A 288358-nucleotide genomic window follows, 5' to 3' on the forward strand; every position below is an offset into this window, starting at 1 on the left:
TTATGATAGGATTGTTCAAAAGAAATAACAAACTCTACCAAAATTAGCTTCTATGCAATTAATACTATATCCAGATTATTTTTAGTATATAATTAGGTCCAATTTAAACAAAAGATAATAGATGACAAGTTAAAGGCATGAGATTTGTAATAAATATAATAATTCCATGCATTATTAAAAAGAAATTGAGCATTCAAGTTAAGTTGGTAATTAATTTAGCAAAAATATAGATCTCAAACTACATATATCCATGCAAGGTATCCTAGTATCATAAGAATCAAGCTTACTTTAGATAGGTGATGACCCTCTCTAATTAATCAACTTGCCTTAAACCTCATAAGGTTATCCTAAGGCATTAATCAACATACCTTTATGTTTAGCTCTTAGCCCATGCAAGTGGGACCACTTTAGTTGATTCCACCACTTCATGTCTAAGTTAAGTGTGTAACCAAGATTCTTGACATCAATGTTACCAAGTGAAGAGTTCCATCTTTAGGATTGACCACTCCCACTACAAACATATATAGTCTTGTCTATAAAGGATAGTCCATATCTCTTGATTCATTGGGCCACCCCATCTTTAGGATGGTGATGGGCACAAAATCAAGATGGGCTCGATCTTGGAGGCTACGGGCTTGCCTATGGCCCACTCCCACTAAATATTTTGGAAGAGAGACTTTAAGATAATTTTGGTAAATATGTTAAAATAAATTATCTATCACGAGAATTTCCAAAGCTTTTATTTATTACTTGAATTGGGGCTTTTATGCCAAATAGAGATATCTTTCATATTCCTTATCCTTGAACTTTCCTTTTCAAACTAAATGGTTTTCTTCTTCTCTCAGGGAGAAAAAGGAGGGGGAGGAAAGAGAGAGAAAGCCTGGAGGATCAATTTAAGTGTCATTCTATTTTTCTCTGGGGAGAAGAGCTTGGAAAGCAACCTAATCCAAATAAAAGAAAGTCCCAAAATGAATTTAAAATTCCAAATGACAACAACCAATTTCTTAAATAAATAAAATGGAAATAAAACTCATGAAAATGTACTCTTTTAAGAAAATCCAAAATTAACATTTTAATTTATTTTATTTGAAACAATATCTTGGTAAGCTATCTTAATCATGAATTATCTATCACATATTTTTTCAAAAATAATTTATTTCTTTAAATTAGGATCTTGTGCTAAATAGGAAATGTTTTATTTCATAAAGACTTGGAAAAATAAAACTTCTACCTTGAAATAAAAAGATTCATAGAGATCTAAAATCTAAAAAGATTTATTTTAAAAAATCTCTAAGAGTTTTATTTTGAAAATGAAGTAAGTTCCTTATTTATTTCCAATTTTTCTTTTCTTAAAATAAAATTTTCATAATTCCTACCACATTCCAATTAAATAATTTATCTAAAACAAGGAAAAAAAATATGTAAATTCATTTACTTAAGAATACCAAAATATATTCCATACCACAAAAAAAAAAAAGCATAAAAGACAAAGGAAATTAAATAAATAATTCCCATAGCCTTAGGGATCTTGTTGCAAATTTGGATAAAATCCAAATTACCAAAATAGCCTTGCAACCAAAGATAGGGTTAGTGAAAAAGAAAAACCCAATGGGCCCAATTGCCACAAAAAGAGCCCAAAAATTGAGCCTAAACAACCAAAAATAATTTGGTCCGAACTCAATCCCGTAATTGCATGCCCTTCGCGCAACCTTGCTTCAATCAGACATATCTCCCTTGTTTTAACTCCGAATTGTGATCTGTTTGAAGCACTGGATTTCTAACTTCCTAAGATTCAAAACCATATGTGGTTTGCCCCAAAATATCATGGGAGGTAGCCCCAATTTTGAGTTGAAATCAGTGTCACTGTGCTGCCATGCTCTTTGCAGAACCTTACTTCAATTGACTATAACTCCCTCGTTTCAACTCCGAATTGTGATCCGTTTGAAGCATTTGATATGTGACTTCCTAAGCTTCAAAACCATATGTGGCTTGCTCCAAGAAACTCATGGAAAGTCATCCCAATTTTAAGTTAAAAATGATAAAATTGTGCTGCCAAGGATCTCAAATAAAAAACTTCCAAGATTATTTCTTTTCCCTTAAATCACCATAGGAACTCATGAAAGAAACTTCAAGAAGCCTTCTTTTCTCTTTTCCAGCAAGGAAATGTGTGCAAACACTTTGTGATGCTTCAAATTGCTTCCATACTCTCCATAGGTTTCAAAGAATTATAAAAAGGAAAATGAATTTTTACAACAAAATCCTAGACTCCAAAGATTTGGATTTTACATATCATTCTAATATATATATATATATATATATATATAAGGATTTTTACAAAGAACAAAAATCATATGCCTCTTATGAGGATTACAACCCATCTAGGAAAAGTAAAAAACAATCCAAATAATTATTACATCCCAAATAAAAAGCAATCACAATTATAACCATCATATTATAACAAGATTGTAGTAAAGAATGCACATTAATTATCCCTGAGGCCATGGGATAAACAAAAACCTTGAAAAACCAAGTTAGCATACCTTAGAATGGTTCTATCATGATTACTAACCTATGGCTCTGATACTAATTGATGGAAAAAAACCCGGATCTCTTTGTTTCCCAAGCCTGGACCAGGTTAGGAACATGCATAACTATCCTAAGCTTTTTCTAAATCCTGTAAACAACAAAAAAAAAAATAGCATTTTTATACTTTAAAAGGATTTAGAAAGTGCTAATGAAAATCATGCCTAAGATTTGGATGTTCTCGAATCAAATCCACATTATGAAGATGAAGATTGAAATCGTAGAAGTCTTGTAAACCCGAAGTCTTCTACCTGATGACTCAAACCTTTATCTTAGCACACTTTATGTGGGAAGGAAAAAATGGTGGAGACTATGACTCTCTATCTCTGTGGATGGTGGAAGACCAAAGTTATAGAAACCCTAATCCCTAAGGGGTATTTATAGGATTCCTAAGTGGGCTTAAGTGACTTGAACCCACCTAGGTTTGACTCACTTAATATAATCCAAAATGGGTTCTAATTGATTAATTAACCCAAAAGGGCCTATTAATTAATCAATTAACCCAATCTAGAGACCTTGTTCACTTACCCCTATGCAACCTTGTGTAATTACCAAAACACCTTTATGCACAAAAATGAACTTAGAGTTAATCTGACCCTCATAACCCATGCCAACAAGGTAAATGAGCTCAAAATGGGGACCACTAGGACCCATAGGAATATTAGCCCCTTTAGAATCCAATTCTAAAGTTGATTCAATATCCCCCTACAGAGAATCAACTGAACTCCAGTATCCTATATAAATAACAACGAGACACCAAGTGCTCAAGTCCGTGACCTACTATCCATTGTGTTCAGTCTCCCCATGAACTAGTGTCTGTAGTCTAACAAGGTGAAAGCTATCAGCCTTTCAAGACTACCTCTACAATCCTTGAGTTACGATCCTCTTATTGTGTGTTCAATTGACATATCTTGGCTCTCAAAGAGCCTATGTCAAGTTCCACTTAAGGAACTACTATGATCAAATTTCCATGAACACACCTTCTTAGGATCATCTAAGAGGACCCATTATCTCAATCCTAAGAGATATCATGGTGCCTCTATTGAGAATACCTATTGCTACCGTCTTCCATCAACAATGACCTAATTCATAGGGAATATATAATCAACATACGATCTCACCCACAGGTCAAAGTCATTGCTAACTTTAGCACAAGATTAATATTCTCTCAAGGTTGAGAGACAACACAATGAAATAGCTTGGTGAGTCATGACTGCTTGATAGCCTTAAGTCATAACTCATAGGTCCTGTCCAATGTGCAACCATACACACTAGTGCACTTACCATGGGAAACTCATCTCAATAGCTAAGATTAGTCATCCTTCCAATTAGGAGGTGGTGCACTACAACCTCTAATGGGTTGCTTAGGCTCATGAACCAACTGTGAACAAGTCATCTATTTGCAAGGAAACCATGAGTTAGATCTTCTGTGCAATTCCTAATGCACCTAATTCATGTACAATGTAAAAGATGCAAGCAAGAATGCTTATAAAGTATAATACATGGAATAAGGATAGATAAAAGTGAAACTGGAACATCATTAAATAAATAATGAATTCCAAATTTATTACATCAAGTCATGCTTTTAAGGGCTCTATTCTAACAACAAGCTCTAGAGTGTTATCTATGCTTTTGAAATCTTCCTCAGCATCTCATCAAATATAATTCAATCTAGGAATATCTAGATCATAGGTATGAATTTTTCAAATCTCTAGATCTATGATTAATAATGGTTTTTGTTGTCATTTGTTTACGTTGTGTTAGATTTTAAAAAGCCCAAGATAGATGCATATACCTTACGAGATCCAAGGCTAGGGAATGAAGCAATCCGAGGTTCCTAACAACATTCCTATATAGTATCATCACCCTTATCTAAATCTTTTATTCCCTTATGGCATGTAATAGTCATTTGAGCTTATTGCATTATGTGCTAGGATAAAATTTTAGTAATTTTTTTTCGATATAGTTGACTTCATTTCATTCATTACTCACTTTCGCACTCACATTCCTTATACTCGTGACTGTTACAGAAGATGGACTATTTGTAGACCTTTTATTTTGTCCTCATAGCACATGTTATTTATTGTATTTGGTTCATTTTGTCTTGCGTTATCCTATAGCATTCGCATAAGATCCTCTTTTGTTTAGCCATTCATCGCACTCTTTGGTGGTCCACTTGTTCATCAGTTTAGCATTGACTCTTGAGCCACTTTTGAAGGGATTTTCTGGATCCACCGCCTAACTTTAGCAGCACTCTAGGTTCTCCCAAGTTTTCAGTGCAATTGAAGCCCGTTTGGGACCTTTTCATGCGACCTGAGACCTTTTTAGGGTTTAACTAGCCGAGCCCAACTAGTTGAATCAGTTAAGGTGACCAATAAATTGATTGATTAGGTTTTGCCTCTTTTGGGCCTGTTTTAGCTATTTTTTAGCCCAATTGTTTGCTAGTTTTAGAGGTTCTTAGGGGTGTTTTAGGAGAGTTTTTAAGAGCTTTAACTCTATTGGGAACCTTGGATTACTCTGTTCCTATGCCCTCGATCTCAAAATGTGCATGCATCTATTCTTATGGCTTTTTAGATCTAATACAACAGAAAATAATGACTTGAAAAATCATTATAAAATAAAGATCTAGAGAAAAAGTGCTAATACCTAGATCTAGATGCTCCCAGATCAATTCCTTGCGGTGAAGAACATGCCTAGAATCTCTCTTCATGCTACTACCCATGTTCATGTCCCGTGTGATTCTTGTGCACATGGATTTTGCACATTGTGTGTGATTCTCATTCATGCGACCTGCATGCATCATGTGTTGTTCTTATGTGTGTAGCTTGTGTGATTATAATGCTCGTCTCATACACCCAAGATCTTTCGGCCAATGACTCTTCCTTGTATCTAGGTATTGAGATGGTGAAGATCTCAAGGGTGGAGGCTAAGGTTTGCTTTCTGGATTGAAAAGAGAGAATGATAAGACCTAGTAACCCTAACCTCTAAAGGGGTATTTATAGGTTTCCTACTAGGCTCAAGTAACTTAAGCCCACCATGAGCTTAGGTCACTTAATCTAGCCCAAAAAGGTTGCTAATTGATTAATTAACCATACAAGGTTCTAATTAATCAATTAGCACAATCTAGACATATCGCTCACTTATCCCTGTACAAGCTTACATAATCACTAAAACGCCCTTATGCACAAAAGTGAACTGAAAACCCATCAAACCCTTATAAACTGTGTCATAAAGGAATATGAGCTTAGAAGGGGACCATTGCGACTCGTAGAAATACTAGTTCTTTAATAATCAAATTTTGAAATTGACTTAAAATCCCATTATAGATAGTCAACTACACTCCAATACCTTATGTATATTACAACGAGACACCAAGTGCTTGAGTCTATGACCTACTACTATCTATTGCATGTAGACTCCCCATGAACTGTTCCATTAGAATCAAATTCTAAAAAATACTTAAAATTCCACTACAGATAGTCAACTCCACTCCAGTACCTTATGTATATTACAACAAGGCACCAAGTACTTGAGTATGTGACCTACTATCCATTGCATACAGACTTCCCATGAATTTGTATCCATAATCTAATAATGTACTTCTATCACCTATCAAGATTACCTCTCAAATCCTTAAGTTACAGATCCCACTTATTATGCTGTCAATTGACATACTTTAGATCCAAGGAGCATATGTTAAATTCCACTAAAAGAATTACTGTGGCCATAAATTTCATGATCACATGTCATTTGGATTACCCAATGAGATACATTGTCTTAATGATATCATGGTGCCTATATTGAGAATACCTATTACCACCAACCTCTATCAATAGTGACCCAATCCATAGGAATATATGAGCACTTTAGGGTCTCACTCATAGGTCAAAGTCTCCTATTGATTTTGGCTCAGACTTAATATCCTCTCAAGGTTGAGAGTTCATGTAGTATAATAACTTGGTGAATCATGGCAATTGATAGTCTTGCATTATGATTCACTATAGGTCCTGTCCAATATGCATCACATACACTAGTGCACTCACCATGGGAAACCAATCCTAGCATCCAAGACAAGTCATCCCTCTAATTAGAAGGTGGTGCACTACAGTCTCTATTGAATTGTCCAAATCCATGAATCGATTATGGACAACTTATCTACTTACAAGAAACCCATGACTTATGTCTTCTATGTAACTCCTAATATACTCAAGTTATACAATGTAAGAGACATGGGTTGAATGCTCAAATCAATGTTAATACACCGAAATGATAGCAAAGGGATAGTTAAGTCTAACATTGTTATATCATGTTTTGCTTTTAAGGGCTCAATCCTGACAAACCTTGGGTTAATACCTTTTTGGAATTTGGGTTTAGTTTAAGAAGGTTATAGATTGTTTTAGAACTTTGAGTAGATGAGGACAAGTGTCCAAATCCCACCATCCTTTACTCTATAAATAAAGGCCTTGGGAGCTCAATTTTAAGGAGGATTTTCTCTAGTTTTGAGAAAGGGAGACTTTACTTAATTGACCTTAGAAAGAGAGTTTTGTAGAACTTGAAGAATTACCTTGCTTAAAAAAAATGTTTTGCATGTAAGAAGCCAAGTGGTTGCACTTATGAGGAGAAATCTTGGTAAGCTTTGTTTGGTTTTAATTTTTCTCTCCCATTTACTATTTATTTCCATCATTTTTTTTATTCTTGGGTCAATTTACGTGATTGGGGGTGGATATTGGAGGCCACACATTGGATTGTTGGATTTTTGTTCATTATCTATGGGTTTATTCTTCTTTTATTCATTTTGATCTTATTTTTTTACTTAATAAATTGCTTGATACATGAATAAGTTGTTGTACAGTGGATTTTGAGAGTTTATTTGAATTGATTTTTGTCTCTTTTAGGTAATTTTACCCATTTTCAACCCCATTGATCATTCATGAAATGTGGCTTTATTTGATTTTGAAACTTTTATTTTTATTTTTTTGGGGATTTTGGTTTTCACCTTCATTTTAATGATTTTTCAAAACCTTTTTCATTGATTTTGAAATAAATTTTGAGAGTCACAAGTGTTTGTTTATTTGCAAAAGTGATTTTCCATAGAAAATCACTTTTTAGGTCTCTTTTGGCCCTTTTGATTTTCTTTTCAATATTAGGTTGTAAAATCCTTTTTCAAACCCTCTTTGGTTGAATTTCAAGCATATTTAATGGTCTTTTTGTGGCCAAGGATCAAACATCTCACTATAGGCTTTGATATAACATTTATGCTTGAGAAAATCAAGAGTTACTCTCATGTTCTTATGACTTTTGAGAAGCTTTTTCAAATTGATTTTTTGTGAACAATTCTCAGCCCTTTTGACCCCTTCCATGGTCATTTAAGGATTGAGATTATGGTTGTTTCTATAGTCATTAATGGCTGCCTTGATTTAGGGTACATTAAGCTTGATTACACATAAGAATATCATTTTCCATGGGTGTTTCTTTGTGTTATTCAGTAATTTTGTTTTTTTTTTTAATTGTGAGTGTTCTTTGGCCCTACATGCCTCTTATGAGTTCAAATTCATACTTATTTGAAGTTTGAGAAGGTCTAAATGCCTTGTGGATTAGTCCATGGCTATTTCCTTTAGCTTACATTACTCATTTTTCAAATTTGCTATTTTCAGATTTTCTTATTTTTTCAGAAAACATAAACTAGTTTTACAAATCTCAATTTAATGGGATTACTTCCAACCCTCATGAGCTTTTCTCCATGATCATTAAAGGTTTGAGGATGTGGATTAGTCCATGAAAATGAAATTGAGCATTGGTAAAGTCCACATCCTTTGATTTTAAAAAATTCACTCACTTGTTGACTTGTTTTTTTATCCTTAAAATGTTTTTATAAATTTTAACTTTTTGGTTTGTTTTAAAATATTTTTGAGACTTAGATGTATCAAATAATTTTTGTTTTATTGAAAAATCATTCTCTAAACTTGTTGAATAAATTGAGGTTCCCAAGTGTCCAAGTTCTGCCTTGTTTTTTGCACCCAAAATGATTTTATAAATCAATATGAACTTGTAAGTTTTTAATTTTTATTTAATTTTTATATTTTTCTTGTATGTCAGGCTTCTTGAATAAGGGTTTGGGCTTTGTTTTCCCTCAAAAATCATATTTCAAGCACACAAATTAATTCTATCTTTCCTACTTTCTATGTTGACCTAAGTTTGGTGTTGTGAAATGTTCTTTGAAATTTGGGATAATTGGTATATATTTAGGTTACATAGAAAATTTTCATGTATTCTAAACATCTTGAAATTACTATATAAATTTTTGTTTGATTATAACTCATCTCTATGTTTGTTAAATAATTCAATCTTTATGTAGCCTACTAATCTGCTATATTTCTAAACAATAAATTGTTTGATTAAATATGGAATAACTAGTCCATGTTTAGGCACTTTGGGCTTTTGGGTAGGATTTTAGACACTTGAGCATGTTGTGGATTTTTTTTCTTGATTTTATCTCATCTCTAACTATTTTATTCAGATTTAGTTTGTAAATACTTGCTTGCCATTCAACTTTTGTAATTCTTGTATAAACTTGTTAATGTAGTCTTCGTTTGCACGTTTTTAAACTTCTTTGAACCTTGATTTGTATTATAGATATCTCGTACATGTTAGACAAACCTTTCCCTATAGCATGATCACTCTTTACCTATTTTATTTGGGTTTATTTTTTTATTGCATGCTTACTATTCGATTATGATCTTTGTTCATGTTTAGTCCGCTTTGCTCCTAGTTTAGCTATCTTTGACTATTGGTTTTGATTGTATATATGTTTTATATTGGGTAACCCTTGTTATAATTTTATATCTTTTGTCTTGCTCGTGGACTAACCTTCTTTTCTATGTAAGTGTCCTATCCTTTTTAGGTATTTTTGAGGTACACTTCATTCCTTCATTGTTTATTTGTTCCCTTTGATATGCATGTCTTGTTATATGTGCTATTTATCTCTTTCTCTATATCACCATTATCCTGTTGTATATTTATGTCATTGTTCTTTGGTATCCATTGGTTTATTAATTAGTTATCTTAGTTTGCTCCACTTGTTTAGTAGAAACCTCTTTACGGCTTAAAGGAGTGTTATCTTATAGTACTTTCTTAATAAGTAACCTAACTCTTGGACTTGGACTCAATTTTTGTAGACGTGTTTTTCTTTCAAAAAAGAATCATTCTAGGGTTTTATTTTATATTTTGTTTTTTAAAAAAAAATAAACAAAAATAAATGGTGACTCTAGCTTTTATAAAAAGTGAGTATCGTCACTTTCAAGCTAGAATTTTATTGGACTAAATAATCATATTTTTTTATCAATTTAATGATAATTTAATCCATCAAATATTTTATGTCCATGAGCATAAACACTTAATGATACTTAAGTCTCTTTAGATTTAAGTTAAATTCAAATTTATTCATGTTCTAAACATGAAAAAAGCATCACCCAAATCTAATATCAATATTACTAGCTACTTTTATATATATAAATACGTGGTTCAAACTATATTTCACTTTGATTGCTTGAATGGAATGGTAAACAATATTGAATATAAATCTCCAAAAAAAGCATATGCACTAATGCTAGTGTATGTATAATATCATTTATTTATTTTCATTTATGAATTTCTAAACTTTATAAGGGATTATTAGAATTTGAATCAAGGTTCAAAATATTGGCTAAGTTCGGTACGACTCGATTGAGTTGTATTCACCTTGATGTTGGTCGCAACGAGTCCGATACCAAAAGCAAGTTTATGCACAAACTTGACATTGAATCGATAAGACTCGGATGACTCGACTGATATTTCGAGTTAACTTGATCAACTCGGTTAAGAAAAAAAAAAAAAAAAACCTTATCAAAAGATTCATTTTTTCTTTCCCATTACAATAGAAATTGAATATTTTTAGAGAAATAAAAGATTCTCTATAAAAGAAAACACCCATGATTCACGAACCCAATCTTTCAACCACAACATTAAACAAGAAGAATAAGGAAAAAAAATTAAAACAAACCTGTGACCTTTTCGGAATCGTTTAAAAGGATAAATCAACAAAGGATGGGCACACGATTGAAGATTAACTTACCTGACCATAAATCTACCATTGTCTAGTGTAGCCTAGGATCTTTGGAGCGCCGACGGTGCTGTAGCAGTGACTGGACATTGGCAAGGCAACCTTCGTCCCTTTGGTTATGGTTGTGTGATTGTGTGGCAGTGTGAGTGTGTTGGGGAAGGCAATCGAGTGATCGTGGTGTGTTAGGGAAGGCAGTGGTAGATCGTGGTGTGTAGGGAAGGAAATTGAAATTAAATTGGTAAAGTTAAAGTTTGATTTACCTGAATTTGATTTATTTATTTACATGTATTTAAAAATTGGGGAGTCTAGTGGACGGTTAAATTGGGGAAGGAAATTAAAGTTAAATTGGTAAAGTTAGAATTTGATTTCTTTATTTACATGTATTTAAATTGGTATATTTACTTGTATTTAAATTGGTAAAATTGGGGAGTATAGTGGACGGTTAAATTGGGGAAGAAATTTGAAGTAAATTGGTATAGTTAGAATTTTATTTACTTGAATTTTATTTATTTATTTACATGTATTTAAATTTATATATTTACATGTAATTAAATTGGTAAAAGTGGGGAGTATGGACGGTTAAATTAGAAAGTAATGTTTATATGTAATGTTATGAAATTGGGAAATTCATAATGATAATATTATGATGATATTAAACATATTTATGTGTAATGTTTTTATATTATGTAGAGATTATATTTTTAATTTATTAAATTATGTAATTTTTTATCTTATAATATTAAATTGATTCACCAAATTTTTTTTGTATGGTATAAAAATTATATTTCTTAATATAAAATACATTTATATGGTAAACTTAATATAGTATGTTTTTATATGGTATAGATATTGTAATTTTAATTTATGTTTTTATCTTATAATATTGCAAAATTGAATTACATTAGAAAATTAATAATTATTAAAAACAATTTTTTTTTCTTTCAAAAAATCATAATTATAAAAGTAATGGTTTAATAATACAAATTGAAAGGAATGCATTTACATGGTATAGAGAAATTACTTTTATATTTGAATCAATTTTACTTCATTATTTTGTGTAGATTTTTTATTTTATAATATTCTACAATTAAATTATAATAGGAAATCAATAATTATCAAAACAAACTTTTTAAAAAAGAATTTTCTTTTATAAAAATATTCGTTTATTTAACCATTATTTATTTTAATAAAAAAAAACACATAAAGAAGTGGAAAATAAAAGATGGTGAACTTAGGTGTGGTCATGCTTATTGTTTTTTTAGTAGAATTTATTTTTATATGGTAACAATATAAATTTAATGGTATAAATTTACATGGTATAGAAAAATGATTCTTATATTTGAATCAATTTTATTTCACTATATCATATGAATTTTTTATTTTAAATATTCTAACATTAAATTACATTAGGAAATCAATAATTATTAAAACAAACGTACTTTTTTATTTAATTAAATTAAAAAAACATATAAGTGAATGGAAAATTGAATTATAATTCTTATGTAAATGTGTTTATATATTCTTAACTTGAAAAGTAAGTTGTTTTACTTTTATACATGGTCAGGTTAAAATTTCAAAATGGCTTCAAAACATGATATTGGTTGGGAGCATGTCGAAACCTGTTGGTGGTAGTAGAAGAACCACCAAGTGTAAATATTTGGGAAAATTATATATGGAGGTATAATAAGATTAAAGAAACACATTGCACATATAGTCGGACAAGTGGAAGGATGTCCATGTGTATCGGTAGAAGTGTCACAAAGTGTTAGACAACATATGTCTAATATTTCAAAAGAAAAAACACAATTAAAGAAAAAAAATGAATGAATTTTGAGTTCCTTAAATGAAGAAAATTTCTATGAAATTGATGAGGGTGATTCTAATGATGAAATTGAGGAAGTTGATATGGTTGATTTTGAAAGAAGACAAATGAAACAAGCAATGAAAGAAAGTTGTCAATTTTTTTAACAAGGTAGATAAGAGCATCAAAAGGGTGCTAGTTTCTCACAGCCTTCTATTGTTGGGATTAAGCATGGATCGACATGTAGCTTCAGTGTAAGGGAAGGATTTAGCATACCTCTAAAAGAAATTGATCCCTACATGTTCCCATCAAAGTAGAAATCAATAAAAAAAAAACTTGTTTTCTACTCAAGACGTGAAAAAAGTGGAGAAAGTAATTTCTAAATTCTTTCTCTTTAATGCAATACACTTTAATGCAGGTGATAGTGAGCTTTACTATCAATCAATGATTGATACCATAGCAGAAGCAGGTCTAAGCATCAAGGGTCCACAGGATACCAAACTGGAAATACATATTTGGAGGATGAGGTGTAAAAACTTGAGGTATATATAACAACATTGAAGGTTAAATGGCCTACATATGGGTGCACAATCATGTGTGATGGTTGGAGTCCTAGGACTAGAAATCCTATTATCAATTTCATGATTTATTGTGACAAAAGTATGATATACCATTCTTCAGTTGACACTACCAACATACCTAAGACAATAAAATACATTTTTTCCCTTATGGATAAAGTTGTAGAGGAGGTTGGGGAGGAAAATGTTGTTCAATTAGTCACTAATAATGAGACAAGTTTTAAAGTAGTTGGTATATTGTTGATGGAGAAGCGGAAACGTTTGTTTTGGTCTCCTTCTTCTGGCCACTATATTTATTTAATGCTTGAAGATATTGGAAGCATGAAGCAGATTAAATAGACATTAGATCAAACAAAGATCACGAGATTTATTTATAATAGCTTGAAAGTAGTGAATTTGATGAAAGTTTTCACCAAGAATAGAGATCTGTTAAGGCCAAGAATAACCCGATTTGCCACTGAATTCATTTCACTTGAGAGTCTTATATGTTATGAGGCTGATTTGAAGAGAATGTGCACAATAAATGAGTGTCATGAATTCAATAAAGGTAAGAGTAGAAAAAGTCTAAGAGAAAAGGTATCCAATCTTATCTTAACTAATCGATTTTGGAAAAAGGTAGGGGAAGTCCAAACCATCATTGAACCTCTTGTCAAAGTATTGAAATTGGTTGATCAAGATAAAAGGCCTACACTACCAATCATTCATGAAGCAATGGATAGAGCTAAATTGGCTATCAAGGTATTAGTCAAGCAATGGAAAAAATATTGGGAAATCATTAATAGAAGGTGGGAAGGTCAATTGCACAAACATTTGCATGCTGCAGGTAATAAAAAAAATCTATATATATATATATATATATTTTCAAGTACAAATTATTATAAACTGATCATTATTTAATTTATGATAAAATATTTTTTAAATCTAATGTTCTAATATTTAAAGTTTTTCTCCAACCATTCGGAAATTAAAATTGGATTAAAGGAAGTTATCTAGAGATTAGAGCTAGATTTGGATAGACAAGCAAAAGCTATTAACAAGGTATAATAATAATTTGTGACCTTTATATAATACATTTTGTATATGTAATGTGCATTAACAAAAAAAAATGTTAATGATATAAGTGAGATTATTTGTTGACGACTAAGGAGAATTTGGAAGTGTACTTACAAAGAAAGTAATAAATCAATCTTTTCCAGGTACTCAATACATTTACATTTATTATAAATAAGAAATTATCATCATTTTTGGTTAAATATATCATGGTGATTAATAAGTACACATTTTCTGTATTATAGCTGAATAGTGGAGCAATTATGGTGACGAAGGTCCACATCTACAAAAAGTTGATGTTAAATTTTTAAGCCAAACTTGTTCTTCATCAAGTTGTGAAAGAAATTGGAGAACATGGTCATTGATTCACACAAAGTTGTGCAATTGTTTAGCAATGAAAAAGTTGCATAAGTTCATTTATGTGCACTACAATATGCGACTTCGGGTTAAGAATTTGATGCAAGAGCGAAACAATGACGATTTATACAATTCAATTTATCTTAATCATATTTTTAATGATGATGATATATTAGATGAGTGGATACAAGAAGGAGAGGAACCTATTTTATCATTTGATAATTTGGATTAGTTGGATAAAGGTCTTCCCCCTAATAAAGAAGGTAGAGAAACAATTCCTAAAGATGATGGTTCCACAAGTCGTAGAGTTAGTAGGCGTAAAAGCAATGCTACACAAGAAAGAAATATTGATTTTCTTCATAAAATTAAGACTCCTAGAAAATTTTCTTTAAGTTCTAGTAGTGATGATGGTGACAATGGGGACAGTAAGGGGGTGGTGGCACTAGTGGGGGTAGTGGAGGAGTTGGTGGCACTAGTGAGGGTATTGGAGGAGATGGTGACGCTGGTGGCGGTTATGTTGGTCAAGTAGATACTGGCATGTCATGGCCACAAAGAGATGAAAATTACTATGCCACATAAGATATAAATCATAGATATAGACTAGGGATATGGGAACAGCGAAAGCATTTGGAAATACTAACTATAGTTCCCAACGATGATGATTATTCTAGTGGGCATGATTATCATAGATCAAATTATCATCGTATTGATGAGCACTTACAGAATTTGGGTATAGGATCATGGTTGTATTTCAAACAAGTATATGATAGATCATATCACAACTTTATAGAATGTGATAGCTTTTCCAGTACTTTTACTAGAATTGATTTTAATTGATTTCTAAGGATGCATCTTGAGAGATATTCAAATATTCGAACACGAGCTAGTGATTCCTATGAATATGATCAATCTTCTAGTAACAACAACATTGCCTATCGAGGTTTTGGATACTATCAATATGGTGTTGATCTCGAACATACCCTGAAGCCATATTTTCCTGATATGGATCATCAAACCAATCATCTTAGCCAACATATTTGAGTTATGAACAACTCTTTCAACCATATCCTCACTATAGGAATTACCATCTCGATTTATATACTCATTGTAGGATTGATGATGATAATTTTGAGCCTCCTCTTCATTCAACATGGAATTGATTATAGTATTGTATGTCTGTTAGTAAAAATGTTATTATATTTGAAATAAAATATTTTTCTATTATTAACATTATCATAAATAACTTTCAGTGGATACTTTATAACTATTTAAATCATGTTAAATGTGAGAAAATTTGTTTTATTAATTTTTTAGCTTATTTAATTATACATATTTTTATGATAATTTACATAATATTTTCATAATTTCTTGAATTTTCTAATTAGCTTATTTTACGTCTCGCCTGATACCAAGCCGATACACTGAGATTGATATGTTTAGGGACCCTCCAAGTCAATGATCGATACCACGACTTTGAACGATGATTTGAATGCTTTACATATGAAGAGTGTTAAACACATGTTTGGGAAAAAGACAAAGCCATAATAAGCCTTATTATCATGGGTTATTTGATTAAAAGATCTTTGAAAACCCAAAATTTGAAATTTAACCCTTCATCTTTTTTTGATCTTATTTTGACAAAAATACCCTCACTTTTTTTTTTTTTTTTGTAAAAATAACTATTTCTTTTAAAACCTACATGTAAATACTTGAAATGAAAAAGGGTATTTATGTCCAAAATGGGTTAATTTTCAAGGAAAAACATATTTTATTTTGAGGTGATGTAACATTCAATAGACATGCATAACTTAAAAACTCACAAGGTGTGGATAAATCAATTTAATGCTTAATATGACTTAATAATTTAATTTAATTTATTAATTAAATTAAACATGCTTGATACCATAACTAATTAAAATTAAAAATAATTTTAAATATTATGTTAAGATAGTTAATTTATTCATAATTTTAATTATTTTATTTCATTTTATTTGTTTATATCTAAAGAGAATATACTTTACAATCATGCCTTCACATGTATGACACAATTTTTATATTTAATATATTATATGACTATATTATATATCTATAATACTTTAAATATGAATGTTTAACAAATAAATTTATTTCGTGAGATTAATGAAAATAAATATTAATAAATCTATAACACCTTAAATATGAATGTTTAATAAATAAATTTATTATATGAGATTAATGAAAATAAATATTAGTTAAAATTTATTAAGGTAAAAATTAATTAAAATGAATGAGGATAAATGTCAATTTGATCAACCTTAATGAGAGTGAATAAGGGTTGAAGTTATTTTTTTTTTTAAAAAAAAACAACTTCAAAATTCAACTAAAGTAGTCTTAAAGACAACTTCCAATTGGAATCCTCTCCATTACCCCATATTTGAAAACATTTTTTAGATTGCCATATTTGATTTTTTTTTTTTTTTTCTGAGACTTCTTGTATATTTATAGTCTATGTTAACCTGTCTTTGTAACACCTGATTTCCAAACCATACCTGAATTTCCTACTGGTTGCTGGGAATCGTTCAAGAAATTTTACTTGGATCTTTTTATTATTGCTAATAAGAAAAACATGTGATACTGTGTCTGTTTTTAGTAACTAATGGTAGATCTCCCTCATCAACATTAGTTTGACTGACTAGGCAAAAGGGGTTCCTTCAAATCAATTGTACAACTTGTTTTGTTAGAGGATTCATCTATCAAGACTCGCACATTCTTTGCTTCATTATTTTGCAACTCTGGGTTACTCACTGTCTGGGATTCTTCAAGGTCTTTGGCTTTACCCCATAGCACAACGTACAAGCCAATAATCACTGCAACAGCACCTACAAAGCTGCATTCAAATGTCATCAGCTTTTGGATTACTCAAAATATCTCATTGAGGAAATATGTATGAAACTTGCAGAAAAAAAGATGCAATCCTACCAAAAGAAAAGGTTGTCCAACTTGAACCCCAAAATGATAGAATAATTTTACCTTCCTATATATAGTTCCTCATGTAGAGATAAAGGAGCCAAGATGGTCACAATTACTGTACATAAGGGATTGAACATTGCAGAGAAGAGGGACCTCGACATGAGATGCACCATGCCTGGAGGAAGTAGCTAAGGTCGAATCCTATAATTTTTATTTCTATTCATACTTTAAAAAAATAATCCAAAGACATAAATGAATGGGAATAGAATTGCTATTTTTTTTTATATTCCAATGATACAAACATGATGTAAATATCACAAAAACACAATGGACAGGGTACCACACAATGGACCATCAACTAAATTAAAGTAATAGATTTGTTCATTTACCCAATCATGGATGCAATTAGGATGGTGAGTGCGGGAACTAGATTAATCATTGCACTTGACATGGATGATGAGACTAGGTACATCCCTCGAAACAAAGGTTTTGATTGACTGTTACACTGTTCAATGTGAACAAAAACGAAATTTTAGTATATCTCCCATCTCATGTTTCTATAGGCCAAAGCTATTAAAATTAAATTTACCCGATAAAAGAAGCCAAAAATATCTAAGAAAAGCCCCTCCATCCCAAAAAAAGCCTGGCCGATTTTTCCCTACACAAAATCAATACAACATGATTGTGCTTGCTTAGAGAAAGAGATAGTTGATGCAATTGTAGGATTGATTACCTTGAGAAGTAAGCTACATGTCACAGACTTAGTCTTTTCCTAAGCTCATGCGACACTTAGACAAGTCAAGACACTTAATCTTGCTAAGTTAGCCTTACTCCCAATGCTTAGCTTGCTAGGCTAAGATGCTCACGACTTGGAAGCTTAAAAGGCGTAGTAGGCAACTCTTAAAGAATGGAAGCTTTTATTGCTCAAATGAAGCTTTACAAGTGCTTTAGGAACTCACTTGCTTGGTTATGAAGTGGTTTTGGGTGGTGCCTTGGCCAAATGAGGGTCTCACCTATTTATAGACACCTATGGAACTCTCTGGAACCTTGAAGGGTTCCTTACAACTCAAGAATAATCTAGAACTTCCTACACAATTCTATGTACAAACCTATGTACAAGAATACACAAGAAATCTCTAGAATTCTCTAGAAAGCCTTAGACTCCTCTCATGCCTTCCACCATAGTATAGAGATGTGTGGACATCTCTAGGTATTTCTAGAACTTTCCATACTCTTCCCATCAATGGCTAAGTGTAGATGGCTCCAAGAGTCTCCAAAAGCTTCTTGCCCTCTATATAACTCCTATGGGGAGGGTCATTTGAAGCATCTTGTGACACTCTCCCCCACCTATGTCGTCGACGTCCCCATCGTTGCCTCTTCTTGAAACCTCTCGATGTGTTTCCAAAACCTTCTCAAGGCATCCACATGTTTCCAACTTACCTGCCTCTTAAGATTCCCTTTCCATTGGACTAGATATTCTATCACAGAAGGGACCCCTTGTCTCCTGGTGACCCGTTTGACTAGGATATTATTCACCTCATTTTCCCGTGAGGCCTCAGATGGATGTAGATATCTACACTTTCGATGCTTAGAGTGTTGCTTCTTCTTGCTCATTTAGTTCACCTTTCCCTTGGTGACCTTGTACATGTGTGTGTGGGCCACCTCAACTCACTCCCATTTTGCCTCTTTTACTTGTACTCCTGATAGTAAGGATGTATTAAGCGTACTAGGCTTTGGGTTGACTTGGAGGGCACCTAGCAGCTGCATCGAGCCCATATGTGCTTCGTCTTCCTATTCTCTTTCATCGATCATGGCACTGATCGCCTTCCTTTTTGGACAATCTCGTGCCCAATCTGGACCATCACACAGGAAGCATTTGATTTTAGGCGTAAACTCTTTCATTTCCGTCTTACGCCTTCCTTCCCGGACGTTATGCGTCTTACCTGATCCCATTCTAGGAGCATTGTGGTCCCTTGAGACCTCGTTTCCCCCACCCGTGGTGGCTATCCTCTAAAGACTCAACCTTGGAGGAGTCTCCCCTTTTGTAATCCGTTAAAGACTTTCCTACTGCCATAGTAGTGGCTAAGTCTTGAACACCTCGACGCCTTAATTCTTGCTCGGCCCACCCTTGCAGGTTATCCATGAAGCTAAATAGTAACTCCTCTTCAGTCATGTTAGAAATTTCAAGCATGAGAGAAGAGAATTCCTTGACATAATGACATATCAAGCCTGTGTGCTTGAGACGCCTCATCTTTTTCTTAGATAGGTAAGCCACGTCCTTAGGGTAGAACTACCTTTTGATTTCCCTCCTGAAGTCCTCCCACGTCTCTATGGTGCAAATGGTTTTCTCTATATTGACGAACCTCTGACGCCACCATAGAGTAGCTATGTCAGTAAGGTAGAGGATTGCAGTCCTTACCTTAGCAGCCTCATTAGTTAGTGCAATAGCCTTGAAGTATCGCTCCATATACCATAAGAAGTTGTCTAACTCCTTGGCATCCCGCTTGCCACTAAACCCTTGTGGCTTCGACACCTCCACCCTAGATACCTCTTGTGTGGTCATGACCTGTTCTGACATAGCAACCTTGTAAATGCCCAACTCTTACCTAACCTCCTAGTCTCGAGACTCCATTCGAGTGGCCAAGGCCTCCATCCTTGACTTCATGCTAGAAAGCATGCTCAAGACCTTTTCTTGGAAGGACACAAACTTCTTGTACGACACTGGCTGAACTTGTTAGACTAGAATCCCCTCACGAAGGTCTTAGATCTGTTCCCTAAGATTTTTCATACCCTTTTCCATGCCTTGCTCGATCAAGTCTAACCCCTCCCGAGTGTCCGCCATAGGTAACTCTACCTTAGCTAACCTTGCCTCTAAGTTGGCAACGACATCACGAGATTTATATTTCCTCTCCCTGCCCCGTGCAGTAGGCTCGGTCTCCCTCCCCCGAGTTTGCTCGCTAAAGTTCTCAATGTTGGACCCCAACATGCTTCCTTCACAATGCCCGCTTCGTCGCCACGCTCTAATACTAACTGTCACGGACTTAGTCTTTTCCTAAGCTCGTGTGGCACTTAGACAAGTCAAGACACTTGATTTTGCTAAATCAGCCTTACTCCCAATGCTTAGCTTGTTAGGCTAAGATGTTCACGACTTGGAAGCTTTAAAAAGCATAGTAGGCAACTCTTAAAGAATGGACGCTTTTATTGCTCAAAGGAAGCTTTACAAGTGCTTTGGGAACTCACTTGCTTGGTTATGAAGTGGTTTTGGGTGGTGCCTTGGCCAAATGAGGGTCTCACCTATTTATAGGCACCAATGGAACTCTCTGGAACCTTGGAGACTAGTAGCAATAGGTATTCTCAATAGAAGCACCATGATATCTCTTGGGATTGAGATATAGTGTCCCTTTCGGTGATCCTAAGGAACTGTGTTCATGGAAACTATGGTCATAGTAGTTCCTTAAGTGAAACTTGACATAGACTCTTTAAGAGCTAAGATATGTCAATTGAACACATAGTAAGAGGATCTGTAACTCAATGATTGTAGAAGTAGTCTTGAAAGGCTAATAGTTTTCACCTTGTTATACTAAAGACACTAGTTCATGGGGAGACTGAACACAATGGATAGCAGGTCATAAACCCGAGCACTTGGTTTCTCATTGTTATTTACATTAGATATTGGAGTTCAATTGATTCTCTATAGTGGGATGTTCAATCAAATTTAGAATTGGATTGTGAGGGAGCCAGTATTCCTATAGACCTCAGTGGTCCCCACTCTGAGCTCATATACCTTGTTGGCATGAGTTATGAGGGTTGAATTGGCTCTAAGTTCACTTTTGTGCATAAGGGTGTTTTGGTAATTACTCAAGCTTGTATAAGGGTAAGTGAATAAGGTGTATGGATTGGGCTAATTGATTTATTAATAAGCCCTATTGGGTTAATTAATCAATTAGAACCCATTTTGGGCTAGATTAAGTGACCCAAACCTACGTGGGCTTAAGTCACTTAAGCCCACTTAGGAACCCTATAAATACCCCCTAGGGGTTAGGGTTTCTATAGCTTTGGTCTTCCACCATCTAGAAAGATAGAAAGCAATAGCATCCACCCTATTTTCCTTCCCACCACAAGTGTGCCAAGATCAAGGTTTGAGTCATCGGGAGGAAGACTTTGGGTTTACAAGACTTTTGTAGTTTCGATCTTCATTTTCACCATGTGGATTTAATTCGAGAACAACTAAATCTCAGGTATGGTTTTCATTATCACTTTTTGAATCCTTTTAAAGTATAAAAATTTTATTTTTCTACTATGCATAGGATTTAGAAAAAGTCTAGGTTAGTTGTGCATGTTCCTAACCTGATCCGGGCTTAGGAAACAAAGAGATCTGGGTTTTTCCCATCACTTGTCTACCCAATGCTTTTCCATCCAATCTCTCTCTCCATGGCATGGGTCTTGGCTTGAGAGAAGGTTGGACTTTTCCCTCTCTCTTTCTCTCTCTCTCTCTAGAAGATGATTAGGGTTCCTATCTCTAAAAGACAATGGTGAAAGGAAACTATATAAGGCTCTTTATAGGGTTAAGTCATTTGAGCCTAAATTGGGTTTGGGTCACCTAATCTAACCTACTTTGATCCTAATTAATTAATTTGTCCTAATAGATTCCAATTAATTAATTAACATAACTAGAAAGTTTATTCATAAGATCTAGCGCAACTTTGTTTTTTTACTAAAACGCCCTTATACACACCTATGAATTATATACCCAAAATACCCTCAAAGCATGTGTTTCCATGAAATAAAAGCTTAAGTGAGAACCACTAAGACCCATAGGAAAATATTAGCTTCCTCAAAATCCAATTCTGAAGTTGACTCAACACTCCCCTAAACAGAATCAACTGTGCTCTAATATCCTATGAACTTATAATGAACAAACTTCGAGTCTGTGACCTACTATTCATTGCATGTAGATGTCCCATAAATTGGTGTATGTAATCTAACAGGGTAATGTTATCACCTATCAAGATTACCTCATCAATCCTCGAGTTGAAGACCCCACTTATTATGTGATCAACTGATATACTCTAACTCTAAGGAGCATATGTCAAATTCTACTAATGGAATTACTGCGGCCACGGATTTCATGAACACATGTCCTTTAGATCACCTAAGGAGACACATTGTCTTAATCCCATGAGATATTATGGTGTCCTTATTGAGAATATCTGTTGCCACCAGTCTCCATCAATAGTGACCCAATCTATAAGGATATATAAGTACCTTAAGGTCTCACTCATAGGTCAAAGCCTCATATTCATTTCAACACAGACTCAACATCCTCTCAAGTTTAAGAGTTCATACAACATAATAGCTTGGTGAATCATGACAATTGATAGTCAGTCTTATGTCATGATTCACCATAGGTCATATCCAATGTGTAACCATACACATTAATGCACTAATAATGGAAAACCTATCCTGATGGCCAAGACAAGTCACCCCTCTAATTAGGAGGTAGTGCATTACAATCTCTACTAGATTACTTAAATCCATGAATTGATTGTGAACAACTTATCATCTTGCAAGGAACTCATGACTCGTATGCCCTATGTAACTCCTAATGCACCTCTGTCATGTACAGTGTAAGTGTTATGGGTTGAATGATCAAATCAATTTCAATGCATAAAAAAAAATTAACAAATAGGCAATTGAGTCTAACTTTCTTACATCATGTCTTGCTTTTAAGGGCTTAAGCCCAACAAACTCCCACTAGCCCTAAAAGTAGAATGGGCACCATAGAAAGAATCTACTTTGGGCACACCTTTTGACATCTTAGCTTTAAGCAACGAAAGCAATACCAATTGTTTTTTTTATAAAAAAAAAAATGATATTTTAGGGTTAAAGTACTAACCTTTAGGTTTAGATGTTCCTAAACCTTAAATTTCAAGTGTTGAAAACAACCTTGAAGTTGTTGGAAGTCTTATAAACCCACGATCTTCCACCCAATGACTCAACCTTGTTCTTAGAACACTTTCGATAGAAAAGAAAAGAGGATGGAGGTTATAACTCTATTTCTCTTTGGATGGTGGAAAACAAAAAGTGATGGAAACCTAAACCCCTATGAGGTATTTATAGGGTTCCTAACTAGGCTTAAGTGACTTGAGTCCACATAGATGTGGGTAACTTAGAGCCTACTAATTAATCAATTAACCTAATTTAGAGACCTTGGTCACTTACCCCTATGCAACCTTGCATAATTACCAAAACACTCTCATGCACAAAAGTGAACCTAGTGTCAATCCAACCCTCATAGTATGTGTCAATAATGTATATAAGATCAGAGCAAGGACCATTGGGACACATAGGAGTATTGGTTCCCTCGTAATCCAATTCTAAAGTTGATTCAACATCCCACTATAGAGAATCAACTGAATTCCAGTATCTTATGTAAATAACAACAAGACACTACGTGCTAGGGTCCATGACCTACTATCCATTATGTTCAGTCTCCCCATGAACTGGTGTCCATAATCTAACAAAGTGAAAGTTATCAACCTTTCAAGACTACCTTTACTATCCTTGAGTTATAAATTTTCCTATTGTGTATTCAACTGACATGTCTTAGCTCTCAAAGAGTCTATGTCAACTTCCACTTAAGGAACTACTATGGTCATAGTTTCCTTGAACACACCTCCTTAGGATTACCCAATGGGACACACTATCTCAATCTCATGAGATATCATGGTGCTTTTATTGAGAAAACCTATTGCTACCAACTTCCATCAACAATGACCCAATCCATAAGAAATATATGATCAGCTTACTATCTCACCTGTTGATCAAAGCTACTACTAACTTTAGCACAAGCTCAATATTCTCTTAAGGTTGAGAGACAACACAATGAAGCAGCTTAAGGAGATTATGACTACTTGATAGCCTTAAGTCATAAATCTCTGTAGGTCCTATCCAATGTGTAACCATACGCGCTAGTGCACTCACCATGGGAAACTCATCCCAATAGCCAATACCAGTCATCCTTCCAATTAAGAGGTGATGCACTACAACCTCTAATGGGTTGTCTAAACCCACAAACCGATTGTAAACAAACCATCTATTTGCAAGGAACCCATGACTTAAATCTTTTGTGCAACTCCTAATGCACCTAGTCAAGTACAATGCAAAAGATATAGGTAAGAATACTCATAAAGTATAATACATATAATAAAGATAGATAAAATTGAAATTGGAACATCATTAAATAAATAACGAATTCCAAATTTATTACATCATATCATACTTTTAAGGGCTCTATCTAACAACACCACATTTCTAAACTATCTCACAAAAGGCAGTATTCCCTTTCTATGCATTTTCTCTTCCAATGGTATGTTGGTTCTTTAAACCATGTCATTGCCCTACTGTTATCACATAACAACATCCTGAACGATATAGCCAAGGGAACTACCCCTAGTTCATATAAGAAACATCTCAAGCCAAATAACTTTCTTTGTTGCTTTAGAAGCAACAAGTAATATCACTTAAAGTGTACACATACCCAGAAGTAAACTTGCAAGAGCCCTCATCAAACTAAAAGTCTAATTCCTGGTACCTAACGAGTACCAACTTATTACAAAGACTCAAGCATGTAATCTCTCATTCTGCTAAGATACTTGAATATATGCTTAACATCCACCTAAAATGTTAATCCTCAATTGAACTAACATCTACTCACCATTCTTTTAAAAAAAAAACAAATATTCGGTCTAACATATAGCATGACATACATAAGGCTACCTATAGCAGAAGCATAGGATACTACCTAAATACAATTTCTCTCATCAGATGTACCGGGACACTAATCGTGAGAAAGACAATTTTCTTATTCTTATATTCTTGAATGACCTTAATCCCAAGAATATATTGTATCATTTCTAGATTTTCATCTAGAACTAAGTAGACAACCAAATCTTGAATGATTACAATGTCCCTACATCATTCCCAATGAGTAAATCATCACCAACTTACAAGATCTCAGAGTATCATCATGCTTTCTTACACCTTCTTGTACTTATAAGACTCTTTAACTAATTTGTAAGTAACAATTGAGGGAAAGAGGATCACTATGGTGATTGGGTACCTATTCGAAGCCTCAGAACTTCAATTGTGGACATTTCTTACTTCATTTGTAACCCTTAGAGCATGTTATTATGTGATTAATTAGTGTGCTCAATTGGTTCACCTTTGTTATTTTAGGGACTGTACCTTAGGTACAACCTTAATAGCCCTTAGGTACTACCTTAATCAACCTTAGGTACTACCTTAACCGACCTTATATACTATCTTAGTTAAAGTTGGGTACTACCCATCTGAAGCCTCAAAACTTCATTCGTGACCTTTAGAACATGCCATTATGTGATTATTTTGTGTGGTCAAGTGGTTCACCTTTGGTATTTTGGGGACTGTACTTTAGGTACTACCTTAATAGCCCTTAGGTACCACCCTAATGTCACAAGCTGATACAAATGAGCCTCCCCATGGCCTTATATAGAGCAAGGAAGCTTCTGGAGACTCCTAGAGTGGGAAGAGTGTGGAAGGTTCTAGAGAAGCCTGGAGGAATCCACACAACTCTACACCATGGTGGAAGGCACGAGAGGAGTCCAGGGCTTTCTAGAGAAATCTAGAAGACTCTTGTATATACTTGCATATAGGCTTGTACCTAGAATGGTGTAGGACATTCTAGAATAGTCTTGAGTTGTAAGGAACCCTCCAAGGTTCCAGAGAGTTCCATTGGTGCTTATAAATAGGTGAGGGCCTCATTTGGCCAGGGCACCAAGCAAGTGAGCATCCAAGCACTTGTAAAGGCTTTCTTGAGTTAATAAGAGCTTCCATTCTGTAAGGAGTTGCCTACCAAGCTTTTTAAGCTTTTGAGTCGCGAGTGTCTTAGCCTAGCAAGCTAAGCATTGAGGAGCAAGGCTGACTTAGCAAGATCAAGCATCTTGGCTTGTCTAAGTGCCGCACGAGCTTAGTGAACGACTAAGTCCGTGACATTAATCACCCTTAGGTACTACCTTAACCGATCTTAGGTACTACCTTAGTTAAATTTGGGTACTACCTATCTAAAGCCTTGGACCTTCATTTGTGACCCTTAGAGCATCCTATTATGTGATTATTTAGGGGTTTCTCTGGTTTCCATAGGCTGATATGGAAATATTGGTAAAATAAAAACCCAACTTAAAAAATACTTTTTGTTTGAATGATTCACTTTTGAAGGGTGATTCATCAAAAGGCAATGCATGAGATGATAATGACACGTCATCTACTGTTATGCCCTCGACTAGAGTTGAAGACGTAGCATCATAGACCAATGAAATAGGTAATTTGGACTATATGCTCATCTTTTCAAGTAATTGTGTTAAATTTTATCTACAGTTGATGCAACCAAATATCCTGCAAAATTTAATTTTCTCTTATTTTGACATTTTCATGGATGATCAAACAAAGAGAACAACTTTCTAAGAACCAAAAAAATGCAGGGTGTACAAGAAGATTCTTTAGAGAATGTTTGGAATGTAGGAGGAGATGCCTCAGAGAATGCTTGGAAGGCTGAAATATGAAATGGAAATGACAACCAAACTCACTGTACTTTTCTCATATGCCAAACGTACCCAAGACAAATAACACATTAGAATCATAAGGAACAAAACATAAGCCACTTTCCTTTTTTTAAGAAAGAAAACTTAGTATTTGTATGCAAATTGTTTAAATAATAGTTCTTATTATTTAAAATAGAAAATAGTATTTTTTTTTTTTTTACCTTAGAAAATATGTTTAATAATTTTTTTTAGAAGATAAAGAATGATACAAGAATTTGTGTATTGTATAAATGTATAGTTTCTTTTAGGGAAAATAAGTCAATAAAATTGTTTTTTCATTATTTAAGTTCCCAATAAAGGTTTTTTTTTTTTTAAGGTTTTGAAAATTTTCACATAAAAATAATAAAGAAAAAAGAATTACTATACTTTTATTGTCTATGATTAAATTATAGATGAGAAAAATTTCTTAGCCCTTCTTCTCTCTTTTTTAAAGTTCTAAGGCTTCGAACAGGTAATACCCAAATTTAACTAAGGTAGTACCTAAGCTCCGATAAGGTAGTATCTAAGGTACATTAAGGTGGTACCTAAGGGCTATTAAGGTAGTACCTAAGGTATAGTCCCCAAAATAACAATGCGACTTGCAATCGGATATGATGTAAGTTCCATCTAGATTCAATGCAACTTGTAGGTCATATGGTTATTTGGGAATAATATGATTTCCACAATCAAACACAAAAGTTCAAGCCCACCAATGACTCCAAAATCGTTGATGTGCTCCATTTCAAACAAATGAACTAAAGAACAATAAATAAAAATTATTTACCTTCAAATTTCAATTTGGGCTTAGGGCAAAATGCGACTCAATTACAGGAAGAGATATCTTGTTGATGAAGCCAATATTTTGGATTTCAACTTTTCGTTCGGGTACGCGTTATTGTAGTAAATTCACAATCACATATACGCTTCTTGAAGTCATCTTTTAACCGGACATTCTTAGGATGGAACACTCCATTTTGTTGCACTTTTATGTGGATAAGAGATAAACATGTAGGTTGGAGTTGTGGATTAATGGTTTTTTTCTCTCAAATGAGATAATTTTTTGGAAATTTTAGATGGGTCTCGAAATTGTGTGGGTGATGAAACCGAGAGAGAGAGAGAGAGAAATGCTCCCAAATTATAGAGAATAAAGGTTTCAAATTAGGGAAATAATAGCTGATTGTCAGGTCAAGTGATTTTTCATAGGTTTCAAATTCAGATTTTTCTGTTTTTTAAATTTTCAGTCTCTCTTGTGACATGGAGGGCTTGTTGTTGATATGGATATAAGGTTGCCATTGACATGGAGGCATGGAGGGGCAATCTAGGAACATAAAATGGAGTTAGCAAAGAATGCACAAGAAATATAATATTTTCCCCTTTGACAGTCAAATCTCATATTCCATCTTATTAGAGTTTGATTATCACATTACTTTCAAGTAGCTGGCTGCAAACACAACTTTCTCATTGTTCAAAGTTGCAAGGAATTCTCGAGTGCAGTTTTTGTCCAACCAATAAAATGCTTCAGTGGTTGAAGTGGCCAGACATGTCCAATCAAGTTTACTTAGAACATTCTCATATGAGTCAGGACAACAAATTTTAAATTATTAATATTTTAAGAAAAATGACATTAATACAGGGGATCAATTAATAGGCAAACACTAATAATAGAGTTATTGATAGCAAGGATCATTCTATGATAAGGAATGGACCCTAAGGATTAACTAATTTTTATTTTGCACAACTTTTCAATCACTTTCTTGTCCAAAGCATGAAATCAAGAAAGAGTTTCTGACGGTCATTTTTTTTCATTCTCTTAATCTTTCCACTTCATTTGCATTCCAAGATCACTTTCAGGCTCGGTACTTGATTCACCAGTTTTTTTTAAGCTAAAATTGCACCCTACGCTTGGACGTCATTTTATTTATACGGGTTTTGGTGCGGTTACCTTGAAGTTGAGCTTTTACCCAAAACCAACGGATCAGGTGAAAGGAGAACCACAACAACTGCACAGGCCCACCTCGCTTGGCCAACTTGTTATACAGGTTTTGAATGATTGGGGGGTGTGGCCTACCCAAATATAATGCCTTCCACGTCAGGTACGTACGTCAACCAAGGCCCCATATTTCGTAATGGTGCATCTAGGCTCCAACATATGAGAGTGGTAGCTAGATGACTGGAACCAAAGGATAATAATGCTTGGGCTGCCAGTCTTGACTTACATGGTTCCTACATTTGTAAGTCAAGACTTACATGCTGCCAAGATATTAATATCTTGAGGGGATCAATTTGGTTCTCATCTTATCTATAACCACCCTTGGGCCTTGGATATCCCTCTTTCTCAAGTGTCACATCAGAAAAAATATCGCTGCACCACAAGCATTCAATGCGTATCCTGAGTGGGATGACTCGTCTGGACTAATTTTCCAAAAACACCTCATCATGCCTTATATTGTTTGCTCATACGCGTCTCTGTCTTCACTTGCCTGATACTTCCACAGAGGAAAAGTTCATATTACAACTTACAACTTCTAATCAGCAATTTTTCGGAAATCTTAGCATCAATGTTGAGGGTAAGGGATGTATTGCACAGGTCCTGATTCAACAGGAAAACTGATAGCAGCACCTGTTATGAACCCCCACACCCTTTCAACTAATGGGTTACACCAAATCAATGAAGTCAGAATCATCAAACTTGCTGCAACCAAAATATAACAAGCCCCAACTACATAAGAACCATAGCTCCGATGTCACATGAAATGTCAAGCATACACAGAAAGCTATACAAGAGAAAAGAACCAAATGCTAATGCAACGGTTGTAATACTGAATTCATACAATAAGAGGTAGGAGCCCTCTACAACTCTCCTCACTAATATCCAATCCAGCCTATTGGAAATGATCTCAAGGGTATGGCTTCCATCTGGGTTGAGCATTGTCCTCTCTGTTGTTCCTGAATGCACAGCATCCAATGGAGTATACAATAATGAGGAAAACAAGGAATATAATGTTGATAATGGCAACCTTCTTCCAATCACGCTTCAGATTGTCCAGCACTCCGGCTTTGCACGCCTGGCAATTGTAGCACAGAATGCTAGGGTCATTATTCCACAAAGAACAGTCAGAGTTGGTGTATGTAGCCGCGTTCGTCGAGGTCCAATTAGTCGGAGTGACATAGGTGAAACCACAATCATTTGATGGCTTACAGCAACCAGACTGCAAATAAACAAATACCAATCAGAAACAGATTGTAGTTTAATGACAACAAGAACAGCAACATCTGAAAAAGGACAAAATTTTATCAAGGCATTTAGTTCTATGAACAGATGATTTATTTCTATGAATACGGACATAAAGCCTCTGGAGAGAATTAATATGGGAAGATCGTTTCTTGGAGGGTTAATTGGTAAGGCAGTTCTGCATAGTGCTAAACTGGAACCAGTTTCAAAAATTCTCGAGAGTCGTGCAAGAAACCCAGAACAACAATTTAGGGTTCACAGAAATTCAACAAAAGACTACATACAGACTTGAATTAGAACCCCTGAAAAGTTCAAATCTAGTTTGAATTTTACTCCAATTTTGAATTTTTCAATTTCAAAAAGGCTCTTACCTTTCCGAGAAAATCTCACACGCAAAAGATAAAGAAAACTCACTCACAGAATACAGCACATGCATTGAATTAAATAATACCAAAAGGAAAATAAATAAATCAACTAAAGGTTTAATAATCAATTTTGCCCCTACGAGAATCTTTCTTCTTTCTTGACCCAAAAAGAAATTTCAAAACTTCCAAATCTCAAACCAGTGTGGGAGATTTCTTGCAATAAACCTAAATCAAAACTACGGAGGAAACAGAAAAAACAGAAATTGAAAAGTGGAATCGGATCGATCCGAAAAAAATACATGCTACAGAATCAAAAGAAAGAATTTTGTGAAGAATGAAACGAACACAAAACCCAGATCTGAAACAAACACCATACCTGAATGGGAGACAACTGCTCCGCATAAAACTGCTGAACAGTTTCGCCAACCTTGTCCTGGCTCAAGCTCTGACACACCTTGCCATCCTGCAAACAGCTCTTGATCCTGTTCCAGTTCTTGGTGTTGTTAACCCTCTTTTGCAGCCAATTGGAGTAATCCCCGAGCCTATACTCCTTATACCCCTTCCCAGACAAAACCTCTCCGGCACCCTTGTTAGTGACCACAAAGGCGAAGATGGTGAAGCAGAAGAGAAGCACGATCAAGAGAAACATCACCAGTAGGTAGACCCAGAGAAGCCACGACACTCTGCAACAGGCCCCGATCAGCCCCGCCAGTGACACCACCATGAGAAACACACCAAGCGCTATCACGGGCTTCTCCAAAAACTTCTCGCAGTCGGTGCTGGCTCGGTGGCTCAGCCATATTCCCGCTCCCAAGATAGGGACTGAGAGCAGGAAGGTGATGAAGTTGAGGATGCCAACAAGGTTGTTACTCAGTCTGAACATTTTCTGAACACTGTGAAATCAACTTGCTTCTAAAACAAAAACCACAAAAGAGATGGGGAAGATGGTGAGAATTTCAGAAATTGATGATGAGGAATCGGACAGGGGTGCGGTATATATGTTTGAGCGGCTGAGAGAGCGTTGAGTCGGATGAAGGAGTAGGCGTTGCGTCTAAGAAGATTCTATCTTCTCACGCGCTTCTCTTAACCGCACAACAGTCCAGGCATGTGGATGCCACAATAACAAATACTCGCCCCCCTTCGTCGACGGCTGTCCCTTGCGTGTTCTAAAATCTCGCCCTAGTGTCAACGGAAGCATCTTCATTCGGCTACCAGCGGGTGACCTGCTTGCATCAAGTCCGTAGATTTTGAATAAGAAGTTGGTAGAGGAAAATGAAGGGACGTGATGAGGTGTGAACAGATTTGAAATTTCAAAACTGGAAAAGTGAGAGAAAAGCGGTAGCAGTTACTGTACGCCAGTTTCTAACGCGAATATCAGTGTCTTTTCGTGGAATAGGTATGAAGGGCATCTCCGTCAATTTCTCGTAACTTTCCTGGGCGAGAGCAGTGTTGTGGTGCTACGCGGACTGTCTGCAAGTATAACGCGGTGGACAGTTTTGGACGGCTGATGATCTGTTTGTGGATTGACTTACTCCGCGTTCACATCTCGAACATGACTCACATGTTGCTTAGTTTTTTTTTTTTTTGTTGCCAAAAGGTATCTGTCAAGTCTCAACTATAATTTTGTTTTAGAATAATTAAATCATATTTTTGGAAAAATAAGAGTAAGGGAGGGGTGGGCGTATGAAACTATTTAAACAATTTAGGATTTATTTATTAGGTTATTTTTAAAAAACATTTATTGTAGAAATAGCTTTAAAACATTATAAAATAATTTAGAAATGGTTTATAAGTGAAAATAATTATAAAACTTGAAGGAAAAAAAATTATAAGTATTCGGGTCTTATAGTCCATTTGACAATGATTTTAAGGAATACTTTTGGTCTTAAAAGTAATTTTGAAGAAAAAAAAAAGTTCATATGTTTAATAAAATTTTAAAATTTTGAAAATTATTTGTAACTTTAAAAAATTATTTATCCTGATATTTAAAAAAAACAATTAATAGATTATTTTCCTAAACATTCTTTTATTAAAAATACTTCCACTAAAATCATTTTAGGTAAAAATACTCTTAAAATGGAACTATAAACATTTTCATTCATCTTAATATTTTCACTATCACATCTAATAAAATTTCCTATGATGTAGTTAGAGTTTAGTGATGTGGAATCAAATCTTATTATACTTGGGAGAATTAATTTGATTCAATTGTATAGTATAATCATATTTACACGTAATTGGATCATATTGAAAAATAACCTAATTGTATTTGAAAGCAATTTTAAGCGGTATTTATTTTTTCATTTTAGGACTTAAAATTAAATGATATTTAATAGTGTTAACTATTAAGTTATTTGTTTTTTAATATTTTTTTAAAAAAATAAAGCAAAACCAATATATTATTTTTAGCATTCCAAATATTTTTACTTTTTTATTTTATAAAATTTTTTAAAAATAAGTAATAAGTTAACAAAAAATAAAAATATGATTCAAATATGAAAAAAAATTATTTTCACTCAAAAAGTAAAAAAAGAAAACACTTAGATAAGTGTTTAGTAAATCTCAATACTTATTAGATTTAAATTATATTTAAGTTATAAACTTAAAATTTATTACTTAATTTTTATTTTAAGTATTAAAATTATTTAATAAAATTAATTTTAAATTATTAAATTAATATATTATTCCTCGTAAATTATAATTAAGATAAAAGAAGGGAAATAATAATAAATAGAAAAGGTAAAATGAATTTGAATATGGTTAATACAAATTTAATAATTAAAAAATGATTTTTTTCAATTATCTGAGAATTGAAAACTGAGAGACTATCCTGCTGAGGGCAGCACCCTGAGCACATATAAAATTATGGAAGGAGGTTTCAATGTTTGATTAGTTTAAAATGTAAGTAAAAGCTGAATGAATATCATAAATCTACTTTCAGCAAAGGAAGACTTTGTCACTCAGCTTTTGGGTGTTGGGGTCAAACGGGCATTTCCGTCTTTTTGTGTCGTCTTTTGGAAACCAGGAAATGAGAGAAGTGTTATGGTAATCCGCCAGCAATTTTAAACTTCAGAACGCGGTTTGGAATTGTACCGGACAGTCCAGATGTGATTCTAGTTTGACCAGCCCGCAAAGTTAACCTACTTTTGATATGTTCTACGTTGGTTGTTGACTTGCTATCGTGTTAAATGTGACCGCTCCTTACGTTATAAAAATTAGAAATTACGGCTCACATTCTGGGAAGTATCCGCCCACCGCATAGCTTCCTTCAAATGTTTGACCATCCCATAAATTAAATATAAAAAACTGTACACATCATTCATGTGATCTCAACAAGATTTTGTTTGGTTTTTTTTTAAAAAATAATTTATTATTATAATTATCTAATTAAAAGAAACTACGAGGAAATAAAAGATAGAAGAGACTAAAAGTGCAGCGAGCTCTTTGTAGGTACAACAATGGAGGTGCCCATTTGCAAAATAGTTGGAGTGAAATTTTGACCCGATACCAATCTGAAACCGAAATAAACTTTTTTTGTTGTAATCATGTTAATTATAATTAAAACATTAAATAAGTACTATTTATATATGTATATATGTATATAACTGTAAAATTAAATTTTTAATTTAAGTTTTATATCATAAACATGCTATAATAAACAATAAAATAATACATTTACACACATTTTTAAATAAAAATAAAAATATCTTAGAATAATGTTGTAGACTGCTCTTTGGACCGAGAGAATGGGGTTTTTCTTTGTTTTTCTTTTCATTTGGAGGAGTGGGGACGACCTCTACAAGTGTTCAAGGCGGGCTGCATGAGACGTGTGGCAAGGACATCACCACCTCAAATAGAGGGGTATCGGTGAGGAACATAAGGGAAGTCTAGGAAGAGGAGAGGGGTAGAGGTTTTTGGGAGAATGTGAGCAAGGAGAATCGCATAAGCAAGGGAAGGCTTTTGCTAAGTTTAGGGAAGCTACGAAATCAAGTGCTTAAAGTCGAACAATCCTTGTTCGAGTTGGATTTATTTAGGTACAGTCACTACATGCTCTGTTGTCCCATTTTTGCACCATTTTGCTCTATTTATTGCTAATGTTTGGGTTTGTTTATGAAGATTTAGTGTGGACATTAGAAAACATGCATATCTAAGATCATTTGCAAACACTTCTATTTCTTTGTTTCTATAGAATCTAAAATCATGCTTTGTTTTTCTTTTCTATTTTTTGTTCTGTTTTGGTTTCTCTATAAGACATCTGCAACCTTGTTTTTTATTTATTATTATTTATATTTAAAGTCCATTTCGGTCTCTCCCACCAGTTAGCAAACTCACTGATGACCCATGAAAGGGAGCTTCATTTGGTGTTTTTCTTTACTTATTTCTATGTTTTATCTCCATGGTCTCCTTCCTATTTTTGTCTTCCTCTGTTATTGGTAACTTTTCTGGTGTGCACGAGAATGTGCCTCAGCGGTTGATGATGTCAGAGTGACTTCTGGGTGGAATTATAGTCGATGTTATAGATAGAGAATATGAAATGAGTGGTCGTCTCTTTCTTTTTGCTGGCTGAAACTGAGATTGATCCATTTCGCTGTGGGGTTGAGCTCCACAAAACGGGGTCTAGAAGGAGATTGTACAAATATCTCTCAGGTGGGCTTCACGAAAGTCAAGACTCATGGAACAAAGAATACCTAGGTTTGTTTCATCGGTGAGCATAGTGCAAGCTTTTGTTTGAGATTCACGAGGGAAACAAATTGCATCTCATATGCTAAACTCAGCCAAATCCCAAGAGGTATGCCCATCTCTTCAAGAAAAGCAGGCCTACTAACATGCAGTAGGAACCAACACCAAGATGATAATTTCGCCTTTAAGAAGAGTTCCAAAAGTCACAATTGAGGTCTATTATCCCGATAGTTGAGATGGGTTCTTCACTGCTGGTGACCCAAATGGAAAACTCTCATCTCCACTGATGCTTCCCATGTAAAATGATAATTCCAATTGACAAAGTGGCACTAAAGATACGCCATTGGATGTTGTAAAATTGGTGAAGAGGCCATCTGTGAAAGGGCACACTATAAATGGTGATAAGAAGTGGTTTGATAAGATTATGGATACCAATTCATGAAGAGACTACATATAATGGTTAACACTTTTGGGTATGTTAGTTTTGTTCAACAAAATTGATATTTTGAGAAATGCAAGTGCAATGAGTAATGGGATCATAACAAAGGAAACCTTTGTGATTATATTTTTTTAAAATACTCATGTTCTCACTCCATCTTCATATTCTTATCTACATGACTTTCACCATGATACTTCTAATGTCACTGGATTTAAACTTGGGTTAATGTATTTGTGAAGAGGCATAATTAGCAGTTAAGAAATAGAAAGTCTTAATTGAGGAACTTCCCCTTGCCTTGATCTTAATATTGAATCATTTGAGGCAACCAATATTCCAATTGCCCTTTCTCTATGAAGATCCACTCAACAAATTAACCCTCCTGATCGCTAGTTTCTCATGACTACCTTGTCCTCCATCGATGTTCCCAATTCTTATTCACAAGTTAAAAAGTATTCACATTGGCAATCACCTATGAATGAAGAATTGGAGGCTTTAACAAAAAGTCTTACTTGAGACATTGTTCCTTGTTTAGATGGGTGTCGGCTAGTTGGATGCAAATGGGTTTACTTAATCAAACAAAAACCTGATGGAACTTTGGATCATTATAAAGCTTGTTTGGTTACTCTTGGAAGCTGGCAAGAATATGAGATCAATTATCATGAGACATTTATTCCAATGGCCAAAATGACAATTGTTTGAACTTTGTTAGCTATTCTAGGTCACAAGGTTGGCCCCTCTTCAAAATGGATGTTAAAAACTCATTCCTCCATGGTGATATTCAAGAAGTGGTCCATACGAGTCTTCCTCTAAGAGTAAGTTTTGATTCCAATATAGTATCTTGGAGATTATTTGGCTTAATCTTAGGGATTTATTCTATTAGATTATATGTTTGAGCTTATTGCGTGATTTTATTGTTTGTTATACATACCTTATATATCAAATCTTGAGGATTGAAATTTAAACTTCCTTGTACAAATTTTCTTCTCAATACAAGATGGTTCAATCTCTATGGAAGTGATATACCATTCCTTAAATATTCTTTTTTTCTTGAGTCTCTTTTATTGTCACATTTATCATTTAAAAGAATTTTAGTAAATGTATAACTAAACTATCAAATAAATCAATAATTTATAAGTTTTAGAATATTTTATAAAATATAATTTTAAAAATATCATTTAAAAATTGTAAATAGTTTAGCTTTTTAATCAAAATGTAATAATGATTGTCTCTTTAAAATTTATAATTATTTTAAATTTGTATAAATAAATGAGTGGTTATATATTAAATAAACTTAAATACTTTTGGTACAAAATTAGATAAGGATAGGATACAAAGATAGAAGATCAAGATACAAAAAAAAATATGATTAAAGTACAACAAAGTGAAACCTTGGGCACATTGTTTTTAGAGTACTAATAATTTTGTCCTTAATTCAACAATTAGGGAGTGGATTTTGAAGGTATGAGAATGGAATCACTAAAATTATGAAAAATTGATAAATGCAAGTGTCACTTATCTATAAATATTTAAATATCAAGAATTCTTCTTTTCCCTTAGCAAAAAACTCTAGATTATTTAATTACACCTTACTAAATGCAATCTACGTAGGGTACAATGCCATAGAACTATGGTACAAAGATATGAGACATAGGTACAACTAAACGAGACTTTGGATACAAAGCCTTGGGACTACTTGTAATTCCTTTGTTTAGAGTGGAAATGAATAGTTTGGAGTGAAATTGGAAGACTAGAGAGCAACATGGAAATGTAGAGGAACGATATCACAAAAATCACTAAAAATTCACATTTGTTAGCTTGCAATGGCACATAGAAATTATAAAAATGATGAATTAATAATATAATTAAATTTAAGATAAAAAAATTACTTAAATACACTTTATTTTTAAAAGCAACAAGCCTAGGATACAAAGAAATTGGCTATTTAAAAAAATTAACAAAAAATTATCATTTTTTTTCCTTTTTTTAATTCATTGTCATATTTATCACTTTAATTCTATATCCAAATAAATTATCTTTTGTTTAAATTTATTCTTCAAAAATAAAAATAAAAAATTCTTGGAAAACCAAATATATATTTCAATTGCATTTTCACTAAATATTTTTTTTTTTTACTTTTATTAATTTGACTTAGATTAAAGAAAAAATTACTCACTTTTTTTTTTTAAAAAATAGTTTATCTTATTAAAATGCTTGTAAATTAACTTTTACATTTTCATCAAATTTTTCTCTACATTTATTTGTTGGCTTTAGATTAAAGAAAAAAATTCCTCATTTTTTGAAATAGTTTATCTTATTAAAATATTATTAAATTTTTATGTTCTATAAAAATAATAATAATAAAGACCCAATCTGCCGATCACCCCACTTGAAGTTTCCTGGTTAAGTTTTGGTTTTTTGTCTTTTGTAGTCCAAAGTATTAGTTACGCTTTGGAGAGAGGTTTTCGGTACCTGTCGAAAACCATGAGTTCGATACTGAATCCACTAACAAAGGAACTCTGTAATTGAATGACAGACTCTCCAATGCTCACTAAGCTTATTATTGAATTACACTCTAATTGATGGCAACAACCAAGAAATGAAAATAAATCAAGAAGTTAAGAGCTGATTTAGTCATGTAACAAGAATAAAGAGATTGGCTTCAAATTGGATACTTTTCTCATTAACAGAATGTAGTATATATATACACATATTTGATCTGATCTTCTCCTAAATTATAGCTATAGAATCAGAAATATAAGGTAAATTATGCTCCTATACAATCAGCTAATTATGTCAAGATAATCATACAATAACTAAAATATAATTTCCTTAATACTCCCCCTCAAGTTGGAGAGTGCAAATCAAGAACTCCCAACTTGGTGCACAAAAATTCGAACTGCTCTTTGCCAAGTGCCTTTGTAAAAACGTCCGCCAACTGCATCTTTGTAGAAACATAACACGGACGAATTACCCCAGCTTGAAGTTTTTCTCGAACTATATGACAATCAATCTCAATGTGTTTAGTACGTTCGTGAAAAACTGGATTAGCCGCAATATATAAAGCTGCTTGATTATCACAAAACAATGGTGCTGGTTTGTCCAATTCAACCTTCAAATCTTTAAGTATGTACCTCAACCAAGTCAATTCCAGGCAAGTATTCGCCATTGCTCTATACTCTGCTTCTGCTGACGAACGTGAAACATTCGTTTGTTTTTTGATTTCCAAGAGATGAGTGATGATCCGAGGAAAACACAATAACCAGAAACGGAACGTCTTGACATACGACATCCTCCCAATCTGAATCGCAAAATGCGCTGAGTGTTAAATTATTTTCAGATGGAAGAAAAGACCTTGACCTGGTGATCCTTTAATATATCGGAGGACCCGTAATGCTGCTTCCCAGTGCGGCTTCCGAGGTGTGTTCATGAATTGACTTAGTGTACGTACTGAATACACTATGTCAGGCCTGGTTACAGTCAAGTATATTAATCTGCCAACCAGTCTCCGATACCTACTTGGATCATGAAGTAACTCGCCATCTTCATCAGTCAATTTCAAGTTTTGCTCCATTGGAAATTTTTCGGGCTTCACTCCTGTCAATCCTGTGTCTTGCAAAATATCTAATGCATATTTTCTTTGAGACATAAAGATTCCCTTTTTAGAGCGAGAGAATTCTATACCCAAAAAATATTTCAATTCACCGAGGTCTTTAATAAAAAAACGCTTGAGCAGATGAGTCTTGAGCATCTTGATTTCATGCAAATCATTACCAGTCAACAGGATATCATCAACATAAATGAGAATAGCAGTGAACTTGTTACCTTGGGATTTAGTAAAAAGTGAATAATCTGCTTTGGACTGTATGTAACCCGCAGACTTAACAGTAGCTGTAAAAGTTGAGAACCAATTGCGTGATGCCTGTTTCAAACCGTAAATAGATTTGCGAAGCCGACATACCAGATTCTCCCCCTGTCGGCGAAGACCAGGAGGTGGAGTCATATAAACCTCTTCTTGTAAATTGCCATGAAGGAATGCGTTGTGCACATCAAGCTGATGGATGTACCAATTTCTGGAAGCTGCGACAGTCAGCAAACAGCGAAGAGTGGTGAGTTTGGCAGTTGGAGAAAAGGTTTCCTGATAGTCGATACCGGCGACTTGTGTGTAGCCCTTGGCAACCAAACGTGCTTTATAGCGTTCAATGGTTCCATCAGAATGATATTTGATCTTGTACACCCAGCGGCAGCCAATGGGTTTGTGTCCCGGAGGAAGAGGGACCATCTCCCAAGTGTTGTTTCGTTCTAGAGCCTGAAGTTCAGTGGACATGGCTTGGCGCCAACGTGGATCACAGTCAGCTTGTTCAAAGGATGAAGGTTCGGTTTGGGCTGTCAAAAGAGCTAAAAAAGCACGGTGATGGGGTGAAAAACGAAAAAAAGAAAGGTGAGAAGAGAGGGGATACCTTGTACCTTGACGAGAACTTGATTGCGTGGAAGAAGGATTAAGCTGGGCAGACATGGCATAGTCGTGGTGCCAGGCAGGAGGCTGAATATGGCGAGTGGAACGTCGAAGAGGGGTTCATGGTGGGGGAAGGGCTGACGTGTTGGAGGGTACTGAGGCACGGAAGGCGGGGAAGAAAGCGAAGAAGGAGATGGAGAAGAAGGTAAGGGTGACGCAACTGATTCTGGGGATAAAGGTTCGGGAACATCAGTATTAGAGGAAGGTGGAGATAATACAGGATTGTGATGCGACAAGGGAGGAGTGGAACTTGGAGAAAAACGAGGAAGAGATATCGGCTGAGGTGTGGAATCGAAAGAAATGGGAAGCGGTAAAGAAGAGAAGGTGAATGTTGTTGAGATTGAGAAGAACTATGATGGAAAGGAAAAATATTTTCCCGAAAGAATACATCTCGGCTGACTGATATTTTTTGTGTTCGCAAATCGAGTACTTTATAGCCTTTTTTTCCATGTGGATACCCCAAAAAAACACAAATAGATGCCCGAGGGTCAAATTTCTGTTTGGGGTGAACATTGGTTACATAGCATTCACAACCAAAAACTCGCAAATGTGTGAGTGAAGGAGGCCGATTATATAAGACCTCGAATGGTGATTTGTTTGAGAGCAATGGAGTCGGAATGCGGTTTATCAGATAAACGGCTGTTAAAACACATTCCCCCCAAAACTCAAGTGGGACATTTGATTGAAACATGAGAGAACGGGCAACATTTAAAATGTGTCGATGTTTGCGTTCTACAACTCCGTTTTGTTGCGGAGTATAAATGCAAGAGGTTTGAAGTTTCAATTCCTTTATTTTGAAGAAAGATGCGAAGAGGAATAAATTCTGTGCCATTATCCATTCTTACCGTTTGAACATCTGTGTGGAATTGAGTTTTGACGAATTGCACAAAATTAGTTAACAAAGATTGTGTTTCTGATTTATGATGCATAAGGAAAATCCATGTGCAACGAGAAAAATCGTCAACAATTGTAAGGAAATAACGTGAACCAGTATGTGCAGGAATTTTGTGAGGACCCCAGACATCACAATGTAAAAGAGAAAAAGGAAATTTTGTAGTTATTGAACTTTTGGGAAAGGGCAAGCGTGTCTGCTTAGCCTGTGGGCAAATTGAACAATGATTTCCTAATTCTTTATGAACATCTGGAAGCAAATGTGATAATAATTTAAAATGAGAAAAAGAGGGATGACCCAGGCGTAAATGCCATAAGTCAGACGGTTGAGAAACATGAAAGACAACCGATTTATTTGTTGATGGATGCATGTAGTATAGACCACCACGCTGTTTACCCGAGCCAATCATCTTCCCCGAAACCAAGTCCTGCAAAATACAATAGTCAGGAAAGAATATGATGCAGCAATTCTGATCTTTTGCGAGTTTGTTAGCCGAAATTAAATTCAAGTTAAAGGATGGGACACATAAAACATCTTTAAGGGTCAATTGGGAATCAAAAATAACGGTGCCAGTGTGTGTTATTGGTGATGCTGCACCATTTGGTAAATTAACGGTTGTGACATTAGAAGGTTTGAGATCAGTGAGAAGAGACATGTGGGAAACAATGTGATCCGTGGCACCTGTATCCAAAATCCAAGAACTTGTACTACTAGAATTAACAGACACAAGAGTTGATGGAATCAAACCTGCAGCATTTGCATATGCGTCAATATTACCGAATTACTGTGATTTAATGCACGAATTGTTGAGCCAACTGTTGTATTTGTTCTGTAGTGAACCCTGGACTGTACTAGAAGAAGTCGAATCAGACATTTCCTGGGATTCTGTCGCGTTTGCTGAGGGCTGATTCCCACGACCAAAAGGACGTTGTCCTCGGAATTGTCCCGCTTTGTTATTGCTCCCATTTTTCAGTCGACATCTATCCTCCGTGTGACCTCTTTTATCACAGAACTTACAATGAAATTTAAGAGTTCGACATTCATCTATGGTATGTCCGGATCTGTTACAATGGTCACATATTTTCTGTCTTGGATTACCTCCTTTTCCCGGGACTGCGGCAGCTATTGAGAAATTCTCGATTGGCTCAGAAGAAACTTGTCGTTGCATCTCTTCCTGGACAATTAAAGAGTATGCTTGACGGACATTGGGCAATGACGACATCATCAAAATATTGGATCTCACTGCCTTATATGACTCATTCAAACCCATTAGAAATTGCATAAGACGGTCTTCCTCCCTTTGCTCGAGATGTGTTTGTCGTTGGTTGCAGGTCAGCGGGGAACGGTATGTCTCAAGCTCGTCCCATAAGGCTTTGATCTTTGTAAAATATGCAGCTACTGTCATCGTTCCTTGCGACATGGTGGCGATTGATTTTGGTATTTGAAAAACCGCTGGAGCATTCTTTTGAGAAAACTGGTCGCGTAAATCAACCCACACTTCGCGTGCTGTTTTAGCATGGATAATTCCTTCAGCAATGTCCGATTCAACAGCATGAGTTAGCCAAGAAAGTATCATGCTGTTGCATTGATTCCACTGTTCAAACAGAAAGGGTTCATCTTCCTGCGATGGTTCTTCAACTGTCCCGTTGACGAAGCCGATCTTCTTCTTGGCAGTAAGGGCATGAATAACTGCTTTGCTCCATGATTGATAGTTGACCCCATTTAATTTGATGGGCACCAAAAGATGGCCTGGTTGATCTGAATGATGAATATAGAGGGGATGTGAAGGATTGATGGTCTTGTTTTCTGATCCAGAAGCCTTCTGACTGCCAGCCATGGTGGTTTGTTGTTCTGGCTCTGATACCATAACAAGAATAAAGAGATTGGCTTCAAATTGGATACTTTTCTCATTAACAGAATGTAGTATATATATACACATATTTGATCTGATCTTCTCCTAAATTATAGCTATAGAATCAGAAATATAAGGTAAATTATGCTCCTATACAATCAGCTAATTATGTCAAGATAATCATACAATAACTAAAATATAATTTCCTTAATATCATGTGATTTAAAAACAATTTTTTTTAAAAATAAAAATAAAAAAACGTTTTTAAAAATTTCTAATGTTTTTCTTTAAAAACAATTTTTAAAAATAAAGTAAAATAAGGAATAATTTTTAGAAAATTAGTAGAAGTTGTTTTCACAAATTTTTAAAAATAAAAGAAAAACCTAGGATTCATTTTATCATGTTTCCTGAATCCTATTTTTAAAAATTGTTTTTTAGAAAACATGCTCAAACGGTTTTTAATTAATTTCATGATTTTGAAAATCTTTTGATTCAGCTCATTGAAGAACATATGATTCAAAGTCAAAACTTCAAAAATATTATAAATAAATAAAAATTAAACAATCATTACTAAAGGCTGGACTGAAATAGGAAGCATCAAAACAAAATCATTTGAATCTCCCACAAGGAAAAAATAAAAGGTTCAAAAAGTGCCTCTATTTGGGATGTATGTAAGGCAGTTAAATCCGTTAGCATTTATATCTTTTAGAAATTCCCTACGTATTGCATTAGGGAAAGAAATAAATAAGTGACAACATGACCTGAAGATGGCCAAGTTGCATATCACATAAATGCAAGGAAAGTATTTTTTTTCGGTTGGGATCAGAGAAAATGAGAGAAAAAAAAAAGGCTTGTCCTTATCATTGAATAAAAATGGCATCCATAATTGCTAGAAGATAATGGACAATCATTATCCTACAATGAAAACCAAGACGAGAAACAATGGACCCCATGAAAGGTTGATCACCAATACAACTACTCATATATGATCAATGACCTTTTGTCTCTTCCTCTTTTCCCTTGTAGAAGGGAGTTAGACACCCACTATCATACGCCCTCTTAGTCCCTCCTTCCAAGGTGTTTACTAAATTATTGGAAATCGGAATTTTTGCAGCCCCGTAAGTGAATGGCTAAGCTAACTAATACACTTGACACTTCAGTTCCAAATTTATTGATGGGTGATCGGAATGCAAGTGGTATTTTATCTTTTAGCTAACTACGATGGAATGTGAATGGTATTGGTAATTGGGCCGGGGCTTGTGTAAAGTGTTGTAGCTTTCGAGACTCTGGACAAATCATCAGTCGCCGGTTGATGCCATCAGTGACATGGATGGTTAGAGTACGTGTAGTTAGAGAGTATAGTAATATCAGTAGTTTCTCTACTGTTTTGATTTGATTCTTATTGTTGGTTTCTTCTGAGTATTCCACGACGACACAGAATGATGGAATGGACTCAAGTGAGAGGACAGTTACTGTAACTCTTGTGCAGCGGAAGCTTTCATGCTAACATTTTTAGATCAACAACATTAATAATATTATTTGTGTAAGATAGTCGCGGCCAACTCTCCTCAAACCTGTGGTCTGTGGTTTCAAGCTCTCCTCTTGCAGTTATAAATGTAACTTTTCATTAAAATACTCATTTCAATTATCCCACTTCAAAAACAGAGGGAGATAAAAAGGGCTTTAAAATCCTCAATCATGGAAGACAAACTGTCCATAAAGCAATCGGGTTGGTGAATGATTCAAACGAGAGAACCGGATTGGAAAGGCCATAGGTCGGATCGACCAATCCAGTCGACGATTGGACTGACCAATCCGGTCTAATTAACAAAATACTAATGATTATCATATGAAAAAAAATCAAGAACATCCCTTTAATTGAGAGATGATACACTATAGTATCACATAGATTGTCAAAGTCCAAAAACATTGTGAGAAAAATTATCTACTTAATGTGAATGAAATCAAGGGGATATTTACAAGTTTATCACAATAAAAGATTTCTTACAAAGTTTTTCATACAATCTTTTATACCACCACTCCCATAACTTTTCATATAATTTCTCTCCTATTATCTCTTATAATCACTCCTATAATCTCAATTTATGTGATATAAAATCCACAATTTATACTATCTATTTCCAACTATTTTTCAAAATACTTTTATATATATATATATATATATATATATATATAAAATCTGTAGACCCCAAATTTGTCCCGATTTTATTTTTACAATACTTTTGAATCCAATTTTGTCCTTAAATTTTAAATCTATGATATTTTTTGTCCACTTATCATCTAATTATTAATTTTTATTATTTTGTATATTATTACTATTACCATTATTATTATTATTATTATTTTCTTTTTCTTTTCTTTTCTTTCCTTTCTCTCTCCTCAATCTTCCTACCTTCCCCAACCACCCCACCCACTCTTTCTCTCTCATGCCCATACCCCCACGTGAGACCCATACCCCCTCTCCTCACTTCTCTATTCTCTCTCTTCTCATTTTCCTTTTTTAGGTTTTTTCCTTCCCATTGGCAGCTCTCTCTTCATGGTTCCCTCTCACTCACAGTGGACTGAAGAAAAAAAAAAAAAAAAAACACTCGAAACCTAGATTTTTTTTCCAACTTCTTTCCTTCCCTCATTTTCCCTCCCTTTCTCTCCATCCAAACACACTTCTTTTGATTCCTTCTTATTTTCTTTTCTTTTATTTATTTATTTATTATTATTATTATTATTTTCTACTCTCCTCTCACCATAGCCATTCTCTCTCCATCTGCCACCCTCACCGCCATTGTTGATCACCACAAGCCGCCACCCTCACCACCATTGTTGATCACCACAAGCCACCGCCCGCCATTGCCTTTTAGCAATTTGACTATCCATAGTTCTTAAAAAAATGGTAAATTTCATTTTTACTTTATTTTATTTTCATTTTTTTATCTTTATTTATTTATTTATTTATTCATTTATTGGTTTGCATAGTAATTTATTTGGACTTGGGCCTATTACTTATTGCTTATGTGTTTGGGTTTATTGGATTGAGTTTGAAATATTATTTCCTTTGGTCATGTGTATTATTAATGTGGGCTTGTTAATTGGTTATTTGTTTGGGTTTATTAGATTGGACTTGAGATATTATTATTTTTTTGTCATCTGTATTATTAATGTGGGTTTATTAATTGATATGAATTTTGGGCCCACAATGTGGGTGAGATTTGTTGGATGACTTGAATATTTTATATGGGCTTGGCCAATTTGAACTATTTAATTTGAACATAGGACAATTGTGATATATATTAAATTAGGCTTGAATTATGAAATATTAAATTTAGGCCTAGTAGAATTTATTTTAATTTATCCAATTTTAGGTTTAATTAATTGTGTTTCTATTTTTGGCTATTAATTTGGATATTTTGGGCTAAGACCTATAGTGATTTGGGCTCATTTTAATTGACGAAATTTATGGGACTAATTTGAAATTTGAATTTGAGTTTGAATATTTGTTTGAGATTTTGTACATCTCTAGATATTTACATTTGTTTTTTTTTTCTTTTTTTTTGTATGAACCCATTCTGCAATCTTGTTAGCTGAATATGAATTTATGACACGTGAAGCACAAAATTTCATGGAAGAAAGTGAAACTCGAAAAACTGTTGGAAGACATTGAACTTGTAAGTTTATTTGAGTATGCATTTTATTTCACACTACTATTTGATTTGATTTTTATTAGTTTCTTTAAATATTTATTTATATATATTTATTGAGTATGTACAAAATTGAATATCGAACAAATAAGAAATTTTTGTTTAAATAAGAGAAACAATTCAATAAATATGTTTTAATAAAATAATAATATTAAAATATTCTTCTTAATAAAAGAATTTTTTTTATTAAAAAAATTCAAAAAATTGTTTTTAATAGAATTTGAAAAAACAATTTTAATAATAATCATCCAAAAAAAATTTTTTAAATGAATTCTTTCTCCTTAATTAAAATGGGATTAAAAGTTTTTTTTTAGAAATAGAGGATTGAAATTTTTTCTTTTTTAATTAAAAATTCTTTGCAAATAAAGTTATGTCTTTTAAAATAATTTGTATAAATCATTTTTCTTAAATGAAAACAAATTGAAATACTTTTGTAAATAAAATTGTAAAAATTCATTCATTTTTTGTAAAAACAAGTAAAAATAATTTTGTTGCCAAATTGAAACTTTGTAATAAATTCTTTTGATACAACAAGTGTAAATAACTTTTTTTGAAAATTAAATACAAATGAAATTGAATAAAATCACTTAAAGAAAATATTTTGTAAATAAATGAATTGAAATCACTCATTCAAAATTGTTTTAAATAAAATCCTTTGAAATTTTAGGAAAACTAATTTTTTTTCAAATATTTTTTTTAATTAGTTCCATAAATCAATTTGCATAATTTTATTGTCTTTTATTTTGTACATTCTTGTAATTTTATTTTGTCATCATTTTTGTGTATATTGTCTCATTCCTTTAATCTTGGTATCTATGATTGATTAATTAATTGTCACAACTCCCTTAATTTGTTTAGTAGAGATCGTAGCATACGGGCTTAAAGGGGTGCTACGGCTCACCACCGTACCTTCCTAATAGGTAACCTAACTCCCAAATTTAGATTCTATTTTTGCATACATGTTTTTTCCAAATAAGGAGTCACACGTTTTTTTTTTCTCATTTTGTTTTCCCTTTAAAAAAAATTAAAACAAGTGACGACTCCAAATCTTTTTCTAAAAATCAATTTTCACAAATAAATGAAAAGTGAGTCTTGCCATTCAAGTAGGGAAGCACAAGAAAAACACGGGTCCACAAAATGGCGACTCTGCTAAGGAATATTTAGAAAGTCAAACTTGAACTCGAGTTGAGGAAAATGTGGCATCTGATTAATCGATTAGTGGATAACCCCTCATTGTGCCTTTATTGTATATTTGCATGTTTTAAGGTATATGAGTATTGACATGATGATTATTTTGTATATATAATACATGTGCCTTATTATACATTGAATCTTGTTATCATATATGTTCGTATATATTTGCTTATGTATGCATGTATCTATTTCGTATGATTGTGTGTTGCAGGATTACCATTTTTTTCTTTATGATGTATGTTTGGTTATTATTGTTCATTAGAGATGTTCACATACTAATTATATTGATTGATTCTCTTACCTACTTTTGCATAGTGACTCTTCTTTTATGTGATTATCTTACTTTCCTTAACATGTATATTCTCATTTTTCTATATCTTGTTCATATTGGTGTGATTGATTCTCTTTATTGTATATTATCTTGTTTATCTCAATATATTGTTGATTCTTATTATACACCTATCTTGCTTATCATATTCTCGCCTAGCTTGTGTGTAGCTATGAGTGATATACCTGTTATTTGCATGACTGCTATTCTTCTATGTGATGCATGTGTTGCTTGTCTATGTGGGGCACACTTCTATCTCTTTACCTCCAACTCCCTAGTCTCGATCAAACTTGTTTCCCTTGATCTCGTATTTGATATGAGACTTGTTACTTTTTTTGCTCTTAGACCGAGCTAGTGATTCAGAATAGGGTTTAGTGATGGGTTATATCTATGTTTGGAAGCATTCTAGAGGAGGTTGACACATTGATGCTGATTAGAGTCCGATCTTTGAAGACTTGTATAGCTCAGAACTAGATTTCAGGATATTTGTGTGATCAATGTGTTTTCTATCTACTTAGTTTGATAGGATTTTCAGATGCACCCACATCGTTCACTATACACCTTAGACTACCACTGAGTGCTGAGAGTTGTGAGAGCTTTCACCATACGAAACCCCCTAAGATGTCGATGTAGTGCATGTGTGGAGGTGATGACCACCTTGCATGGAAGCGCTCTGTCTTTTCGGAGGAGTACAGAGGGTTGCGTACCGTCGGAGGGTACAATCGCTTCTCTTAGGGCTTCTTAAAAATCCACTTTTTCTTTTTAGAGTTACATTGACCTTGTAGGTTGAGCCTTAGATTTTTTTTATTAGGTTTCATTTCCTACATGTGGGTGCATCTGAGAGCATTCAGGGCCGCTTTAGTCACAACATGGATCTAGTATTCCATTTTTTAGTCTCCAATCGAGAGTGCTTAAATATTGGTGCAAGTTTGAGTATCAGTTGGACCACCCCTTGTTGTATGGTTTTGGTTTCTTTTTGTCACTCATTGAGTCTAGCACACCTTCTCCCTAGGACTTTAGATAGTTTTCTTTTCTTGAGTTGACCCATTCTTTCGGTTTGTTGTCACTTCCTACTTGATGTTTTGGGATATGCTCATTGATTATGCTGACCTTTTTACATTCTTCACGTGTCATAGGCTTGGTACTTCATTCCTTGGTCAATTTGTCTATTTCTATTTTCAACCTAATATTTTCATTACAGAAATGTGAAATGTATGTTTTCACATTCACGCCATTTTTTAGAGGTTCGCCTTTATCACCTTATCATTTTTCTTTATTAAGCTTGGGTTGAAAGTGAATCAAAGATATTTTGTTATAGATGGAGTATCGATTTCATGACATTGTTGTTTTTCGCGTCTCATTCTTTTTCTGGATTATTAATAAAAATTCTTTAGTCACATTTGTAGCCATTTCACAGTGGACATCTTTCTAATCTTAGAGTTTTTGTCATTTATCCAGTTTTAGATTGCCATCATAGGACCGTATATCATATGATGTGTTATACTTTTGACTTGAGGCATCTATTCATTTGCACATCATGGTCTTGAGGTCTAACCTATCATGGAGGATATTGAACTTATTAGCCTAGGATCGGAGATTTGACCTAGGGAGTTTGAGACTGTGAGCTATCTTCTTATGATCAAAGCATACCTTATTCCATCACCTGGACTTTGCTTCGGCCTACATTTACCTATTATGAGTTTTACACAACATCACCCTTGACACCATTACATGACCTTTCCATCACCTGTTGTACTAGCTTTGCATATCCTTTCTTTGATCTGACCAGGTAGAGCATGCGGAGTTTGAGCCCAGGGTTGATCTTACATGGCAAGGGATGACTTATGATCTTTGGGTGGCTTACGATGTGAGGATTGGTCAATTGCTTGATGGGACTATCGCATATTCTGCCATGAGTATAGAGATTGATTTTGTATGATGAAAGTTGGCTTGTGATGAGTAGTTGTGCATGATGAGATCGTCGTTTACTTTGCTTTGAGATGATTATCTTTGAGATTATTATGGAGCATCTGGAGTGCGGTTTGGTGCACGATTCCAGAGGGTTGACTTGGTTATATCAGATGGACATCGATATTCAGTATTGATCATTTGAGAGTTTGAGAGCACGATGTTTGAGACCATGGTTGCAAGATGGGTGGCCTTCATTTTGGTTAGCTCACTATTACCTTTATTGACATCGAGATCATTGCTAGCCCTTTGAGCCTCACATGAGCATCATAACTTTTTCTTTCTTATAGCCTTGCTCACCTTTTACACAGAGATAGGGGTCCTTTGGTGTATATAAGTTTTATTTGAGAGTCTCATGAGCTATTGATTTATTGACTTATCTTCTTCATTTTTATTTTTTTTTTGTCTTACCATCATTTTTCATCATACCTTATTGTTTATATCCTTTGTTCTATCATTTGTCTTTGTCATCGCGTTTCTTTCTATGCCATGAGTGATGATCTTTCTCATTTCAGTGCATGGAGGACGGTCATGTCCCCTTCCATTCCTATCTCATGGACATCAGTTCAGAGATCCTTAGTTGAGAATGTCATTTTGTCAAAGAGAGTTTGTATACGTCATAGTTTGAGTATGTATCCATTTCATCATGTATTCTTAGGGAAACTCATTTATTAATATACAGAGTATGCACAAGTAAAAAAAAAACATAAAAAAGGAAAAAAATAATAATTGCATGTGTTTATGTGTGTATACAGTGTTCTTCTTCATTGAGTGTATATATTGGTCATTGAGGCTACTTTATTGAGTTAGTTGCTTATGAAAGTTCATGTGTAAACTTTCAAGAGGCTCTCATCTTCTTATGTCTATCTTGGTATGTATTTTATGTGTGAGAGACAAGTGACCTTTTCCTAAGGACTCCAAATCATTGTCTTCCCCATCATTACATACATTAGTGATTTGATTGTTCTCCATTACTTGATTTGGGTGGATTAGTGGTCATTCATTTTCCTTCGATCTATTTATTCTTCTCATAGTATTTCATTCGTCTTGCTTACATTGTTCTTTGTTCATATCAATTTGCATTATGTGTTCGATATTTTCCACACATCATTCTTATACATCCTATCATCAGTTCGATATTCTTCCTTTTTTTCTTTTTCATCATGGATATATTCATCTTGGATTCTTTCTTCCTCATCGATATATTCATATTAGACGTCCTTAGATCCATGGTTTATGAGACTCTCTACACATATCGCATTTTATACACAAGGGTATGAGGTTTTGATCATTGGGTATTTAAGCCTAGTTTTCCTTCATTTCTTTATCTTATTACCCTAGCCTACGTTACGTCACATATTGTGTTTGATAGCTCTCACATGGGCGATATTTGAGATTGGTTGAAGAGCATTTTGATTGTGATGGACTAAGAGTTATGGTATGATCCTACATTGGGGCATAGCCACCTCAAAGAGTTTTTATCAAATATGCAATCATTCTACTTGATCCATTGCATTGAGGCGCACACCTTTCTTAGTCAATGGTTGATTTTTTAGATGACTATTACATAGGGACATATTTCTCAGTCGATGATGGTTTTTTAGGCATAACTATTCCTTGGAGGTGATTAGATTCCTTTCACATTAGAGTATGAGATATGGCTGGGTGATTTGATTGGATGTGTTTATACGGGAGCTTAGCCTCTTATTGGCATTGACGAATTTTTTAGATGATTAGATCAAGACATAGACAGTTGTGAGAGCTTGCAACATTTCAGAGATTGCCCTATATTGGGGCATAACCCTTTCTTTGGTGATTGATCTTAGAAATACTAGCTTACATCTGGGCATGATCATGTCAGAGTGCATTTTTGTTGAGGCATACCACTTTGCATGATTTTTTTTAGCATTAGGACATGTTCTTTCTTTAGAGAAGGTTATATACTCTCTTCATTTTACCATGATGACTTTGAGAAGTGGAGATTCATTTTGATCAAATTATGTATGATTGGTTGTACTCCTCTCATCTATGTTTGATTTGGAGATGCTTACACTGGGGTATAGCCCACTCATTAATGATAGGCTTTGTGAGATGACAGTTTATGTCAGACACATACTTTCCAAAGATTATCTTGCACAGAGGGCTTACCCATTTTGAGAGAATGCATTCATACTAGGGCATAGCCGCCTTGTTGGTTTTGAAATTGAGACTTCACCTCCTGTTTATGATTGCTACTTTCGATGGATCATGGAGTCGATGACGGTTTAGGTTCGTTCTTCTTAGCATACTTGGTTGATACCCATCTACCTTTCATTTCATACCTAGATATTTCATTCTTGATACCTTCACACCTATATCTTTCTTACTAGAGCTTAACCATTACCTTCGTTTGGTCCACACATTTCACCATGACACATGACCTCACACCTTACTCTCTTAATTAGGGGAGGATGTAGATCAGTCCTCGAGTCCTCTTGTGGAGCTTTCATACATCTTTTAGACTTTGGGTTCAACATCTTCCATGATAGTAAAGCTGGACAGATTACCGATTTTTTTTTTTTTTTTAGTGATGATGCTTTCATTTTGACAGTTGACATGTTAAGTTTTAACTTGCTTGCATTTTGCATTCTGTGTAATGGTCATTACTGTTTTTATCCATCAATCATTTTTATGTTGTTAGCATAGTTTTCTGATACATGGCCATGTTTGGCATTTGCATTTGAGGTTAGACATTTTCATTACATGGTTGATAAGCATATCCCAGAGTATAGCAATTCTTGTGACATTCCACATCTCAGTCTTTTCACCAGCACATACTGGGCGTACCCCTTTCTTTGAGATTATCATACCTTTAACATACTTCACTCACCTTTCGACTTAGTTGTCAACCCTCGTGATTTGCATACTGGGGCCTACCCCTCTTGTTTGAGTTCATTAGACCTTCAGCAAATTTCATTACCTTTCGACATAGTTGTCAACCCTTACGAGGCTCATGGTATTTGAGATCATCAGATCTTTAGTAGACTTCATTACATTTTGATCTAGTTGTCGATTCTTATGAGTTGTCATGTTGGGGCATATTCCTTTCTGTGTCGAGTTTGTTTACATCACTATCTTCGAAATTCTTTGGCTTTGAGCCATTTGGTAAGATCATCATCATTTCAATGCAATCTTATCTTTAGCGTAGACTGCACCTTATACGATCGGTTGCATCTTTATCATTTTCCTCTATTTTAGGTGATTTCGGTCATGGTGACCGCGTCCCATTCCTTCCTTTAGTTTGGTGATTTTGGTCATGGTGATCGTGTCCCATTTTTTTAAGTGATTTCAGTCATTGCGACCGCATCCCGTCTATTTTTAGGTGATTTCGGTCATTACGATCGCGTCTCATCATTTTCTTCAATTTTGTGATTTTGGTCATTGTGACCACGTCTTACCCTTTCTCAGTTTTAGGTGATTTCGTTCATGGCGACCACATCCCGTCTTTCCTTATGTTTTAGGTGATTCGGTCATTGCGATCGCATCTCGTTTATTTTAGGTGATTTTGGTCATGGTGACCGTGTCCCATCTATTTTTGGTGATTTCGGTCATGGTGACCGCATCCTGTCTATTTCAAGTGATTTTGGTCATTACGACCGCATCCCGTCTGTTTTAGGCAATGTTTTCAGAACCGGACCGGTCATTGAACCGGAAAAGTTACCGGTTCACGGTTCATCGGTCGAACCGGTGGTCGAACCGCTATCGAACCGGTGACGTCATAAATATGTAATTTATATATTATTAAAATTAAAAATAATTATAAAAATTTTAAAATATATATGAATAAATTAAAAATCAGTAATATTATTTTATATATTTGATATTATCAAATTAAATCATATTAAATGAAATGTATACAATATTTAAATGTGAATATATTAAAAATGAAAAATTTAACTAATTTTATAATTTTTAAAAATATTATATTATTTTTATTTAATATTATATAAAAACTGAAATGTAATATATATTGTTTTGTTTTGGCATATCCAATAACAAAACACGGGTAGCCGAGTGGTGTCCCAGGTTACTTACAAAACTTGAGGTCCCAGCATCAAATCCTCCTGTTACCCTTGTTAAACTTTTTTCATTGATATTATTGGTTTGCAATCCCACATCGGCTGGGGGGAGAAGTAAGGGTGCAAAGGATGCCTATAAAAGGTATCCTCAGTGTTAGCTACAGCATGCCCATCTTGTGGGCTCAAGACTGAGCCTAATTAAATGATATGGGTGTGGGCTTGTCATGCTAAGACTTGGCCCAGCATGGTTTTTGGCCTGCAGCTTTTAATTTTTTATGCAATGGGCTTGCAAAATGATGGGCCAATATGGACTGTTCGGTTCGTTTAGAACCGTCCGGTTCGTCCGGTTCACCGGTTCGACCGCTGGTTCAGGTGGTTCGTAACCGGTCCAATAGTTAAACGGTTTAATAGGGTGGACCGGACCAGAAATGCGACCGGTCGACGGTTGAACCGGTTGGACCGGCCGGTCTGGTCCGGTTTTTAAAACATTGGTTTTAGGTGATTTCAGTCATGACAACCGCGTCTCGTTTGTTTTAGGTGATTTCGATCATGACGATTATGTCCCATATGTTTTAGGTGATTTCGGTCATTGCGACCACGTCCTGTCTATTTTAGGTGATTTCGATCATGGCGATCGCATCCCATTTGTTTTAGGTGATTTCGGTCATGGCAACCGCATCCCGTCTGTTTTAGGTGATTTTGGTCATGGTGACCGCGTCCTGTCTATTTCAGGTGATTTTGGTCATTATGACCACGTCCCATCTATTTTAGGTGATTTCAGTCATAGCAACCGCATCCCATCTATTTTAGGTGATTTCGATTATTGCAACCACGTCCCATTCATTCCTTCAGTTTGGTGATTTTGGTCATGGCAACCGCATCTCGTATGTTTTAGGTGATTTCGGTCATGATGACCTCGTCCTATTTGTTTTAGGTGATTTCGGTCATTGTGACTACGTCCCGTCTGTTTTAGGTGATTCCAGTCATGGCGAACACGTCCCGTATGTTTTAAGTGATTTTGGTCATGGCACCGCATCTCATCTATTTTAGGTAATTTCGGTCATTACGACCGCGTCTCGTCTATTTTAGGTGATTCCGGTCATGGCAACCGTGTCTCGTATGTTTTAAGTGATTTCGGTCATGGCTATCGCGTCCCATCTATTTTAGGAGATTTCGGTCACTACGATTGCGTCCCATCCCTTTTCCTTATTTTAGTGATTCTAGTCATTACGAACGTATCCCATCCATTCCTTTATATTTAGGTGACTCCAATCTTTGTGCACCTTATCCTCACAGCTTCTTATTCCATCCTACTCCGTATAGTACACGTATGGTTTTTCCTTTTGTATACATTTGTTTTTGTGCTCCTTGGTGGTTTGACCACTATTCAACTTCGACATCTATTTTCGAGCCACTTTTGAAGACTTTTGGGAGGAAGTCTAGACCCTTGATGTAACTTTAGAGGCACCTTAGGATTTTCCGTTTTTGCACTTTTTGTTGGGTTTTAGAGTTCGTTTGTTATTGTTTTGGTTTAAGAGAGCTTGTGTCATACTAGGACAAATTTTATGGTCTTTTTTTCCTTCAACAGAGCCCACTTTGTTTCGCTTATGTATACACTCACACTACTCGTGGGCTCTACCGAAGATGGGCATATTTGTAGACCCCAAAATTTTTCTCAATTTTATTTTTACATTAATTTTGAACCCAATTTTGGCATTAGATTTTAAATCTCAATTACATATTATATTTTTGGCCCACTCACCATCTAATTATTATTTTTTATTATTTTGTACATTTTTTTTCTTTTCTTCCTTTTTTTTCGTTTATTTCTTTTCTTTCTTCTTTCTCCTCTCTCTTCCTACTTTCCCCAACCACCTCACCCACTCTTTCTCTCTCATGCCCATACCCCCCACGTGAGACCCATACCCCCATCTCCTCTCTTCTCTTTTTCCTTTTTTCTTTGGGCTTTTTCCTTCCCATTGGCAATCTTCTTCAGGGGTTCCCCCTTACTCACAATGGACTGAAGAAAATAAAAAAAGAAAGAAAAACACTCGAAGCCGGATTTTTTTTTTTTGGTTCTTTTCTTCCCTCATTTTCCCTCACTTTCTCTTCATCCAAACACCCTTCTTTTGATTCCTTCTTATTTTCTTTTCTTTCATTTCTTATTATTATTATTATTATTATTATTATTATTATTATTATTATTATTATTATTATTATTATTATTATTATTATTTCCTACTCTTCTCTTTTCATACCCATTCTCCTTCCATTCGCCACCCTCATCGCCATTGCCGATCACTACCAGCCACCGTTGACCATCCACTGTCAGCCATTGCCGGCTAGCAATCCGACCATCCATAGTTCTTAAAAAAAAAGGGTAAATTTCCTTTTTACTTTATTTTTTTTCCATTTTTTATCTTATTTATTTATTTATTTATTTTGGTTTGCACAACAATTGATTTGGACTTAGGTCTATTACTTATTGGTTATTTGTTTTGGTTTATTGGATTGGACTTGAGATATTATTTCATTTGGTCATATGTATTATTAATGTGGGCTTATTAATTGGTTATTTGTTTGGGCTTGAGATATTATTTCCTTTGGTCATATGTATTATTAATATGAGCTTGTTAATTGGTTATTTGTTTAGGCTTATTGGATTAGGCTTGAGATATTATTTCATTTGGTCATGTGTATTATTAATGCGGGCTTGTTAATTGATATGAATTTTGAGTCCACAATGTGGGTGAAATTTGTTGGATGACTTGAATATTTGATATGGGCTTGGCCAATTTGAACTATTTAATTTGGACAGGGGACAATTGTGGTGTATATTAAAGTAGGCTTGGATTATGGAATATTAAATTTAGGTATAGTAGAATTTATTTTGATTTATCCAATTTTAGGTTTGGTTGATTGTGTTTGCATTTTTTGTTATTAATTTGGATATTTTGGGCTAAGACTTATAGTAATTTGGGCTCATTTTAATTGATGAAATTTATGAGACTAATTTGAAATTTGAATTTGGGTTTGAATATTTGTTTGGGATTTTGTACATCTCTAGATATTTACATTTGAGCTTTTTTTTTTTTTGGCATGGGCCCATTCTACAATCTTGTTGACTAAGTATGAATTTATGACACGTGGAACATGAAATTTCATGGAAGAAAGTGAGACTCGAAAAGTTGTAGGAAGACATTGAATTTGTTGTAAGTTTATTTGGGTATACGTTTTATTTCCCAATACTATTTGATTTTATTTTTATTAGTTTCTGTAAATATTTGTTTGTATATATTTATAGAGTGTGTACAAAATTGAATATCGAACAAATAAGAAATTTTTGTTTAAAAAAGAGAAACAATTCAATAAATATGTTATAATAAAATAATAATTTTAAAATATTCTTCTTAATAAAAGAAAGTTTTTTTATTAATAAAAATTCAAAAAAAATGCTTTTAGTAGAATTTGATAATTTGTTTTTAATAATAATTGTCTAAAAATTTCTTTGTTTAATAAAAATTGTCCAAGAATTAATTTTTAATAAAATTGCCCAAAAAATGTTTTTTTTTTTGAATGAATTCTTTTTCCTTAATTAAAATAAGATTAAGAGTTTTTTTAAAAATAGAGGATTTAATTTTTTTTTTCTTTTTAATTAAAAATTGTTTACAAATAAAGTTATGTCTTTTTAAATAATTTGTATAAATCACTTTTCTTAAATGAAAACAAATTGAAATACTTTTGTAAATAAAATTGTAAAAATTCATTTATTTTTTGTAAAAACAAGTAAAAATAATTTTGTTGCCAAATTGAAATTTTGTATTAAATTCTTTTGATACAACAAGTGTAAATAACTTTTTTTGAGAATTAAATACAAATGAAATTGAATCAAATCACTTAAAGAAAATATTTTGTAAATAAATGAATTGAAATCACTCATTCAAAATTGTTTTTAATAAAATCCTTTGAAATTTTCAGAAAACTAATTTTTTTCAAATATCTTTTTTTTTAATTAGTTTCATATATCAATTTGCATAATTTTATAGTCTTTTATTTTGTACATTCTTGTAATTTTATTTTGTCATCATCTTTGTGTATATTGTCTCGTTCCTTTAATCTTGGTATATATGATTGATTAATTAATTGTCACAACTCCCTTAATTCGTTTAGTAGAGACTGTATACAGGTTTAGAAAGGTGCTACGGTTCACCACTGTACCTTCCCAATAAGTAACCTTACCCTCAAATCTAGATTCTATTTTTGCAAACATGTCTTTTCCAAATAAGAAGTCACACAAGGTTTTTTTTTTTTTTTTTCTTATTTTGATTTCCCTTTTAAAAAAATAAAATAAGTGGTGACTCCAAGTCTTTTTCTAAAAATCAATTTTTCACAAATAAATGAAAAGTGTCGTTGGAGTGGGAGCGCATTGAAAAAATGCAAGTCCACAAAACCACCTATAAACATCTCAAATCTGCCTTTACGAATCACTCTATTTTCATAACAAATTTTTGAAAAAACTATTTTGAGTTCAAAATTTAACAAAAATTAAAAAATATATAATTTTTAAAACAATTTTATTTCCTATTTTTTATTTTCTTAAACACCTATTTGATTAAAAAAAAGTAAAAATTATTTGTAAAAAATAAAATCTATAAAAGATTAATTGATTTTGAGTTTTAATAGTGAGAAAAATATAATTAAAATGTTATAGAATACACATGTCACATTATGAAACAACAACAATCATACTAATATATGCTTATTATTTTTCATACATATTGTAAGTGACATTATTATTATATTATTGTCATAAAATATTATTAATATGCTTATAATTAATCCTTTAAAATATATTCATTTATAAAATATAACAATATGAGATAATATTTAATTTTTAATATATATTATATAATATTTTGTTCATATTAATATTTTTACTATCCTTATTATTAATAAGTTTTTTTCACATTATGACTCACAGTATCTTTTATATGATTTTTATGTCTTTATAAATCTTTCTACCATTTTATCTATTTATTATTTGTTTTTAATTTTTTAGAAAATAATTTTTAAAAAGAATTTGAAAACGCCACATCTGTATTTTTACTTTTTACATTCAATTTTCTGCTAAAATGAAAATTGAGAATCACTCTCCAAGTATTTGAATTTGATTTTTTTTTCCTAGGACATGAAAAAAGAGAACAACTGAATCAAAATTGTTTTTAATTACCATTTCTAAATAATTGCATAATTTTTTTAAAAAATTTCTCTTTTTTTTTTTTTCTTTTTTTCTTTTTTAAGTTTAGTTACTAAAATCAAGAAATTGCTACTATGTAAAATATCATTTTGACATAGGCTTTTTTTTTTTTTTTTGTCTAAATCATAATATTAAAAAAATAATATTTATTTAATAAATAAAAGTTAATTATAAAAAGTTGTATAAACCTAGTAAAATGAAAAGACAAAATAATAATTTAAACATATTTTATATTATTTTATGAGGGAATCAAAATACATTTAATTGAAGATCAATTAAAGTCCTATTTATAAATAAAATTTCATTAATGTTGAAATCACTTTTTTATCTGGATAGTATAATTATTTAAGTTATTCAAATATAAAAATGAATGAAAAAAAAAATGAAATGTTCATTCTTGCTTTTCTAGTACCAAATATGATCATACTGTTTCATAAATCCCCAATCACAAAGGAGCCTTGGGGTGTCAACATGTGCTTCAAGCTTATTCCTTTCAAACTTTAAAGGTTCTGTGTTCATTATTTTTTAAAATAATTTTCTCTTGACTAGAAAAAGAAAAAAAAATCCTTATATATATATATATATATATATATATATATATATATATATATATATATATATATATAAACCCTAAAATGAGTTCAATTTTCCGAACCATGTCTAGGAGATCCAATGATTCTCAAGATACTGTTGTAAACAGTGAAGAGATCAATTATCCTAAGATCCAAAATGATTTAGATGATTGGAAGTTACCCAAGGTGTCTAATCAAGAAATTTATAAGAAAGGAACCTTTAAGTTCTTCACAGATTATACCATCAAGACCTCTGAAATGTCAGTCAGCTTAGAACAAGACGACCAAGTCATAAGACTTCTAGATAACAGATCCATTGAAAAGCATAAGAAAGATGGCTATAATTTCATACACTTTGGTATGATTCAAGTAGCAGCTAAGCCTTTGACAAGATTAGGTTTAAACACTTCTATTGTCATGTGTTTAAGGGATAATAGGCATCTCGAATATCGAGATTCTATTATAGGCGCAGTCCAAGCTGGACTGAATGATGGCCCAGTTTATTTCTAGTGTTATCCTAACTTCACAGTTAGAATAAGAGATGCAGACATCTTAGATTCAGTTGTCCTGCATATTAAGACTCATGGCTTTAAGATCAAACCAGGAAACAGTCCTGTTTCCATCATAACCAGGTTTGCCTATAAGAGCATGAACACAAGCGTGGGATCTGGGGCTCTTTGCACCAGTCCTAAAGGTGAGACCACTTACTTTCACTCTGATATGCTAGATAAGTCAGATTTCATCATCCCCAAGAAGATCTTGTGGAAAGATGTTGAATTTCCTGAAAATTGGCATTTTGCTAATGCTGTTCCAGCCATAGCACAACGTTCTGAAAGTATTGAACAGATTGTTCAATATCCTGATGGAGGAGGAGAACTGGTTTTCTCCAACTCTTTCAGACATTCTAGCAGCCCTAGAGTTTCTGTTTATGAACCCTCTAGAGCTTCAAGCTCTTCCATCCCAGTTAGAACCACTAGGGAAGAAGAAGGTTCCAGCTCAGGAAATCCTAAGAATATTAAGCTAACAGGTGTCAGAAGTCACACCAACGTGGCTAGACCATTTTACACTGAGGATAATGAGTCCACTCAGGAATCCCAACAGGATGAGTCCCCTGTTATGTCTCCTACCTATTCCCAGATGATTAACACAATTAGCCTAAGCGATGAAGACTTTGAGATCAACAAGGATCTCTTAAGAAAAGACTTCTATTCTGAAGTCAATAAGCAAAGAAATGATTGGTTCTTTAGTACTGTCCCTAAGGTCATTAGAACCATTTACCAAGAAGAATTCTATGCCTACTTAAGACAAGAAAAGAAAAAGTTTTTTGGTTCCTTCTCTTTAAATTTCTGGTTGGATATCTTTTGTATTTTCTAACCCTCTTCTTTGTTTTGAATCATGGCATAATTTATGTTTTCATTACATATGACCTTGTCCTGGGTGTCTATAATAGCAGATTGACAAACCTTATGAGACGTCACCTCAACCCTCTTACAGCCTAACAAACGCCTATCCACGACTAACAACGGCTCAACCGGCAGGGCTCGCGCTCCTAGGCACACTGCTACCTATCCTAGGATAGGCCAAGAACACTATATATATATATATATATTTCAAAAACTATTTTAAAAAATATTTCTCAAACCTAAAAATTTGTTTGAACATGCAATTAAAAAATAGTTTTTATTTTTAACAATAGAAAACCAATATTTTGGTAACCAAGTTAGAACCAAAAAAATTATTGGTTCATGGTTCAATGATAGAATCAATGGTTGAAGGACAATAAAACCAATAAAATCATAAATATATAATTTATATATTATTAAAATTAAAAATATTTATAAGAAATTTGAAAAAATATAAATAATTAAAAATTTAAACATATTTCATCATTTTAATTAATAATAATGACATAAATTATGATAAGGATAACATGAAGATTATTAAATTATGAGTATTTCTAATTTTATTAAATATATTTAAATTTTAATTATTAAGGTAAAAGAAGATGTTATTATTTAAATTTGGTTAGATTTTAAAAACTATATATTTTATTATTTTGGTAAATTATAATTATTTATATCTATTTTTAAGCGTTTGAAAAATGTTTATATATTTTAAATGGTTTTTTAATTAAAGAATGTTGACTTGATGGCTGGTGCCCCTGCTTTTTATGGCCAAAGATTGAGCCCCAATCCCGTCCACTTCCTGTAGATGGCTTTTCGGCCTTAAAAATAATGAATCCCACATCGAAATCCCAGCAAGTCAAAGCCGCAAAAGCAAACTGTGAAAGGGCATTCATGTTCCCGGTGGCTAGCCCGTTTGGGTGGTGTGATTGAGCCCATGAGTGTTGAGCCCATTATGTGAATTTTGGTATAAAAAAAAATTATTTCTACTGGGCCTAAACCGTTGGGTTGATGAACGGCTGAGTCGGTCCACCGATTTAGCAATTGGAGACTGAACGCGATTTTGAAAACATTATATAACGGCGATGATTTGTATGATTAGAGTGAAATAGAAAAGAGTTTTTAAAGAACAAGTATAATTGAAATTTGATAGTCATTTTTTTTTACACATAAAAAAATTTTAAATATGATATTCCTTTAAATTATGTATTTATATCAATTTTTTTTAACTTGAAAACAAATTTTCAATACTCAACTCAAGGTTCCAAACTCAGCAGTGGCAACTAAACACGAGCATTGCACGTGAGGATCTAGGCACTATCTCAAAGAGAGATTGGGTGAAATAAAGACCTAAGTAAATGATTCTTTCTATTATGGATAGCAATAGTATAGCCGATCATTGTGGGTATAATGGTAGATGTATAAACGAATTCATTTCAAGACAAAATTTGTAACTTGTTATCCTCTTACTTAGTAGACATTACCTCTATTAAAAAGATGATTCATTCGAATCGACATGAAAGTCTAACTACATTGCATTATTAGAATCCCGTATAAAATTCATTAATCTTTTAAAAATAATTTAAAATTCAAAAATCAATTTAATTAGTACTAGAAAGTCATGAAACTCGATAAAATGAAATTCATTCTAAATGTCTTGACTAGTTTTTCTTTGCATATAATTATATTTTTACAAAAAAAAAATTCATTAAACAAATAAACTTGTCAAATAAGTTTTAATGTATTAAATTCATTAATGAGTTTAATAATTTGTAAAAACAACTTAAAACTTAAATAATAATCCAATTAATATTATAAATTTATGACCAAAAATTGGGTTAAAACAACTTTATTATTTCTCTTTTATATAGATTCATTTTTTTTCAATAGGAAAATAAAATTCAAATTAATCAAAACTTAATGTATTGTATTCATTGAGTAGTAATTTTTAAAATATTGAACACTCATTAATACTATATATTTATAGATAAAAATTAGTTCATAATGACTATTATTTTTCTTTCTATACATGATTATATTTTTATAAATTTTTTCATTAGAAAAATGAACTTCAAATGACAATTTGAATTGAATTTAATAATGGATTTTATTGTTTATTTTTAAATAAGTTGGAACTAAAAAATAAATCTAATCACTAAAAAAATCATAACTGAAAACTAATATATTATGAGTTATGATTTCTTTTGTTTTTCTTATATATAGAATCATTTTTTTAAAAAAATTCTCACTACCTAAATAAATTCTAAATTTACCAAAAAGTAATTAATAATTTAAATTCTTTAATGAATCTTTTAATTTTTAAGAATAATTTGGAATTCAAAAAATTGATCTAATTAATTGTATATTAATCAAATCATTCTAAAATATTGTATATGTAATAAAATACTACATTTTTTTTTATATAAAATACAATTTATAATTTATTATAATATTAATTTTTATTTTTAACTAAAATTAATAATAATTGTAATTACAAAACCTAATTTCATTTTTAATAATACTTGAATAGAATTTAATGAATATCATAAAAATTAAAATTACAATGTTTTCACAAAATTTAAATTTAAAAATTTATTTTTAAAAATAACTTATCCTTTTATTGATTTTTTTTTTTAAACAAAAAAAATTGCGAAACACCTTATTTTTAAAAAATTCTAAAAAAGCTATTTTATTTATTTATTTAACTTAAAAGCAGTTTTATAAACAAGAATCAAAAAACCCTTAAATTTCCTCCTCCCAAGGATTATTCCTAAAAACCTGCAAAAAAAGACTCAAAATAAATTAATTCTCCAGAAATACCGTTAAATCCCAAGTATTGATCAACCTATTTTCTCAATGAAAGCATGTAAACGAGACAAATATGTAATATTTGAATTTTTATAAGAAAGGCAAACTGATTCTCCAAAAAGTGATTCTGTAAATTTTAGTAAAAAGAATCCCCATTTGAACTAAATATTTCGCCCAGCGCAAATTGTAACTTGTGAGCACATCCATCAAATAGTGGAAATACTACACACCTCTTTTAAATTCTATGCCAGCTCTCTCTCTCTAGTCATGAAACCAGAGGTGGGTCCTGAATCACACTAAAATGAAACAATTAGACGCAAACCTGTCTGAGGAACCAAGGCATTAAATTTTTAAGTAGCGATCAAACACCATCTGCTGAAAAGACAATCATTAATTGGAATATCCAAAACATAAGAAACCTTGTTTAAGTTCTTCAGGAACTTGAGCACATGCAAGAGAGAGTTGAAATAGCCTCCTGTGCCTCGCTTATTCATTAGCCTCCAACAAGAAGCATGTAGCTAGAAATTGAAAAAACTAAACAGAATTTGCAAGAGATAGAGGGACCATCACGTGTGATGATCAAGTTCAAAGAGGACCTGGGAAAGTGCCATTCTCCCTCTGCTCATTCCATTTCTCAATCTGCAGCCATTGAACCATGGATTTAAGACAAGAAAAATTCAAGATAATAGCAGGAAAATCTCCCATCACAAGTGAATTTCACCAAAATCCAAGCACTGGCAAGAAACTTAACGAGGGTATGAATTTTGATAGAAATAAAAGGAGAAAGTAACTTTATCATGCTCAAAACCTGCTAATTAGTTACCAATAAAAGAATTAAGGGAAGTGAAATGGAGAGAACGATCTTGACCCCAAAAATCAAGTTTTTATAAATCACATGTTCTATTGGACTTTAGCAGTGTTGACACACACCAGTAAATAACAATCTGGTTTCTTTCTTTCTTCCTTTTTTTATAGATGTAGTATGAAACCCAAGTCTCCCACAGTTTTTCAAGATGGAATATCTGGTGCCTCATTTGTCAGCATGTAATGATATGGACGTATCTGTATGCTCATATTTTGAACATATTGCATGAAATTAAAACCTGCACAGATGCTACAATCCACCTATGAGGATAGATTTGAAATGGGAATGGGGTTTTCATTGTTTGCAACCTAAACTTAAATTTTTTTTTTCTACCCCTCATTGTTTCAAGGGTGGATAGTGCTTCTTCTACTCCATTGGAAAATTTTTTTCTTGTATGCTATGGTTGCGATGGATAAAAATAAAGAAACCTACAAAAGAAACAAGAACACTTTAAAAAAAAAAAATCAATATGTTAAAAAAACTAAGCTTGTTACATTTTGAAGGCCTTTGATTTGTTATTTGTTATCATAAAGAGAAATATTCAGTCGCTCATCACAAAGTTGTTCCTCCAATGTTTCAGCATACATTCCAGTGCTTATATTTAAGCAAATGCTTATCCATTTGCAATATATATATACACACACACACACTACCACATAATAGCAATCAAAGCATCCACCAAGCAATCAAAGTCTTGCCGGGCACTCATGTTTCTCTAAGCTTTCACATTTCTTGTTTGGTATTTCAATTTTTCTGCAATCTTCAACTTGTTTCAATTACTTTTACTTTGATTTTCATTTTTAAGATATCAGATTGGGTTTGTTCGAGCTCTGTTTTTGACATTGGGACATGACATCAGTTCAATTTGGTTTGTGCAAGGGTTGTTTTTGAGATCAGATTATTGCAGACTTCCAATTGAAAGATTGTTTCAGAGATTGAACTATTTCTATATTGGGTTTGGATTTTTACTAGATTTCGGAGTCCCCTTTTATTTTTATTTTTTTTATTTTCATTTTTTATTAATACCTCTTTTGTTTTTAAGAGTGGCTTGAGTAGGATTGATTCGGATTCATTAAATTTGCCAGATTTAAAAAGATTGATTTTCCTTCTAAGAAAATGAGACTATTTTTAGGGTGGTTTTCTGAATTACCATAGCTATAGATTTTCTTTTCTTGTGATTTTTTTTGGTCATTTTCCAATAAAACAAACAGACCATGATTAGAAATTTTTTTTAATCAATATACCAATGCCCCAACCCTACCCATCCTGATTTAGGGGATGGGACTCACAATCCTCCCCCACTGTAGATTCAAGCTAGGAATGGGATGTGTAATTCCTCTGTAGGACTGAGATCAGTTAGAGATGCACTGTTTCCCAATCCCCCAACAATAACCACAACCACTGCCTGCCCACCATGTTCTATCACTGAACACCTTCATAAGTTTGTTTCGTCACTGGCACCATCTAGATTTGTGTCACAAATCACCACATAATGGAAGTCAAAGAATCCACCAAACAACAGACCAGAATAGTGAAAGAATCTAGGAGAATTCAACTAGCCACATTATATTGACTAAATCTAAAACCAACTAGTTATAAATCCAACTCTTTCCAAACATAGCCCAACAAGGTAAATTGTATATTTACCATTTGTTACTATGCCAGAGATGCCTACAGACTCATCATAGCCCAACAAATGAGCAATGAACTTCTGTACATTGCTCTAACAGACTCATCATATCCATGTTGAAAAGAAAAGTGTATATCACTGTTCCAACTCCAAGCAGACAATACAAGCATCATGTGATAAACACCAGCAGAACATGAAACTCTGGGGTATACCCTAAAGGAGAAAGCAAGGTTCGGTCCTCAATTTCATTCTACATATAAGCACCTACTCTAAGTTTGAAAACAAGAGAATCTTATGCATAATCATACATTAAGAATAAATAGGCACCAAGAAAAATGTAATATTAAGGATGATAGCATTCAAATTATATATCCCAGAAATAAAACAGCAAATAGCACTTTTATCTGGACCATGCCTATCCAGGACAGCAACAAAACATGCATCCAACTATGCTATTAAAAGATGGTTAACTCAAAAGCAGACCAAGAACTGTGTATGTATCATACTACTCACCCATTCAACTGGACAGAGGGACCGATAGTATTTGGCAAATTTTTCACAGTCACCAGACTCTTCCCCCTTTGCTGCCAAGCACCTGCAACAAACATTTGAAGCTCAAATAGTAGCTTATAATGATACATAAAACTAATTGACAGCTTTACTGGAGCCTCAAACTATCTTCCTAAAAACGATGGGACACTCTTTCATGAATGAACTTGATTGCCATTGTACTAAAAGCAATACCGGTGAAACTCAATGTAGCGGGTGAAACAGTGTCTGGTCTGATTTGTGCTAGGAAATCGGAAATCTGCTGGTGCTGTTTGCAGGTTAACCTGAGATACAAAATAGGAAACAAAGAATAAATTGAAAGCTGAGATGACAACACCAAAGTTGAGACAAGGTTGTCATAGAATACATGAATGGCCTTCCACTAACACTATGGTATTGTTAGGAGAGAAACACTTAGCATATTGTGTAATTTGAACAGCCTTGCACATACTTCCTTGAAAGAAACTTTCCAATGAATTGATTAATACATATTTACATACAATTAGTTTCTAGTTTTCACGCAGTAATCACTTACATGAATATAGAATTGTAAAAGGAAACTAACATGTATAATTGCTGAAGCTTTTATCAGGTAATGGTCATGAGCAAGAAACATTTTCAAAGGCAATCCTAACTTTTCTAAAGTGACATTGATGAAAACACAAAATGAACATTCTCTTAAATCTTCCTGAGTGATTTCAGCTTCAGAGCTGTGAGGAAACCTAGTTACATTATTAGACCACTCAAGACAAGGAGCATAGAAGCTCTAGTAGCAGAAATCCAGTTGCAAGAGGACTTAAAGAACAAACTATTTCCTTAAAGATTCTAGACAAGTAGGAGTACGACCATTTTCATTTGGTTCTTTTTCCCAACAAGGAGGTAAAGGAAAGAATGAGCCTACAATTAATGGAACATGGGTTACTGAGGATGCAGAAGTTAAGGAGGGTGTTGCAAACGGCTTCTGCAGTGTATTGCAAAAGTCAAGGGACTGGGGACCTAGCATCAATGGATGACATTCGCTTCTCTTGGGAGTACAGACTCAAGGGGCTTGGAGGGTCCTTTTTTAGAGGAAGATGTGTTTGCTGCCTTGTCTTGTGTGAGCAGGGACAAAGCTCTTGGGCCAAATGGGTTCAATGTAATGTAGAACAATAAAGAGAAAAAGGATGTAGGGGAGAAAATGGAAATAGAAGAGAGAAATTCTAAAGAAATTACTAATATTATTAATCAAAAAAAGTTTGTCATAGTTAACATAACAAGGCATATATATAGATAAGCAATTCTAACTCCAACAGGAAATTAATTTTAATAAATTTTAACTCTAATGAAACTTTGTTGATAGCTAATAATGACCCTAAAATAAATAATAAACAACAAAACACTCTAAATAAGTGTGTAAATCTTTATCTCCATCATTTCCCCCCAGTTAAAAAGAACACACCTCCAGTGAGTTATGTGTAGATATTGCTCTAAAAGATTAGGATCAAATTGACAGAAATCCTCATCAATAATCCCAGTATGATCAGTATTAGGACAATGTCTCCATCAAACAAGAAAGCATTTGACTACCACTAGTTGGAAAAGTAATATACTAATCCACCAAGACATCTACAATCACATCAGTTGGCGCTATTAGACCAATGGATTTTTGTGCAGAAACAGAAGAAGGCAATACTAGATTCTCGAATGTGCCTCAGTAAGAATATAAATCTGCCATATTAAAAATTAGACTTATGATTATATGTGATGGCAAATCAAGCAAATGTGCATTATATTCAAGCCTTCGAAAAATATGAAAGGGGCCCAATGAGCAGTCATGCAGTTTCTTTATGGAATTTTAAGGGTAATGCTCAGGACAAATGCAAATCAGAACATAATCACCGTCGTTGAACTCTCTATTCCTACGATGTGCATTAGTAGCAAGTTTATAGTCGACATTACTCGAAACAAGTTTTCATTGTATTTAAGCATGTAAGTCACGAATATGGTCAACAAAGGCCTTAGTAGAATCAGAAGGACAGCAATCAGTAGCCAAGGGAACAAGATCAATGGGTTGGCAAGGTGAAAGACCATAAACAACTTCAAAAAGACTTTTGCTTGTGAACTGGTTAACTAAGTTACTGTAAAAACCTCAGTGTGAATAAAAAAAAATATACTAATCAATGGGTTTCTCACCAACCAAGCACCTAAGCTACGATTAATAACCTCTGTCTAACCATCTATTTGAGGATGGAAACCAGAGGAATACTTCAAAGTGGTTCCAAAAAATTTCCAAACCATCTTCCAAATATGATTAACAAACTTAACCTCTAGCAGTCTTGAGTAAACCAAGGGCAAAACCCATGCTAAGATCACGCCAAGGTGTATGTGGAACGGGTAATGGAATGTACAAACATGTGTCTTGTTCGTTAGCCTTACCCAACTGATTGGCATGGCATTGGGAAACAATCCTAGAAACATCCCTTTACAATGAAAGCCAAGACCTCCCATATGTAATTTCCAGGCTCATTTTCATTCTATAGTTGCTATTGGTCAGTCTCCGAAGAAAAAGATCGCTTAAATAAATTATCATCAGAAATTAAATCATTTTGAGAAAAGGAGTCAACAAATCAAAGCTGTCAAATATTTATCAGTAATTTTTCATGCCCACATATACTAATCTCTCAAAGCTGAAATTTCCATTTTCAATATCATGGGGCACCAAGAACTAGGAAATTTCACAAAATGTTTAAAATTTGGAAGGCCTGAAATATAATACCCCAAAACAATATTCATAATCTGAAAAGCTATAATGATTCAAAAAAAATAAAAACAGCAACAAAAAAACATATAAATGAGCTAGCAATCAATCAAAAATTGAATCATAAAATTACCCAAAAATTAATTTCCTGAATTATCTTCGTTCCAAACACTGCCTTGCGGGACCGTTCAATTCCTATTAAAGCTAGGAACATACAAAATACCAAAAAAATAAAAAATAAATAAATAAATAAAGATTCATAATTGATAACTTGTCTTGTTTTGAGCCAAAACAACTAAAAGAAATAGATTTTAACCTGCATTTTCAATTTTTATTTTTTTTCCTATCGCAAGATTTTCTTAGATGCCAAACAAAGAGAACCAGATCAAAACAAAAAACTGAATAGGAGGAGGAGGCTTACCTCTTCCATCACGGATCCGATCGAAAACAACCCGCAAGCTTCCAAAGAGCGAGATGAATACAACAGACTACGAACATAAGGGCGCTTTGACGCTGCGTTTGTATAGGAACAGCTTCTCTCAGTTCTTCCGATTTACTAATGACAATGTGCCACGTGGCTAAATGAGGACCCACCGCGTTTTAAAATGGAATGATGAGAGGTTTATTTTAAAAAAAAATAATAATAATTTTAAAAAGTTATCAAAATAAGATTTTTCTCCTAATAAATTAAGAAAACGCTCTCGTCTTTCTTAAAATATCAAAATTCTCCTCCATGAAAATGCCTATATATTTTTATGGATGAAATTTCATATTTTGAAAGACTTTTATGATTAATTTAAAAAATCATCAAATATCCCGTTAAATCTATTCTCACACTAAAGAAAAATTATTTTAAAAAAATAATTCAAAATATTATAAATTTTTTTTTTTTTTAAAAAAAGGGTTGGTAAAAAACCTACCTTTCCCATATTTACTCATTATATCGTTTGGGAAAATCAAGCTTTCATGCACCAATTAAAAAAATAAAATGAGGTTTTTAATCAACTTTCAAACGACAAAATAATAAAATAAAAAAATTACCATATTTTTAATTGAACAAAAAAATTTGAATCCTCCACGTCACTTTTTCTTTTAACATCCCTTTTCCTTTTTTTCTTCTATTATTTAACATTCTTTTTTTTTTCTTTTTTTCCCACATCTATTTTGATATATTTTTTAAAATATATCGAAGCCGATATAGTTTTTTTTGTCTAAAACCTTTTTAATTTCAATATTTAATGTTAATCCTTTCATGATAATATATAATAGATAATTATTGACAACAAATAAAATATAACCTAAAATATAATGGATAAAAAATTTAAGTTTTTTATTTTTTTTTAAATATTCAATTTATAATTTTAAGAATAAAAAAATGCATAAATACTCTAGAGTAATAAGATAATAATTATTTTTTTATTGAAAGATAAGTAATTTAATTAGAAAAAGTAGTTATCTTTTATTATTTTTTATGATTAAAAAAATTATTTTTTTATTGAAAAACAAGTACTTCAATTAGAAAAAATAATATTTTATTTCCTCCATTTTTTATATAATCTATAAATTATATTTTTTGTTGTCAAATTTCTTTCAATTATTATTATTATTATTTTAAAATTTAAAAGTCATACATATTTATCATAATCTCATAGGAATAATTAAAATACATGTTAGACATAACTCTTAAATTTTTTATGTTTGAAATTTTTGGATGTTGCATAATATATTTTTATTTAATATAATTGATGATCTCAATATAAATTTAAAAATAGTTTATTAATAAAGTTCATCATACACTTTCATGAAACAATCTAACTAAAATTTAGATGATCATGCCACTAAAATTCAGATGATTCTAGGAAAAATAGGCACATCATGTTGAAAAATAAGAACATTTTTTTAGGACATTCTTATTCAAAACACATGTAAATATTTTTCTTTATTTTTTTTTTAAGAACATAGGTATTTTTCTCAAGGATGCACCTATGACTCCACCATGTGTAATGAGAAGACCTCAAATTCATTTCAAGCCTTCCATAAGTTAATACTTCGATCCAAATAAGGCCTAGGAAGGTCACAGTCTACCTAAAAAAATGTATGTATTAGGTCTTATTAAGGTATAAATATTCATTTGGGGAGCATTAGGAAAGGATTTGAGGCTTTCTCCCATCCCGAATTTCAATTTAAAACTTCACGTATATCCTTAAGAAAAATATATACATTCTTAATAAAAGTACGTATATTTTTTCAAATGTTAACTAGGACCTCATTAGCCCTTATTATGTCTTAAATATTAATTTTGGGATCCTCAAGAAGTGATTTGAGGCATTCCCCCACCTCAAATTCTAATTTGGAATTTCACATACATCCATAAAAAAAAATACTTACATTCTTTCACAAAAATAAGTATATTTTTTAAGCTGAACCGAGACCCCCACCCTTATTATGTTCTAAATGGTTATTGGGGAATCTTAGGAAGTAATTTGCAACCATCCCTCACCCAAAAATCCAATTTTGAACCCCACATGCATCATTAAGAAAAATATGTATGTTTTTCACAAAAATGTGTATATTTTTTTAAAGGCCCTGAAACTAATTAGGTCTTATTAGGGACTAAATATTCAATGGGGGAACATTGGGAATAAGTTTGAGGCCTTCCCCCACCTCCATGGTAGATTTCTAAATTCACGTACATCCTTAAATAAAATATATACATTCTTAAGAAAAATACGTATATTTATTTTTAAAATATGTATATTTTTTAAGGTCAATCGAGACCTCATTATGCCTTATAATGTCTTAAATATTCATTTAGGGGACCTCAAGAAATGATTTGAGACCGTCGCCCATCCTAAAATCCAATTTGGAACCTTACATACATCCCTAAGAAAAATGCATACATTCTTAAAAGATATATGCACATTTGTCATAAAAATACATACATTTTTTTTAGTGTGAATTGAAACCCCAATCACCCTTATTATATCCTAAATAGTCATTTGGGGGACCTTGAGAAGTGATTTGCAACCATTCCCCACCTCAAAATCCAATTTTGAACCCCACAAACAACCTTAAGAGAAGTAGGTACATTCTTCACAAAGATATATACTTTTTTTTTTATAACAAACCGAAACCCCAACCACCCTTATTATGTCCTAAATAGTCATTTTGGGACATTAAGAAGTGATTTGATGGCTTCACCCACCTCGAAATCCAATTTAGAACTACATGTACATTCTTAAGAAAAATACTTACATTCTTTACAAAAATATATATATATTTTTTAGGGTGAATTGGGACCCATTCACTATTATGAAATAAATATTCATTTTGGCATCCTTAAGAAATGATTATGATCTTATGCACCTCGAAATCAAATTTGAAACCTAATGTACATTCTTTACAAAATTACATATATTTTTTGGGGGCAAGCTGTGACACTATTAAGTCCTATTATGTTCTAAATAGTCATTTAGAAGACCTTGGGAAGTGATTTAAGACCTTTTTCCAGCTTCCACATGCATCCTTAAGAAAAATTCGTAGTGGACTTGAGCTACCAAAGTTCTATTAGAAAAAAAAAAAAAAAACAAACAAAAATTCTAAAATGCAACTAAGTAAACTAAATTAAGTGATCTAAGTTAAAGTGTAACTTAGCGAGTTGATGTGAGCTAAACCTAAGCTAAGTGTCACTAGGTGAGCTAAAATGAGCTAAGGTGTAGTTGAGTGAGTTGATGCTAAGGTGCATCTAAGTGGCCTAAATTTAGGAATGCATCTAGGTGACTTAAACCTTTAAAAATAAATAAATAAATAAAAATAGGAAAAGACAATTTAAGGGATCAAAACACTAAAAAAAGGTAGCTAAGTGACCTAAACCAAGGTATGACTAAGGTCACAACTGGGATCCATGAAAATCCCTTGACAATGAATCTCCAAAGATGACTTAAAGAATGTATAAAAATGAGCGACAACGAATCATCATGGGACAACTATAGGACAACAAGAAATAAAAAAGAACACACATAATAACATGTGCTACTAGGACAAAATGGAGGGTCTACATACATATTTATCTTAAAGATGTACACGAGGTTCTAAATTAGAATTTGAGGTGGGGGAAGACTTCAAATCCATTTATAATGTTCCCAAAATGAATATTTAGACCCTAATAGGACCTAATATATACATTTTTTTAGGCGAACTGTGATTTTATTGTGCCTTATTTGGGTCTAAATATTCATTTATGGAAGGTCTGGAATGAATTTGAGGCCTTCCCATATCCTATTACGCATAATGGAGTCATAGGTGCATCCTTAAGAAAAATACCTACATTATAAAATGTCCTAAAAATGTTTTATTTTTCAATATGATGTGACTATTTTTCCTAGGATCATCTAAAATTTAATAGTCTTTGAATATGTTATTTTATGAACGTGTATGATAAACTTTGTTAATTTATTACTTCTAAAATTATATTTAGATCATCAATTATATTAAATAAAAATATATTATGCAACATAAAAAAATTTATAGTCATATATCAAAAATAAAAAATTTAGAAGTTGTATCTAACATACATTTTAATTATTACTATGAGATTATGACAAATATGCATGACTTTTAAAATTTAAAATAATAATAGCAGAAAGAAATTTGATAACAAAAAATATAATTTATAGATTATATAAAAATGGAGGAAAATAAAATATTATTTTTAATCATAAAAAATAACAAAAGAAAACTATTTTTTCTAATTGAGGTACTTTTTTTTTTTCAATTAAAAAATACTTATTATCTTTTTAATCTAGATTGTTTATATAATTGCTTATTCTTAAAAATTATAAATTGAATATTTAAGAAAACTAAGAAACTTCAATTTTTTGTCTATTATATTTTAAGTTATATTTTATTTGTTCTCAATGATTATTTTATTATATTATTTTTTTGTGTTTATGTGTTCAATAAAATGTTTGAAACCAATAAATATGAAAAGATTAAACAATAAGAAAATTATAATTAAAACGGTTTTAGAAGGAAAACTGTAGTGTCTTCGATATTTTTTTTTTTAAATATCAAAGTGGATGTGGAGGAAAAATGATAAAAAGAAAGAAAGAAAATGGTGTTAAATGATAAAAATTAAAAAAAAAATTAAAAAAAAAAAAGGAAAAAAAATGATGTTAAAAGGGAATGTGAGGTGGAAGATTCTAATTCTTTGATTTATTTATTTTTAATTAAAAATATGGTAACTTCTTAAGTGTTTTGTCACATAAAAAGAAGGGAAATTATGAAAATTTATTATAAATACTATTCAAATGCATGTTGGAAGAATAATTTTTCTCATTGCACACTTGACATGAAAGATGGAAGTTAAAGTTCTTAAACACCCTTTTTTTTTTATTGGTGTATGAAAGCATGATGTCCCCTATCATTTTCAATAACATTCTTCATCTTTATACAAATAAATGTCAAACTTTCAAAAGTTTTTTATGTACCCAACATAATCAACCAGAGGTTAACAATATATTCAAAAATCATAACAAGCACGTGTTGAGATAGAACCCTTAAAAACAAGATATTATATAATAAAGTTAAATTTGAGTTTCCACTATTATATGCCTCCTTTGCAATAATATTTATTTGGGTATTTAGACCTACGTCACTTGCATTATATATGAATTAGATGCATTAAAAGTTATATGGAAAATTTAAGTCATGAATTCCTTGCAAGATTAATAAATTGTTTGCAACCAATTCATGGATTTAGGTGATTGAAGCTAAAATATGCACTCCAATGACACATATATGATATAATTTGTGCAATATAAAAAATAAAAACCATTCAACTCAACTCAAATTGATGCTAAGACCTTATCTATGGATCTAACTTCTATTTTAAACTTAATTCCAAGTTTAAAGGATGAAAAGAAATGATAAATACAAAAGTTATTATCAACCAAGGAAGTAAAAAAGGTTAAACATGCATAACTGAGAGATTCAGGATTTGAGAACCATGAAAAGTCTAAGAAATGTTAAAATGAGTGAGTCATGGGCATGAAATACCAGCAATAGATGTTGTAAAGTGATATAGAGGGCAAGCAACTATAGAAGCAAATTCAATCAAGTTCACATGGAAATTTGGAACTCAAAATCTGGCCACAACATGTACTCTGATTTTGAGGTGAAATTTGGAGCATTTCCTTATGTCATTTTTAGGCATATTATAGATCATTTCAAAACTTGGGAAGTTAGGAGTCCAATGGTTTAAATTGTGTGCAAATCGAAGTTGAAACGAATAAATTATAGTCATTTGGAGACAATTATGTAGAGATGAAAGACCATTCAAAATTCAACCTATGAATTCGAAATCTACTTCGAAATTACCCAAATTTCAAAATCATATTATCACTTTGATGTTTCACCTACTCCACCTTAAGAATTGCATCTTGGGCACTCCTTCTACCTTTAAGTGGGCCTCACATGACTAGATATCAGGATTTTGTTATCTATTAGTTATTTTAACTAATTCTTTGGTACTTCTCTTTTTTTCATCTTCACTAATTTGAGTTTTAAGAATAGGAAAGAATAAAAATCATGTTTTTTTTCAACTTTTTGCATATCAAAATTTTTAAATATGACTCCATAGTATTAATTTTTTGCTAGTTTAATATACTATACATCATAATATCATGGTAGGTACACATCAAAATTATTTTATGAAACTATTTTATTTTGGTCATGATGCCTAGCTCTTCTAGGCATCGGATTGGTCGGAAACAAAATTTAATTTTTTTCTCATCTAAATTATTAAGTATTTTCATCAATAAATATGTCTTATTCCATATGTAAATAGCCAGCTAAGTCAAAATTAGAGTGACTGGAATACTATGGAACATAGTGTAATTAAGGTACTGGATATATACTTACCACATCACCCAGAGGTTAAGTTGGCCCAAAAATATAATTTTTTTGGCCCATTGACTTAAATTTTGGGCCACATGGGTTTCAAGCAATATGGACTTAAATTTTGGGTTATAGGCTAAAAGAAAAAATAAATAAAAATATTAATATTTGTATTAATAATATGGAAACCCTAAAACACATTCTGAATACACTTTCAGGTACAATAGAGAACAAATGTAAGAGATAAGTTGGAATTTCAAGATCGAAGGTGAAGAGAAGGGCTTTTTTTTTTTTTTTTTTTGAAGAAAACTTCAAGGTAATAGTTTTATTTCAAAATATTTTCCTTCTCTTTAGCATACAATTGTTATTTTGGTTTCAAAAAGAAATAGAAAACGAAATAATTAATAGAAAAGTATGCAAATAAATAAATCGGCGTTTAAACGAATACAAAATTCATAAATCTATAACTCAAAGATTTCCTTTTATGAGGATTTGAGAAGAAGAAATTTACTTTAGGATGAAAGTCTGAATTTTTTTTGGATATATCCTATAGATCCGTACTTTTTATTTTTAGAGAGTAAAAAAATTAATAAGTGTTAGTGGTAGATCAAATCCCACACTCATTGTTGTCTTGTTGTTGTGAGTAAATTCATAGGAAAGTGTAAGTGGAGGCTAAGATCAAATTCCACGCCCTTTGATGTTTTGTTGTTGTGGGTGAATCCATAAGGCACACCAAATATGGAGATTATAGGAATTTGCATATTTTAATATTATTATGGGGAAACTTTGAGAATAGTACAATATGGTTATGAAAATTTATAGAAGTATGTTTTTGAGATTAAAAAATTAATAAGATGTTATTTAGAAATAATTGTTTTTTTTAATCCCTATAGGTTGTACTAGTGTTTTTAGTGTGGTTATGAGGTATGGAAGAATTAATGTTAATAAAAGGTTAAATAAATTATTTAGATGGTTGGATGTCATAAAATATTATAGGCTAAAATTCATTAGGAAAGAAAGTTGAGTAATTATTTAGGAAAAACAAGTTAAATCAACTTAAGCAATGGAAATTGGATACTTCCCTAGATGAATTAATTTACCTAATTTTGGTATGGAGTTAATTAATAAATAAATATATACTTAGAGTAATACTTATCAAGACCTTAATAGGAAGGATTACTTTAAATCTATTAAGTGATTCATAGGAACTTTCTACAACTCTGTTTCTTTGAGTTTATCCAATTTAAGGAGATTTTGTAAAAATATTTTTATTTTTATTTTTATTTTTTTATTTTTTATTATAAATGATCAAGTATATTTTTACTAATTCTAAGAATATTTAGATAAGTTTGAAACTCTGAAATTGAGAATTATTTTGATTTGACTATATTTTTACTTTACATGTGCATTCTAGTTATCTTACTCTAGTTAACAAGGGAAAATATTTTGACCTTAGTTACCCTTAATGGGGGGTAATGATGATATGAAAACTCAATGAATGGGGTAGTTACTAACCTACAATATATCATTAGATTGGTTCTAATTCTGCTCACCAACATGTAAGGAACATCTGAGGCTACCCAATTCTGTAAGTCCCACTATGATAGATATTTCTATTAACGACTAAAATTTTGTTTTGAATATATGCATGTTTGTTAAGAAATTCGATTTGATACTTTTTTTTAAATAGCACATGTATTACAAATTTGTTATGTATGATTGTACTCATGTTATAAGCATTTCATATTTCATTTTTTGAATAAATAAATACCTCTTATTAGGCTTTGGAGCTCACTCATTTTATTAAATGGTACACTTGATTTTGGGAAAGAGTGACATGGGTAGAAAAAAGATCTTTTATTAGTTTTGAGACTAGTTTTTTTGGATTTTAGTGATTTTTATTTCCTTCTACTTCTGGGACGTAATTTGGATTTATGGATCATATATGTGAAGACAAATTTCTAGTTTAAGACTTTTTAGTAATGTTAATACTTCACACAAGTTTTGTGATTAGCATATTGCTAATTTAGAGGTTGTAGTTTTTTTAACATCTCATATTGCAAGTTGGAAAAAACTTTCTATGGACAAAAGCTTTTGGCCCTTTGCCCTTGATATGAAATGCTTTTCCACTAAGCTCCTAGAAAAATGGATGAATGAGACCTCTTATTCATTTGAAAATTTGAAGAGAGGGTTGTTACAACTCACAGACGTGGATGACAATATTTGGACTTAGATCAATTGAGACTTAAGAGTGAGCCTCAACTTAAAAGAAATGTGGTTTACTACTTCAAGTGATTGAAACAAAATGTGGATTTGTCGAAGGCCAAATCTCTAATAACATTACAATGATTTTCTTGAATTAGTAAATCATTTATCATCCTTAAAGTTTGTTTGATAACAAATTTGAATAAATGTTTTAAGGTGCAAATTGAAAGCAAAGAAATTGGATGAATGGGATGAACTTGGCACTCCTTAGGCTCAATTTACAACTCCAATTTGAGATGAAATTGTCGACAATATTGTTGGATTGTGAAACCTAAATCAATTTTGTTGCGCTTCGTTCAGAATGTCAAGGGTCGAGCTTCCCACTATGCTCAAGAGCTTGCAATTGAGAAGTTTTTTTTTTAGAGTTTCACCATTATACTCTTTTTTCTGTAATTAGTGGATTATTGAGTATTGGTACGTTTCGTGAATGTAAGAGTCACATTTTTTTCCGAACTATGTTAAAATCTTGTATTTTTCTTAATTTTCTACTCGTGTGTATGTCGTTTTGGTTATTAAACACGTGGAGATAAAATCCCAATAATTTAGGTCCACGCTTCCAATTTGAGATGGAATTCCTTATGGAGTAACAAACTAAAAATTAGGAAGGTGTGTGTGCCGGATCAATTGTAAACTGCTTCTATTGGATTAAACTCTTGAACAAGAAATTGTAAAATTAGCTTCGAATCTACTTATTGGGGTGTAAACTAATAGTGTTTTTGAATCCTACTCTCCCTTTTCCTTTTGCCCCTTTAAATCCCTGCCAAGCTTTAAAATAATGAAAAAAACCAGTGATTCCACCTGATCAGACTCATGGCATGGGCACATAGATTTTCCGCCCTCCTTCTTGGGTGGTTCCTGCTAATCACACCCACCATTGGGGAACAAGAATAAGCATCGACAAGAATTAAAAAAATGCTTGCACATGAGTGTAATGAATGCTCTTTTAATCAAATCTCCAAAAGTTTACGACTTCATCAACCAAAATAAAGTGAAGGGACCCCATAATCACTTTTGAAAGATAAGCAACCATGTAAAAGGGGATTAACTAATTTCCATAGCACTATTTAATAGAAAAAGCTGGAGCTAATCGTGATTATTAATTAAACAATTTCTTAATCAAGAAATTTTTTATTCTAATTATGACACAAAGCTTAACTACAATGATACATGTCTACTTCCTTTATCAATGTCGACCCCGCAAATGCATGCTTGGCTATAATATTAATATCTCACAGGTCATGCATCTACACATCTCCCTCTCTCCATCTGTCCATTGTTCAGGGTTGTTAAGGTGGTGGTCCTGCTGGGCAGCTCTTGCAAGTAATTTTTCATTTCATAATATTTAAGTTCTTCATGCTTAGCTTAAATTTCTGGTTTGAGTTTAAAGATACAAAAGGAAGGGGCCTCCTAATTCTCTTTATGATTTTATCCCATAACTATGCATGCTTCTATAGTGGTTGGCATGTGTTCTCTCTCATTGAATCTTGGGGGCTCCCCCCAATCAAAATCTGTTTATCTATAGACTCTTTTGAAATCAAAAGGGTCCTCTTGTTTCCAACTCCAAGTGTATAATATATATCCAAAGGTGGTACTGATTACCCTTTCCAACTGTAATATCTCATCTTTTTCTGATTTCTTTTTAAGGGGCTCCTGGGTCTGGATGGGAGGACAAAGCGAAGCTGTACTCACTAGTCACTTCCCTTTATGGCCTCATTTCTATACATGTAGTATGATCACTTCATTGAAGATGATCCCTTTGGTGGGACGATGGCAATGATGTAGGGACGACGTTTTGTTCCTCTCCTCCTGTCCTAATCGATCAGAGTATCCCAGCTCCTCATATACTAACCACTTTCTAGAGGGATATGGACCGTATACATATATATTGAGAGCCCACTTTGAAGGATAGGATGGTGATTTAAGGGCCACCTGCATGTTGGGGGTTATTTATATCAAAAACTGAGAGGCTTTTTTTTCATCCTGCTAAGCTCAAGTCTCAATTAATTTTTAGCTTTCAAATTGCATGGAGCCGGATTTCAAGCCAACAATCTCTGAAGCGCATCCAGAGACCATGGATTTTCTATCGCCTGCTTGGTGCAATTTTGCAGTTCAAGCTATCCAACCAGAGCTACAAGACCAATCACTGGTTATCCTGGACAACCCAATTAAGAAATTTGGATATGATACCAAACCTCCTTTCCCTGTGAGTTGAATTACTGTAGATCTTGATAGATATTTTATGTATTTTATTTTATGAACTGAAATTAAATTTAGGAAATTGCAGAAGATGGACCAGAGTGTTAAGGTGGATGATGCAGGTATCAAGTCTCCACCCGCATGGAAACCCAATGACGTGAAGGTAATACGACTGCCTACTAACAAATAATACTGAATCACATATTCAAATTAAGACAACCAAAATTCACTATAAATATACCTTTGGCCTTTTTTTTTCTTCAGTCGTGGATATGGATGCAGCAGGCAATGCATCCAGAATTGAACTACAACAGCTATTTCCGAAAGAAATGGGTACGTAATTTTCCTTTGAAGTCCTTATGTTTTTTAGTTGGTATATAATTTCATACTCAGATGTGTAGTATATTTCGTCATACTTTGCCCAGAAATATTATATTACTTTTTCATGCAGCTTTCATGGAAAATAATGCCATTTGGGAGCAATGTTTCAATCAAAAAATGGTTCAAAGACATAAAGCTAAAGAGAAAAGAAGAGGGCAGGCTGCAAAGAGCTGAAGTGCACGCAGCAATATCAGTAGCGGGCGTTGCAGCAGCACTAGCAGCCATTGCAGCAGAAAGCTCAAAACAAGATCAATCCAACGCCACCAAGGAATCTGCAGTGGCATCTGCAGCTGCTTTGGTGGCAGCCCAGTGCGCACAAGTGGCAGAAGCCATGGGGGCGAAGCGGGAGCACCTCAGCACTGTGATGAGTTCAGCAATGAGTGGTACAAGTGCAAGTGACATCTTAACACTCACAGCTGCTGCTGCAACATGTAATCGATCTTTGCTCTCACTTCCCATACGGCAAAATATTAGATAATTAAACTTGCGGAATGATCCTGGTAACCCGATTCACAGTGAAGATTGGATGCCATGGACTGGAATCAATTAAGATCAGACTTGACTCTAGAAGATGAACCCAAAAGGTCCATGGACCATGGACCAAAAGCTATTCGTATTGGTCCATGATCCATTGCCAAATAAAATGAAAGCAATCAACATGTTGCAATTTTCCTTTCCCTTTTTAAGCTTAATTAATATATGTTTTGGTTGAATTTTTGTTGTTGTAGCATTGAAAGGAGCAGCAACCCTTAAAGCAAGAGCAGGGTACAAGAACAGATTGAATGGAAGCGCACCAGTGTTGCCTATAGAGGAAAGCAACGAACTGGACTCTGATTTGGAAAAGCATAGAACGATGCTTGCCAAGGGCGCTCAACTCACCATCCATACATCAGACGGTACATTCATTTTTTACATGATCATCTCAAAGTTCATCTTTCGAGTGTCTTTTTTCTTTTTGTTACTAATTTTGTTTTGTTTATTGGGCAGGGAGGTGCTTGCTGAGGTCAGTGTCCATCATCCTAAACAGCCAAGCCAAGGTCTAATCTTTGCCATTTGCCTTTTTCTTTTATCTTTTGGTTACATGCCCAAAATACAGTCAAAAAGCCAAAGTGGCTTCACAACACACGCTCAAAATATTCTTAAAAATTCATATATCATTGCAGGTTATTCTCAAGATAAGGAAGCTGAATCTGATGAACACTTTTTCAAGCAAGAAGGAAAGTGAGTCTTTTATTTCTCTTTTACTCCCCTTCTCTCATTAAAACCAATTCTACTCCTTCAATTGTGAGGGCCAGTATCTTCACATAATGTGAATCAGTGATGAAAGAAACTTCACTGTACTAATCAATCTTGCTTCGGGTTTAGGCATTATACAGGACCTACATGCGGAGCTTTACGATGACTCTGAAGCTGACGAAACGAACACATGTTATCTAATCGTGTTAACGACAAATCATGGGACAATTAAGCTAGACATGGGGGATGATTATCATCTATACAAGATATGGGCCACGACAGTCAATCATATGCTGACCCTCTCTACTTCTTTCACAAGATATGAACTTCAATTTTATAAAACCTGAAACAAAGGTTAATCTTCATTCATCATGTGTTGCCGTCATCTTAATTTCCTATATTTGTACTTTAATTGTGTAACTATATGCTTAATTATATCCACCCACTCTCATGCAACATATGAATCATTTGTGGGTAGAGGTTTGTACCTTGTATTGTATTATTATCATATGGAAACAAGAACTTCACATGAGATATGCCAATTAAGTCTCATTTTGCAAGAAAAACATGAAACAAGGTAAATTCCACAAGAAGTAGAGAATGGACTAATAAAAGACCCCAAGATTAGCTGCTAATAGAGCTGTTAAAACTGAGTTTGAGACTAGGGAATCTAAAGAATTAAGCAGGAATTAAGTAGAATAAAAATGGTATACAAAAGCCAGACTTGGGCCACATGCCCGAAAGCAAAGAGATAATAGGCCACTCATATCCTAAGTTAGAAGCCTGATTGCATTAACTGATCATGGACCGCAGTTTTTGGTGGAAAACAGATCACTAAAATGATTGAACATGGAACGAAAATGTGACCGAAAATGCAAAATGAAAATTAAATTAATCTCAAAGGGTTGATGGAGGACAAGACTTTAAAGCTGTCCAAGGACAAAAAATAAACCAACAGACAAACAAATAATAATGATGGAGTACTTTGAGGGAGAAAGAAGAAACATAAGATGGGAAGGAAAGAAAATTATAGTCGCATACAAAGTGGGGGCATAGTTTTTTAGCAGACTTCATATCAGCAGTAGATAGCTGAGAATGTCACGGCTTGAAAGCATAAGACACCCAAGGAAAATAGATAACTCAAAAATGAAAAAGCAGACCAATTTTTCTCAAATGAATCCAAAACCCCACCCCCCTTTCCCCTCGACCCAGTTTCCAGGTGAATGTATTCAGTCCAGTCTCTATCAGGAAGCAAAAATTTCGTGGGAAGTGATCCACATTGACTACTTTTCCCTCTTTGGATAATTCTTTTGTTTTTCCCGGAGGAAATTTGAAGTATATTTTATGTTGACATTCTCCAAAAAAATTATAAACATTAAACAAAAGTACACTTACATCAGACTAATGGTAATTTGCAGGAGATGCATCACAATTGGAAGCAATTATGAAGTACAATGCAAATCACAGGATGCTTCTTTTCCCTACAAAATAAAAGAGACAACATCAAGAAAATGCTTATTTGCCTGGCATTACAAGGGGTCAAAGTAGATGTTTGCATTGGTTGAGGTGTTAATGAGAAGAATTCTGATCAAACCCCATGGAGTTTTGAGAGTCTCTTGAGGATATCCACTTGCATTTTGAGCTCAAGAATCTCCTCCATTGTCTTCTGAAATAATGTTTCAACATCAACCTCCTCACATCCAGGAATGATCTTGCGTAGCTTATCAATCTTTCTTTGTGTTGAAGATCTAATGAGTTTCTGCTTCATTTTAACCGTTGAATGAATCATCTTGCCGCTCTCCATATTCATGAAAAGGGAATATTAGGCATCAAGAGAAACTTGAGGACATTGGCTTCATTCCGGTCCGGGGATTATATAGATGATTTTCTGTCACTTGGGACAAGGTCAGGAATTCACATGCTCAAGGGAGAAATGGATCACTGGTTGGCATGGTCCTTTCCTTTGTCAGTTTGTGATAGTTACAGTTCAGCCGTGGTTTAGAATGAACTTCTATTTTTCTACTAAACCAAGGAATAAAACCAACATCGACAGACAGAATGAGAATTGTAAGGATTAAGAGCATGGGCACAATCTTTTTCAGGGAAAATCTAGAAAATAGTCAATACAGCAAACCTTAAAACAAATGGCACAATCTTCACATCAAACAGTGAAGGAAATTTTGTTCCAATGTATCTTCTGAATGATAAACAGCAAGAATTCCAACACAAAAGAACTAGGAAAACACTTCCTTCTCCAAACTTGTACTGAAAGCTCACATACTAGTGTAACAAAAAGCTTTTGAAGATGATGGTCAAGAAAAACACTTATAACAATTGATCAATGATACTTGCAAATGTCCTTTTCTTTATTTCTCTTTCTGCTTCACGTCTTTCGAGGCATGTTTTTAGAGCCCACCTTTGTTCATAACATAATTGTATACTTATTACTCATGTAACCACCACAGCTGATCCTTAGACATCTCCTAATCGGCCATAGAGCAAGAACATGTTCAGTGTTGAAATCTGCATGGTAATGGGTAGAAATGTTTGGTTTCCAGGAATAAAATAGAAGAAATTAGACAGTAAGGCTGTGAGTAACCTTGGGTGAAAAGTATTTTAGAAGCATCAATGTGAATGCAGTCAGACAAGACTGCCTAATGTTTGGTTGGTTGGTGAGCTTAATTCTTGTCTCCTTCCCCCTGTTTCTTGTTCTCTGCCATGTTCCATTTCTTTTTCCTGAAAGAGGACCGGGTTGCCCTCACTTTCTAATATAACAACAACCAACCGACCAACCTAGCTTTGTTCTTTTGCAAGTTGCCCCATCTATTCCCCATACCATTCACTTCCAGGGAGGCTGCATCCTGACACTTTGGGTCTCTTTCATCCATTAGGAGCACAGAGAAATTATGGGGAGAAAAAAGGTGGACAAAATCCTATCTCAATTGGATTAGTTCCGATGTCATTTAACAAGTACAGAATACAAGTAGCACTCAACACATCAAAACTTAATCTCAATCAACCGCTTGAAGTCAACTATATAAATTATTTTGCCATCCTGCTCTATCTAAAAAGTCATATCCTGCTTTCAATCCCCAACAATTATTTCTTCTCATAACCTTTAAATAAAAAAGGCTACAATATGTGCCCAATGCATATCCTTATCAATGCTAACTCTGCTGTACTTCCTTGCATGCATTTGAACAAGTTAACTCTTATCATCTTTTTCCTCTGTTTCAACATTGGCTACACTAAAAATCCAGTCAATCCAAACTGAGATTCAAGAGATCATTTTTTAGTCTCTTTTATTGTTTTAAATATTCATTTAGTTCAGGAGACTTGACATTGAAAAACACTATTCTACACTTAATCTACTTCAACTGGCTTGGTTGGCCTACCTCTTAACCTGAGATGCATTGATAGATCCGAAGTACTAACCTCTTAGACAAAGATCATTTGGAAACCATCAAAGAAAAAGATTTATAGCTCCTTGGTAGCAATCGGCCACATCAAACAAGAACTGATCAACCTGTCTATTCTATCCTAATCTTACATTTTAGAATCCGTAGTGGTGGAGCCTATATGTCTAATCACATGCATGAATCTTTTGTTGACAAGATGTGGTCCTCACATTTCTTTTCTCCTCTTCAGGCACCAAAGGTTGCAGCAAGTGGTCTCTTTTACTACACCAACCACTGCCATATCTAATAAGAAGCCCTGTCACAGCAGCAAAATTTTTCCATGAGCTGGCATTTCAGTCGAAAAGATAATTTATATATTCTTAAAGTATGGGTGAAGTGGAGCCAAACACTGTAGATTGCAGCTTGAGTTCAAAGAATGTGGTCGAATCAAGTAGGCCAACTTCCAACTGCACTTGGTTCCCTTGCAGATAGAGTTCCTTTTATGGAATAAGACAGTAGAGGAATTGGCACAGATATTGTTGCAGATCCAGTATCTCAGTCCATAACATCCAGACGCATGGTTTTAAATACCATCTAACCGTCTCCCAATTGTTATATAATCCTGCACAAATACGAAGCTAGAATAACAGGGAAAAATAAAAAGGGCAAGTTCCTTACACAGACACCTAGAAATGTAAATGTTAACCATATGGTTCCATGCTAAACTTCCTACCAGTTGGTTGTAAAATAGAATCAGTTCCACATTTGAAGGGTTATGGAGTGCTGATTCTGTGCACATTTTGAATTTTCATTTTAAGGGAAAAAAAAAATGGCATGAAATTTTTTTAACGGATGTTACATTCACATAGCTTGTCAGTTTGATCAAGTTACCAAGCTAGGTGCCTTCACTAGTAGTGGTCCCAACAGCCTGCTAACTTTTCCCTTCCAATGGTCGGTAGCCTACAGCCTTCAGTACCAACTAAAAATCTGGAAAACAACTCAAAACTAGAGTTTTAAATACTGTTAAGACCTAGGGCTCTGTCCATAGATACTAAATCAAGAAAGGTATAGTTCAATGATGAGGGTTGTAACAGTAGCAGCAGCAGTAATTCTTCCAATATCCTGAAACCTTTTCTTAGTGACTCGACTAAGCTGACTTGACTAAAAACGTAGATGAATTATAACCATGTTTGATTGGGTGCATATAACATGAAATAAGATAGAAAGATAGAATAACATATCCTATTATATATATGGTTGATGATGGAATAGGATCATATCATATGTTTTTTTTAACCAAACATAGGCTAGGTAAATTATGAGATAACCTATTAAACCTCTTTTTTGTATCCCTCTATATTGAATATAATAATCCTAAATTAAGATATAGGATATACATATCCCATGAATCACAAATTTATTCTTCTCATAAGTTTCTTTACATTTTTTTCAATTTTTTTGTATCACTCATTTGGAAAAAAAAAAAATTGATTAAAAAAATTGAATTCCAATCTCATTAAAATGATAAAGAAGGAAATATAACATACAGAAATGCATACCAAGTAGGGCCAAAACTTTCCACCTATGATCTTCTCGAGCAAAACCTCTCTCCATATAGCCAGTCTTCCTAAAAGAAAGTTGTGCCATCCTGAACCCCTTTGTGCAACCCCTATCCCCTATCCTAAAAACCTTAAGGTGGGAAGCAAATGTATGGACTTTCAAAGCAATATTGAAGAGCACATTCTACCTCAGGAGCAATATCTCCACCTGGATCATTTGGACCCACCAATACTAATAGCCACCTAGTACTTCTATGCACCTAGTGCTTTTAGAACCACACTGGAGATCAAATTGTAAAAGAGACAAGATTGTTTTAAGGTGTTACCATCTAATTTAAGACTAGGCATTAAACTACAGAAGAGGAAACTATCCAGAATCTCTAAACCATAACCTAATCAAATAAAAAGTAGCTTAGCTTCAAACTCTGTGTTTTTTCCTACCACAACTATTTTCTGCTCTTGATACTAACCAAAAAGATAATTCAAGAAAAATCCAAGTCCAATATTGGAGTTGAGAAAACGAATGAAAAGAAATCCTCTCAAATAAAGGAAAATATAGCACCACGTTTTGAGTAGGAAATTGTTACCCAGAAAATAGTTGGCCATAAACCCATCATTCCTACCATATAATGTCTAAGTACCTGGAGTTTAATTAGAGCAAAATCAAAATCTAAAGACCTCTATTTAGAAATTAGCTTATCAAAATACCTCATTCCTAATTCTTTAATAACCAAATGTCCAACATTTAAACTAGAAATCAATACCAAAAATAAGGGCATATCACAAGTTCAATCACGCGCAGCAACTAAATGAGCCCAGGTGTGGGTCCAAAACTTTACAGCCTAGGATAGTTAGAATAGTTAAATCCAGTAGAGGCCCTCAAAAGAAAAAGGGGTAAAAGAACGAGTCCCATGTTTTTCATCACTTTACTAGGAACATTTCATTGTACAATAATGCACACTACTTTTTTCTTTATCCACTTACTTATCTTCATGGGGTTGGGGGTGCTTGGGCTTTACATGTTCAAATTCTTTTTCCTAATTTTATTTTCCATACAAGCAAAGAAAGGCAACACAGGAACTTCATTTCCAGTGCCACCTTTTAAAGCTGAAGTAGTCAGAGCGGTAACTTTCTCCTACATGAAATAACATAATAATAACAGTAAGTAAACCTCAACAAAACTAAATTATAAAATCTATTTATTGATTATTCTAAAACAGATGCAGGATGGGAACCAGAACCTTTGCACAGAGCAAAACGTGCTTGAGATGTTTCAAGTTCTTACTGGACATTATAACAGCAGGCTAAAGAATATAGTGGACTATTGTAGTGTTAATAAGTTAATACTTAAGGAGTAAACTAATGTAAATCAAGATTCATCTCAGAATAACAGAGAAGCAATTTATTATTACATGCTACAATCTTGCTGTAAGTGTTATACTGCTATCAATTAAATAATTCCTTCAGACATCAAACTACTAAGAATTAATTTAAGAACAATAAATTAATAAGTCTCTGAAGGAAAATAAAATTTGTCAAAATACAATTGAATAGTCAGATTACAAAAATGGCAATTGTTAGCATTTGAAACATGTGTCACTGGCCTGTAAAAGCATATACAACAACTGATGCTTGAAGATCACGGTCCACCTTTAAGTGAGCATGAAAAAACCTTCTTATCTGCAATTACAACAAGATTTAGCCACAAAAGAAAAGAAAAAATTGCTCACATAAAAAACTAATGAAACAAACTAGAATGTACCTCTTTGAAAGAATGTGAAACTAGAAATTCCCTTAGTGATCTTTCTTCTGAATCAAACATTACAATGTGACTAGGTAGAGACCAATTTATTGCAAATTCTGATGCAAAACTAGCTGGATCCATCATGAAACGGTCTGACTCATCCAGGGTTCCTTTCTCTTCACTGGTAACCAAACCCCCAAAACCAAAATTAGAATGTTGCATCAAATAAATCTTTAGTAAATGATAGCACAACAAGATAAGGTTTTCCCACAAAATGGATGAAGTTAAAACCTTGGTGAGCAATCTAAGAAACGCATGGGCAGGTCATGATGCAAGGCGGAGTAGTAAGGTGTGGCATGGCAGGGCATTAGAAAAAGGATACTTTTCACTTTATTGTTGGAAGCCTCTTTGGATAGATAATTCATTACATCCTCAGTTCCTCTCTGCCCAGCACCTTCGCAGGTAAGAATCAACCAAAAACACAAGATGGAAAACGCAAACAAACTAAAAATTCCATGACTTCTGCTGAAGCTAGGTCTTTCTGCAATTTTTGCTTAGTACAGATCAAAGGAGAAAACAAAATGAGAAATAAGAAAATTTAGTCTCTTCATCTCTTTCAAAAGAAAAAGATTTAAAGAAAATGATTAACAAGGATGCAATTTCAGACATTTTAATCTGTTAAGCTGTAGAAGAGAGGCAAAAAGGTAGACAACTCTGAATTCAACGACAAGGAAAATATACCTGATGAAACAAGCTCATATACAAAGCCATTGGAATGTTTGTAGAAAGCAAGAAAAAGATGGCCAATCGCACTTTTGAAGGGCATTTGACATGACTGTTGGAAGATCCTTTCCTTTTACTGTTTGAAGAATCAGCTGTTTTCATTGCAGCTATTGAATATCCAGAGAACATCAAAGCTATTGGAAGCACAGGCAGGACAAACCTGTAACTCTGGGTCTAATCAGAGGATGATTGAATCCATGAAGCAAAACCAAATGCAGAAAGAGGTCTTCCAAGAATAAAAGCACAAAACAATTGAAATTCAAACAAAGTTACCTGAATTCTTTGTGACCTAGCACACTGTAAAGCCCTAAAACCCATGCAATAAGGCCAGAAGGCTTCCATTGTTTAGACAGGACCATGCCAGCTATGGAAAATGGTAAAAAAGTGAATAGCATGACCGGAAATCCCTGAGTGAAGTACCAGTGCCACTTATGAGTGCCATAATAGTCTCCACCAGAGGAAAGAAAATTGAACTTTAGAAAATTAAGAGGTACTAAGATCCATGAACCGTACATCAAACGATCCACCAAACACATAAGTGCGAGCACCAGGACCCTGATACCATCAGTCAAGTTATAAGTGAAACAATAATATAAGCAATCAAGGATGCAAAAATATAGAATTAAACTGAAATGGATGTTTCCAACTTCCAAATGGTTTAGGAGGGATTAAAAATGTTCATGAAGTCTATATTCATGTTCCTGCAAAAACTTCTTTATTTTTGGAAATAAAGAGCTGCATGAATTTAGTTTTTTCATGAGTTCATTCATAGCCTTCTGAAAGGCAGGTACTGGGGCAGAACCAATCAACTATTGTTTCTGCACTATGGAATGCACTTCCCTAAAATAAGTAACACCAAAAATGGAAGCATTTCCCATTCATTTATATTTGCCAATTAGGGTTTCTTTTAGAAATGGAATATGAATAAAAAAAATCATTATCATAAAAACCAAAACCCACTCTTGTTAGGATTTTGATTCCTCTCTTTCACATGATATTGTGATTCACCTCCTTTCTCATCCTATTTCTATTCCTATTTCCATATACCAAATGTTTGCTAAGGACATCTCTCCAGGCCACATGTAACAGCTTTATGTTTGCTGGATAATTTAGTGTGCAGTGATTAACATGTGAAAGGCAATGACAGCCATTATATTAAAATTCCTGAATTCAGATGCAGAGAACGTCAATGAAGATTATCTACAAATGCCTGAAAATTGGAAGGAAGGTGGAATCAGATTTTTATCACATGTGCTGGAGTTGCATGAATGCAGAATTCCATGCAGAACTCATGGGGAGTTTAAGGAAGAATGAAATGATTCCCATGACTTACTGGATCCATGGGACTAGCTCAAAAAAGGCAAGAGTAATTGTGACAGATCCTTTAGCCTGAGGAGAGCTGCAACAGTAGCATTAGGAGGAAAATTTTCTCCAGAGGGTAGAAACACAAAAGTTGTAGAATGGTCCACTATGCAAAGCTTGCTTGCAATTGTCAATATAGTAATTCCACTGCAGAAATGCTAAAAGATGTCCTGAATCTAAATACCATTCTACTTATCAGAATGCAGCTGATTCGTGTTAAGCAGATTGTTAAAATGTGACTATCATGAATGAATTGGTGAATTCAAGATTTTCAAATGCCCCACCAGGTAACTAGTTCTCCCATGGAAAGGCTCATGGCCCTTGGAAACCCTTTTTCATCCATGATGGAGAAGTACATCCTCATTTACTTCTTTGCCACGGTAACTCAAACCAACCTACTTGCAGAGTCATACATGTTAGGTGAATCACTAACAACAGAGTATCTCCATCTTCCAAGTTTAAGTTTATAATTAAAAAATTAGTCAATAACAGGGCTGATTCAGAATTCAGGAATCATTGAGGAAGATTTGTGCATATTGAGAAAATGGTTTACATGCTGAAAAAGCATTTCAGGATGACTAGCGGTAATTTGGAGAGTAATTCATAATAATTTTTAAATAACTTATTATGATTATAATTATCTATCATTTTCTTGTTGTTAAAGTCTTCTAACAAGGTAGCCAATCATTTGGCTAAACAATTGAGTAAATAGTTAAGTATTGATTATGTGTAATAAAGTTCTGTTGACTATAATATGTAACACCAAAATTGGATATCATGACCCAGGGAATATTTCATAAGGTAACTCACATTATCATTGCCTTTTCTCAAATACCTTCAATTTTTCCACATGCATAGCATATTTCATACAATGCTGGTGTATTTTAAAATGTCAAGAATGATTTGGAGCTTCTTTAATGGTTAAAGAGAATTTTGCACTGTCACATAATAGAATCATGAAGTTTCTGTAATATTTTTACCAATATTAAGGACTTTCCCACCATCACCAAGTTCGGAACCCCTAAGTCACTGTTAACCATCAAAAGTTGCCTCTTGAATGAGGATTACTAGGAAAAGTGAATGAAGCTATACAAATTAATATCTATTAGGAAAAAAGAGAACTTGTCTCTCCGACCATCATCTCAAGAAAAAGGTCAAACTTATAGTTCCCTACTTTTTCAGTGTTTTTCACAGCCTTTGACTTTCTTGCTATTGCAAAAAGAAATGACATACTATCAAACTAGATGAATTGCATCCATTATCCAGTTCAAAAATTATTTTACAGAGAATCAAACTTAATTCTCCAAACAGGGCTATCCATAGTCAAAACAAAGTAAACTCTATGTTTTCATCTTGGTAGAAGCTTTATAAAAGCAGACTCCGTAGTCTAGGAAGCCTGCATCTTAGTTTTTTTTTATAAGTAAATGGGTATTATATTAATAAAAAGGTATACACAATGCATACATGTACAAAAAACCAATAGGGGCGACAACACAATCGCACCCTACGGGGAACCTAACCAATCCACAAAATCTATCAAAGAAGTAATGTTATCCCTCATGTACGCTCTAATCCAATCCCAAAATAAATACAAAAAAGAACTTCTAAAAATTGATCTAAGCTTTCCCTATCCTCAAAAGCTCTCTTATTTCTTTCCCTCCAAATGAACCAAAAAATGCATAGAGGAGCAACTTTCCAAGCCTTTTTTTCCTGTTTCTTGCCAACTGGGACACCATTCCAACTTAGGAGCACCCCCCTCATAGAAGAATGCATCGCCCACTGGATATGAAAAAAAGCACAAACCAGCTGTCACAATGTATGTTTTTGGTCAATGCAAAAGTAAATGATCTCCTGATTCCTCTTCAACCTTGCACATGTAGCACCTATTTGGCATCCTCCATCCCCTCCTTATGAGTTGATCCTATGTCAAAATCTTAGACCAAGTTACCTCCCAAGCAAAAAAGCTATCTCTAATAAGGACCCAAAAGTTCCACACCGTACTGTGTGGGAAAGGCTCCAATCTCCTACTTGCCGAAGAGGAGTAAAAGGATCGAACTGAAAAATCATCAACCTTAGTCTCCAACCAAACCATGGCATCAAAAGTACCCGCAACAATAGAGTAGTTATGCAACCTCCCGAATAAGACATCTACCTCTTCTAACTCCCAATCATTGAATTGTCTAATAAACCTCGGTCCCCCACCACCCCCATCCCAAACATCTACCACCCAAGCATCCTTAAAGGAAGCTATAACATAAAGATCCAATAACTCATCCCTCAATGACATGTCACCATACCATCTATCTTTCCAGAATTTGACCCGATTCCCCAAACCAACCTAAAGCCTTATTTTATCTTTGAAGCCCTCCCAACCATTTCTAATTGTCTTTCATACTCCTACACCATACCTCCCTCTTAGCTCCTTTGTGCACCACTCCTCCTGAATCCCTTACCAGCAACTACCCATTTCCAAAGAGGATACCTTTCCTTCACAAATCTCCAAGACCATTTACCCAAAAGTGCCTTATTGAAGAGAAAAAGGCTTCTAAAACCCAAACTGCCATTTTGTTTCTCCAAACACACAATCGACCAATTAACCAAATGAGACTTTTTCTCCAACTCCCCTCCTCCCCACAGGAAATCTCTATGAACTTTTTCCAATCCGACCGCCACTCTTTTGGGAATAACAAATAGGGGCATAAAGTAAATGGGCAAACTTGATAAAGTACTCTTAATCAATGTTTACCTTCCACCTTTTGACAAATATTGTCTCTTCCACAAAGGAAGCCTTTTTTGGAACCGTTCTACCACACCTTCCCATACCCTACTAGACTTGTAAGGAGCACCCAAGGGGAGGCCTAAGTGGATGGAAGAGTACCCACCTTACAACCTAAAACCTCAACAAACTCCTCCAAATTTGGAACCTCCCCAACGGGAATCAATTCACTTTTCTCCAAAGAGACCCAAGCATGACTTGAACCACATAAAGACCCAGCTCAAGTACTCCTAGTTTTCCTTGCTTGCATCACAAAAAATGAGAGTATCATGTACAAAGAACAAATGCGACACCTTGACACCAGCATCATTTCTCTCTTTAACCCGGAAACCCTCAAGAAAATCACCATCCTTTGCCTTAGAGATCAAACAAGAAAGGATCTCCATCACCAAAATAAACAAATAAGGAGACAAAGGATCTCCTTGTCTCAACCCTCTAGAACTGTTGAAGAAACCAGAAGGAGAGTTGTCGACCAAAACAAAGAAACGGACCGTAGAAATACACCATCTAATCCAACCCAACCACTTGGAGCCAAAACCCATTTTATCCATCACCACTATAGCACAATTCCAGTTTACATGGCCATACGCCTTTTCTATATCCAGTTTGCATAGCAAGCCTCTCAAATTAGCTTTAAGTCTAGAATCTATGGCCTCATTAGCTATCAAAACTGCATCTAAGATTTGTCACCCTCCCACAAAAGAATGCTGAAAATCCGAGACCATAGAGCCCACCACTTTCTTGAGTCTATTAGCTAGAACCTTGGCTAACAGCTTGTACAAACCCCCAACCAAGCTGATCGCACCACACCCTCCCCCCCACCGCCCGAAAAACTTTTCTTAGGCACCAAAACTACAAACATAACATTTAAACTTCTCTCAAAGCATCCCAACTCATAGAAGTCTCCAAAAAAACCCAAGACCTCATCTTTTACAACATCCCAATAGTCCTACCAAAATGCCAAAGTAAAACCATTTGGACCTAGGGCTTTATCTCCACTTAAGCTAAAGAAGGCAGAAAAAACCTCCTCTTCAGAAAAAGGAACCTCCAAGGCTACTGAATCTGCAGGCGACAGAGAATTAAACGCCAGCCCCTCTACGCTCAGCCTCCACTCCCCTATCTCAGAAACAAACATTTGAAAAGCTCCTGCCATCCCCTCTTTAATACTTTCTCCCCTTCTAAACAAACATCATTAACCCTTAACTTTTCCAAAAAAATTCCTCTTTCTATGAGCATTAGCCATTTTGTGGAAAAATCTAGATTTTTATCCCCCTCTTTAAGTCATAGCTCTCTTGATTTCTGTCTCCAAAAAATCTCCTCCAACACTGCCCATTTTTTAAATTCATCTACCACTCTCCTTTTCTCCTCAAACTCCTCCGTTATGAGGGCTCTTTCTCTTTCCTTTGCATCCCACTAACCTATCTACTCCAGAGCCTCAATTTTTTTGGTGGATACATTCCCAAAAACCTCCCTGTTCCACACTTTGACATCCTACTTCAAGCTTTCGAGCTTAACCTCCAAAATATGACTGTGAGACCTCTGAACGCTATATCCCTCCCACCAACTCCTTATGAGATCTTTGAACCCTTCCTCCTTCAACCACAATTTTTCAAATTTGAATGGAATCTTTCCATTTCTAATCCCTCCCCCATCCAACAATATTGGTGCATGATTAGAGGTTGGGTTTGGTCAGATTTTTTTAACCAAACCACCAAACTAGTCTTCCCAATCATTAGAGACTAGAAAACAATCTAGCCTAGAAGCTAAAATGTTGTTTAAACCACCACACCATGTATACTTGCCACCGGATAGGGTAAGGTCTTAATGACCAGCTCATCGATAACCTCTAAAAAACATCTCATTGTAGTTGACATTCTCGAACAACCCCTCATTTCTACAAAAAATCTCACCACATTAAAATCACCCCCAATACACCAAGGATCCCTCCAAAGGCCCCCTAATAGCACCTAAATCAGCCCAAAAATCCTCCATCTCCTCAGTGAGAACAGGTCTGTAAACACCCGAAAACATCCACACAAAACTACCCTCACAATTTCTAAATTGGCATGACACTGAAAAGGCACCTACCTCCATCTCAAGAAACTCCAACACCCGCTTATCCCAAAACACCACGATTCCCCCTGCTTGACCTCTAGCATCCATTGCTCCCCAATCTAAACATTTGCCCACACCCAAGCTCCTCACCATTCTGGTTGTTATCTATTGAACCTTCATTTCTTGAAGACATGCAAGATCGGTTGAGTACCAACGTATCAAAGATTTAATCATACTACACTTATTCCCCTCATTAATCCTCTTAACAGTCCACAAAATAATCTGGAGCTTCATTGACTAAATCCGTAAAAATTACAACCCCCCCCCCCCTTCTTTTTTCTTCCACACCTCAAATCGGACTTGTAATTGACTAAGCATTCCAATTTCCGAAGCTCCCTCTCCAACTTTGAACCACTCACCTTAGCCTTTTTGGTCCCCTGCCTTACTGTCTTCCCCTTTATTCTTAGTTCCAATTTTTTCAAGAGGCCTAAAGTTTCCTTTTCATAACCATCCACTAGAAGCCCCAGAACTTTGTTAAAAGCCACTAATCTGCTAAAGTTTACTTGGAAACAGGGGATATCCCCCTATGCACCTCTAGGGCACTTCCCTCTCTCATAACGTAATTCTCTTCTTCCTCCCCAACCGAAAGTCTTAATTCCACCGCTACGTAGTTTGACTGAAGATTTACCCTCGACCCATCCTTCAAAATCATGGAAAGGGGGACATTTCTCACATCTTCTACCAACAACAGATCCTCCTTATCCAACCATGACATACCTCCCCCAAGAAATCAACCCTACATCACGATGAGCCTCCCCGAGAGCCCCACAAAAAGGAGTAGAAGAGAGAGTCCCCCTGCCTGTTTCAAAAAGAGAGTTAAACATCGTACCTTGAAAACACACCACCTCTGACATCAAAACCTCTCTCGATTACCTCTCATCATGCTCGTCAATAGGGGACACCCCTCATTTAGGGCAAAGAAGATCCTCCCTATAAAGAAGGAAAGAGGGTTGGGCCTTACACCCTTCCATCTCCTCTACTTCTGCTTGGATCGGGCTCAAAAGTCTCTCATGGGCCAAACAAACTACTAGGGAGATCTTGGGCCCTTTTAAACACCAAGGCTCTGCTATCAACAGGCTGGCCTGCCCACCCATCATTGGGTTGATGGGTGGGACCTGCTCAACAAGTGGCCAAACAACATCACTTATGGGCTCCTTAAAGCAAGATGGGTTTGCTTTTATATCCACAGGCCTCTGTAAAGCTGCTCCAATTGCAGACGTCTAACCCTCCTCCCACACGGCACCTGCAAACTCATGCTCCTGCACCTCCTGCTGCAGCCTTCCCACAAAAGGTACTGAAGGGGCTACCTCTTCTACATGCCTCGTCCTACCCGAAAGCGACACCTTTTCTACAAGGTTTGACCCCGTGAGCCCCACCCGACTTGCCACACAGGAATCACTACTCTTCTTCTCCCTCTCCTCCTGACTCTCAGCACGGGGAACCACCAGAGCTACTCAAGGAGGTGTTTCCCACCACAAATTCACCAAATAACAGAGTTCTCCTACCACAACCTGTAACCTCCCCAATACCTTTTTTTCCATTTGTTTTGATTAAAACTCATACCCATTGTAAATTTTTGACCCTCGCGGTCTCCTTGTCCACCCCCACACACATCGCCCACTTGCTTAAAGAAATCCTTGTGCCATAGGCATAGCAACAGCCCCACAATCCTCACCCAATGGGAACTTGTTTGAGCTCTCTCACTGAGACAACCTATTGTTGGACTCCATCTTTCTAGCTTTAGTGGTCTCTGCCTAAAGACACTCAAGCCTTCTTGTAACACCCTCTCAGCCTCCCTTGCCAAGTCAAATTCAAACAGAATCCATGACCCTCCCAAGGAAATAATGACAAATTCCCTTTCAACCTCCAATCGTACCTAGCCCAATCCTCCAAAGAGGATATCAACGAACCTTCCTCGACTTCCCCTCATTTTCCTACCAAGCAATGATTAAGATACTGCAATTTGTTAAACGAGTTAACTCCCCCAAACTACAACCACACCTCTTCCCTTTCACTCCCCTATTCAGGCAAGGGATAAGCCCCCCATAGGCCCTTGTCTCTGCCCATCTTTCACCTTAAATACCTCAATCCTTCTTTCTTGGAATTCTACTCCACAGGCCTGCATCTTAGTTGAATAAACTTGAATATTAACCTGCAACTACATAGTTATAGTTTTCACATCCATAGATTTCCATGCTTATTTTTTAATAGACAAATAAGAATATATAAACAGCCAGCTGGCAGATTTGCATAATGCAGAGGTCTCAAAGCTGTCTATTATGGTGATAAATTAGTATAGAAATGAAGGGAGGAGGCAGATGTTGGTTTGCAGTGGATTCAAAATCGTTTGAAATCTCTGTAGAGGTGATTGGGGAGAGATGTAGGGGAATCATTGTGGAAAGGAGTAGAGGTTTTACTTCGTGGGTCAGGTTTGGAAGTCTCAGCTTGTGCTGCTTGCTGGAAGGGGTGGAGGTTTGCTGTAGGGGTCTTGTTGTGCAGGGTCTGGTCAAAAGGTGGGAAGATGGAGGAAGGAGGTTTAAGTTGGAAAGTCGAGCAAATGAGGCAGGTAGGTTTTTATTGTGTTCCGTGGTTGACCTGGAATCAAAGAGATATTGTTTAGTGTTTCCAGAAGGAAAAGGAATTTTGGGAGGATGGGTTCTGCTGGCTGAAAAGCTTCGCTCTCTGGGGGTTATTTCTCGGGTTGAGTCTAGGGGAAATGTTACTTCTTATGGGACAGGGAATACAGTAGGGGAATCTGAAGGAAAAGCCCAAAAATCCTATGTCGATGTGGTGAATTCAAGAGTGAAAAAGGCAGGGGAAACACTATGGTTACAGTTGGGAGAGAAAGACATCTCAACTGAGAGGAAGTTAATGGACCGATGTCTGGTTGGCAGATGGGGACATAACCCTCTGTTGGATTCAGAAATGCATGCTCTTGAAAGTTGGGGGAGAACCTGTTGGAATATTAAAGGAGGACTGAAGTTCGCAAGGCTAGGGGGTCCTCTCTTGCTGATCGAGTTTGAGAATAAAGACGAGGCAGACAAGGTGCTTTTAAGAGGAAACAGATGGTTCAAGGAATCGACTATGCATTTGGACAGGTGGGACCCAAAAGTGGGGTGTTCTCAAAATGGCGAAAGAGCCAAGAGTGTTTGGGTAAGAGTCATGGGATTGCCGTTGCACCTTTGGAGTCAGGAAGCCTTCAGAAAGATAGGAGACTGTTGCGGGGGATTCGCTGAAGTGGATGCAAATACTGCAAATCTCAAGGAACTAAGGTGGGCCAGAATTTCAGTGAGATATGCAGGCGTAGAATGGCCGAGTACCATGCAAGTAGTAGTGGGATCTTTTTGTTATGCTCTCCAGCTATGGTGGGAGGTAAAACCAGGCCTGTCGGAAGTGGTTCCGGCCATTAGAAAAGATAAGGGCAAGGAGCGGGAGGTCAGGGATGACGGAGAAGGAGTTACACGCGCTGGATTCATAAGGGTGGGAGAAAAGATGTATGGGGAACCTGCAAAAGTGGCTGAGAGGTACAACGCAGAAGAAGGCAGCTGCAGCACGAAAGTTCAGCCCTCTGGTACTGTGCAGGGAGCAGCATCAGAGACTGACGGGTCAAAAAGAGACCGATCTTCAGCTGGGGGGAAGAGTTTGCACTCTGGGCCTGGAGATTTTATGCCACTGGGCCGGCAAGATGATTCGGGCTGGGAAAGAGAGCCCGCTGAGGAGGGCCAAGGGATTAAAAAACCAGAGGTAATGGGCCGGCCCAATTTAAAGCTTTTTAAAGGCCGGACGGGGGAGAGAATATCCATTTTGGAGAATGCAAAAGGGGTTAGGGCTCCCGATGGGCGACGCAGTGGTGGCGGAGAGCAGGAGGGGGATTTGATTGGGTTCAAGCTAGGATCGCCTCGTCCGGTCGTCAATTCCTTAGAAAACACTGACGAGGCGTTATTGGAGGAGGCTTCCAGGTATTCCGATCAAACCTCTTCTCCTTTCTCATCTTTGGGGAAACGGGATATCTCTCTCTTTTCTACTCCTTCTGGGTGGGACGGGAAAGGTGTCGTCATGGCAAGGACTTCCGACCGGGGAACAGCTTCTGATGACGAAGGGGGTGCAGTCATGGACCCGCTACGAATGATTTTGGCGGACGGAAGGGAGGCTGAGGTTTCGGACATGGTGGGTAGAGAGGCTGGGAATACCGAGGAATTATCAGTGGGGGTTTTGGGAAGAGATAAGGAGGAGAGGGGCAAAGAGGGGGATTTGTGTTGGCAGTCTAGTAGCCTGGCTAAATTTAGCCGTTATCTAGGAATGCCGACGGAGGGATTTGAAGGGGAAATATTGTTCTTGCTCAAGAGAATGAAAGAGAGGAAGATTCAAAAAGGCAATTTGGATGGCACAAAGAGGAGAAAATTAGAGACGTCAAAATTCGAAAGAGAATTGAGAAAATTGGAATGGACTGTGAACTATATTGGAGGTGGAGGAGGAGGTGAAGGAGGGGGAAGCACGAGTAGGTCTAAATGAAGCTCCGAATGCTCACCTGGAATGTAAGAGGGGCTAATAATTGCGACAAAAGGAAGGTGATCAAAGCTTTGATTAGGAAAAATAGGGTGGACTTGGTTTGCCTACAGGAAACCAAGATTCAGGAAATGACCACGGGCATTGTTCGGAGCTTAGGAGTGGGTAGATTCATTGAATGGGGAGCTATAGACTCAAGGGGTGCAGCCGGAGGAATAGTGGTGATATGGGACAACAGGATGCTGGAGTTGGTTGACATGCAAAAAGGATTGTTCTCTATTACGTGCACTTTTAAGAGCTGCGAGGATGGTTTTATATGGACGTTTACTGGGGTTTATGGGCCAATTTTAAGGAGGGAGAGGGAGAGTTTTTGGGAAGAGCTGGGGGCCATTAAGGGGCTTTGGAATGGGCCGTGGTGCGTTGCAGGGGACTTTAATGCCATCCTGAGTCCGGAAGAGTGTAACAGAGGAGGGAGATTGAACTCAATTATGAGAAGGTTCGCAGAAGTGAAAGAAGATCTGGAGTTAAAGGACCTGCCCATGGTGGGGGGCCCTTTTACATGGACTGGAGGAGCGGGTAATCAGTCTTCTTCAAGGTTGGATCGTTTTCTGGTTAATGAGGAGTGGGATAGCCATTTTGGAGATGCGAGGCAGTTTCTCCTTCCAAGACCCGTGTCCGATCACTTCCCGATTCTTATGGATGGTGGGGGTATGAGAAGAGGCCCTATCCCGTTTAGATTCGAGAATATGTGGTTGAAAGCTGAAGGTGTCAAGGATCTTCTGAAGCAATGGTGGGAGGAAGGCAGATTCAGTGGATCTGCAAGTTTTATCTTGGCTGAAAAATTAAAATTTATGAAGGCTAAGCTGAAGGAATGGAACAGAAACAGTTTTGGAAGGGTTGAATATAGAAAGAATACGGCACTGGAGCAGATGGAGTATTGGGATGCAAAGGAGAAAACCAGCAGGCTGTCATTGGAAGAGCTGGAAGCCAGAAACGAAGCGAAAGAAGAGTATAAAAAATGGGTCTTACTTGAAGAAATCACGTGGAGGCAAAAATCCAGGGAAGTGTGGCTGAAAGAGGGAGATAGAAATACCGGTTTTTTCCACAAAATGGCCAACGCACATAGGAGGAGGAATAATGTGGACAGAATTAAGATTAACGGAGCGTGGCTCACGGAGGAAAATGATATCAGGGAAGGGATCGCCAATGCTTTTAAGACGTTGTTGTCTAATCCGGGGGAATGGAGACCTTCTGTTTCTGGGCTGCAGTTTGAGATGTTAGAGCCTTTGGACGTCAGTGCATTGGAGTCTCCTTTTATGGAAGAGGAGGTGCGTGACGCCCTAGAAGGCTGTAATGGGGATAAAGCCCCGGGGCCAGATGGATTCTCTATGGCCTTTTGGATTTTTGCTTGGGATTTCGTGAAGGCTGATGTGATGAGCTTCTTTAAGGAGTTTCACGAAAATGACAAATTTGTTAAAAGCCTAAATGCAACATTTATGGTCTTAATTCCAAAAAAAGTAGGGGCTGAAGCTTTAGGGGATTATAGGCCTATAAGCTTGGTGGGAAGCTTGTACAAGTGGCTAGCCAAGGTATTAGCCAACAGGCTAAAAAAAGTGGTTGGAAAGGTGGTCTCAAAAGCTCAAGGGGCGTTTGTGGAGGGTAGACAAATCCTAGATGCAGTGTTGATAGCCAATGAAGCCATTGATTCGACCCTTAAGAATAATGAGAGCGGCATTTTGTGCAAATTGGACATAGAGAAGGCGTATGATAAAGTGGACTGGAACTTTATTCTCACAATCATGAAGAAAATGGGCTTTGGGGAGAAATGGATTAGGTGGATTCGGTGGTGTATATCCACTGCAAGCTTCTCAGTGATGATCAATGGAACCCCTACGGGCTATTTTCAAAGCTCCAGGGGTTTGAGGCAGGGTGATCCCCTTTCCCCCTACCTCTTTGTCATTGCTATGGAGGTCTTTAGTGTTTTCATTAAAAGGGCAGTAGAGGGAGATTTTTTATCTGGTTGTAGGGTAAAAGGTCGGAGCCAAGAAGGGGTCCTAATTTCCCACTTGCTGTTTGCTGATGATACACTGGTGTTTTGTAAACCTTCTCAAGATCAGTTGACGTACCTCAGTTGGCTCCTCATGTGGTTTGAGGCTGTTTCTGGATTGAGGATAAATTTGGAAAAAAGTGAATTAATTCCAGTAGGGAGGGTGGAGAGTATGGATGATCTGGCTGAGGAGTTTGGATGTAGTATGGGTAGTCTTCCAACTACCTATTTGGGGATGCCCCTGGGTGCTCCTTTTAAGTCAGTCACAGTTTGGGATGGAGTGGAGGAGCGCTTCAGAAGAAGGTTAACTATGTGGAAGAGACAATATTTGTCCAAGGGAGGAAGGGCGACTCTCATTCGTAGTACTTTATCGAATTTACCCATCTATTTAATGTCATTGTTGTGTTTACCAAGCTCAGTTAGACGAAGATTAGAGAAAATTCAAAGGGATTTCCTATGGGGTGGGGGCAACCGGGAGCATAAGCCCCATTTAGTAAGATGGGAGTTGGTGTGTTTAAGCAAGGTGAAAGGAGGCTTGGGGGTCAAAAGCCTATCCCTCCTTAACAAGACTCTTCTTGCTAAGTGGAATTGGCGTTTCGCAAATGAGAGAGAGGCTTTGTGGAATCAAGTGATTAGAGGGAAGTATGGAGAAGCTAGAGGGGGATGGTGCTCGCGGGAAGTGAGAGAGGCTCATGGTTTGGGTTTGTGGAAAGGAATTAGGGCGGATTGGAAGTTGGTGAGTGATAGGATGGCTTTCATAGTTGGTAATGGAAGAAGGGTGAGCTTCTGGAGGGATAGATGGTGTGGGGAGTCTCCTCTGTGTATGACCTTCCCCTCTCTTTTTGCTGTGACGGTTGAGAAGGAAGCGAGGGTGGCAGATATATGGGATCCTTTGGCTGAGGGGGGTTGGGGGGGTTGGAACCCCTGTTTTTTAAGAGCGTTTAATGACTGGGAGGTTGAGGAGGCAGAAAGATTTATGGAGAGGATTCAGAGTAAAAGAGTTATTGAGGATGTGGAGGATATGGTATCGTGGACTGAAACCAAGAGCGGTAAATTCTCGGTCAAGTCTCTTTATATAGCTCTTGAAGCGGGTGGTTCATCTTTGTTTCCTTCAAGCTTTATTTGGAATGCGAATGTGCAGCCCAAGATTTGTTTCTTTGCATGGGAGGCCACGTGGGGCAAAGCTTTAACATTGGATCTAGTCCAGAAAAGAGGATGGGCCTTGGCGAACAGATGTTTTATGTGTCTTGAGAAAGAGGAGACCATAAACCACCTCCTTCTTCATTGTTCCAGGACGAGGGCTTTATGGGATCTTCTCTTTGCCTTATTTGGGGTGTCTTGGGTTTTGCCCTTTTCAGTTAGAGAGACCCTTCTGAGTTGGAATGGCTTCTTCATGGGTAAAGACCGCAAGAAGGTGTGGAGAGCTGCTCCTCTTCACATTTTTTGGACGATTTGGAAGGAGAGGAATCGTTTGGCATTCAAGGATGAGTCGGTGTCAATTCAGAGATTGAAACAATCTTTTATTCTTACTTTATGGGCTGAGGCTAAGTTGTTCATAGACGATTGCCCTCTAACTATAGCTAATTTTATTGATTGGTTGGGCTCTAAGTAGGCTTGTGGCTATAGGATTTTTGTCTTTTGGCCTTTGATGGCGGGTGTATAGGTTTTGTATACTTAGAGTCGCTATTTTAGCGTCTCTTTCCCCCTTTTTTAATGAAATTCATTTACTTATCAAAAAAAAAAAAAGAATATATAAACAGGCACCTAACTCTATTTATGTAGCAGATATAATTAAGGATGACAATACTAGAGCTATTTCAAGTTTGCATATTTTTCTAAGAACAAATTTTTCAAGGTTGATGTTGAGAAAGGCTCACACTTTAGTAAGAAAGGCGTTAAAAGTGTACGCAGGGCACACCTCTAGTGCACCTCATGCCAAAAGGCATTCGCCTTTTGTGTTCGACATTTTTTTGCCACTGGCTTCAAGTGTTTTCTAGACACCTCGCCCCAGAGCGCACCTCAAGAGCGCCTTTCAAAACACTGCTTCAAACATGAACCGACTATTCCAGTAAGTTCTCCCTTTAGAAGATAGTAAGGCAACTCCTAGGGTTTTCCTATTCACTCATTTTTAAATGTTCGTCCTAACATTTCCCCTCATAAATGATAAAACTCTATTCCATCTACTATTTCAAAACATTTAAGCACAACCGACAGTGACTTCATCTCATCAATGTAGTGTGTGTTTGGTTATCCTATAGGTTAATGGCTCCACTATACTCTACATAGCATTGGAAGGTATGAATTCACCATCTTAAGTGGGCTATAGAAGAATCATAACCACCATGAAGTCAATTTTAGAATTTTGACAAATGTTGTCGTTTCAAATATCCATATCATGGACAAACATTTCTCTAATGGAGCCTTTTATATAACATTGTAAAAATTAGATAAAACAGAATGGGGCAGTGCAATTTCCATGGGACAATAAAATGGTCCCCTTTATTTGTAACTTCATATTTGATTGAATTCATTAGATTATGATGATTATGAAGAAAGGCAGGGAAAAAGAAAGGACTAAATTAGCAGAGACTATAGCAGATCCTTTCTATAAGCACAAGCAGATATGATAATCAATAAATATGAAAATAATAAAAGCATCCATTTTAAGACAAAACAGAGTATAATTAAGAGAGTTTTGGAATAAGAAATAATGGAAAACGATTAATACCTACCCAATAGGAGCCACCTCAAGGAAAATGAACTTCAGTCTATCATGTGCCAAAAACAGCTCAAGAAGGCCAACATACATCCATATAATCGCACTTGTTGGTCGAATTGCACAAGCTAATGCTGCTATAGCCACACCCCACTTTCTTGAAAACAAGGGAGCTTTGTTGGAAGAAACTCTCATACAGGGCCAATAGTATATGCCCACAAGGGTAAGAACAGTCTCCAAACTATTTGACAATGTACGAGTGAAACAGAAAAACATAAACCAGTTCACCAACTGTGAAAAAAGCTGCCATAGAATTAAGTATACCATCTTCAATGAATGTAATGATTTCTAAAGTAGTTTTTCTCTGGTAACAATCATAAGAAGAGAGCTTCCAATATGGGAAACCAAAAATTGATACATAAAATCCATAAAATTACAAGCTGCAAAGAACACATTATAAAAGGATACCGCCCATTGTGCAACATGATCATCAAATAGGACATTAGACAGCTTGTACAAGTATAAATCACCAACTGCACAAAACATGGACTGCAGCAGTCGCGGAGCCTTTGACTGTAGGGCATAGAAATTAACATAACAAAACAAAACAAATAGGATGATGGTATTAGTTCTTTGAATGAAACAATCACAAATACCATTATTTCATGCACCCAAATTTTAAATTTGTTTATGAACTTAAACAAAACAAAGAATATCCAAATTCTAAAGAGAATGGACAAAAAATAAATAAAAGACTTTGTTTTGGATTATTTTCCTGCACTACAGTTGTCATAAAACTCATAATTGCAAGAGCAAGAAAACACTAATGATTTGCAATGAAATAAAATGGCCAATCACAAATGCAAACTCCTATAGGTTTCTAAAATATGTTTAACTAAGACAATCAAGCTGGCATTAAATCTGGAAAACATGATACATGAGTAATGAGTGGTTAATTTTGGCCAAAAGACCATAAAACAGGACTTGAAGGCACAACTACAATGTCTAGTGGCCCCAGAAGCATCTGATTCCTCCCATGAAGACACAAATTCAAAAAATGCAAAAGAATTTATTCAATTCATGTAAGGTCAAGGAGATTATGATGTTCTACCAACTTTAGCTCAGTTTATTTCAAGACTCGAAATTATTTACTTATATTCCTCCAGAAATTACATGAAATTTTTATGGAAGAAAACAAGAAAAAATGATTACCATAATTGATTTTTTATGCAGAGAAGCAGAGCCTTTATGTACATAACTTTCTTAGGAAATATTGACAAAATGCATCAATTGATACTAAACAACTCAAACTATTTGTGTGTATATGCGAATCATTAGCTACCCTAAGCATGAAGGCACAAAATTTAAAAGCCTTAAATTTTAGGTGTCCAATTTGTTTATGTATCTTAGAAGGGGGTTAATTTCATTCACCTCCACTAATGTTTTGGTTAAACACACCTAGCCCCTATTGGTTTGAAATTTCATCAAATATCTCTCTTATTTTGATTGAAAGAGAAGGTGAGTAAAAATAACAAGTGAAAAGAATAGGGGAGGTATTTGATGAAATTTCAAACCACTGGGAGTTGAGCGTATTTAACCAAAACATGAAGGGAGGTGAGTGAAATTAATCCTTTAGTAGGAGAAAAGGTAAAGTCATTAAGAAGTTAATCCTAAATTGAAAGAACTTAGTTTAAGGCAGTTTGACAAACCCTTTTGTGTTCAGACATCATGGTTATTTACCAAAAAAGCAAATGTTCCTTCAAACATAACTTCCAAAGCAGCACTACCTATCTTAATTCAAAGTTCCAAATATGTCCTAATCCTTGATTGAATCTACCACCCTTGAAGCTTTATCAATCATTTCTTGCCGACAATCACGATTTATCTATACAAAAAAATGAGTTCATATTTTTTTCATCAGAAACGAAGATAAATTTTATTGATAAAAGAAAGAGAGAAGGATGAGGGTCCTTCTCACAAACATACAAAAAAATGAGTTCATATATTCTCTCTTTTTCTTTGGGTAGGTAGGATTTATACCATACCTCCAATTTTGGGCAATTGGCATCACTTTTAACATAACAAAAAATGCACAAATGTATTACCATGAACCACGGGGTATCAAGATGACATAAAGCAAGAACTTTATAAAGGGAGGCAAACACCATTGGATGCAAGTAGCTACGAATGCCCTTCTTCCATTCCCATGTCAAATGACCATATCTATCATTCAACCAAAAACAAAACAAGCATGATTAGTAGTTTACATGAACACAAAAATTATGAAAATAAAAAGACAGATATAATTAAAAAAAAATTATTTAATATTAAGTTACCCAAATGCAATGTTATGTGCAACTTCCAAGGCTTGCCAATGTTCATCTGGATTGAAATATGTCTGCACTAGCAAAGAATTTGCCATTCGCACGGTCAAGCAAACCATCAAAGTTTTTGTTGACGATGAAAAGAGATCATAGCTTGGTTTTCTCTTTTTCTCTTCTTCAGAAAGATTAGGATTTTCAATTCTATCTTTATCTTCTGCAATTGCAACATGTTGTCTCTGCCTCATTTGTCTCCGTAATTGGGTGAACTAACCAAAGAGTCAAACAATCATGATGGGCAGATGCAATCCATATATTAAGATAGAATGAGAAAGTTTTTGCAAGTCCTGCGAGCTGCAGAAAATTAAGGGCTTGCTTAGCTCAAAAAAAATTCTGGAATTTACATTGGAATTGCCTTTCGCGGATTTGTTGGCTGTGAAATTATAATAAGTTCAAAACCCAGAGATAACTATATCTATGTTATCCAAAGTTTTGAAAGGTGTTTTCAGGCGCGCCAAAGGGCGAGGCGTGGCAAAAAAGCCTTGAGTCGTTGAAGAAAAAAACGCGAGTCCAGAAGGCGTACGCATTAAAAAAAAAAAAAAAAAAATTGAAGAATATTTGAACCCGAAAATCCCGTAGAGAGCTAAGAATAGAGAAGAAACTTGAAGAAAAACCCTAACCCTAGCGATGTGAAACCCTTACCTCACGAGATTTTGTGGTAAGTTTAGTCTTGTGGAACCCTCTCACTCCGGTGTTACCATCTCACTCCGGCAGCAACCCATCTGTCAAGTCTCGGTAGTCGATACCTTCTCCGTCTCAGGTACGCCACTTCCCTTTCCCTTTCTCCACTCTTCTTTCTTCACTCTTCTTTCTTCTTTCTTCTTTCGCATCGCCTCGACCAGCTTTTTGTTTTCTTTTTTTTTTTTCTTTTTGTATGTTATTTATGGACAAAACCAATAATCTTTATAATTAATCGGTTAGAGTATTTATAAATTTCTCTTCCATTATACTGTTTTTGTTTGAAAAATAATTCATTTTTAAGCTCAATGCGTTTGATTATTTCCGGTATTTACAGCATATTTTAAAAATAATATTTATTTTTACAAAAAAAAAAATATGAAAACATTTTTATCAAAAGAAAATAAAATCTTAGATTTCCAAGATCGTATTTTTTATCAACTTTTTAATCAAATATCCCTAATATATGCAACCGTTTTTTATTGGATCAAGAATCTGCTAAAAACAACCTGAAAGCTTTTGAAAAGCGAGATGAATGCCTCATACTATGAGCATTAAGGGTTTTGACACTACTCTCAGGCTCTCTTATGTTACAATGTACCACATAGCTGAACGAGGACCCATCACATTTTAAAACGGAGTGAGGGGAGGTTTATTTTAGATTACAATATTACAATATTGTACAATATATATGATACACACTAGATAGAACTTATAGTGAATCATGACGCAAGATTATCAATTGTCATGATTTATCAAGCTAATATACTATATGGACTCTTAACCTTACGATGATATTGATCATTACCAAAGTCAATAAGGAGCTTTGATTTATAGGTAACACCCTAAAGTTGTCATATGTCCCTATGAATTAGGTCACTACTAATAGAGGTCAATGGTAACAAGTATTCTCAATAAAGGCATCATGATATCTCATAATATTAAGACAATATACCCTCTTGGATGATCCAAAAGACATGTGATTATGAAATTTGTGACCATAGTAATTCCTTTAGTGGAATTTGGCATATACTCCTTAGAGCTAAAATATATCATTTGATCACATAATAAGTGAGATCTATAACTCAAATATTTAAGAGGTAATCTTGATAAATGATAGCACTATCTTGTTAGATTATGGACATCAGTTTATGGAAAGCCTGCATATAGTGGATAGTAGATCATTGACCCCAAGCACTTGGTGTCTTGTTATAATAAACATAGGGTATTGGAGTGCAATTGACTCTCTGTAGTGAAATGCTAAGTCAATTTTAGAATTTGATTCTAAGGGAGTCAGTACTCTTATGGGTCCTTCTGATCCTCGCTCTGAGCTCATATTCCTTGATGACACAATTTATGAGGGTTGAATGAGTTTTTAGTTCACCTTTATGCACAAAAGGCGTTTTAATAATTACACAGGGTTGCATAGGGATAAGTGAGTGGTATCTCTAGACTGAGTTAATTGATTAATTAAGACCTTGTATAGTTAATTAATCAATTAGCAACCTTTTTGGGTTATATTAAGCCACATAAGTCTATGGTGAGCTTAAGTCACTTAAGCATAATAGAAAACCTATAAATACCCCTTTAAGGGTTAAGGTTTCTTTGTCTTGCCATTTTCTCCTTACAGTCTAGAGAGAGAACCCTACCTTTTACCCTTGATATCTCCACCATCTCAGTGTCTAAACACAAGGAAGAGTCATCGAATGGGAGATCATGGTGTTTACGAGATATATTATGACTTTGAAGTTATCTACATCGATTGGAATTGCTTCGAGAAAATTCGAATTAAAGGTATATAACTTTATTCTCTAGATCTATGATTTTTATGGTATCATTATTGGTTTTTGAATACCTAGTTTTCTACTACAATAGATTTAGAGAGCCTATGATAGATTTTCATGCATCCTACGAGATCCAAGGCATGAAAATAAAGTAATTCAGGGTTCCAAACAGTAGAATAATAAAGTGAAAGAAGAAGAAGAAAACAAGAAAAAAAAAACTAAATGAATTTTCATTAGAGGTCTCCCCTTTTATAAAAAGTCATAAAAAGACATACATCATTACAAATGATCTTCTACAAATTATCATAGTGTTACAAATTCTCATATTTTATAACAAAAACTTTATTTTAAAAAGTTACCAAAATAAGATTTCCTCCTAATAAATTTTAAAAACACTCCCATCTTTCTTAAAATATCAAAATTCTCATTGATGAGAATGTCCTATATTTTTTTATGGATGAAATTTCCTATTTTGAAGACTTTTGCAATTAAATTAAAAAAATTTTAAATCATCAAACATCCTAATAAATTTATTCTTACACTAAAAAGTATTTGAAAAATAATTCAAAATATCTTTACAAATATTATAATTTTTTTTTATATAAAAAGGGATGATTGATCAAAAATTGACTTTTCCCACATGCCTTCATGGCAAACCCAATGAACTTTTATCCATTTCTTCAAATGACAACTTTTTTTAAAAAGAAAAAATTCCCACAAATCTATATACATTTTTACTTAATATATCATTTTAGGAAAATCAAGCTTTCATACACCAACAAAAAAAAAAAACGGTTTTTAATCAACTTTCGCATAAGCTTAGAACAGGAAAAGTTATTTTTCCAATATGCACTAGAATAGCACTATTCATGATAAAAGTTCCATAATTGTTCTTCTTTAAAGTTTTGATAGACAACATTAAAAAAGTACCATATTTTTAATTAAAAAAAAATCAAAGAATTAGAATTCTCCATGTCACTTTCTCTTTTAACATCCTTTTTCCTTTTCTTTTTTTTTTAATTTTTTATTATTGAACATTATTTTTTTTCCCCACATCTATTTTGATGTATTTTTTTAGATATATCGAAGCCACTATAGTTTTTCTTCTAAAACCTTTTTAATTTCAATTTTTAATGTTTTATCTTTTCATGATAATATATGATAGATAATTATTGTGAACAAATAAAATATAACCTAAAATACAATAGACCAAAAATTGCAATTTCTTAGTTTTTAGTAATATTTAATTTATAATTTTAAGAATAAAAAGTACATAAATACTCTAGATTAATAAGATAATAATTAGTTTTTACTGAAAAATAAGTAATTTAATTAGAAAAAGTAGTTTTCTTTTATTATTTTTTATGATTAAAAAATTATTACTATTTTTATTGAAAAACAAGTACTTTAATTAGAAAAAATAATATTTTATTTTCCTCCATTTTTTATATAATCTATAGATTATATTTTCTATTGTCAAATTTCCTTCTATTATTATTATTTTAAAATTTAAAAGTCATGCATATTTTTCATAATCTCATAACAATAATTAAAATACATGTTAGATATAGCTTTTAAATTTTTTATGTTCGAAAATTTTTTGTGTTGCATGATATATTTTTATTTAATATAATGGATGATCTTAGTATAAATTTAAAAGTAATTTTATTAATAAAGTTCATCATACACTTTCATGAAATAACATATTCATTGAATATTAAATTTTAGATGATCTTGTGACTAAAATTTAGATGATTCAAGGAAAAATAGGGACATCATATTGAAAAATAAGAACATTTCTCTCTCCTCCAATCACTCTTAATTCTTTCAATTGGATGACCTATTTCCACTTGTATTTTGTTGAATAATGACTTCAAATGTTCAACTACCTCTGTTTTTCCCCTAAGAAAACTCACAAAGAAGTATCTCAAAAAATCATCCACAACCACAAGGACATATCTCTTACTACCTCTACTCTCAATACACATTGGACCCATAAGATCCTTATGTAGAAGGTCTAAAGGCCTAGTGGTCCTTATCTCCTTAACCTTTTTGTGTAAACTCTTAGTTTATTTACCTTTCATGCACTCATCACAAATGTGTTTAGGTTCATCACTTAGTTAAGGATACCTCTAACTTTTTCACTGTTCACTAAGTGCACAGAGTCCCTATAATTTATGTGACCTAACTTTCTATGCTAGAGTTCAGTAGGATCTAGCTTTACCCTACTACACACAATAGGTGTTCTAGAGTTAGGATTTATAGCATAACAGTTATCAACTATCCTATGTCCTGTGATAACTACATTTCACTCTTTATTGACTATCTCACATAAGCCTTGGCAAAAATTCACCCTATATGTAAGCACATTGCGGGTTGTGTATGCTATTCAGCTATGTCCCTTACACTTTCTACTTCTTTAACTTTGTAAATATGCAGACCTTTTTATGGACTTTCTAATGCATGATATTGTTTTGATTGCTTTAATTATTGCTTGATTGTTTGAATGGATCAAATGCATGTTGTATGTTATGTTTGTTAAACTAACTTTGATGTTTTCATGAAAGCGCTCTGGGATGCAACTCAAGTATGCTAATATCCATTTCCTATATGTCTGTTTTGTTATGAATAGCATGTGGTTTGGCCTTACACCAAATCACCTTTACTTTTTCTTGGTATCCCTAATCTATTAATTAATTGTCATGTTTCCTTCAACCTAGTTAGTAGAGACCTTTTAAGGCTTAGAAGGGTGCTACATTTTTTAAGGTACCTTTTCGATAGGTAACCTGATCTCTAGGCCGAGGCTGGGTTTTTCAAAGATACACTTTTCCAAAATTTTAAGGAGTCATTTTTCTTAGGTTTCCAGTTTATTTATTTATTGTCCCTTTAAAAAAATAAATAAAAATAAGTGGTAACTCCAATTTTTATAAAATATAGTTTTTCACAGTAAAAAACGAGTCTTGCCGACAAGTGGGTATGCTCATGAGAAATATGGGACTATAAATTGGCGAATCTGTTGGGGATCTTGAGGATCAAGCTTGAACACTAGTTGAGGAAAATATGGTGTTTAATTGGTCGATTAAAGGGTACCTTCCTTTTTTAGGCAAGGTGATTCAGTTTGCTTGCTTGATTGATTTGGTATCTCAACATGTCTTTATACTTGCTTCTCTTGCATGATTATTTGATTATTTGTTCACATTTAGCATGATTCACTCTCACTTATGTTTAGTTAAGACACTAATGGTTTGATATTTTTACATCTGTTTCACATGACTATTGGTTACATGACAACCTTTCCTCTTACAAGTTGTTGTAGACCCTCCATGTTATCCCCTTAGCACTTGTTTTATTAGATGTTCTTTCAATACTCTACAACAGTTCTCTAGTGGCTCATTACTACTCATACAACTTACTTTTTTGAGTTACTTTGGAGACTTTGGTTGAGGGATTTATCTAGCCTTTTATTGTGACCCTTGAAAACCTCGAGTTAGATTTAGGATTTTCCATTTTTCTCTCTAGGATAGCTCATTTAGGTGCACTTTTGGAATGCTTAAATACACCTTAGGTCACCTAGGCTTATAGTTGTGAAAAGTGCGCCTAGGCTCAAGGCGGCGTTATGCCACCCTCCGGCGCCTCGCTTGAAGGCAGGCGACGCCCCTTCATGAAGGCGCCGCTTAGGCGCGCAAGGCGCTCGCCTCCGGCCAAGCGCGACACAGTCGCCTGACTCGCCTCTAGCCAGGTACACCCTCCAACCCCTCCTTCTTCTCATTCTTCTTGTTTTTCGTCTTCAATCCATCGAGTTGCAAAGGCCAAAACGACGTTGTTTTAGAGCCTATTCATTAAATAAAAAAAAAAAAAGGCTAAAACGATGCCGTTTTGGCCCTGTTTTACTTTCCAACCCTTTTTTCTGGTATTTTTCAACCCGACACCACTCCCAATCGTGCCCTAGCCTCAGCCATGTAGTGGAGAAGTGAAGAAGAAGAGGAAAAATATGGGGAAAATAGGAGAAAAATAGAGGAAAAATAGTCACATACCTTCCGAGACCTTGGTATTTTTCTATTTTTTTCACTTTTCTGCATTTTTTTCCATTCTTATCTCATAACTCTCATTGGCAATTTTTTTTTTAAATATAAGTATTGTATTTTGACATGAAAATTTTAGAAAATAAAAATAAATAAATAAAAAACACTCATATGCATATTTTTTTATTAATGTGATATCCATTTTTTTTCAATTTTTTTCTTAATTTAATTATAATTATTTTATTGTAGCATACATAATTTGTTTGCAAGATGGATAATGAGAGTGAAACTCAAGTGGACTCTGGTACAAGTGGAAGAAGAGATCCCTGATGGAAATATGCTCGTTTGATTAATGAAAAAGATTTGAACACCATCATATGCATTTTTTTGTGATAAAGTAACCAAATGAGGTATATATAAACACAAACAACATCTTGTTGGTGGATATAGAAATGCTAAAAAGTGTAGAAAATGTTCGGAACATGTTAGAGAATAAATGGAAGAGTATATGAGTTCCAAGAAAAATAAAAAAGAGCAAATGAATATGGAGAGCGAAGACGTTAATGAAGATTTGTTTGATTTGGAAGATGAAGATTTTGGTGAGGAGATTAATAGTAGAATGAATGTCACCAACATTTCTAGTGGAGGTAGTAACCGAGGAGGAAGTGGTGGTAGGATGTTTTCTTAAAAAAAACCAAGTCAAAAAGGTCCTATAGATCATTTTTTTCACTCCTAATGCAAATATGGTTGTTCAAAATCGAAGGAGTGGGAAAATGAATCAAACTACCATCAATGACGCCTAAAAAAAGGAAGCAAGAGAAAGAGCTTGTATGCTTATCACAAGGTGGATGTATGAGGCTGCTATTCCATTTAATGCAGTCACATATCCGAGTTTCCAACTAATGATTGAAGCTATTGGCCAATATGGTGTGGGTATGAAGGAACCAACTCTTCATGAGGTAAGAGTTACTAACCTTAAGAAAGAATTGGCTCTCACAAAAGATTTTATGAAAGATCATATGGTGGAATGGGGAAAAAATGGATGTTCAATTATGTCGGATGGATGGATCGATAGGAAAAAGAAAACTTTGGTGAACTTTTTGGTTAATTGTTCAAAGGGAACCATGTTCATGCAATCCATTGATGCTTCTTCAATGATTAAGATGGGAAAAAAGATGTTTGAGTTACTTGACAAATGGGTAGAGCAAGTTGGTGAGGAGAATGTTATTCAACTTATATAGATAATCACTCAAGTTATGTGGTGGCAAGTAATAAATACTATTTCTTGAATTTTTATTTACTTTTAAATTTTTAATTATTTATATTGAGAACTTATGTAAATTTATTATCTACAATGTCACATAGAGAGGTTGTTAGAATTAAAGCACTTGCATTTGTATTGGACACCATGTGATGCACATTGCCTTGACTTGATGTTGGAAGATATTGGAAAGCTACCAAACATCAAGAGGACATTGGAGAGGGTTATATCACTAAATAGGTATATTTATAATTGCTTAGGACTACTCAACATGATGAGGTGGTTTACTGGACAAAGGGAATTGCTTAGGTCTGCTAAGACTCGGTTTGCAACTGCTTTCATCACATTATCACGATTGCATGAACAAAAAAAAAACTTGAGAAAGATGTTTACAAGCTCAAATTGGTCAGATAGTAAATGGGCAAAAGAGTAAAAAGGGAAAACTATAGCTAACATAGTTCTAATGCCTTCATTTTGGAACACTATTGTGTTTTGCTTAAAGGTTCCGTAGCTCGTGTGCTTCATTTGGTTGATGGTGAAAAAAAAAAAAAAACTCCTATGGGATACATCTATGAGGCCATGAATAGAGCTAAGAATACAATTGTGAGAAGTTTTAATGGAAATGAAGAGAAGTACAAAGAAATCTTCAATATCATTTATAAGAGGTGGGAGATTCAACTTCATCGGCCTTTGCATGCAGCAGAGTACTTTTTGAACCCAAAATTCTTCTATGATAAGCCAGAAATAGAGCATGATGCAGAGATTATGAATGATTTGTATAAATGCATCTTAAGGCTAACAAGAGACCCTGCTAAGCAAGAAAAATTTGTGGTCAAAGTGAGTTTGTACACAAATGTCCAAGGACTATTTGGGAATGAATTAGCTATTAGGACAAGAAAGACTAAAGCACTAGGTTAGTTATTTAGTTTTGTTTATTTAAATGATTAGAATGTACTTTTTTCTAAAATAGGTGAATTGTTTCACTAAATTATTAGTATTTATACTACAACTAAATGGTGGGCTGCATATGGAACTTCAGCTCTAAATTTGCAAAGGTTTGTAATGAAAGTCCTCAACTTAACATGTAGTGCATCAGGTTGTGAACGGAATTGGAGCATTTTTGAAAATGTAAGTGACCAAAATAATTACAAGTAATAGTCAATAGAGTTTTAAATGTAACTTAAAAGTTAAAACTTTAAAATATATTTATGAGCTTATGAATTTTTGCAGATTCGTAGCAAGAGGAGAAATAGGTTAGATCATCAATGCTTGAATGATTTGGTATACATTAAGTATAATTGAGCCTTGAAGAAAAGATACAATGAACGTAACACCATTAGCCCAATTTCTTTGAAAGATATAGATGATATCAATGAATGGTTGATAGGAAGAATGGAAGATGAGGATTCTCATGGAGGTGCACAAAATGATTTTGTATCTGATGATGATAATTTGACATGGGGTGATGTTGCTAGAGCTACTAGAGCTGAGGAGGCTAGGTTTGATTCTAAAGCTAGAGCTAGAGCAAGCTCAAGCATAATACCACCAACAAGGGGGATAGCTTCAAGTTCTAGAACTTTGCCTTCTCATTCACTAATAGATGAATATGAATATGGAGACATTGTTGATTCAGTAGATGAAGAAGATGGGGAAGGCTACAAATGTGGTGATTCAAATGATGATGATGATGATTTTGTTGATTTAGAGGAGACGTGATGATTGCTTGTTGTGGACAAATTTGTTATTTAAGTGTTTTTTAATGATGTTTTTGAATTGTGGACAAATTTCATGTTTTAGACCTTTTGGTTTGGAAACTTTGGATTTGGATATGTATTAGGCTATTAGCAATATGGATATGGATTTGTTTTTATGCTTAGAGTTCTTTATTTTTATGTTTTTTTTTATTAAATTGAAGTTTTGGATGATATTTGATGATTTATGTGTTTAGGACAAATAAATGATTGTTAAATCTGATTATATTATATAAAAATATATATGTAAATCAGGGTGCGCCTCACTTCACTAAAGCTCGCGCCTTAGGCTCTAGGACTACTTTGCGCCTTGGTGCACCTTAAGCCTTTTAAAACTATGCCTAGGCACCTTCCAACGTACTCAAACTCACCCTAGGTCATGTAAGCACTTTTCTAGCCATCCTAAGTCATTTAAGCACCATTTTTAGTATAGGTCACTTGGACACTTCTTCAGGTTTGAATCCTTGATTGTTTATTTATTTATTTATTTATTTTATTTTTTAGGTTTTGATAAGTATTGGCTTGTTTTCGACTTTTGATTGCATGAGAAGGTCTTTCGATACTTAGTTATGTGAGTTTAATGTTTCGATTTTCATTTTTATTAATTACATTATATTGACATTTCATTCCTATTGATTGCATACATTTAGTACTCATATTTATATTTTTGTTTATTTAAATTTGCATGAGGTTGATTCATCTATTTTTATTTTGCATGAATTAATATTTTGATCCTCCTATATGTGCATGTGATTTATCTTATTTATTTTCATTTTTAAATTACATGATTTCTAATTTTATTTCTAATTTTATTTTTTATTTTTTATTTTTTATTGCATGATTTATAACCCTTATATTTCTTTATTTTTACATTGGAAACAGGCTGCCAACTATTTAGAAGGAGGATCACTAGAATTTTTGAGAAAGGGAAGTGATAGTTGCATTTTTTTTTAAAATAAAGATATCTTCACCACAAATATAAGGAAGGCAAGACTACAAGGAAGGAGAGGAAGTTGCTGCCCATTGAAAATTATATGGAAGCTTCCATATAGAGAGGAATTTTTAGAGGATGCAATCTCCATGGACAAGCTGACGTATGGGAAGAAAGAGGAGATCTTATTACTCTCTAATTAGGGGCACAAATAACAAGGAGATTCCATATTAAGATCATGCACCAAAAGGAAGGCACACACTGGATCCTTTTAGAAGCATCTTCATAGCACATGGGAGGAGTGATTGATTTTTTTGGTAAGGTAGGAGATCATAAGAGATTTTTCTCCAAGAGAAGAGGCACTAGAAGGGAGAGAGAGGAAAATTAAGCATGTTTGAAAGGGCAGAAAGAAGGACAAAAGAAGAAAGTAGAAAAAAAAAAAGAGAATAAGGAGTTCTGGGGAAGAGAAGAGTTCGAGAGAAGATTCTAGGTTGTGGGAGAGGAGTAGAAGGAAAGTAAAACAAAAGAGGAGCAAAATCAGAGGAACGCCTTGAGGAATGGCTATTACAGATTACTTCTTCATCTTTGTTATTAACCTACTCTTTAGTCATTTCATACTGTCTCTAGATATTCATTTATTGATTTGAGGTGTGGGTAGTGGATGTCTATATGTTCTTTATTGATCTCTGAGATGCTTTCGAATTTGTTGCTACTATATCTAACTATTGTTTCTTAGTTCATGATTGAGAAATAATACAAATCGAGTCTAATTTTGTTGTGTGTTGTTTAAAGAGCATATTTAAAAAACATCTTCCTATTATTTTGTCTTAAAATTCATGGTCTCTCTCGTTTGGCTTGTAAGCTCACTAATACTTTATGAAGTGAAGTTTTATATGTAGGTCTAATGATTTGTTTTTATGCTCTGTTTTTTTTTTTCGTTGTCTTATAGTTTTCCTCTATTCCTGATGTATTTTTTCGATGTGCATAAGTATGTGCATCATCAGTTGATGATGCCGGGAATGACTTTTGGATGGATTTTCGGTTTGACTTGTAAGTTATTGTTGTTCCAGTTAGTGTATTTGGGACTGCATCATTTGAAATAAGGAGATTGTTGAATACTCCCTCTCAGTTCATTTGTCTTATTGCATGATTTTGGTGAAATATGTGATTTCGTATCCAATAAATGGATGGGAATACTTCTAAAGAAGAGAGTGATAGTATTGATTGGAGCATTAATGATAAGATAGAAACTTATAACTTGCCTCTATCGTTTAACTCAAGTTTGATTATTCCCGATGGAGAAGCCTCTATTCCCTTAGGGAAGTGAGAATAATCAATGGTCGAACATGAAGGAACTCAACCATGTATCAGCTGCATTATTCAGAAATATTAGAAAGCCTTTCTCTGTTCTCTTTTTGTGCCTTAACAATATCTACAGAAGCCCAACTGCTGAGGGTGCATACACTGATGTTGTCAAGAAGAGAGGCTTGGATTCCAAGTTCAAGATTGATTATGTTGGCACCATAAATTATTATGAGGCCCTAATATCTCCAAGTGAAGGTTGAAACAAAATTAGTGGCAAAAGATCTTGGAATGGTTTATCTCCGGAATGATTTTATATACAGAGATACAGCTAAAGAGCAGGGTGAGATGATTCAATCAACTTTGGATAGTGAGGAATGTGTCATTGGGAATGGAAATCATGGTTTTTGGTATGGAATGGAAACCACAACCGAAAAACCCTAGTCTTGTTCAAAGCTCTTGAACAACTACCACCTCTGAAATTCCCTCTGTTTTAGTTGAATCTAGCATCAAGACACAACCTATGTTAGGATGAAGTTGTTGTGACCCTACCTTTTGTGGATTGACCTAGTTGTGATATTCTCATGGCTACAATGCTTAATGAAGTAGCAATTATGGATGGGACATTGACTCTAAGGTTACAGGACTTGGAAAAATTGGAGCTATTGTTGAAAGCACAATGTTTCTCAATGCTCCCTAGATTTTTTTTTCATGCCTTCACATGTATTGAAACAGATGAGTGGCAATAATAAGTCCTTGGATAACTGAACTCAATGAGCAATTGTAAAAATCATTTGTTACAGGAAAGCCAAAGCTGATTCAAACAAAATTGGAAACTGCATATGAGGATTTCAACAATATTATTGACACACTAGATGACTGCACCATGTACAAGAGAATATCGTCAAGTTTCCTAAAGATTTGCAAACTGACTCAATGGGGATTGTTGTGGGATTTGAGGTCAAATCATTTAGTGTTAAATGTAAATGTGAAATAGAAAGGAATGGCAAGAAACGTTTAATAACTTGTGACCCTTATGCAAAACGCACTATCATTAATTCCAGTGTCTCATCATGCATGTCTAATTAGAATGTTGTATCATGTAATGCATTACTTAATGAATATGCTTCGGTGGGTGATGGAAAAGAAGTTTTGAAACTATTCTTTCAGGAAATCAAAACTTAAGTTCAACAAGTTCACTTTGTCCACTGTCTTTAAGGTTTTGGCAAACTTGAAAAATTCGAGAAAAGCCTAGGTTGTGCATTCTTTGGTTATCAAGATTAGTTGGGAGCTTGAGAAGCTTTGGGTTTGTTGTCTTCTTGATATATACTCCAATTCTGTTGGAAAAAAACCCATTTCTCTAAATCTCTCAAACCAGAAAATGGATCCATCTAACTCTGATGGTCATGGTTCTTCTCCCACTAAATTAGCAACGTCTGAGGAGGCATCCAACATGCCAGGACTCCTTTTTTGGAGCTTCCATACCTCATGCTATCTAGGATAACTAATTTTAGAAACATAAGAGGACACAAAGACATTGTTTGCCATGATACATTTACACCAATTCAAATGTCCGACAAAAACAATTTGGTAGAAGTGACTTCCTAACATGAACGCCATTGCTTATATGGGGATCTATGTTGTCCGGATGAAGATAATGCTCAACAGGTGGACCTTGAACATTCCCACTATGACCATGGCTTTCATTTGATTGTTAGAAAAAGCAACAATAGTCACCCCAAAGAGGTGGCGCCTATGATCCTACCCTACGACAAAATGGGTCGTATGCACAAACAAGGATTTTTAGTACATTCTTCATGTGCTCAACACCGATGTCAATGGTAAATAGAAGATCATGCTTTTCCTCACTTCCATCAAGGGTATAGGTCACCGTTTTGCCAACATTGCCTACAAATAAGAAATCAATAAAGACTAAACTATTCACCTATGGAGGTTTACAAGATTGTTGAAGGTCAAAGATATTCCAAGAGGTTGAATGAGAGACAGATTACTACTTTACTAAAGGTGACTTATCAATGCCCTCATGAAAGGGGCCTTATGAGTGGAGTAAGGGAAGTTCCATGCATGGTTAGATTGTACTTGTGCATATGTTGTCTAGTGTCCACTCAAACACCAGGGAAATGCATAGTAAGGTTAGGAAATGTATAATGACAGGGTATTTTAAGTCATGGTGGAATTTCAAGTTTGAAAATTCTTCTTTTTTGCGATGGTTGAAAAGTCAAAAAGGTAATTGGAGAACACGTGTCAATTTTGGGTTGATGAAATTTGAAAGATTTTATTGGTCAATCAAGCGAGTTGAATTTTATACCACATTAACCTTTAGTCGGAAATTTCTTAGGATCGTAGAAATAAAAAATTTTCGAAAAAAAGATTAATTAAAAGTCAAATTAAATTACTTATTAATAAATTTAATAAAATTAAATATTTGTGTTAGTATTAAATAATTTATTTTGTGAGGTGTTAAAAAAATGAAAATGAAAATGAAAATGAATTAAGAAAGGAATGGAAATTAAATTGGGGAAATAAAAACAAAAAAAAAATCAAAATAGTAATTTAAAAAATAAGAATTTTGGGGTCTTGGGTAGCTGGCCACTTTAAGTGGCTTAGTTTAAAAGAAAAATAAAAGGAAGAAAGGAGAAAGAAAGAGAAAAGGGAATGAAAGTGGCAGTAAGCTCATGGACTACAAGGGGAAAGAGCGTCATTACTCTTTGTTCGACGATTTTGATGGCTAAACAAGCTTTGTTTCGCGTGAAATTTTAAGGGAGCATTCAACTCAACACGAGGAACATTTGTACAATGTCAGATTTCATTTTTAATGGTCAGATTCCTAAATCTGAGTTAGGGAAGCTTAACCCTAAAACTTTTATTTAATGTCTTTTTCTTTGATATTGTGGATGATGATATGTAATTTCATTGCATTTCATATGCATCATGGTTGTGTTGAGAAAAATAAAAATTGTTGAAAGGTTACATGAAATGGGAAAAAGAAAAAATAATAAAATAATGATGAAAAGTAAAGACCCGTGATAGGTGAATTAAGAAGGGAGTGAGATCTCTAGAGTGAAAGACCTAAAAAATATACCCTAGGAAGACTCCAAATGGGGAGTGTATGTGGGTACAAACACTTATCCTTCAGTGAAAGTCCGAGAACAATAGTGCATTGTATGATTGTGTGTCACATATCCACATGCACCTTATGGCTACTTGTAGGAACCAACCCCAAGAGTTGAAGGGTTTAAGGTGATGAGCCTTTTATGCACCCACATTGTCACAACTAGAATTCCGGGAGAGCCAGAATGTGGCCCATGACTGTAGGTCAAAGGTTTGACCCTAAGAGTTCCTCCTAATCCAAGTTGACAGTAAACCAAAACGCCCTGAAATTATTATTATTTTTAAAACATAAATCACACTAAAACTCTCTCTGACTAACATTCCAATTCATCAATATACAAACAACTACTCCAGAACAACAAGAAAATTCAATAACAATAAGATCTCTAACCCAATATGATACTATGGTGATTCACAACGAGAAAACAATCTTTCCTTATGACATGAAGACTAAATAAACTTCAATCTTAGGCAGCTTCCAGATTACAATCTTGTTTCTTTCTTTGAGAGGTAAAATATTTTAGATGTCATGCATGGCCACCCAGGTATATGTGGCCAACTTCTTTCTAGCCTTCCAAGGTGCACTATTCACCACCATTCCACCCTCAAGCCCCACTTGCTTGACTTTAACTTGCATGGTCACCTTTCATAGCTATTTTATTTTAAGGTGCATGTGGCCTTTTTTCTCGTTTTCCCCTCCATGCATTATGTTAAGACATGTGGCTCATCTTGCATTCTTCATCATTACTTTCAAAAATTGATCCTTAAAAAATCCAATAATTTTGACTCCTTAATTATTTTTCTTCCTTAGAAGTTTTATGTCTCTGAAATTTAGTTTTAATAAATTTTGTTGCCACATTTCATTCTGACATACACTTTCTTGTTTTCTCTAATTTTATATGAATTTCTGGTTCTCCTTATTTTTTTCAATATACATGAATAAAATTGGATAATTCCAAAAATAATGAAATTCACCTAAATTCTCATGATCCCTCCTCTATAGTCATTAGAATAATGGAATTCATAGCATTAATTCATGCATAAAAAATAAACTAGGCTTTCATGGAAACCCAAAATTCATGATATTTTCTTTGATAATGATTCAAGTAAGATGATTGTTTGATATTTGATTGACGTTGATTCATCTTGTGATATATGAGATTGTTTTATATTTGTTGTTGAGCTAACCTAGTTTTCCATTGAAGCACTCAACTTACTTCACAAGTACACTCTCTATCCACTCATTTCAAAATTCTATGAATATGTATGTCATTGAAAACTATATCCATGTTTGATACTATCCTTGGGTGTCTTGATGTTTGTTTGATTTTCTCTAATAAAATGTATGTTGAGTTATATAATATCTAAACTAACCTTGATGTTTTGTGAAAGCACTTAAGTTGCGGATTCAAGTACGTATACCATCCTTTCTTTATGATTGTGTTTTGAATTGACATGCTAGATTTAATAGAATTTTGAGATTACCTTAACTTATCTAGGTATCCATAATCAACTGATTAATTGTCATATTTCCCTCAATTTGGCCAGTAGAGACCTCTTAGGGCCTAAAGAAGTGTTAAATCTTTGAGGTACCTTCCTAATAGGTAACCTGATCCCTAGACCAAGACTTAGGCTTTTTGAAGACATGTTTTTCCAAAACCATGGAGTCACTTTTTTTTAAAGTTTTCTTTATTGTTTTATTTTCTCTTTTTAAAATAAAATAAAATAAATGGTGACTCTGATTTTACTAAAACTAATTTTTCACCATCAAAAGCGAGACTCGTCGATCGAGTGGGGACACACGTGAAAAATACAAGTCCACGGTTGTGTGATTGTTTGTCCCTGTTTTTCTATCCCACTTTAGATCATAAGTTTTTTGGATGCACTCACATCCTTCATTGGGCCGCATTTTTCACGTGCGTCCCCACTCGATCGGCGAGACTCGCTTTTTATTATTTGTGAAAAATTATTTAGTTTTAGAAAAGTCGGAGTCGCCACTTATTTTATTTTTATTTTAAAGGGAAAATAAAACAAGAAAGAAAAACCTTAAAATGTGACTCCATAATTTTTGGAAAAAAAGGCATGTCTTTGAAAAACCCGAGTCTTGGTCCGGGGATCAGGTTACTTATTGGGAAGGTACCTCTAGGAGGTAGCACCCCTTTAAGCCCTATAAAGGTCTCTACTAACAAAGTTAAGGGAAGTGTGGCCATTAATCAGTTAATTATGGATACCTAAGTAGGCTAGGTGATTTCAAATATTGCATGCCTAACAAGAAACCAAACCATAAGAGAGAATCAAAGTGCGTACCTGAACGACTTCTCAAGCGCTATCATAAAACATAAGAGTTAGTGTAGAAATCTATCACACAACATATGTCTTATCCGGGCAAATCTAATATATATTTAAACACCCAAGAATCACATCATGCATGGATGTAGTCACCAACAGCATACGTGTCCATAGAATTCTCGAAAGAAAAGATGAGAAGGAGCGTACCTGGATAGCAAGCCAAAGCGCCTTTATGGGAAGCAAGGTTAGCCCAATGACAAATATAAAACAAATTCAAGCATATCTCCAAGAGGAATCAAAATCAGTTAAATACCAAACAATCATCTTTAAAATCAATATTAGTGAAGAATATCAAGAATGTAGGACCCCCCACCAAAGTCCATATTACTTTTGCACGAATTGATTCAATGAATTCCATTGTTTGGAATCATGAAGTTTGTTCATGCTTGTTGAAAATCAAGAAAATCACGAAAATAGTTAAAAATCAAAGAAGATAGTGCATGCCCGAAGGAAAGTGGCAGCAAATAGCATGTTAAAATTTGGATTTTATACCTAGAAGCTCCTGAGGAATTTTGAAGAAAACCAAAGTTATTTTGATGGAAAAAGATTTTGAAATTCATATTTAAGATGTATAAAATCACAAAATAAAGGAAAAGAAACATTAGGAGTATGACATGTGGCAAGGTGGCAATTATGTGGGTGGAGCCTGGAGGTGTGATTGAAGCTGTGACACTGGCATTGAATCCCAAAAACGCATTCTGCCCTCTTCTGGCATTTTCCGAGGCTGATCGAAATTCGTATACTGGATTACAGGGTTTATGGTCGGAAGAAGAGAAATTCCAAGATCATCAAAGACTTCGCTCCAAGTTCAAGCGGTAAGCTTTTGCCAGATTGTTTTGTTGTAGCGTGTTTGAGATACTTTCAGCAAGCTTCTTTATGCACTCTGAGCTTTCTGAACACAACAGCAGCAAGGAACATCTCCAAGACTTGTCAGATGGCGGATTATTAATTCAGCTGCACACCATGTTCAGGATTACCTGTAAGCAAGGATGCCTATCCATAGGCAATTGGGTGACTCAAGATTTTCACCAATAAATATAGCTGGAAGTGGGGCAGCTTCTGGTCCTGAGAAACATCTCCAAGAGGAGTTCAGATTCTTATAATCGCTTACTCCTCTCACAAGCTGTTAAATAAGTGCCCCCAGTTTCCTGTAAATCTGTAGGTTTCATCCTTCACACTCGGCAGCTCAGGAGTTAATATTTCCAGCTGAAACACTAACTTTCAAGGTGTGCAATCAAACCAACAGAAGTCACTTCTCTCAGCAAAGGGCTTAACTACAGATTCAGAAGTGGGATTGCTTCCGGTGTCAAATAAAGACCTCTTGAGAGCCACAACAGATGAGAAAAGTATGATGATTCGAGTTTAAACCGATTCAGCTTCTGTTGGACGGATTTGAGACAGGTCTTTCTGATAGGTAATGGATTTCGTTTCTTCTGTTGGTTGGTCTTCAAGCAGGCTTATCAGTGCACGACATGCTGATACAAAACCACTAGCTCTAACGAATCCTTCATATTGAGGGAGGTCGCCAAGAGCGAGAGCTGCAAGAAGCCTACCAGATTGTGATCTGGTCTGTGGATCTAACAGATACTGTGATAAAGGTGCTGCCACATACTTGGGGACTTTCACCTCTCGTACTCTCACATTGTTAAATACAGCCTCAAGTAATCTTCCAGCAGGCTCTTCGTTGTTGTTTTTCATCCATAATCGGACCGAATCTGTAAATGAATGATTTCCTTCACTTTGCGAAATTCCTTCACGTTGTCGCTGCTCTGTTCCTGCTGCATCCATGAGTCCTTGTTGGCTGTTTCTATTCCGACTATTCTCTCCAATCTCTATAGCCAATGGTGCAATCCACTGGTCATCAGATATTCCGTTTGAAGCTGGGGATTTTTCTTGTTCAAACCATCAGACTTGAAAAAATGTGCCTTTCAGTAGAACAGCTGCATAGAACAATCGGAAGCCGTGATCGGATTGAAGGGTGGAATCTGAATATTACCCTTATCCTCCGTATTTTGAACCTCAACTTGACATATCTCGATTCTTTATGATTCTTGGGTTGGAAACATTTTCTAGGATCTGACCCGACAAAGAGTTGTCTGATAGGTCCAGTACCATCAATCTCTCCGTCTTTTCCAAGGTAAGAAGCTGACTATCAAGACAATTATATGATAAATTCGGGTATTCCGAACCCAACAGTCTAGAAAATCCTGTGGCATCTCTCTATGTAGCAGATTTCTGGATAAATCAATTCCTATTGTTGAAGATGGATCAAAATTGATGCTTAGTTCATTACTAACAGTAATAGTCGCGAAGCTTTGGTCTATAAACATAGACTTCAAGGTTCCCATTGGATTAATAGATTTCTCTGTTGAAAATTCTGAATTTTCATGGTAATTTCAAGTACCAGGTCATATGCCACTGTTTCGGCTATAGAGCTGCATTTAAGGTTACTTTCATCCAAACTTGTTGAATGATTTACGTAGAGTTGTATTTTTCCCAACAAGTTCGTGCTCTGACTCATGATAAATAGACCACCAAGTCATTTGTCACCTGATTCTTCAATAATAATAGCCATCTGGGTAAGGGCATGACCGAAATGATTCCCCTTGGAGTTTGTCATATCTCCAATTCCATAGCGATTTGAAGTGTCTGCAGATCTTCAAGAAGATGCTGAATGATAGCGGATGTTAGCGTGTCATATCTAAGAAAGAAGCAGCTTCTTGGATTACAGAAAAGAGCAGCCATACCACCATTTTCAGGGAACTCCAAGTTTAGAGGATGTGCTTTTATTAGGCGAACACACGGTTGTAGACCAGCCTGCATGACCACTATAGTAACTTGCTGTTTTAACAATTCATAAGTAACTAATAATACCCTACAACTCTTCAAACATCAAGTAACCAGTAGATTTTTCTAATATTTTCTCAAGAGTGGAATCAGGTTCCTTCTTCATGGGCATCAAAATTTTCAATCTTTTTCCATTTTTTCTTCAGAGAGTCCTCTGCTTCTTTTCTGACTGCAAATTTTAAATCTGGGAGTCTCTTCCCCATGCATCAACAACTACATTCTTAATTTAAAAAAAGGGAAACTTCCTAGAAACAGATTCAATTAGCTTTGATGAAAATATGATATCATCCTTGCTGCCAGAGTGGTTCTTGAAGCTGCTGTAGCTGAATTTTCTCTCCAACTGATCAGGATTACCATTGTGTTGACCTTCTTTAACGCCAAACTCTTAGCGTCTATACTCTACAGAACATGGCGTGTTTCCTCTTTTGTTATTGGACTTGCGTACATTCTGAACCTTGAGGATGTCCCTTCAAGTGTAGTCAGAGTGTTCTATTATTTTGTGAACATGAGACACTAGAAAATAAGAAGCAGGCACCAAGCTTTACAAATTCAGGGACCATTCCAGCGAATCTTTATTGCCATTGACTTGAATAGCCGGCGCCTGAAAACTGTATCCCTAGACTGTATCTTTGGTCTGAACATGGTGTCGATGAGTTCGTCGATCAACTCTAAGCAGCCTCTATCTTTTACTCGTTCACAAGGACTTTGAGCTACTCTAGATCTTCTTCCAGTAAGAGAGAAGTAGGAGAGGGCTCTGAATATATCCTTAGAAACTGGGCATCCTTAAAGTGCAAGCATAGTATCTACTAGAGGAATATGCATGCTTATGTCAATTGCACAACCCTCCTGTACCATGCTGCTGATTTATGAGAAATTCAATCAGTAAACTGCAATCTCTTCAAATATAGGAACCGAATAGGCACCAGACTCAATGAAGGGAAACTTGATTTGAATCAGGATGAATGCAATTGAAACTCAGATCAAAGGAAATTTGAGCGAATCTGAGATAGATGTAATAAGTAAGCAGGAAGGGCAAGCTGCTGGAAGGCCAGAGCATGGCTTCCTTGTGACAAGATTGAGCTTCTAGTTGCCTGGTCCATCAATTAGCGGAGAAGTTTGACATGACCCAGATAATGGCTAGATCACTCCTAGTTTTCAGTCTTCTTATGGTGCAGAGATGACTGAACAGCAGAATTTAGCAATTGAAGCAGCCAGGATATCGTCAGTTGACACAATCATGTGATGGTAAGAGTTGTCAGAGAGTAGAGAAAGTAATTCCGGAGAAGGCAACTGTTTTCGTGCATGAGCATTTGCTGGAGCAATACTGCATAATTGAGGTACGAAATGCTCCTCCAAAAGAGCCATAATAATGGCTTGACCATTATTAACAGCATGTGCAGCAACAAGAAGCTGGACAGAGTTATCACCATTCACGTTGAAGTCATAACCTGGAAGTGATTTGAAACAACTAGGGATCCCAAGCACATATGCAGAAGGTTCTCCACCCTAGGAAGCCATCTCTTTAAGATGGGTTGTTCCTTTTTACATTTAGTTCCTCAATTTGTACTAGTCATCTGGTAATCTGTACGGTGGATGTCTTGACTCTGATGCAAGCTTTTCAAACATTACTGATGAAGTGACGAACTGTTCATTACTAGGTGGTGGCATATGGTGCTATTTTGAAGCGAAATACCTGCTTTGGAGAACCGTGTCTGTCAATTGGACCATTTTCTATGGTATTAATAGGAACCACAAGTGAAACATGAGCCTTGTTAACTGTAAGAGCACTTTATTGATGGCAAAACGAGATTATGGGAATCCAATCATATTGTGGCAAGGAGAATATTAGGATCACTATTTTTCATCTTTCTTAATAATGACTCCAATGGCAGGGGGTCTCCAGCGGCTGATTCGTGTTCCGCCAAATATTCTGTTCAAGTATAAATCCCTTCTAAGCTGCCTATAATTTCAGAGCCTTCACGCCGATGTGTACGTATAACATTCCTGACACCATGAATAAATACCCCAAACTGCTCTCAGGACGAACACCATAAATGGAATCGGATTGACATCCATAACCATGTTTCTGAAATTGGAGTTCATAAAATGAAGTTGTAATCCATTTTTCCAGCATTCTTCTTCTTTGATCCACCTTGAAGATTCCAAGAGTTGGATATTCGTGATCCAAATGAGTGAATCTTCCAGCAACACTTCAATACTAAAAAAAAGAAGAGAAGAGATCAGAATGTTCTGCTCCCTCTCAATTGCAGTGATTTCATTTAGCATTCCGCTAATAGTGAATAGTTGAGAACATTATGCTTGAAGTGCTTGAATTAAGGACACTTCAACACCTCAAATCAAGATAAGTGGCTGCAAAATAGGACATGTTCAGTCTTGTTTGGAAGCTGAGGATTCACATCAGCTTTCACGTAAGACTACTGCACACCTATAGGCAATGGATGCTCGGAATGGAGAAGTATTGGCATAGCCATCAGCATATATGGGAATTGCAAATTCTGCTTCAAATACAAGCAACACTTCCAACTTCCCAGGGAAGACAAGATCGAACAAAGACCACAGCTCAGCCAGCTTGTTCTGAATTGGTGCACCAGTACAGCGAGCAACTCGTTCCAAGCGATGGAGCTTCATATCAAAGACTAGTGTCACTCCTTTTTCAAGAAAAGTCTATTTCAGAAACACGATAAAATGCATACCAAGAATACGACAATTATTTCTCCTTTTAATCCATATGAGACTGAATGCTTGAGAAGTAACTTCGCGAACAGGGCACGCCTGGAACCTCGGTCTTAGGAGGAAACGGTCAAAAGTACTTGAGAAGGATTCGTTTGATAAGCTACAAACTGGCAAGAAACAACTTTCTTCCCTGCACTAGACCATCAAGCTACAGAAAATTCACATTATGTTTCTCATTCATTTCTACATTGAATTGATCAAAGCAGTTTGGTGGGATGTCCTCGGTATTTATGCTAATAAGCATTTTTAGCATGGTTGACACAGCTATGATGATCACCACCTTGCAGGCTGATTTCCGAGGCACAAAGTAGCAGCTGGAATTTTCGATATTGGCACAATTTGATTCTCTTGAAAGCCCACATGATCTGGTAATTCTGAAGCAAAGGATAACATGGGTTCTTGCTCTGAACAAGAGACCACATCTTTTATGACCAGTATGAAATCAGCAAAGATAAGAACTCTACTTGATGTGCAACATAAATCACTACCTTCGAACCCAAGAGACACAGAAAATATTCCTTAAAGAAATTGGTTCCTTTCTCTGTCCATCTTCAAAATCAACATCGGAAATTGGTCTTCTCAATTTTGCAGCCTGTATCAGAGCATTCATTTCATGGGATGGATTGTAATGAAAACCAATCTCAATCCCAACTATGGCAGCGTCCTCACTCAATATCCTCTTCTCCATAATCTAGGACAAAGCAATAAACCTTCAAAGACTCCTTGGGAAGATGGAGTTTGTATCTGAGTCTCAGCCAGCTGGATCAAGTTATCAAAGGAAACAAACTGCTGGGCTAGTCCATGTGACAGTCAATCATCAGGGGTCACATTCACAGCTCGATTAATAATTCTATTGCACATCACAAAATTCTGTAATGCACAAATTATCACCATTCTGTGCAGATTTCAAGAAGTTCCCAGATAAAACTGACAAAAATTCGCAGGCAGAGGACTTTAGTACATTCAAGTTATATGCTGTAACTTGTGGGGTATTTTATCAAACAGCTCCTGAACAAAAGTAAAGCTTCCCACCTCAACATATGCACTGACTGTTATAATTTGACACGCCAAACCTTGCTCACGAATTGAAGAAAAACATCCAGTAGCAAGCAGCCAGGCCATCCAATCTTGCCACATGAAAACTAAATCACTTCCTGCTTGAACGCATATTTCAGAACAACACCATATACAGACGAATTGAAACTTTCATGCAGAGAATACGAAGCTAGACACATTGCTCGTCACTGATTCTCCCGTCCAATCGTCCTCCTCTGTTTTCTTTTCAAATTTGATCTCTGATTCTGTGATCCACAGGTGCAAAACTCCTCTGCCATATTTGCTATCATTCCCAAATTCGTCGGAAGACTTGACACCATTAAGCTCACCTCTCATATCGACTCTTCCACCATCCTCCAATGCAACCCAAATACAAAGGCAAGGATTCGAACACCGTGCGGAGAAAGGGATATTGAACAAGTAAGATAAAACACAGCAAAACTCGGAGGAGGAAGAGAATAGGAGATATTGGTTAGTAGACATAAGTAGCCCCCCACTTCAAATTTTAATCCATGGGCTGATAATAGTGGGAATAGAGCAGAATAGGATTTAAACAAAAAAAACGAACATGATCACATTCAGGCATGGAGTCATGAATTTCGAACGACATCAATGACACATAAGAGAATCAGAATCGAAAACAGGGCAAACAAGTGAATAACCAATCTCAACAAATCAATTTGTGGCCCTTTTCGTCCACACCAATCAACAATATATTAAATATTCAGAGACAAATGCACGGAGAAATCGAATATGGGTAATGATTCTAAGAATGACGAGAAGCATACCTGGGCAGCCTTGGTTACAATTGCTCCCTTCTCCCATTCCTTTGTGCTTTTCCTCCCCAAAAATTCTCAGAATCTCCCAAAAAAAAAATGCTCCTTTTTTCCAATGCGTGTCCTCCTTCAATTCCTTTTTCTTTTCCCCTTCCAAAACTCCAATACGTGCTGCCTCCTTTTCCTTTTTAAAATTTTTCTTTATATATGGCAGCCCCTTCTTGCAGAATATTTTGTTTCCTTATTTTTTTTAGTCTTCTCCTTCAAAAGCAAATCTTCCCAATTTCGAATTCCCCTCCAAAACCTTCCAAGGGGAGTCACTTTCTTTAAACTCCAATGGTAAGTTTCCTTGCAAAAGCATGAAATTTTTGAAAGTAAATAATTGAATGAGTAACTAAATAAGTAAACAAACTAGAGGACAATAATAAAAAAAAATATAATGAATAATCAGGTTAAGAAAAATAATATAAAGAGGAAGAAAACAAATAAAAATAAGAGTGATTAATAATCATAAAACTAAAACTAAGAAATTAAAATAAACAAATTAACAAAAACTGGGCCCCACGAGTCATGCAACCGTGTAAGTCATACAAAAAGTGAGTCTAAAAGTGCCTAATGGGTCAAGTGTGCCTAAGTAGGCCTAGAGCGGTGCCTAAAGGCCAAGTGTATCTAAAAGCTATCCTAAAAATGAATGAAAAGTCTAAGTCTAAAATAGGGCTGCCAGGGGTCACAATAAGGGATCAAATAATCCCTCAACCAAAGTCTCCAAGGTGACTCAGAAAAAGGTAAGTGGTGAGTAGTACTGGGCCACCAAGGAACTACTGTGGAGCACTGAAAACAAACTTAAAGACATGTGTTAAAGGGACAAAATTGAGGGTCTACACTTAGACTTTTTGAAGACATGTTTTTCCAAAACCATGGAGTCACTTTTTTTTAAAGTTTTCTTTATTGTTTTATTTTCTCTTTTTAAAATAAAATAAAATAAATGGTGACTCTAATTTTACTAAAACTAATTTTTCACCATCAAAAGCGAGACTCGTCGATCGAGTGGGGACACACGTGAAAAATACAAGTCCACGGTTGTGTGATTGTTTGTCCCTGTTTTTCTATCCCACTTTAGATCATAAGTTTTTTGGATGCACTCACATCCTTCATTGGGCACTTTAGACTACTCCTTAGTATAGAGAAATGTGAGAGTCTTCATCGTTAGGAAACCCCTTAGTAAGTGAGGTAGTGTATGTGTGGAGGTGATGATCACTTTGCATGGAAACACCCTATCTTTTTAGAGACATGCAAGAGGTTGCATACCACTGGAGGGTATGATCATTAAAAACCTCTTCAGTTGATAATAGTGACAGAACCCAAACCCATACTACAATTTTAAAACTTTTTTTACAGAAAAATATATATATTGAGAAATAAAAGCATAAATGCAGAACCAAACTGAAGCTTAAACCCTAGTAACTTCCCAAAATTCCAATGAAAAATCCAAGTGCCTAAATTTACAACTAGTCCCAAAGAAAAGCAAAAGAAACTCGAACAACAATGCTCTAGAAAAACCATAAAGCTCCATTATAGAAAAGAGTTGGGAGATGAGTGAAGATTGAAAGGAGAGAAATGGCAAAAAGAAAGACTAAAAAAGGAGGGTGAGGGCATAGATGGTAGGTGAGCCTCCTCCATTTTCTAGGTCACCAAACAAAGAACCCAAGAGAGAGAGAGAGAGAGAGTGCTTACCTTAGGTTCCAAGTTTTCAGAGGGTGAGGTAGGAACCATCATTGGCGTTGGTGGAAACCAGAGCAGAAATGATGAAGGTTGCTTCATAACAAGATTTCCCTCTTTCTAGAATTAGAGCGATAGGTTAGGACTTTTTAGATTTTATTTTTTTTTTTCCGCTTTTTAGTTTTTTGGTTTTTTTTAAGGTTTCTAATGTGGAGGCTAAGCTGGTCGAATGAGAAGGGTAATTTGGGTATGAAATCACACCTCAAACCAGAGTGCATGAAATTGCAAATATTTTGGCCTTCTATTCACGTTTCTTGCTTTTCCCAAAGTTGGGTCTTGAAAATCCCAATATTTTCACATTAATAGTCCAAAACATACTTTTCCCAATTTATATAAACTATAATGTATAAATATAATATAATAATTGACTCTTTCAAGAAGGTCACTCTACTAACTTAAGGTTTATACAAAATAAACATTCATCTATATATATATAACAACTATTTTTGTCTTAGTATTAATGCCATATATTGGTAGGGAATGAATTATATTAACTAATTGTGATGATTTTTTTATTACAATCATTTTTTAGTTGAATGGTGGGCAATAGCATTTGTTATTGGCGTAGAGAATTCAAAGGAGAACAAACCACGACTTGGTTTGTATAAAATTTAGGTTTTGTTTAATTCTAAAAAAAATTGAGGGAAAATACAAGAAAAAGAAAATAGAGAGAAAAAAAAATACAAAATAGATTTAAAATCAATAAATTATTTTTATATGTTCCTTCAAACCCATTTCACTTATTTTCCTTCATTATTTGAGGATTAAATAATTTTAAAAAACATAAATTTTTAATTATAATAATATTGGGTTTTCATTTATATTTTTCATAGCTAAAAGATTAATGTTATAACTATAGTCCAAATAAATACATGAGGAAGATCTTTGTAGCTTGAGTTACAGTCTCTAATATTGGTAACTTTTCTCTTCAAAGATACTATTAAAGTTTCTTATTACTCCCCCCTTCATATCCTAGGTATAGATGGACACCAAGAACTTGATTAGAAGAAAAATAGAAGAGAGATAAAGAGACTCAAACCTCATGGAGGAAAAGATTGATAGACTCACCAACGAGTATACTATTTATAGGCAACCTTATTGGTAAAGATAAGGATTCTAAATTGAATGGATAATTATCTTTATTATGTTTTTTACTAATATAATTCAAAAAAAAAACATGAATTTAATGGAATCTTATTTACTTATTTATCCTTCTTTTCATTTAACCCACATGTGGACTGTGACTTTAAAAAAAAAATATTTAAATTCTAACAAGCAAAACCAAACATGGGGAACCATTTTTTTTTAATATTTCAATTGTTGTTTTTCTCTTTTATATAAATATTAAATAGATTGAAAATGTATAAGTTTATAATTACTTTTAACCATATTTGATTTTTTTTTTTTTTACTATTTTCTATAAACCAAACATAAAAAAAATCCTTATTTTTTTTTAATAATAAGTTCGTTTGCTTAGTATATTTTTTTTTTTTTGAATCAAACATAATAACATAAATATTTCACAATGGATGATATTGTGAAAAAGTTTATATACATTGTAAATCCAAATCCTACAATTTTAAACTTTTTAAAAAATTAGTTGGTCAATAGTCCTACAACATGACTTGACAGAAAGTCATGTATTGGAACGGCCTCAAAAGAATGGCTTCATTCATAAATGTATTGGCTTCCCATAATAATGTAGATAATATTATTAATATTTGATGCTTTGCTTGTGCTTGGAAAAGGAAAGAAATTAAGAAAAACCAGATACCAGATACACCAACTATGGCACTTTAGGGGCCTGCTTTTCATATAACATTATAAAGACATAAGTAATATGTTACTCCATCTTACAGTTATTGGATTACATGGTAGACCAAAAATAAAATTAAACCAGACAGATATTCTCATATAGATGGAGAAGGAGCAGACCAGTTTTTTGGTGGTGGACACTTCTCAATCAGCTCCGTAGCCTTTGAAATAATTTGGTCTTCTTTGCCACTGAACTCGGGTATGGCCACAAGATAGGCTGTCAATGATTTGTGGCAATCGATTCCAACCGATCCCAGTTGTTCACAGCAATGACTAGCGATCGCCGGGCCATCTTTGAATAAATAAACGAAGATCTGTGGCCCGCAACCTGTGGGCACCTTCCGTACGCACTCTTTCAAATATTGATAATATGGTAGTATAGACTCGGTACCTGGGTCGGTATCTGGGGCGTCGTACTCAATATTAGAAGGGCCGGGGGAGGCTGTGGGTATAGAACCAATATCATCGTCTAGCACATCCCCCAAGGCCATGACTGCCACACTAGCTAGGAGGATTAACCCCATGGTATAGACATTGCCAAAGCTTGCCATGATGCTTTATGCGGTTATATTATTCTCTCTAGCTGGTGGTATAGATGGGAGGGATACCTGTATTTTTCTTGAGGTAGATGGTGGGAACAAGTGCTTGATATAAATATGGGTGGGAGAGTTGGGAATTATGTCTTGTTCCTAGATTTAATTTTCTTCCGTTTCATTTCCACTAGATGTTTTTTTTTTTTTTTAATTTCATTATTGTATAGTTCAAATTTAATGCTAAATAATGAGATGAGTTTCATTGTTTTCATATTGAATTTGGTACATTAATTGAATGAAACAACCAGTAGACTTTAATATTTCAAATGTTTTATTAATTGAAGAGTGACGGCTTCTTCCCTCATCGTGCTCTCCCTCGTTATTAATGAAATAGGATGATAAAAAACGGCTACATAATACAAGGGCATTGTTGGGGTAAAAAGGAAAATATGAAGATAATAACTGGAGGAGAGAAAACCCATAATATGTAGTTCTCGAGGAGAGAAAGCTAAACATGGAATAAGCCACAATACCATTTCGTTAAATTTGCCAATTAAAAATTTTAATCTACTCCTTTCGAGTACTTATAGCTAAGATGCATGCACTTATTTTTGTATGCAAAGAGCATATAATTCCATGTGTTGGGGAGCCCTAGAGCAATCAACATGTCAATGCATGTTCGAAGGCGCATGACCTAGCCAGTACCTGTGGACCGACCTAACTTAATTCATGGACAACCAATTTCAAGGATAAAAATATTGGGTAGTATGGATATTTAATGACAATTTTTTTTTTTAAAGTCATTATAAACAAAAGTTAGTATCTTCACTTTTTGTAGTAGTGTGATATATCATAATATATCGAGAAATATCAATGAAATTTTTTTAAAAAAATTCAATGAGATGAAAATTGATGAAAACTTTGAGAAATATGGAATTTTTTTTAAGAAATGATAAAACAAACAATAAAACAAATATTAAGATTGTTTTATTAAAGAAATTAATATATGTATGATAAATGAAATTTTATTAAAATTAAAATAAATTAATTATTTTATTAAAATTTAAATTTAATTTCTTTTTCATATGACATTTTCGTCACTAGTTTAACTTATCCTTGCATGCTAACTTAAGATAAGTGGGTTTGGAACTCTAAATGGGCAGTGGCAAAGCCAGCTAAGGCTCAAGAGGACACCTAATTAAAAATGTTAAAAAATTAAATCTTCATTTCTATTCTTGCGATAGAATCAAACCCAAGAACCCAACATATGGGCCCTGAAAAATGTCAAGGTTAGGGCATTAGGTTAAGGCCCACATTGTTCATAAATGGCAAAATTTATATATGTCTTAAAAGTTTTCCCCCTAAACTAAAATCCTAGCTTGGCCATTGTAAACGGGTTCATCCTCATCTAGCCTATACACTTACAAGGGCATTTTGCCCAACCACCGCCTCATCCATATTGAGTGCATAGCCAAGAGTCAACTATTGTGAGAACCTTAAGTATAAGTGAAAAATGGCTTGACTCTTAAAAAAAGTCTTACATATATATAGCAAATATGTGAACTTTTATTGATAAAACATATTATTTTGATATAAAAGAAAGCATAAATTAATTCCTTTTAACTTATGTTATTGTTGAAGTCTTATTGTGGTTACTAACGAGAATTTTAAGCGTTTTATGTATCAAAATAGGGATTGAAAACATATTCTAGAGGATTGAACAAGTAAAGAAATGGAAGGAGAATGAAACATTGCAAGAAGGTTTTGGCAAGAATAAAAGATATATCGAAATGGAGTTGTGTATTTCAATACCCGATGAAGGAATTAAAGAAAGAAGAATTTGTAAATGGATACATCCTTTGTGGTATCCAAATGAAATTTGAATAGGCATTAGAATAAGAATGGATCTGATCTTAAAAATGTGACATTTTTTGTTTTCTAAAAGATAACCTCATATGAAAGCCAAGAAAAGGAAACCCTATTCCAACTTGATATGATCTATAGATGTTCTTCCATATGTGATTTCATTTCATTTTCTTCATTAATTTTAGTATTATCCATTTTATACCCTACTTTCATCTTGTCCTCTACAATACAATCCATTTTATTAAATTAATTTGATTCATTATTAATTAAACTGGATAACATTGACTAGATCTATATGAATCCATGTTAATTTCTATAATAAACTACTAGTTCTTTGTGGAGAAAGATTATTCATAAGCCCTTATGCAACCTTGCATATTTAGCAAAATTCCTTTAAGCACATATATGCATAAAGAACCTAAATATCCTTCAAAATAATGTCACCAAGGAATGTGAACTTAAGGGGGGATCAGTAGAACCCATAGGAAATATCGGCTCCCTCATAATCAAATTTTGAAGTTGACTCAACAACCCACTATAGAGAATCAACTATACTCTAATATCCTATAATATTAAATTGAGATATAAAGTTTGGGTTTGTGACCTATTAATCACTACATGCAAGCTCCTCATGAATTAATGACTATAAACTAATGAGGTAGATGTTATCAACCTCTCAAGACTATCTCTACCATCCTTGAATCTCAGATCCTCATATTATATGATCATTTGATATACTCTAACTCACTAAGAGCATATGTTAAATTCCACTAAATGAATTACTACGAGCTCATAGATTTTATAATCACAAATTATTAAGATCACCCAATTAGACATACTATCTCAATTTCATAAGATATCATGTTATCTTTATTAAGATTACCTATTGTCATCTATCTTTATCAATAGTGACCGAATCCTTAGAGAATGTATTACCACCTTACCCGTGGGTCAAAGCTATTGAAGACCTTAACACTAATTTAATATTTTTTCAAAATTAAAATCTCATGCAATATAGTACCTTAGTGAATTAATGACTACTCTTTAGCCAATGTCATGACTCACCATAAATCATATCTAATGTGTAACCATATGCACCATTGCACTCACCATGGGAAACTATTCCAATGACCAAAACAAGTAATCCAATTAAGAGGTACTATATTACAACCTTAAATAAATTTCCTAAGTCCATGAACCACATTGTAAACAACTAATCAACTTACAAGGAACTTATGACTTGAATATTTTATACAACTCTTAATGCACCAAAGTCATGTATAATACAAATGATGCAGGTTTGAATCAAATAAATCTTAATACAAATATGGATAGAATAGTGGAAACAAAAATCATAATATATATTAATGAAATCTCACTTTGCTAAATCATTACATGCTTTTAAGAGCTTTATCATATCAATCCTCATCAATCATCATTGGTAAATGCGAAGTTGATTTGCAAGAAGAAAAATGAGTTGGCAACTACTTGTAACATGAAAGATTTAGAAGTAGCTCGGCATATATTGGGAAATGCAAATCACAAATGATAAGAACTCTAAGAAGTTATAGTTCTCTTAGTAAATATATATTTAAAAGTTACTTGAGAGGTTCAACATGAAAAGAGGCTAAGTTGTGTCATAACAATATAAGCTATGGAAGTGTGCTGCTTTGTCCATAATAAAAGGTGAGTATATAGTTGCTATTGAAGCTATCAAAGAAACATTGTGGTTGAAGGGTTTTGTTTGAGAATTGGATCTAAAGCAAGCTAGATGAGTAAGTGGTGTATTCTGATAGTTAGAGTGCTATGGATTTAAGAGCACATGTATCATTCCTATACCAAACACATTGGTATAAGATATCTTTAGTTAAGAGATCCAGTTAAAGAAAGATAACTCAACTAAAGAAGATTCACACTAAAAAGAACACCTCAAACATGTTAAGATAGGCTAGACCTCTATGTGATGGAATTCCAAGCAGATGTTCCTGTAGTATGTTTTAGAGGGGAGAGCCCATAGTCTAGCCCATGAGGATTGAAGGCTCTTTATGCCCATTAATGCTTGTGCTAATCTTTTAACAAGTTAGGCTGATAAATAAGCATACAATATTAGGCTTTTGAAACTAAGTGGGTTATTTTGCATTCCGATTTTGATGGCCCCAACCTCAACCATATAAATGAGGCTTGCAACAAGAAGTCCTTTATATAACAAAAACATAAGGGAACAAAAAAAAAAAAAAGGAAATGTTTTCTAAGCATTATCATATGTCTCAATAGTAGAAAATAAGTAGAATAAGATTAAAGGTGAGCATGGGTGGGTTTTCCTCAATCTTGCATGGGAGAAGCTTTCTTCACTTTTATTTCGTTTTGGGAAGATTCATGTTGTAAAATCTCCTCTCTCTTGTTTGTATTTTGAGAAAAGGGATTTGAAAAACAATATAGCACTTTTAGAAAATATTTTTAAAATTATAATATCAAAAAGCATTTCCAAATCTATGGAAATTGAAAAAAAATTACTTTAATACTTAAATTAAATTTGCCTCTTTAAAAGACAACTTTCAATTGACACTTTAAAAAATATCATAGAATTGGACATAATTTTGAGCATGCCACATTTTAAAACATATTTTTTTGAAATAACAATATTTATTCAGCATCCTCTTGAGAAGATGGTTTCCATCTAAAGAATGATGCATTTCCACCACCTCTACCACACAGAAACAAAGTGAATGGTTTGCATCCTATTTTTCATGATAATAGAAACTCTTTCCAGCATAGTCTTTTTACTTATTTAGGGGAGTTTTTTCACATTATACCAAGCCGTTTGTCACTGACATCTTGTTGTGAATGTCTTTGGATTATATTGCTCTTGTTGTTGATATGAGGGTGGAATCTTGCTTTTCACCTAGAATTTTTCAAAGCAATATAATTTAAAATTGCTTCAAAATTTCATTCAAGCGAAAAGATTTTTATTTTATATTAAATTTCTAATAAATCAATTAAAAGTATAAATAATAACTGATTGAATTTTAGGGAAAATAAAGTGGTCCTCTTTTCAGGGGGAAGGCCTTTTCTTTTCTTTTCGTTTCTTTCAGTTCCAAATAACAGAAAGGAACGAGGCTTTCTCATAGGAATGAGCTTCAAAAGTAACTTCTGCCTCACATCCTTAAAAATGGGAAGACTTTTAGTTCTCATTAAAATTCAGCTTCTCATCAAATTAATTTCTAGCTTTGTTTGCTGGGCGACCAAATAAAGCTATTGGATTACATGGTAGACCAAAAATAAAATTAAACCAGACAGATATTCTCATATAGATGGAGGAGGAGCAGACAAGTCTTTTGGTGGTGGACACTTCTCAATCAGCTCCGTAGCCTTTGAAATAATTTGGTCTTCTTTGCCACTGAACTCGGGTATGGCCACAAGATAGGCTGTCAATGATTTGTGGCAATCGATTCCAACCGACCCCAGTTGTTCACAACAATGACTAGCGATCGCCGGGCCATCTTTGAATAAATAACCGAAGATCTGTGGCCCGCAACCTGTGGGCACCTTCCGTACGCACTCTTTCAAATATTGATAATATGGTAGTATAGACTCGGTACCTGGGTCGGTATCTGGGGCGTCGTACTCAATATCAGAAGGGCCGGGGGAGGCTGTGGGTATAGAACCAATATCATCGTCTATCACATCCCCCAAGGCCATGACTGCCACACTAGCTAGGAGGATTAACCCCATGGTATAGACATTGCCAAAGCTTGCCATGATGCTTTACGCGGTTATATTATTCTCTCTAGCTGGCGGTATAGATGGGAGGGATACCTGTATTTTCTTGAGGTAGATGGTGGGAACAAGTGCTTGATATAAATATGGGTGGGAGAGTTGGGAATTATGTCTTGTTCCTAGATTTAATTTTCTTCCGTTTCATTTCCACTAGATGTTTTTTTTTTTTAATTTCATTATTGTATAGTTCAAATTTAATGCTAAATAATGCGATGAGTTTCATTGTTTTCATATTGTATTTGGTACATTAATTGAATGAAACCAACCAATAGACTTTAATATTTCAAATGTTTTATTAATTGAAGAGTTACGGCTTCTTCCCTCATCGTGCTCTCCCTTGTTATTAATGAAGTCGGATGATAAAAAACGGCTACATAATACAAGGGCATTGTTGGGGTAAAAAGGAAAATATGAAGATAATAATTGGAGGAGAGAAAACCCATAATATGTAGTTATCAAGGAGAGAAAGCTAAACATGGAATAAGCGACAATGCTATTTCGCTAAATTTGCCAATTAAAAATTTTAATCTACTCCTTTCGAGTACTTATAGCTAAGATGCATGCACTTATTTTTGTATGCAAAGAGCATATAATTCCATGTGTTGGGGAGCCCTAGAGCAATCAACATGTCAATGCATGTTCGAAGGCGCATGACCTAGCCAGTACCTGGTGGACCGACCTAACTCAATTCATGGACAACCAATTTCAAGGGTAAAAATATTGGGTAGTATGGATATTTAATGACAAATTTTTTTTAAGTCATTATAAACAAAAGTCAGTATCTTCACTTTTTGTAGTAGTGTGATATATCATAATATATCGAGAAATATCAATGAAATTTTTTTAAAAAAAAATTCAATGAGATGAAAATTGATGAAAACTTTGAGAAATATGGAAATTTTTTTAGGAAATGATAAAGCAAACAATAAAACAAATATTAAGATTGTTTTATTAAAGAAATTAATATATGTATGATAAATGAAATTTTATTAAAATTAAAATAAATTAATTATTTTATTAAAATTTAAATTTAATTTCTTTTTCATATGACATTTTCGTCACTAGTTTAACTTATCCTTGCATGCTAACTTAAGATAAGTGGGTTTGGAACTCTAAATGGGCAGTGGCAAAGCCAGCTAAGTGTCACGGACTTAGTCGTTCACTAAGCTCGTGCGGCACTTAGACAAGCCAAGACGCTTGATCTTACTAAGTCAACCTTGCTCCCCAATGCTTAGCTTGCTAGGCTAAGACACTCGCGACTCAAAAGCTTAAGAAGCTTGGTAGGCAACTCCTTAAAGAATGGAAGCTCTTATTAACTCAAGAAAGTCTTTACAAGTGCTTGGATGCTCACTTGCTTGGTTAGGAAGTGATTTGGGTGGTGCCTTGACCAAATGAGGTCCTCACCTATTTATAGGCACCAAGGGAACTCTTTGGAACCTTAGAGGGTTCCTTACAAATCAAGAATATTCTAAAACATCCTACCCTATTCTATGTACAACCCTATGTACAAGAATATACAAGAGATTCCTAGAATCTTCTAGAAAGCCTTAGACTCCTCTCATGCCTTCCACCATAGTGTAGAGATGTGTGGACATCTCTAGGCATTTCTAGAACCTTCCACACTCTTCTCACCAATGGCTTAGTGTAGATGGCTCTAGGAGTCTCCGGAAGCTTCCCTCCTCCTATATAAGCCCATGGGGAGGGTCATTTGAAGCATCCTGTGACATAAGGCTCAAGAGGACACCTAATTAAAAATGTTAAAAAATTAAATCTTCATTTCTATTCTTGCGATAGAATCAAACCCAAGACCCAACATATGGGCCCTAGAAAATGTCAAGGTTAGGGCATTAGGTTAAGGCCCACATTGTTCATAAATGGCAAAATTTATATGTCTTAAAAGTTTTCCCCCTAAACTAAAATCCTAGCTTGGCCATTGTAAACGGGTTCATTCTCATCTAGCCTATACACTTCACAAGGGCATTTTGCCCAACCACCGCCTCATCCATATTGAGTGCATATCCAAGAGTCAACTATTGTGAGAACCTTAAGTATAAGTGAAAAATGGCTTGACTCTTAAAAAAAGTCTTACATATATATAGCAAATATGTGAACTTTTATTGATAAAACATATTATTTTGATATAAAAGAAAGCATAAATTAATTCCTTTTAACTTATGTTATTGTTGAAGTCTTATTGTGGTTACTAACGAGAATTTTAAGCGTTTTATGTAGCAAAATAGGGATTGAAAATATATTCTAGAGGATTGAACAAGTAAAGAAATGGAAGGAGAATGAAGCATTGCAAGAAGGTTTTGGCAAGAATAAAAGATATATCGAAATGGAGTTGTGCATTTCAATACCCGATGAAGGAATTAAGGAAAGAAGAATTTGTAAATGGATACATCCTTTGTGGTATCCAAATTAAATTTGAATAGGCATTAGAATAAGAATGGATCTGATCTTAAAAATGTGACATTTTTTGTTTTCTAAAAGATAACCTCATATCAAAGCCAAGAAAAAGGAAACCGTATTCCAACTTGATATGATCTATAGATGTTCTTCTTCCATATGTGATTTCATTTCATTTTCTTCATTAATTTTAGTATTATCCATTTTATTCTCTACTTTCATCTTGTCCTCTACAATACAATCCATTTTATTAAATTAATTTGATTCATTATTAATAAAATTGGATTACATTGACTAGATCTATATGAATCCATGTTAATTTCTATAATAAACTACTAGTTCTTTGTGGAGAAAGATTATTCATAAGCCCTTATGCAACCTTGCATATTTAGAAAAATTCATTTAAGCACATATATGCATAAAGAACCTAAATATCCTTCAAAATAATGTCACCAAGGAATGTGAACTTAAGGGGGGATCAGTAGAACCCATAGGAAATACCGGCTCCCTCATAATCAAATTTTGAAATTGACTCAACAACCCACTACAGAGAATCAATTATACTCTAGTATCCTATAATATTAAATCGAGATATAAAGTTTGGGTTTGTGACCTATTAATCATTACATGCAAGCTCCTCATGAATTAGTGACTATAAACTAATGAGGTAGATGTTTTCAACCTCTTAAGACTATCTCTACCATCATTGAATCTCAGATCCTCGTATTATATGATCATTTGATATACTCTAACTCACTAAGAGCATATGTTAAATTCCACTTAATGAATTACTATGAGCTCATAGATTTTATAATCACAAATTATTAAGATCACCCAATTAGACATACTATCTCAATCTCATAAGATATCATGTTATCTTTATTAAGATTACCTATTGTCATCTATCTTTATCAATAGTGACCGAATCCTTAGAGAATATATGACCACCTTACCCGTGGGTCAAAGCTATTGAAGACCTTAACACTAATTTAATATTCTTTCAAGATTAAAATCTCCTGCAATATAGTACCTTAGTGAATTAATGACTACTCTTTAGCCAATGTCATGACTCACCATAGATCCTGTCTAATGTGTAACCATATGCACCATTGCACTCATCATGGGAAACTATCCCGATGACCAAAACAAGTCATCTATCCAATTAAGAGGTACTATACTACAACCTTAAATAAATTTCCTAAGTCCATGAACCATGTTGTGAACAACTAATCAACTTACAAGGAACTCATGACTTAAATATTTCATACAACTCTTTATACACCAAAGTCATGTATAATGCAAATGATGCAAGTTTGAATCAAATAAATCTTAATACAATTATAGATAGAATAGTGGAAACAAAAATCATAATATATATTAATGAAATCTCACTTTGCTAAATCATTACATGCTTTTATCAATCCTCATCAGTCATCATTGGCAAATGCGAAGTTGATTTGCAAGAAGAAAAATGAGTTGGCAACTACTTTTAACATGAAAGATTTAGAAGTAGCTCGACATATCTTGGGAAATGCAAATCACAAATGATAAGAACTCTAAGAAGTTATAGTTCTCTTAGTAAATATATATTTAAAAGTTACTTGAGAGGTTCAACAGGAAAAGAGGCTAAGTTGTGTCATAACAATATAAGCTATGGAAGTGTGCTGCTTTGTCCATAATAAAAGTTGAGTATATAGTTGCTATTGAAGCTATCAAAGAAACATTGTGGTTGAAGGGTTTTGTTCGAGAATTGGATCTGAAGCAAGATGAGTAAGTGGTGTATTCTGATAGTTAAGAGTGCTATGGATTTAAGAGCACATGTATCATTCCTATACCAAACACATTGGTATAAGATATCTTTAGTTAAGAGATCCAGTTAAAGAAAGATAACTCAACTAAAGAAGATTCACACTAAAAAGAACACCTCAAACATGTTAAGATAGGCTAGACCTCTATGTGATGGAATTCCAAGCAGATGTTCCTGTAGTATGTTTTAGAGGGGAGAGCCCATAGTCTAGCCCATGAGGATTGAAGGCTCTTTATGCCCATTGCTTGTGCTAATCTTTTAACAAGTTAGGCTGATAAATAAGCATACAATATTAGGCTTTTGAAACTAAGTGGGTTATTTTGCATTCCGATTTTGATGCCCAACCTCAACCATATAAATGAGGCTTGCAACAAGAAGTCCTTTATATAACAATACCATAAGGGAACAAAAATGGAAAGAAAAAAAAAAAAAAAAATGTTTTCTAAGCATTATCACATGTCTCAATAGTAGAAAATAAGTAAAATAAGATTAAAGGTGAGCATTGGTGGGTTTTCCTCAATCTTGCATGGGAAAAGCATTCTTCACTTTTATTTCGTTTTGGGAAGATTCATGTTGTAAAATCTCCTCTCTTGTTTGTATTTTGAGAAAAGGGATTTGAAAAACAATATAGCACTTCTAGAAAATATTTTTAAAATTATAATATCAAAAAGCATTTCCAAATCTATGGAAATTGAAAGAAATTTGAAAAAAAAAATGAATTTAATACTTAAATTAAATTTGCCTCTTCAAAAGACAACTTTCAATTGACACTTTAAAAAATATCATAGAATTGGACATAATTTTGAGCATGTCACATTTTAAAACATATTTTTTGAAATAGCAATATTTTTTCAGAATCCTCTTGAGAAGATGGTTTCCATCTAAAGAATGATGCACTTCCATACAGAAACAAAGTGAATGGTTTGCATCCTATTTTTCATGATAATAGAAACTCTTTCCAGCGTAGTCTTTTAACTTATTTAGGGGAGTTTTTCACATTATACCAAGCCGTTTGTCACTGATATCTTGTTGTGAGTGTCTTTGGATTATATTGCGCTTGTTGTTGGACTGCTGTTAGTGTTGAGTTGATATGAGGGTGGAATCTTGCTTTTCACCTAGAATTTTTCAAAGCAATATAATTTAAAATTGCTTCAAAATTTCATTCAAGCGAAAAGATTTTTATTTTATATTAAATTTCTAATAAATCAATTAAAAAGTATAAGTAATAACTGATTAGATTTTAGGGAAAATGAAGTGGTCCTCTTTTCAGAGGGAAGGCCTTTTCTTTTCTTTTCGTGTCTTTCGGTTCCAAATAACAAAAAGGAACGAGGCTTTCTCATAGGAATGAGCGTTAAAAGTAACTTCTGCCTCACATCCTTAAAAATGGCAAGACTTTTAGTTTCCATTAAAATTCAGCTTCTCATCAAATTAATTTCTAGCTTGTTTGCTGGGCGACGGCAGTTGGCATTAGAACTAAAATACTAACATTGCGTTAAAACCTAAGCATTTGATCAGCGAACCTTCATGCCATGAATTGGCTCTTCAGGAACAAGTACTGGTAGTGTGACAACAACTAAAAAATGCAACAACAGGTTTCCAGGATGAACTAGCGTTCTTTCCTTCTTGATGCGATTTCTGAGGCCCAAGCTTTGCCCACTTCGGTCTGGAACTTGCCTGCAGAGAGGTTCACAAGCACTTTTAAGGACTGCATCAACTTAGTCTAACCATCTTTTTAGCTTCTTATCTTGATTCAATATGAATACTACATTCACCCACACAAATTTATCATATTTGGACAAAAGCTTCAAAGCTACATTTACAATAGAAACAAACAAAAAGCAACTACAAAATAAAAATCTATAACTTTTCAAGGTGTAGCTTATTGACATCAACAGTAACCTCAAGTGAAGATATGAACAATCACAGTGTGGAAATATGTAGAAATCGTCCATTAAAAGGTATACAAAATCAAAGAATAGGCTAGGCGACCTAGTGATCCAGAAAGGAAAAAAAAATAGTAGTCTATCAAAAATAAATAAATATCCAATCTAGTGACCTGTAACCTCAACGAGGGAAAAAATTTCAAGTATTCCATCTGGAGTATCAAGACAACCACCAACTGATATTAGGAACTCAAAAACACCTCCAACCTAAGATCAAAGGCTAGTTTTTACCTGAGTAAAGCCACCAACCTACTATTAAATATTAATTCAATATCAACTTTTCACTTTTACAGACTACAAAACAAATAACTATTATGATTCATTCATAAACACTCGTTTTGTCTTCACAAAACAAAAACCATAATCTACATCCATCATTGGGTCTGGACTTGATAATTTTGAAGGTTAGTAGTTTCACCAAAATTCAAACCCAGCAAACTTTACCTCCCACATTGACATTGAAGAGTTTGCTCTGAAATATTAGCTTCTAGGAAACACTATCTGTTCTATTAAAAACCATACTTTTTTCAGGGATTCTTTAGTTCTCCTGCCTTGGCTGGTTGTGCTGGTCCCACGAGTCCTCCTAGGTACTAAACAACTCAGATGGGAACACAAAAGGCATTCATAAGGCCTGGTGGGCCTTGCCAGGGAAATAAGCTGAGTAAAAGCCTAAAAAGTGCTCAAAGCACAGGTAGACCCAGCTGGCCAGAGAAAGGGGGAAAGGCCAGGAGAAGCCTGAAATCACATACTTGCATAACCATGTTTTGAGATGCAGGATGATATGGAGGAAAATGCTGGTTTGGATTCTCATGGAGGAAAATGCTAGTTTGGAGTAGAATCGAAATCCTTTAAAATTTCAAAGGAGTCAGTACAAGGTAAAGCAGTCAAGAAGATCGTGGAGAGGGGTCAGGGATTTTCCTCTTGGATCAGATTTGGGGAGAGGGGTCTTGCTTGGTTGCTAGTGGGGCTGGAAGCTTGCTACAAAGGAAAGTTTAGGGTGTTCTTCAGAAGGGCGTGGAATGAAGGTGGAAGGGGCTACAAGCTGGAGCTGCACAGCACCAAAGTTGGAAGATTCCTGCTTTGTTCAGCTTTGTCTATAGAGGAGAAAAGCTTCTCCTTGGTTTTCCCAGAGGGTAAGGAATTTCTAAGGGGTTGGAAGATCCTTGCCACCAAACTGAGGAGCATCGGAGCTGTCCCTGAGCCTAGGCTTTTAGAGGCTTCTAAGGAGTTTATCCGGGAATTGGAGGAAAAGGGAGAGCCCCTTTAGAGCATGATTCCTTTGTAGAGGTGTTGAACAAAGGCAAGAGGGAGGTGGGTGAGGCAGTTTGGATTGAGAGCAAGATAGAAAAGGTTATGAGCAATTTGGTGTTCCTCAAGAAGTGTTTGGTGGGGAGGTGGGATGTTTCTTAAGACCAAATGCGAGTAATGGACTCACAAAAATCTTGGGCTATGCATTCTTGGGGATTGAAAGGTGATTTACAATTGTCTTTGTTAGGAGGCCCTCCCATTTTATTTGAGTTTGAAACTATTTCTCGAGCTGAAAGGGTTTGGCATTTAGGGCCCAGTCTGTTTGAGAGGAGAAAATTGCAGTTGGATTGGTGGAGGCCAGATGTTGGCTTCTTCAGAGAAGCCATTTGCATCAGTGAAGTTTGGGTGAGGGTGTTAGGATCAATAGTGCATTTGTGGGGAAAAGAGATTTGTTAAGAGGCCTGGTGATGCCTGAGGAGGTTTTGTGGTAGTGGATGAGGAGACGACGAAAAGGTGTCACCTGAAATGAGCTAGAATCCTTGTCAAATCTAATGGGAGGAAGGCGTTTTGCTAGTTGCTTGTTGTGGATAAGGAAGTTGTCTTTGCTGTCCAACTATGGTCGGAAGTTCCACCATGGTTGACGAGAGTGGTCTTTAAGGGGAGTTACAGAAATCCAGAGGTCAAGGATGAAAGGGCAGGAAGTGAAAGCACAGTAGGGAGAGTGGAATGGGACGAAGAGAAACATGTTAATGAAGACTTACAGGCATTGGATCCAAAGCCAAGTTTCATAGGGCACGAAACAATGTTGGCAGCTTTTTCTAGAATAGACAATAATATAGTCATTGAGCATTTTAGGTCTCCTTGTGGGCCACTGAGCCTCAAGTCTCCTAAAGACAGATGTGGATGAAGGGCTCTTGCAAGTCCTTATTAGGCCAGCCTATAGAAGAAAATTTAAGCTCATTTGGAGGGAGCCATGATGAGCTAGTTAGGACTAGGACATGCCTTTTGAGTTTCAGTTCAATGGTCTCTTACCCTTCAGACGATCAGCCCAAAGGTCTTTTTCAAAACCCAACAATGGAGCTATGGGTAAGAAAGCCCAAGAGGATCTTAAAGTTCCACTATCGATGGAGATTTTGTCAACTCCACAGCAACCTTCACTGAACCCTTTCTAAAGGACACATGTTGGCTGACGAAGTTGGTTTCAAGGGTTGATGATGCCCTTTTGGTCAAAGCAATAAGTTTCAAAGGTAAGCTATCATCTCCCCCTTTTTCTTCAATTGGGTCGCCATTCTCAACAGTGGGCCAACGAATCAATCAAAGGCGGGGCCTTCCTTTAAGCTTTTGGGATCTAGATTTCAATCGCTAAGGATGATGCTTCAAGATGGCAGTCCAAGGAATGATGTTAAGGGTCCTCCGCGTAAGGAGATAATGATCAAGGCTAAGGAGATGGAGCCCTCTAAGGCCATGGAGTTAAGTTGCGATTCGATGGGGGAAGAGCTTATTTATTGACGGCCTGTTCAATAAGTTTGCCAATTTTAGTAGCTTTATGGGGATGCCAATTACGGGTTTTAAAAAGAAGATTGGCTCACTTCTGAGGAGAATGGAGACAAAAAAAGGGTGTGGTGTTAAGGCCTCAGGAGGAAAGAGAGAACCTTTCTTGTCATCCCACTCCAAGAGGGAAATCTGAACACTAGAATGCTCAGTTAATTACAATAGTTCTCCTCTGACAGTCAGGGGAAGGGGGAGGAGCAGTGGGGATTCAGCTCATTACGTGAGGTTGCTTTTCAATCTCAGTTTGGTTAAGAGATTTGTGTTTGCAAACTTGCTCAGGGGGCAACTTGTGCTCTTTCCAGGTCTTAAGGTGTTTCAGTTGGTTTGAGTTTGGGGTGTTCTCTGGTTTGGGAGTACCCACCAGGGACAATCTAGCTTTCTAGGGATCTAAGGGGTTGGTTTTTGTTTGGATGGTTGGTATTTGCTTTTCCCTTCTCTCTCTTGCTTGCCTTTTGGCCGTAATTGTATACTTCATGGTACTTTGATGCACCATTTTCCAAGCGCTTTTAATATATTCTCTTAATTTACCTATCAAAAAAATGAGAGCCACTTGAGACCTACTTTTTGGGTAGACATCCAATAATGCTTTTATAAGCTAAAGTTCCACCACTTAATAAGAAGCCTAGAGTACATCTAGATGCCAACACAAAGCTAAACAAGCTAAAAAACACCTATAAGATCTACAAAGATGTCAGCCATTTAGAGGGGAATATGCCAGAGTTAGGAGGTGATCTTTAGTACAGAAGAAAATATCTCTCTTTCCTAGAGAGAAGTAAAACAGAAGAGAATCCCTCATGAAAAAGGTAAGGCCCAATAACAAAAATGATAGGAGCAAGTCAGGAGAACAATCACCCCTCCTCAAAGATATCTCCTTCATGGAAAGACAGTTCCTACTCACAAATCAATGCAGCATTCCCACATCCAGAAGATGGTGCAGTAAGAAGACAATCATGGCAATGATTATTATTGTTATCAATCATGACAATCATGGCATATCCTCTCCCTTGAATGATCATCATTGTTATCAATCTTATCTCTAATATTTAAACACATACATATCTATGCGGCACTCATTACATCCAGATGTGTCAATATGAAGATAATCATAACAATACAAGCCATATCCTCTCCCTTAATGATTGTTATCGTTATCAAGTCTTCTTTCTCATTTTTTGATAGGAAAGTCTTTTCTCTCATATTCAATGATATAACTAAGAGGTGTGTCAATCATCAAATGCATGGATCTCCTAAAACCTCATTCAAAGAAAATTAATGTAAATCCTTCTTAAAATTTAAGCATATATGACTAGTACATCAATAATTTTTAATTATTTAATTTTGGAGGAATTCAGAAAAGTTTCATATGCTAAAGACATGAAGGAATGATCAACGGTAAAATTCTAATCCCGTGAACTCAGTTGATACATCCACCAAGTCAACAATCAACTCAGTTGATTCCACCCTTGGTGGGGCTAAAGCCATGAGCACAAAGTAAGGCTGAAAAAAGCTTAAAATTTGTAACACAACTTAAATCATTCTGAAGCCCGCTTCATCCTCTTCCATAAAAGTAAGGATAGCAGCAGTTAAATGAAGTTAGGACAAACGAAAATGCATTTTGTTAGCATGAAATTGATATGTTTAAATTCATGTCCATTCTAGCATTTTAAGAGAATTATTTTGTCAATATTTGCAAATTCATTTGGGTCATATCTTAATTCCAAGTTAAAATTAATTGTCTATTGTTATTAAAAAAAAAAAAAAAGGGGGCTAAACAGTAGGTTAAGGATAATTTCCCTAATAACATCACTGTTTGCTGACCGCCCAATCCGGAGCAGAAATCTGGAAAATGGGCAGACTTACTCTAACTGGCTCAAATATTTGATGACAAAACCATGAAATTTTGGAATTAAAAAGTGAAGTAATAGAGTGTGAGCCAATGTATTAGGCAGGATACAGAGAATACCTCAATTCTCATTAGATAAGCTTGAGATATTCTCACTTTGCAGGTCTTCTTTCAAAGGACTTGGCACTCTCCAACTCCATATATTTATATCTGATTTCCAGAATCTCATAAGCTTTTGTTACTTTTTTTTTGTTAGAATAGTCAATTATTTTCAGTAAACAGGCTGTACATTTCTGGCTGTGTTATTACCATTGATTGTATCTTCTATGTAAAGGATTTTAGGATATTTTCCTAGTTTAGAGTTTTATAAGGCAACCATTCTAATCTATATGGTCATGTATATCTTCCCTAAGGAATGAATCATTTTTTCAGATTTCTTTCACAAATTCACATGTTATCGCCATCTATACAGGTCAATTCAAGGGGGAGTTATTCAAATTTGGTCAACAGAGAGATTTTTAGGCCTTCTGTGGTGGCAGGCCTGAGGCCTTTTAAAGACAACATGGGGAATGAAGGGAGCTTGGGCTCCTCTTTGGGCCGGGCCTTAGTCATCTCTTCTAAGGCTTCAGTTGAAAGCCAAGCTGAGCCTTCTACTTTTGGGCCGTCTCTATTGGTGAAGCAACCCATTAGGAGTGGGCATGTGTTGTGCCAGGAGGGTATTAAGCCCCATCATCACTAGGACTTCTGGTATTCCCATGGAGAGACAGGCAAATCCCCTTGTTCAAGAGAAGTCACTAGGTTTGAAGGAGTGGGAGTTGGGAATCGACGAGGTTTTTGTGGCAGAAGCGACTGGTTTGATAGGCAGGTTCTCCTCCCTCTCTCCTCCTCCTCCATCTAGTTGTCCCTTTCTCAAAGTGGAGCATTTTGCAAGGGCAGGACCTTCCTTGGGGTCTCCGGCTTCCAGTCTGAGTCACTTAGATTGATGCTACAAGATGGGAGGATGGTGGACCTCATGGGTGTGTGTTCAATGCTGTTCTTTCCTGTAAAGGAAAGTCCAATTGTTTTTTAGGTTTTTATGGTTTGCAATGATTAGTATTTTCTTCTTCTCTCCCTCTCCTGCTAGCCTTCTGGCATAGGTTCTATACTTCGTTGTGTACGTGGCAGCGCCATTTGCACTTTTTAATATATTCTATCTTTTACCTATCAAAAAAAAAAGTTATTGTACAAAATAACCCTCTCTCTAAAAAAAAGAGGTCCCATGGCTCAATCTAGTACAAAGGCTTCAATCCCCTTCAAAATAACTCCAACACTTGGATCATTGATTCAGGTGCTTCAAACCATATGACTAGTAAGTCTAAATTTTTTTTCCAATTACCTACTACATTCAGGAAAACAAAAAATCAAACAACTGATGGATCATTCTCCTTGGTTGTTGGCCAAGGATTTATACACATCTCACCCACTTAACCTTACACTCTATCATTCATGTCTCAAATTTAATTTTTTTTTTTATAAGTAAGAAATTGTATTTAAAAAAAACGCAAAAAGAGCGCAAGAGCATCCAAGTAAAACAAGCAAAAAGTAGGAGGGTACAAAAAAATACTCCCTCCCTCACCCAATGCCCAACCACTCTATGAAATCAATCAAATTCATATATCTCCCACCTATATACACCCAAGGAGGAAAATATCACGATATGCCGGCGACATATCGCCGATATATCGTGTATCAGAGGGTATCAATACGATATTTCATGGGGAAATATCGGTCCATAGAAATATCAGGAGAAATCCCCAAAAATGGGCGATATCTCGCGATATATCAGCGATTTTGGCCATAAATCGCCGATTTTTCCCGATATATCACATGGTCAACGGCGGTCAAACACGCTACAGTGAAGTCAATGCGCTACAGTGCCTGAAAAATCCTTTTGTTGTTGAGGGGATTTGAACCCCAAACCAAAAGGTTTGAGGTTCAACCCACTTACCATCCGGGCACACTCACCTTTGTTATATATTATGCACTAAACATATATATACTTAAACTCATTATATAAAGAAAATATTAAAAGAATATTTTAAAGAGCAAATTAATTATAATTATTTTATAATTAAATGCAAAATTTTCTTTTAATTGATTACCAAAAATATAAAAATTATATAATTTTCTTTATAATGTTTTTAATATCATTAATAATTAATTAAATATTAAAAAATTATACATATATCATAATTTATTTTATATTGTTTAATACAATTGAATTAAATGGATCATAATTTTAATATTAATATATATTTTAAAATTAGACATATTACAATCAAATATCATAATATTATATGTAATTTAATAATAAATGTACACTTATAAAATTCATATTTTTATCGATGCATACAATATTATTATCAAATATGATAAATCATATTATACATATATCAAATTATTTAATAAAACAACGCAAAAATATCATTATACTTCTAATTACATTTTTATGAAGTTTTTCTTATATTTTTATAAATTTTGATCAATTTTAAGCTTATCAATTTTTTTTTCCAAAATATCCGCCGATATATCCATAAAATCGAAGTACTGATATATCCATGATTACCGATATTTTCATCCTTGTATACACCCTAAACCACATAGAGAAATTGTTTAGGAATAAACTTTTTAGCCTTTGATCCGGCAATTTCTCACTATAAAAAAATCTCCTATTTCTTTCCTTCCAAAGTGTCCAGAAAATGCAAGTAGGGGCTGCTCTCCAAGCCTTAATGCACCTTTTTTCAATAAAAGTCACATTCCACCCTAGGAGGGTTTCCCTAACTGTCTCATAAATAACCCACCAAACGCCAAAATGGAGAACACCAGCTGCCAAAATAATCTCACCTTGACACAATGAAGAAGGAAATGATCTATGGTCTCTAACCCCACTTTGCATAAAGCACATCTGTTGACCAAGGTCCACCCCCTTCTTTGAAGCTAATCCAAAGTCAAAACCTTTCCCCAACAAGCCTCCTAAGTGAAGAAACTCACCTTTCAAGGAATCCAAGGGTTCCACACTATTTTTAAAGGGAAAGGGGTTGTACCATCAGCCTCTAACATAGAATAAAGCCCCTTAACAGAGAAAAGCCCTTTGTTTCCACCCTTCCAACCCACTCTATCCTTTTGTTCCCTTTTCACTGAATGTCCTTGAAGTAAAGAAAGAAAACGCTCCATGGCACCCAACTCCCAATCATTTAGGTTTCTAACAAAACGGAAATTCCAATTGCCACCTTTTCCTCTATGCTCCCATAGATCAATTACCCAAGCTTCTTTGGAATCAAATAAGGCAAACAAGAATGGAAAAATCTCACATAAAGGTTCCTCACTACACCACCTATCTTTCCAAAACTTTACCCTCTTCCTGTTACCCATTGCAAAGGAAATCATAGACTTAAAAAGCTCCCAATGCTTCTCAATCTCTTTCCATACCCCAACACCAAAGGAATCTCTCACCACTCCTGACCTCCACCTACCTTTCTCCTCCCCAAACTTTCCCTTTATGATTTTCTTCCATAAAGAATCCCCTTCACTTGCAAAACGCCAACACCACTTACAAAGGAGAGCCTTATTAAACAACAAAAGAGACCAAACCCCAAGTCCTCCTTTTGACTTTGCCTTACAAACAGTTGACCACTTGATTAGGTGTACTTTCTTCTCTAAAACCCCTCCTTCCCATAAGAAAATCCCTCTAAATCTTCTCCAATCTTAATTTTACCAATCTAAGAATAGTGAACAAGGACATAAAATAGATTTGCAAGTTGGCTAGAGTGCTCTAAAGTAGAGTGAGTCCTCCCCCTTTTGACAGATAGTGTCTCTTCCATAACGAAAGCCTCGTCTGAAAACGTTCTTCCACACTACCATAGACTTATGAGAGGCCCCCAAGGGGAGCCCTAGTAAGAAGAGGGTAGCTTACCCACCTTACATCCAATTTCATAGGCCAACTCTTCCAACAGGTCCACCTCCCCTACTGGGATCACCTCACTCTTCTCCAATTTGATTTTCAACCCCGACATGGCTTCGAACCACATAAGCAACCAACACAAGTGGCTAACTTGCTCTTGAGAGGCCTTACAAAAAATAATAGTATCATCCGCAAAAAGGAGATGAGAGATTTCCTCTCCATCACCCCCTCTTTCCCTAACCGTAAATCCCAAAATGAAACCACCCTCTTGAGCTTTCAAAAGCAACCTACTAAGGGCTTCTATAGCAATCACAAACAAGTAGAGAGAAATTGAGTCCCCTAATCTCAAACCCCTAGAGCTTTGAAAAAAACCAGAGGGGGTTCCATTTATTAGAATAGAAAAGCATGGAGAAGAAATACACCACTTTATCCACTTTATCCATTTGTGCCCAAACCCCATTTTAGCAAGGATTGCTACCAAGAAATCCCAATTTACATGGTCGTAAGCCTTTTCAATGTCAAGTTTGCATATTAAACCACTACCTTTCTTCTTTAGCATTGAATCAATTGCCTCATTTGCTATCAACACTGCATCCAAAATTTGTCTTCCCTCCACAAAGGCATTTTGAAAGCCAGAAATCACCCTTCCCATTACTTTCTTCAGCCTATTGGCCAATACTTTTGTCATCCACTCATGTCTCAAATTTAAATTATAATCTATTGTCTATTGGAAAAATCACAAATGCTTTGAATTATTCTAATGAGTTCACCCCTATTAGTTATTATTTTCAAGATCATTTGAGGAATATGATTGGGCATGGTAAGTTGGAAAATAGATTTTATTAATTGGAGACCGATTGGAAAAGTGGAGAAGAGTTTCAATGCTTAGTTTCAGCCCACAAAACCAGTTTGGACCAGATTCTTCTTTGCAAAACAGTTTAGGACATACCACCAAAGATTTAGAAGAAGAGGTTTATATGGACGTACCATCAGGATATGCTAAAGGGCATACCCAAATAGAGTTGTTTAAGTGATGGAATCCTTTCTCATATGTCATACACCAAATAAGCTAGTAAAAAAAGAATGGAGAGAGTACAAAAGAACAAGGTATATAGACTAAAAAATCTCTCCATGGATCGAAACAATCACAAGTATGGTTTGGGAGGTTTAGTAATTTTATGCTTGACAGAGGCTAATTTTAAAGTCAATGAGATCACACCTTATTCATAAAACTATCTTCAATTAGGAGAGTTACTACCCTCATTGTGTATTTAGATGATATTATTGTTGTTGGTGATGATAAGGAGCAGATGTTAGGATTAAGGCTTATCTGGTAAAAGAATTTGAAATCAAGACCTTGGAAGTCTAAGACACTTTCTGGGAATTGAAATGGCCAAATCTTGATAGGGATTTTTTTATCTCCCAACAAAAATACACTCAAGATCTCCTTTAAGAAATGGGTATGGCTAATCGCAAACTCATTGACACTCTAATAGAGGTCAATCATCAGCTAAGAGGAAAACAAGAGGAAGAATCAATTGATCAAGGAATGTATCAGAGAATGGTTGGGAAGCTTATCCACTAATCACACACAAGACAATATATAGCTTATGCTACAAGTGTAGTGAGTCAATTCATGCTACCTCCTCTTAGACCACATCTCAAAGTTGTCTACAAGATTATTAGATACTTTAGAGGAACTCCAAGGAAAGGCCACTTGATTCAAAAAGGTAGGGAGCTTAAGTTAGAAGCTTATACAAATGCTAACTAAACTAACTCCATGACAAACAGAAGATCAACTACCGGATATTGCACTTTCTTAAGAGAGAATTTGATTACTTGGAGAAATAAGAAACAATATGTTGCTCATTCTAGGGTAGAGGCAAACTTTAAGACAAAGGCAAAAGGGATATGCAAACCACTCTAGAAGATAATACTCTCAAATTCGAAAGTGACAGTAAAAAGTCCAATAATGCTTTATTGTGACAATAAATACATATCATCAATCTAGTTCAACATGATCAGACCAAGCATGTGGAGTTTGGTAGACATTTTATAAAAGAAAAGTTGGGACCTTGAACAAGTTTGCACTCCATATTTTTCATCCGCCAACCAACTCGCAGATGTGCTCACAAAAGGATTTTTTTTTTTTGATTGGAAACGACAAAGGCATATATTGATAAAAAGGAAAGTACAAGAGAAGGATGAGGAATCCTCCCACCAAAGAAAAACAAATCTACAATGAAACAAAAGCGAGAAAATACAAGGTAGATACAGGCAACTGCTATGAATTAGGCCACCCCAATGGAGTTGCACGCCGCTAACCAATCAAGGAGTATCACATTAAGGGGAATCCCCTTAAAAACCTTAGAACAAAAAGCCCATAGAGAAGCAAGGAAGTGAATCATGTCCCAAAGGTTCTCTGAATTCCTTGTTTTATCCTCAAAGATCCTTGCATTTCTTTCCCGCCACACCACCCATAATAAAGCGATGCACGCAGCTTGCCATAATACAATCCCTCTCTTAGAAGATCCAAACCCATTAAAATTGGTAGAAAGCATGTCGCGGATGCTCCTAGGAGGGACCCAATCTATCTTTGTTAACTGAAATAGTCTGTACCACAACCCCATCGTCAGAGGGCAATGAAGAAAAGATGATCTACTGTTTCTCCCTGCTTCATGCACAACATACAAATGTCGGGACTAAGTGCTTTGTAGGGTCTTCTCAACTGTAGCATGTCATTAGTATTTACCTTCTTGTGAGCCACTAACCAGACAAAGGACTTGATTTTGAAGGGGACTTGAGAATTCCAGACTAATTTGGAAGGGAAATCTGAAGGCAAACCAGATCTTTGGGATAAGGCAAGAAAGAAAGATTTGACTGTGAAAAGTCCTGAAGAAGATAAAGACCAAGATCTCTTATCTGGAACCGAAGGTGATAAATGTATAAGATCAAGAGACCGCATGAGACTCTCTAAATCTTCTATCTCAGAATCGGAAAGGTTACGGCGGAAGTTAAAGTTCCAAGAGAAGGGTCGAGTGGATCCGAGAATTGAAGAAATAGGAATATTTGTGTGCTCACAAAAGGATTATCTAATGCAAACTTATCAAAAAATAAATAAATTATCTAATGCAAGCTTTCAACAAATAATTAGCAAGCTTTGGATGCAAATGTCTTTGCATCAACTTGAGGGGGAGTGTTAGAATAGTCAATTATTCTATGTATGGGAGGTTAGGATATTTTCCTAGTTTAGAGCTCTTTAGGTCAACTATTATACTCTATAGAGTCATGTAATATGAATGGATCAGTTTTTCAGATATTTTTCACAAATTCATATTTTTATTAGGCTGTTTATACACTGAGTGATGATAAAAGACAACAATCTTCTCATTTGATCATTACAGAAAACTTCTGTTATTTTATTGAAACCAAAGAGTCTGAACTCCCAAATATTGAGGAATTATGTTCTGCATATTTTTATTTTAGTTCCTAGAAGATGTTTTATGTCATCCACAAACTGAAAAGACAAGCATAAGTCAATTAGATGGGTCTAAAGTTCATACCAGCGGTTGAGGTGAAAAACTCATCCAAATCCTTCCCTTGCTCTGCATAAAACCAAAAACAACTTCACTTTCCATGAAAAATTATCATCACTGGAAAATAGAGCTAGATGCAGTTAGGTTTGTTCGAAGTGTATGTGTGTAATTTGTGTGTATGTGTGCGTCTGTTTAAAAAGGCACCCACAAAAAGCATAGGTCCCCACAGAGATTCCCCACCAAAAGAAAAGATTAAAAAAAAAAAAAAAGAAAACAAAGGCCTGGGAAAACCAGAGAAATCATGACTAAGGAGCTACTGTATGGACAATGAAAAACAATCCAACCCTCTTTTACTTGTACACCTGAGGACCTCCATATGTTATATGCATGCAATTACAGAAAGCCTTACAATAAATCACTTTTCTTGATTTTACATTCTGTTTTGATTTTGTTCAGTTGCATGCATTAAAGTGAAATAGATCTTTTTTGGTTCTGGCTATCCCACATATTACTTACCTTACTCTTTTTCTGTTATTTTAAGAAGTTATAGCTCAAAATGTCTAATCACACCATACCATAATTATTCCAACATAAAGACCAATATGAACATGTTAACAACTAATAGTTCATTTCATTCATTCAGAAGTTATGGCTCAAAACGTCTAATCATCACTTCATACCATAATTATTCCAACATAAAGACCAATATAACATGTTAAAAGCAAATAGTTTATTTCATGCATTCCTGCACAGAACAGGACAAATTAGGAAAAGTACGAGCACTAAGTCTTACCATTTTCATATTCTAAGGCTTGAAGTATCATTTCCACCTGAATTGAACGGAGAATTATCAATATCAGCTTATCCAGAGTATAAACCAACCTTTAGAAGCAAAAACTTAGATGGAAGTAAGATGCAACTTAATGCATAAAACATGATTTGTAAACAATCATTACAGAAACTGGCCAACAGCTCTTCAATTGCAGTAACCATTAGAAGCAATGTTAAATATTATGTTGCTCACTACTTGCCCATACATGCCTTTTTGCTTGTTAGGTAAATTTCAGCAAGAAACGGAAAATCTGACCAGCCTGACCTGGAATAGGATTCTCCAGTGCCATCTTTATGGATAGGACTTCCTTATATACCCTTTTTAGGTCATTGTAACCAAACTGTTTGAATGGGTGCCTCTAAGTATCATCATTAATGATTCAAAATCTTTAATTTTTCCATAGCTGCAAAAAGGTGCTCTTGTGGTTCGCAATTCTGCCCTTGAAACATCGGAAAGTTCAAATTCCATTCTCATGCAAGCTCCATCATTAATCTTAGGGAGCATCATTAGGGCCATACAGGAGCATCGCTTGGGTCTCCCCCCAGCTGAAGGGGATTGCAAGTTATATAGGCAGATGTTATGGCACTTTTGGAAGATGGAAGGAAGGTTCATCTTTAGGGTTGTCCTGTATGCTCATTGAACTGCTGTTGCATATTCAGCTCCTATAGCAGGTTATATTGCTTTTCTTGACCAACTAGTTGGTCAAAGGAAGCTTTTCCAATGGCATGCATCTAGGATTTGTACCAAATGTAAGTTTTTCTGAATTGAAAGAAAAGTAGAAAAAATACCAATATATGAATGAAAAACATATATATTGCAAGAATAAAGCATAAAGTAATAATGGGCACACATGCACACACAAAAAGAATGTGATTAAAAGAGGTAGAAACACACACCCATTAAAGTCACAAATATACAAAAAATCCAATAGTAGACTTTTGGTAGAATCAAGTTTTAAAAATCTGGCATTTTAATGTATAGATTCTGCATAACCTCAACAAAAAAAAAAAAAAAAAGGGTTCCCCATTCTGACCCCCAACAAATGTTATTATTCCAAAAGTTCCTAACTTCACAAGTTCTCAACCAATATACTAAAACAGAAAAAACCTATTATCATATACAAGTACAATTACACACTAGTATGGACAATAAATGAATATGTGTCTATGTACTTTTTTTGAAGCATTCACTTTCTAAGTTCATCTTCATCCTCCTAAAAGGGAATAGAAATGGATTGGCCTAACCCAACCTAACCCAACCCTTAGGTGGGCTTCGACAATTATTTTCTTGAGTTGGACTTGGGTTGAATTTTTTTAACCTAAACTCAAATCAGGGTTGGACTTAGGAAACGGGTTTGGGCAAACCCAAGCCTAACTTGAAAACAATTTAATATTTCTAAAATATTTATAATTTATATGATCATATGTAATTATATTCCGTTTGTATGATTGCAAATAATTTTAAACAAATGAACATCAAATTATAAGTAGATTATGTAATATTACATTTTAGGGAGATTGCAAGTTAGGGAAATTGATGATGGTTGGACTTCCAAATAGGTATGAGAAGCTAGTAATGTGAGCCTTTAGAAGACCATTAGATGTGGTTAGAGTGAGTTTTGGCCTTAGATTGGTATCTCAATTATGAGTAGGCAAATAGTGTAGAGAGTATCTGCTGAAAGATTACTACCTTGTTCTGCATTGCCTATAACAAAATGGTGAAAACCGGCGAGTTCTGGTTAGGGTAAAGGGGCAGCTCATTGGAGTCCTGGTTCCTGAAGGCCATCATTGGGAAATGGAGATGGTGAACAGGTTCCTCGAGCACAATTCATACAGTACCCATAGCGAGAAATGAAGAGGATAGCTTAGTGAGGAAAGTTGGGAAGAATAGAAGACTTTCTGTCAAGTCCTTTTGTTCATCATTAGCTTCAGTTGTTTTTATGAAGTTCCATCCCAAAGATGTTCCAGTGTTGAAGGCCCCTCTTAAGGTGTGTTTATTCAATTGGGAAGCTACTTAGGAGAAGATCTTAATGATCAATCAACTTATGAAGTGGGAAGAGGGACTACACTTTACTGAATAGATCTTCTTTGTATGATGCTAAGGACTCAACAAATCATATCATAATTTAGTGTGCCAAAGCCTGTATATGCTTTGGAACCTTCTAGTTGGTTAGTTTGGTTTCATTTGTTGGCATCATAAGGAAGTGAGAAGATGACAAAGAAGAGAGGATGGTCTTCATTTGTTTGTGTTGATACTTATAGATGGAATACAATAGCAGGATTTGGTAAAAAACAAAAAAAGACTTAGATTAAGTGCTCAAAGCATTTTTGCTAAGATCTTTTTATAACTGGTCTAGGATCATTGGATTTAGTTTTTTGTTTTCTTTATTGGATTTATAGATGATTTTAGGTCAATGCTAAGGGTTTAGTTCTTTGTTGTTTTCTTTTCTTTTTTTTTTCTTTTTTTTTTATCAAGACTGTTTTTGTTTACCTTTGACGCTCTTTATACTCTTGGTGTACTCGGCTGTGCCCCCTTTCTTTGCTAGGCACTTCTAAAATCATATTCATTCTCTTTGCATATATTAAAAAAAAAAAAAAATGATGCAGTATTTCATTTCTCTAGAAAGATGGATTCAGTTTAGGTTCAATTGGGTTTGGGTTGAGAGTTTTTTAATTCAAGTTGTAATAAGATTTGTGGCTTGTTGAGTTGCAGTCCTAAAATAGACACAATAAAGGGAAGAAAAAAAAACTAACATTATCCTCAAGATAATATTCCAATAATTTGAATAATAAAGGTACTATTTGAACTTAACTTTATGAATTTTCATCAGAACTTTTTTTTTTTTTTTGACAGGTAAAGACAAAGATCTATTAAAAAGAAGCGTCAAAGGTATACAATACCTATACACCCACCATCAAAACGGCCAAAAGAGGAAAAGAAAACACCAAACTCCAATCTCCTATGTGAGCCTTGAACAACAAGGGGGCAATGTTTTGTGTAGAAACATTATCTCTCCTCCTTTTCTTTTTGCCATCTATTTTAATCTTAAGTACCTTTTAACTAATAGTATAATAATCTTTTTAAAAACAAAATTTAAATTTGACATTCTTAAACTTATTGTAAATCATTAAATAATGTGTTTTTTTGTAAAATGTATCATGTGCCATATATGTACTATAAGATACCATCAAATGTGATGGTACCAGTAAATCAATTTTACATGAAAAATGCACTGGTATTGTAAGTATTTGACAACTATGATAGTATAAATGAAAATTTTTTTCTTGTAATAATTAATGAAATTTGGAGGTAGAAAAGGTAAACATGCATGATAATTCACTATACTCAAATAGATATCTTCACGCACACTATACCATTTTATTTTTTTCCAAAATTTTGATAGGCTTTAAACACTCTATACCTTGTCAAAATCCTTCACAACCTTTGCCTCTAATGAAGAATTCTCCTCGTACTCTGTCCACAACTCAGCTATTTCCTTGGCTGCAAGATAACTTGGATTAAAGAGCTAAAATTAAGAAATGAAAAACAATTTTAACATTCAGTCTCTAATCACTAAAATAGAGAGATAGAGAAAGGGTGACAGAGAGAGAGAATATGCATGTTGGTGTGCATGAAGTACCTCTTGATCCTTCACCAAGTAAGTTGCACATGTGGTCTAATGCTTCCCGCTCTCGTCGGCTCTTCTCCATCTTTGGAATCCCATCTGAAGGGGTTATGTCCCCAACAATGGCTATTCAATTCAAGCAAATGTGAAGGTGAGAAAACAACTCAATCTCTAAAAGCACAAGGGGACAATAACATGCATAGGGAATACTATGGCCTCAGAGATTGCAGAAAAGTGCACTGTCAAATCATGCTGAATTGATTTTGTGAAAATCATCTATCAATCCATTGAGGATTAATTACAGACAAGACATGGTCATCTACAAATTCCACGCCAGAACATCAAAAGAGAATGCATTACCACTTATCATTCCAGTAGCAAGTACCGTTTCATAGACACTGCAGCAATTATTGTAGCTAGGGTTATTAAATTCAAAATTATTTGGGTCTTTCTGCTTGCTTTTATTTATGTTACAATTATGGGGAGTGCAATTGCCAAAAATTTATCTGCATATTTGCTGCTTATTAGTATATGTGAGATCAGGATCCTCTAAAGTTAATTTTGTCCTCAACCTAGTCTGGCACAATTCATTTTTAGGAAGAAAAAGACAACAACAACAACAACAACAAACAAATAAACAAAGATCAAGTTTGAAAATTGGAGTGGAAAATTTGGTAGAATTTCAGTTTGGTAGAATTCTCACATTCTAAGCTTGATAGTGGAGCCGGTTTTGGAGAGGGTTTTACCGCTGCACATGGGAAACATTGTGGGTTTTTTGCACATCGTAAGGAATTTTAACTAGCTCCTTCAATTCAAAAGGATTTTACTGTTGATACTAGAAGCTGATTAGATAGTTGGTAAAGGAGTTGGAGACATTGAAGTAATAGCAAATCCTCTAGTTCATTGTCTTCCAATGATGAAATGAAGAATAAAGTACATCCCAAAGACCTGCTACTTTGTATGGTCTTTAGTTCATGACTTTGGGTCCTATAACCTCAATATTCATACCCTAGGGTCAAAGAACAAAGCTCAATAATTTTAACTTAGGTAGGTTGATTGCCATAGAAATTTTATATCCTACAAAACTAATGGATCATGGTACATTTTTTATAAAATTGGTTTTCTTCCTACATCCTTGCTATTATGGCTAACGATTTATAGGGAGATGTGATTTTCTCTTCTTTTTTTTTTATTTATAGGGAGATTGATATTATGTCAAATGACATGTTTTGTCCTTAGGTTTCACTATATAGAAATTATATAAATTGTAGACAACGAGTTATACGGAGATGTGATTTTCTCATTTTCTTATTTCCTAAAATTTATATTGGCAACCTAAAAATGTGAATGAGATAGCATACTTCAAGGTTGGTTATTTGAAGGTAAAGTTTAAAAAAATAAGGATACAGTAAACTAATCAATGCATTTGATCTTTTGAGAATTTTCTTTTTTGAATCTTGTGAGATAACTTTTGAAATTCATCATGATTGAATTCATGTAGATTAAGTAGCAGATCTAAAAATAATGTATTCATTTATCATATGGTAATATGGTATGTAAATTTTCAAGTCCATCATCCAACTTTAAGAGGTTGGTTGATGCGTGAACTAGTGAGCTTGCATTAGAATACATATGCTGCTCCTCGATTAGAAATTGAAAATTTCCCACCATAGGTAGGATAGAATCAAATTAAGTATTGAGATAAAATGTTGGAGAGATTTAGTTCTTACAAATCGAAGCTATGTATTTAAGTTTTGTTGTGTTGGAAAAAGCTGTGATACCACTTGTGCTAGAGAAAGCTTCAATACCATGGGTTAATGCAAAATGTGAAGATAAAGCAAAATCATTAAAAGAAAAACATGATGCTTTAATGTGGTTTGGCCAACCATATTTACATCTAAGAATCTGGATTGTATGATAAAGAATATCATAGAAGAGAAACAATAAAACATATAAAACTATTTAACACCAAATCATCCCTTATTTCCTTGCTTCTTGTATCTACATCTTGAACTGCGAGGTCTCACTCCATCGGGTGCTTTTCACTCTTCCTTATATTTCTATTTACCACGTATAGTCTTTAAATGTCCATCTCAATCCCAAAACTTTTTCCTCCTCATAACCTAAAATATTTAAAGTCCTAGCAACTTTCTTTATATCCTTATTTACAAAATATTCTTTTACCAAAAGGAATATAGATCAAATAGGAATTTGAAACACTTACCAACAAGTTTGGTTGGATTAGTACCTTTTTGCAAGCTTTGATTCGTTTTCCCCTCAAAAAGTAAGCTACTCTATAATCTTTAGTTTAAGTGTGATGATACATGGCATGACTAGAATGTGGATGGTATAAGCAATCGCTAGTTTGAAGTGCCTTTAGGTGGCGGTGTGGTTGGCTTCAAGAGTTGCACCGGTCTTTAGTGTAAGTGTGGTTATAGAGGGTATGACTAGGACGTCGACCATCACTAATTTGTAGCAATCATGGTTAAAGAGGGCACGATACTAAGGTGGATGTGTGATTATAGAGGGTATGACTAGGAGGTAGATGATACCACCCGTCACTAATTCATAGCAAATGTGATTATGGAGGGTGTGACTAGGAGGTGGATGGTCTGGTCCATAGCTAGATCATATAGTTGCTTCATATAGTGTCTACTAGTCACTGGTATCAACGTCTTAAATTTTTGTTTCATCCTTCTCAACATTAATCTGTAAGAAAAGCACTATAAACATCTTTGTGAATTGTGATTTTATTGGGTTTTTAGCATCTGGGCCTCCAAAAAGAGGTGCACAAATTCAGTTCCTTTTTGCCATACAAGTAGGCAAGGCACGCATGTTTGCGGGGAAAATTAGCTTATTACCTTTATTAGTAATGGCATTATCAAAAGACAAATACTAAACTTTAAATCAATGGAATTATTAAAAATGCCACGAAAATCACAATAGCCAAATCCACAGCTGAGGCAAAACTTATATAAAGCAAAGCCAATTGTGCATGAAAATCTCCATTTTGAAAAACTCCCATGACATGGATCAACGCTTCATTTCAAATCCAATAGACCATCAGTTTCCCGCTAATTCTAGAATGTCACAACAATATCAGCTCGTTTCACAATAACATAGCATTTTCCAATAAAATAGAAGGAATAACAACAAGAAATTAAACAAAAATTTCTCACCTTCTGCAATATCATGAACAATCGCCATTTTTACGCACCTAAAAATTCAAAAAAAATCTCAATACCCAGCCAGCCACGCACTTCAATAGAACACAAGAAGCTTAAAAATTAAAAATAAATAAAAATAAACCCTAACTTGTTTCGATCAACACCAGTCATATCCGAAGCAATGAGAGCCATCAATCCCATTCGGAACATGTGATCAGCCACAGACTCCGGATTATTCACCTCGCGTTTCACCCATCCAGCTCTCTTCGTCGTCTAATCAACACTTACAATTAAAAAACACAACCCAAAGACGAATCCAAAGAGAGGGGAAAAAACAACGAAACGAGAGAAAGTAGAATAAAGTACCTTGAGGCGGTGGCAGAGAGTGAGAAAATCGATTGCAGAAGAAGCAGAGACTCCATCCCCATTGGCAGAAGAAGAAGCTTCTGAAGCCATACCAAAAACCCTTGAACTCGGGGTTGATGTTATTGTTATTGTACGGAAAGAGTTGAATCTGAGTTGAGATGAAGCGAGCGTGGGTACGCCCAAGAACACTCGGCTGCTCCCACTCATTTTTCTTTTTCTTTTTTTTTTTTCCCTTCCGCATTTTTAGTAACCTTGTTGGCACATTGAAATGCAAGATTCCGTATATGCTGCTGTAGACAGATCTCCTCCCTACAAACTGATATCGGGGCCCATCTGACCGTCACTTTCGGCTCACTGCATTGACCACGGTGGATCAATAATTTCTTCTTTCTTCCTTCAACTTAAAAGTTAAAACTTAACGCGTTCTGACCATGTTTACTAAAACTTATTTTTAAAAACTGATTTTAAATTAATAAAAAAAAAAAGTTTTTTTAGTATTTATAAAAATAAGTATTTTAAAAATAAAAATATAACATTTATTTGGATAAGTTGTTTTTAAAAATAATTTTTTATTTTAATTTTATGAAAACATTATAAATATAAATTAAATTTAATTCAGGTTTTATTAGAAATAAAAATATTTTATAATTATAAATAAATTTAAAAAAATAAATAATTCTTAGTAAAGCTTGAATAATAATATTATAATAAAATCATAAATTATATTTTTTTATAAAAAATATACTATATTTTAATATATGTTAGAAGATAAGATATTGACATTTTCATACATATTTTTTGGTTAAAAATGAATAATAATAATTTTTAATAATATTTTACTTAAAATGAAGTTTAACTTTTTTTAATATGAATCAAGTTTTTTATTTTATATATACATTTAGTATTGAATTATAAACATAATATTATAAAATGTTTTGATTTAATTTGTAATTAATTAGATCAATTTTTGAATTTAAAATTATTCTTAAAAATTAAAAAAATTAAAGAATTTAAATTATTAATTACATCTTACTTAATTTTTAATTTATTTACCTAAATTCAAAAATATATGATTGTATGTATAAAATAAATAATAAAGCCATGACTCTTAATGTATCAATTTTGATCATTTTTATGATTAGATTTATTTTTTTCAATTCTAAATTATTTTTAAAATTTGTTAAACTCATTAATAAATTTAATGCAAAATGTCACTTGATTTGAAGTTCATTTTTATAGTGAAATTTTTTATAAAAATATAATTACATACAGAAAAAAAAACAATAGAGTAATTATAAATCAATTTCTATCCATAAATTTTTTGTATTAATAAGTTTACTATTTGATTTTCAAATTTTTTAAAAAAAAGTTACTAAACTTCTAATTTGAAGTTCATTTTTCGAGTGAAAAAAAATAGAAAATAATTATTTATGTAGAATATAAATAATAGAGTCATTCTCAATCAATTTTTGTCCATAAATTTATAGTATTGATTATACCGTTATTTGAGCTTTATATTATTTTTAAAACTTATTAGACCCATTAATGAATCCAACACGCTAAATCTTGTTTTATTTGGGGTTCATTTGCCTAAAAAATTGAAAAATATTTATTCTATGTAAAAGATAAACAATAAATTTTTTTTAGACTAATTTTTATACTTAAATTTTTTGTATTAACTAGTTCATTATTTGAGTTTTTAAACCATTTTAAAAATTACTAGACTTATTAATGAATCAAACACATTAAATTTTGTTTAATTTGAAATTCATTTGCATAGTAAAAAAAAAATAGAAAATAATGATTCTATGTAAAAAAAAATAATAAAGTCATTCTAAACTAATTTTTGTTCATAAATTCCTATTATTAATTGGTTCATCATTTAAATTTTAAATTATTTTTAAAAATCATCAAATTCGTTAATGAATCAAACACATTAAATCTTACTTAATTTGGAATTTATTTACCTAATAAAAAATTTTGTAAAATAATGATATATATATATATATATATATATATATATATATATATATATATATATATATATATATATATATAAAGAGAAAATTAACTCGAATATTTAAAATAAATTTTGGTCTATAATTTTCTAATGTTATTGAGGTTCAAGGCGTTTTAATATTAATTAAATCAATTTTTGAGTTTCAATTTATTTTTTAAAATCAAGAAATTTTATGTATCTAGTATAGTTTGATTTGCAATTTATTTGCTTAATGACAAATTTTAGAGAAGTTAAAAGAGATTTAGAAAAGCACGTGTAATTTAAAGAAATATTGTATATGAAGATTTTCAGTATCGGTATTAGACTATAACCAAGATCCTTGGCATCAATGTTACAGACTCAAAAGTTCTATTTTTAGGATTGACCATTCCCAATATAAAGATATTTAGTCTCGTCCAACTAGGGTAGTTCATATTCCTTGATTCCTTGTACTACCCAATGTTTAGGATGATGATGCACCCAAAATTATTATTTTGAAATAAATAGTTTTTTAAAATATTAGTAATTACCTTTATGAATAAATTATCTTTTTTGAATATTTCCTAAAATATTTATTTTTAATTGGAAACTAAGTGTCATAAAAGAATGGCAATATGGAAAATTTAAAATCTCTATAAGAGTATTTTATAAATAAAAAAAATGAATTTTAATCAAATGTCCACTCTCAAATTTTAAAAAATATCTTCATACAATCTTTTTTTATACCATTCCAATCAATAAATTTTTTTTCTAGGAAATATTTTTCAAAGAAATTATATCCATTAAATTACTAATCCTTTTGGTAATAACATTCAATGATAAATTATTTATAATGAAAATTTCAAAAATACATTTATTTTTCAAAAAAAAAAATATTTATTCTCCCAATTGGAAACTATAGTGTAATAAAGAAACTTTCAATTTATGAAATTTTAAAAATTTGAGAACACCTTATCTAAATAGAGGAACTTTGGTTCTCATATTCAAAATTTCTCATAAATTTTCTTTTACATGGAAACTAATTTTCATAATACATTACTCCATTAAATATTACCAAAAGCACAACTTTAGTAATTCCTTAATGGATAAAATTTTATTTATGAAAAATGTTAAAAAAAAAATTGTTTATTTCTTAAAAGGAATAAAACAATCAATTTTAGAAAGTATTTTTAGAATATTTTATATTTTCATTAAATTACTAAAACTTCCAAAATATTTTGGTAACTATTCTTATAATAAATTTTCTATTATTAGATTTTTCGAATTTGTTATGTATCTTTTAAATTGGAACTTTTGTACTAAAAGAATTGTTATTTGATTCTTTATTTTCTTCTTCTTTCAAAGAAGCCTCGAGAACCATGACCAATGACCAAAAGGATGGTTTGAAAAGGAATAACAATTTATTTAACAACAACTAATTTAAATAAATAACTTTGGAAAGAATCTTCCCATGAAAATTTATTTTCTATAAGAATATCCAAAATATTTTATTTCATTTCATGTCATACATGCAATAAACAAAAAAGATATAAACCAATAAACATGGAAATAATAATAAATATTCTCCATGGCTTTGGGATCTTAGTCATATATTTTGGTAATCTCTATTTGGAATATCAAACATTCAAATTTAACAAAATCTTTTATAATCGAAAATAGGATTAGAAAATAAAAAAGAAACACTAAAATATCCTAACAAAGGCCAAATAAAAGTTATTTGTGTTCAAGTGCGCAACAATTTTGAAAGGTCGTGTGATACCACTTAGAGCGTTGGAAGGATTGTTTGATTGCACAAGCAACTTAAGCACTAATCCAACAGCTCAAGCGTTCACAACACTCCAATGCTAATCTAACACAGGCCTTGTATGTATGATGGGGTTGTGGCAATTAAGTCAATTAGCATTTTAATTAAGTATAAGTTGACAAAATATATATACTAGTCCCTCTTCAACCTCAAACATCATATTTTATATTTATAAAAGTAAAACATTAAAATAGAACTTTGGTAAATAAATTAATTTGAATCATGCCATTTTTAAATTTTATTAAATTAGTAGTTAAAAAATATAAAAATCAATAATTTTTTTAATGAATCCTTTTTGTATTTTTATATAGTAATCAAAGACAAAAACACCATAACTTTAGTTCCTTTTTTTTATGAGTTTTGATAAATAAAAAAATGTTAATTCAACTTTTTTATTTTTTATGATAGGGGTTTGATATTTTTCACTATTTCATTAAAAATCCAAAAACTGATATTTTTGTGTTTTTGCATATTCTAGTATTTGACTTGTTTGTCAAGGCTTCCATTGGGTTAGAAAGAATGATTACATGCAAATGCAATATAAAAGCGGAATTATGTAAACATGACAAGTTGACAAAATATGGATAAAAAAAAACCTAAAAAAAATTATTCTCATTTCATGCACTAAAATAGTGCCCACTTTGCATTTTTCCATGGAATATTGCCTACCTTGCATTTGTTAGAATAGAGCTTTTAAAAGCATGACATGATATAATAAATTTGGAATTCATTATTTTATTTAATGATGTTCCAGTTTCACTTTTATCTATCATTATTCCATGTATTATACCTTATGAGCATTCTTGTCTGCATCTTTTGCATTATACGTGACTTAGGTGCATTAGGAGTTGCACAGAAACTCTAAGTCATAGGTTCCTTCCAAATAGATGACTTGTTCACAACCGGTTCATGGGTCTAGACAACCCATTAGAGGTTGTAGTGCACCACCTCCTAATTGGTGGGATGGTTGGTCTTAGCTATCGGGACGAGCTTCCCATGGTGAGTGCACTAGTCTATATGGTTACACATTGGACGAGACCAAAGGTAAATCATGACTTAAGGTTATCAAGTAGTCATGATCTCACCAAGCTACTTCGTTTTTTCAACCTTGAGAAAATATTGAGTTTGTGTTAAAGTTAACAATGACTTTGCCCTACAAGTGAGATTGTAAGTTAATCATATATAGCTTATGGATTGGATCATTATTGATGGAAACATATAACAATAGGTATTCTCAATAAAGGCACCATGATAGCTCTTGGGATTAAGACAGTGTGTTCCATTGGGTGATCCTAAGGAGGTGTGTTCATAGAAATTATGGTCATAGTAATTCCTTAAGTGGAACTTGACATAGGCTCTTTGAGAGCTAAAACATGTTAATTTAACACACAATAGAAGGATCTGTAACTCAAGGATGGTAGAGGTAGTCTTGAAAGGTTGATAGTTTTCACCTTGTTAGACTACAAACACCAGTTCATGGGGAGACTGAACACAATGGATAGTAGGTCATGGACCTGAGCACTTGATGTCTCGTTATTATTTACATAAGATACTGAAGTTCAATTGATTCTTTATAGTGAGATGTTGAATCAACTTTATAATTAGATTTTGAAGGAAATAGTATTCCTATAGGTCCCAATGGTCCCCGCTCTGAGCTCATATACCTTGTTGATATGGGTTATGAGGGTCGGATTGGCTCTAGGTTCACTTTTGTGCATAGGGGCATTTTGGTAATTATGCAAGGTTGCATAAGGGTAAGTGAACAAGGTCTTTGGATTGGACTAATTGATCAATTAGTAAACCCAATTGGGTTAATTAATCAATTAGAACCAATTTTAAGCTAAATTAAGTGACCTAAGCCCATGTGAGTTCAAGTCACTTAAACCCATTTAGGAACCCTATAAATACTTAATAGGGGTTAGGGTTTTCATAGTTTTTGTCTTCCACCATCCAAAGAGATTGAGAACCATAACATCTACCCTCTTTTCCTCCTCATCGAAAGTGTACCAAGATCAAGGTTTGAGTCATCGAGCAAAAGACTTCGGGTTTACAAAACTTCTACGATTTTAATCTTCGTCTTCACCATATGGATTTGATTTGGAAACATTTGAATATGAGGTATCGTTTTTGTTAGCACATTTTGAATCTTTTTAAAGTATAAAAATGTTATTTTCCGCTGTACATAGGATTTAGAAAGAGCCTAGGATAATTATGCATGTTCCTAGCCTAATTTGGACTTGGGAAACGGAGATATTCGGGTTTTTCCCTTCAACATTATTCGTAATTTACCCTTACATGCGTTTTGATCTTAAAGTAACACTATTCTAAAATACCCTTACATGTGTTTTAGTCTTAAAGTAACATGGTTTTGCCTTTTAAAGTAACACTATTTTGAGCTTAAAGTACCTTTGTTGGTTGAATGATGCACCATATTCACATGACTTGGATTGATATATAAGGGCATTTGAAGATAACATAAGGTAAGACACTATGAATTATTTTCCCCAAAATGTAATCTCCCTATGAATTATTTTCCCCAAAATGTAATCTCCATGAAAATGCATTTTTTTAGGTTTTCTTTTCATCTATATTTTATCAATAGGAGGTGTTTACATGATTTCCCAAAGGAAAATTGGGGATGATGCACCGAAATACTAATTATTTTGGCATGTGGCAAACTAAATACATACATGGCAAACTACCGATCTTCCATGAAAGTTGTAGGCAAAAAAGAGAATAATAAGGGAAAATACTGAAATTCATTTAAAATCATGGGAGAATTGTGCTTTCAGGCCAATTAGGCTTGATAATTGATATAAGGTCCTCCAATCACCCATAATTGATTACAAGGATAAGAGATAGTAATGGACAAAAATACCGTTTTAACTCATTTTTATCTTTATTCCACCACTATTCACATGTCACTACCAACAACTTCTCCTTTATTTAACCATTTTTTGGATTTTTTTTTAACTTTTTTATTAATAATTGAAAATTCAACAATATTTTCTATTTTAAAATTATAAAATAAACAAAAATTAGATTAATGATTCAAAAAGGAAAACACTTTCCAAACAAACTATTAATTTAAATGAATAAAAATTACCTTTTTCATATTAGAAGTAAATAATTTAATGATTAAAACACTATTTAAAATAAATGTATTCACTGTTTTCTTTTCCTTTATACTAAAAAGTATTTTAAAGTTTTTTCTTAAGGATTGAATGATATATTTACTTATTTTAGATGAAAACAGGTAGTTAAAAATTATATTGATTATGTTTGAGTTTGACCCAACCCATTCACATGACAATGCATCTACATGATGCGTCTTGAAGTGGGGGCATTTTTAAACATGAAAATTTTAGTGGATTAAATTACCACTAATTTAGTCTTCAAAATTGATAAATAAATGGATAAGTGAATAAATAAAAATAGATATCTTCTTATGGATAACTTTCCTTAAAAAAATAAAAAAACTAATCTCAAACTACAAAAAGGATAATAATAATAATAATAATAATAATAATAATAATAATAATAAATATTATTATTATTATTATCCAGTGGGTAAAACCTCTGGAGAAGAAAAGTTACTAAAATCAAGGAACTAAATCCTTTGAATTAAGCAACTAAAATTTGGGAATTTGAAATTCAAATTCTCTGATTTCACCTATAGATAGAGGTGACTTATTTTCAAAGGGGATGAAAAATTCAGAAATCAGAAAAATCTATAAAGGAAAATCCTAAAGAGAAAATCCATAGACAACTTCTAATGGGAAAAGAGGTTTCATAATAATAATAAAAAAGAAGTTTCATCAAATCTCCCAACAAATTCGGTAAATAGCAAAAAGACTACACAAGTGGCATTCACTATTCAACAAGTTCATTAAGGAAAAAGCCACTTGTGGCCCTCGATTGATCTTCGAAATCAAGAAAATGTCATCGTCATTCTTCAAGTTGTGGTCAAAGCGAAAGAATCAGAGGGAAAATATTCTTTTGGAAATAATATTATTTTTTGAGATTGTACCCTACAATATTTTTATTTTAATAAATATTTTGTTCGAATTATTATTATTATTATTATTTTGCTATTGTTTTGCTTACATCGCAGGACCATTTGTGAAATCTGTGCGTACAAATTTCTGGCACGCCGATGGAACCTCTTTGCCTCTCATATCTTTCGTTAGAAAATTGATTACTACTACGCCAATGACATCCAAAAGAATTCAAGTTGTGCATGTCAACAAGAATAGTGATAAGATTGTCATTGCGCAAGCAACACACAACACTGCTATGGGCCCCATGACTCGTAGCAAAGTGAAATGAACATCTTCACCTTCAATAAAACAAACATGTGATTTTACTTGTTTGTTAAAACCAGTAAGGACACATGATGAGCACCAACCATGCAACACTTTGGCTTTTTTGGGGACCAAGAGCCATAGTCCTCATAGCAAGAGAAAACTCCCTTTAGCACTAAAGGACTTTAAGGATAAGCGTCTTTGCTCTATTACTAATACCAACTCCAGCATCGGCTCATACTCTAGATTGCCAATTGGAACATCAAAGAAGGAAAATTACTCTAATCATTCTAACTATTTTACTTATCCCTTCTCAATGGCTATGTCGGTAATGGCAACTGACACTACATCTATAGAAGAACAATTAGTAGAGATGGCTCACGCCATCACCAAACTCACCAAAACAGTCGAAGAGAAGGATTCGCAGATAACCTCCCTTATAAACAAGGTTGAGGCACAAGTATAAAATACGGGTGAGTCAAGTCAAGTCAAGGACTCAATCATCATCTGAATGTTGCATCTCATCTCGATGATGCACCACATGCGTTTAGGATAGTGCAAGTAAGAGTACAAATGATGGAATCTACCTCAGTGACGTCATTATCTATCCAACAATTTCAAGATATGATAACTCACATCATTAGAGCACAGTACGGTGGACCTTCACAGACTACACTCATGTACTTTAAACCTTATACTAAGAGGATTGATAATCTACATATGTCTATGGGTTATCAACCTCCAAAATTTTAATCATTTGGAGAGAAGGGAAATCCAAAACAACACGTTGCCCATTTTGTCGAAACTTGTAACAATGCAGGTACAGATGGTGACTTGTTAGTCAAACAATTCATTCGTTCTCTTCGAGTGAATGCTTTCGATTGGTACATAGACTTTGCACCTAAGTGTATCGATAGTTGGGACCAAATGGAACGCGAATTTCTTAATCATTTCTATAGTACATGACAAATTGTAAGCATGATAGAGCTTACTAATACTAAGCAATAGAAAGACGAGTCGATCATAAACTACATCAATCGTTGGCGTTCCTTAAGCCTAAACTGCAAAGATAGATTATCTGAGGTGTCAATTGTGGAGATGTGCATACAAGGAATGCATTGAGGTATTTTTCCATCCTCCAAGGGTTACGACCTCTACTAAAGCACATGACATGGAACTCAGCATAGCCAATCATGGCACTAAGAAGGACATTATCGTTGATCGACAAAAAAATAGACACGATGGGAAAACAAGTGATAAGACCTCAATAAAACCCATCCAAGAGTTAATGATGGTAAATACAACTCCTATCAAAATCTTAGCAAGAGATAAAAAGAAGAAAGTAAAAAAGGTTGGACTAACTCAGGAAAATGATAAGCATCGGTTCACCTTGAAGGAATTGGAAGAGAAGAAGTATCATTTTCTTGACTCTGATGTGCCTAACATGTTCAAAAATATGTCCAGAAAAAGGTTATTGAGCTACCTAAGTGCAAACGTCTAGAAGAAATGAGTTGTGTTAATGATCTGAACTATTGTCACTACCATCGAATCATTAGTCACCTATGGAGAAATGTTTCATCTTAAAAAATCTTATAATGAAACTTGTAAAGCAAAGAAGAATTCATCTAGATCTAGATGAAGTGGTAAAGTCAAATCATGCTATAGTCACATTTGGGTTCTTCGATCCTGTTCCATTACACTTTCCACCCAAGACACTAGGAACATGCATTGGTACTATCCAATGTGAGTTATCTAAGTCAAAGCAAACACAAGTGTCACGTCAGGACACCCTTTTTCACATTTGCTTTGATAATGAATCAATGTTGTATAGCAAAGAAGGTCTGACATTGGTGGCATGAAGAAGACTTTGCAAAAAGCAAGAATCTCATCCAAACCTAAATCTTCCTAGGAATGAACAACATAAGCAAAATATTCATCGACATGAGAAGAAGTAAGAAGAAAAGAAACTTAAAAGAAAACAAGCAATTATACATGTTGATGACCTCTTTGTACAAAAGCTTATCACCCCTACCACCTTAGGAGAATACTTCTCTCCAAAGTTCTTCAATAGAGGGATGATAACATCAACTCATATTGTCTTTTGTCATGAGACTTCAGTTGAAGATAGGCTAAGTGAAGATGAAGAAAGTGTTTTTGGTGTAGAGTCGAGCAAAACCAAAGAAAAGGATAAGGTAGTAGCAAACCCATAGTGCTTACCCATGTTCTTCAGTATCCATGAAATGCTACAACTTCTTGAGGAAACACGAATTGCAGTGATCTAGGCACTTAAGAATCCATCACTTTATGCCACAAAAATAAAGGAGACAAGACTATTTGAAGACAAAAGTCATAATTTGGCGACATGTTGTGTAGCTATCACCTTCACCAATGATGACATAAAAAGCGTAACATCAAATTTTACCATAATTGTTCTCAAACCTCGACACTCCAATGATTCTCCTTAAAGTATGAGCCTAAACTGCATATTGCGCCTATCCTATAAGAGCTTAAATTGTAGTAACAAAAAAGAAAAAAAATCTTTTTTGACAAACTTCTTAAAATGAGGAACAAACTCTTTGTATTACAGAAGTCAAAATTTAGAAATTCTAAACTAAAATCTTCAACTTCTCTAAATACAAATGTTATTTTATTTCAGCATGAAGTGTTCTCAAAAGAGAAATGCAACCCAGAAGCTAAATCCAAAAATAAAGTTTCAAAAGTCAAGATCAAATTCCAAACATTCTTCAACAAGCTTGTGGAAGAGTATCAAACACAAACATGTTGCTTAAAAGTCTTGTGACAGTGACCATTACCACCATTGAAAATAGTTCATTCATGCTCCAAGTGTGTGGAGGTATTAGTTTGATGACCACCCATTGAGTGCTTAGAAGAAGCTATTAAATCTTCAGGTAAATCATCAAAATCCTTCTCAACATTTTCCTCAACATTCTTCTTAATAGAAACACTTGAGTTGACCTTGCGCATTCTACTCTCTAAAGACTTAGAAGGTATTTGTCGAGAAGAATTAGGAAGGGAATCTATACAAGTAACAATAAGAATTTCCTTACCAAGATTACGCACTCTAATCCACCAATCTACATAAGCCTTGGTGACAGAAAACTCATCAAGACTATGATAATTTCGTATAGTAACTTTGGAGTAGGTACCAAGCCTAGTGCACGACTCCCAATGTTGATACACCGCCTCTAAAGTTCCAGTGCGAAAAATCTCTAGCAAAACCCCTGAAAGGTCTTGAGGATGCCCAAAACTATCTAGAAAACCGGTGAGGATAATACGGTTGGATTACCCAATGGTTACCTTGTCGCAAAGATAAATAGTTATAATGAAGACTTATGAGATAAGAAGTTTTGGTACCACTAATAGATTCATTATCAATCCAATACACACGCTCTTTGTGTTGCAATGCCAAGTGGTCCAACTTTACGCCTTTACAAGACATTATTAATGCTTAAGCTTGTGAATCTTCGAAACAATTAGCAAAAAACTTGTCGGCGTAATAAGTAATCTGTGGGGGATGGTTCAAAGAAGGAGAAATGAAATGGGTATCGAAATATCCACACAACCATCTATATAAATAATGAATAAGGAAGATCGATGCATTAGTCCTAGGCTTTGAAGAACAAACGATTTCATTTAAGCCATTGTAAATGTTTGCTAAGACTGGAACAACAAAGCTAAATGTCTCACCTTGAGCCATTGTACTAGCTATCTTGAAGACTGCAAGACGAATCAAATTGACACCCCTCAATGAAGAACAAACTTGCATAACCAGCATGCCAAAAAAACGGCTAAGCAAGTTTCCTTAACATCTGCCTCAACCACTCCAAGGTCATAAAAAACTTCTATCTCCGACAGAGTACGAGATTTAATAGGATCAATATTCTCGAAAGGGTTATGAGTCTCCTTACGCCCCTACGCCTTATTCCTTGTACTATTCTTTAGGGGTTTTGCATACTTCATGAAGCCTTTGTACAAAATGACACTCAAGAGGCTAACTTGACTGAACACTTTCTTTCATCTCAAAGCAAATTCAATGATATGCAAAAAAATAAGTTTCGACAACTTGGTGGGAGTGAGGACTTCGTTGCATCATTAGATAGCTCTTTCACACCCGGTAACATCTTATCATAAAAAGATCCAATGATAAATAGTCTAGCAATACGATACAAGTTCTAAAGAGAGATGGAAACCTCTCCAATGAAAGTATGCAAGGTGTTAATGGTAGGACACCAACGTTCGCAAAAGACCCTAATCACAAAGGCATGGCGATCATAACTGAATAGGAATGCAAAAATAGCTTTATAAAGCTTGCATCCTTTAAGAAATGATCCATACCGACCCATTACATCCTCTACCCATTTCTAATATCATTTGGTAAAAAAAATAAAAAAAAATAAAATTCCCTAAGTACGATGAAAGAGCTTTCCCATTTGTCTTCTCCGTCATGAATGCGAGAGCCCAACAAACCAAATTCATCATGAACTTCAGTAGTAGTCAAGTGAGATGAATTCAACAATAGAACATCATAAACAAGTTTCAACTTATTGAGTTTTGAATTCCTGATACTTGTAAGTTTGCAAGATGCAACTTGGGACTAAGAAGGAATATGTAATGGATCCTTTGTCACTAACACTAACAAAGATTAAAGGTCAGTAAGTGACTTATGCACTGACAAGGTAGTTCTCTCCTCAAAATCTTCACTATCATCCTCAAGAATTGTTACAGTCTTCTTCTTGAAACATTTGAAGAACGTCATTCTACAAAAAAAAAAAAAAAAAAAATGAACAAAATGAGTCTAAATTTTTAGACTCCACTATACATTTAAGTCAAAGCAATTTGTATGAGTGAAGATTTTAGCACTTAAGTTGTATTAAGTGCTGAAAGTACAACATTGCGTAGCATTAGGGTCATAACTTGCTTGCATAGATGTCAAATATTATTATGATTTTAATTAAATATTAAAACTTGAGCACCACTATGCATTCAAGTCAAACCAATTTGCATGGGTGAAGACTTTAGCACATAAGTGCCTAAAATACAACACCGTTTGATGTTAGGGCTACGACTTGATTACATGAGGGTCCAATATTAAATATTCATATTTTTTTTATGGATATTTAACTTTATTAAAAATTCCCCCTTAAGTATTAAGGTAATTTAAGAGCAAAAAATTTTAATTACCTGAAATCAAATTTGTCTCCGTGAATGGTGAACGTCGACGTGTGTTTGAGAAAGGTGAGTTTTTTCCTTCCTTAAAAAAAAGGGGTTAGCAAAATTGAATAAAGAATCACATGTTAGCATGTATATATGGAAACTGGAAAGTGGAGTTGCCACTGATCGACCAATTAAACGCCATATTTTCCTCAACTAGTGTTCAAGCTTGATCCTCAAAATCCCCAGTGGAGTCGCCAATTTGTGGACCCGCATTTTTCACGTGCGCCCCCACTCGATCGGCGAGACTCGCTTTTTATTATTGAAAAATTAATTTTTAGAAAAAGTTGGAGTCGCCACTTATTTTATTTTTATTTTAAAGGGAAAATAAAACAAGAAAGAAAAACCCTAAAATGTGACTCCATAATTTTTGGAAAAAAGGCATGTCTTTGAAAAACCCGAGTCTTAGTCCGGGGATCAGGTTACTTATTGGGAAGGTACCTCTAGGAGGTAGCACCCCTCTAAGCCCTAAAAAAGGTCTCTACTGACTAAGTTGAGGGAAACGTGGCAATTAATCGGTTAATTATGGATACCTAAGTAGGCTAGGTGGTTCCAAAAAAATAGCATGTCAAACAAGATCAAATCATAATAAAGAAAGTTTAGGATGCGTACCTGGACGACTCCTCAAGCGCTATCATAAAACATAAGAGATTAGTTTGGGAATATGACACATCACATGTATTTTATCAAAGATGATCAAGCAAGCATCAAGACAATCAAATACGGCATCAAACTGGTCATGGCTCATGATAACGTACATATTCATAGAATTTCAGAGTTGTAGGGTGGGAAGTGTGTACCTGATTAGCGAGCATCCACACGTCTATGGGAAGCAACAATATCTCAACAATAAATATAAAATGAATTCAAGTATTTCATCAAGAAGAATAAAAAATCAACATATCAAGCAAACAGTATTGAAGTGAGTATCATGAATGTCGGGCCCCCCACCAAAGCCCTAATTAATTTTGCATGAGTTGATTCCATAAATTCCATGATTTGGAATTATGAAGTTTATTCATGCTTGAGAAAATTGAGAAAAATCAAGAAAATAGGTTGAAAATAAAAAAAAATAGTGAAGACGCTTACCGGAAGGAAAATGGCAGCAAAAGATTTGTTAAAATATGAATGTCATGCCTAGAAAGGATCTAAAGATGAATTTTTCAAATCAAGATTATTTGGACGAAAACGATTTTGAAAACACAATCCAAGACACGTAAAATCACGAGGAAAACAAGAGGGGTGCGAAAGGAAGAGAGTAGTGTGCACTAGATTGGCCATGGCGAGTGGGGTTTGGGGGTTTGGCTGTGACTGCGTTGCTAGTGGTTGTGCGAAGAGATCTCCGTATATTACTGGCATGACTAGAAAAGAACTGTCCATATTCGCTTCAGAGTCAAAGCTCACAGGGTTTGATGCATGATTTCATCAGCAATGTCGTCTGGATTCAACTTTAGTTTCTCGATATCACAATTTGAATCATCAACTAGAGCTTGTAGTGTGGCAGTAGGTCTCAATTGCAGATCAGATTTCCTACGTTGCTGCTCAGTTCCATCAGTTGGAGGTACATTCTCAGATTTTGTCAATATACTCAACTTCAGTTACTGAGTTGTTTTTCTGCATGACGATCATAAAAAGTCTAAAAACAATGTTGCTCTGCTCCTTCCACTTTTAGCTTCTGCAGCCATTATCCCTTCCACATTGCCGAAATTTCACCATAGAATTAATTCAGCACTTCGGTTAGACATGTCCTTCAAATGGAGGGCTCTCTTCTAAGTTTCAGCATCATTTTTCCTCATTATGGAAGCAGAGGGACTGATAAAAGAGACCGTACCAATTATACTCACAACAATGTTATTCCTCATGCTTTCAACGTCAATGACGGGCAATTAGAATTATTCTGGCGGGAGCTTCATTCCTGGCTATAAGTCCTCTATTTGTGCACTTTGGAGGTGGCTACTGGTATGTGGATTGAGATAGAAACTGCTTGGATATTATTATCTTGACAAGAAAAAGCGACTGCAAAATCTGATCTATTCGTTGACCTTGTCTTACATGAAAACTAGTTGATACTTCCATTTCTCGTTTTGAAGGATGCTAACCAGGATGTAGGGATCAATAAGGTCCCTTGGTACTTTAATAACACTGCCTAGCTGGGTGTATTCATGAGGTAGGGATGAGCCAGAAAACCAGTAAAAGGAAAGAACTGAACTGGATTTGTTCTTCGACAATCCGGCGATCAAGTGGCTCGAGTTCAGTTGGCCAGAGAACTTCAGGCTGCAGGTCACCTTTCTCACAGTCATGAAAGATCAGAAGGTTCAGGTCATCAATTTCCACTTGTAGTTGTTATAACTAAAGCCTCTTTCTTGCCTCTAGAATGCACACAAGCACTCCTCAAACTCCCTTATGACCTGGAAGTTTTGAAACACCAACTGCTCCATTTGTTTTGTAATAGCAGGAGGATAAAAGGAAGTTGCTACTGTGGTTAGGACCCTATTATGGCCGAGGAAATGATCATCCAAAGATTCCTTACATTTCTGAAACAGTGGAACAAATTTCTCAATGAAAACAAGAACCCTATTTGCTGAACCTTTGACATGTTGACAAGTGCTCAAATGGGTACTCTTGACCGTTCTTAACAACGAAGATTCTTCATGTAACATGGAACACAAACTATCGAACAGTTACTTTTGTTGCCACGTGTATTTAAGTGTGGCATGCTAGTTTGGGGCAACAGAGCACTTGCTATCAGTTCCATTATCACAAGCAGTAGAACTTGAGTACAAATTTTCTAAAAATGCTACACTTTTTCTCAGGTCATGGATCAAACTCTGTAACTGGCTGGAAGCAGCTCGATCAACATTTTGATAAGGAGCCTACCCTGCATTGATAACAAATGTTGCACATCATATGATGGCTATAGCAACCAACTTGGTTGGTTGGGTTTGAGTTGATCCTCGAAAAATATGGACTTGTGCCGAGAGAGACCACAACTCTCTGACAGCTTTAGAAGTTCAGACAATGCCCTTCTCTTCCCTAGATTCTTGCTTACATCCTTCCAGAGATCAGCACACTCTGTCACAGTTCTACATGCATGTTCAAGTGTAGACCATACTTCTCTCCAGTGTTCCAGGTACACAAGACATGATTGTGGTGAAGTTAAGTCCTGTTGGGTGGTATTCTCAACATCTTGAGCATTCTCAAAACACAAAAATGGGATGTTAAATTCAGGTGTCTTTCCCAATTGCAATGTTTTCAAGGCAAACACTACTTTCTTTCTCCAATCTAGATACCATACAGATCTGTTTTTATCACTGAACTCTGTCAGATCAGTAGCTGCATTCAACTCCTCTCCATGCTTGTCAGGAAAATCCCCAAGGACCTTCAGCTCTTGTATAGATTTAGTTTTTTTTATCCCCTTTTGTGTGGCTTCCAAGTTAAGAATAAGCATTAGAGGTTGTTGTAGTAGATCAGTGTATTTTTGAATAAGCTTCCTCTGTATATCAGGTCCAGTTCTGGATCAGGTTCCTTTGCTGTCATTGACATCCAATTTTTTTCTTTTGGTGACGTCAATTTAATTAAATGCCTTGAGATGGTACCATTCAAATTGTTTCCCCCAAGTCTAATTTCTACCAGTGATCTTAAGTTCTCAATTAAAGGACTGAAAGTACCATTGAGCTTAAAGTTTGGCAGATTCAGGATAGAAACCTTAGAATTGGGATTGTGGCCCAATTCCAAACATGGCTGTTCGCATGAAGCATTACCAGATCATTCAGAAGCGAAACCTAATGGGCAATTCACAGCAGCAAGAAAATCAGAGCAAGCTAACCTTGTATCATCTTCATTGGGGCCATTCTCAGCCTTACTTCCTGATTTTTACCACCATCTGGACAGAAGACAACATTTGCACCGTTGATTGGGGACTAAAAAAAAAAGAAATAAAACCAAGAAGAGCAACACAGATTTGCTTCTGGTTCATTGAGGCACTTGATGCTACTCCCAAAAGGTCCCATAGAGTGTATTCATCCAAATCAATATCATCATTGTGCATGGCGTGACTATACATGGCAGCATCTTCATTACGAATGATCGGGTTGTCGAAGCCAGCATTCCCATTTTCGATGAGCTGACTGTTGGTTCCGGGACTGCCATTAACAAAGGCTTGACTGTGGTAACTAGTGCCACTATTAGTCAAACACTGATTATAGATGGTGTTCCTACTTGCCAAAACCTGACTGTAACTGCTAGTACCACCACTAGTCAATGGTGTAAAGACCCCTGAAACCACTTGGCCCTTTTCTCATATAGTGTTTACAAAGTCGGTATCTGCATTCAGGTTGCTCTCAGAGCATGATTCATTTTGGACAGATTTAGATGTAACATTGGAAGATTCTAACCTGGAAGCTATAGCTTTCAGTTCTCTCTTTGATCTTTATTTGAAACCGGAGAATAGCAAGCTTCCCTTCAAGCAAATCTAGCAGTCCATTGTCAGCGGTACCCCGGACAGAACCTACTAGACTGTCATTGTTGCTTTAGAATTCTGATTGTCACCTCCATGTGCTGAATGCAGAGACTTGCCTGAAGAATTCGAATGGAATCCGACACTGCCGATGATTATAATGGTCAGTGAAATCAAACAAGAAGAGAACTTTCGATAAGAGGTCTTGATGGGGTTCCGAGTCTTAGAGATGGAATTATTCTCTCAATGTGAACCTTGGCGAAGATCCCTGCTTCCATTTCATGTCCAAAAGGTGAATTTGACAAATTGCTTGAAGCAGATACTTTAGTTTGCTTCAATCTCTCATCATCAAAATGTTTATCACTAGTATCAAACTTAAAAAATTCAGTGTTAAAAGGCTGCAACAATTCTTTTGTACCAATATTCATTTGAGAGTGACCTGTAATAGCGAAGTTCCTAGATCCAGCAGTTACTTCTGTAGGGCGAGCACAAGCTACCATTAAAAATTAGTTATCCCAGATTGCTAGTTTATGCATCCAATCACCATCAATTTTTCTTTTTCTTTTTGGAACTTCTAGAATATTAGATGAAACCTGTGAAGAATATGGTGGAACCACAGCCTGCAAGCATAAAGTTTCCAGTGTCTAACATGACTACACAAGCGACTCTTGTGTTGTTCAGATCAGCCTTTGAACATTGAGAGAAGGAGAACATTATAAATTATGTTTCGATTATCTCATTTCCACTAGCATTTGCCTCAGCTTTTGGAGAATAGCTTCATCATCTGGCCTGGCCATTTGCAAGGCTTCCGGGAAATTCTTATAGCCTGCATTATCTTGATCACTTGGTTTGCTATGAAAACTATTTGTTTCTATGAGAGGAGCGAACATGGATTCTTCATTTGATTTATAGGTGGATGCTAGAAACTCCACACCTTTTAGCACTATAGGAGACAAAAGTGAAATGCTCAGCTAGGTTCATGGCAGTATAATCCTCCAATGATGCAGCAATTTCAACATGTTCCTGACTGATTTTGATTACTACTCAAAAAGTGCTATTTCATAACTTGTAATTAACTCTTTTAAACACTTTTGAGTAGTAGTTATTGCCTTTTAACCCAATTAGCATGTTAAGGCCCCTTTCAATCAATTCTAATCAAATTGTGTAAGTTTTGGTGTTTTTGTTAGTATTTTGATCACCAAAGCATTATGAGATTGAGCAGAGTTTTATGGAATCCTTGGCAAGCAATGGGAAGCTTAGAGGCATGAAGAACTAAAGCTTTGATGCAATTTTGCCATAGAAAAGTGGAAATGAAAGGAGGGGAAGCAAAGAGAATCCAGCCATGAAGCATACTTGATGACAGTCACTGCAGCTACTTTTGGAGCACTTCCCGAAGTCCATTTTCTACATGCTATATATCATTTCAAAGCTCAGGAAGTCAAGAATCCAATGCTTCAAACCGTGTACGATTTGGAGCTGAAATGAGGAAGTTACAGCCTTTGGAAGACAACTGCTCCAAGCTAAAGGAAGGCTTCAGAAAAGTGCTGCGAAATCACCATTTTGTTGCGGAATGATTTCGCAGCCTTTTTGTACAGTACCATGGATTTCCCTTGAAGCTTCACGATGCGATGGAAACCAAACACCACAAGATGAAAGCCAACTTTGCAGCAGTGCAAAATCAGCTGGTTGCTATGAAGAAATTCCGCAGCCCTTGTGGTTCATCTGCGACATTTCGTAGACCTCATTTTTCTCCTGCGAAATGGTGCTTAGTGCTTCCTGATATTTGTAACCGACACTTGGAGATATTTTTCATTAGATTTTTGTTGCCTAAATGCCCAAATTCTCCTTGTAAGTCACCAATGATAGGATTCCTTAGCTTTTAAGTTAGGAATTTGGCAAAAATATCTATGTAATAGCCATCAATGTAATTTTGGTATAAATATAGCCCGAAGAGCCTGTTCTGAGGGTGATGAACCTTTTGTAAAAGTTTCAAAGGAAGTAAAATACAGAGCACTTGCTCTGCTTTTCATATATATTTTTGTTTTCTCATTCTTTTTCTTTCTAGCCAACCAAACTCTGAGGATTTTTCCTCAGAGGATGAGAGGCTAGGCTCTTTGTCTCTTGGAGTGAGGAAAGTCGGGTAAGTTTCCACATGCATAAATTGGAAGTTTTGTTGCTTTAGTGTTTAATGAAGAGAAAGTGTGACCCGTTGATGGTTTTTATCTTTTCAGTTAACTTAAAACGCCTTTAAATCACCTAGGCCAACACTTGGTAAGGCAAGTGATCTCCGTCCATGGAGATTCACTAGTTTACCCCTTGCGAGCCTCTGGGAGGTGACTTGAAGGTAGGATTTTCTAGAATAGCCAACACTTGGTAAGCTTTTGGACTCCAAGGAGACATCCATTAGTTATCTCTTGCGAGCTTTTGACGGGTAATCCAAAGTTAAAGATCACCTTGAATGGCAAGTGCTAGGTGAGAGGTATGAGTCATTGCAAGTTGCATCAGTGAGAGGGATTTAGTGTTTGAACCCATTAATGGGAAGCATCTGTACCACACCGGTTGGAGAAGGAACTATATGTTAATTCTCTAATGCGAGGAAAAGAAACAAGTGACCGGAACTCTCCTTTTTGTACAAGGAATCTGAGCCCAGTGATCTAAACTCCAAGAAACACTTTTCTAAGTAAAATCCAGTTACTACTATTTTTGGTTAGTTTAAAACCAAACCTTTTTCATTCAAACATCTTTTTGTTTTCTTTTAAAGCTAACTTTGAAATGAAAAGGCACCAATTCATCTTTCAAATAATATCATTTGTGAAGTGAAAACCCATCTCAGTGAACGATCCTAGAGCCACTATGCTATAGTAGCTTTGTCTTTGCTACCCTAGTATATGGTGTAATAGGTTATAAATTTTGTTGATTAATCTCTCAATCAAGGAGCACCAGCTGGACACGAATCAGCTGAGACACCAATTAGGCATGAATCAGATTTCAAAAGCATTCTGCTGTTCTTGGAAGTCATCAGCCTGACGAATAAAAAAAAAAACTTCAGCACTTGTATCAACTATCAAGACATCTTCGGTCAGTAGAACATATTGACTATTTTGTTACTGTTTCCTTCAGGCTGCCCATCTAAAGATTCGCTTTGGCAAATTTGACCATCTCCGAAAACAATTCGATTGCAATTTCTGGACGACCCACATGCAAATAACCAGACATTAATAAATTCCAAGTGACCATGTCCGATGAGACATTTCATCGAATAGCCGTTGAGCACTTGAAGCTGCACCACATTTACCATACATATCCACAGGAACACTGGACATCAAGTGTGGGGTCGTCCCCTGTTTCAGCAAATGAATTTACATAGAAACCCAGCATTGTGTCCTCCGAGGTCTGTATTTTTTTTACAAGCGACACATTCAGAAATCTACAAATGACAAGGTGGACTGAGCCTAAAGGAGCTTCAAATCCTACAACCCCAAGAAGGATTCCAATGGATAGAAAATGTTGGAAAATGTAGCTTCATGCTGAATGGAACCACCAAAGAAATTCCCCCATTCTATAAGCGTCATCCACAATATAATTCACAATCTGGCCAGAGAAATCCTCCGTAATGCTGCCCCGGGTGAAGAAGTTGGTGATACATTCCCTCCCTTCACCTTATCAATGACAGTGGACTCAAAGTCAATAAACACAGCACCGGGGACATGCTTTCTAATACCACCGTGTCATTCCTAGACTTTCCATCATGACCCAATCATTTTCTGCATTTGTTTCTATTGAAACATCAATAGGACCATGCAATGACTCGCGTGGTCTCAGCTCAATAGTTATAAACTGAAACTTTCTTCCCCTTTTGAATTATTCATGACATCCCAATAAACCTTTTGAAGTTGAAGGATGGCCATCTGTGGGAGGTCCATATGGTGAAAGGATATGTAGAATAGTGGAACAGATGCATAACGTTCTGAAGATTAAGGCATGAACACAGTTGCATTTAAGGCAAGAAATATATTTATATCATCCAAAGCCGTAGTGGGCACAACCTTTTAACAAATTCTGTTTAATTCTCTGTATTTCGCCACTTTCTTTAATAGCATCCTTTCTATTTCGTTGCCACTATTATATGACCAGAAAACCCCATGTAGAAGAGTCTTCCTTTAATGCATATAGCCAAGCACTTTGAGAAGTAGTTTCCTTTAGCATAGGCCTCGACAATACTCTTGTAGTATCTTTGCCAGGAAAACATTCTCAGACTTTATCCAACCTAGATTCCCCACATCTTTCCATACAAATTCCTCATACTCTTTCTGAATTTTAGTTTAAGGCCACGACATGAACCAAAGTAATTCACTCTGCAATGAATTTTTGATACCTTCCACTCCATCCAGATGAATTAAAACTTCTACTGAATCACATTTGATTCGTGCCTAATTGGTGTCTCAGCTGATTCGTGTCCAGCTGGTGCCCCTTGATTGAGAGAGTAATCAACAAAATTTATAACCTATTACACCATATACTAGGGTAGCAAAGACAAAGCTACTATAGCATAGTAGCTCTAGGATCGTTCACTGGGATGAGTTTTCACTTCACAATTGATATTAATTCAAAGCTGAATTGGTGCCTTTTCATTTTAAGGTTAGCTTTAAAAGAAAACATAAAGATGTTTGAATGAAAAAGGTTCGGTTTTAAACTAACCAAAAATAGTAACTGATTTTACTTACAAAGAAAAGTGTTTCTTGGAGTTTCAGATCACTAGGCTCAGATTCCTCATACAAAAAGGGAGTTCCGGTCACTTGTTTCTTTTCCTCGCATTTGAGAATTAACATATAGTTCCTTCTCCAACCGGTGTTGTACAGATGCTTCCCATTAATGGGTTCAAACACTAAATCCCTCTCACTGATGCACCTTGCAATGGCTCATACCTCTCACCTAGCACTTGCCATTCAAGGTGATCTTTAACCTTGGATTACCCGTCAAAAGCTCGCAAGAGATAACTAATGGATGTCTCCTTGGAGTCCAAAAGCTTACCAAGTGTTGGCTATTCTAGAAAATCCTACCTTCAAGTCACCTCCCAGAGGCTCGCAAGGGGTAAACTAGTGAATCTCCATGGACGAAGATCACTTGCCTTACCAAGTGTTGGCCCAGGTGATTTAAAGGCGTTTTAAGTTAACTAAAAAGATAAAAACCATTAATGGGTCACACTTTCTCTTCATTAAAAACTAAAACAACAAAACTTCCAATTTATGCATGTGGAAACTTACCCGGCTTTCCTCACTCCAAGAGACAAAGAGTCTAGCCTCTCATCCTCTGAGGAAAAATCCTCAGAGTTTGGTTGGCTAGAAAGAAAAATAACAAGAAAACAAAAATATGAAGGAAAAACAGAGCAAGTGCTCTGTAAAATATATTTCTTGCCAAATTGTACAAAAGATGCTTCGTAACCACCGTCCTCAAGAACAAGCTCTCGAGAGATATATATATAGAAAATTACAAAACAAAATATCTGAGGTTATTCACCCCTTTTCCAAACTTAATAACTAAGGAATCCTATGATAGGTGGGTTACAAGGAGAAAATGGGGATTTAGACATAAAAAATCTGAAGAAAAATATCTCCAAGTGTCGGTTACAAATATCGGGAAGCACTAAGGACCATTTCGCAGGTGAAAACGTGGTCTGCGAAATTTCGCAAATGTACAAAAAGGGTTGCGAAATTTCTTCATAGCAACCAGCTGATTTCGCACTACTGCAAAGTTGGCTTTCATCTTGTCGTGTTTGGCTTCCATCGCGTCGTGAAGCTTCAGGGGAAATCCATAGCACTGTGCAAAAAGGCTGCGAAACCATTTCGCAACAAAAGGGTGATTTCGCAGCACTTTTCTGAATCCTTCCTTCAGCTTGGAGCAGTTGTCTTCCAAAGGCTGTAACTTCCTCATTTCAGCTCCAAATCGAACACGGTTTGAAGCATTGGATTGTTGACTTCCTAAGATTTCAAATGACATATAGCACGCATAATTTGGACTTCAGGAAGTGCTCCAAAAGTGGCTAAAATGACTGTCATCAAGAATGCCTCATGACAGATTTCTCTTTGCTTCCCCTCCTTGCATTTCAACTTTGCTTATGGCAAAAGGGCTTCAAAGCTTTGATTCTTCATGCTTCTGAGCTATTCATTGCTTTGCCAAGGATTCCAAATAACTCTCCTCAATCTCATATTGCTTTGATGATCAAAAAGCTATCAAAACACCAAAACTTAAGACAATTTGATTAGAATTGATTGCAAAGGGTCCTTAACATGTTAATTGGGTTAAAAGGCAATAACTACTACTCAAAAGTGTTTAAAAGAGTTAATTACAAGCTACAAAATAACACTTTTTGAGTAGTAATCAACATTCCACAAATGATTAACATTTGTATGACAGATGCTTCTTCTCTAATACGGACTGAATCATAAGCCGCCTGTGATAATCTATTTGTCATTTGATTTATATGATCATGCAAAGCATTGTATGAGAACTACCCAGATTCACAGTAGTAGGTGATGGAGGAAAAACACAGGGCTCAGAATCATCCCTTGTCGTGTCTAAGAACTTAAACCTCCTAGATCTTTGACTGTAGTCACGAAAGCAGACTCAAACTCTTTTCCCCTGAATTTATTTCCGATACTCGAATTCTCTGGAATTACTAAGAACTTGGCTTTCTTTGCTATCCAAGGACTGATCATAACTGACCAAGTAGAATACCCAGTAGATGTGCAAACTATCGTATAGCAAGGGATGGGTGCCAGAGAAATAGGAAAGATGCAAAAAGGAACAAAGAAGCAAAACAAAACAGAGGAAAGGTAGGCATAGAGTAAATCATCAAGCAAAAGCCACATTCCATTGTTTTGTCAATGGGCTTAAAAAAAAAAAGGGTGAGGATATCAGAGAAAAAAAGAACGGTTCTTGAATATCAATATCAATGACAATCCCATACACCAGCCATTAACAATAGAGATTAAAAAGATTAAAAATAGAAACCAAAACAGTGTATGCTCATGTTTAAATGTATTCAGCAAGAGAAATGGTCGGTCAGTCCTAAATCTCCACAACAATCAATAAGATAACACCGAGACTTGCAGAATAATATTTAGGATCACATGGAGATGAGAAGATGCGAATTTCACGTGACCATACCTGGAAGAACTAGTCTTTGAGAAATATTGCTCGGCTTCAAGAGAGATGAGGATGCGTGCTGCCAGTCCCTCCCTCTGTGCTCCTCCTCCACCTTTGTGTTTCCTCTCAAGACGATTCTCGGAATCTCACCAAAAGAATACTCATTTCTCCCTCTCCTTTCTCCAATGCGTGTCCTCCCTCCCCTTCTTTTCCTTTTCTCACCTATATATATCACCCCTCAAGACCTAAATTTTGTTTCCAAAAAGGAAAATTCTCCTCTTTCCTTTCTTCTTCTCTTCTTTTTTTAAATCTTCCAATCAAAAGCAATCTTCCCAATTTCAAATTCCCCTCCAAAACCTTCTAAGGAGAGTCCCACCTTCCTTAAACTCCAATGGTAAGTTTCCTTGCAAAAACATGAAATTCTTGAAGTTAAATAATTGAATGAATAGATAAGCAAGTAAATAAATTAGGAAACGGTAATAAATAAATAAATAAATAAACAAAAATAAATAATAAATAAATAAATAAGTTAAGGAAAATAATATAAAGAGGAAGATAACTAGTAAAAAGTGAATGATAATCATAAAACTAAAACTAAAAATAAAATAAATAAAATAAAAATAAACCAATAAACAAAAGCCGAGCTCAAAAGCCATGTAACCATGCAAGTCATACAAGTCACACTAAAAATGTCCAAATGGGCCAAGTGTGCCTAAACGGGCCTATGATGAGACTAAGTGGGCCTAGGGTGGTGCCTAATGGGCCAAGTGTATCTAAAAGCTATCCTAAAAAAGAAACAAGAAAAGCCTAAGTCTAAATTAGGGCCGCCAAGGGTCACAATAAGGGATCAAATAATCCCTCAACCAAAATCTCCGAGGTGACTCAGAAAAAGGTAAGTGGTATGAGTAGCCATGGGCCACCAAGGAACTATTGTGGAGCATTGAAAACGAATTTTAAAGACATGTGCTAAAGGGACAAAATTGAAGGTCTACACTATGCTTAAATAAGAAAACCCAAAAGGGGGAGGGGGGAACTAGGTTTTTAAAATCTTTTCAATCACAACAAATTTAAACACAATATGAGCAAAATAAAGAGATAGAGTTAGAGAATTCAAACTTGGGTTTTATAGTGGTTCAACACTTCCTTGCCTATGTCCACTCTCCTTAATCTCCTAACCGAGTGAGGGTCCCACTAACTTGAAGCTTCAACCAAGCTTCCAATCTTCTTACACTTGGATTCCGGATTCAATGGACTCTTACACAATCTCTACAAGATTCGAACCTCTTGAAGGCTTTAACACTCGGATTTTTACAAGAAAAAATCCCTCAACCTAGCTTAAGGATAACTCAAATACAAGACAAAGTTAGGATGACACACAATAGTGCACTAAAGGATATGCAAGTGATGATTTAATGTATTATGAAAGAAATGAGAGCTTTTTGATCAAGAACAGGTAGGTAGATTATTGAATGCAAGTGTTCTCTTCTTAATAAATGAAGTGAAGCTCTTAATTTATAGGTTTCTAAGCTTGGGAGTCAAAAACAACAAAAGGTAACTTCGTCCGGTCGAGCTAGGGGTCGACCGGTTCACTAGCCGTTGGAGCATTTAATGCTTGACAGGTTACCGTTGCCTCGATTGGACCTCGATCGGGAAGAGAAGGCCACTGGGAGAGAGAGAAAGTTTTTGGCATCCCTCGACCAGTCGATCGGTTCCTCAACCGGTTGAGCCGGTTGGCCATAGCCTCGACTGGTTGAGTTTTTTTGGCCCCAAAAACCTATTTTTTTAATTCCTTTATTTTCTAACACTTAGACAAGGTCTTTAGGTGAATTATTAAGCCAATTATAAAACATTTTGCCTATAGTACATTAGTTAAAAACTCAGGTTTTAATGAAATCGAAGTTTTAAAGAATAAACCGAGTTTTCTAAGTTGCATGAAACATGTGAAAATCCTAAGTGCACTTATGCATTCATCTTACATTAGTTTCCTATGATCATAAGTCTTCCAAGCATCTCGATCTTGTATCCATTTGGTCATTTGATGAATTTTCGAGTTTATGCTTGAGATTCTTAATCATTAAACCAATTAGCCACTTAACCATTGTTTGTTATCCTCAAAACTCGATTAGGAGAACCCTTGGGTTAACAGTGTTTAATTTGCAAGTTAGAAAAAAATAGAATAATAATTTTTATAAGATATTAAAAATTATTTAATATATATGAAAATAATGTACAACATATTTATTATTTTGTAAGTAAGAATTTTTTTTCTAAGGTATTTAACAAATATTTATTACATATTTTATAAGTTTGAAAAAAAAATTTGATGATGTCTAATTTGCAAGTTAGAACAAACAAATAATACTAACATTTTACAAGGTGTTTAAAACTTTTTAATATATATGATAAATAACATAAATTTGAAATAAAAAATAATATTTATTATATATTATGTAAGTTTGAAAAAAGAATAATATCTGATGATGTATTTAAAAGTTATTAACTTTAAAAATGCATTTGATAATAATAATTTTTAATCATTCACCACTCATATTCAATTATTTTTTTTTTGAGAAAAATGATTAAGAAATTATTTAATTTGGTCCACTAATAAATAGGTGAAAGAGTGAAAAAGTGAGAGAGAAAGAAAAAGGGGTGATGGGTTAGTTTTTTTTATTTAACAGTGAAGGATACTTTTCTTCTGATGACAATATCTTTTCTCTCAATTTCTATTTTTTTTTTTAGTTTAAATACGGATAACAGGGCCATGGGCTAATCAGGCCAATTACCCTCAAAACACAATTCTCCTACGCGGCTGGCTCCTTCGTTGCCTCCTTGTCCGGATGATTTCCAATAAAACCCTTATAACTAACGTCACCTCCCTCCATTTTCCAAATCCCGAAATATCAAATAATAACAAAAACCAAAACCCTAAATAATCCACCCGCCCAATGCAGAGCTGAATATCATGTCAAGGCTTTTCTCTTCCTTGCAAAGGAGGACCTTTTCTCCTTCTCAACTTCGATCAGGTCTTGTTCGATTTTCATTTGTTTCTGTCTCTCTCTCTCTCTCTATTGTAAATATTTTTTCAATTCGGAACAGCAGAATTGTTGCATAGCTGATTTTCATTTTTGAATCCAGGGGTTGGAGGCAGCTCACGAGCCTACAATGTGATCACGCCATCCGAGCAAGCCTCTGTTCTCCAGGATGATATAGCCAAGATTCGTCGTGATTTCCTTGCTGCTAAAGAGAATTTTGTCCAGATTCCTGATGCTCTCAAGGGAATTCCCAAGATGAATCCACGAGGTTTTTGTTTATTTCTTTTTCTTTTGTTTGAGATTGATTTAATTATCCTCTTGAGTTATGCTATCCGCAATCTTGGTTATTGACGGATGCTGAAATTAGGTATATATGTCAATAAGAACCTGAGGATGGACAATATACAAGTTTGTGGATTTGATTATGACTATACTTTGGCGCATTATTCGTCTAATCTACAGACCTTGATATATGATCTTGCCAAAGAGCATATGGTCAATGAGGTTAGTTTTTTTTCTACTGATTTCTATTTTACTTTATTATTTTTTTTATGGGTTGAATATCATTTCCTTTTTTCCTTTTGGTGGCTCTTGCAGCTTCGATATCCTCAATGTTGCTTGGAATTTAAATACGATCCTACCTTTCCCATAAGAGGTCTATACTATGACAAGTTAAAAGGGTGTCTTTTGAAGTTAGATTTCTTTGGGTCAATTGAACCTGACGGATGTTACTTTGGCCGTCGTAAGGTACTGGATATTATTATTTTGTTTATATGAATGTTTTATGCTTTGACAGAAAATGATCCTTGAAATGGCATATGTTTGGAAATTGGTGTTTGTTTACTATGCCTTTGAACTTGATAATGGTTATGACGACTGCCCACTGTAATCACCACATACCTGCTTTGGTTAATATCTGAATTCTTGGTACTTATGGAAAAGCAATTCAGAATTTGGTTGACAACTGTGTACAGGGTGAAACAGAGTGAACAATTTAGGAGGGTAAACTTATGACTTTACTCATGATCAACTTGGGAGATGGGATTATACACATGTTTGTGTGCAAGTGCATGTATGTGTATGCCTTGATGTTGTTTACTTATTAGTATTATTATTATTATTATTACACTTAGGTGTCATTTGGATATACTTTCTATTTTTAAAGAGAAAAAAAATTGTAATAACAATAACATAAAATGTAAGAACTTTTCGGGACATTACTCAAAAAGATAATGGGTTTTAAGTTTAAAAACAAAAGATAAATCCATACTTTTGATATAAGGGTTCTTACATTTTATATGTAATTTACTACTATTTTTTTATGTTGTTTTTGCAAATAAAAAATTAGTGAGTGTATTCAAACAAACACTTAATTATTTATATTTATTTTTATCTTTCAGCTAAATTGAATAGCTGTCTTAACAATTGCTATGGACTAAGCATTCTGTCCTTAGAATGTGAAATGGAACTAAATGATTGAAAAGTCTAAACATAGTGTTGCATATTGGGAAGCTGCACCAAGGACTTAAAAAACTAAATAGCTTAGAAATAGAGTTCCAATGTAATCATCCAATTGATGGAGCAAAGTGATACTAAGGTTAGCTTAGGACTATTGATCCCTACTTTGGATCCCTTTTAGCTAGACAATTGGTTTTGGGTGTTTTAATGGCAACGATGAGGTTTTTATGTAAAAATAAATTGTTCAAATGGCTTGGAACTTTTGTCACATTAATCAATTGGATTTTTGTGATCAATCAATTATTATGATGAAATTTTTTGTTTATATAGAAACATTTATTTCAAGATTGTATTATTTATTTATTTACTAGTAAATTGAGCTTTTTGGTATGGTTTCTTCTTGTTGAAGTGCAACCAAATTTTCCTAAAAGCTTAAGCTTGTAGGATTTGGGTTCACAATATATATCAAACTCTCCAACAACCTTCCTTATGTGTAGCTTCTTTTTCTTTACGGCTTGCACGTGAGCTTAATAAATTGAAGAAATAAAATTACGGTGATGAGGTTTGAATGCATGACCTCCCACCAAATGAGGCTTTGATACCATGTTGTTATCATGAAGTCATCTTGTGGCCACTCATCAAAACTTTTAGATTTCTGGGAAGGAGGATCTTTCACAAGATGTTTTAGTTTTCCATTTGTCTCAATATACACCCTCATGACTTTAGACCATAATAAATAATTAGGTCCCTTTTGCTTTACTGAAGTAATTTGAATGCCAACACTATCTCCAGAATTATTATCACTACTAAATGCCATACTTGCACTTAAAATAGGGACTATTTCATTTAATATGTGTAGAATGAGGTGAAAACTCTATTGAATTCGTTCTGAAAATCCAGCTGATTACAAAGGGTATCATTTGAGAAAAATGATAGCAGCTTGTCAGTTAATCTCCTTGATTCTAGTAGCTAACAAATGGGAAAAACAATCCTAATAAAGTAGGAAATAAAGGTTGGAAATATTATCATAAAAGATGGACATATTGTCCTAATCTCTCTCTTTAAACAAATAAAAACTTAATTAAAATAGGCTACGACCCATGATCTCCTCAATCATTCCCAACTTGTTGATCAAAGCTTCAAAATTGGTTCTTGGAAGGGCCTTTGTAAGAATGTCCGTAGTCTGAAGGCTTGTAGGAGTGTAAAACATTTTAACTATTCCTTATTATTATTTTTTTTTGATGAAGCGACGGTCAATTTCCACATGCTTAGTTTTGTCATGATGGACCAGGTTCTTTGCAATACTTATAGCTGCTTGATTGTTACAACATCTTCATTGACTTCTCGGTAGGAATTTTTAACTCTTCAAGCAATCTTTTCAGTCACATTCCTTCACATATACTATGTGCCATAGCCTTGAATTCAACCTTGACATTGCTTCTTTCAACTATGGACTACTTTTTACTTTGCCATGTAACGAGATTCCCCCATACATAAATGCAGTAACTAGAGGTAGATCATCTGTTAGTTATAGAACCAACCCAATTAGCATCTAAAAAAATTCATTGTTCTTGTTTGTTCCCTTTTGAAAGTACAAACCCTTGCTTGGTGTCATTTTTGTGTACCTAAGGATCTAATACACAACATCAAGATGTTCATTTGTTAGGTTATTCATAAATCGACTCACCACACTAACTGAGAAACTAATGTTAGGCCTTATATGAGAAAGATATATGAGTTTCCCTACTAGTCTTTGATACCTTCCCTTGTCAATTGGAGAGCTTCCTTATTTCATTCCCAATTTACAGGTTGAATCCATAGGAGTGTCAGTAGGCTTACATCCTAGCATTGCTATTTCCTTTAGAAGGTCCTATAGTTTTAAAAGGTGCGCTTTAGGTGCAAGGCAGCGCGATGTGGAGCTCCAGTGCCTCTCCTTACTCAAGGTGCAACTCGTTGAAGAAGGTGCTGCTTAGGCGCGGAAGGCGTATGCCTTTGGCTAGACGTGAAGCTCCAGAAAGGCACGCTTCTCTATTTGTTCTCCTTCTTCTCTTCTCTGTAGTCACAATCCACTTATAGGCCTAATCTGGGTGTTTTTTTTTATTTATTTTTTTATTTCACCAGGAATATACAATGTTTTGTTGGTGGAATAAAAACAAAAGAAAACGCCCAAATTAGGGTTGGAAGTTGATCCTGAGATCGTGAGAAGAATAAGAAGAAGCATTTTTTTTTTAACAACCTAAAATGAGCCTTAAAGAAACACAAAAGACCCAAAATTAAGGCTCAGTAGAGAGTAGAAATTGAGAAGAAGACAAAAAGAAGAACCAAGGAAGAAGAGGAGAAGAAGAAAAGAGGAAGACAAAGAGAGGTGCGTACCTGGTGGTTGGCATTGACACAGTTTTGATCCATCACTAAGTCTCTTTTGGGCATTTAAATTTGTATTTTTATATTTCTATTTATCTATTATGATAATGAAATTGTCAAAGAAAAGTTAAAACTACTTATTTATCTAATTGTTTTTACTAACCCTGAGGGGTAGCTCAGTTGGTCTGGCCTTGGGTTTGCTCCCCAATGGTCACCAGTTCGAGTCCTCTCAGGGCCACTGGAGGTTTACCTGGTCGTTAACTTCAGGGCCCCGTGGGATTAGTTGAGTTGCTAGCCCGGACATCCACAGTTATAAAAAAAAAAATCTAATTGTTTTTATTTTTTAAATTTTTATGTATTTTATATTTTTGTTTAATTAATTTATTTATCTATTATGATAATGAAATTGTGCAACACGGAAACTACTTATTTATATAATTGTTATTTTCTTATTTTTTTTATATGTATTTTTATATTGTTAATTATTTATTTATTTATTTATTTATTTATTTATTAGAATAATGAAATTGTGAAAGACGAAAACTACTTATTTATCTAATTTTTATTTTTTCTCCATTTTTGGTGTGACTTGGACTCTTTTGTGTATAGTGAAGGAAACTCTTCTTGGGTGACATGGAGCGTTTGTGGGGAAAGCTCGTAAGAAGGCTTGGCAAATGACTCCCTTGTGTGTTTTTTGGTCAGTCTGGAAGGAAAGGAATTTTTGAGCTTTTGGGAATGGGGAGCTTTCGCTTCAAAAATTGAAATATTCTTTTGTATGTAATCTTTGGTCTTGGGTTAGGGTTTCTTTAGTTTTGTGCCCTTCTTCTCTTGTAAGTTTTTTAGACTGGTTAGGCTCTAAGTAAGGGAAGTTGGTGTGTTGCTTTCCTTTCCCCTTAGGGGTGTGTCTTTGGGCTTGTTTGTATACTCCCTGTATACTTGGAGCGCACTGTTTTTGGTGCTTCCTCTTTTCGTTTAATATACTTCCATTTTATCTATAAAAAAAAATAAAAAAAATGATCTAATTTTTATTTTTTATTTATTTATTGTTTATCTATTTATTTATGATGAATTGTCTATTTATTTATGTTAGATAGTGTACAGTTTTACTTTTTTTTTATTTTCCTTATTGTATTGTGGGTCCCACTAACATGTATATATATACCCAAGTCCAATGTGTATAATTAACAGTTTTTCAATAACAAAAATTAGGGATTCTCCTTTTTCTCTCTTTTCACATGGTATCAGAGCTTAAGGAGAAAAAAAACCTAATTATTTCTGGTTTATTCGTGAATCAATTCTAGGAAACCTTTCAGTGACCGTGTTTCATTCCGGTCACCTTTCCCATCTCCTAAAGCTTTCCGATTAACCGTATCGCCGTCAGAAAACCCTCACTGCCGGCGACTTTTCTCGGCGAAGTCCTTTTCTGACATCGACCATACCATCAGGTGCGCAAGGAGGAGATTTTCAAGTTTTGTCAAAGCACTGGAGGGAGATTCTCAGCCATGCGCCGGCCACGCGCGTTTCTTCTCCGGCAGCTTGAACCTCACTCGCCGGCGCGTGGAGCACTTTCTGGCCACGCACTTCCACCTCCAGCCTCGCCTGACGCCGTCTAGCCACCCTTCATCTGTGCTTGTGCCATCCGAGCCCTAAAAGTGCATTTTTTGGGGTTTTTTTATCTCCGTCGGCCCTCTAAATAGCCTTTCTGGCGACCTCCGGTGACTTCCTCTCCACCCCGAGCCCTGCACGTGTCTTAGGAAGTGTTCTTCTACCCTTCAAGTAGTGCCACATTTGTTTTTCTTTACTATTTGGTCTCTTACAGCCGTGGATCCTCGGTTTTTCTTCTTTCAGCTGCGATCTGAAGCCGTATTAAGGCTCTCTTCAATCCAAACATATTTCATTCTACAAATAAGTAGATATGGCTACTAAAAGTTCCATTTTTTCCTCTGTCATATCTGGATCTTCTATGATTACTTCGGAGAAATTGGTTGGTAGTGAAAATTATTTGTCTTGGTCTGCCTCTGTGGAGCTTTGGTTTATGGGTCAAGGTTATGAGGATCACCTTGTTACGTAGGAGGCGGATATCCATGAGGTTGACATAGTACAATGGTGGAAGATAGATGCACAGTTATGTAGTGTGTTATGGCAATCAGTTGATCCTAAGATTCTGCTTCATCTTTGGGCCTACAAAACATGCTTTAAATTTTGGAATCAGGCGAAAGGGCTATACACGAATGATATCCAACGTCTTTATAAGGTGGCTTATTCTATTGTCAATGTCAGACAACAAGACATGGATTTATCTACTTATATTGGCCAGATTGCCTCTCTTAAGGAGGAATTCTTGACCGTGATGCCTCTTACTACTGATGTTGGGGATCAACGAACACAGATTGACAAGTTCTTCATGGTTCTTACGCTTATTGGCCTCCGTTCAGATCTTGAGACCGTCCGCGATCAGATTCTTGGCAGTTCCTCCGTTCCATCCTTGGATGATGTGTTTGCTCGCCTTCTCCGTATCTCCTCCACTCAGACTTTGCCATCTGATAACACTTCAGATTCTTCTGTGTTAATTTCTTAAACTAACTCTTGAGGAGGACGCAATGGTAACCGAGGTAGAGGCCAACGTCCTCATTGCACCTATTGCAATAAGCTTGACCACACTCGTGATCGGTGTTATCAGTTACATGGGCGGCCTCCCCGCACTGCCCACGTGGCCCAGTCATCTGATCCTCAGTTGCCTCAGCCTTCGAGTTCCTCCACATCTCAGGGTATTTCCCTCACTGACAGTGAGTATGATGACTATCTCTGCTATCAGGCCACCAAGTCAGCTTCTGTTGCTTCTGTTGCCCAGATTGGTAATGCTTCTGTTTGTCTTACCCACACATCTTCTCTTGGACCTTGGATTCTAGATTCTGGCGCTTCTGATTACATATCTGGTAATAAAGATCTTTTTTCTTCTATTACTACTACCTCTGCCTTACCTACTGTTACTTTAGCTAATGGTTCCCAAACTATGGCTAAAGGTTTTGGTTTAGCTCATCCTGTCCCTTCCTTACCTCTCCATTCTGTCCTTTATGCCCTTGAGTGTCCTTTTAATCTTATTTCCATTAGCAAAATAACTCGCACTCTTAACTGTTCTATCACTTTCTATGATAAATTTGTGAACTTGCAGGATCGGAGTACGGGGAAGACGATTGGCATAGGACGTGAGTCTCAAGGCCTCTATCACCTCACCTTGCCTTCAATTCCTGCAGTTTGCATTTCCACCGATGCTCCCCTCCTCATCCACAGTCGCCTGGGCCACCCTAGTCTATCCAAGTTCCAAAAAATGGTCCCTCGTTTTTCATCTTTGTCGTCGTTTGCATGTGAGTCCTGTCAGCTTGGGAAACATACTCGTGTCTTGTTCCCAAAGCGTTTGAATAATCGGGCAAAGTCTCCTTTTGAATTTGTCCACACTGATGTTTGGGTTCTTGTCGGACCACGTCTACTTTAGGATTTCAGTATTTTGTCACTTTCATTGATGACTATTCTCGATGTACTTGGTTATTTTTAATAAAAAATCGAGCTAAGTTATTCTCTATTTTCCAGAAATTTTATGCTGAAATCCAAACTCAGTTCAATATTTCTATTCGTGTGTTACGTAGTGACAATGTCAGGGAATATTTTTCTGCACCATTTACTTCATTTATGTCCCAACATGGGATCCTTCATCAGTTTTCTTGTGCTCATACTCCTCAACAAAATGGGGTAGCTGAACGTAAGAATCGACATCTTGTTGAGACAACTCGTACTCTCCTTCTCCATAGTAATGTTTCTTTTCGTTTTTGGGGGGATGCTGTTCTTACAGTATGTTATTTGATTAATCGTATGCCCTCATCTGTATTACACGATCAGATTCCTCATTCCCTTCTTTTCCCTAACCAACGACTTTATTTCCTTCCTCCTCGTGTTTTTGGTTGTACTTGCTTTGTTCATATTCTCACTCCTGGACAGGACAACTGCCAAAGCCACAAAATACATTTTCTTGGGATATTCCAGACTTCAAAAGGGTTATCGTTGTTATTCCTCTGAGACTCATCGCTACTTTCTCTCCGCTGATGTCACTTTCTTTGAGGACTCACCATTCTTCTTCACTGTTGAGTCTCTTACTCTTTCTGAAGTCTTACCCCTTCCCATTATCTCTCCACCTGATGCAGTGCCTTCTCACCCACTTCAGGTTTATCATCGCCGTCATCGTGTCGCTGTTCCTCCTTCTTTGGCCGAGGTACCTGCTGACTCACTTTCTATCCCTTCGGCTTCTCCTGCCCCGGCTCTACCTCCTTCTACTGACTTATCCATTACTCTTCGGAAAGGTAATCGATCTATTCGTAATCCTCATCCCATTTGCAATTTTTTGAGTTACCATCGATTATCTTCACCCTATTCTGCATTTGTTTCTGCTATATCTTCTGTTTCTCTTCCCAAGAGCACCCCTGAGGCTCTTTCCCATCCAGGCTGGCGACAGGCAATGGTAGATGAAATGACTGCTTTACACTCCAATGGCATTTGGGATCTTGTTGTTTTACCTTCTGGTAAATCTATAGTTGGTTGTCGTTGGGTCTACATAGTTAGGGTTGGCCCTGATGGTCAGGTTGATCGCCTTAAGGCTCGCTTAGTTGCTAAAGGCTATACTCAGGTTTATGGTTCTGATTATGGTGACACTTTCTCTCCTGTTGCCAATATAGCTTTTGTTCGTCTATTGCTCTCCATGGCTGCTATGCGTTCTTGGTCTCTTTATCAGTTAGATATTAAAAATGCTTTCCTTCATGGGGATCTTGTTGAGGAAGTTTATATGGAGCAACCACTTGGTTTTGTTGCTTAGGGGGAGTCTGGTTTAGTGTGCATGTTATGCCGTTCTCTATATGGCTTGAAACAATCTCCTCGAGCATGGTTTAGCCGTTTTAGTTCTGTTGTTAAGGAGTTTGGCATGTTCTGCAGTACAACAGACCATTCTGTTTTTTATCATCATAACTCTTCAGGGTAATGTATTTATCTGGTAGTTTATGTGGACGACATCATCATTACAGGCAGTGATTAGAATGGTATTTAGAAACTAAAGCAACACATTTTCACTTACTTTCAGACTAAAGACTTGGGGAAACTCAAGTATTTCTTAGGGATTGAGATAGCTCAATCCAGTTCCGGTGTGGTTTTTTCCCAAAGGAAGTATGCTTTAGACATCTTGGAAGAAACCGGTATGTTAGACTCTAAACCGGTAGACATTCCTATGGATCCAAATGTCAAACTTATAATAGGACAGGGGGAGCCTTTAGGAGATCCTGGGAGATATCGGCGACTTGTAGGTAAACTGAACTACCTCACTATTACTCGTCCAGACATTTCTTTTCCTGTAAGTGTTGTTAGTCAATTCCTACGGTCACCATGTGATAGCCATTGGGATGCTGTAATCTGCATTCTTCGATATATCAAAAGCACACCAGGCCAAGGTGTGTTGTACGAGAACAAAGGTCATACCTAGGTTGTTGGTTACACAGATGCAGATTGGGCTGACTTACCTACAGATAGACGTTTCACTTCCGAGTATTGTGTTTTTATTGGAGGTAACCTAATATCCTGGAAGAGTAAGAAACAAGATGTAGTGGCCAGATCTAGTGCTGAAGCTGAGTATCGAGCTATGGCTTTGGCAACATGTGAACTCATATGACTGAAACATCTTCTTTGGGAGTTGAGATTTGGAAAGGATGAACAGATGAAGGTCATCTGTGACAACTAAGCCGCTTTGTATATTGCATCCAATCCAGTCTTCTATGAAAGGACCAAACACATTGAAGTTGACTGTTACTTCATTTGAGAGAAGATCGCATCAGGATGTGTGACGACTAATTTTGTCAATTCAAATCATCAACTAGCAGATATTTTTACTAAATCTCTTAGAGGTCCTAGAATTAAATACATTTGTAACAAGCTTGGTGCATATAACATATATGCTCCAGCTTGAGGGGGAGTGTTAAATAGTGTACGGTTTTACTTTTCCTTTTCTTTCCTTATTGTATTGTGGATCCCACTAACATGTATATATATACCCAAGTCCAATGTGTATGATTAACAGTTTTTCAATAACAAAAATTAGGGATTCTCCCTTTTCTCTCTTTTCATCCAACCCCCTGCTATGCATCGATGCTCACCTTAATGTATTTTTCAGGAGTGACTTTTAGGGAGTTGATCTATCATTTCTAAGATTGAAAGATATTCTACTGAAATATCTGTTTGCGTGAATATTAAGACCAACAATTTTTGTTTTTAATTTTTGGTGTCAAGTTTTGAACGATTTATTTGGAACTCTTCTTTACTTAGTCTACATTTTTGTCTCTATGGGAGCATCATAGCTTCTATTTACAACCATTAAAAATCCCTAACATAATTCTATATAGACATTCAATTGAGGGTGCAACATGTGCAACACCAAGTACCAGTCTTCAAGTGCAATTGTACCGTAATTACCAAGCATGGAGTTCTTTTTCGATAGAAACGGGTTTTCTTTTCTTCCTTTTTTTTCTTCTTCAGGAGGATTTGGAATGGTAAGCATGTGTATTGTAGAACTCTAGACATACATCCTAACTTCATTCATCCCATAATTCAAGGGGTAATTAGCTCTTGAATCTATGTTCTTAGATCTTCTTTTGGTGATAATAAAAATGGTTGCTTGTGAGTATCTCCTTTTGCATTTTATTTTATTTTTATTTATATATATTTCAAACATCACTTGTTTTTTTCAGACATTTAGTTTGATTTGATCAACTAAAACTGTGCTGTAAACAAATATTATAGACTAATGGGAGTGACATAGCACCATTCTATATGTCTAGTTTCTTTTTTATTTATAACCAATACAAAAGATTGATTTGTTGTGAGCTATATTGTGATTGGATAATTTAATTGATCAGGATTCATGAAAATGCATACTAGTTTTATTGTAGATATAACTATTTTAATGGTTATTTTATATCTACAAATCAGCTTAGCAGGAAGGAAATAGAAGAGATATATGGTACACGACATATTGGTCGTGACCAATTATGGGGGCTTGTTGGGTTGATGGATTTCTTTTGCTTCAGTGAGGTTAGTTTCACCATCAATGCTTTGATATCTATTAGCCTAGGCAATTCCGTATTTGATCTTTATTTCTATCTTATTTTTAGCATTTAGTTTCATATTGGATCTGATATTGAATTTATTTGACTATTTTTCTTTTATTCTTTGACTCTGTTACACATTTCTAAATGATCTTTTTATAAAAGGCACTCTTAGGCTTGCAATTCAAGTGTAGAAAAGTCAATAGTCTTAGCCCTCTTTTTAATTTTATAAGGTAGCATCTAGAAACTTCATATTAGTCAATGATGAACCTTGCCTTTGGTGTTGACAAATCTTAAGTATTAGGCCTAGGCCCTAGTAATGTGCTAAACAATCATGTGTTGTATATTAAAATCCTAGTTGGTCAATTGTCATCTTTACTATGTGCAAAAGTACCTCTAGGATTAAATCACTTTAATTAACATGTTTTACTATTGGAAGCTTTGATGCCATGTCTTAGTGCTATAACATAAAGATAAAGGATCTAATAAAAAAACATAAAGATAAAGGAAATCTACAAATAAAGACACATGGGTCTTAACGGTTCTGCCACCTATGCCTACATATATGGATATGAGAGAGCTAATCCACTATACCATATATAAAGAAAAGAAAATAAAGATACAAACCCGAGGGTTCAAAATGTCACTGATTAAGAGAAAAAACTAGCGTTCACCGAATTCTTATTAAAAACAAAACAAAAGTACAAACTATAATTTATACATAGCAGGACGTGAAATAGACCTTAATTCTAGGAATAATAAAATCATATCTCCTAATAAAAAAAGTTAAAATCAAAACAGTCAAATAACAACCAAATAGTAATTATTTGGCTACTGATTTAAAACATAATCTGTCCATAATTAGAATGATTTGATTTTATTCAAATTATCTTCCAACACTCCCCCTCAAGTTACGTTGTACAAATTGAACATACCCAGCTTGTCTATTAGCTACTCGATGATCTTCTTGATATGCTTTGGTGAGTACATCTGCTACTTGTTTATTTATTGATACATAAACCATGCAAATTGTACCGTCTTCAACCTTCTCTTTTATAAAGTGTCTATTATCTTCTACATGTTTAGTTCGGTCATGATGACCTGGGTTGTGTGATATGTTGATGGCCGCCTTATTATCACAATACATCTTCATTGACATCTCCTCCTTCACACCAATTTCTCTTAGAAGTTGTTTAAGCCATAATAGTTCACACATACCATGAGCAATAGCACGAAATTGCGCCTCTGTGCTACTTCTAGCTACAACCGTTTGCTTCTTGCTCCCCCACACAAAGGTGTAATAGCTTGAAGTTGATCTTCGGTGATCTATGGAGCTTGTCCAATCAGCGTCCGTGAACCCTTCAATGCTTCTTGTTTCATTTTTCCTGAAGTATAATCCTTTCCCAGGAGATTCTTTAAGATACTTCATAATTTTATACACGGCTTCCATATGCTCTTCGCAAGGAGCATGCATGTATTGACTCACAACGCTTACTGCAAAAGCGATGTCTGGCCTAGTGTGGGAAAGATAAATTAGCTTTCCTACTAGGCGTTGATATCTTCCGGTGTCAACAGGTGTGCCTTCTTTTTGTTCTCCAATCTTCTTTAGTGGATCCATTGGAGTGTCCATAGGTTTACATCCTAGCATTCCGGTTTCTTTCAAAAGATCTAGAATATATTTTCTTTGGGAAACTGATATTCCACTTTTGTTCCTTGCCACTTCCATCCCTAGAAAGTAACGTAAAGGTCCTAGATCTTTAGTTTCAAACTCAGCAACCAACTTCTCTTTTAATCGTTCCATCTCCATTGGATCATTCCCAGTCACTATAATGTCATCCACATAGGCAATGAGAATAGTGACCGTACCATCATTGTGACGATAAAACAAGGTATTATCAGATTGGGCCTGTGTATACCCATGCATCATGATGGTCTTGGTAAATCTCTCGAACCATGCAGGGGGCGATTGTTTCAACCCATAGAGAGATTTTCTAAGCTTCTAGACTTTCCCTTCCTTCCTTCCATGATTGAATCCATGAGGCAATTCCATGTACACTTCTTCTTCTAGGTCTCCATTCAGAAAAACATTTTTAATGTCTAGTTGTTCAAGTTGCCAATCCGGATTTGCAGCAAGGAATAAAGAACTCTTACTGTATTAAGTTTAGCAGCTGGGGCAAACGCTTCTTGATAATCAATACCATTAGTTTGAGTGAATCCCTTAGCTACTAGCCTTGCCTTGTACCTTTCAATAGACCCATCTGACTTATATTTTACAACAAACACCCATTTGCATCCAACAGGCATCTTTCCATTGGGCTTGTCCGCGAAATCCCAGGTTCCGTTTTTTTCCAAAGCTTTCATTTCCTCCATTACAACTTCTCTCCATTAAGGATCTTGTAGAGCCTCATGAATATGTTTCAGAACTTCTTCTCCTGAAAGTCTGGAAATAAACACCTGAAATCGAGGTGAGAGATGACTATATGAAAAAAAATTGGATATTGGGTGTTGAGTACATGATTGAACTTCTTTTCTCATGGCTATGGGCAAATTAAGGTCACTTACCTCAGGAATGACAATTGGTTTTGATTCTTGATAGCACTGTTGGTCCATTTTGGTCTCTACTATTCTCAGCTTACTCCTCATTGAATAGACACGAAGTTCTGGTTGCTGCAGTGAATCTGCCCTTGGCCTTGAATCTATTTTTGTTGTTGACACCTCAGGTTCAGTTGGGTTAGTTTGTTCTGGTTTGTCAATTTCAAACACTAGCTGGTTAAGGAGGTGTTCTGGCTGTTCAGGTGGGTGAGAAGGCTGGTTTAATAGCTGTTCTGGTGACACAGTTGGGTTAGGCAGCAAGTTTGGTGGTTGTTCTGGCAAAGAAGGCTGGTTTAATAGCTGTTCTGGTGAGACAGCTGGGTTAGGCAACAAGTTTGGTGGTTGTTATGGCAGTGGGCTCAACAATGATAATTCCCAAAAATTCTCTTTACCTACATTATTCTCCCCCTGAAGTGAATATTGGGAGAGATATAGTTGGTTCTCAAAAAACGTAACATCCATAGTGACAAAGTATTTTTCGTTTTTCAAGAGAGTAACAATGATATCCCTTTTGTGTGGCTGAGTAACCAAGGAAGACATAGGCTAGTGCTTTAGGATCCAGTTTGGTTCGATTTTGATCAGAGTTTGTTAATGGACAGAGTTTGTGGATAGAATTGGAGGAAGTTTTTTTAATAGTGTTTGGTAATTGAGAACTCGGGTAGGCATGCGATTTATAAGGTAACAGGCTGTAAGAATGGAATCCCCCCAAAATTGTTTTGGTATGTTTGTCGTAAACATAATGGATCGGGCTACTTCCAATTAATGTCTATTCTTTCGCTTAGCCACTCCATTTTGTTGAGGTGTACTTACATATGAACTTTGATGCATAATCCCTTTTTCTAACAAATGATTCCCAAAATGTTGTTAAAATGCTCATCCCTACTATCCATTCATAAGACTTGGATTTTAGCATTAAACTGGTTTTGAATCATTTGAAAAAAAATTTTGAATGTTGGTTTTGCCTCATTTTTTTTTTCTTTCAAGAGATATAGCTGTGTAGTGCATGTGTGATCATCAATAAATGTGATAAACTGAGAGTGTTTGTAGAGTTTTACAGGAGCGGAATTATCAATCAAAGCACTAACACTTCCTTATAGTTCTATTACCCAAAAAAAACATGTCAAAGAGAATCTCAAACTATAGACCTATTAGTTTGATCACTAGTCTTTACAAGATAATAGCCAAAGTGTTAGCAGGGCGTCTAAAAGGGGCACTTCACGAAACCATCCATTCTACTCAAGGAGCTTTTGTTCAAGGGAGACAAATTTTGAATGCAGTTCTCATAGCCAATGAGATAGTGGATGAGAAAAGAAGATCAGGGGAGGAAGGAGTTGTTTTCAAAATTGACTTTGAAAAGGCCTATGACCATGTGAGTTGGGATTTTTTGGATCATGTGTTGGAGATGAAGGGGTTTAGTCCTAGATGGAGGAAATGGATGAGAGGTTGTTTGTCCTCGGTTTCTTTTGCAGTCCTAGTGAACGGTAATGCGAAAGGGTGGGTTAAGGCATCTAGAGGTTTAAGACAAGGCGACCCTTTATCCCCTTTTTTGTTCACTATAGTGGCAGATGTATTGAGTAGGATGTTATTAAGAGCTGAGGAGAGAAACGTCTTGGAGGGTTTTAGGGTGGGTAGGAACAGAACAAGGGTATCCCATTTACAATTTGTAGATGATACCATTTTCTTTTCTAGTACTCGAGAAGAGGATATGATGACCCTTAAGAATGTTTTGCTAGTGTTTGGGCATATTTCTGGGTTGAAAGTTAATCTTGACAAAAGCAATATCTATGACATTAATCTTGAACAGAATCATCTTTCTAGGTTGGCCGAGATGCTTGACTGCAAGGCTTCTGGGTGGCCTATACTTTACCTGGGTCTTCCTCTAAGAGGGAATCCTAAGGCCTGTGGTTTTTAGGATCCTGTGATTGAGAGGATATCAAGGAGATTAGATGGGTGGCAAAAGACGTATTTATCTTTTGGAGGCAGGATAACCCTCATTCAATCTTGTCTCACCCTTGTGCCATGTTACTTTCCTCTTTGTTTAAGATTCCTGCCTCAGTGGCAGCAAAAATTGAGAGATTGCAAAGAGATTTTTTATGGTCAGGCGTAGAGGAAGGCAAAAGAGATCATTTGGTTAGTTGGGACGTAGTGTGTAAGCCGAAGTCGAAAGGGGGATTGGGATTTGGAAAGATTTCTGTAAGGAATGTCGCTCTCTTAGGGAAGTGGTTGTGGAGATATCCTAGGGAGGGTTCAGCTCTGTGGTATCAGGTTATTTTAAGCATCGTTGGAGTGTGATCACACTTCAATGGCTGGGATGTCAACAACATAGTTAGATGGTCACATTGTTGTCCTTAGAAGACCATTGCACAAGTCTTCCAAGAGTTTTCCAAGTTTACTCGGTTTGTGGTAGGTGACGGGGATAGAATTCGGTTCTGGGAAGACTTGTGGTGGGGGGACCAACCTTTGGGGGTCCAATATCCAAGAATACTTAGTGTAGTCACGGATAAAAATACTCCTATTTCTTCAATCCTTGGATCTACCCGCCCATTCTCTTGGAATTTCAACTTTCGTCGAAATCTTTCTGATTTTGAGATAGAAGATTTAGAAGGCCTTATGCAGTCTCTTGATCGTCTACACATATCACCTTCGGTTCCAGATATGAGATTCTGGTCTTTATCTCCTTCAGGATTTTTCACAATCAAATCTTTCTTTCTTGCCTTATCTCAATATTCTGATTCGCCTCCAGTTTTCCCTACTAAGTTCGTCTGAAATTCTCAAGTCCCCTTCAAAGTCAAGTCCTTTGTCTGGTTGGTGGCTCATAAGAAGGTTAATACTAATGACTTGCTACAATTGAGAAGACCCCACAAAGCACTTAATCCCGACATTTGTAAGTTATGCATGAAGCATGGAGAAACAGTAGATCACCTTTTTCTCCATTACTTTTTGACGATGGGGTTGTGGCACAAATTATTTCAATTAGCAAAGACGGATTGGGTCCCCCCAAGGAGCATTTCTGATATGTTATCTACTAATTTTAATGGTTTTGGATTTTCTAAGAGAGGGATTGTTTTATGGCAAGATGCGTGCATCGCTTTAATATGTGTGGTGTGGCGGGAAAGAAATGTAAGGATTTTTTAGGATAAAGCAAGGAATTCAGAGTATCTTTGGGATTCTATTCGTTTTCTAGCTTCTCTTTGGGCTTTTTGTTCTAAGGTTTTTAAGGGGATACCTCTTAACGTGTTACAACTTGATTGGTTAGCGGTGTGTAATCCCAATGGGTTGGTCTAACTAGAGTGTTTGCTTGTTTTTTCTTTGTATTTTCTTATATTTGATTACTTGTAGTCTTGTTTTTCTTTGGTGGGAGGATTCCTCATCCTTCTCTTGTACTTCCGTTTTATCAATATATTCCTTTGTTGTTTCTTATAAAAAAAATAAAATAAATAAATAAATAAATGTGATAAACCACCTTTTCTTAGTTAGACTTTGTAGACGTGAGGGATCTTGTATGTCGCTATGTATCATTGCAAAAGGTTTGGATGCTTTTTAGGGTTGAAAGGATAATTAGAGCGTTGATGTTTGGCAAATTGACAAATTGACAAATATCACACTGAACGATATCTTTATTATTGAAAAGAGAAGGAAACAAATGTTACAAATATTGAAAATTAGGATGACCTAACCTAAAGTGCCACAACATTATTCCTTGTTGCTTAGTCTTAGAGGAAGAGTCACAACTAGCTGTTAGAGCTTGTCCGTCCTTGGTATTGACTTCCTTGAAGTAGTAGAGCCCTCCATATTCCTCAGCACCGCCAATCCTCTTCCCAGAAGTCATATCCTGAAATTCGCAATGATTAAGCAAGAAATAGGCAGCACAACTCAACTCTTTGGTAAGTTTGCTAATAGATAGCAAGTTACATGATAGTTTTGGGACATGAAGAACATTGAAAAGGGTTATATGAGGCCCTAAAATTGTAGTACCAGTCCTTGCAACAGTAGCAAGGGGTCCATTTGCAATTTTGACTTTCATGTGCCCAGAACCTGGAGTATAAGTAGAAAAAAAACTTGTACAACCTGTCATATGGTCTGTTGCCCCTGAATCTATAATCCAAGAGTTGAATTTTTCTGTTGTTCCACTCAAAGCAGTCCGAAATGTACCTTTCTGGGCTAGGAATGATGAGTTAATTAGGTTCTGGGATGTATTAGTGCCTGCTTGTGTTGGTACCGAGGCTGAGGATGGTGTTAACAATTTGTAGAGCTACTCTAACTGCTCTTTGTTTAAGGAAATATTGATAGGATTCTCTCCTAGCTGCTGTTCAGTATCTGAGGTGGTTTGATATCCCTTGGGCTCCCTCCTAGTGCCTCTGTTATCTCTGAAATTCAGTGGCTTGCCATTCAACTTCCAGCAGTTTTCACGACTGTGATTGGATCTCTGACAGTGATCACACCAAAGGTTGCCGTTTCTTCTGTTGTTGCATGTATCTCCACAGGGAATGTCATTTTTACGGGCTGCCAGGGCTGAGTTATCAATAGTAGTATTGCTAGCAATAATAGGACTTGTTGCCCCACCAAGCATCACACGTTTGCGTGTCTCCTCTCTACTCACCTCTGTGAAGATTTCTTCAATAACTGGAAGTGGCTTTATTCCAAGAACTCGACCACAAACCTCATCCAGTTCCTTGTTGAGCCCCGCTAAGAAGTCATAGATCCTTTTCTTATTAATCTGAGCTCTGTATCTTTCACAATCTGCTGTGCAGCTCCAATTGCAGTCATCAGCTAAGTCCAACTTTGCCATATTTTGTTGAGTGATGTGAAGTACATAGACACATCTGAATCTCCTTGATTTAAATTTCTGGCCATATTCCGTAACTAAAAAACCTGAGCTGAATTTTCTAAGTCAAAATATGCAAGATTTTGAGAGCCCCAGATTTTTTTTTTTTTTTAGCAGTAGGATAACAAAGATAATTTCTTTGTACTTCATTAGTCATGGAGTTTACCAACCAAGACATCACAATCGAGTTGTTGACATCCCATATGGGGTAAGTTGGGTTTGTTTTTGCTGGTTCAATAATTAGGAAGTTAAGATACTTTCCAACGATATTCACCTTGACTCAAATTTTTAATTAGTATTCTATTTCTTTGTGACATGTGTTGTACCCTTGCACATGACTCAGTGATGTCATTGTCAAGGAGATCTCTCAATATATTTCACCTTGGAACTTCTAAAACACATTTGCTAGAAATTTAAGTTTTAAGTAAAAGAATATCAAAGAGGCATTTATTGTCTTAAATCCTAGGTTTACAATGTTCGATCTTTTGAATCCTTTGCACCACGGTTCTGTTGTGCTCTATCATTACTCATTGTTCACGTTCCAGTAGATCTCGATTGGTTCAAATCGTTTACACACTTTACCGTTTCCAACCTTGAAGATCTATTAAGTGTGTAGGACAAACTACAATTTTAATAGGATACCAAAGTACATGTTTCATGTATCATATGCCAATGAGAGAACAAAAGACTCTGCTTTCAACCAAAATTACTATTGTGATCCTCTTATGCATTCCAACTCTTCTATACCATCTTTACAATCAAATTCCAATTTTTTTCTTTTTTGAATCTTTAGCCTTGGATATTCTCCATAACTCTTTGAGAAATCTTCACCGAAACTTTGATACCATTTTGTTTTGCCAACGAAAGGTCTTATGCCAAGTCCTAGTGTAGCAACATAAAGATAAAGGAAATCTAATGTTAACCAAACCAAGCACACATATGACCAAAAAAATAAAAAAATTAAAAAAACACGAGATTTTTAATGTGGTTCGACGATCAATATGATCCCTACATCCATGGAGTGCACCAACACTCAAGAATCCACTAATCAAAAGAGAAGAAGGGTTACAATAGTGAAGCTCTCGAAACTCCTCTCAGTTGTGGCCGTATGCACACCAAAAGGCAAAAGTAATGAAGATGCAATTTGCTGTAATTAATAATGAAACTAGTGTGGTTGTTTATGTGGCCATGTATGATACAATAATGGCACAAATGGCATTATAGCTTGTAATATGGGGATACTTCAATTTCAACCAAGGTACCTGTGTCGACACGAAACGACATGGATGTGGGTGTGAGATCCTTGTCCAACACGCTTGGATTGCATCGGATACAACCTTATCTCCTTTTTTTTTTTCTTTTTTCTTATAAGCAAAATTTTTTATTTTTAAAAATAATGCAATATAAGTTATTTGCCTCCTATCTCTTTCTTAATTGCTTTTTAAATTATAATAGATAATAACAATTATCTATTGTCTCATCAAAAGAAATTGTAATAGATAATAACAGTTATCTGTTTTCTTTTTAAAAAATATTTTAAATTCAAACTAATTTTATCAACTTAAAATAACAAGATCTAAAAATACATTTATGTAGAAATTATTGTTAAGTTGAACTATATCAATCTTAAAATAATAGAACTTAATTTATATAAACCTTTTTCAATTTAAATAAGTAAAAATATATATTTTGAATGTTTTCAAGAGGTTCATTGAAAATCAACTATGTATTTTCTTAAAAGTTCTCAACATTTATGGTAAATAATAAATATGTTTCCATTTACTTTTGCAAAACTTCTCTCAACATCTTATTAAAATAAAAGATCTATTGTAAATATGTTTCATATTTACAAGTAAAGAAAAATTTCAATAATGTAAACATCCAATTAAAATAAAAACATATGATAATTAATAACATATAAAATAAATATAAATCAAAATTAATATATTAAAAATATAAAGATAAATAAAAATTTTTCAATAATATTTAAACATTTCATTAAAATAAAAAAAAACATATAATAATTAATGTTGTATTCAAGTACCTGCACCCATAATTGAGATCATTTTCAGCTGAATCCTTGTGTCCTAAGATTTTGGGATGAAACGGTTTTGACACGTAGACACATACGATACTCGTTCCTGAACCCATATAACATACATTATAGTACAGGAACAAAGTTTTTTATGTGGCATTAAATGTGTTTGTGAGCATGTTTGAGATAGTAGTAGCAGGAAATAGATCAAGTTATTGTAATCACAGCTGGGATGAAGCATGAGTATAACCCTTACAAAGACCAGGTTGACAGGATGAATTCATTTCTCAGTAGTCCTTGTATCTCTTTGTTTCAGAAGTATTCTCAATAACCTGAATCTTGCAATAGCTGTCACTCTGGGTAAATAGTACTGAAATAAACTGAAAGTTGCTGGTATCCATATTTAAGAGCACTTTTAACACATACATTAGATGTCACATACTGTCTAATTACCCTAGATTAGTAGATTAGGATCCTCCATGAACTATTTCAGTTTTGTTAATTGATCATGATCTGTTTTTTTAATTTATTTTTTCTTGCCCCTGAATACTTGATTTTGTGTTCGCTTTGTAGGCATGCCTTATTGCAGATATGGTGCAACATTTTGTTGATGCTAAGCTGGAATTTGATCCTTCCTACATCTATCAAGATGTAAACCATGCAATTCAGCATGCTCACCAAAGTGGCTTGGTTCATAGAGGAATTCTTTCTGATCCGGACAGATACCTAGTTAAAAATGTCAGTTGAATTGGATACCCTAATCCCTATATATTTTGGTTTTTCTGTTGGATTGGTCATGCATTGTGATTAATAGTTGTTTTCAAAATTGAGGCAAAAGCTCTTATGGAATATTTTAGTATTGTCAAGTTGAATTTTGTATTCTGTACTTGAGAGTTCAGACTCATTCTTATATGGGTGAAAATTCCAGGGACAGCTGCTGCGCTTTCTCAAGATGCTTAGAGAGAAAGGGAAAAACCTTTTCTTGTTGACTAATTCACCATATAATTTTGTGGATGGAGGGATGCGTTTTATGTTGGAGGTGATTCTCGAATTGTAGAAGACTCTTTCTCTCTTTATCACATAGAGATCCCATCATCATCCTTCTTGAAACCTTTACGAATGAGAAATATTTTAAACATCCAAGATCTTTTCTATTCTGGTGAATCTGCTGAATAATGATAATCTATTCATTTTGGTTTGGTCTTCTTGATCATCTTTTAAATATTATAAATTCTAAAATTTTTGGTGGTTATGAATTATTTATTTAGACATTTTGCCACAACATTTTTTGAGTTTGCCTCTTATTGTTCTTGATTACACCAAGTGCGGATAATTTTTCTTCTTGAGGAAAGTATCAATCTGGGTTTTAGAAATTTCAGTTACATATAAAGAAAAGAAATAATTTAGGAGCATAAATCATATGTAACTTTCATAAGATAAGAGAAATTGAATATAAGGATAGGGAATAAGAACTTTTGATCTCTCTCTCTGTTTGTCTCTCTCTCTCCACTTGTCTTCTTAGCTAGACCTTGGAGGCTTATGTGCTATATATGGAGTTATCTGCTATTTATGCCTTAATACTTAAAACTAACCTATATTTTTTATGTTCAAACAAAAATTGCATCCAGATGGCGTCTAAGTTTTGACTATTTTGTTCTTAGTTTTCTGTGGTAAATAGTATATTGTTTGAAAAGGAAAAGCTTTGCATTCTTTCTCCTTAAATGTATAGATTTTAATTGTATCGTATTGTGTGCTTGGAGTGACTAGTTGCATGCTTTGTAAATTGTAATGTAGATCACTAAAAGGGTAATACAAGTTTCTGTATAGATGTTCCATTCCTTGTTAATAAAATTCTGTTGAGAATCTTCGTGAAAAGGAAGTTTGAAATGCAAGGATATGATCTTCTCTCCCCTTACACATAAATATCAAAGCCTTTGATGAATGAAATAGATTATCCATTGAATCAGCAGTTTACTAATGTATATGTTGGTTCTCCTCTCAAATAAATTCTTGGCTCTGCCTTTGAGCTGCTCCTTTTTTGTTAGGATTCTTTGGGTGAGAGAGAATCCTGGAGGGAACTTTTTGATGTTGTGATTGCTAAAGCCAATAAGCCAAACTTCTACTCATCCGAGCATCCATTCCGGTTTGTAACATCAACTTGTTAAATGCATCATCTGCTTCTAGATTTTTGCTTATATGATAAAATGGTGCTTTGCTTTGTCACCAACTTAGCAGTATTGGGTTGCATAAGCATTATTTCTTTCTTTATAATTATTTTTTGAGTGACGGACAGTGGTTCTAAGGTAACAAAATCAAGTACATAAGAAGGGGGGCAAACAAAGGAAAAGAATTCCCTGGGAACCAGTAATTCTATACCTGACAAATGATTAAGCTTGTTTCCTTTGTGCAGTCGAAAGGTCTAATTCATGGTCTTCTACTTCAATTATGAAATTTTGTTCTTAAAATTTAGAATAAAAACTGATCCCTACAATTTTTTGTATCAGAAAATGGATTTTATTAATATAATGTCTAACAGAAAGGGGGCCTTTTCTAATTACATGGTAGGTATATATATATATTTTTTAATCAGATAATTACATGGTAGGTATAAAAGGGCATCAAAAGGCAAAAGAAAAGATATAACTGTTTGCCCTCTAGGAGGGCCCCAATGCAGTTAATGAAAAATGCTATTTCATGCCTAAAATCAAAATTTCCTTATATTATTGAGAAAAAATTTTAGTTAGTTGATTTAGATCATTGCTTTTATTTTCTTCTTGTTTTGTTCCCTGTTTTCTTTTATATCCTTCTTGCCTTTGAGTTCTATTTGATTAAATCTTTGAAAGACAAACCACTACATGCTACACTGATACCTTTTCTGGTCGGATAAAAAAAATGGTTTCTTGAAGCTGTTACGACATAGAGAAGGACACCTTAGCGTACTCAAAGGTGGATGCATTTCTTCCAAATAAAATTTATTACCATGGATGCCTTAAATCTTTCCTGAATATTACAAAGTGGAATGGACCAGAGGTATGTCATATTATTATTCACCTTTAAAGATTTATTTACTTTGTTGAAAAAGTTCAATATTTAAAGGTGTTATTTACTTTATTTGCTTCTGCCAATCTATATCTTGGAATTTATCTTCTCTCATTTCTTTCTGCTTTAAACTGTGATGTGCCACCTTTATAACCACTAGGAATTTTTTTCTTTCCTTTTAGGTGATGTACTTTGGGGACCACCTATTTAGTGACCTACGAGGTCCTTCAAAGGCTGGCTGGCGTACTGCTGCCATCATCCAGGAACTAGAAGTATGCATTCTCTCACTTTATTTTCAGCCTTTTTCTTTTGTTGGTAGAATTAGTCTTTTAAGACTTTTTTTTTTATAGGCAAGCAAAAAAATATATTAAAAGTGTAACAAAGTACGCATGCTTTTAAAACTTAAACTAACATTTTTTTGTGTGAGTTTTGGTTTAATATTCAAACTTTAGTAGCTTCAATATAGCATATGTATCAAACTTTTATTACCTATCAAATGTTTATGGCATACATATTGAACTTTTATTATGCTTTAGTGGTGATTCAGAAATGTCAAGGACTAAAACATTCTACATAATGGTCATTCTTCTAGTCAGAGTTGAATAAGTAATAAATGGTTAACTTGTTATTGGAGAGCACCTAGGGTGTAATCAGAAAACTTTATTGGGGAATCTCAGTCTAGTGATTGACCTTGCTATTGGCCTGTCCTAGGTAGTTCACCATATCTTCCATCTAGTTGTATCTCATGGTACCTTTTTATTATTTTCATGGAAACCTTTGCTTCAATACCTGTGATCTATAGATATGGACATTCAAGCATTCAGACGCAGACTTGGGATGTCTTAAAGTCCATAAAATCTAGATGTAATGAGATGGCTCTTGTGTGTTCATGTTTTTGTGAATGTACCTATGCAACCATATAGTAGGTCCTTGTTTCCTTGACAACCATGTTTTAGAGGTCGTTAAATTTTTTGTGGTTGTAGGTATTTTTCTATTTGCACTATGTGCCCTTTTTCCTACAATCATACTCTATTTGTCAGAAAGAGTAATTTGCTACCATTACCCATAAATTCCTAGTTTATCGTATGGTGTTATTTCCATTAATTTGAAGTTCATTGAAAAGAGCATATTGGGTTATTCAATTGCTTTTCGTAGTGAGGGTTGTGTTGTAGGTTTCCGCACATGAAAGCCTACCCAATAGCCTACTCTATTAAGGCAGTACATGCTAGTCAGGTTTGAAGAGATGTGGGCCACACTTGGATTCACTTATTCTGGTAGTCCTAACCACACAATGGAATTTTTTTTTAATATTTATGTATTTATTTCTTATTTTTATTTTCTTTTTAACTCTGATGGAAATTTAGAACTTGTAAGACTTTCTAAAGATTTTCTATTTTTATACCAATTTTTTTTCAATAGTCAATTAGTGAAATTTAAATCATATGTTAAGATTTTATGAGATGTTTTAGAGCTCTTTTGCTTCCTTGTTAAGTTAGCGTACTAGGAATGTCTTATTTTTGGTTATTGCTTGCACTGGAAGTAAGAGTCTTGATTTAGTGAAACATGGGGTTTGGATTGTGTTATCTCTTCCTCCCCAACCCCCTAATGAATCTTGGAGTATGAATGCTTATGGGAAGAGTTTTTTTTATCGTAAGAAAATTGGCCTCTGGTTATGCTTTTCCAAAGTTTAGAAGGTGGATTTCTTCTATGATTTGAGGTGCATTCCTTAAGATCTCTTGGAGAAGAATCTGAAATCATAAGAAACAAAATTCCATTGGTACACCCTTGGTATACTTCTAACTTATCTTCCTCCCAGAATTTCTTTAATTTTTTTTTTTTTTTGATATGCAAAACAAAAAAATATATTGGAAGTGCTTGAAAAAGGTGCACCAGAGTACATATAGTGTATACATATAGTGCTTATTAGACAAACAAAAAAGGAGAAAAACAACAAAAACAACCTTCTTTCCATACTTAGTGCTCAACCAATCTACAAAGCCTATCATGGTTGTAAGAGGATCATCTATATAAACTCTAACCCAACCCAAAAGATTAAATAGAAAGGAGGATTTGATTGCTTGAATCGACCATTCTTCATCTTTGAATGACCTTCTATTTCTTTCCTTCCATAAGGTCCAAAACAAACACAAGGGAGTGACCCTCTAGGCTTTCTTCCATTTCTTCCCCATAAAAGAGCTATGCCAATTCAGAAGGTTTCCTCTTATAGAGTGCATCACCCATGCCACTTCAAACGGAGAAAAAACGAACCGACACAAGATTCTTGCTATGGAATAATGAAGGAGCAAGTGTTTAACTGATTTTTCTTGCCTTTTTATATGTAACAACTATTCAAAATAATCCATCTCCTCCTTCTAAGTTGATCAAGCATTAATATCCTTGCCCAAATGGCTTCCCAAGCAAAAAAGCCCACTTTTGTTGGCACGGTTCCAAACTATGTTTGTAGGGAATGGTTCACTTCTTCCTTGAGCTAAGAAACTGTGGAAAGATTTGATAGAGAAATTTCAGAAATTCTGAAGAAATCCTGAATTTCTTTACTTTTCATTGTCACAAGTTTGCTTCTTTTCCATTTTTCTTTTTCTTTACATTTTCCACATAAATCATGTCATGCACTTTGGAGGTATGTTTTTTAAAAGTTTCAACGATTAGGTTTCGTTATTTTATTTCTCCCCCCCAACCTCCCCACCTTTATTCCCTCCTTTTTATCTTTACTCTAGGTTTCTTTTGAATAGGTGCTTAAACATATTACATGATGTTACAGGAACTCTTCAGAATTCATAAATGACTTCTTCAGTTACTATATCACACTTAATACTGAAAGGATAATAAAACCTTTATCTTGATGGGTTCTTGAAAAAGAGATCATTCAGCAACCTGGTAAATCTAATTTGCTTTCTTTTGAGAAATGAAATGAAGGAGATTAAGTTGGTTTGTTTGGTGTAGGTGCCTTTTAAGTTAACTGGATTCTTAAGTCAGTGCTGCTTGAACTAGTGATTTTTACCCTATTAACTAATAATAGAGACAGCATCAGAGTTGGAAATGTGGTGTATTATGATATGTGAACCTTCAAATTTGATATGTGATGTTAATCATGGACTGAAGGGTTGGTACTGGTGTATTGCTTGGATAAATGATGCCTAACAATGTAGAAAACGACCCATTTTGAATTTGCCACTCTAAATGGTGATCTGGGTTGTATCCTTATAAAAGAAGAAAAGAACTAATGGATATGAGTTGCTGTAAATAACCTTGTAATTTAGGCTTGTAAAATGGCAAAGGACCCATGGGTTAGTCTATTCTGAATGCATTTATTTCCAGTAAAGTAACTTAAGATTATGGCCATGATTGGTAAAGCTAGTCAAGATATATGCCTTTTTAATGTTTCTTTTTCTAATTGCAATGCTTGAAGTCTTGAAACTTTTGCAAATTATGTTCTTATGGTTATTTGATTAATCAATGCAGAGTGAAATTCAAATACAAAATGAGGATAGTTACCGCTTTGAACAGGTATGTTTCTGGAAATTTTATTCGCCCTTCTTGAAATAGATTTTACGTTGTTATTTTTAATTTACTGTAGGCTACTTACAATTTTTAGCCATTTCTATTTCGTACTCTCTCTCTCTCTCTCTATATATATATATATATGTATGTATGTATGTATGTATGTAGCTGTCTCTATGTATAGCTGTCTCACTTGCTCACTTTCTTACTCTTATCACTCACCTGCCTGTATGAATGCATGTATGTATAGCTGTCTCACTTGCTCACTTTCTTACTCTATCACTCACCCGCCTTAGTTGTATGAGTCTGTTAAACCAGGTAACTCTCCCCACTCTGGAACCATGATTCTGCTCCTTCTATTCGGAATCTTGTGATTGCTGAATTACCACAAGTTTCCTGCATGGCGTAGGCATGGGAGTTGGGGAGTGTGGGTTTCCTTGCTTAAAAATTGAAATCTAGAAAAGAAGGTGCCTCTTATACGGGTGATATTCTCAATTCGAGAACCTTGATTCTGCTCTTTCCACTAAGATATTCTGTTTTACCTTCATAATAATTCCCAATATATAATATCACATACACCAAAAATGAAAAATAAAAAGCAATTCAAGTTATTTTTCCAAGATTGTTCACAGGTAGGAAAGTTTGTAGAATTGTGCTTAAAATCAAGAATCCTAGGACCAAAGTTGACCAAAACTCTCTATTGTAACATTACTAAAGCTTAATACATGATGATCCTAGTCACGAAAAACTGGAGTGGGGATCACCACTGTTTGTAGTGTCTAGATTACCGTCCTTGGGGAACAAAAAACTTGGCTAGTCATGTCTAATGCAAAGTAATTTCACTGCTGCAACCGGTAAGATTTAATCAACTTCACATGATCAGATGACTTATTTAACTTGGTTGCTTATGTGGTTCAAGGCCGTTTTAGGGTTGAGAATCAATTTGGATAAAAGTGAGTTAATACCAACGGGCTTGGCCTTAGAGTTTGGTTGTAAGGCGGGTGTTCTCTCTTGCTCTTACTTGGGTCTTCCTTTGAGTGCCCTGTTTAAATGTGTGGCGGCTTTAGGATGTGGTGGAGGAAAGGTTCCATAAAAGGTTAGCCATATAGAAAAGACAATATATCTCTAAAGAAGGGATAATTACTCTGATTTGAAGCACTCTTTCTGGTATGCCTATATGCTTTATGTCCTTATTTTGTATACCAAGGTCGGTAGATTGAGGTTAGAGCAGATTTAGAGGAATTTTCTTTGGGACTAAGGGGCCCTTGTTTGGAAGCCACACTTAGTAAGGTGGGTGATAGTGTGTTTAGATAAAAGGAAGAGGTGTTTGGGCATTAGATGTCTATTGGCGCTCAATAAGGCTCTCCTATAAAAATGGAGTTGGCATTTTGTTGATGAAAGGGGGGCACTTTGGAAGCAAGTTATCAATGGGAAGTATGAGGTAGAAGAAGGAGGATGACACTCTTATGAAGTGAGGGACGAGTATGGTGTTGGGTTATGGCAAGCCACAAGGAAGAATTGAGATCTTTGAGTGGTAGTATTTATTTCTTGGTGTGTAATGGTTGGAGGGTGAGGTTTTGGAAGGACAAGTGGTGTGGAGACAAACCGGTGTGTGTTACCTTTCCTTCTTTATTTACCTTAACGGTTTCAAAAGAGGCATGGGTGGCGGATGTTTGGAATTCTTTAGTTGAAGGGGGTGGTTAGATTCCTTACTTCTCTAGGCCTTTCACTGATTAGGAGGTGGAAAGTGTGGAGTGGTTCCTTTTGAGACTTCAAGAGAAGAGAATGTATAAGGATGAGGAAGACAGGGTGCTTTGGACAAAGTCAAAGAGTGGAAAGTTTTCTATCAAAACCTCTTTTCTGATTGGAGTCTAGAGGTTTAGTCTCCTTTTCTATGAGCATCATTTGGAGCTCCTGCATATTGCCTGAGGTGGGCTTCTTTACATGGGAAATGATGTGGGGAAAGACCTTAACTTTGGATCAAGTTTAAAGGAGGGGCTGGTTTTTAGCAAATAGATGTTTCCTTTTCCATAACGAAGGAGAATCCATTGACCACATCCTTACTCAATGTGTAAAGACAAGGGTTCTATGGCATTTGCTTTTTGCTCTCTTTGTTGTGCCTTGGGTTCTTTCCTCTATGATTGGAGAGACCCTTCTTGGTTGGCATGGTTCTTTTATGGACAAAAAGCTCAAAAAGACATTGAAGGGAGCCCTCTTATGTATCTTTTGGACAATTTGGAAGGAAATGATCAAAATTGTTTTTGAAAATGAGGTGTTTTCGAATCAAAGGCTGAAAAATTCTTTTGTTTGTAATTTGTGATTATGGACCTAGATGTTTATGGATGATGGTCCTTTGTCTTTAATCATCTCTATTTGATTGGTCGGATTTTCGGTGAGGGTAGGTGTTTTTTTTTTGTAGCGCCTCTTTTTTATGGGTTCTACCTTTTGGTGACTAGTATATACTTCTTATATACTTTGAGACACTCATTTGGCACCCCCTTTTTATATATACCCTTTTATTTACCTATAAAAAAAAAGATTTAACTAAAACAAAATACTAGTGAAAATAATGATTTTTAAGACATTATTGAATGAAATTAAACTAAAATCAATATTAGAAAGTACTCTAGAGGTTTCACAATTTCGGTACCCTTTTCAAAATAAGAGAAAACAAAATTTCCATAGGTTAGAACCAAGGTCAATTCAAGATTGAGTTGCCTCTTCAAACCGATTCAACTCTGTAACTTAAATTTTAAAACATGATTTTCAGATTCTAACACACTGCAATATGTCATGAATCACCCTGTTTTGAGTCATCAACATGCTGACCTCTCATTCATCTTGTAGATTCTCCTCAGATTGCAAGCACACAAAGATTGCACTAGGTTGGCTGATGATCAAATTTTTCACAGGCATAAAAGGACCCCTAAAGAGTATCCACTGCATTTTAATTAGTGATGAACTGCACATAGAATTTTACTTGTCCATATAAATATTAAACTCAAAACTGAGTAAAGCATGGGAAAAATTTGGGAATGTTTTCAAAATTAAAAAATTTTTGAGAATTGTTTTCAAAAATAGTTCTCTGATATTTTCTAGAACAACAGTTTGTTTGGGAACTTGGAATGTTGAGTCTTTTCAAATATTTCTTAAAGATAACTTTTACCTCTAGAGTTTTATTTTTAATCATTATCCATTTGAACTATTATTTTTTTAAAACAGCCCCTAGAAAACAAATAAAAACAACTGAAAACAATTCAAATATGTTTTTAGGAAACACCCTAGTTTTAGAATAATTCTTAAAAACCTATTTTGAGAAGAGTTCACAACCAAATATTCTTGACAATAATTCGTAAATGTAGCTTTTGCCTCTTTTTCTACTACTCATTTGAACTTTCAACCATCATTAGTACTCATTCAGAGCAGAGACTCAGCCACTCATGGTTGAGGGAAAACACTCAAAAATTATGGTGGACATTGACAGAACTTAGAGATAATAAGGAAAATTAAAGAAGCTGTATTAATTAGGAACAAAAGCTGTATCTGTGTAACCAAGTTTCTCTGTATGCATCCATGAAAAGCCTAAATATGGTGTGTGGCTAACCCTAATTTACCCTAACAGGTCACATCTTTGTTTAGAGATTCATATGAAAATGGAATTAAGAGATTTAGCATAGGTTCCCATCAGTAGGTAACCATATTCAGCTCTACGCATAATACTGTCACAGGTGTGCTCATGTCTGTAACAAGGTTTCTAAGATGGTTCGGCCACATGTCATGTGGATGAGGCAGCTTCGCTTGTGTGAGCTGCTGAGATTGGAAGGTTTGCTTGAGCATTCTTTGGATTTCGTGTGATTGCTCAGCAGGGAGCAACTTAGTTCTTTTATGTGAGCGTAAAGACCTTGCTGAGGGATGCTTACACATTCTCATGCGCAGAGTGGTTGCTTAAGGATCTGTTCTTGCATGTAGGTTGACTTCACATGAGGGCTCTCCCAAGTTGTTTGCATGACATCATTTGTTGAACGAAGTTTGCTTTTGTGTGATTACAGTTTGCTTGAGCGAGCTATCTTAATCTTTCGCTTTCATTCACTTCGTTTTAGCATAGTCCCATATCTGTGTGAGCAAACTGGCTTTTGCTTCCTTTTCTTAGCTTTTCTTGCATTTCCTTCAATTCCCCTTCCCTCCATGAATTCCTACTGCTTCCCAAGGCACTGTTCTTGACTCCATCAACCTTAAATCATTTCCAAATCCTGAAACATATCTCTGATTATTTATCCCCTTTTTGCTGCTTTTTCCACTAAATGCACACATTAGTACTCAAGACAAGACTTAGCATTATCTCAGTTAGAAAGTCATGATTAACACTCAAAAGTTTGATAAAATCATTATTTTAACTATGTAAAAATTGCAGTTTTAAGTGTTAATAAAAAGCTTCATTGAAGAAATTTACGGTGTGTGTCCGTGCACTTGGGCATGCATGTGCCTGTGCATGCAGGTGGTTGGCTATTGTGTGAGCCTTCAAAACAAGGGAACTACAAAAACTTTGATGGTTGGATGGACCTCTTTTATTCACCTTGTTTTCATTCACAAGTTTTTTTGCAGCATTTTATATTTCCTGCAATAGCAAGCAATGGTAAAAAGAGATCTCTGTATTTATCAAGAAATCTGAAACGTAATGGGGGAAAGGCATAAAGGATGGTAGAGGCTAAGGGTCAAGTCATTAGGGCATTTTTTCTTTTTATTTTATTTTTGTTTTTATTATCTTTTCAAATCTCAGGTGGTGATTCCTTAGCCACAATCAGATGACATGCATGCATGGACTAATCCATGGGCTAGACCAAGAGGTCTGCACCTTTGTTTGAGTGTGGTGGTTTTGTTTTGCGGGGGGTTTGGTGTTGGATGGTGGGTTCAACTGTACCCATCAATAGGTCTAAAAGGTTTTCTAGTTGCTGCCCTGATTTGATTGGAGACACACTTCTTATTGTTGATAACTGTTGAAATTTGGCATTCAAAGTTAGGGTTTTTAATTTAGGAAAGTATTTTAGGAATAAAAAAGGAGAGATCATTTAGGATGATTCAGTTTCCTAATTTTAGGAGAGAATCAAGCTAGATTGATATTTTCTTATTCAGTCATTTGTGTATATATGTGTATGGTGTGTACCTAAAAAATCAATAAAGGAATTTAGAAATTCTTCATGGTATCAGAGCCAGTTTTCTGAAACCCTAATCCCTTCTGGCCACCTCTTATTCAGGCCATCATTCATTCCGGCCAAATCTCTCTGGCCATCTCTCAATCCGACCATCTCTCTCTCTGGCCATCTCTCATTCCGGTCATCAGTCCCTGTTCTCAGAGCCAAGGGAGAAAACACTTTCCGGTCGGTCTCGTCAGAAAACATTCACCGCCGGCGAACTTTTCCGGCGACGGTTTTTTTTCACACCGCAAGGAGCGTCTGGAGGAGATCTACAACTTTTCCCAATACACCAGAGCCAGAAAACCATCCACGCGCCGCCCACGCGCGTTTTTCCGGCTGGCGACTGCATCTCACGCGTCGGCGCGTGAGGGCGCGTGAGCCACTTTCCGGCGACGCGCTTCCTACTCCAAGCTCGCCTGACGCCGACCAGCCACCCTACGTACCTGTTTCTGCCATCCAAGCCCTGCACGTGCCTCTTTTGGGGTCCTTTTGCCTTCGCGAGCCCTCCGATCAGTTTTCCGATGTCCTCCGGCTATTTTTCCTCAACTCCAATCCCTGCACGTGCCTTGGGAAGTGTTCTTCTACCTTTCCGGTCCATGACAAATACGGAATGGCATCATCACAAGTATCCAGCGTCACGTCACCAGAATTAGGAGGCAGATCTGAAATTCCAAATCTTGGTGGCAGTGATTCCTCTCCTATTCTCATCACAGGACACAAATTAAATGACCATAACTATTTACAGTGGTCACAATCTGTGTTGCTGTTCATTTGCGGTAAAGGAAAGGATGAGTACCTCACTGGAGAAGCAGCCATGCCAGAAACTACAGAACCGGGTTTCAGGAAGTGGAAGATTGAAAACAGCATGATCATGTCATGGCTTATCAATTCCATGAACAATGACATAGGTGAAAATTTCTTGCTGTTTAGGACTGCAAAGGACATATGGGATGCAACCAAAGAAACTTACTCAAGTTCTGAAAATATTTCAGAACTTTTTCAGGTTGAATCAGCCCTACATGACTTCCGTCAAGGAGAGCAGACAGTTACTCAGTATTACAACACACTCACAAGGTATTGGCAGCACCTTGACTTATTCGAGACTCACTCATGGAAATGTCCTGATGATGCAGCAACATACAGGAAAATTGTGGAACAAAAGAGACTGTTCAAGTTTTTCCTAGGACTAAACAGGGAATTGGATGATGTTAGAGGCCGAATCATGGGCATTAAACCCCTACCAAGTCTCAGGGAGGCTTTTTTAGAGGTTAGGCGTGAAGAAAGTAGAAAGAAAGTGATGATGGGATCCAAAGAGCAACCTGCCCCAACATTGGATGCCTCTGCCCTTGCTGCTCGGTCATTTAATAGTAGTGGTGGAGATCGTCAGAAACGGGATAGGCCTTGGTGTGATTATTGTAAGAAACCAGACCATTATAAGGAGACTTGCTGGAAGCTTCATGACAAACCGGCTGATTGGAAACCAAAGCCACGGTCTGACAGAGATGGCAGAGCACACGTGGCTGCCAACTCTGAGAGCACATAAGTTCCCGAGCCGAGTCCATTCAACAAAGAGCAGATGGAGATGCTACAGAAACTATTAAGCCAAGTTGGCAGTGGCAGTACTACCGGTGTAGCCTTCACTGCTAATCGAGGAGGAATGAAGTCGTGGATTGTGGACACAGGTGCTTCTGATCACATGACAGGAGATGCTGCCATTCTTCAAAATTACAAGCCAAGTAATGGTCATTCATCTGTCCATATTGCTGATGGTTCAAAGTCAAAAATTGCCGGGACAGGTTCTATAAAACTTACTAAAGACTTATATCTTGGCTCTGTCCTCCATGTTCCAAACTTGAATTGTAATCTTTTGTCCATTAGCAAATTGACCCGTGATCTCCAATGTGTTACTAAATTTTATCCAAACTTGTGTGTTTTTCAGGACTTGAAATCGGGGAAGATGATTGGCAGTGCTGAACTGTGTTCCGGGCTCTACCTCCTCTATTGTGTCCAATTCTCAAACCAAGTCTCTCAAGCAAGTTGCGTACAGTCTCAGAGTATGTTAGAGTCTTTCAATTCTGTGTCAAATTCTAAGGTCAATAAAGATAGTGAGATTATAATGTTACACTATCGCCTTGGTCATCCTAGCTTTGTTTACCTTGCAAAATTGTTTCCCAAATTATTTATCAATAAAAATCCAGCATCTTATCACTGTGAAATTTGTCAGTTTGCAAAGCATACTCGAACAGTCTATCCTCAAATCCCATACAAACCTTCGACTGTTTTCTCTCTAGTACATAGTGATGTGTGGGGTCCCTCCCGGATAAAAAATATTTCTGGTACTCGATGGTTTGTGACATTTGTTGATGATCATACACGGGTAACATGGGTTTTCCTTATGAAAGAAAAGTCAGAGGTCGGGCACATTTTTCAAACCTTCCATCTTATGGTTCAAAATCAATTCAATTCCAAAATTCAAGTCCTCAAGTCAGATAATGCAAAGGAATACTTTACTAGTAGTCTCAGTACTTATCTTCAAAATCACAGCATTATCCACATAAGTTCTTGCGTTGACACCCCACAACAAAATGGGGTGGCTGAACGCAAGAATAGACATCTCTTGGAGGTTGCCCGGTGCCTTATGTTTTCCTCTAATGTTCCAAACTATTTCTGGGGGGAAGCTATTCTCACAGCTACTTATTTTATTAACCGTATGCCATCCAGAGTGCTTACCTTTCAATCCCCACGCCAACTTTTCTTAAAACAATTTCCTCACACCCGTGCAGTCTCTTCTGATTTACCACTCAAAGTATTTGGTTGCACGACATTCGTTCATGTGTATCCTCAAAATCGTAGCAAATTTGCTCCTCGAGCCAATAAGTGCATTTTCCTAGGGTATTCTCCAACCCAAAAAGGGTACAAATGCTATTCTCCAACCAACAAAAGATTTTACACCACCATGGACGTCTCTTTCTTTGAACGTGTCTTCTTCTATCCCAAATCTCATGTTCAGGGGGAGAGCATGAATGAACATCAAGTTTGGGAGTCTCTTCTTGAGGGTATACCTTCTTTTCACTCAGAGTCACCAAATCCTTTCCAATTCGCGCCCATTGAGTTGTCCACACCCATACCGTCATCAGTCCAGCCAGCCAGCACACAATGTTCCTTCTCCTGTGACCATCCAGTCTCCCATGCCTATTCAACCTATAGCCCCACAACTTGCTAATGAGAACTTACAAGTTTACATCAGGAGGAGGAAAAGACAGGAATTAGAGCACGGATCACAGTCAACATGTGGCCAATATATTGACTCCAATTCAAGTCTTCCTGAAGAGAACATAGGTGAGGATAGGGCTGGAGAGGTGTTAATTCCCAGCATTGATGATTCTACTCTGCCGATTGCATTGAGGAAGGGTGTTAGGAGATGTACAGATCATCCAATTGGGAATTATGTTACATATGAAGGGCTATCACCATCTTACAGAGCATTTGCTACTTCTCTTGATGATACTCAGGTTCCCAACACAATACAAGAGGCATTAAAAATTTCAGAATGGAAGAAGGCAGTACAAGATGAGATTGATGCACTTGAGAAGAATGGGACGTGGACTATCACAGATTTGCCGGTTGGGAAGAGGCCTGTGGGGTGCAAGTGGATTTTCACCATAAAATACAAAGCAGATGGATCAGTCGAGAGATTCAAGGCTCGTTTGGTAGCTAGAGGGTTTACACAATCCTATGGGATAGACTATCAGGAGACTTTTGCTCCTGTTGCAAAACTGAACACTATCAGGATTCTTCTCTCATTGGTTGTCAATCAAGATTGGTGCTTGCAACAACTGGACATAAAAAATGCGTTTCTAAATGGTGACCTAGAAGAGGAAGTCTACATGGAAATACCACCTGGTTTCGAAGGAAGTATGACAAAGAATCAGGTTTGCAAACTCCAAAAATCCTTGTACGGCCTTAAACAATCTCCCCGAGCCTGGTTTGATAGATTCACAAAAGCAGTCCTGAAGCTGGGCTACAAACAAGGTCAGGCTGATCATACTCTATTTGTCAAGAAGTCTCATGCCGGGAAAATGGCCATATTGATAGTCTATGTTGATGATATTATTCTATCTGGGAATGATATGGAGGAATTACAGAATCTGAAGAAGTATTTGTCAGAGGAGTTTGAAGTTAAAGACCTTGGAAATTTGAAATATTTCCTTGGTATGGAAGTGGCTAGATCAAGGAAGGGAATTGTAGTCTCTCAAAGAAAATACATACTCGATCTTCTTAAGGAGACCGGTATGCTTGGATGCAAACCAATTGATACTCCTATGGATAGTCAGAAGAAACTTGGTATCGAGAAAGAAAGTACACCGGTAGACAGGGGGAGATATCAGCGGCTCGTCGGGCGCTTGATTTATCTCTCACACACTCGGCCAGATATTGGCTTTGCAGTGAGTGCTGTAAGTCAATTCATGCACAGCCCCACGAGGAACACATGGAAGCAGTCTACAGGATTCTTAGATATTTAAAAATGACACCAGGGAAAGGTCTATTCTTCAGAAAGACAGAGAACCGTGACACTGAAGTATACTCAGATGCGGATTGGGCAGGAAACATCATTGACAGGCGGTCCACTTCTGGATATTGTTCTTTTGTCTGGGGAAATCTTGTTACCTGGAGGAGTAAGAAGCAATCAGTTGTAGCCAGAAGTAGTGCAGAAGCTGAGTACAGAGCTCTTGCACAGGGAATCTGTGAAGGGATTTGGATAAAAAGGGTTCTTAGTGAACTGGGGCAAACGAGTTCATCTCCAATTCTGATGATGTGTGATAATCAGGCAGCCATAAGCATAGCAAAGAACCCCGTGCATCATGACAGGACCAAGCACGTTGAGATTGACAGACACTTCATCACAGAGAAGGTGACTAGTGAGACGGTTAGATTGAACTATGTTCCTACCAAGCACCAAACCGCAGACATCCTCACCAAAGCTTTACCTAGGCCTAACTTTGAAGACTTAACTTGCAAGCTGGGATTATATGATATATATTCTCCAGCTTGAGGGGGAGTGTTGAAATTTGGCATTCAAAGTTAGGGTTTTTAATTTAGGAAAGTATTTTAGGAATAAAAAAGGAGAGATCATTTAGGATGATTCAATTTCCTAATTTTAGGAGAGAATCAAGCTAGATTGATATTTTCTTATTCAGTCATTTGTGTATATATATGTGTATGGTGTGTACCTAAAAAATCAATAAAGGAATTCAGAAATTCTTCAATAACTTTGGACACTGTTGTAGTACATATATTTTAAGTTAATATCTGTTATTTCTATATATCTTCCATTAAGAAACAGGAAAAATTCAAGGAAGATCTAAATAGATGTCTACCTTGTTGAATGACTTGGTCCTTGTTTTATTTGTTCAATTCTGGTATATCCTTCTATAATTTATGTCTTTGCCTTGGATACAGGCCAAATTTCATGCAATACAAGAACTTCTTGGTAAATTGCATGCGACTGTATCTAATGGTAAGAGAAGTGAAGAATATGAATCACTTTATGAGCAGCTAAATGATGAGAGACAGAAGGCACGCTGCACAATGAAGAAAATGTTTAATAGATCTTTTGGAGCCACATTCCTCACTGACACAGGTCAAGAATCTGCTTTTGCTTATAACATCCATCAATATGCAGATGTGTATACCAGTAAGCCAGAGAACTTTTTGTTCTATCCATCAGAAGCATGGTTTCATGTACCCTTTGACATCAAGATTATGCCACATCATGTGAAGGTAGGTTTGATTGTTTCTATGAAGAAAGGTCTTTATTGTTTCTTTTTACTGATTCATGGTTTTATGGTTTATGCTTATGCTTTTCTTGTTGACTGCATCTGGAGTTGAGCATAGAAGGTCTGGGAAACCATTCTAGCACAACTCCCATTATGTTAATTTTCACAACAATTTGATACTTTGTTCATTGGAGTCTCCAAAATAGAAAACAAGAATATGTGATATGCTCTGCAATTTTAAGGATGTTTTTTTTTCCTAATAATTGAGTGACTACTTGTCTGATTCATTTCTTAATATTAAAGACAATGGTTTGTTTGGATGGAATTAGTAACAAAGTTTATTTAGAAAGACATCCTTATGTATTGGCACTTTGATGTCCCTTTTCTGGCACTCTAGTGAAACATTGCTATTGGTTATGCTTAGGTTTGTAATTGTTGGAAACTCTATTCCCCAGAAGGTAATCCTGTTGCCAGTGAGTTCCTTTGTGGAAACAATTAGAAATCTCTTTCATGTTTATGAGAGAATTGGGTTCTCTTTTCCTTGGTGTCTTTCATATGCTTCAAAAAATCCTTGAGAGCATGAAAAAGGAGTTTCCTTTTGTTTTTTCATGTGAAGTATGATGCAAATTTCGTGCTTAAAAATAATCATCCAAGTTACATGCATTTTCATAGCAGATGATGAGTTCCCAATGAATATTGGAGATGTCTATTAAGGACTACAAGGAGGGAATTTTTGGGGCTATAATGAGTGTTGAGGCCAGGTGGGGCCATAGCAATTCTATGGACTCGAAGAAAGGAAAGAAAGGAGCCAGCTCTGGAAAAGACAGGGAACTGAGAAAGTTGAACAGTTCTGTGAGTTCTGATGTTTATGATGGAAGGGAGAAAGGTGCGTTGGTCTTTAGGGTTGATCAAGGAATTTGAGAATAATTTCTTAGAATTTTAGAAGTCTAAATGTTTTGGACAAACAGAAGTTAGTGAAATCTGTACATGTTTGGTTCTTGTTTTGGGATGTTTTGTGTGTATTGTCTGTATACATAGGGTGTGTCACCTCTTTTTGGCAATTCTTAATACATGCCTTTGTTTATTAAAAAAAAAAAAATTGAAGTTGGTGAAATCTCTCATTCATCTCATAGTGCTGATTTGATATGTTCACAAGAAACTAAAATGGAGTCTATGTTCTTGGAGGTTGTTCTGAACTTTGGTGGGGGGTTGTGTTCTGGATTGTGGGGCAACCAATGGCAAGAGGCTGTGGATGGCCAGATGCTGATCTAGCCATCTAGGCTAATAGAGTGTTGGATTGGATTTGTTGATTTTGAAGAAGGGGTCTTTGCCCTTTCCTATCATTCTAGGAATTGTTTGGATGACATTGTTAGGGTGATTTTAGGGTGTATTACACCAAGAGTGGGTTTTTTTTGCTTAGGAAGCCTCATGGGGAAAAGTTTTAACTTTGGATCAACTCAAAAGGAGGGGTTGGACCCTTGCTAATAGATGTTTCTTTTGTCTAGCCAAAGAGGAGTCTACTAATCACATCTTAATCCACTGCACGAAGACTAAAGTTTTGTGGGAGTTATTATTCAATCTCTTTGGGGTGACTTGGGTTCTCCCTTGCTCGGTAAGGGAGACTCTCCTTGGTTGGTTTGGGCCTTTTGTGGGCAAGAAGCGTAAAAAAGCTTGGAAGCTGGCTCCTTTATGCCTTTTTTGGGCAGTGTAGAAAGAAAGAAATAGGATAGCTTTTAACAATACATAGGTCGAAGTATTCTTTTGTATGTAGTTTATGGTCTTGAACAAAGTTGTATATAGATGTTGACCCTTTATCTTTAATCGACTTTTTTTATTGGTTGAACTCTAGGTGAAGGCGGGTGAGGTTTTTGTTTTACTCTTGTTTTGCTCTTTTTGCTCTTTTGAGCCTTTTGGCACTTGCTGTATACTTCCTGTATGCCTTGGGTTGCCCTCCAAACTTCCTTTTCTATTTAATATATTCTCTTCTGTGTTTACCCATAAAAAATTTTAGGGTGTATTACAATGTTGGAGAGGAGGGAAGGGCTTTTTGGGAAACTTGGGACTATAAGGGTTGTGAGAGGATTCATGGTGTATTGGAAGAGAGTTTAATGTGGTTTTCTTCTCCTTCAAAATGTGTTATTATGGGAGGCTCCTCGCATCCATGACGTGTTTTTTGGTTGACTATCCCTTGATTGGATGGGAGTTTACTTTGGTGTTGTAGCAAGGATAATACCGCTTTATTGAAGCTAGACTATTCCTATTATTGGAAGGCATGGAAGAGCACTTCTCCAATGTTGTCTAGTTTACTTTGCCTAGACCTTTTTGATCATTTGATGATCCTTCTAGATTGTGGTTTGTTGGGAAACAAGGGAAATGCTAGTTTAGGTTTGAAAATATGTGGCTCAAGGAAGATGGATTAGTGTTTTGTTCAAAATTTGGTTAGTGAGCGATGTATTTTTCAACCTTGTGAGTTTTGTTTTTACCAAAAAGTTGAAAGTCGTTAAAGAGAATTTGGAAGGTTGGAATGAGAATGTCTCTAGTTATGTAGTTGTTTCCATGCTACGGGGTGGGTCCTCCATGGTTTACTTGAGAAAGGAATATAAAAGGACAAAGAAATATGGAGTTACCCTCATTAAGAGTATTTGAGTAAATTATCAAATTTTTAGTTTTTTATAGGCAATAAGAAATATATATTGTATTAAGAAGCACCAAAAAATAGCAGTCTAAGATACAAGAACATATACAAAGAGCGCTAAAGGATAAAAAAAACCCTTCCCTTAGCCTAAGCCAAAATAATCAACAAAATCTATTATAGACTTATATCTTCATCTATGTACATCTTTACCCATCAATACAAGGCACCAAAGAAAAGAATCTTAAGTGCATGGATTAATTGCCTCTAGTTTTCAAATGACCTTTGATTTCTTCCTTCCAAACTATCAAAGGATGCATAATGGAGCATCTCTCCAAACCTTCTTTATTCTTCTTCCTACAAAAGAGTCACGCCAACCTAGAAGAGTCTTGAATCAAATTTTTAGGCTATGTTTGGTTTCCAAAAAGTACTAAAGAAAGAAAAAATAATATTAAGGAAAATGATTTTTTCATGTTTGGTTTCATTATATAAAATACGAAAAAAAATAAAAAATAATTAAAATTAGTTAGAAATTTGTACATTTTAAAATTATTTAATCTTTACATAAAAGAAGAAAATAAGTGAAATGGGTTTGAAGTAGCATATAAAAAATATTTGTTAACTTTAAATCTATTTTTTTATTTTTCTTCATTTTTTCTTTCCTTTACATTTTCTCTCAGATTTTCTAAGAACTAGACATACCCTTAGTTTTTAGAGTCATAATTAAGAAGAGTTGGTTTATTTGAGTCGAACTTCGAATTTAGATTTTTTTTTTTTTAAAAAAAAATCCTATTGTAATCCATTGTTGTACTTTTAAAATTTTTATTTTTTTAAGAAACTTCTATTGCCTAGAAAGTGGCTTCTTTGTAAAAAGTTCAAAAGTTTTTATCTTCTAGAAAAATTCTATTTTCTAAATGTTTGTATCTTATAAAAAGTTTCTACTTTCTAAAATTTTTTCTAAAAGATTTTATATTTTAAAGGAGTTCCTATTTTCTTTTTCAATTATTTGGAAGTTTTATAAATTTTATGAAAAAATTAAGAGTTATAATATGTTACTACATATGTTTTCTTTTTCTATAGTTTGTTATATCTTTTGGGTTTTGTAAAATCTATAAGTAAGAATATTTGATGTAACCAAGAGATTAACAATGAATGATATAAATTGCATACTTGTAAGTTTCAATAGTGAGTATTATCTTAAACTCTAATTGAGCTATCAACTAAAAAGGTCGATAGAGTATATGGTAAGGACGTTGAAGGTCTCTGTGGAGAGGAAGACCTTCTTGGTTAGGTTGGAAGGTGAGCACGGAGGTAATTGGTGTTCGATTACAGAGCACAGTAGAGACTCTGTTTTTGTCTTAGGCTTTGAAAAGGATGAAGTCGGGTGGATGATTGAACATTTGACGAAAGCCATCGAAATGTAGAGTCACTTGGGGTTCAACAGAAAGTATAGGGGGAAATTCTGTGTCCATTTGATGGAAGTTGGCTTCAACAACCACGAAAGGTTCATAAGGATCTCGGAGTTCGCTACCAACAGAAAATCTACTTTTCTAGTTATTCCTGAGGGCGAGAAGGGTAGAGGATGGGAGAATCTAAAAAGCGCGCTGTCCCTCCAATAATTAATGAAAATAAAAATCATATTTGATATCTTTTGTGCATGCAATCCCTCCAATAAATACATCCAATATGAAACTTGTTATAAGTGAAGCATTCAATGGGTTTTCATGTGTACTTAATGATTCCTAAGACCAAACCGTTAAGAATTATTCAAGTGGTTGAAAGGATTCCATTTGCTGGGGAATGATTTTTAATCATAACATATTCGTAATAAAAATAAGAGAGAAACAAGAATATTGAGAACCAGATAGTTTCATTTAAGAGGGCCACAAATATTGAGAGCTTTAGGGGCCTTGACATTCCCTTTTTTGAATTTGGGTAGAAATGGTCTATTTAATGTTGTAGGTTAGTTCTGTGCATCTGCGGCTTTTTTTTTTACTTTTCCTGGTTTTGATCCCTATTGAACAATTGATTTACCTAAAAGTTTATGCTCATAGGATTTGGATCCACAATATATATCATAATTTACTCTAACAATCTCATTTTGAATTCTTTTGTTTTTTGTTAATGATTTTTCTGTCAAAGATTAATGAGAAGAAGAGAAGGGGGAATAGGAGAGAAGAAAAAAGAAATGGAAAATGAATTGCTTGCTTCTTTTTGGGAGAGGTGAAACCACTTTTGTCTGGCATTCTCAACCAACAAAAGAGAAAAAGATTTTAGCCTTAAATCCTAGCAACCAAAAGCTCAAAAGCCTTATGGTTTCTGTTAAAAAATCCTAGGATTTAATAACAAAACTTTTATATAAAAGTTTTAGCCTCTTTTAGGCCTAAATGATGTTAAATTAGAGCAATGGAAAGACCAACTACCCTTATCTAAAAATAATTAGACTGGGATAGAAGTGCCCACTAATAAATGAAACACAAGCACCCTGAACACTAAAAATTTCCATCTGAGCATGTATTCTAAGTAAATTAAAATATGGTTTGTTTCTGGTCTGGAATCTTGTCTCCTATCACGGTAAGGAATGATAGTGGTGACCATACTTGCTTTAAAATAGAAATGCTCGGTTGCATCTTTGAACGTCCATTCCCTCATTTTCTCTCATATTTATTTATTTTTTGAATGTTCATGCTTGCATACGTTTCTTCTTATGAATATGTTTAGGGTTTATGCATTTCCAGTAAAGATGTGCTAAGAGTTACACTTCTCAGACAGGAGAAACTGTCTAGGTTGAGCGTTTAAACCTCCTCTTCATCAGTTAACATCTTCTGTTTCCCTGATCAGATTTTCATCCCATCCAACCATCTTTATGAAGATGCTGAGACAGTTTAGCTAGTTATCATATTTTTATCATAAAATTCCTATCTGCAGCTCTTCTCACAGCATGTTTTTTCCTTTTTAATCTTTCTCAGGTTCCTTCAAGCTTTTTCAAGACTCTGTAGATAATTTTGCAGGGCAATTGGAAATGGATTTAGATGTTTAGACTCGTATTCATTGTTGAACATATGATGACTAAAGGTCACTTTGGTCACTTTGTTCAGCCACTTGATGTGACAAGAGAATATGTTACAATATGTACGTACATTGTAAGTACATTGATTTTATTACATTCATCCCTTCATTCTTTCAACATAAATTCAAAATAATATACATTTTTGTAAGTTTCTTTTTCATTGCAAATAGGCTGAGAAAAGAAGGGAAAACTTTGAGCCTCTCAGTAAACTATTTTCCACACTCAGAAAACGCTGTTGATATATATATATATTTTTAAATTTTAAATTTTTATTTTTTTTTGTATTTTTTACAGAAAACAAATACCTTCACGATGTTTTCTAATAATATATTTTAATTATTTTCACTTATTTCTTTTAATGAAAGCTGCTTCAAAAAATAATTGTATGAATACGAAAATTGATTGAAAATAAAATAATTTTAAAATACAATATCTTTTAGCTGTGAAAGATGGCAGATTGACTTAATTTCTAAAGAAAATAAAAAAGAGAAAAATCTACAAAATATTTTCATCCTCTTTTTCCAAAAATGTTAGAAAATGCTAATGGCCTTTCAGACTGAAAACCTAATTATAATGTTTGTATTCTATTTCTTGTAGGGGATCAAAGAACTAATCACAATAATATTTTTAGCTGAGGAAAGCCAATCCCCATTCTATTGTGCCACAAAAAAAAGTCGGCCGCACTTTTCTTCAATAGGAGACGTTGGGAAAACATGCTTTCATAAATATATATATATATATATATATATATATACCTCAATTTTTGAGAATTCTAAGTTTATCCCTTTCTTTTAAACTTTCATATTGTATAAATCTCTCCAATCACCTTTTTCTTTTCTTTTTAATATGTTGATTTCTTATCAAATTTCTTTGATTTCAAATTTTTTCCTACTCTTTGGTCTCTTCATTTTTCTTGATTTTAATCATTTTTTGACATATTAAACACAAAACGATAATAAATAATTAGTGAGAACACATTAAATATAAAAATAAATATATAATAGACAAAAAATGAAATTACTGTTTGGCAAATATTATACTTGATAATTTCAAAAATTAATTATAATTATACATTTGTTAATTCCATATTTAAATTTAGAAATGATATTTTATTGTTTAAAGGTTTGAAATAAAAGATTTATTTTAACTAGAGATTTTTTATATTAATGCCAAATAAAATGTTTATTTATTTGGATCTTAGCACATGTAAATAAAATAAAAATATATCTAACCATGTAATTTTTTTTTGTTTATATTACTTTTAATTTTTAATTTTTTTTGTTAAGAAAAATCTATATTTATGAGAACAATGGTACACAAGAAAAAATAACCATAATACACATACTCTACTTTCAATGTGAGAGTCACATCTATTTTATCGTTACAAAATTTTCATTATGATAAAAAAAAAAAAAAAAAGTGATCTCATGCCTCAAGTATTTGCACAGTTTTCACACATCCTTCATCTAAAAAACCAATATTTCTAATTATCTTTTATATAATACAAAAATTAGGACAAACTCTAATGCTCTACAAAAGTTATCTTATAATTTATTGAAGTTCTTCCCAAAATACTTCAATATATCGCTCTATATTCATGTTGTTATAATGCTAATGAGGCACTAGCTTTTTCTATATAGCTAGTGCATTGATTAGTGCCCAAATATGTCCTTAAGAGTTGCATAAATGACATTATTTATATTCAATATAAGGTATAAACCATTTAATTTAACTTAAATTTATACTAGTACCTTGGTTGATGATCTGATGTATATTTTGAACTAAAAGATAGGTAAAAGGATATAAAAGATACAAAAGGGAAGTGTGTTCATCGATGAAGGTAGATGAAGAGTTATTTATATATAAAAGAGAGGTTTTAGGCTTGTAAGGATGATCATAAGAATCGAGGCAAAATAAATGGAATTAAGGCATAAGCCAAAGAGATGAGCAAAGTATATTATGAGGGAGATAGAAAAGTGTTCAATCAAGTTTGACATATTAAAGGTCTATGCAAGCAAATGAAGGGAGGAAAAATGCAAAATAACCTTTAGAAGATGAAAGGATTGAAGTCGAAGCCTGAACTCAAAATGCTTTGGTCATTTTGAAATGAGGAATGCAAGGAGACAACTTGGTAATGACTGAATTCGAAATTAGCCAGCCAATTCAAAATCATGAACTTCAATTTCGAATTTAGCATTTTGGAATCCCAAAATTGACCACTTACCAATTTGAAATAATTTTGAATTTATCCAAAAATTTCAAGTTCAAAGGCTATATTGAGTGGAAATCAAGCTTCATCCATTTTGAAATGGGCTTCACAAGCACCTATCCAAATTGAAATTGCTCCGGATGATTTAGAAGAACTTGTAATTTCTTGAGTGTTTGGGACATTTATGATTTAGTTGTTATAAAAATGACTAATTAGGGTGTGTTGCTCGTTATGGTCATGTAGAAGTTTATAAAGGTACTAATGATTCGTGATATCTATTACTAGTTAACTCAGCTTATTCTATTATTACCTTTTTTAATAAATCATTTTTATATCTTTTGTATAATAATTAAATATAAAATAAATATAAATTTTTAAATAAAATTATAAATATTTTTAAATAAAAAATAATCATTAATATATCGTTATGTCTTTTATAACCATGAACACATTTAAATTAGATATATATAACAATTTTAATAGATCTAGAATTACTTTTTTTTTTTAATTATTTTTTGAGTTTTTTTTAATATTTTTAATTTTAATTAATTTTCATCCTATGGATATTTTCTCAAATTTCTATGTAATAGTTTTTTATGCTTTTATAAAATCCACTCAATATTTTTTTATGTTTTAATCCTTGTATAACTATTTGATGGAGGACATGAGATTTTGGAGGAAAAAACAATATTTGAAGAAAATAATTTTAAAAATATGACAGTTCCAAAAATATTTCCAAACTTATAGTAATAAGAAAATATGACCTCAATTGAATGTGTGTGTATGTTTTTTTAATTTGTATAAAAGGAGACTACACAATAGAATACTTATAAATACGATTGAAAGATAAGTTACAACAATCTTCAAAACTAAACTTTTTAACATTATTAGGGAAATTTGACCACTAAACGATTGATTCTAGATACAAATACCTTTATTAGCTAAACAATCTGTTGTTCTATTTACTTCTCTATAAATATGACGACAATTATAAGTATTTAAATCCTAAAATAGCTTTCAAATATCCTTCATTAATAATATAACAAAATTATGAATATTACTCTTCTTATTATAACAATTTATAATCTTTAATTAAGCTTAACAACCCACTGTTTTTAACAACTAATATGTCATTTCTTAAAGTAATGCATTTTACAATAATTGTTGAAGTATTACTTATATACTTACTTGCAACCATTTTTATAGTATCATTAAAGTCTCTAATAACCTATTTGGAAGTATGCTTATTCTCTATCTTGAATTATCAAAATTTAGTATGGTATCAAAATTTAATATGGATAACATTTGAACTATTATATTGATGACTTTAATAGTACGTTTATTCTTTATCCTTGAATTATCAAAATTCAGTATGGATAACTTTTGAACTATTATACTGATGACTTTAATATTAAGTTCTAAAAAATATTTTAAAATACCATATTCGAAAATAAAATAAAATTAACACCCTAGAGGACCCTCCTTTGGCGTTTTACTGGTGTCTGCTGATCACATGGGAAATACAGCGCACCCTGGCCAGATTCATGTCGATTATTTTCAACAAGAGACCAGTTGCTGGTGGGGCATTTGGTTAAGTGAAAGTATTGCATGTGGGCCATTTGGTTCAGTGAAAGCATTGCATGTAGGCCATTTGCTTCACTAAGAATATGCAAACACTCCATACAAGAGGCAAAGTCCTATCTTTTATATATATGATGCAATTGTCCCAAAGTCAGACGCATGCATTTGTTACTACCCAAGCCCAGTGGCTCCTTGTCTATGTTGCCACCTTCATCTCTACCCACTCGGTCATCAATTTTCCAGACAAACTTTTTCCACCTCATGAATCATTTCTCTCTCAAACTTTATGCTTTTACATCTTTCCATGCATACAGCTTCTTAGGAAGCCAATCCCAAATTATGGATACCTAACCTTCTCTTCTTTCAGTGTATATACCATGAAAATGATCATTCAAGCGCAAGGGGTCAAGTAGATAGAAACGAGTAATGAAATATTCTCCATCCACGCTTCCTCTATTGGTACCCATCTCACCCTTGCAGTTCTATATATAAAAAGCTCGCATTACAAGTAAAGGAAACGAAGGAAAGGGATCAACCCAAAACAGCTGAAATGGATAACCAGAAACCTTCAGTTTGTGTTCTTGATGCTTCAACTTATGTGGGATTTTGGATTCTTAAAGGACTGCTGAGCAGAGGTTATACAGTTCATGCAGCTATCCAGAAAAATGGCAAGTTGTCTTAACATGCTGGTTTATGTTTAGGACACTCAATCAGATTCAGTTGAATTTTCTCTTTCATTTTTTTGTTATTTATGGTTTTTTTTTTTTTGGATCAGCTGCAGGAGAGACAGAGATAGTGAAGAAAATCAGGGAGATGAAGAAGGTGGAAGAGAGATTGCTGGTGTTTACAGTGGATGTTCTGGACTACCACAGCATTATTGTGGCTTTGAAGGGTTGCTGTGCTTTGTTCTGTTGTTTAGATGATTCAGATGGGTATGGGTATGATGATGTAAGTCGGGCTTAAGAAAATTTCTTAAGAGTATTAATACAACATCCCATTATCTGTTGATTAGTATATAAACATGAAACATGTAAGCTAATAAGTGAAATTTTCATATGATGTGATCAGGATACAACGGTGGATTTGGAGGTGAGAGGAGCAATTAATGTGGTGGAGGCATGTGCACAAACACATGGCATGCAGAAAATTGTGTTCAATTCTTCTTTAACTGCTGCCGTGTGGAGAGAGAATATTTGTTCAGAGGAGGAGGTGGACGAGAGATCTTGGAGTGATCAAGCATACTGCAGAAAGTTAAAGGTTTAGGCTTCTCTTCCTTCACTTTTTCGGACTGAGTTGTGAGTCTTGTGACCCAAATAATTTTCTTTTCTTTTAAAATAATTGTTAATCTAATTCTTTTCCACACCTCACTGGTTACGTGGATAAAATTTTATTATTAATTTTTTTCCTTTTTTTTCTAACATAAATGACAAAACCGCAGCCCATATGAGGATATTTTGAATTATATGCATTCCTGTAACGAAAGGTTTTATATTTTATGTACTAAAAATGTTTAAAATATTTTTTAAAACCACTATCAAACTTATTTAAAGTGTATTTGACAGTGATTTTAGGAAGTATTTTTTATATTTATGATATGTGAAAGATAAAAAATTTCAAATATAAAAAAGTACATTTAATAATGATTTTAAGAAATATTTCTAATTTTTCTAATATTTAAAAAATAAAAATTTTCAAGTATTAGAAATGGTAAAAATAATTTCTAGAAGGGTTATTTAATTAGAAGGGCCTCTCAAAACCCAATTTTTAAAATTTAATCTCCCACCATTTTTTTTTGCATCATTTGGACAAAAATATCTTTATTATTTTTTTGTAAAAATAAACATTTCTTTTAAAACCTACATGTAAATACTTAAAATAGAAAATGACATTTATGTAAAAAATGGATTACTTTTCAAAAAAAAACATGGGAAGAGTTAGATTTTCGATTTTAAGGATTATTTCATCCCTTTTAACCAAATATTTCTTTTTAGAATCACCGTCAAATACATTTTTAGAATGTGTTTTGGAGTAATTTTAGAAAATATTTTTAAAATTTATAACACTTGAAATTTTTTATCATTTGAGTGTTAGAAAAATTAAAAAATTTTTTTAAAATCATTATCAAACAAACTTTTAAAAATGTGTTTAATAATATTTTTATTCAAAATATTTTTAATAAAAGTATTTTCCCCAAAAAAAAATTTTTAGGGAACTTTCTATTAAATATTTATATATCCCAAAAATATTATAAATGATTTTTCAAAAATACCTTCTAAATTTTATCACTGAAAATTTTTATTTATTCAAAATCAGTATTTTTTTAAGACGTACAATGGGCCAAAACTGTTTTGAGACAACAAACTTTTGTTTTCCCCTTTTTCTTTTGGGAGAATTATCTTTTGGGGGTAGATGAGCCCCCAAATTAACAAAAAGTTCATATAACTCTTCAAATTAAGTTGAAGGATATGAAATAGTAACGGACATATACCCTTTAAGAACACATATAAAATATTTTATAAAATAAAGTTAAATAATTTTTTTTTCAATAATTTTTTTTTAAAAAATACTAAATTAAATAAAAGTGGTTTTCAAAAATATTAAATTAAATATTTTTTTTTCAAAAATATTAAATTAATTTTTTTTTTCAAAAATATTAAATTAATTTTTTTTTTCAAAAATATTAAATTAATTTTTTTTCAAAAATATTAAATTAAATTAAAGTATTTAAAAAAATATTAAATACTAAATTAAATAAAAGTAGTTTTCAAAAATATTAAATTAAATAATTTTTTTTTTCAAAAATATTAAATTAATTTTTTTCAAAAATATTAAATTAAATTAAAGTATTTAAAAAAATATTAAATGCTAAATTAAATAAAAGTAGTTTTCAAAAATATTAAATTAAATTAAAGTATTTAAAAAATATTAAATTAAATATTTTTTTAAATATTAAATTAAATAAAAAATATTAAATTAAATAATAGTATTTTTCAAAAATATTAATTTTTTTTCTCCAAATCAACAAAAGACATTTTTGGAAATACTGAAAGATGATATCCTGTAACTCAATTTTCATACTTTCATTGGGTCTTGGGCTCAATTTGAAGAGTTACATGGATCTTTTGTTAATTTGGGACCCATCTACCCCAAAAACATAATTCTCCCTTTTCTTTTCTTATTGGGTGGTGCCCTGGCCACTACAATCATATGAAAAATAACTTCTTTTTTTTTTTAAAAAAAAAAGGAAAATTTTAAATTTGGTGTAATTGTGAGAAGGTTGGAATCAGTGCTTCCTGCTTGAAAATTTTCAGAGGTCTTTCCTTGACCATATACTCGTAAATCTGACATTCTCTCACTTTCCAATAGCCTCTCCCTCTTGGTTTGAATACAATTTTACAGAAATCTTCTTGGTCCATTTAGTTAATGTGTGGACTATCCTTATTTTTTACCCGTGGGTTTCAGTTATGGTACGCCCTCGCAAAGACGCTAACCGAGCAGGCTGCGTGGGCTCTAGCCATGGATCGTATGCTCAACATGGTCTCTATCAATGCTGGTATAGTCGTTGGACCAAGCGTGGCTCAACACAACCCTTGTTCAACAATGTCCTATCTTAAAGGTAACCACCTCTCCATATCATCCATGTAGCTCCTAAATCTATAAACTAAACTAGAAGGTCTTATGCAAGTGATCTTCTTCCATATAAAAATTAGGTATTTAGAAAAGTTTAGAGTCTGTTTGGTAGATACAAAAAGTAGTCTTGATAGAATCATTTTCAAACAGGCCCTAATCACTTCAATTTACAACTTTTATTCATTGCATATGCTAATGACGTGGATATTTGTAGCAGAAGCGGCTCAGATGTATGAAAATGGAGTGTTAGCATTTGTCGACGTGAACTTTCTAGCAGAGGTGCATATAAGAGCCTTTGAGAATGAGTCCACATGTGGGCGATACTTCTGCTTCAATAAGATTGTGAATACTGAGGAAGAAGCTGTCAAACTTGTACGAAGCTTGAGCCCTTTGATCTCCTTACCACCAAAGTAAGATTCATATCCAAAGCTTTGCCTATTTCCATTTGAGCTAAATTTTGTGTTTTTTTGTTATCTAAGAATAATTGCATGTATATATATATATATATACACAGGTATGAGTGCCAAGGGAATGAGGTGCAGAGTGAGAGGCTGAGGAACAAGAAATTAAACAAGCTGGTTGAGGGCACTGCGTATGAGTAATTGCAGTGTGCTAATATTTGCGTGTGTCTCCATCTGATGATGGCAAACTAGCAATATTTTTGTGTTTGTTTTGTTATGGTTAAGATTATTTCGCTTGGTTACTGTTAGTGAGAATTGAGGATCTTTTAAATCAAAGCAAAATCCATTTGAAAATATTAATTAGTACAGCATGCATTGCATATGAGAGAGCAATAACATGAAGCCAGATTTTAAAACTGTCTCACTCTTGAATTATAACATAAAAGATAATTTTAAAACTTCTCACTTTTGAATTTTAAGTAGAACTCACCTTTTTAAAAGATGATATCAATATAAAAAAATTAAACTCGTCTTTTGTAAAACCAAGTTCAAATATAAAACTTTTAACGTAAAAAAAGAACTTGACTTTTTAAAAGATGAATTCAGTTCAAATTCAATGTAAAAAGTAAATTCATTTTTTGAAAAAATAAGTTTAAAATTAAAAAAAATGATGCAAAATATCATATTTTTATATTTATTTTTTAAACAATCATATTTTAATAATATATTTAAAAAATATTTTAAAAAAAATCTTAGCACAGAAGGGTGGGCCAACTAGAGGGATCGTTTTTCAATCATGATTTAGATTGTATTTGATAGTTATTTTGGAAAATATTTCTAACTTTTTTAATATTAAAAAAAAATCTCTTTTAAACGTTAAAAAAATTAATAACATCACTCTCAAAACATGTATCCTCAACGAATAACCCTAACCTTTTTAAGTTGTTTCAAGGTGGTAATCCTGCCATCATCTGTGTCGTTCATCATGGTGGCAATCATCATGTGGAGGGGGTGGCATCCATTATATTTTAATAAAAATGATTTTTTTTTTTTTATGATTATAATAAATCTCATCGAATTTATCATTTTTGGACGTGTTTGCCCATTAGGATCTTCACTTAAGATTCATTTATTGTGGTAATGAAGTACGAAGTCATATGTTATGGGGCTGGGGACGCACATGGAGGGTATGGTAGTACATGTATCATCATTATAATCATGAAAGGAGTCTTACCTTAGTAAATATGCCATGATTGATGGAGATGAGTTCAGCTTAATGGTGATTTCTGAGTGTACGTAGCACTGCTTTTTAGCTTGTCTTCCTTTCTTGTGCGGCCCATGTCAAACATGCGATCATTTGATTTGATATAATTATTACTAAGTCTTAAGAGCATGTCCTAAATTTTGTCTAACAATTTTTGTGTTGTACTCAATTTAAGCTCATGTGGGCCAAGAACAATCTACAACTTAGTATTATAAGATATGAAGTTTAGACAAATCTTTAAGCATAACATCGCTTTAAGAACTTTCTATTAACCGGTCTCATACCATATATTCACCAACAATTTGGTAAGCTTTATTAGTGTAAACTTGTTGGAGGGAATGAAGTCGGACCTTTTTTGTTGATAGCTTTAGAAAATTGCACTTAGTAATATTTCATTCATTGTTATGCTTCTAATATTTTTTTCATCTAATGCCTCAAGCTTTTTGCATAATTTATGGAGTCTTCAACCATTGTCAACCAATAATACCCTTTTTTTTTCTTTTTTTTTTTTTTTCTTTTTTTCATTTTTTAACTTGAAAGTGTAATTTTGAACCATATTGGTAGGTGCCACATACTTTTGAATGTGCTTAATTCCTCTAAAGCCTTGGTTGCTTCATCTCTTCCTAAGCAAAAAAGAAACAATCCATCGAATAACCACCTATAAAATGTATTATAATAATAAATAAATGGAACCTCTCATTGTCGTATGCCAGTTCTATGATGTGGGTCATCAAGGTTTTCCATGTTCTAATAGTTAATAAGTAGTTGTTGCCCATCTTATTTTCGATTAATCTCAAAAACATGCCTTACCATTTAATTAGCCTGCAAAGACTTATTTTCATGTAAGGTTAATTTTGACAATTTTGTTAGGACAGTGAGTTTACATTGTATGTTAACAATTTTGTTCAAATTATTTTTTGGCGTAGAAAACTTTTTAAATAGTGACTTAGGTGGTATTTGTTTTTTTACTTAATTTTAAATAGAACCTTAATGCTTAATAATGTTAAATATTAGGTTGTTTGTTTTTGTAATATTTTATTTTTATTAAGTATTAAAAAATAAAATAAAAAACCAATATGTTATTTTTTTTATTTAGAAAAAACTACATAGTTTGACTTTTTCTATTTAATAAAAAATTATAATAAGTCATGAAAAAAATAGAAAAACAAACAACTTAAATTCTAAAAACAAATTGCTTTCAACAAAAAGCCAAAAAAACAAACACTACCTTACTCTTTATTGAAGATTTAAGGTTGTTGTTCACTCAACTGAAAAGTTACAGGTAAGTCTAAAAAAGATTGAATAAAAGCAAGTTAGTTTTTTTTATAAGATAGGGTTGAATTAGAAGTTTTAATTGAGTTAAAATGTTTTAATTATTTGGAAAGAATTTTAAATTGAGATGTTAGAATAAAATAAAATAAAATTTCCAAATAATAAAAAAAAATTGGAAAGGAATTTTAAATTAAGGGTTTAAAATTAAGAATTTTAAATAGAATTTTTTTATTATTATTTAAAATATGAAATCTTTTTAAAACTTATAAGTTTCTAAATTGTTTTAAGTAAAATATGATTTCCAAATTGATTCTAATTTCACTATTTTTTTTTCTATATTTACCTAAATAAGAAAATAACACTACAATAAGATGTTCATAAAGTATATCAACTCCTCCTATCATTAGTTTCTCTATTAGGACAAAAATATTGATTGTGACTCAATTGCTTGCAAAATTCATATGTTTGTGGAGTTTTAGCTTCCCTAGTATCCATCTCACTATATGTAAACGATTTGATTTTGGTTAACTAAAAGTTAAATGCTTCATTGACTCTAAAGTTACAATTACTGGTCCATCGTATTAAGACCACTCCAAATCATCAAATATGGGATAAAACAAGGGAGCCCATGTTGATAGGTAAGCTTGTGTGGTGTAATAATCTTGTACAAATTGTCAAAAATCAATTTACTAACAATGACAAGCAACAAGAATGTGCGAACATGGGAATTCTAACAAAAGTGTTTTGAGACATGTGCAATACCCCATCTAAAGGTTAACACGATATGTGCAAGGTTTTCTATTATTGTTTCCAACAAAGCGTCTAGTTTTAATGTGAAAACGTCCTTCTACATGATCATACAAAACAACCTCATGTGAACCCGCCTTAATAGCTTTATCCTTTATCTTGACGTCAATATATGAAGTGAATTTTTCACCCAGAGTGAGTTGATTTGCACCATGCTTTTGCCTGATCGTGAAGTAATTATTAACTCGATAGAAAGTTAATTGGATTAAAAATGTTATTGGTAAGTTATGAGCACCCTTAAGGACATCATTAAAAACTTCAGACATGTTAGTTGTCATAATCTCATATCTTCGCTCACCATCATGTGAGAGTGCCCATTTTTCAAGAAAAATCTACTCCAACCAATTTCTAGCCTTGACATTTATCCGCCTAATTGTATTCCTGTAAGAAATAAATTTTTTAACTTTACTCTTCATAGTAGCCCTACACATGAGATCCTTTAAAGTCTTATATTTGAACATTATGCTGAAGTTGCTCGCTAAATGACACATTCAAAATCTATGATAAGCATTTGGCTCAGTCCATCCTGAATAAGTCTCATTTACAACAACTATAATGTTAGGATGACGATCATAGATTAAACACAAGTCTTTCCTTTGTGTCACTCCATCTTTGATACATGCCAAAAACCAACTCCAACTATTTGTATTCTCTCATTCTATAATGACAAAGGCAAGTGGAAATAATTGGTTATTATCATCACATCCCATAAGAATCATCAAAGTCCTTTTATTTTCCATACAAATGTGTCCCATCAATACTAAGAACTAGTTGACAATGAGTAAACCCTTTAATAGATGAAGAGAATGCCTAAAAACCTAGTTGAAATTTTTTTTTCATTTGAGTTGTTTCCAAGAACCATTTTGGAATACACAATACATTCAGAATTTGATTGCACCAAAGCAAGGAAGAAACAATATAACTTTACATAAGACTTGTATCAATCATCAAATAATCGAGTCATTGTCTTTTCTTTTTACCTTCATTGATAAATTTAAGCGCTTCAAAGAATTGTCAATTTTCACACGAGGACTTGAAAATAATGGAATAAAAATTTAATAATATTATTTCAAAATAAAATTAAATATATTATTAAGAACTATTACTCAAAGAGGTATGTGCATTAAAAATGTACATATATAGTATACCCATTGATATTATTGAAATCTAAAAAAGATTCAAAGTGAAAAAAGAAAAAAGAAAAATTAGAATTTCTTATTATGAATTGTCTTAGAAATAGGTATATTTAAATAAATCTAATAAAAAGGAAATAAAAACTAACTTACCAAAAATAATAATTCTAATATAGTAATTAAATAAATAAAGATATAGTAACTAAATATATAATTAATTAAGAGCTATGGTAAGTTAATTACTCCTAACCGCGAGCAGTCACATGCAAAAAGAGTACTCGTCGTACATATATATATATATATATATATATATATATATATATATATATATATAGAGAGAGAGAGAGAGAGAGAGAGAGAGAGAGAGAGAGAGAGTTTCAAAAAGTTCTTACGTTCAGTAACTGACGCAATGGAGGAAGAAGCAGAAATTCAAGAAAATCACGATCTGCCAGAGTTCTCATGGGAAGAAAGATCTCTCCATCTCCTTCAAAACTCAAGGCTCGACAAAGGTCTCTCTGCTTCTCCCTCTCCTTTTTCTCATTTATTTACACCCGCCTCCAGTTCAACTCTTTACTTTGATTTTTCAGACTTCGCCAAGCTCAAATGCCCAAGAAAGGGAGGCAAGAAGCACAGAGTGCGATGTATGAGTAAACCAATGGCAATCCCGGAAGTGATTCTCGAGCTTCAGGAACCAATAGTACGAGAATCGGCTCTCAGATGTCTCAGTACTTTCCTTCTCGAGGTCTCTTTCCGTCCTCAAATTTTCACTTCTTCTTCTTCTTCCAAAACTTTGAATTTCTACAACAATTTGGGATTTCAATGGCTGTTGTAATATCCCAATTCTTTTTCTTTTCTTTTCCTATGATTTTTTGGCAGCTGGTCTCATTGTATTCCAAAATTTTCAATTTTTTTTTTCTTTCTTTGATTCATATTTACTTCCTTGTTGGGTTCCATTTAGTTTCCTCTTGATTACTTGTACGGGCCTTCAATAATTTGATCGTAAAAGATGTGGGTTTTAATTATTGTTTGTTGTTCTTTTATTTTATTTTTCTTTTCTCTCAACAAATCGGGTTTTCCATTGACAGAAAAGGACAGAAGATCCAGAAAATTACTATAGGACCGGCCACTTGCTATTCCATTCCTGCTGTACAATGGCAATCCTGTTACAGGTTATAATGTCGTCAATTCTTTTTTTTTTTTTTCTCAATGTGTTTCCTCTTTCTATCTTTTCAACTCTTTTAGAGCTTCTAAATCTTATTAAATAATCTTTACTTGGTTGCTGAGAAAATGGTGGAAAATGAAAGAACTAAAATACTTAGCACCCAAAAAAGCAAGAATCTGCCTATCTAAGCCTAATCCAAATGGTTGGCTTTAGTGGTCAACCTTTCTAGACACCCGGTTCAAAATTTTATTTCACTGTCTATTCCCCAGTTCTATCAGCAACCAAGTGGAAGTTATTGGGATGGACTGTCTGAAAGTTATGATGTTATAATGGAACAGGAGTTGTTGTCATTTTTCAGAATGATAGGGGATCAAAATCCTAGTGTAAGATCATCCAAGCGTCTAGCAAATGTTCTCACCCTTTTCCAGGTTATAATTTTTCTAGTGGTATGTTGTTTCTTTACTTCCCTGTTTCTTTGAATTAGTCGGGTTTAATGTCTCTGTTTATTGTAGTGCATTGCAGCTAACAGAGAAACAAGACTGCGATTTATTGACAGTAAGATCTATAACACTGCCAAGATTGTCAAAGTTCAGATTTGGTAACTGTTTTTACCAAAATTTTGTGTTACCTATGCTTTATTTCCTTGTTGATAACAGCCTGTGTGCCCAACTTGTTGCAACCTGTGATACTCTATCAAACCCCACTGGAGGTATTTGAGAATGTTCGAGCTGTTGCCTTGTCTGTGATTGCCATTCTATGCCAGGTGCCCGTTTTATTTTTTTGGTTAAATGTACTTCAATAATAGCTTTTTTGGTGTGGAGTTGATGCAATATGGCTTCTTGTTCTGTTTGTCTATTTTGAAGGCTGGAGATCCCACGATCATCCAATGGGCTGTCAAAAGCAATATGGTGGAAATTTGTTGTACTAGCATAGCCATGGGAAATGAGCTCACCAAAGTGGTAAGAACCACCTTCCTATCCTCTCCCTTATTATGGTTTTATTTTGAAATCCTTCTTCCCCTGCTGCTCAGCCATCAGGCATGATGAATTTATATGACTCAAGTATGCAGATTCACTTATATACCTGAACGTATCTTCACAGGTTGGAATGCACATTCTTGAAGCTATAATGCAAGACGAATCGGGCTTACGCTATATTTGTAGTCCAATGAGTGATCATTTGCTACAGAAAATGATGACGACATGGGAGCATCTGGTATGTTTACCAATTCATTCCTTCTTTATTTATTGCATTATGTCTTGTGGAGGTAGAGCTTTCTCATCTTTCCATGCTGCTTGTTCTTCAAAAAATTATTCTCAAAGGTCAATCTCTTGGCTGTGGATGACGACTTCTCTCCTAGGCTTCTTTTTCACAGTATCAGATGCTATTTTCTTGCCTGTTGTGATGTGAGGTGAGCTAGCTGCTTCATTGCGCAATTCAATATTCTATGTGCTCTGTTTTCCTGGATCGTAATCTAGTTCCTGCCCATAATAGTGCTGGGACAATTTGATTTTGATGCCAGGCTTAGATATAACTGCAGAAATATTATGTTTCTCATTTTCCATCATTTTTTCTGATACCATTTTGAGCCTTTTTAATTTTTTTCTCTCCGTGTTTTTCAGGGGACTTAGCCTTGTGAAAGAGAAATTACCTAAAACCATCTCAAATGGTTTTTTTCTTGATATCGTCGGAGTATGTCATGCCCATTCCTTTGTGCTTTCATCTTCTTCCTTTTCACCCTTCCTCCAATTTGATTGTTGTTTTTTTTTTACCTAATGGTGACACTGCTTCTTGTTTGGCTTGCAGGATTTTCCATTGATGGGAGATTTGCTTCAAGAGCTGCTCCTGACAGTTGATAAAATCTACGACTTCTTACCCGATAATCTTGACGATGTTTATGACCATTAAGATAAATCTCCATTCCCATGCTCAACGGTCCTGCTTTTCGGGGGAAAAAAGAAGCAAGATTCCATCCTGTTAGCTCGCTTAAGTGCTTCGTGTAATAGCCATCAACCAAATGGATGCAAAACCAAATTCTTTGTAGCTGCGAAAGTAACATAGAAAATAATAGAACTTAGAGGTTGCATTTCTTTTACCATTTACCGATTTCAACATTTTTATTTTATTTGGCATATTCTCATAAGTTGTCCAACAGTGCTTTTGGTAACCCTTTTAAAAAACAATTATGAAAAACGGTTTTTAAAAATTGTTTTATGATATTTTGTAGAATAAAAAGTTTGTTTGGAATTGAAAAGTTTTTAGCTTATTTTTAATATTTTTAAATATGTTTTAAAAATAATTTTTATATCTAATTCTTTATTTTTAATTATTCCACATGTTTGTATAATTATTTCTTAAAACAATCCTTAAAAAACACTAGAAAATAATTAAAATATATTCTTTGAAAAGACGTTGTCTTCTATTTTTAAGAACAAAAAACAATTTTTGACTGTCATACGTATTTTTTTTGTGTTTTTTGGTTTTTGAGAATAGAAAACCATTCTAAAAGCATTTCCCAAATAGACCTTTTGTGTTTTTTTTTTTTTTTGTTTTTGTTTTTCTTTTGGACTATTGTGAACAAAAAAGAAAAAGAAAAAAAAGCTCTACTTCATTGGTTATGTTAATGAAACTATCAAACACCGACATTTTGGATATATACTATAAATTAATTACATTGCTTTAATAATAAAATCTTCCAGTCTCAACTAGGATTAGTTTTAAATTAATAACCGTATTAAATATATAAGATAATAATTTTTTTTTTTATAAAAATCCTTAAGCGCCCAAGGAAATATTAATTAATAACTAATGAAATATATATATATATATATATATATATATATATATATATATATATATATTTCTATTTTTTGAAAATTCAACTATCTTTTATAATCATCCCTTCTTTATTTTTTTAGGTTACATTTGGTTTATGAGATATAATAAGATATGATAATACACATATCCTATGAACATAATATCCATACTATATCTAATGAGATATGTTATATAATATTATGTTTATATTTAATTTGTGAAATAAATAAAAATAATAATATGAAATATGAATATTTTTTATTTAAAAGATTTAAATTTATCTTATATTTAATAAAGATATCTTAGCATTAATCTCATATTTTAACTATAAGGGATTAAAAAAAAAAAAGATGAATAATATATGAGATAATTTATTATATCCCATCATCAATTAAATATGACGTTAACCTTTTTTTTTTTTTTTTATAATCTTCTTTAAAAAGTGTTTTCAAGGACATTTGAACACCTTTTCATATATATATATATATATATAATAAATAAATAAATAAATAAAAGAAGAAGAGGAAGATTTGTTTGTTATCATTAGACTATAATTTTTTTTTTTTTTTGTTCAACTTTTACCTCCCTCAATTGGTCCTCTGTACTAAATTTTGACCACATACATTATATTTAGATTTATAAACTATATAAAAAAAATATAATATGCTCTCTAAATTAATAAATATATATTTGTTGATAAATTAATAAACTCGTTGAGATAATAATTTATCTATTTATTTTGTAAGGATTTCAGTAAAATTATTTAACACCAATGCTATGCAAATTTGGAAGATTTAGAATTAATGTAATGTAAATTTAAGAAATTCTACTGGTTTTGAATTAATATCACGCAAATTTAAGAAATTCTACAGATTTTTCACACCTAAAAATAAACAACATAACCTACTTGGCTAATTCCATAAATTCCATCACATTCCATTTTTTTCTCATGAGATTACATTAAACATTAAAGAAAGAAAGAAAAAAAAATGATAGTTTCATTTTTTTATTATAATATGAAGAATATTAAAGAAAATCATACATAATTAAAAATAATTGAAAATTTAAATATTTTTAAATTATTTAATTTTTACATCCATAAGTTTAAAATAACATATAATAATTATTTATTAATTTTAAATTTATTAATTTTATTTTATTTCACTTTTTTTCTGTTATTTTCTTTCAAAAATTTTCAAAACTAAACATGGCTAATATATATATATATATATATATAAAACATGAAAATTGACATCAATATAATATTTTATTAAAAAAATATTTCTATAAAAAAGCAAGAAAAATAATGTCATTTTTATGAAAAGATCTTTTATTGTTTATATAGGAGGCCATCCCATATTTAAAAAATTAATTATTATTATCTTTCAAAAATTAACAATTAAACTTTAATTTGAGCTCCCAAATAAAACTAAAAATATAATATTATCTAAAACAATTACTGAATAATTTAGGGCCCAGGTTTTCAAAAACAGTTTTTCTCCATATCAAAAAAAAAGAAAAGGAAAACACTTTTAATAATTAGAGAACTATTTTTGGTTCTTAAAAACAAAAAGTACGATATTATTTAAGAATATTTTTTAGTTTTTTTATTGTTTGTTATCGTTTTCACTTATTTATTTTTTAAGAATTATTTAAAAATAATAATTATATAAACATATAAATGATTAAAAATAAAATATAATATATAAAAATTAATTTAAAAATATATTAAAAACATTACAATTAACTAAGAAACTTTTATTTTACAAAATATCATAAAACACTTTTTAAAAACTATCCTCAAAAATCATTTTTAAGCAAACAGGGCCTCAATACCCGTAAGGACGGTTCGAAATTTTTAACCGTCTCAAGTAAGAAGGGCCCAGAAATTTCCAGACCAAGACCTTAGAAACGGTGTCGGTGCCGTATCAGAGGCAAGCATCTTCTTGATCCGCCTAGGCCCTCCGTAGCAGAGGCAGAGGCAGCGGCGTAGTTCCAAAATGGTGGTGATTGAACCGGCGATAGAGAGTGAAGAAACCAATCTCAATCCAAAGCAATCGTCTTCATCCACAACGACACCACCAGCAACATCGGCAGAGTCTGCTAAGGATGCTTCTGATGGATTCGAAACCGCTAGCGAAGGGGAACCGGAAACTGACGATGAAGAAAGCGACGGCGGCGCCGGTGATGAACAACAACAGCAGCAAGTCTCTTCCTGCGAGGATGCCTTGAACGACGATCAGTTGAAAGAGGTTCAATAAAAGTTCATTTATTTTTCTGTGATTTTTTTTTTTTTTTGGTGACAATTGATATAATTCTTGTTGGGATTTGAAGGGAATTTTTGGATTTTTTTATGCCTTGAATGAATTAATATTACATTAGTTATTATAAAATTTGGCTATTTTTTCTTCAATTTTAATTGATAATCATTGGCGTTTCGATTTTGCTCAATTTGTTTGATGAGAAAGGGTAGAATGAGAATCGGTACCTCACGTCAGCTGTGCCCCATAAAACTATTTGGTTCAATTTAGACGAGAACTTTCCCTTTTTTCCCCTGAACCAAACTTTGGGCTAATGATTTTTTTTTTTTTTTTTTTTTAAATCTAATTATTGTTCTTGTGCTTTTACATTTTACTGAATAAATGTTGCTAGATGTGAATATACAATTTTTGCCGTTAATTTGTATTGCTAGAAATTCTTGGATCTCTTATTGGCAGTACTATTTCTTGATAGTTTGTATGGTATAAACTAGTTTTGAGTTTTTGATAGGGTTATGGAGCTAGGTGCTTTCTTTAAAAACTTATGGCGGGTCAATAATGTAAGTAGAAATCACTGTTATTAATGAGTTTACAGGGAAACAAAATATGTGTTTGGTTTGTTAAGTTGAGAATCCATGCTTGAGAATAATTATCAATTTGATGTTGAATGAGCATGATTTTCAGAAGGGCATCATTGCTCTTGTTATAAATACAAATCTATCAAAGACAGGAGGGAAAATCAGAATTATGTATTTTGAACTAATATTGACCAACAAAAACAATGCTAAAATCTAGACATCATAGAAAGCAAGAAGCTTGTAAAGAACAGCAAAGAGAATTTCCATGCTTTCAAAAAGGGTTATGCTTTCTAACTTAAAACATTTGGAATTGAACGTCAGATGGACCAAAAAAGATAAAGGGGGGTCAAAGCTTACTAGGTTTTATAAACATCCTTAGCTTCTTCCCACAAATTCGAAATATAGTTCATGATCAGAACTCTCAGGCCACCAAAAATTGCTGCCTCCACTATGACCACCATGGTCACAAACTCTTAAAACTCGCCTCCACTGTTGCCATCACTACTCCAGGATATTGGTACTACAACCAGTATGATAATTACCACCCCAACACCATTATAGGTACTGTCAATACCTTTTGAACTATCTGTCTATCTATATACACACTGTTATTACTGTTGTCACTTCCAGAATCATTGCCACAGCAATTTGTAACTTCTCTTTGAAGGATGCCAGTGCTTTGGCGTGTGGATATGATAGATGATCCAAATTGTAGGCGTTGGGATTATTAACATGCCCAGGCAGAGCCAAGAAATGCTCCTAGGGGTAGGTTTCAGTGAAGATTAATCTATCATTGGGGGTCCTAATGAAAATTCATGTTATCATGGGATTTGGGAGGGCATCTAGATAATTTTTTTTAAAAAATGGCAGACCAGCCCTGAATCTTATATATAGTTTCCTTTGTGTTAAGTCTGTTGTCCACATCAGTTTTGGTACTTTATGTACCCAGTGCATATTGGTTTGTTTCCTTTATTATGAACCAATGCTTGAACATCCAAATGAAGTACTTGAGAAAATAGTGATTTTTGTCTCATCAGGGGAAATGCATGAGGCTGTTCTGGTAAAACAATTGAGCTCCTTTTTCTGTTTACCTCATCTTCTGTGCATGGAAATTATGGTATTTCAGCTACTCATAGCTGGGCATTGATCCTGAAAATCTGTACGAACTTATTTCTATCTTACAAGTTGGCTATTTCGGGGTTTCACATTAGGTTTGCTCTAGTGGGGAAATTTGGTTTCCGGCTTGCTAATGGTTATTTAGCCATCTTACTATGCCTCCAGTTGACAAATTATGGCAGGTTGTGACTTCACAATTTTGTTGATGCTGATATTCTTTTCACTCTCTTTTATTCCTCCTTTGGTCCAATATATGAACATTATACACTGGACAATATCCACCAATTGAATTACAAGGATAAACTAGATTTTCCTTTCAGTTGCTTAGTTGGATTTGCAATGGGAGCTCATAACATGCAAGAAAAAGCTTCTTTGAACTAGGAACAAATTCTACAGAACTTTTTCCTGACAGAATAGAACATGGGAGCTGTGATAAGCTTGGAATGTTTTAAGAAGTAATTGAAATTGTGTTCAATTGCAAAGTTGGTGTTGCACTTGTGTTGCTTAGTGGAGTAGTTGAATCAGTTACCCACATTATTTTCCTAGAGACTACTCATCACTCTATTTAGAGACAGAATAATGGAACATGCTAAGCTATGGCAACCTCCTGAATGGAAATTAAAACATTTGTAAGGTTGAGATTTCTGAATAAGATATTAACAACTACATTAACTGGAATTTTGGCAGATTGTTACTATTGCATCCACAGTTTTATGAAAAATGATTACCAATAGTCTATCAATAAGTCAGTCACATGAGCATGTGTTGGAGATGCTTTGGATGAGTTGTTAAAGTGAAATGCAGTATTTATTTTCTGAGTTCTGAGGTTTAGCCTACCTTTAAAATTTTGGGACAAAGGTGCCTATCAAATAAATAAATAAATTGTGACTGAGGTGCAAAGATCATGTAACTAACTTGCCAATGAATCAAACTTTTGAGATTGGGTATTTATATTAACTCCAAAATATAGGATAGCTTAAACTATGGGGTAAGAATGACCTAGGATATCATAATGAAATAACTTGTTGCTTGGGAAAAGCACAGATGTGAATAGATGAGGCTGTCATGGCTCATGATGCCTGCAAGTTTTCCCATTAGTCTTAAATTAATTCTTAAATTTGGCTAACGAATACAAGGATGAGGCATTGGGAATATGATCCTTGTGGAAATCTTGCCACACCTTTTATACACAATGTGAGACTCATATTATAGTCATATTATTTTTTGGTTAATAGCTCATAAGATTCTATCTAAATATTTATATTTGACATTTATTTTCCTTCATTATTTTCCATGCTGCTCTGTTGTTCAATGGTTCTCCATAGAAGTGGTTAGAGACATGTAATGTGATCCTTGGGGTAGCACATGCCTTTTCATCTTATTTTTATTTTTTATATATTCTTGTATAAATAATAAATGTGGTTTTATTAGCTATAGATTTAAAGATTCTTACTCTCTGATGTTTTCTTCCTAAGCAGAAAGCCTTAGCACAAGCAAATGATGCAAAAATGGAAGGCAACAAACTTTTTGGAGCTGGGCAGTATCAGGAGGCATTATCACAATATGAACTTGCTTTACAAGTTGCACCAGAGATGCCATCATCTGTTGAAATACGTTCGATATGCCATGCAAACCAAGCTATTTGTTTTTTAAAATTGGTATTTCTTCTTACTGAGGATGATTACATATTTTTCAAGTGTTGACATTTCCAATCCATGTAGAAATTTTATAATATGTAGTACACTTCTATCAAGATATTTCAAAATGTGGATTGAGATATTGATAATCTTAGATATTAGATAAATATTTATTGATTCATCCAGATGTTAGACCTCTGGAAGAACACTGTAGAACACTGTAGAACAACGTAGAACACTGTAGAACTGGGAGTGTTTGAGGGGCATGGTGGTCCTGCATGTGGTTGAAGCACGGTTCTGGACTGTTTTTATTTGACTTAGCTTATGGACAATTTTCTAGGAATCCTCTTGATGTTACTTGAGGGCCAGTGCGATTCCTTACTTCTGTTGTTAATATGTGTCATTCGCTTGCTACAGTTTCTTCTGAAAATTTTCGGAAATATTGATTGTATTTTAAGTTTGAACTCTGTTTCATTTTCTTCCTTGATACTTTTTCACTGTTGCCTGATCTTCCAAACTGAGCCATAGTTTCTTCCAAAGTTCCTGCATGTGAGATGTTTTCCCTAATCTTCAGTGAGCGTTTTCTTCTTGAAACTGTTTTACCAAAAGACACCATTTCAAGTACTAACATAAGTAATCTGCATGGTCTTGTCAAACTAACCTATCATACCCATGTTGAGGCAATATGATGCTACTATGGTTGTTGGATTGTGAGGGCCCCTTTCATGTCGAGATGTTTCTCCCTGAACAATACAGTCTTGCATGTTCCATGAAAGAAACCTTATTTCAAGGAGAATACAGATGCAACCTCCTTCTCTAATCTCACCATTCCCTCATAACTTATACTGAATTTCATTTTCCTTTTGGATTTCTTCACATCCACTGCTTTTCCTTTTGTGGCTAATAGAAGATCTTTCTTAGCTGAGAAGAAAATGATGGTTGCCTCCTCAAACCTTCAAAAGAAACTCCCAAAATTTTGATATCTCTAAAATATGCCCAAGCCTCCACATCTGAGTCCCCAATCACCAAGTTGGGCGAGAACTTGCGTCATCATCTCGTTCTCCTTTTACCAATACTACCATTGTGTAGATTCTTACTTATTTCCATTAGAATAGCGTTTGTGTTCCAAACATTTCTGATCTTCACTCAGCCATCCATAAAGCAGATCAGACCCATCATTAGTAAAAGATCAAGAGACTGAATCCATTCCATAGGCTTTCCTACTGACAAGACCTCAAAACAATCTCAAATGATTCCTACTTTTTATCTCCTACCATTGAGGCTTCTAAATTTTCTCAAAATCTTTCTACAATTAGACATTTGACCTCTAGTCTTCCAATAGCCATCTCAACCAACTGCAGAACCCCTTTTCAACCATTGAGATCTATCCACCTTGAGTTAAACAAAGTTTAAATCCTATTCCTCATTGGGCAATGCAAGGAGTTATCGGTTATCTTATTTGTTTTGATAGAGCAAAGATCATCATTATATAAAAGAAATGTAAAATAACGGTGGCATTAGCTCCAAATATACAGGAACTATATGATAAAAAAGATGCCAGTATGCAAACAAGGAAAGAAAAAAGGAAAACAAGTATCATTATATTAAAGAAATGTCAAAAAACGAAGGCATCAGCTCTAAGTATGCAGGAAGTATATGATAAAAGATGCCAATATGAAAAAAAGGAGAGAGAGAGAGAAAGAGAGAGAGAGAGGAGAAGCACCCCACTAACATGATCTCAAACAGTCAATGGAATCTAGCAAGGATAAGGAGCATACTCTAAATGACTTTCTAGACCAAGGAGAAGAGCATAAACAAAATAATCTTTCAGCAAGTGGTTCTAGCACTCCAAATCTTTGAATTGTCTATGATTGTGCTTTTGCTTAATAGGCATAGAGGCTGAACAACAGTAGCAAGTTTCTCTTTGATGTTGTTGTGGAAAAGAAAGATAACCCCCAAAGGGTTATAGATAATTTGAGAAGGAATGGAGGTTGGGGGTTGTTATAATTATGTGGGATAGTATTTTGGTTCTTAAAAAAGATATGGTGACAGATGAGCCTTGCATTTCTTGTTTATTTTGTGTTTAGTGAGGGGTTTGCTTTGGTTTCTTTACAGTTAAATGATGCAAACATGAAGTGGGAATGTGATTTTTTCTGGTGGAGTTAGTGCAGAGTTTGCTTTGGTGTGTGCATGTGTGAGCAAAAGGTATGAAAAGGTTTCTCCACTTATAATGGGTTTCTCAGACTTTAAGGAGTCCAACAACTTGTTGGACCTTCCACCTAAGTGGGAATCTTCTTCTGCTCTAGTCATCGTGATCCTACAACAGTGCTGTGCTTAGACAAGTTCTTAGTTGGGAGGAATATTTCTCAAATCCATCTTGTGGAACCCTGCCTTCACTTTTGTGAGATCATGTGGCCATATGTTTGGATTTTAGCCATTTAGGTATTAAGGGAACACAGAAGCCCTATGGACCTCAAAAACATGTAGCTTAAGGAGTGGGTTCTTTATGAAGAAGGTTAGGGTGTGGGTATGGATGGAGGTTGGTTCACTGATGGATCTCCAAACTTTGTTTCTACTAAGAAGCTGCTAGCTGTAACATGTGAGTTAGACATCTTATCTTCAGGTGCAAATTAAAATTGAGTCTTGTTTGCACAAATTGGCGAGGAAAGAGTTCTCTTAGAGCCCAAGAGGCAAAATTTTTTTACAAGTCAGTTAACATATCACTGCTTTAATACTGAAAGTTATGGTTGGTGGTGCTTCAATTTCTAGCAAAGGATGATACTAAGAGATCATGTAGTTGCTTTTAAGATTGTACTGGGAGGAATGAGGTTTTGATCTCCTGATGGTTTTGGTTTTTAGGTTTTGGATGTGGAGGAAGCTGATGGGATTGGAGAGACTCTTTGAGGAAGAAGTTTGGTCAGCTGTGAAAGATTGTTTGTAACAGGGACAAGGCACCTGGTCTAGATGGATTTTCTCTTGAGTTGATTAGCTTGGTGTGATGTTATCAAGGAGATGAGAAGCACTCTAGAGATAATTCATAGTGATGGCATTCAAATTAGGTGGCTAGAATCTATGATACCAAACTCTCAAACTTCCCCCAACATGCTTGTGTTGACATGATACGACATGGATGTGGGTTCCTTGTTGGATACTCATACTTTGCTTCGCATATGGTTGTTTGATTTTGATTGATTGATTTTTTATTCAACTTCCTTAATAGATTATTATATTTAAAAAGAAAAAAAAATCTAAGAATATTTAGGGATAAGGAAGAAAAGATAAAGAGAGAAACAAAAAGACGAGACATTCTTATCAAAGGTATCTTTGCTTGTAGTTGTTTTCAAATGTATTTCCCTTTTTTCCCTTTTATTATGCTGTAACCTTGTATCCATATCTAAATTTTGAATCCTTTTTTATCCGGTTCCCCATAATTTTGGAGTTAAAAGAACCTGACTCCTATATATGTACCTGCTCCCAAGTCAAGCAGCATGGGATAGAATTTGGGAGACATAAAATTTTACTTAGAAGATGGGAGCATAGGAAGGTCCCAATTAAATGTTTGGGGCAGAGGTAGGACTTCAAAAGAGGCCGTTTGGACTTATTTTCTAATAGCTAGGAGCCTAGGAATAAGGAAGCTGGGGGTGATGGATTGCTTTGGCAAAGTCAGAGCATGTTTGTATTTTGTCCAGTTGATTGTTCTTCTTCCTTTCCCTTTAGCATTTTCCTTCTCCATTGCAATTCCATTTTATTTCAAAATTTTATGAGTTGCCAAATCTGGTCTCTGAAGGATTGTAATTTCTTTACGGGTCCTCTTTCTTGTTTTAGTGTGTATCAACTAGTTCTTTGGTGCATTTGTGGTTTCTCAGATGATATTTTTATAAACATTTTACTTTTGTGCTTGATCTATCTCAGGAAAAATTTGAGGATGCAATCAAGGAATGTACAAAAGCATTAGAGCTAAATCCTACGTACATGAAAGCTCTGACCAGAAGGGCAGAGGCTCATGAAAAGCTTGAACACTTTGAAGAGGCTCTTGCAGGTACGTTTGGATCCAAAAGCTGTGCATTTTATCCTTCAATGTCATCTTGTATTCTTCTCATCCTGAATAGTGTATAGAATTTTTTTCTTGTAAACATTTTCTCTTCTTCAGTGTTTTCTTGTGTTGTGCATTTTTTTTCATTTTATTTATTTATTATTTATTTGGACAGATACAAAAAAGATTCTAGAATTGGATCCTTCAAATTCCCAAGCTAGGAGAGCCATTCCCCGCCTGGAGCAACTGGCCAAAGAGAAGCAAGAAAAGTTGAAGGAAGAGATGATTGGTAAGCACAAAGAATGCTTTTATTGAATTTTTCTTTATTGTTTTCCTTCGGTTATATTCTTCAAGAGTTCTAACCTTCTATTTTGTTCTCTTCATTACCATTATTTGCAATTCGTTATTTAACATTTAGGATCATGTCCCTTTGCTTTTCGTTTTTGGTAGAATTTTTGCAGCCTTCTGCGTGTGTTTTTGGGCTTAGGTCATTATCTCTTTGCTTTTCGTGGCCACCAAACAGATATTACATCAAATTTTATGGGGTTTTTAGACATTTTTCTTGTTCTTATAATGTAACCATTGTAGGCGTAACAGTCATTATAAATTTCAACTTGCTTTGATTTTTTATAATTGTACTCTTTAAATCATATGATCTTTTTAATAACTGTTTCTTGATTTTAACTAATGAAGGAAAAACAAATCCCTACCTGCATAGAGAAATTATGCAGAAAATGGATAGAGAAAGGTTCTGATAATTTGGAAGTCAGTGGCTTTATTTGAGGGTAAATCTTAGTATAAACAAAGCATGTGACCGTGCCGAGCTACCCTGTAATGCCTTGGTGATCTTGAGAGAGCCAGAAGTTTAGCCTGCTAGACAGCAGAATACCTAATTTTTGCACTTAACAACCTGAAATATGGGATGGAAACGAGTATAAGAACCTAATTTCTTATTGAACTCTCTGATAGAAGACCCTTTCACTGGCACCATCCATACTGAAACTTGCTAACCAAAGCAAAATGGAGAAGTTGGATCCACAAAAAGCTGCAACTACCTTTTCCAGCACCCCTCTGCCATCACTTCTCACCAGAATCTTCACAAAAGAGGGTCTGCCTTGCTTGGTAGTATCCCAGCCCCTTTGGCCAATGGTGAATAAAATTCATAAATGCAGAAGCACCCTTGCCGGATGAACCCATCCCCCTTTGCCATGGAACTCCTCCCTTGTGCATCCTGCTTGTGGAACTCACAAATCTAGTGACAAAGGTTTGAATTTGAAATACCCCTCATCATGCCTCAACAGCCAATCTGCTTCCTTAGAAGAAGCAAACTCAAAAGAGGATTAGGGAACCTCCCAAGTGCTCAACCCAAACCCCATGAGCAGCTCTCCATGTGGAGTTTTCCGGGGCCTCTAGATCATCAAAATCAAGCAAAGGGGATACTTTGCTACCCACCATCCCAGAAGACCGTTTAACTCCATTTTTATCCTGGTGTCTTCATCCATCTACCTAAGCAATGTCCATTCCCTCAAGGGTGGTATTTCTTCAACAGGTCAACATAACTTCTTTCTACTCTCGGAGCACAACCCTTAAGAGCTTGTGGTGCTGCCCTTATTTTCCCTTAAAAAAATTGCCTGCCTCATTCCCAACTCCCATTAGGCAAAATTTTGAGGCGAGGGCATTCATTCCAACAGATCACAGCCTTCAATTATAATATAATATCTCCTAGCATTCCTCACAAAAACAGATCTACCTTACATTCTCATTCTGCCTTAGCTCCACTCTTAACCATTTCCCATCTTCACTCAAGTTTTGAAAAAGGTCTTCATCTCCTTCCCACTGCTGCAAATAACTAAGCAACTAAGGAACCAGAATAGGCTTGGAGGTCCAGTTGGATCCATCCTTCTACCCAATATATCAGCAATTAATCCATAATTAGAGTGCACCATTGATGTTACTGCCATAATTTCAGTGTGTTATTGCTATTGATCTCACCACAATGCTTGGAGTATGCTGTTGATCTGGCTCTTTCTTTCTTTTATTGGAGAGGGTAGGAAATAAGGTTTCATGCCAAGGAGCAGATTTCATTAATTCTTTATTATGAGGAAATGTTGAATTTTATGAATTTGTCGTGTCTGAGCAGGGAAGCTTAAAGACATGGGCAACTCTTTGTTGGGCCGTTTTGGGATGAGCGTTGACAACTTCAAAGCTGTTAAAGATCCGGAGACTGGGCAATATTCCATTTCATTCCAGCGCTAGTACAGTTGTTTGGGTGAATTACTGAACATAGATCTTCAAGGAACACAAAAATGCAGGGGAAATGAAAGCAAGCCGGTGGGACACCAATTTGCAGGAATGATTTTGGCTAAAGTGCCCGAGTGTGTATCATGATAGAATTTAGGAATTGACTTTTGCCTCATGAGAGGACTTGAGTGATGCAATTGCTATATTGGAGAGATGTGAATTGATGCTATTAAATAACTCAAAAAAGTGATTTAAGTTATTTCATGTATGCCGCCGCATAAACATATCTTTAGCTTCTAAAACAACAATTGGAAAATTAGATTTTGATTCTGTCCTGAAATTCCACGAAGTGATGTTTATTTTCTTGCCTTGTGTTTTTACTTGCAATATCGGGCCTGCAGACTGCCTCTGAAATTGGGATTTGGTTTGGCAACAATGCCTATTTCCATTGTCTCTCACAATTTGAAGAAACTATTTCAAATGAAAAAGATTAGAGAGACTTAGGGGAAATTTACTTTGGGAGAAATATATGGACCTTACATCAGCTTTGATCTAATTACAGGGATCTCTCCTTTGTTTTCAAACATTATACCGGCCTTTCTTACTAGAATTTGTAATCTATTGTTTAACTGAGTCGCAAAATGACAAAAATGTGTACTTACAATGTAGGTCAAATATGGTTGCTGAGTTTTTTTAATTTCTTTCAATGTTTTTCTTCTTTTCACCGTTTCACCTTTGGAATATGGGAAATGGCTCGGCTCTTAATATAGTGTTGGAAGTTTAGTTCTCGTAGGTCAAGGGGGACTACGTGAAGGTATTCGTCATCCGCTTGTTGCGTTTAAACGGACGAACAATCTAGCTGAGATATTCAGTCTAGAATGGGCCTCATCTGATTGTGATTATAAATCTGTTTGGGCCATATTTTGGTAGACACACTAAAAAAGATTGCAAGGAAAAGAACGTGACCCATTTTTTGGACACATAATAATAGGGTTTGTGTTTTGTGACAATACTAGTGGTATCAACATCTCTAAGAATCATGTTCTTCACTTTAGGACAAAGCACATTGACATTAGGCATCACTTCATTCGTGACTTAGTTGAAGACAAAATTATATCTTTGGAATATGTTCCAACAGAGGGTCAAATTGCTGATATTCTCACTAAACCTTTGGATGTGTCTAGGTTTGAATCACTTAGAAGATCCATAGGTTTATGCACATTCATTTGACATCCTCTAGAACTTGTCTAGGACATCTCCTTGCATATCCTTGAGTCCTAGTTGTCTTCCTAAGTTCCTAATGTCTTCAAGTTGATGTTCTTTTTGTCTTGGTTCAATTTTTTTTTTCCATTTTTCATAATTTTTTCAACATTTGCTAAGTTCATGAGAGTGAAATGCTTATTGGTTTGTTTAAAAGTTAGATTGACTCATAATGATCTTAAAAGCTTCAAGATGTCTTTATCTCCATGACTTGATTGATAAACATGATATTGAATCTTTGCTGTTTTGATTTGATTAGATAAATCACAAAAGGTTAGCTTTGTTTCTTTTAAGTAAAAGCTCATGGTTGAACCTTGTGATTGCAAAAATAGTGAATAATGCTCTTTGAAGTTTAAATGTAAACTTATACCTATTTAACAAGAATTAAAGAGAATAAATTCACCCAAAAATTCCTTGAGTGGTTGAGATGATTGTTCCTTGATTGTTTGTCCTCTCTATGAAATTAAGTTTAAAAAATGGAAAAGACAAGAAAAGAAAAAAGAAAATATTAAGTTTCCCGAATGGGTTATGACTCCTTGACAATGTTTCAAGTATGAAAAGCCTCCATTGCAAGATTGGGACATCTCTTATGTTGTTATGTTGTAAAGGCTTCCTTAGTGTTCCTCAAGTCAAAAATTGATCCTAAGGGTAAAGTCTATATCTTTGTAATCATTTCAATACTAAATGTGAAGCAAATGAGGTATGAACTTTGTTAAAGGGATGTGAATGGGTTGTGTTAAATAGAAATCCGGCCAAGAGAGGTGCAAATTGACTTCTTGGAACATTATCTTGAATTTCTCTAGGAATGAAGAGTGTCTTGAAAATTATTTTTGCCTCATGGATGGATATATGTTCATAAGTGGAAAGAAATTAACATTCTCACTATTTTATGGTGTCATGAGTGAGTCTTCCTTGAGCTTAAGCTTACTTGTTAGAGTGTTGATAATCATTTGTTGCTTACCTATCTATATAATAAATTTGGAAGGTTCATCAATCTCTATGTTTATTAATTTCGTAAAATGTTAAGTTCTTGGTAGAATTTTTGTTCAATATGAATCTGTTAGAAATTTGAGGCTAATCACCCTAGAGAGGGGGAGGGGGGGGGGGGGGGGGGTGTGTAAATAGGCTGATGGTATCTTTTTCACAAATTTAAACTATGTAAAAATAAGAGATAATTATATGCAAATATATAATAAACAAAATAAACACAATTGCATATAATTTAAAAGAATTAGGGAAGAGAGAGTGCAAACACGAGAGTTTATAGTGGTTCGGCACTTCCTTGCCTACGCCCACTCTCCTCAACCTCCTAATTGAGTGAGGGTTCCACTATCTTGAAGCTTCAACCAAGCTTCCAATCTCTTTACAATTGGATTATGGTTCCAATTCACCTTCTTGGAATTTTGGCTCCAAGCACCCTTTACACTTCTTCAAGAGATATCCCTATCTTGAACAACCTCTCAAGTGATACCCCTCACTTGAGAAAATTCCTCACAAAGATATACAAATAATGATCTCTCAAAATCCTAGTAATAGAACTTTAGGTTCAAAGATACAAGAAAAACTAGGATTGAATGGTGCACTAAAGATATGCAAGTTTTGGAATAATGGTGCACTCAAAAATACTATTCCAAGGCTCAAATATAATCAAGAAAGATTTGGGAAGGTTTTGCCTATGAAACAATGAAGATTGGAGCCTTTTTATAGACGAAAAAAGTCAAACTAGCCGTTGGGGGTTCGACCGGTAGAGCTAGGGGTCGACCGATTGACTAGCCGTTAGGAAAAGTGACCGTTGGGCCTCAACCGGACTTCAACCGGTCCTCGACCAGACCTCAACCGGTTGAGGTTCAACCTTGACCGGGAAGAGAAGGCCACTGGGAGAAAGAGAAACTTTTTGGCCTCCCTCAATTGGTTCTCGACCGGACGAGCACAACCGGTCGACCGGTTGAATCGGTTGAGCCATTTTTTTGGCTTAACACTCAACCCTTTTCAACTTTAAACCTTTTAACACAAATTTGAAAATCAATTAACACAAGGTTTTAGTTGAAAACATGAAATCATCCAATTCTTAAGATATTTAAAACAATATTACTCTTGGATGATTTTGGTGCAAAAATAAAGAATGAAATGCATGAAAGTCCTAGTGCACCAACAACCTTACAAAGAGATCTTAAGAAGCTTTGGTCTTGAAAAACTCTTCTCTTTGAGGTGGTATTCTTCTTCATGATTTCTCCTTGGCTTGATTTGTCTTTGGATTGCCACTTTGGAAGTCGTCTTGCCTAATCACACTTAAAATGTAGTCATTAGTTCTAAACCTTGTTTTGTTATCATCAAAATTAAGATTAACCAAACCTTGGTTTCACAGAATCAATACTAACTCATTGATGGGAAAATAAGTGTGTCATCCTAATGTTTCTCAGCTTTGGTGGATCAATTTTTAGTTTTTGGAAAGCTTGTTGGTGTGTTTCTTGTGATTTTTTGTCAATTTTTGCCTAAGTCATTTTTCTATAAGGTGTCAATTGATTCAAGAATATGTAGATCGATCCACTGTGTGCACAGTCTTGTGACCGAGAGCCTTTGAACAAAATGTGGATCAATCCACCAAGATCGATACCGCTTGGCTCTAACACTTAGAATTTTATGTGAAAAGTTTCCTACAATTAAGTTGCATAGTTTTTTCCACCGAGAGCCCATGAATGAAACCTGGATCGATTTACCAAGATCGATAGCACTTATGTCTTTGTGGATTCCAATTTTGTCCCCAATTGTGTACTCTTGCTTGTAAATGTCTGAAGGGCATTTTCATCATTTATAGTTAAAAAATTGAAAAAGTTAGAATCCCAAAAAATGCATTTCTTTCATGTTCATTTCTCTCAAAATACTATTTTCATCCTGCCTACTGTTGGTGCCATTGTTAGGGACATTTCTAACCATCTTCGACCATTTTCATTGGAATCATCTCACAGCTTGTGGCCTTTGCTATAGACCAATGTGTCTTTTCTACACATCATCTCCGTCCAGTGTCGTCGGACTTCCTTTCTGGCCACCGCAAGCCCTTCTCTTCTGGTCAATCCTATTAGATTCTCTTTTCAGGCAAGGTTTTACTACAGTCATGTTGCTTCTAGTCTGAGCTACTAGAAATTGTGATCTGCATAGCACGTGATGTCGACTTGTATTTCTACCATTGCTGCCAATTTTATCTTTCGGCCATTTCCGCCGAATACCCCTTTCCACCATTGCAGATCTGCACTTCTCGTCCATTCCAACCTGTGCTTCTATGTGTTTAGGAGTTTGCATATTTTCTGGCAAGTTACTCAAGCTTGGTTTCAGCATAATTTTTTTGGGTTTCTAATCAAGCTTTCCGGCAAGAGTTCGAGTGGGCTTTGGGTCTCCCTGATGTACTGGTCTTTAGAGTACATGTTTTCAGGTATTTCTTTATCTGTTAATTGCTATTTGTGAAGTCTTCTCTTATGTCTGATATTTTGGGTGCTTTGTTTTATGTATTTTTACGTAGAACTATGCCTTCGAAAGGTCGTGGGAGCAAAGCCCCAATTAAAGGGTCATCCTCTAGACCCCAAAAGGTGTTCAGGATGAGAATTTACCCATCAATCCACCTATTCAACCTCCCAGTATCCCTAGGAGTCCTGCGAAAGCTTCCATATATGGGATTCCTTTCAATGCTTTCCCAACAAAGTTCTATAGAGACCAATACACCAAGGTTTATCGTCAGAGGTCTCTTGTTCTTGAGAGACAAATTCATCTAAACTCATTTAATGACACTCCAATTCCAGCACTATGTGTAGAACTAGATTGGCTTCCTCTAGCAAGCTTCATTGGGAATGCGTGTGCTCCCATTGTTTGTATGTTTTATTTGAATATTATTGAACATGACCTGAATGAGTCCTATCTTAAATCCAGTCTCTTTGGAATTATTGTTAAGGTCACTCTAGAGATGGTTGCTGAAGTCTTAGGAATCTTATTAGTTAATGCACCCTTTGTGAGTGAATTGGAAATCACTTCTAACCTGTTGGATAGAGTGTTTGTTGACTTATGGGGAGAGGTTAAAGGTGAGTTAGGCACAATTTTTCACATTGGTAGCATATCTCATCTTGTATGGGTGTTGGTGACTTTTATGACATTTTCAATTTATCATTCCTCTCACCGGGCATATATTTGCAAGAAATGATGCATTCTCTTGTCCAAAATTCTTCATTGGGAACCCATCAATCTAGCATCTTGCATCATAGATGAAATGATTGTTCAAGGAGATCTCTTCGTGTCTAAGAAGGAGGTTTTTCCCTATGGCATTTTAATCATAAAAATTTGCTAAAAGGCTAGGGTTGAATTTCCTGTAAATTCTTCATTTCTCAAACCAATGGGTCCCATTGATACCTCATCTTGGAATCGAAGTCAAGAACAGATTGAGGGTATCTTTTCTTCTAGGAAGGAGTGTCGTCATATAGCTAAGATCAAAATTGGTGAAGGTGACTCAGATTCAACTGTAGGATCAAGTGTCCTAGCTCAACTTTGTGCTAAGTTTGATGCATTGGATGAGAAATTTTTTGCACAGTCCACTTTGTTTTCTGAGCAGATTTCCTAACTTCAATCTCATATGGAAAAGAGGTTCTCTCTAATTGATGGACAAATGCTATGCAACATGGATCAGTTGCAAGCTCTTGAAGATTTTGTACACAAACATCTCCCTTAGCCTTGTTTATAGTTAGTTATCTTTTTGGAAAGCTTACTTTTGGTATCATAACCGATTTGTTAGTTTTGGATACTTTGATAGTTTTAGACAACTCACATGTGACCTTTGTCTCTTTCTGGGACAAAAAGTGGGAGACATTATACATGGATGTTGCTATGTTGGATACTTGATATTGATCACAATCAGTTTAGTGTTTTGTGTGTGTGTGTGTGTGTTTTGTTCTAGATACTTGATACGATGATCATGATCATTTTTTTTTTGTATATCTGTAGATATTTGACATGGTACTAAATGCATGCTTGCTATCTTTAGACATGTGATCATTTTGAATGGACATTGTTCTATGGTTGAATGTAGATATATGTGGATATTCTTGTGAGAATTCATTTGAAACTTGTGGAGTTTCTTGGTAATATTTGCAGATGCTACTAATGGTTTTCTTGAGATTTAATTACAAGTATTGTAGTATCTTTTATGTGAGTGAATGAGTGAGTGGTATTGTATGAGAGTTGGATGGGCTTACTTAATTGTACTCATTTATGTTGTAAAGGGTTTTGTCCTAGAATTGGGAAAATGGGAGATTGTGAGTGTTTAGCTAGGTTGTCAATTTTGAACAAAATTCCTAAGTGTCCCCTAACTCGGTTTTCCAATCCTTCTTCATACTACTTGACCTATAGAGATAAGCCTTTGGATTTGCTAAAAGGCCAAGGTTTGTAGTCGAGTGTGTGTTGAATGAAATAAATCAACCAACCTTGTTTTTCATCTTTAACGAAGTTAAGAAAGTTGGGAGTTGTTTCTGGATTGATCTAGGTGTAGGGGCAGATCGATCTAACTAACTTGTTTTTAAAATCAAATTTTAGCTATCAGATTAAGGGTTTCTTTTGCTTTTTAAATTGGTAAGGAGAGACTATAGTAGCTGTGAGAGAGTTCCTCATTTCTTACAATTTTTGGGGTGTTTGCCTACTAAGAAAATCTCATCCAAGTTTTCCAAGAAAATTTTTAAATGGATTTTCTGAAAATGAATATGAGTTGATTTCTAAAATATTCATCTATCATTCTCTTGGTTCTGTGCAAAAACCTATTTTCTTCTTTTGTGGATTCAAGAAGAGGCCTAGATCGAGCTTGGTGTGGAATCCAAGTGTGCTCTGGGAAAAGAAGATGAGAAACTGAAAGGGAAAGGTACTAGTCAAGTGGTCCGGGAAAGATTGGTTGGCTTGCGCTAGGTAAAACCTTGTATTCGATTTTTTTTTTTTATTCTTCATAGTGGATGTTTTTTATTGGTTGTAGACCCATGGTTTTTTATCTCTTCGAAGGTTTTCTACGTTAAAATCCAGTGTCAAATGTCTCTTTCTCTCACTCTATTCTTTGATTTATTTTTCAGTTTTTGATATCATTGGTTTCTTGGCCACATATGTTGAATGGAAGATATATGAGATGAAATAAGTGTGTTTATCCATGGAATATCTTCAATAATTTTTCTGTTCATTTTGGTTAATGATATCTTGTAGTAAATTGAAATGAGTTAAGGAAATAATTGTTCTTTTGAATTAATTTTGAAGAGTGTTAAAGTATTTGCATGTAAATTGCATTTATAAATTGTTGGGAGAGTATTGGTGCATACATACTTGCTTGTAAATTTCATGCTTTGTTGAAAAGTTGTTAGAAGAGAAATTTATTTGCATTGAGAAATTCTAAGGTTAGGTAATCTTTGTTGGGAAATTTTTTTATAGTTCAACAACACCTATTCACCCCTCTCCCCCCTCTAGGTGTAGTCCATTATTGAGATTCACCTTTCATTCTTGATTATTGCTCATTTGGAGAAGATATATGGTTTATTGTCTCACCTTTGATATTTTTCCATATAGTTGAATGCATAGACCCAATTGAATATTGTGGCAGTTTGGATTTCATCAAGGAATTCCTCAATCATGTCCTAATGAGTCCATCTTACATAAATGTTATTTAAGAGGTAGACATGATATTGATTGGATTGCTTGACATCGAGACTACATTCTATGTTGGGGCTCTAGGTGCAAGCATTTGCTAAGGGTTAGATGGTTATAGGTGTGTTGTGGTATCATGATCCATACATAGTGTAATACTACTCCATTAATCATCAATTTGTTATTCTAATTGGGTCTTTTCATGAGCTACTAGTAATTTACATGTCTTAGTTTTTTATTAAAGTTTATTTTATTTTTATAAGAATTTGACTTTTCTCTTATTTGACTTACAAACTAGCAGCCTATATCATATATATCATATTACACGTCCAAATAATATGAATATTCACAGGTTGTGTACTATTATATTAGATGTCATATATGAGATGGATTGCTTAAATGCTCCGTTTAGTATTGTTGCTACTACACAACTCTAACCTCGATCAAGTTGTGTACAAACTAAAGAAAGAAGGGTTTGTTAGAGAGAGACTAGGCATACACCCTTTGTTATAGATGCACTATCAATTGACATTAATCTACCACCTCATTAGTAGCTGATATTATCTACTACTCCACCTTTGTGAGCTCAAACTTTTATTATCCCTACATCATTAGAGTTTTTAGCTATCTTAGATGTCACCCCATACTATCTCAACATGAGTCGACAACATTAATATAACCACTCCTTTAGCAAACTCTTATTACACTTGTGAAGGTGCCATCCACCCTACCTATAGTACCACTTGTTGCATCATCACCACAACCATTAGAGACTACATTTGGTGATGAAGAGTTAATTCCTACAATAAATGATGATCAATAAGGAAATGAGGATTATCATGGTCGAGGACATAGTCGAGTACATGATAGGAGTTGTGGTCAAGGACGTGGGCAAGCACATGTCAGCCCCATAGAGCCAATGGTGGAACATGCATATCATCGACCTCCATAACAAAAAAAGGAAGACTCCTTCTTGTAGTGCACATTGAGGATGTTACTATATATGACATGTATTTTGGATATTGTTAGTATTTTTCATGTCATTATTTTGGATAAATAGTCATGATGTATATCTATTACTTGTTATATTTTGGATTTAGTAATTGTTGATTAATATAAGTTCCATGGTATTGCTACTATTTAGGATTTTTTTTTTGGACAAAATAGGTTGCTACTATTTTGGAAGGTGTCGACTCTATTGTCATTTGGTTAACTCATTTTGATTAATATTGGATTACAAGGCCAAAATATTGACTATGATGTATGTATTTGATAAAATTTAGATATTTTGTTGTTTAAAATTCAACATTGTTTAATGTACAAGATTTGGATTTGTTTGTTTGTTTGTTTTTTTTTTTGTTTTAAAAAAAAACTAAATTTATCTTTATTTTAATTTTTATATACAAATTTTTATCTTCATATAACAAATAAATTAAAATTAATATTTTTTTTTAGTAAATTTGAATAATTAAAAAAAATTAATTTAAATAATTTCCTATATTTACATAGATGTTGTCTTTTAAAAAGATAATTTCAAAGAAAATGAAAAGACAACTTAGACTCTCAAACAAAAAAAATTTATTTTCAAAGAAGTTTCTTCAACAAACTTTCATATGTTCTAAATTTATTTCTCGAACAAATGACTTCATGTATATGAAAGTTTTAAAATTCTCTCTTAAGTTTTTACAAGAAAAAAATGTGAATAAAAATCATTTTAAAATTATAAATTTTTTTAAAAATTATAGTGTAGACCTTTCTTGTTGCCTACTCGGAAAGAGCTGGCAGCGGGTTTTTAGAGTGGGGGACGATTTTTGGAGGAACCAAGCTGCATGGGACGTGTGGCAAGGATTACCAACTCGCCATGGTGGTGGTTGAGGGTGGTGACGTCTTGGCGGAACCAAGAGCAATGGAACCGGTAGAAGCTTGGTGAGGAAGAAAAACAAGCTGGTGAAAAGGGAGTCTAGGAGGGCTTTCAGCAAAGGATGTTTTGGGGGAAGAAACAGAGGAATGGAAAAACGAGACTATGAGAAGAAGCTAAGGTGAGAGCCATTTCCTTTTTGTGGCAGCTAAGAGGAAGAGAGGGGAGCAATGAGAGTTTTTTTTTTTTTTTTTTAAAGCTTGGAAGAAAAACGGGGCTCGGAAAGTAAAGTTGTGGGGGAAAGGTTTTTTAGAGAGTGGAGTGATTTTGATAGAAAGAAATTGGGATGAGAAAGTAAAGAGAGAAGGTTTTTTTTTAGCAGGGAGGTTTTGGACAAAAAAACAGGGAACAACTTGAGAGAGCGTACCTGGAGCTAAGAGCCAGGCATATCGGTGCTTGAAATTGGGGGGGGGGGGGGGGGGGGGGGGTGGTTTCTAGGGTTATCAATTATGGAGGTTCCATATGACAGGCTTTTGCTGCTTCAAAGCTTTGATTAAATCTAAGATTTTATGCTGTTTCTATTTTTTCCTAGATGCTATATAGGAAAGTTTTCCATGTCTTTTTAAGTGCACACAATATTTGTGTTATGTGGTTATAGTAGTCCAGTGTCAATTTCCTTAATGGGTGCTTCAACTAGAACCTCTTCAAGAGAAGCATGAGATATGGAAGTGGCAGCAGCCATGCAAGGAGCAGTTGAAATTGGATTCATATTCCTAAAACCCAATAACATTTTTTCTCATGTGTGATAAGCACAAATATACACAAGAGCCCCAAATTTGGTCTTATTCTGTTTTGTGTTTATGTATCCTTTAGAGCTAATATGTTTTAACTGTAGTTCTAGGAAAGAAATTAACTTCTAATGTGCATGGTCATCTATAGAGCCAACTCCAAACCTTCACCCAAAACACTTGATTGCTAATACTAAAAAATTAAGTTCAATAGCTTGTGGTTACTCTCAAGTACTCTCTTAGCCATATTGTTCACTCTCCCACAATGCTTGATCACCTTTCTCTATCTATTCCTTTTGTAGGTTTCTTCCATTTTTATATAATTTTTTTTATAGTGTTTTTGCATTTTTTAGACAGTATTGAGTGTTCTATCAAGAATCAAAGTTGTTTTGAAAATTGATCTGTTTGATGTAGTTATACATTGTTATTTCTCTATCATTGAGGTATTGGATTTGGAATTTTTATTCCTTGTTACAGGGATTGCAATTACCAAGTGAAACTACTTCAGGTTTGACTGTGAGAAATACTTTGACCATGCCAGCTCCAAGGAAGTTGGTTCAGCCATCATCCAATAGTTTGCCACCTAACCACTCCATCCCAAGCCCACGCTCATGCATGGCCATCTTTGGCATGCAATCTCACTACCACATTTCATCATTTTTAATTCTTTATATTTTGATATCAAAGTTTAATTTTTCAAATTTTCAATCTTCAAATTTAATTTCCAAAACTTCTATTTTCAAATAATTGTCCAAAATTCCAATTTTCAAAACTTCACTTCCTTAATTTAATATTCAAAACTCTAATTTCCAAAACTCCAATTTCTTTCAAAATTAATTTTCAAAAGTCAAATTCTTAAATTTAATTTTCAAAACTCCAATTCACAAATAATTTTCAAAACTTCAATTTCTTTCAAATTTAATTTCCAAAACTCCAATTCTTAAATTTAATTTTCAAAACTCCAATTCTCAAATAATTTTCAAAACTCCAATTTCTTTCAAATTTAATTTCCAAAACTCCAATTCTTAAATTTAGTTTTCAAATAAATTTCAAAACTCTAATTTTATTTCAAATGATTTTAATTCTACTCCAGTTTTCAAATATTTTTAATTTTACAACTTTTCATCCTTTATTAGGGTTTTAGGTAAAAAAAATTTCGTTTTTAATAAACTTGCTACATTTCCTTTCAGGTAAGCACTTTGGTAAATTTTCTTTGATTTTCAAATAATTTTTTGTTTCTCTTGATTTTAAATAAGCATGAATATGATTTTCATAATTCCAAAAATAATGGAATTTGTGGGATTAATTCATGCAAAATCAATTAGGCTTTGGTGAGGGCCTACATATGAGTTTTCTCTTCCGATTGCCAACTTTTATGCTTAATGAATATTGCTTGATCCTTGTCTTGCTCTTTGATATGCATGTGATAATTTTATATTTGAACTAACCTTGTTTCCATGATAACACGCTATTACTTGCTGCTAAGGTACAATCTCAGTCCCACTTTGCTTATTCTTATGCGTGATTCATTTTATTCCATGATCATTTTGGTATCTATTGATTTCCTAGTTAATTGTCATACTTGTTTCACCTTATTTAGTAGAGACCCATTTTTAGGGGCTTAGAGGGGTGCTACGGTCTTCACTGTACCTTCTCAATAAGTAACCTGACCCCCGAACCCAGGTTTGGTTTTTCACAGACCGTCTTTTCCAAATAAGGAGTCACACTTAGGGTTTTCTTTCTTATTTTTTTTCCCTTTAAAAATAAAACAAAAATAAGTGGTGACTCCAAGTCTTTTTCAAAAAAATCAAAATTTCACCAAATAAATAAAAAATTGAGTTTTGCCATCGAGTGGGAACGCATCATGCGAAAATGCAAGGTCCATAAAATGGCGACTCCACTAGGGAGGTTTAGAGGGTCAAACTTGAACTTAAGACGAGGCAAATGTGGTGTTTGATTTGTTGGTTGATGAATACCTTCCCTTTTTGCTTCTCTATACTTGAGTGATCATAACACATTGAGGATTTTTATGTGATGATTTTCCAGGCTTGATCGCTATATGCATTTGGGACATTGACACTGTGATGATATTGATTGATTTGCTTGCTTGTTTTAGCATATTGATTTTGCTCTAGCCATGATTATCCTGCTTACTTTGGCATGTATATTCACATTATTGTATATCTTGTTTGTCTTAGTGTTGATTATCTTGCTTGTATATTATCTTGATAATTTTTTTAGCATGTTATCCTTGTTGCTATTCATTTTGATTGTCATATTGTCGTTTAGTTCATGTGTGGGCATGGGTGATATACATGTTCTTTTCATGACTGCTTAGTGCATGACTACTCTTCTCCTGTGTGTTTGCATGTTGCTTGCCTATGTGAGTCGCACATCTATACCCTTACCTCTAATCCTTTGGTTTTGGTCTTTTTTTTTTTCGGTTCTTACATTTTTAAGTATGAGTCCTTGTGTGTACCTGTTTCTCTAACCGAGCTAGTGGTTAGGAGTAGGGTCTAGCGACGGACTATATTGATGTTTGGGAGCATTCTAGAGGAGGCCGACACATTGATGCTGATTAGAGTCTGATCTTTGAAGACCTATATAGCCTAAAGCTAGGTTTCATGGATATTTGTGTGACCAATGTGTTTTTTTTTCTACTTTAGCTTCATAGGTTTTTCGAATGCACCCACACCACTCACTGTGCATTTTAGTTGACTACTAAGTGTTGAGAGTTGCGAGAGCTTTCACTATAGGAAACCCCCAAGGATGTTGAGGTAGTGCATGTGTGGAAGTGATGACCATCTTGCATGGAAGCGCCTCGTCTCTTCGGAGACGTGCAGAGGGTTGCGTACCGCTGGAGGGTATGATCGCTTTTGCTATGGATCCTTTAAAGTTCAATTTTTTTCTTTTTAGAGCCACCTTGACCTTGTAGGTTGAGCCTTAGATCATTCGACCAGGATTTATTTTCCTACACGTGGGGGCATCTATGGGCTTTTAGAGCCGGGTCAGTAGTGATAGGTTTAGTTACTTTTAGAGTAGTCTCTTATATATTTGCTCAGAATTGGATATCAGTTTGAATACTTCGAAGTTACCTTCCTGCATAGTTGATAGACATTCTTTGTATAGTTTCCCTTACATAGTATCTTATCTAGTATTTCCACTATTGTAGGAGTATTGATACGTTTGATCTGGGTTCAACTTCTTGGATCAGAGTTAGAGGTAGATTAATTAGAGTGTCAGACCACTTAGATCAGACAGATATGGATTCGCAGGTGGTTACAATTGATCAGTTCGCTACTGCTATGACTTCGATCCAAGAGGCCATAACTAGTCTTGGTTAGAGGATGGATGGGCAACAGGCCCAACAAGTTCTAGTTCAGGAGAGTGTGCAGTATGATCCCACTATTCCTCCACCTTCCCCACTTGGTTAGAGAGTTCCATAGCCTACACCATTTACTTTATAGAGTCAGATTGAGGTTGCCCCATCTCTTGTTATAGTGCCTACCTTGATCTTAGAGGACCCACATGCTCGTATGGATAGACTTGAGTAGAGGATGAGACAGATGAAGACTTCAGACGGAGCTATTACCTAAGAGGATTTTGATGGAGCACCAGTGGCCAGCTTACCGGCCAAGTTTAGGATGCCTAAGATAGAGAGATACTTGGGCATAGGCTGTCCTCGCATCCATTTGAGGCTTTATAGTACGGTTTTGAGGGCCCACGGACTGGATGAGACCCAGATGGTTATGCTTTTCCCTATGTCCTTGAGTGGTGTGGCACAATGTTGGTTTGCTTCATTGGATGTATCACGTCGCTAGACTTGGGATGATCCGGCCTAGGAGTTTTTGAGACAGTTTGCATTTAACACTATCATTAATGTTTCGAGGAAATAGTTAGAGGCTTTGAGACAAAGGCCAGAAGAGTCAGTCACCTCATTTATCTCCCATTGGAGGGAGAAGATTTCACAAATTATTGATCGTCCTTTAGAGAATGATCAGATTAGTATGATTTTGAGGGGCTTACAACCTAGATTTGCTAGACACTTGATGGAATTTCCCCATACAAATTTTCGATCTTTGGTACAGGCTTTGTATGGTATAAAATAGGGCATTGCTAGAGGATTGTGGCCCGAGTCTTCCCCTACTGACTTTAAGGGGAAGAAACCTTTAGGAGGATAGAGATCAAGAGATGTTGGTATTATCAATTCAGCAGGGATGAGACCTCCTAGACGCTATTAGACAGTTGGACAGACTTCTAGATTCTACTACCTACCACCACCTCATGTGCAGTATAGGCCACCTGCTTCCCCCAAACCTATGACTCCTACTTATCTACATCCAGTCTCACAACCTTTTATTGTTGCACATGTCATAGAGAGACCTTCTACTTTATACCCTAGGCCCCGATCCCCAAAGACTATTATTCCTTTTGTGTAGAGACTGACATGACAGTTCTCCCAACTAGGTATGCCTTTGAGCCAAGCTTTCCAAAAGCTCATGGAGGGTGGTTTGTTGACTCGGTTAGCTTCTAGGCCTGTACCTCAGCCTGTGCCACCTAGCTTTAGGATGGATTTACATTGTTCCTATCATCAGGGTTCAGGACATGACATGGACCATTGCATTGCTTTGAGGCACGCCATCCAGGACTTGATAGATCAAGGTTTGGTTTACTTGGGTTAGCCGAGTGTAACCACCAACCCATTACCGATCCATACTACACATGCAATTCTCCCTCCAGCCGATGGCATACATTTCATTGACCTTGTTGAGCTTGGTGATCATATCCACATGCTAAGTTGGGATGAGTCAATGCCAGAGCCTATAGTAGCAGATGGGATTTATGAGGTAGGTGGAGTGACCTTGGGCCCTTATTACTACTCAAAAAGTGCTATTTTATAGCTTGTAATTAACACTTTTAAACACTTTTGAGTAGTAGTTATTACCTTTTAACTCAATTGGCATGTTAAGGACCCTTACAATCATTTTTAATCAATTTGTGTTAAGTTTTGGTGTTTTTCATAGCTTTTTTATCACCAAAGCAATCTAAGAATGAGGGAGATCTTTGTATAGTTCATGGCAAAGCAACTTGAAGCTCAAATTCATGAAGAAACTAAGCTTTGGAGCTTCATAACCCTTTGCCAAAGCCAAACGAGAATGCAAGGAAGAAAATCATAGAAGAAATCAACCATTCAGCAATTTCGCAAGTTGTGGAATCCAACTTGCGAAATTTTTGCAACCTGCAAAATAGGAAGAGGAAAGGAATCGTTGTAGGACAGAGAGCTGATTAGTTGTAGGACAATTTCGCAACTTGCGAAACCACAATTTCAATTTGCGAAATGGACAATTTCAACTTGCCAAATCCATCTATAATCTGAGATATTTGCGCACCGACTCCGTTTGATGTTTATCTTTAAATATTTGTGTGTAAATCTCTATTTTCTCCTTGTAACCCACCAATGACAAGTTTTCTTGGTTGGGAAGTTAGCAGGAGGGGTGAATAGCCTCTTTATATAATATCTATTGTAATTTTCTTTTAAAAAAGATCTCAAGGGAGTTTTTCTCATAAACGAACTTTGTATAGATTTTTAGAAAGTAATACATAGAGCTCTGCTCTGCCTTACCTTCTCATTTTGTTTTCTCTTTTATTTTTATTTCTAGCAAATCAAACTCTGAGGATGTTTTCTCAGAGGATGAGTGGCTAGACTTTTTGTTTCTTGGAGTGAAGGAAGCTAGGTAAGGTTCCGAATACAAAAGTGGAAGTTTCGTTGTTTCAGTTTTTAATGAAGAGAAAGTGTGACCTGTTAATGGTTTTTATCTTTTTAGTTAACTTAAAATCCCTTAAAATCACCTGGGCCAACACTTGGTAAGGCAAGTGGACTTCGTCCATTGAGATCCACTAGTTTATCTCTTGTGAGCCTCTAGGAGGTGGTTTAAAGGTAGGATTATCTAGAATAGTCAACACTTGGTAAGCTTTTGGACTTTGATTCGTGCCCTAGTCGGGTCTTTTAATCAAAAACATTTATAAATCCTATGACCTCATACTAGCGTAGCAAAGCTACTATAGCATAGTGGCTCTAGGGTCGAACTCTGGGATGGGTTTTCATTCTACCAGTGATAGACTTAAGATTAGAAATTGAGTTTGATGATTTCCTTAGTAAAAAAAACTTAAAGTTTAAAAGAAAATAAAATTTGTTTTGAAAGTGGTGTTTGAAACTAAACTACTATAGAACTAAGTAGAAATGGAAGAAAGAAAGTATCCCGGAGCTAAGGGTTGCTAGGATCAAGTTCAGAATGCAAAGTGGAAATTCCGGATTTTTCTTCTCGCATTGGGGACAACAACATAAAGGATGGTTGTTTCCCGAACCGGTATAGGTTTAACAATGAAGATTTAATCCATAAAAAGTAAATAGAAATGGTAGTCAAGTTCCATTAATGGCTTTAGACACTGTGGGTCTTCACCTTGAGTCATTTTCCAATGGCTCGTACATGATAACTAATGGACTGATATGGATCTTGCAATAAGCATCCACAGAGACCTGAAGCTTACCATGTATTGGCCATTCAAATTGATTCTAAGGGATTTAAAGCAAAACTTTGGATTTAAAAGCCATTTATGAACTCCAACTACTTGTATTTAATGCACGAGAGTTTTCCACCTTTGCATCTGGACTTTTCACCTAGCTTCCTTCACTCCAAGAAACCAAAAGTTTAGCCTCTCATCCTCTGGGAAAACATCCTCAGAGGTTGTTTGGCTTCCAAGAAAAAGAAAATAGTAGAGAGAAAAGGAAAACGAGAGAGCTCTGTATTTCACTAAGTGTAAAACATAACATCTATGTCGAGAGATGATTTCCACCCCTCTTATAGTCTTTACAAAAGCAAAGCTTGTGATTGGCTAGTTACAAGGATAAGAAAGGAATTTACATCAAAAAAATACAAAAGAAAAGATCTAAAGTGGAGTTGGCAGAACAGAGGAGAATTCACACCACGCATGGGCTGGTGCAAATTTTCAAGGTGTTGTGCGAATTTTGCACAACCTGAAGGTGTTGTGCGAATTTCGCACAAGCTTGGAGCAGTTGTCTTCCGAAGGCCATATCTTTCTCATTTCATATCCAAATCGTACACGGTTTGAAGCGTTGGATTCTTGACTTCCTGAGATTTGAAATGGTATATAGCATGTAAAAAATGGACTTCGGGAAGTGCTCCAAAAGCGCGAAGGAAGACTGAAGCTGCTGTCCTCTGTTCTCTTCACTTTGCTTGTTTTTCCTCTTTGCTTCTCTCCTTTACTTGGCTTGTCTTAATGATCCAAAAAGCTGTCAAAACACTAAAACTAGCCACAAATATGATTAGAAGTCATTGCTAGGTCCTTAACATGCCAATTGGAATAAAGATGGAGAACTACTACACAAAAGTGCTTAAAACATAATGATTTAAAGGTGTAAAATAACACTTTTTGGGTAGTAATCACTCCCCCCAACTAACACATTGCTAGTCCCTGAGCAATGAAGGAGAGAAAAAGAAAGAAAAATAGATAATATAATAATTTACAAAATCATGCTGATCACTCCAAAAAATAATCAAGTGGCACGATTGGATCAAACTCTCACATGGCAAGTCAAGGATATAAAACTGAATCATCAACAAGAGTCATCAAATAACTTACCTATCACAACATACAAAAAGTGGGCATTATGCAAATTTGAGTATCAAAATAATTTCCACTCCCAAAGGACCAACTCTTAATCTTCCACAAAAATCTAAGTGTTAAGGTGCTTAGTTTCCAGTTATAGTATGTCAAACTATATTCTCCCCCCAACTAAGGTTTTTCTCTAACTTTAGCAACACTAACTCATATATAAAAGGCTAAGAACGCACCTCCTTTTTTTTTTTCTTTATATATATATATACTCCACCCATCCACCCATGTAACGAGCAGTGAGGTCGGTGACTCCCAACCAGTAAAGGCTTAGGGCACCAGACTTTAAAGATTTTCACCATATACCCCTCGGACCTTGCTCGGGTTTCAAAGCAAGTGAAGCAAAATTTTTTTCATAAGACACATTGACCTTTTATAAGGTGTCCCAACACTAATAGAATGAGGTCAATGGATGATTCCGTGTAAATCCAGTCAGGTCATTTAATCAAAAACATTTATAAAACCTATGACCTCATACTAGCGTAGCAAAGCTACTATAGTATAGTGGCTCTAGGGTCGAACTCTGGGATGGGTTTTCATTCTACCAGTGATATACTCAAGATTAGAAATTGAATTTAATGATTTCCTTTATCAAAAACTTAAAGTTTAAAAGAAAATAAAATTTGTTTTGAAAGTGTTTGAAACTAAATTAACATAAACTAATTAAAAATGGAAGAAAGATAGTCTCCCGGAGCTAAGGATTGCTAGGATCAAGTTCAGAATGCAAAGTGGAAAATTCCGGATTTTTCTCCTCTCATTGGGGATTTAACCTATAGTTATTTCCCGAACTGGTATAGGTTTAACAATGAAGATTTAATCCATAAAAAGTCAATAGAAATGGTAGTCAAGGTCCATTAATGGCTTTAGACACTATGGGTCTTCACCTTGAACCACTTTCCAATGGCTCGTACATGATAACTAATGGACTGATATGGATTTAGCAATAAGCATCCACAGAGACATGAAGCTTACCATGTATTGGCCATTCAAAGTGATTCTAAGGGATTTAAAGCAAAACTTTGGATTTAAAAGCTATTTATGAACTCCAACTACCTGTATTTAATGCACGAGAGTTTTCCACCTTTGCATCTAGACTTTTCACCTAGCTTCCTTCACTCCAAGAAACCAAAAGTTTAGCCTCTCATCCTCTGAGAAAACATCCTCAGAGGTTGTTTGGCTTCCAAGAAAAAGAAAATAGTAGAGAGAAAAGGGAAACGAGAGAGCTCTG

At 34.7% G+C, this 288358-nt stretch overlaps 12 protein-coding genes and 1 long non-coding RNA gene across 21 annotated transcripts; 5 read left to right on the forward strand and 8 right to left on the reverse strand.

Moving 5' to 3' along the window:
• Positions 1-29710: 29710 nt before the first annotated feature.
• On the reverse strand, positions 29711-31692 carry LOC117925219 (tetraspanin-8-like). The gene is made up of 2 exons (XM_034844164.1): positions 31007-31692; positions 29711-30242 (listed from the first exon to the last, which is right to left on the reverse strand). The coding sequence occupies exons 1-2, from the start codon at positions 31511-31513 to the stop codon at positions 29931-29933; spliced, it is 819 nt and encodes a 272-aa protein (XP_034700055.1). The 5' UTR covers positions 31514-31692; the 3' UTR covers positions 29711-29930.
• Positions 31693-64417: 32725 nt separating this feature from the next.
• LOC117924588 (cytochrome c oxidase subunit 6b-2) lies at positions 64418-70614 on the reverse strand. 2 transcript variants are annotated; one of them, XR_004652819.1, is made up of 5 exons: positions 70510-70614; positions 67547-67635; positions 67316-67397; positions 64727-64946; positions 64418-64593 (listed from the first exon to the last, which is right to left on the reverse strand). XR_004652819.1 is itself a non-coding variant. In XM_034843248.1 (4 exons), the coding sequence occupies exons 1-4, from the start codon at positions 70516-70518 to the stop codon at positions 64893-64895; spliced, it is 234 nt and encodes a 77-aa protein (XP_034699139.1). In that variant the 5' UTR covers positions 70519-70614; the 3' UTR covers positions 64418-64892. The 2 variants fall into 2 exon arrangements, 1 of the variants encoding a protein (XP_034699139.1); XM_034843248.1 differs by having other exon boundaries at positions 64418-64946.
• Positions 70615-80941: 10327 nt separating this feature from the next.
• On the forward strand, positions 80942-83592 carry LOC117925469 (VAN3-binding protein-like). 2 transcript variants are annotated; one of them, XM_034844482.1, is made up of 8 exons: positions 80942-81453; positions 81538-81609; positions 81711-81779; positions 81898-82258; positions 82556-82723; positions 82815-82864; positions 82991-83048; positions 83193-83592. In XM_034844482.1, exons 1-8 carry the CDS (start codon positions 81274-81276, stop codon positions 83408-83410), a joined length of 1176 nt encoding a protein of 391 aa, XP_034700373.1. In that variant the 5' UTR covers positions 80942-81273; the 3' UTR covers positions 83411-83592. The 2 variants fall into 2 exon arrangements, with proteins under 2 accessions (XP_034700373.1, XP_034700372.1); XM_034844481.1 differs by having other exon boundaries at positions 80944-81453; positions 81535-81609.
• A 729-nt stretch (positions 83593-84321) lies between these two features.
• Positions 84322-87490, reverse strand: LOC117925541. Its single transcript, XM_034844567.1, has one exon. It carries the CDS (start codon positions 84871-84873, stop codon positions 84652-84654), a length of 222 nt encoding a protein of 73 aa, XP_034700458.1. The 5' UTR covers positions 84874-87490; the 3' UTR covers positions 84322-84651.
• A 1911-nt stretch (positions 87491-89401) lies between these two features.
• Positions 89402-109268, reverse strand: LOC117924872 (GPI mannosyltransferase 3). 6 transcript variants are annotated; one of them, XM_034843599.1, is made up of 10 exons: positions 109093-109268; positions 108406-108642; positions 108175-108292; positions 106538-106642; positions 106086-106372; positions 90821-91102; positions 90506-90707; positions 90056-90207; positions 89783-89945; positions 89402-89700 (listed from the first exon to the last, which is right to left on the reverse strand). In XM_034843599.1, the coding sequence occupies exons 2-10, from the start codon at positions 108636-108638 to the stop codon at positions 89617-89619; spliced, it is 1626 nt and encodes a 541-aa protein (XP_034699490.1). In that variant the 5' UTR covers positions 108639-108642; positions 109093-109268; the 3' UTR covers positions 89402-89616. The 6 variants fall into 6 exon arrangements, with proteins under 6 accessions (XP_034699490.1, XP_034699488.1, XP_034699487.1 ...); XM_034843597.1 differs by having other exon boundaries at positions 108406-108659; XM_034843596.1 differs by having other exon boundaries at positions 108406-108744.
• A 19509-nt stretch (positions 109269-128777) lies between these two features.
• On the reverse strand, positions 128778-133240 carry LOC117924555. Its single transcript, XR_004652811.1, has 2 exons — positions 131222-133240; positions 128778-131150 (listed from the first exon to the last, which is right to left on the reverse strand). It is a non-coding gene; the product is annotated as an uncharacterized LOC117924555 (long non-coding RNA).
• Positions 133241-136782: 3542 nt separating this feature from the next.
• On the reverse strand, positions 136783-137211 carry LOC117924737. The gene has a single exon (XM_034843456.1). It carries the CDS (start codon positions 137209-137211, stop codon positions 136783-136785), a length of 429 nt encoding a protein of 142 aa, XP_034699347.1.
• A 5178-nt stretch (positions 137212-142389) lies between these two features.
• On the reverse strand, positions 142390-142818 carry LOC117924738. Its single transcript, XM_034843457.1, has one exon. It carries the CDS (start codon positions 142816-142818, stop codon positions 142390-142392), a length of 429 nt encoding a protein of 142 aa, XP_034699348.1.
• Positions 142819-148329: 5511 nt separating this feature from the next.
• On the reverse strand, positions 148330-169355 carry LOC117925584 (5'-deoxynucleotidase HDDC2-like). Its single transcript, XM_034844645.1, has 8 exons — positions 169131-169355; positions 168913-169037; positions 168777-168814; positions 165613-165723; positions 165394-165473; positions 161934-161970; positions 161168-161209; positions 148330-148753 (listed from the first exon to the last, which is right to left on the reverse strand). Exons 1-8 carry the CDS (start codon positions 169335-169337, stop codon positions 148686-148688), a joined length of 708 nt encoding a protein of 235 aa, XP_034700536.1. The 5' UTR covers positions 169338-169355; the 3' UTR covers positions 148330-148685.
• Positions 169356-196880: 27525 nt separating this feature from the next.
• On the forward strand, positions 196881-240892 carry LOC117925318 (5'-nucleotidase domain-containing protein DDB_G0275467). 2 transcript variants are annotated; one of them, XM_034844315.1, is made up of 13 exons: positions 196883-197097; positions 197210-197374; positions 197474-197610; positions 197704-197853; positions 207943-208044; positions 218084-218248; positions 218439-218549; positions 219556-219653; positions 220417-220540; positions 220732-220821; positions 224030-224074; positions 234721-235041; positions 240639-240892. In XM_034844315.1, the coding sequence occupies exons 1-13, from the start codon at positions 197037-197039 to the stop codon at positions 240666-240668; spliced, it is 1599 nt and encodes a 532-aa protein (XP_034700206.1). In that variant the 5' UTR covers positions 196883-197036; the 3' UTR covers positions 240669-240892. The 2 variants fall into 2 exon arrangements, with proteins under 2 accessions (XP_034700205.1, XP_034700206.1); XM_034844314.1 differs by having other exon boundaries at positions 196881-197097; positions 197474-197853.
• Positions 240893-244952: 4060 nt separating this feature from the next.
• LOC117925593 (cinnamoyl-CoA reductase-like SNL6) lies at positions 244953-248878 on the forward strand. Its single transcript, XM_034844651.1, has 6 exons — positions 244953-245197; positions 245305-245477; positions 245598-245786; positions 247992-248145; positions 248377-248569; positions 248674-248878. The coding sequence occupies exons 1-6, from the start codon at positions 245080-245082 to the stop codon at positions 248759-248761; spliced, it is 915 nt and encodes a 304-aa protein (XP_034700542.1). The 5' UTR covers positions 244953-245079; the 3' UTR covers positions 248762-248878.
• Positions 248879-253420: 4542 nt separating this feature from the next.
• On the forward strand, positions 253421-256296 carry LOC117925670 (cell differentiation protein rcd1-like). The gene is made up of 11 exons (XM_034844738.1): positions 253421-253545; positions 253624-253778; positions 254122-254205; positions 254537-254626; positions 254711-254753; positions 254855-254961; positions 255062-255157; positions 255300-255413; positions 255521-255609; positions 255821-255890; positions 256005-256296. The coding sequence occupies exons 1-11, from the start codon at positions 253446-253448 to the stop codon at positions 256104-256106; spliced, it is 1050 nt and encodes a 349-aa protein (XP_034700629.1). The 5' UTR covers positions 253421-253445; the 3' UTR covers positions 256107-256296.
• A 2586-nt stretch (positions 256297-258882) lies between these two features.
• On the forward strand, positions 258883-269218 carry LOC117925435 (tetratricopeptide repeat protein 1). Its single transcript, XM_034844439.1, has 5 exons — positions 258883-259267; positions 262446-262625; positions 266517-266643; positions 266813-266926; positions 268778-269218. Exons 1-5 carry the CDS (start codon positions 259016-259018, stop codon positions 268891-268893), a joined length of 789 nt encoding a protein of 262 aa, XP_034700330.1. The 5' UTR covers positions 258883-259015; the 3' UTR covers positions 268894-269218.
• Positions 269219-288358: the final 19140 nt, after the last annotated feature.

Source organism: Vitis riparia, chromosome 11 (assembly GCF_004353265.1).
Source record: "Vitis riparia cultivar Riparia Gloire de Montpellier isolate 1030 chromosome 11, EGFV_Vit.rip_1.0, whole genome shotgun sequence".
NCBI classification, from domain to species: Eukaryota; Viridiplantae; Streptophyta; class Magnoliopsida; order Vitales; family Vitaceae; genus Vitis; species Vitis riparia.

Bases quoted from the DNA above. Each gene is read 5' to 3' on its own strand.
- LOC117925541 (XM_034844567.1), bottom strand. From the start codon at position 84,873: ATGAATATGGAGAGCGGCAAGATGATTCATTCAACGGTTAAAATGAAG.
- LOC117925584 (XM_034844645.1), bottom strand. From the start codon at position 169,337: ATGAGTGGGAGCAGCCGAGTGTTCTTGGGCGTACCCACGCTCGCTTCA. The intron at 161,210-161,933 runs GTAAGACTTAGT...GGTTTTATGCAG, and splicing joins AGCCTTAGAATATGAAAATG to AGCAAGGGAAGGATTTGGAT. The intron at 148,754-161,167 runs GTATGAACTTTA...ACCTCTCTGCAG, and splicing joins GTTTTTCACCTCAACCGCTG to GCAAGTTCCAGACCGAAGTG.
- LOC117925469 (XM_034844481.1), top strand. From the start codon at position 81,274: ATGGAGCCGGATTTCAAGCCAACAATCTCTGAAGCGCATCCAGAGACC. The intron at 82,259-82,555 runs GTAATCGATCTT...TTGTTGTTGTAG, and splicing joins CACAGCTGCTGCTGCAACAT to CATTGAAAGGAGCAGCAACC. The intron at 82,724-82,814 runs GTACATTCATTT...TTTATTGGGCAG, and splicing joins CACCATCCATACATCAGACG to GGAGGTGCTTGCTGAGGTCA.
- LOC117925435 (XM_034844439.1), top strand. From the start codon at position 259,016: ATGGTGGTGATTGAACCGGCGATAGAGAGTGAAGAAACCAATCTCAAT. The intron at 259,268-262,445 runs GTTCAATAAAAG...CTTCCTAAGCAG, and splicing joins ACGACGATCAGTTGAAAGAG to AAAGCCTTAGCACAAGCAAA. The intron at 266,644-266,812 runs GTACGTTTGGAT...TTATTTGGACAG, and splicing joins CTTTGAAGAGGCTCTTGCAG to ATACAAAAAAGATTCTAGAA.
- LOC117924738 (XM_034843457.1), bottom strand. From the start codon at position 142,818: ATGGGGTTAATCCTCCTAGCTAGTGTGGCAGTCATGGCCTTGGGGGAT.
- LOC117924872 (XM_034843599.1), bottom strand. From the start codon at position 108,638: ATGAGGCAGAGACAACATGTTGCAATTGCAGAAGATAAAGATAGAATT. The intron at 106,373-106,537 runs GTATCCTTTTAT...ATTCTATGGCAG, and splicing joins ATCATGTTGCACAATGGGCG to CTTTTTTCACAGTTGGTGAA. The intron at 90,708-90,820 runs GTAACTTTGTTT...CCAGAGTTACAG, and splicing joins CTAGGTCACAAAGAATTCAG to GTTTGTCCTGCCTGTGCTTC.
- LOC117925593 (XM_034844651.1), top strand. From the start codon at position 245,080: ATGGATAACCAGAAACCTTCAGTTTGTGTTCTTGATGCTTCAACTTAT. The intron at 245,787-247,991 runs GTTTAGGCTTCT...CGTGGGTTTCAG, and splicing joins CATACTGCAGAAAGTTAAAG to TTATGGTACGCCCTCGCAAA. The intron at 248,570-248,673 runs GTAAGATTCATA...ATATATACACAG, and splicing joins TTGATCTCCTTACCACCAAA to GTATGAGTGCCAAGGGAATG.
- LOC117925219 (XM_034844164.1), bottom strand. From the start codon at position 31,513: ATGTTCAGACTGAGTAACAACCTTGTTGGCATCCTCAACTTCATCACC. The intron at 30,243-31,006 runs GTATGGTGTTTG...GTTTATTTGCAG, and splicing joins AGCAGTTGTCTCCCATTCAG to TCTGGTTGCTGTAAGCCATC.
- LOC117925318 (XM_034844314.1), top strand. From the start codon at position 197,037: ATGTCAAGGCTTTTCTCTTCCTTGCAAAGGAGGACCTTTTCTCCTTCT. The intron at 218,550-219,555 runs GTGATTCTCGAA...CTTTTTTGTTAG, and splicing joins GGATGCGTTTTATGTTGGAG to GATTCTTTGGGTGAGAGAGA. The intron at 224,075-234,720 runs GTATGTTTCTGG...CCTTGGATACAG, and splicing joins ATAGTTACCGCTTTGAACAG to GCCAAATTTCATGCAATACA.
- LOC117924737 (XM_034843456.1), bottom strand. From the start codon at position 137,211: ATGGGGTTAATCCTCCTAGCTAGTGTGGCAGTCATGGCCTTGGGGGAT.
- LOC117924588 (XM_034843248.1), bottom strand. The intron at 67,398-67,546 runs GTATTGCTTTTA...TGTTTGTTGCAG, and splicing joins CGCTACATTGAGTTTCACCG to GTGCTTGGCAGCAAAGGGGG. The intron at 64,947-67,315 runs GTGAGTAGTATG...CAATGGCTGCAG, and splicing joins CCCTCTGTCCAGTTGAATGG to ATTGAGAAATGGAATGAGCA.
- LOC117925670 (XM_034844738.1), top strand. From the start codon at position 253,446: ATGGAGGAAGAAGCAGAAATTCAAGAAAATCACGATCTGCCAGAGTTC. The intron at 254,962-255,061 runs GTGCCCGTTTTA...TCTATTTTGAAG, and splicing joins TGATTGCCATTCTATGCCAG to GCTGGAGATCCCACGATCAT. The intron at 255,158-255,299 runs GTAAGAACCACC...GTATCTTCACAG, and splicing joins GAAATGAGCTCACCAAAGTG to GTTGGAATGCACATTCTTGA.